This window comes from Hyperolius riggenbachi, chromosome 1 (assembly GCF_040937935.1).
Source record: "Hyperolius riggenbachi isolate aHypRig1 chromosome 1, aHypRig1.pri, whole genome shotgun sequence".
Lineage (NCBI taxonomy): Eukaryota > Metazoa > Chordata > Amphibia > Anura > Hyperoliidae > Hyperolius > Hyperolius riggenbachi.
In genome coordinates this window covers 350,816,312-351,104,669 of record NC_090646.1, presented here as the reverse complement: position 1 = coordinate 351,104,669, position 288,358 = coordinate 350,816,312, and the positions used below count along the sequence as shown (strand labels likewise).

Genomic DNA, 288,358 nt, shown 5'->3' with positions numbered 1-288,358 from the left:
TTACCCTCCTGTTTAAAGAAATATTTTACCGCCTCCAGCCCCTGATCATGCTGTATATTCGTATAAAGTGAGGCAACATCCATTGTTACCATCACTTCTTCCTCCCCAATTACTTCATCAGGAATTATCTGAAGCATATGCTTGGTGTCTTTCAATACATGGGGCAGGTTAGCCACCAACGGTTTCAAAAACTCATCTAGGTACTGTCCAAGCCGGTGGGTTACCGACCCTATCCCACTGACTATGGGGCGTCCTGGGAGTTGCGTTTTATTTTTGTGTATTTTTGGAACCTGATAGATAATTGGGATTCTGGGTGTATAAGGTATTTAAACTCATCGTCCGAGATGAGTTCCTTATCCATACCCTCCCTGAGTATTTCCCTCAACTACTTAAGATACTTACCTGTAGGATCTCCTTTTAATGGTGTGTATGCCACCCTGTCTGCTACCAACCTGTCCAATTCTGCTTCATACTGGGTTTTATTCAAAACCACTACCCCCCTCCCTTGTCCGCCGGTCTTACAACCAGTCCCTTCCCTTCCAACATTTCTTTGGCTAATTCTTTCGTATGCCCACCTTTAAACTCAGGTATCTGATTCATATCTCTAATAACCATATTCTTAAGAACGTCTATGGCATTGTAGTTACTATCCTGCGGGTTGAAAGTGGATTTATTTCGCAGACTGGTATGTGCATATCCATCCTGGTTCACCCTGCTGTGTGGTCTAACCGGCCGTCTGGCGAAATACTTCTTTAAATGGAGTTTCCTGGTAAACTTGTTTATGTCAATGTAAGTACTAAATTTGTCCAAACCCTGCTTTGGAGCATGCTTCAGGCCCTTATCTAAGATACCCAATTCCTTATTACTTAAATCGATCCCACTAATGTTACATACCCCTTCACCTACAGATTTCTTATCTTTTTTGCCCCTCTCCTCCCCCCCCCTTTGTGCTTCGTCTTGTTCTCTTTTTCCATATTGGTACATGTTGTGTCCTGGGCCTTCCAACCTCCATTCCCTCTCCCCGTATCTCGGGCCACTCTCTAAAAAAGGCTCCATAGACTGGTGCTGCCTAATGGGGTCATATCGGTTATACACCGGTATACTGTATTGGTTCTGGGGTTCATTTCTATATCCTCTCCCATACCCTCTCTCGGATGCCTTATAGGGGCTTCTATTAATACCTCTATTAGCTCCCCATCCCCTATTTGCCCCTCCCCATCCCCCTACTACTTCCCTCCCCCTGATACCCATAATTCATTCCCTGTACCCCATTAGGAGTATGGGTAGGTTTTGGACCTACTCTCTGATCCTCATTATGGGGTTTCTTTTGCATTTGTTGTTCCTTCTCTACTCTAGCCTGTACCTCTGCTGCCTTCAAATCCTCCTTTTTGATCTGCCATCTATAAGTTTCCTTTTTCCTGGTTGCATCAGCATCCCTTTGGAACTTTTTTGTTTTTCAGCTCTAATTTCTTTCTAATTTTTCTCCAGTATCTCACCAAGTCTTTTTGACCTACTCTTCTATTCCTCTGAATTATTTAATGGGGTCATTTTAATTTAAATATTATCAATTTCTCCCCCTAATCTTTCTAGCCTTTTGTTCTTCCTTTTTATTAATAGTTTAACAAGGCCCTGGCCGCACCTATCGAAGTACTCCGCCCACTCTTTGTCATTCTCCTCATCATCCTCCCCATCATTTGCCATCAGGTCCCATCTTAGCCTCTTAGGTACAATCCCCTCTTTGTCATACTTCGTAAGTGCGGCCAAGTCCCACCAAGTACCCTGTTCCTTCATCATAACAGTTTGCAATTTTCTAAACTCTTGTTCCATAGTGCCCCCTATTTCCCCACTATCCACAAATATTTAATCTAGATTGACAACTCTCCTTGCCCTTTGCTCAAACGCATCCATCTTTGCTATAATGGTCACACAAAGACTCCATGCCCCTGATGAGTCACGAAGGGACGAAATCGATAGGGCGGAGTCTGATGCTGAAGCGGATCTGGTACGGAGTGGCTTGAAGCATCCATTGTCCCAGTGTCCACCGTGTGCGCAGCGGAGGAGTAACAGGGTCTAACACTGAAGCCTGCCAGCCTGGCCATCAATGCGGGGGAGAGCCCGTGCCAAAACCACTCTATGCTTTTATAACCATTTGGAGATTGTAAGTGCAATTGCTTTTTATAATTAAAACGTTTTTAGCAGTATTACGCTATGTGGAGTATTTTTCATTGAGGTGACACTGTTGCTTAAGAAGACATATCTGGATTTAAGAAAGCATTGTAATCGAGAGGTGGGGGACGACCCGGGAACGGTCCCAAGGCGCATATAGACCATTGTTTGGTCTAATACAGCGGTGAGTGGCACACAAAGGGTGTTGGTGGCGGTCCACTCACATGCAATCTTGGCAGGATATGCAGCAGACCATGACCTTATATTAGATGAAGATAACTCCAAAGTTTTAGATGTATATGGACATTTTAGAATTTTAGGTGTATTGTACATGGACTTTTTTCCTATTGTGTTTATATGGATGTGTTTTAAATGCCAGAGCGCCATCTCTTGTTTTATATATATCTAAATGTGAAGAGGAGGCGACCTGGTTGATTAGTTTAATATTTGCTGTGAGCGCTGACCTCTTGTGACAAAAATCAGATTAGGGGAGCCTGGCCCTCCCCTCCTCTATATAAGGCGGCGGCCATGTTGCGGAGCCTGTCCTTGCTGTGTGACTGAGCGGTACTGAGAGCATCTCCGGTGCTGCTGCGTGTCTAGCAAGTGCTTTTCAACTGCTAAACCTAGCAATTTACATCCTAACCACATTCTAAACCCATATATTATATTGCTGTATAAATAGCTAGTGATTTGATTGTTATACTTCAGTCAGCTAGTGTAGTGTGTATACTGTATACTGTGCTAGGCTAGTGTTAGGTCTGTGTGCAGGCTAGGCCTGCTAGCCAGGGCCGGCCCTAGACTTTTTGCCGCCTGAGGCAAATTTTTTAAAAAAAATTGCCACCGCCGCCCCTCCCCCCCCCTCGGGGGGGGGGGGGGGGGCGCTCTGGGGGGCCGCCGAGCTGGAGGGGTAGCTGGCAGGACGGGGGTATTGGGCCAGCGGCGGGGAGGGGGGTCGGACCCCCCCCTCCCTCGCCTGGGTCCCCCGTCCTCCGCTCCCCTCCAGCCTAAATAGACGCAGCCGTATATGTAAGAGGCATGGGCGGGGAGGACACTCACCTCTTCCCAGCATGCGTTCCACTGACGTCACTTCCTGCAGCGTTGCAGGAAGTGATGTCAGTGGAGCGCACGCTGGAGCGAGGAGGAGGTGAGTGTCTCCCCGCCCGTGCCTCTTACATATACGGCTGCGTCTATTTAGGCTGGAGGGGAGCGGAGGACGGGGGACGCAGGCGAGGGAGGGGGGGTCCGACCCCCCTCCCCGCCGCTGGCCCAATACCCCCGTCCTGCCAGCTACCCCTCCAGCTCGGCGGGCCGGCTCCCCGCACCCACGGACGGGCGGGTGCCGCCCCTGGAAATTTGCCGCCTGAGGCAAAAGTTTCACCACGCCTCATGAGCGGGCCGGCCCTGCTGCTAGCCAAGGTAGCCTTAGCCTACTACTAGCTTAGGTAGGTTAGGGATTATAGTTAGTTATTAGTACTATTTTACTTAATTTCTACTGTTTGTCTGTGAGTTTATTAGCTTCAGTACTGTGTTAGTTAATGTACAGGCCAGCATCTGTTGTGATCTGTGACTGCCTGTCACATCTCTGCCTGACCCTATTGATTGCGACCGTGTGTGACAGACTTTAATTGCCACTGTCGGTCACATGCGTTAGTTATCGACTACTAGTCTACTACTCTACTACTACTAGGTATTATAGTTAGTTGTTATTTACCTACGTACTATTTTACTTAATTTCTACTGTTGTTAGTTGTTGAGTTTATTAGCTTCAGTACTGTGTTAGACTTAGTTACTGTACAGGCCAGCATCTGTTGTGATCTGTGACTGCCTGTCACATCTCTGCTTCACCCTATTGATTGTGTCCGTGTGTGACAGACTTTGAATGCCACTGTCAGTCACACGCGTTAGTTATCGACTACTAGTCTACTACACTACTACTACTAGGGATTATAGTTAGTTGTTATTTACGTACGTACTACTTTACTTAATTTCTACTGTTGTTAGTTGTTGAGTTTATTAGCTTCAGTACTGTATTAGACTTTGATTGCCACTGTCGGTCACACGAGTTAGTTATCGACTACTGTAGACTACACTACTAGTACTGCCTGTCTACTAGTATTTAAAAAAACAACAACAAAAAACTTTCTTTTTTTTTGGTCACTCACTCACCCACCCACCAACCCAGACTCTTTATTAAAGTTTACACCCGGCCCTTTCCAGAGGCGTAGCTAGGGTTTTCAGCGCCCGGGGACAAAGACTATTAATGCGCCCCCCAAAGTCAAGGTTGCGCGCCGCGCCAAAAAGGGGCGTGGTCACATAATAAATGTGGGCGTGGTTATGGGTGGAGCCAAATGTATATGGAGGTTAGCAGGCTCACGCTCACCCACCCTCCCTCAGTATGTACCTTCCAGCATGTTCCAAGACAAATTCAGCAATCATGAGCCCCCCCCCATCAAGACAAATTCAGCAATCATGAGACCCCCAACATAACCAACTCAGCAATCATGAGGCCCCCAACAAGACAAATTTAGCAATTATGAGGCCCCCAACAAGACAAATTCAGCAATCATGAGGCCCCCAACAAGACAAATTCAGCGATCTTGAGGCCCCCAACAAATCATGAGGCCCCCAACAAGACAAATTCAGTAACCATGAGGCCCCCAACAAGACAAATTCAGCAGTCATGAGTCACATAAATAGACAGCATTTCACATAAATAGGTAGAATGCCCCCTTAATATGGTAGACACCTCTCACCTGGCAGCAGTTCTCCAAAATACACTCAATCTGACGTGGTTCCCCAAAAATAGGTAGCCCCAGGTCTATAGTTGTCCCCAGAATAGGTGGCCAGCAGTATAGATGTCCCCAGAATAGGTGGCCAGCGGTATAGATGTCCCCAGAATAGGTGGCCAGCGGTATAGATGTCCCCAGAACAGGTAGCCAGGGGTAGAGATGTCCACAGAACAGGTAGCCAGGGGTATATGTGCCCAGTATATGTAGGCAGGGATATGTGTGCCCAGTATATGTAGCCAGAGGTATATGTGCCCATTATATGTAGCCAGGGGTATATATGCCCAGTATATGTAGCCAGGAGAATAATATGTGCCCAGTATATATAGTCAGGCGTATATGTGCCCAGTATATGTAGCCAGGGGTATATATGCCCAGTCCATGTAGCCAGGGGGTATATATGCCCAGTATATGTAGCCAGGGGGTATATATGCCCAGTATATGTAGCCAGGGGGTATATATGCCCAGTATATGTAGCCAGGGGGTATATATGCCCAGTATATGTAGCCAGGGGGTATATATGCCCAGAGTAGGTAGCCAGGGGTATATATGCCCAGTATATGTAGCCAGGGGGTATATATGCCCAGTCCATGTAGCCAGGGGGTATATATGCCCAGTATATGTAGCCAGGGGTATATATGCCCAGTATATGTAGCCAGGGGGTATATATGCCCAGTATATGTAGCCAGGGGGTATATATGCCCAGTATATGTAGCCAGGGGTATATATGCCCAGTATATGTAGCCAGGGGGTATATATGCCCAGTAGATGTAGCCAGGGGTATATATGCCCAGTAGATGTAGCCAGGGGTATATATGCCCAGTAGATGTAGCTAGGGGTATATGTGCCCAGTATGTGTAGCCAGGGGGTATATATGCCCAGTATATGTAGCCAGGGGGTATATATGCCCAGTATATGTAGCCAGGGGGTATATATGCCCAGTAGATGTAGCCAGGGGGTATATATGCCCAGTAGATGTAGCCAGGGGTATATATGCCCAGTAGATGTAGCCAGGGGTATATATGCCCAGTAGATGTAGCCAGGGGTATATATGCCCAGTAGATGTAGCCAGGGGTATATGTGCCCAGTAGATGTAGCCAGGGGTATATGTGCCCAGTAGATGTAGCCAGGGGTATATATGCCCAGTAGATGTAGCCAGGGGTATATGTGCCCAGTAGATGTAGCCAGGGGTATATATGCCCAGTAGATGTAGCCAGGGGTATATATGCCCAGTAGATGTAGCCAGGGGTATATATGCCCAGTAGATGTAGCCAGGGGGTATATATGCCCAGTAGATGTAGCCAGGGGTATATATGCCCAGTAGATGTAGCCAGGGGGTATATATGCCCAGTAGATGTAGCCAGGGGTATATGTGCCCAGTAGATGTAGCCAGGGGGTATATATGCCCAGTAGATGTAGCCAGGGGTATATATGCCCAGTAGATGTAGCCAGGGGTATATATGCCCAGTAGATGTAGCCAGGGGTATATGTGCCCAGTAGATGTAGCCAGGGGTATATGTGCCCAGTAGATGTAGCCAGGGGTATATATGCCCAGTAGATGTAGCCAGGGGTATATATGCCCAGTAGATGTAGCCAGGGGTATATGTGCCCAGTAGATGTAGCCAGGGGTATATGTGCCCAGTAGATGTAGCCAGGTGTATATATGCCCAGTAGATGTAGCCAGGGGGTATATATGCCCAGTAGATGTAGCCAGGGGGTATATATGCCCAGTAGATGTAGCCAGGGGGTATATATGCCCAGTAGATGTAGCCAGGTGTATATATGCCCAGTAGATGTAGCCAGGGGGTATATATGCCCAGTAGATGTAGCCAGGGGGTATATATGCCCAGTAGATGTAGCCAGGGGTATATATGCCCAGAGTAGGTAGCCAGGTGTCCCCCTCCCTGCCTCCCCAGCAGGAGGGGAGCAGCGCAGAGAAGAGGGAGAGCTGCTCTCTCTCCCTCGCTGTCCCCTCCATTAATGTCCGGGTGCTGGCAGCGGCGGGCGGAACTTACCTCCGTCTCGTCGCAGCGCGGATGGATCTGCCGCTACTCTGGTCTAGTCCAGACCAGAGCAGCGGCTGCGGGATCCGAACTTCCGGCCGGCGCTGGAGCGAGACGGAGGTGAGTCCCGCCCGCTGCGCCAGCACCCGGACAATAACGGAGGGGACAGCTATGGAGGGAGGGAGAGCCCTAAGGTGAGAGAAGGGGGGGAGATGGCCCCCTTCTCCACCGTCCGCATAGCTCTCCCTCTTCTCTTCTCTGCGCTGCTCCCCTCCGCAGAAAAAAAAAATAAAAAAATCAGCTCAGCTGGGCGCCCTTAGGGACCCGGCGCCCGGGGGCACTTGACCTACCCCGACCCCCCCCTAGCTCCGCGCCTGGCCCTTTCTACATATATATATATTTTTGTTTTTCTTACTGTATTTGTATAATTGTATGATGACTGGCAGAGGTAGATGCACCAGCAGGAAAGGCCATTGCCAAAGCCACTGCCGGCAGGTCTGTGACTGGTCCGCCGCTAGCCACTGACCGGAGAGTTGCGGAGGAGGGAGCGGTGGCGCAGCAGCAGGTTGCGCCCATCTTTGCCTTGAGTCGTCATCCCTGGCCCATTGTGGAGAGTCAGGCACAGGCTGTGGTGGAATAGGCCAAATTTGCAAAGCCAGATTTGTCAGGTTCACTTGGTTGATGCACACATTTTCTCTCTGTTGTAATTAGCATAGCAGCAAGCCACGGTTTCCAGCCAGACCTCCAGCGCTAGCAACACCAGTGCCACCACCAGCACTCCGGTCCGCAGCAGCAGCCACCCTCCACCACCGCTTGAGATCACGTCTAACCCAGTGGCCAGCCTGCCCTCGCTGAGCGCGCTCTTGACACCAGGGTCCGCGATCGATTTGATGGATGTGGTTGCCCAGTTTGAGGTGGAGATGTTGAGGGAATGCAAGGAGGAGGAGGAGTTTGAGGTGTAGGAGGTTGTTGTTGGCGGCGCACAACAGGTGGAATTTCAGGAGGAGGAGGAGGGGCCTGATGCAGGGGATGTTGAGGCAGAGGAGTTGGTTGAGGGCTCAGAGGAGATGTTTGGGGATGATGATGATGATGAGGTGGGGGACCGTCCCTATGTGCCACCACCAGCACAGCTGGGTGAAGGCAGCACGTCATCGGAGGAGGAGGCGTCTTTGGCACAGAGGCGCGGCAGCAGCAAGGTGGCCAGCACAGGGCGTGGAAGGCAGGATCCACAGCCTGCTGCTTTAGCTGCTACCACCACCACCCGCACCAAAGTTCCTCCCAAAAAAGAAGCCCTCCAAAGCCAAAAAATCTACTCAGCCCTCAAGCGGGAAGGGCAAGTTAAAATTCCCAGTCTGGTGGTACTTCCCTGTGTGCGAAGACGACAAGACCCGTGCCGTTTGCCACAGTTGCGGTGCCCGTCTGAGCAGAGGTCGCGATCTCAACAAGTTGGGTACCTCGTGCCCAGGGCCGGATTTATACTAGTTACCACCCAAGGCCACTGTCAGCCGCCCGCCTTCAGTATAGGTAGCCAGATGACCCCCGTCCTTAGTAAAGGTCGCCTGAGAACCCTTCTCCCTCCCAGTATAGGTAGCCTGTTGATCCTTACCTCTAGTATAGGCAGCTAGATGACTTCCCGCCCCCCCCCAAGAATAGGTAGACGGATAACCCTTTCCCCAACTCCTCCCCCTTCTCTCCAGTATAGGTAGCCCAATGACCCATTACACCCCCCCCTTCCCTCTATTGTAATAAGATCTCCCCCCCCCCACTCTTCCTTATGGATAGCCTGATGAGCTGCCTCCCTCCAGTATAGGTAGCCAGGTGACTCTTCCCCCTCCCCCAGTAGTATAGCCTGCTGCCCACCAGCCCTTAATCCTGTGGTGCCCTAGGCCATGGCCTTTGTGGCCTTGGCTTAAATCCGGCCCTGCTCGTGCCTGCAGACCCACTTGGAGACAAAACATTTTGAGGAGTACAGTGACTATATGAAGGTGAAGGACAGTGGCGCAGGCAATGGTCAGAGCCAGACCGCCACTACACAGACTTCAGCAGCAGCAGCAGCAGCATCCCATCCTCCTGCTCATCCAGCATCAGCAGCAGGAGCACAAAAAGTCACTGCTCCCCCCGGGCAGCCAGTCCTCAGTGGCCTAAACTGCTCCCTCCACAGTGGCCTCCTCATCCTCCTGTGCAGGCAAATGCTGCCAGACCCTGCTTAGTGAGTCCTTTCCCGGTGTGATCAAGGTTCTGCCTCCCACCAACAGGCACATCTGGGTGCTGAACGGGTTGCTTGCCCGGGCCATGTGCTACCAGATCCTGCCATACTCATTTGTGCAGGAGGGGAGTGACATGAGAATTCTCCTGCAGTATGGGATCCCGGAGTGGTAAATCCCCAGCCACCACTACTTCTCCCGCACGGCGATCCCAGCACTGCACCGGTTTGCTATGGCGAACGTGGGCCGCTCGCTTGACCAAGCCGTGAGTGAGCGGATCCACATAACCATGGACTCCTGGAGCAGCAAATTTGGGACAGACCACTACCTGTCCTTCACGGCTCACTGGGTCAGCCTGGTGGAATGCGCCAGCGAGGAAGCAGCAGCAGCCGCAACGGCACCAGTTGTCCACTATGTGGTGCCACCACGCGGGGTCAGGGAAGAAGCAGCAGCTCCCGCCACCAAGCGACCCCGCATCAACAGCAGTGTTAAGGCCACTGCCAAGCGCTGCTGGAGATGAGAAGCCTGGGGAAAAACAGCCTGACAGCTGCCAATGTGCTCCGCTACCTGAGGGAGCAGAAGAAGACGTGGCTGGCCCCCAGAGGCCTCAGAGTCGGATTGGTGGTGTCCGACAATGCGGCAAACCTGCTGGCTGCCATCAGCAGGGGAGACTTGAGCCACGTCCCCTGCTTGGCCCATGTCCTGAACCTGGTGGTGCAGAAATTCATGCGCACCTACCAGGGGATGGATGATCTGTTGGAAGCCGCTCAGAAAATTGTTCGCAGTTTCCGGCGCTCCGCCGCTGCTGCAGCAAACCTGGCCGACATTCAGCAGTGCGAGGGCCTGCCTCGACACCGCCTTGTCATCGATATGGCAACTCACTGGAATTCCACCCTGGCGATGTTGGAGTGGCTGGTTGAGCAGAGGAGGGCTGTCCACCACTACATCATTGAGGCCACTGTCACCGGCACCACCAAACTCCAGCTCATCTCCAACGCGCAGTGGGGGCAGATGCAGCAGGTCTGCTTGGTGTTGGCTCCCTTCCTGCAGGGAACCAACCTGGTGAGCGATGAACGGGCATCCCTCTGCCAGTGGGTGCCCATTGTTTGCCTGCTGGACAGGGCACTGTGTGATTTGATGGATGTGGGAGAGGAGGCCCTTAAGCAGCTGGAACAGCAGCCGCCTGCGCAGTCCACTTCTGCGCACAAATTTGAGTTGTTGGAGGAGGAGGAGTTGGAGGTGCTGGATGTTGCTGTTGAGGGGGAACAGGGGAGCGCAGCAGCAGTGGTGAGAGGGTGGAGAGAGGAAGAAGAGGCTCAGGGGCCAGGGGAGAAGGAGGACAGCGAACTTGAGGCCACTGACCCTGATGTCTCTGCTCGACGGTCCGTCCTGTTCACCATGGTAAGGCACATGCTGCGGTGCCTGTGCACAGAACCCAGGGTTAAGCAGATGCAAGCAAGGGAGCACACCTGCATCAGCATGATCCTGGACCCACGGCTGAGGGGGAGGGTGGCTCAGTTCCTGCCTGCTAGAGACCGTGAGCATCGAACAAGGGAGTTGCAGGAGATCCTTGTTCGGCGATTTGGAGGAAGCCTTCCCCCAGCCTTCCACCCCTTCTGTCCCTGTCCAGCCAGCAAAGCAGTTGGTGCCTGCAGCTAGTAGCAGCAGCATCAGGCACCCAGGAGACCTGCAGGCCTTAACAAAGGCACTCTACCTGACGGTAGAGCAGCCGAGAGAGGAGGTGCGTGCAGCAGCATCCTCCTCTCAAAGTCACAGGCAGCGCCTGACCCGGATGGTGGATGACTACATGGGGTCCTTCATCGGGCTTTACACCGGCGATGAGGTGCCTGTGGACCCCTTGGAGTACTGGGTCGAGCGCATGCAGATGTGGAGTGAGCTAGAGCAGTACGCCCTGGAAGTCCTGTCTTGCCCCCCTTTCAGCATGCTGTCAGAGAGGTGCTTCAGTGCGGCCGGTGGCGTGGTCACGGAGAAGCGCTCTCCTCTCGTCTGTCTACAGAGTCCGTGGACAGACTAACATTCCTGAAGGTTAACCAGGCCTGGATTTAAGGCACGTTCCACGCACCTGTTGTCATCAACAGGAGGACATGAGGTGCCTGGGAATCATTTTTTAACATCATCAACCTTCAGTCCCCTGCAAATTTGGTCTGTTTTTTCTTTAGGTGCTGTGGTATCACCGCTAGGTGCCATGGCCTAGGCTGCCTGCTGCCATGTATGTCCTTCTGCTGCTGCATTAAACCTCCTGTCTGTGTTCCCACCACCACCACCAGGGTCCACTCCGTTATACGCTGCTGGCTGCCACTAGCTATTTAACACACCCTCAAAATTGCTACTATTTCTGTTCTTGTGTAAAAAAAATTATTCTGGTGTGTCTGGGTTGAAAACTGCGCTGTCCCAGTTGGGTGTTGGAAACAATGTGGGCTTCATGACTGCTGTCCGGAACCTCCTGCTGTATGGTGTTTATTACAGCCGTGGTACCAACGCTAGGGACCATGGCCGTTACACTGCCTGCTGCCACACGTCACTCCTCCTCCTCCTGCTGCTGCTGTATTTAACCTCCTGCTGTCTGTGTTCCCACCGCTAGGGTCCACAGACTTATGCGCTACTGTCTTGCGCTACTGTCATGCGCCACAGCTATTATGCCACTACAATAGCTACATTTAAAAAAAAAATACTGAGGTGTCTGGGTTGAAAACTGTGCTGTCCCAGTTGTGTATTGGACACAATGTGGGCTTCACGACTGCTGTCCGGAACCTCCTGCTGTATAGTGTTTATTAGTACAGCCATGGTACTAACGCTAGGTACCATAGCCCGTTACATTGCCGGCTGTCACACGTCACTCCTCCTCCTGCTGCCACATTTCACCTCCTGCTGTCTGTGTTCCCACCGCCAGGGTCTGCAGAATTATGCGCTGCTGCCATGCGCCACTAGCTATTATTACGCTACAAATTTAGCTATGCTGTTGAAGAACAAATTTTAACACAGTTCAGTTCTGTAAGGGAAAAAAACATGAAGTTGGGTACAAGAGGAAGAATATGAACACACACACACACACAAAAAAAAGGTGGTGAAGAAGAAGAAGAAGAAGAAGAACCAGGTGAAGAAGAAGAATCAGGTGAAGAAATACAAGAAGAAGAAGAACCAGGTGAAGAAAAAGAAGAACCAGGTGAAGAAAACGAAGAAGAACTGGGTAAAAAAAAAGAAGAAGAACCTGGAGAAGAAGAACCAGGTCAAGAAAAAGAAGAAGAACCAGGTGAAGAAAAAAAAGAAGAACCTGGAGAAGAAGAACCAGGTGAAGAAAAAGAAGAAGAACCAGGTGAAGAAAAAGAAGAAGAACCTGGAGAAGAACCAGGTGAAGAAAAAGAAGAAGAACCTGGAGAAGAACGAGGTGAAGAAAAAGAAGAAGAACCTGGAGAAGAAGAACCAGGTGAAGAAAAAGAAGAAGAACCAGGTGTAGAAAAAGAAGAAGAACCTGGAGAAGAACCAGGTGAAGAAAAAGAAGAAGAACCTGGAGAAGAACCAGGTGAAGAAAAAGAAGAAGAACCTGGAGAAGAAGAACCAGGTGAAGAAAAAGAACCAGTGAAGAAAAAGAAGAAAAACCTGGAGAAGAAGAACCAGGTGAAGAAAAAGAAGAAGAACCTGGAGAAGAAGAACCTGGAGAAGAAGAAGGAGAAGAACCTGGAGGAGAAGAACCTGGAGAAGAAGAACCTGCAGAAGAAGAACCTGGAGAAGAAGAAGGAGAAGAACCTGGAGAAGAAGAAGAAGAACCTGGAGAAGAAGAAGAACCTGGAGAAGAAGAAGAAGAACCTGGAGAATAATAAGAAGAAGAACAAGAAGAAGGAGAAGACGGAGAAGAAGAAGAAGGAGAAGAAGAAGAAGAAGAAGAGTTTTCTATCTTTTTTTTTTTTTTTTTTATTACACCTATTTAATTGTGATTTCCCTTTAAAAAAATAGCTTTAAGGCCATCCGAATTCGTGATCACGAATTCGGGGTAAAACCCGAATTAAATTATCGATCACGGTCCGAATTTGAATTGAAATCGAATTCTACTGGTTGTGATAACGGCCGAACCCGAATTTGACCCGAACCCGAATTCGAATGTACTCGAATCGAATTTGGGTACATTCGAGCATCACTGGTGGTTAACAGTCTGCTGTGTGCTCAGATAGCTATATGATTATTTATATGGAGAATCATTTTAACCATGACAAACAAAAGAATAGATTTGAGGAATTTTAGGGCTGAGGCCTATGTCATGTGAATTCTTTTAAGTGACAAACAAAAAAAAAACCTGTAAGAAGTGTAAATGTAAATGTAAAAGTTATGGTCACATTTTTGCAAACCCACATAAGTCTGAATGTTTCAAGATACCAGTATCTGAGTAGGCCTTGATCTCTGCTTTTCAGAATTGTGACATTTATGGCTTTTATCAAATGGTCTGATGCTCTAGGGGCTTTTATAAGAATGAATGCCACTATTACATTTGGTGAAAAAACTGGCCTTGAAAAAGCCATTGGTGCTATTTAAGGTTAAAGCGGACCCAAACCAAACATTTTTTTTATTCAAAATATTTAGTTGCACCACTCTGACACATACAAAGATAAATAAACACTCCTTCAAGCCTGTGAGCATTTCAGTGCATGCCTTTCACCCTTCTCTTTTCATAACTAGGGTGTAACGAATGGTGTCAGCACACAGAGTATATCTGATTATTGATGATCTGCAGTATCACCAATAATACAGATGTTATACCTGATTATATGGTGATCTGCAGAATCACCAATAATACAAGTATAGCTTGACACAGGACACCTAATGTAGTGTGAGTGTTTGGTGCAACAGTAAGAACGGTTATCTCCCGAGGAGCGGGAGATGCAGACACTACTGCAGCCAAGGATTCCCTGAAGAGCAGGGAATTGGACTGCACCGCAGCCAGTGGACCCCTGAGGTGCAAGTGGCCTCTGACTGTGTAGAAACTAACCTCTTTAAGAGGAGGAGATGGAGACTGTACTGCAGCCAGGGATTCCCTGATGGATTGGGAATCAGACTGTACTGCAGCCAAGGATTCCCTGATGGGCTGGGAATCAGACTGTACTGCAGCCAGTGGACTCCTATGGGGTAGAGTCCACTGACTGAACTGTAGGGAGGTCTTCCTGCGGAGCAGGTAGCCTTTACAGCGAATGGACACCTAGAGAGATGGTGTCGCAAGGAGTACACCCAAGGGACGAGTGACAGCCAGAAGGGTCAGACAGGCCAGGTCGGCAACACATGAGTAGATAAAGTACAGAGACAGAAGACTGATAAGGTATCCGGGTACAGGCAAGGTTGGCAACAGGCAGACAGATAGGCAAGGTACCGAATCAGTAAGCAGGAGAGTGGTCAGGAAAGCCAGAGATCATAACAGGTAATAGTATGGCACAATCCTAGTCTGAGGTGTGAGGTCCGTGGTCTCAACACCTGGGAACTAGTCTAGAGTATAACAGTAGTAATACAGCAATATCCTAGTCTTAGGTGTGAGGTCCTTGGTCTCAACACCTGAGAACTAGTCTAGAGTATAACAGTAGCAACACAGCAATATCCTAGTCTTAGGTGTGAGGTCCTTGGTCTCAACACCTGGGAACTAGTCTAGAGTATAACAGTAGCAACACAGCAATATCCTAGTCTTCGGTGTGAGGTCCTTGGTCTCAACACCTGGGAACTAGTCTAGAGTATAACAGTACAATAATACAATAGAGGCTAAAGCGGAATCTGACTAAGTGTGAATTTCCAGCTCCGGCTGGTTCTAACACACTGTAAGATCTGACTGAGGTCTGAGTGCTCACACGTGAGTATTCGCAACGGCAGACAACCTGCAACTGATAAGCCAGTCCTATTTATACTTGCAGCGCTCCGCAGCGCCGCCCCAGCCACTCAGATCCGGAGTCCAGCTGGGATCAGCTGATCGGCCTGATCAGCTGACTCCCCTTCTGCTGGCATAAAGGACCTGTCGCCTGGCGTGCGCGCGCGTAGCTCTCCATCTGTGTGCACTAGAAGGACCAGGCGAACCAGTGACATGTTGCTGCACGGAAAAGGCCGCCGGCTGGAACGCGGAGATAGCCGCCCTGCTGCTTGCCCGCGCAGCGGTATCTCTGCTATTCATTACATAGAGTTATACAGGTGGCAGCCATTAGCAATTCCTCCTTTGCCGACACCTCCTACTCCACCAGTCTGCCGGATTCTGTCCGGGCAATATGAAAGGAAGGGAGGGGTTCTTCCAATAAATGTAAAATATTTTATATTTGTCATCATGCAGCTGAAAAAAGGCTGCTATTTATTATTATAATTTAGAAAAAATATTTTATTTCTGAAATCTTGTATTTTTAATTTAGGTCCACTTTAACAGTCTGCCGTGTGCCCAAAGAGCTATATGATTATATATAGAAGGTATTATTTTAACCACTTCCCGACCGCCTAACGCACAGAGGCGGCCGGGAAGTGGAGCCCTTAAGGACCGGCTCACCCACAGAGGCGGCGGTCCATTTAAGGGCATGGGCGGAGCGATCGCGTCATCCGTGACGCGATCCTCCGCCGGCGCCTGTCACCGCTCGCTCGCCGCAACATCCCGCCGGCTATACGGAAGCGCCGGCGGGATGTTAACCCCGCGATCGCCGCATACAAAGTGTATAATACACTTTGTAATGTTTACAAAGTGTATTATACAGGCTGCCTCCTGCCCTGGTGATCCCAGTGTCCGAGGGACCACCAGGGCAGGCTGCAGCCACCCTAGTCTGCACCCAAGCACACTGATTTCTCCCCCCCTGCCCCAGATCGCCCACAGCACCCATCAGACCCCCCCCCTGCCCACCCCCCAGACCCCTGTTTGCACCCAATCACCCCCCTAATCACCCATCAATCACTCCCTGTCACTATCTGTCAACGCTATTTTTTTTTATCCCCCCCCCCGCTCCCTGCCCCCTCCTGATCACCCCCCACCCCTCAGATTCTCCCCAGACCCCCCCCCAGACCACCCCCCCCCCCTGTTTACTGTATGCATCTATCCCCCTGATCACCTGTCAATCACCTGTCAATCACCCGTCAATCACCCGTCAATCACCCGTCAATCACCCGTCATTCACCCCCTGTCACTGCCACCCATCAATAAGCCCCTAACCTGCCCCTTGCGGGCAATCTGATCACCCCCCCACACCAATAGATCGCCCACAGATCCGACATCAGATCACCTCCCAAATCCATTGTTTACATCTATTCTCTCCTCTAAACACCCACTAATTACCCATCAATCACCCATCAATCACCCCCTATCACCACCTGTCACTGTTACCTATCAGATCAGACCCTAATCTGCCCCTTGCGGGCACCCAATCACCCGCCTACACGCTCAGATTGCCCTCAGACCCCCCCTTATCAATTCGCCAGTGCATTAATTACATTTGTTCTTCCCTGTAATAACCCACTGATCACCTGTCAATCACCTGCCAATCACCTATCACCCATCAATCACCCCCTGTCACCCCCTGTCACTGCCACCCATCAATCAGCCCCTAACCTGCCCCTTGCGGGCAATCTGATCACCCACCCACACCATTAGATCGCCCGCAAACCCGCCGTCAGATTACCTCCCAAATGTATCGTTTACATCTGTTATCTTCTCTAAACACCCACTAATTACCCATCAATCACCCATCAATCACCCCCTATCACCACCTGTCACTTTTACCTATCAGATCAGACCCTAATCTGCCCCTTGCGGGCACCCAATCACCCGCCCACACGCTCAGATTGCCCTCTGACCCCCCCCCCCTTATCAATTCGCCAGTGCATTAATTACATCTGTCCTTCCCTGTAATAACCCACTGATCACCTGTCAATCACCTGCCAATCACCTATCACCCATCAATCACCCCCTGTCACTGCCACCCAACAATCAGCCCCTAACCTGCCCCTTGCGGGCAATCTGATCACCCACCCACACCAATAGATCGCCCGCAGATCCGACATCAGATCACCACCCAAGCGCAGTGTTTCCATCTATTCTCTCCTCTAAACACCCACTAATTACCCATCAATCACCCATCAATCACCCCCTATCACCACCTGTCACTGTTACCCATCAGATCAGACCCTAATCTGCCCCTTGCGGGCACCCAATCGCCCGCCTACACGCTCAGATTGCCCTCAGACCCCCCCTTATCAATTCGCCAGTGCAATATTTACATCTGTTCTCCCCTGTAATAACCCACTGATTACCTGTCAATCACCTATCAATCACCCATCAATCACCCCCTGTCACTGCCACCCATCAATCACCCCCTGTCACTGCCACCCATCAATCACCCGCTGTCACTGCCACCCATCAATCAGCCCCTAACCTGCCCCTTGCGGGCAAACTGATCACCCACCCACACCAATAGATCGCCCGCAGATCCGACATCAGATCACCACCCAAGCGCAGTGTTTCCATCTATTCTCTACCCTAAACACCCACTAATTACCCATCAATCACCCCCTGTCACTGCTACCTATCAGATTAGACCCCTATCTGCCCCTAGGGCACTCAATCACCCGCCCACACCCTCAGAATGCCCTCAGACCCCAGCCCTGATCACCTCGCCAGTGCATTGCTTGCATCTATTCCCCCCTCTAATCACACCTTGAGACACCCATCAATCACCTCCTGTCACCCCCTAGCACACCTACCCATCAGATCAGGCCCCAATTTGCCCCGTGTGGGCTCCTGATCACTCGGCCAGACCCCCTTCCGATCACCTCCCCAGTGCATTGATTGCATCTATTTTCCCCTCTAACCACCCCCTGAGACACCCATCAATCACCTCCTGTCACCCCCCTAGCACTCCTATCCATCAGATCAGGCCCAATACAACCTGTCATCTAAAAGGCCACCCTGCTTATGACCGGTTCCACAAAATTCGCCCCCTCATAGACCACCTGTCATCAAAATTTGCAGATGCTTATACCCCTGAACAGTCATTTTGAGACATTTGGTTTCCAGACTACTCACGGTTTTGGGCCTGTAAAATGCCAGGGCGGTATAGGAACCCCACAAGTGACCCCATTTTAGAAAAAAAAGACACCCCAAGGTATTCTGTTAGGTGTATGACGAGTTCATAGAAGATTTTATTTTTTGTCAAAAGTTAGCGGAAATTAATTTTTATTGGTTTTTTTTCACAAAGTGTCATTTTTCACTAACTTGTGACAAAAAATAAAATCTTCTATGAACTCGCCATACACCTAACGGAATACCTTGGGGTGTCTTCTTTCTAAAATGGGGTCACTTGTGGGGTTCCTATACTGCCCTGGCATTTTAGGGGCCCTAAACCGCGAGGAGTAGTCTAGAATAGAAACAAATGCTTCAAAATGACCTGTGAATAGGACGTTGGGCCCCTTAGCGCACCTAGGCTGCAAAAAAGTGTCACACATGTGGTACCGCCGTACTCAGGAAAAGTAGTATAATGTGTTTTGGGGTGTATTTTTACACATACCCATGCTGGGTGGGAGAAATTTCTATGTAAATGGACAATTGTGTGTAAAAAAATCAAACAATTGTCATTTACAGAGATATTTCTCCCACTTAGCATGGGTATGTGTAAAAATACACCCCAAAACGCATTATACTACTTCTCCTGAGTACAGCGGTACCACATGTGTGGCACTTTTTTACACCCTAAGTACGCTAAGGGGCCCAAAGTCCAATGAGTACCTTTAGGATTTTACAGGTCATTTTGCGACATTTGGTTTCAAGACTACTCCTCACGGTTTAGGGCCCCTAAAATGCCAGGGCAGTATAGGAACCCCACAAATGACCCCATTCTAGAAAGAAGACACCCAAAGGTATTCCGTACGGAGTATGGTGAGTTCATAGAAGATTTTATTTTTTGTCACAAGTTAGCGGAAAATGACACTTTGTGAAAAAAAACTATTAAAATCAATTTCCGCTAACTTGTGACAAAAAAATAAAAACTTCTATGAACTCACCATACTCCTAACGGAATACCTTGGGGTGTCTTCTTTCTAAAATGGGGTCATTAGTGGGGTTCCTATACTGCCCTGGCATTTTAGGGGCCCTAAACCGTGAGGAGTAGTCTTGAAACAAAAATGACCTGTGAAATCCTAAAGGTACTCATTGGACTTTATGCCCCTTAGTGCAGTTAGGGTGCAAAAAAGTGCCACACATGTGGTATCGCCGTACTCGGGAGAAGTAGTACAATGTGTTTTGGGGTGTATTTTTACACATACCCATGCTGGGTGGGAGAAATACCTCTGTAAATGACAATCTTTTGATTTTTTTACACACAATTGTCCATTTACAGAGGTATTTCTCCCACCCAGCATGGGTATGTGTAAAAATACACCTCAAAACACATTGTACTACTTCTCCCGAGTATGGCGATACCACATGTGTGGCACTTTTTTGCACCCTAACTGCGCTAAAGGGCCCAAAGTCCAATGAGTACCTTTAGGATTTCACAGGTCATTTTAAGAAATTTCGTTTCAAGACTACTCCTCACGGTTTAGGGCCCCTAAAATGCCAGGGCAGTATAGGAACCCCACAAATGACCCCATTTTAGAAAGAAGACACCCCAAGGTATTCCGTTAGGAGTATGGTGAGTTCATAGAAGATTTTATTTTTTGTCAAAAGTTAGCGGAAATTGATTTTAATTGTGTTTTTTCACAAAGTGTCATTTTCCGCTAACTTGTGACAAAAAATAAAATCTTCTATGAACTCGCCATACTACTAACGGAATACCTTGGGGTGTCTTCTTTCTAAAATGGGGTCATTTGTGGGGTTCCTATACTGCCCTGGCATTTTAGGGGCCCTAAACCGTGAGGAGTAGTCTTGAAACGAAATTTCTCAAAATGACCTGTGAAATCCTAAAGGTACTCATTGGACTTTGGGCCCTTTAGCGCAGTTAGGGTGCAAAAAAGTGCCACACATGTGGTATCGCCGTACTCAGGAGAAGTAGTATAATGTGTTTTGTGGTGTATTTTTACACATACCCATGCTGAGTGGGAGAAATATCTCTGTAAATGGACAATTGTGTGTAAAAAAAATTAACAAATTGTCATTTACAGAGATATTTCTCCCACCCAGCATGGGTATGTGTAAAAATACACCCCAAAACACATTATACTACTTCTCCTGAGTACGGCAATACCACATGTGTGGCACTTTTTTGCAGCCTAACTGCGCTAAGGGGTCCAAAGTCCAATGAGCACCTTTAGGCTTTACAGGGGTGCTTACAATTTAGCACCCCCCAAAATGTCAGGACAGTAAACACACCCCACAAATGATCCCATTTTGGAAAGTAGACCCTTCAAGGTATTCAGAGAGGGGCATGGTGAGTCCGTGGCAGATTTCATTTTTTTTTTTCGCAAGTTAGAAGAAATGGAAACTTTTTTTTTTTTTTTTTTTTCTCACAAAGTGTCATTTTCCGCTTACTTGTGACAAAAAATAATATCTTCTATGAACTCACTATGCCTCTCAGTGAATACTTTGGGATGTCTTCTTTCCAAAATGGGGTCATTTGGGGGGTATTTATACTATCCTGGAATTCTAGCCCCTCATGAAACATGACAGGGGGTCAGAAAAGTCAGAGATGCTTGAAAATGGGAAAATTCACTTTTTGCACCATAGTTTGTAAACGCTATAACTTTTACCCAAACCAATAAATATACACTGAATGGGTTTTTTTTTATCAAAAACATGTTTGTCCACATTTTTCGCGCTGCATGTATACAGAAATTTTACTTTATTTGAAAAATGTCAGCACAGAAAGTTAAAAAAATCATTTTTTTGCCAAAATTCATGTCTTTTTTGATGAATATAATAAAAAGTAAAAATCGCAGGAGCAATCAAATAGCCCCAAAAGAAAGCTGTATTAGTGACAAGAAAAGGAGCCAAAATTCATTTAGGTGGTAGGTTGTATGAGCGAGCAATAAACCGTGAAAGCTGCAGTGGTCTGAATGGAAAAAAAGTGGCCGGTCCTTAAGGGGTAGAAAGCCCTAGGTCCTCAAGTGGTTAACCATGACAAGCAAGAGAAAATAATTTTAGGTGTTTTAGGGCTTAGGCCTATGTCATGTGAATTATTTTAAGTGACAAACCGGAAAAAACAAAATAAAAAAAAATATTTCCAAAGTTATTGTCAAATGTCAGTAAAACCACATAAGTCCAAATGTTACAAAATACCGGTATCTGGGTAGGTCTGGATCTCTAGTGTGAATGGTGACATTTATGGATTATTCTGATGCTCCAGGGCCTTTGCTAAAAAAAAAGAACGACACTATTACATTTGGTGAAAAAAAATTGCCTTAAAAAAAAAAACAATGGTGCTACTTGTGGTTAACAGTCTGCTGTGTACCCAAAAAGCGACCTGTTTATGTATATAGGTATGGTATATAGGTATGGTATGCTAAAGCAGCGTACCTTAATGTGAAGGAGCAGCTACTATGCATGCCTTACACAGCAGCGCTCGCTGCTATGTAAGGAGTGTGTCTTCCTTAGGAGCATGCCTTCCTATACATAGTAACTAATTATAGTTAATATGTATAGGAAGGCACACACCTTACATAGCAGTGAGCGCTGCTAGGTAAGGCATGCATAGTGACTGCTCCTTCACATTAATCATCTCATAGCCTTATTTTCACTTCAGGTTTGACCGTTTATCTTCATCGGAATCCCTTTGTGCCCTCAGGTTTATTGTTTTACATTTTGCAATAAAACATTGTGTAAACATTATTAAACAACTTACTGTGTACATTTCGTAATCACATAGTTATCCCAAGTGTAAATTAGGTCTTTCTTCTCTTCAGTGTCTTATAGGTTAGTGTATATATTGTAGCTAAAAATAAAAAATGACACAGTGTAGGGTGTGTGTACAGCTGTAGTCACACAAGCCATTGAGTTACAAAAGGGGTATGTAATACTTAGTGCCTTACTAACAATTTAATGTTATCTTTGTCAAATAAACAAACAATAGAGTAGTCAAGTTAGTGTTACACAATCACGAATGCCGATCACGAAAGCACTCATGATTGCACTCGTTACCTGACTCGTGACCAGAGATGGCTCAAACCTCAGATTTTCGGTTGGCGAACCTCGAACGTGAACTTCCGCAAAAAGTTTAGATTTTTTAAGGGCAGAAATCACATTGCATGCTAAACTGGAGACCTAAAGTGCTTTAAAACATCTTGCATGTGTATACATCAATCAGGTAGTGTAATTAGTGTACTGCTTCACACTGACAGACCAAACTCACTGTGTAATGCATCGCACACAACAGTTTGTGTAGTGACGGCCGTGCTGGACTGGTGCGCACCATGACGAGGGTGCAGGTGATTTCCAGCCCATATGGTCGCCAGGCTGAGGTAGCTCAATGACAGAACAGTGACTGTCCAGCAAATCGAATTTGGCTTGTCAACAATGAAGCAACGACCTTATTATCTTGGGTGTGCCCCCCCCCCAAGACACTCATATAGCCAGCAAGGTAACGATCACAAAGGGGAATTGACACATGTACATGCCTTTTGTTTTGTTGTTGCAGCTGCAGTGCAGCCAAAAAAATTAGGCAGACATGTACACGCACCAGAAAAATTATTATAACGGCCGCTGCTAGCAGTGACCTTAAAAATTCAGGAATCCGCCTGGAGTCCTGGACCCTGTTGGTGGTGGCGGAGAAGGCAGTCAAGCGGCCTGCAGGCAGAGATTCTGTGTGGGGACTGACTTAGTCATGGGGCAGGCAGTCACACGGCATGCAGGCAGAGATGCTGTGTGTGGGGACTGACTTAGTCTTCGGGCAGGCAGTAGCCCTCCGGGAACCATGCTTCATTCATTTTGATAAAGGTGAGGTACTGAACACTTTTGTGACCTAGGCGACTTCTCTTCTCAGTGGCAATGCCTCCAGCTGCGCTGAAGGTCCTTTCTGACAGGACGCTTCAGGCAGGGAAAGACAGAAGTTGGATGGAAAATTGTGACAGCTCTGGCCACAGGTCAAGCCTGCGCACCCAGTAGTCCAAGGTTCATCGCTGCTTAAAGTGTCTACATCCACACTTAAGGCCAGGTAGTCGGCTACCTTCCGGTCCAGGCATTGGTGTAGGGTGGATCCGGAAGGGCTAAGGCGAGACGTTGCACTAAAGAATATCCGCATGTCCTACATCACCATGAGATCGCTACAGCGTCCTGTCCTTGCCTGCGTGGACATGGGAGGAGGAGGATTACTTGCAGTGGCACCTTTATTCCATTGTGCTGTGACATCACCCTTAAACGCACTGTAAAGCATAGTTGCCAGCTTGTTCTGCAAGTGCTGCATCCTTTCTGCCTTCTGTTGATGTAGAAACATCTCTGCCACTTTGTGCCTATACCGAGGGTCTAGTAGTGTGGCCACCCAGTACAGCTCATTCCCCTTGAGTTTTTTTTATATGGGGGTCCCTCAACAGGGGTGCTTGGATAGTACTTTTTAAAATCCAAATTGATCCGGATACTGAGAGGTTGATGGATCAAAACCATCCTCTGCTAGGCATGATTTCATTTTTGCACCTCGCTTTATCGCATGGGCAAAATGGTTTCCATAGCCCTGTAAGAGAAAGTGTAATAAGAGCCCTGCCCTAACATAGATATTACGGTAGCTAAGACTACTCCTGGGCCTTTCTTGTAGTTGAAGAGATGAGTGAACTGGCTGGCTTCAGCATGTAACGTTGGTGGTATAGTGGTGAGCATAGCTGCCTTCCAAGCAGTTGACCTGGGTTCAATTCCTGGCCAATGGGGGTATAATGGTGAGCATAGCTGCCTTCCACACAGTTGACCTGGGTTCGATTCCTGGCCAATGTATGTGAGCTTACTTTTGACATCCTACAAATCCCTGGAAGACAAGATTCATGAACAGTTAGGAGGAGCTCCTCCACAGCTTGATCCACCACTACGCATGACACGCTCCAGGAAGAAAGCATATGGGATCAAGTCGCTGATGGCGCCTTCACTGCGACTCACCAGTTTTGTTACATTTTCAAACGACCGCATGAGCCTGCAGGCATTTCGCATGAGTGTCCAGTACTTTGGCCAGAACATCCCCATCTCCCCAGAGCGTGTCTTTTGACTGTAGTTGTAGAGATACTGTTTTATGGCTTTCTCCTGTTGTAGCAGGCGGTTGAACACAGGAGCGTTGAATTCCAGCGAGTCGGGCTATCGCAAATCAAGCATCTCACCGGCAAGTTGTTTCTCCACTGAATATCGGCAAAGCATGCCATGGCCGTGTAAGACCGCCTGAAATGCCCACACACCTTCCTGGACTGCTTCAGGACATCCTGTACGCCTGGGTACTTAGACAAAAATCTCTGAATTATGAGATTCAGCACACGTGCCATGCAGGGTACATGTGTCAACTTTCCCAAATTCAAAGCCGAAATGAGATTGCTACCATTGTCACACACCACGTTGCCGATCTCCAGTTGGTGCGGGGTCAACCACTGATCCACCTGTTTGTTAAGAGCAGCCAGGAGAGCTGTTCCAGTGTGACTCTCCGCTTTGAGGCAAGACATGTCTAAGATGGCGTGACACTGTCGTACCTGGCATGCAGCATAGGCCCTGGGGAGCTGGGGCTGTGTAGCTGGAGAGGAGATCGCAGCACCAGTAGAGTTGAACTGCCACTCAGCCAAGGAGGACGACGACAGCGAAAAGAATGTAGCAGGAGGAGAGGAGGTGGCAGGAGGCCTGCCTGCAAGCCATGGAGGTGTCACAACTAGGTCAGCTGCACAGCCACGTACTCCCTGCTTGCCAGCGGTCACCAGGTTGACCCAATGGGCTGTGTAAATAATGTTCCTGCCCTGACCGTGCTTGGCAGACCAGGCATCTGTGGTTAGATGGACTCTTGACCCAACGCTGTGTGCCAGAGATGACACCACTTGCCTTTCAACTTCATGGTACAGTTAGGGTATCGCCTTTTTTGAGAAATAATTGCGGCCTGGTATCTTCCACTACGGTGTCCCAATGGCCACAAATTTTCGGAAGGCCTCAGAGTCCACCAGCTGGTATGGTAACAGCTGGCGATCTAACAGTTCCGCCAAGCCAGCTGTCAGACGCCGGGTAAGGAGGTGACTGGCAGACATTGGCTTCTTCTGCTCAAAGATTTCCCTCACGGACACCTGGCTGCTGCTGTGTGCAGAGGAGCAGGAAACGCTCAAGGTGAGAGGCGGAGTGGAGGAGGGTGCCTGTGATTGTGAAGGTGCAAGGGAGAAAGCAGCTGAAGATGATGCACCTGAAGAAAGAAGAGGAGAAGGAGGTTGGCTTTGCTTTTGTGTGCTGCTTTTCCTCTGGTGCTCTTCCCATTGCAGTTTGTGCCTTTTCTCCATGTGCCTTCGTAAGGTAGTTGTCCCTACGTGGCTGTTGGCCTTTCCACTGCTCAATTTTTGGCAGCAGAGAGAACAGCTGGCATTGTTTTGATCTAAGGCAGACACACAAAAAAATGTCCAAACCGCTGAGCCCCCTGGGGTGATGGCACTATGGTGGCATCAGCAGCTGCCATTGAAGGGCATGTTGGCTGGCTGTCCATAGGTGGCGATACATTGCGCCGGACACTGCCACCAGCTGTTTCTGAAGATGAACTCCCCCTGCTTCTTTCAGCAACTTGTCTCCTACTCCTCTCTGATTCCCCCTCTGAACTGTCCTCTTGGTCATCTTGTCTCTTAGGATCCCACGTGGCATCCGTATTATCATAATCATCATAATCATCCTCCCCAGCTTCGCTTGCCTTAGACACCTCATAAACTGCACCAACAGCAGTTACTTCATCATCCTCCTCCTCACACGTTACGTCCATAGTATCGCCTAACTCAGACATATGAGGTGGTGTAACTTGCTTAGCGTCTTCATCTTGTTGTAACAATAATGTCTGTGAATCAGTTAATTCCCCACCAAATAACTCCTGCGAAGTGTCAAATGCAGCGGATGTGGTGCTTGTAGTAGCGCTGGTGGCTGCGGAAGATGAGGTGTTCTGTGTTAAATAGTCAACCACGTCCTAACAATCTTTGGGAGTTGATGGGACGTGCCTTCTTCTGAGCACTGTACTTTGGGCCAGGGCTGCACAAAATCACATCAGCAGAACCTCGAACAGACCTGCCGGGTGGCCTTCCTCTTGGTCTGGTTCTGGCTCTGCCTGTTTTTTTGTCCATATCGGGAGGGGGGGGGGGGGGGGTTGCTGAAGTGAAAGGTATGCACTGACTTGACTAATACAATGTGCAGTCACACAGGTGCAGTGAAAGGTATGAAGTGACTGGTATTACAATTCAATGTGCAGCTGTCACACAGGTGCAGTTAATAGGTATGCACAGACTGGTATATTACACAGCGTGCGGTCACACAGGTACTGTGAACAATTATGCAATGACTAGTATTACAAATTTGCAGCTGTCACACACAGGTACCGTGAACAGGTACAGTGACTGGTATATAACACTGCTTGCGGTCATGTAGGTAGGTAGGTAGGGGGGTGCACTGAACAGGTAGGTATGCAGTGATTGGTATTACAAATGTGCAGCTGTCACACACACAGGTACCGTGAACAGGTGCAGTGACACTGCATGCGCTCACGCAGGTAGGTGCACTGAACAGGTGGGTATGCTGTGATTGGTATTACAAATGTGCAGCTGTCACACACACAGGTACCATGAACAGGTGCAGTGACACTGCATGCGCTCACGTAGGTAGGTGTAATGATCTGCTAGTGTGTGAGCACTAGCAGACAGACAATATCGGACGTTCCCTGAACGGAAAATGTCCACAGACAGTGTCAGCAGAAGGCAGCACTAACACTGAGTACAGTAAATGAGAATGGTCAGACAAATCAGGGTCGGTAACAGATCTGACAGACACGGTACAAAATCGGCAGGCAAATACAACGTTAGAAAACAGGCAGAGGTCGGCAACAATCAGATATGTAAAGGTACAGAATCAGCAGGCAAAAGCTAAGTGAGTGTTCAGGCGGAGGTCGGCAACAATCAGATATGTAAAGGTACAGAATCAGCAGGCAAAAGCTAAGTGAGTGTTCAGGCGGAGGTCGGCAACAATCAGATATGTAAAGGTACAGAATCGGCAGGCAAAAGCTAAGTGAGTGTTCAGGCAGAGGTCGGCAACAGATCAGATTGGCAAAGGTACAGAATCGATAGGCAAGGAGTAGTCAGAGGATCAAGCAGAAGTCAAACACAGTATATCAATCAGTAATAATATAATAATAATAGGCTAGCTGGGATGGAATCCCCGGGGTCCTGTCGGTTCAAGCCACACACGGAACTGACTAAGGTTTGAAGCCTTCACTGCGAAGTGTTAGCTAGAGCAGACAGTGAGCAAATGTCAGATTAGAGTTTAAATAGCCCGGGTAAGCAGGAGAACACGCCCCCACGCCGCCTGGCCAATCCGAAAGCGGAGGTGGAGAACTGCGTGTCAGCTGACAGCAGGTCAGCTGACACGCTTCCTAAGAGCATAAGAGGAGCGTGTTATAAATCACCTTTTGCTCTGGCACCAGCCAACTCATTAGCAAGAGTTGCAAACACGACTCATCACAGCAAGCAGGAGATAGACTTTCTTAGGCGTCTTCAAAGTTTGATGGAGTTTATTAAGTACACAGATATACAGATACTCATCTCTACATGTCATTACAGCTTAGCGAAGCAATCGTTCTTTAAGTCCATTTGCGTTACAAGCTCTTGACTAACCTTCCTCCTAAATGTTAGTCCGTTATCTTCTTTCTAGACTACATTACATCTTCTAGACTACCTATGTACAGCATACATCATATCAGAACAGAAATGGATTATATAAAGGTTTAAGCCAGCAGGGACAGGTAGCAAGACAGAAAAGAGAGTGCTACTCCCTACTCCGGTTGTGGGTTTTATATGAACCAGAAAGAGTTAAATGTGACCCCATCTGATCCATCTATGATTGGTTCAGATCCCTTGTGATGTCAGGACACACACCTACTCGATTAATATTCTATAAGATATTATGTCCTAGTTGCCGGAATGTTATATTTTATAAATATGGCCCATGTTGATTGTTCCCGTAGTCCATTTGTCTGGGGCAGTGTAGGCCTAAGACCTTGGACTAGGAACATCTTCTCAGTATCTGCTTGTATCATCTGCTTCAAGCAGACACTGAGATGCTTCTGCCTGCATCATGAAAACCTCTATTTAAAGGTATACTCTGCGAACAAGCCTTTTACCTAAAACTCAGTCCAAATAACTGAGGCCTACTTAAATTATAACAGAGCGACGCTGCCAGCGCATGCGTCCGCCCTCATTTTCAGAGTATCATGCAGCCGGATCCCGGCAGACACGCTGCTGACATCATCCCTGCCACTGCGGCCGGCCACGCCAGCCCCAGATGCGCTGCCAGCGGAGGAAACAGAAACTGAGCTGGTACCCCCCCCCCCCCCCCCCCCCGAGGCATGGACTCTGAACACACCAGAACTGGCCTATCTGGGTGAGAATGATGAAACTCAGAAACCAACTCATCTGCATGAAGTCTATGAGCAGAAAGACCTTTCTTCCGGGCTGTAACTCTTCCAATGTATTAAATACTGTATGGAATTTCTTATTCTTCTGGAATCTAAAATTTTTTCTACCTCAAATTCAGGTTCACCATCAATAATAACGGGAGGGGGGGAGTGGAATCAATATCAGCATCAGCGGCAGATTTCAGGAGAGACACATGAAAGGACTTGTTCCCTTTCATGGAAGCTGGCAGGGACACCTTATAGGTCACTTCATTAATCTTTTCAGATACACTGTAAGGACCAATATATTTGGGCCCGAGTTTGGCCGACGGTTGGTGCAAGCCAATATTTTTCGTGGAGACCCATACTCTATCACCAGGAGAGAACTGCTGGTGAGGAGAGCGATGAGGATCTGCTTGTCGCTTCTGGGATGCGACCGCTTCCTTTAAGTTCTTATTGACAGAGGCCCAAATCTCTCGCATCCTGACCACCCAATCCTGCAGAACTGGGAAGGAAGAGGAAGCAGAGGGGACAAAAGAGAATCTGGGCGATCTCCCAAATACCACTTGAAATGGAGAAAATTTTGAGGAGGCATTCAATAAATTGTTCTGCACAAATTCTGCGAATGGCAGAAACTGTACCCAATCTTCCTGGGATTCAGAAACATAACACCTTAAAAATTGCTCTAGAGACTGATTAATTCTTTCCATCTGGCCATTCGTCTGAGGATGGAATCCAGAGGAAAAGGACAAAGACCCATCAGTGCACAAAAGTTCTTCCAGAACTGTGACACAAATTGTACCCCTCTGTCTGATACAATATTTTCAGGAATGCCGTGTAATCTGAAAATATTATTAAAAACAATGGTGCACAAGCCAGCCTGGGGCCCCGGGAACTCTCACTGCCCGGGGCCCCAGAACCAGCATGTAACACCATATGTGAGCGCAGTCAAGCCCTGGAGCTGCCACCCCCAAGAGCCTGTCCCCAACTGCTCTGAAACTTACCAAACACACAAAGGGAAATACTCACTCCCAAACAGTCCTCTGCTGCTTTATAAAGCCTGCAGGCTGCTTATAAGCCAATTAGAAGTACACACACACGTTACACCTAGTCTGCAGTGATTAATCAAGCAGAAGCTGAGCAGGTCAGCCAATCGTTGGAGAGGGCTTCAGTTGCATATAGACAATGGCTATATGACCAGCAGGGGGCACCAGCGTGCAGGATATTCCCTCTCATCTGCCCCCCTCCTAACTAAACTGCATGGGAATCTACAATAAAATTAAAAACAATGGTGCACAAGCCAGCCTGGGGCCCTGGGAACTCTCACTGCCCGGGGCCCCAGAACCAGCATGTAACACCATATGTGAGCGCAGTCAAGCCCTGGAGCTGCCACCCCCAAGAGCCTGTCCCCAACTGCTCTCAAGCTTACCAAACACACAAAGGGAAATACTCACTCCCAAACAGTCCTCTGCTGCTTTATAAAGCCTGCAGGCTGTTTATAAGCCAATAAAAAGTGCACACACACGTTACACCTAGTCTGCAGTGATTAATCAAGCAGAAGCTGAGCAGGTCAGCCAATCATTGGAGAGGGCTTCAGTTCCATATAGACAATGGCTATATGACCAGCAGGGGGCACCAGCGTGCAGGATATTTCCTCTCATCTGCCCCCCTCCTAACTAAACTGCATGGAAATCTACAATAAAATTAAAAACAATGGTGCACAAGCCAGCCTGGGGCCCCGGGAACTCTCACTGCCCAGGGCCCCAGAACCAGCACGTAACACCATATGTGAGCGCAGTCAAGCCCTGGAGCTGCCACCCCCAAGAGCCTGTCCCCAACTGCTCTGAAACTTACCAGACACACAAAGGGAAATACTCACTCCCAAACAGTCCTCTGCTGCTTTATAAAGCCTGCAGGCTGCTTTAAAATGATTGGCCCTTTGTGTGTTTGGTAATCTGAAAATATTTTCAATAAATAGTTCAGCCAATTCTTTGGCAGAAGGTAATTTTTCAAGCGGTATGAAATGCGCCATTTTGTTGAACCTATCTACCACAACCCAAATGACTGTCTTTCCCTGGGACGCAGGGAGATCCACAATAAAATCCATTGAAATATGCGTCCAGGGAGAACTGGGAATCGGCAATGATTGTAGTGTACCAGCAGGAGCATTCCTGACCACTTTGCTCTTAGCACAAACCGTGCAAGCTGACACGAATTCCTTGCAATCGGTTCTAATGGAAGGCCACCAGAAATGCCGTTGGAGTAAATCTAATATTCTGGTCACACCTGGGTGACCCGCTACCTTACTGCAATGACATTGCTTCAGTACAGATAGCCGTAAGTGTAAAGGAATAAACAATCTCTCAGAGGGTTTCCCCGACGGGGACTCTGCCTGAAACTGGGCTAATGATTCTAACAGATCAACCGATAATTCAGTTGCCGAAACAACAATATGTTCTGGAAGTATATTAGAAGGAGTGTGTAACGATTGGTGTCAGCAACACAGATTTTTCTGATTATTGGTGATCTGCAGTATCACCAATAATACAGACGCTATATTAGATTATGTGGTGATCTGCAGAATCGCCAATAATACTAGTATAGCTAGACACCTAACGCGGTATTGTGTTTAATGCAACAGTAATTAGAGAAGTTATTTCCCGATGAGCGGGAAATACATACAATATTGCAGCCAAGGATCCCCTGAGGGGCAGGGGATTCAGACTGCACTGCAGCCAGTGGACGCCTGAGAAGCAGGGACCACTGACAGTGTTAGAGAGTATGATCAACCGAGGGGCAGGTGATACAGGTAGTACTGCAGCCAAGAATTCCCTGAGGAGCAGGGAATTCAGATAATACAGCAGCTAGTGGACACCTGAGGAGCAGGGACCACTGACTGTGCTGCAAGGGTGGTCACAGGTGGAATGAGTGATTATGAATGTACTACAACCAGGGATTCCTTGAAGAGCAGGGAATCAGACTGTACTGTAGCCAGTGGACCCCTGAGGAGCAGGGATCACTGACTGTGCTGCAAGATGATCTCCTGAGGAGCAGGTGATCAACAGACACTGCTTGCAGCTAACAGACACCTGAGGATCAAGTGTCACAGACAGTACAGCAAGGCTGATCACCTAAGGGTTAGGTGACAGCCGCTAAGATTTCCTTCACTAGCGGCGACCCACTAGTGAGAATAGAAAGGTCAGACAAGCAAGGTCAGCAACGAACAGACAGATACAGTACAGAGGCGAAAGACTGATTCGGTATCAAGGTACAGGCAGTGTCGGCAACAGTTATCAGATAGGCAGAAGTACCGAATCAGAGAGAAGTCAGGAAAGCGAGAGATCATAACAGATAAACAATAGTAATATAGCAATCTCCTAGTCTAGGTGTGAAGTCCTTGGTTTCAACACCTGGGAACTAGACTAGCAGATGAACAGTAGCAATATAGCAATATCCTATTCTAGGTGTGAAGTCCTTGGTTTCAAACCATGGGAACTAGACTAAAGAATAATACACAAGACTACAATACAATAGTACTTAAAGCTATCAACGGAATCTGACTAAGTGTGAATTCCCAACTCCGGCTGGTTCTAACACACTGTAAGATCTGACTAGGTCTGAGTGCTCACACATAAGCATTCGCAAGAGCAGACAACTTGCAACTGACAGACAAGTCCTATAAATACCCAGAGCGCGCCACAGCGCCGCCCCAGTCACTCAGCCAATCCGGAGCATAGCTGGAGTCAGCTGACTGGCTTGATCAGCTGACTCCCCTTTTCCTTGCATAAAGGTCCTGTCGCCGCTCTTAATCTGTGTGCACTAGAAGGACCAGGCGAACCAGCAGCATGTAGCTGCGCGGCAGAAGCCGCCGGCTGAAACGCGGAAATGGCCGCCATGCCGCTTGCCCCTGCGGCGGCATCTCTGATATTCTTTACAGAGTGGTAGGTAAAGATTCTATAGGGTCAAAACATCTAGATAATGCTTCTGCCTTGACGTTCTTGCTCCCCGGTTTATACGTTATGATAAACCTAAACCGGGAAAAGAATAAAGCCCAGTGTGCCTACCTGGGGTTCAGTCTCTTAGCTCCTTCTATATACTCCAGATTCTTGTGATCCGTGTATACAGTAATGGTGTGAGAAAAAGAGAGAACACCAAGAGCCCAATATAGTGTAGTATGTACTGGTAAGGTATAATTGATAGAGTAATAATATTAATTTAATACTCACAAACCAGGGTTACCAAGTAGGCAACCACTGTCAAAGCAGGTGGGGAGATTGTCCTGACCCCACTCAGGATTAAAAAGTCGCTCTCTGTAGTTGAAGAAGGAAGGGTACAACCCTCCACCAAGGGTGGACTTGAAGTAGATAATAGGATAACAGAGGCGCCAATAGGATAAAAAACACTAAAAGAACTTAAAAACCCATCTTGGTAATAGAGGAGGCAGTGGTGGACTCACCCCCTCCAAGCAGAACACACGACTGTGGATTTTCAGTCAAAACAATTTTATTGGATACTCCAAATAAAGTGCAACGCGTTTCACGGGATACAAACCCGCTTCATCAGGCAATAACAGATAGGAGTAAACAGCATCTGCCAGTATCATCAACACTGAGCGCCTCTGTGTTGATGATACTGGCAGATGCTGTTTACTCCTATCTGTTATTGCCTGATGAAGCGGGTTTGTATCCCGTGAAACGCGTTGCACTTTATTTGGAGTATCCAATAAAATTGTTTTGACTGAAAATCCACAGTCGTGTGTTCTGCTTGGAGGGGGTGAGTCCACCACTGCCTCCTCTATTACCAAGGGTTTTTAAGTTCTTTTAGTGTTTTTTATCCTATTGGCGCCTCTGTTATCCTATTATCTACAGTAATGGTGTGTTCTGCCCCCTCCAACCAATGCCTCCATTCCTCGTAAGCCATCTTGACTGCCAGCTATTCCCTATTACCAATGTCATAGTTTCTCTCTGCCGAACTAAACGTTCGTGAAAAGAACGCACAAGGGTGCAGTATTTCCGGTTTACCAGAATATTGAGATAGGACAGCACCTACCCCTATCTCTGAGGCATCAACTTCAACGATAAAAGGTTGGAGGACGTCAACGTGCATGAGGACGGGGGCAGAACAAAACGCTTCCTTAAGAGTCTGAAAAGCCTGGGAAGCCTCAACAGACCAGTGAGAGGGATCTGCTCCTTTTTTGGTCATGTTTGTCAAGGGGGATATAATGGTAGAGAAATTGCGATTGAACTTGCGATAGTAATTCACAAAACCGATAAACCTCTGTAATGGTTTCAGACCTAGTGGTTGAGGCCATTCCAATACAGCATTGACTTTCTTTTTGTCCATAGACAAACCAGAATCTGAGATACTATATCCCAGAAATGGAATTTCCTTGACCTCGAACACACACTTTTCAATTTTAGCATAAAGGGAGCTCTCTCAATTTCTGTAGCATGAATTTCACATTGACGATGTGCATCGATATTTTTGGAAAAAATAAGAATATCGTCTAAGTAGACGATAACAAATCTACCAAGTACATCTCTAAAAATCTCATTCACAAAATCCTGAAACACAGCAGGTGCATTACACAACCCAAAAGGCATCACTCACCAGGTACTCGTAGTGACCATCTTGGGTATTGAAGGCGGTCTTCCATTCATCCCCCTGTCTGATCCTGATTAGGTTATAAGCCCCTCTGAGATCTAATTTAGAAAATATCTGTGCCCCAGCGACTTGTGAGAACAAATCCTCAATAAGAGGCAAGGGATATTTGTTCTTAACAGTGATGTTATTTAGACCTCTATAATCAATGCATGGTCTAAGACCTCCATCTTTCTTTTGGACAAAAAAGAACCTTGCTCCAGCCAGAGAACTAGAAGGGCGGATAAAACCTTTCTCTACATTATCCTGATGTACTCCTTCATAGCTTTTGTTTTCAGGACCAGACAGGGGGTAGATATGACCTCTAGGAGGCATAGTACCTGGACGTAGATCTATAGGGCAGTCGAAGGAATGATGCGTCAGCAACTTGTCCGCTGATTGGGGGGAGAACACATCAGAGAAGAGAGCATACGGCTTAGAAACCCCCTCTACAGACAGACATAAAGTGTGCAATGGCAGGTTTTGTAAACAATTCTTGAAACAGAAGGGAGACCAAGACGTAAGTTGTCCTGTGCTCCAGTCAATTTGAGGAGAATGTTTTTGTAACCAGGGGAGAACCAGAATTATGGAACATGACGACATTTTCAAAACATAAAATTGCATCTCCTCCACATGAAACATGCCAATGTGACATGAGAGAAAGGTTGTTTGCGAAAGTGGCTGATGATCTTGTAGAGGAGAGTCATCAATACCAGTTACGTAGAGTTTTTTCTCCATGGATATTAGAGGAATTCCCCATTCCTCCACTAAACTGGCATCAATAAAATTCCCTGCTGCTCCTGAATCGATGAAGGCTTGGGAAGAGTACTCACAATCCTTCACAGATACCTTAATAGGTAGCAGCAATTTATCAAAGGTTTGGGGTGATTGTGCATCGCCTAGGGGTACACCCCTGACAGAACCTAGGCGGAGAAGTTTCCCGACTTCTTGACACAATTCTGTACCACATGCCCTTTTTCCCCGCAGTAAAGACACAAACTCTCCTGTCTCGTTGTCTGTTTTTCCAGATCAGACAATTTAGTGTGTCCCAACTGCATGGGTTCGTCTGAGTGTGTAACAGAGCTGGAGGTTAACACGGTGGAACGTAAAAGTGACCGGGATCTGCTTTGGTGATGATACCGGATCCTACGGTCAATTTTAATGGCCAAAGCAATGGCCTCCCCCAGAGTGCTAGGCTCAGGATGACCAAGCAAGACTTCAGACACTCTATCAGAAAAACCCAACATAAATTGATCTAAAAGAGCAAAATTTTCCCACCTAGAGGCGCTAGCCCATTTTTGAAATTCTGCCGCATAATCCTCCACAGAACGGTGACCTTGACGGAGGTTACGAATCTTACGTACAGCAGTAGCTGCTGTATAAGGGTCGTCATAAATGACCGCCATGGCGTCAAAGAAATCACTGACAGATTTTAAAGCCTCATGGTTAGGTGGTAGATCATAGGCCCAAGTTTGGGAATCACCCTGCAGGAGAGTTTTTACCAGGGTGACCCACTGATGCTCATTGCCAGAAGCAATAGGTCTGACTTCAAAGTAGGACTGACAGCGATTACTGAAGTTGCGGAAATCACTTCTATGTCCTAAAAAGTTCTCTGGCAATGGCATTTTAGGCTCAGGTACCAGGAGGACTGGTCAGGGGCGTAGCTAGGGGGGGTCGGGGTAGGACACGTGCCCCCGGGCGCTAGGTCCCCAAGGGCGTCCAGCTGAGCTGCAGGTTGGGTTTTTTTTGGGAGGGGAGCAGCGCAGAGAAGAGTGAGAGCTGTGAGCAGCGGTGGAGAAGGGGGGCCATCTCCTCCCCCCTTTCCCTCACCTTAGTGCTCTCCCTCCCTCACTCTCCCCTCCACAACTAATGTCCGGGTGGCTGGCGCAGTGGGCGGGACTTACCTCCGTCTCGCTCCAGTGCCGGAAGTTCAGGTCCTGCAGCCGCTGCTCTGGTCTGGACCAGACCAGAGTAGGGGCAAATCCATCCCGCGCTGCGACGAGACGCAGGTAAGTTCCGCCTGCCGCTGCCAGCCACCCGAACATTAGTTGTGGAGGGGACAGCGAGGGAGGGAGAGCACCTTAAGGTGAGGGAAGGGGGGGGGGGGGAGAGACGTCCGCCATTCCCCACTGTCCCCGTAGCTCTCCCTCCACTGCGCTGCTCCCCTCCTGCTGGGGGGACACCTGGCTACCTACTCTGGGGACATATACCCCTGCCTACATATACTGGGACTTATACACCTGCCTACATATACTGGCCACATATACCCCTGACTACATATACTGGGCACATATACACCTGCATACATATACTGGGACATATACCCACTGACTACATATACTGGGCACATATACACCTGACTACATATACTGGGCACATATACACCTGCCTACATATACTGGGACATATACCCCTGCCTACATATACTGGGACATATACCCCTGCCTACATATACTGGGACATATACCCCTGCCTACATATACTGGGACATATACCCCTGCCTTCATATACTGGGACATATACCCCTGCCTACATATACTGGGACATATACCTCTGCCTACATATACTAGGACATATACCCCTGCCTACATATACTGGGACATATACCCCTGCCTACATATACTGGGACATATACCCCTGGCTACATATACTGGGCACATATACCCCTGGCTACATATACTGGCCACATATACCCCTGGCTACATATACTGGGCACATATACCCCTAGCTACATATACTGGGCACATATACCCCTGGCTACATATACTGGGCACATATACCCCTGGCTACATATACTGGGCACATATACCCCTGGCTATATATACTGGGCACATATACCCCTGGCTATATATACTGGGCACATATACCCCTGACTATATATACTGGGCACATATACCCCTGGCTACATATACTGGGCACATATACCCCTGGCTACATATACTGGGCACATATAACCCTGGCTACATATACTGGGCACATATAACCCTGGCTACATATACTGGGCACATATACCCCTGGCTACATATACTGGGCACATATACACCTGGCTACATATACTGGGCACATATAACCCTGACTACACATACTGGGCACATATACCCCTGGCTACATATACTGGGCACATATACACCTGGCTACATATACTGGGCACATATACCCCTGGCTACCTGTTCTGGGGACATCTATACTGCTGGCCACCTATTCTGTGGACATCTATACTGCTGGTCACCTATTCTGGGGACATCTATACTGCTGGCCACCTATTCTGGGGACACCTATAGACCTGGAGTTACCTATTTTTGGGGAACCACTGCTGTTGGATTGAGTGTATTTTGGGGAACTGCTGCCAGGTGAGAGGTGTCTACCATATTAAGAGGGCATTCTGCCTATTTATGTGAAATGCTGTCTATTTATGTACCTCATGACTGCTGAATTTGGCTTGTTGGGGGCCTCATGGTTACTGAATTTGTCTTGTTGGGGCAGGGGCAAACGCAGGATTTTTAAGGGGGGGGGTTCCTGAAAGGTCCAGAAGCACGTATGTCCCGAGTGCTTCCGAATACAGGTGGCTCCATACTGCCCATGCACAAAAGTGCGCTGGCGTATTACGGAGCTGCCTATCTTTGGAAGTACTCAAGGACACTAGTGTTTCTGAGGGCTTCTGGTAGCAGCAAATGTGAACGGGGTACAGCGCTGGAACAACTCCCCAAGAGAGGAACAGGAGATAGACTTAGTTTGGACAATTCAGTGGAATATGCTACATAGTTTCACATAGCGCAAGCGATACCCATATGATGCAGGGATATATGCATCTGCGGAAGATGTCGGCGCTACATAAATACTAAATAATAATATTTTGCCTCACCAGGATTGCACTTCTATTTAGCTTTCCTGTAAGACAAGAACACACAGTCAGCTCTAGGGGAAGAGGGAAACAAAGGTGAATGAGGGAGGGCTGGTGCACACCAAGAGTGCTACTGAGCGTTTTTCAAATCAACAGTGATTTGAAAAGCGCTTGGCTAATGTTACCCTATGTGGGTGTTCCCACAGCAGCGTTGTGATTTTTTCAAAATCGCAGGTATACTGCATGTAGCATGTTTTTGAGCAATTCATTCAAAAATCGCTCTGAAAATCACTTCACAAAATCACACTCACAAATTGCTTGCAATTGCTATTGTCATTTTGGCGTTGCACTAGCCCAGAGAGAGGAGTGGAGAAATTGAGAATAGCCTGAGATGGAGCAGAGAACTTATCTGTATTGCAGTCCCACATCACACAGGCTACTTGCCTGTAATCGGACTTCTGTCCCTGTCAGTCTCTCACACAAGTCAGAAAGAAGCCCTCCTGGAGTCTAGGGACTGTCAAAAACTTTTCAGCTTGTTATCCACACCTTATCCACACATGCAGTCATTATAACAATGGGGAGAGACCAGACAGATGTTTGCCCACAGACCCTGAGTCCAGGCAAGCTCTGCATCATGCTGTGCATATTTACCAGCTTGCCTGCACTCTAATTTCATCATGTCTGACACTTCTGTGCTGTGGAGAGTCCAGGACTCCATAATCAACATTCTCTCACTGCAGGCTGCATCTTCTTGTGAGGGTTGTGAGGGAAGCTCGGCTGCCTCTCTCATTCTATTAGCTGGAGGGAGGCACCAGAAGTAAGAAGGGAGGGAGAATGAGGCTGTTTATATTATGCGGGCTTCCCTGGCTGAATACACAGCTCAGTGCAGGGGGGAGGTTCCAGACACTCGGAATAGCCCCCTGAGTTCGCCAGTGTTGGGGGCCTCATGATTTGTTGGGGGCCTCATGATTGCTGAGTTGGTCATGTTGGGGGGGCCTCATGATTGCTGAATTTGTGTTGATGGGGGTGCGCGACGCAGCCTTCACCTTATGGGGCGCATTAATAGTCTTTGTCCCCGGGCGCTGAAAGCCCTAGCTACGCCTCTGGGACTGGTGGAGCAGTTTGAACTTGCTGTTGCGGCTGCAGTCCGCGAACAGCCTGGGACAAACTGTCCAACTGTTGCTGTTGGTTGGTAACAGTGGCGGCGCTCAAGTTACCAACCGCCAGCATAAGAGCTTGTACTTGCTTGCAAAGCTCTTCCATATCGATATGGTCTTCTCTAATGTAACAATCTGCTAGTGTGTGAGCACTAGCAGACAGACAATACAGACAGCGTCAGCAGAAGGCAGCACTAACACTGAGTACAGTAAATGAGAATGGTCAGACAAATCAGGGTCGGTAACAGGCGTCTAGTGAAAAATGGCGCCGGCAAAAAAATGGCGCCCCCTTCTGCCCGATATATGTTTAAAACGTTAAAGGTTAAAATAGTGCAGAACGAAATTTATCGTTTTAAAACTGTTTTTTTTTTTTTTTTTTGGTCCTGCCTGAACGATATTTATCGTTTTAACCCCTGCTTTGCTGCCGTTTTGAAAATATCTGCCCGCCGGCTTTAATGTTTAATAGCAAAGCCCCCTTAAAAGCTAAAAACACCAAATTTGCAGGGAATGTTAAGAAGAAAATTGTGAACAAGAGGAAACATTTTTTTTTCAAAAAGACCTTATAGTTTTTGAGAAAATCGATTTTGAATATTCTTCTTCTGACCGTGGGAAAATTAAACGCCCGCCGACTTTAGCGGTTAATAGCAAAGCCCCTTTAAATGCCAGAAACACCAAATGTGTAGGGAATGTTAAGAAAAATAGTGGGAACACGAAGAAAAAAAAATTGTTCAAAAAGACCTTATAGTTTTTGAGAAAATCGATCTTAAATCTTCAAAGGAAATGTAGCTATTTAAATCGCGTACTGACATTCCCGTGGAAACTTTTTCCGCCGACTTTAGCAGTTAATAGCAAAGTCCCCTTAAATCCTAGCAACACCAAATTTGCAGGATATGTTAAAAAGATACTGGGAAACAATATTTAAAAAAAAAATTGAAAAATTTTATTTATTTTTTTTAAATTAAAATTTTTGGGTTATGTTCAGAGTGTGGGAAAAGTTTTGAAAAAAATGACGTGGGGTCCCCCCTCCCGAGCCTCTGTAACCCCTTGTCTCCCATGCAGGCTGGGATAGCCAGAATGCGGAGCCCCGGCCGACTGGGGCTTCGCACCCTGAGCTATACCAGCCCGCATGGTCCATGGTATGGGGGGGCTTCGGGGGGGAGGGGCGGCCAAGCCTTCCCCTCCCCCCCCGGAGCCCTTGTCCAATCCATGGACAAGGGGCTCTTCCCCACCTCCGGTGCCCCAGGAGGAGGTGGGGGCGACGATTCCCTGGGGGGGGGGGTTCATGGTGGCATCTGGGAGTCCCCTTTAAGAAGGGGAACCCAGATGCCTGCCCCCCTCCCAGGAGAAATGAGTATAGGGGTGCAGGAGTACCCCTTACCCATTTCCATAAAGGGTTAAATGAAATAAAAACACAACAACGAGAAAAGTCCTTTAATGTTCTAAATTAACCAGAAATACTTACCTGTACCTTTAAGAAAAAAATCCCACGTCAATTAGGTCCCACGACAGTATCCTCCATCTTGCGACCTTCAGTTACATGTTGATTGAAGATCTCCGCCGCCCCGACGCCACACACGCCGCCTCCGCCGCACTCACTGCTCTTAGCTATACTTAGTATAGCTAAGAGCAAAAAGCATCTTTGAATTTTAGCTCCAATGGTCCCCATTGGTTCCTTAACAGACCAATGGGGATCAGGAGGATCCCCATTGGTCGATAAGGAACCAATGGGGAGCCTTGGAGCCAAAATTTAAAGATGCTTTTTGTTCTCAGCTATACTTAGTATAGCTGAGAGTTGCGTCTATGCATCTATATAGACGCATTAGCGCTAGCTGCCGCTGCCCTCTCTGCCTCCCCCCACCTGTCACCCTCACCCATGCTGGCACCCATGGGTGCATTGGGTGCCAGCATGGGTGAGGGTGACAGGTGGGGGGAGGCAGGGAGGGCAGCGGCAGCTAGCGCTAATGCGTCTGTATAGACGCATAGACGCAACTCTCAGCTATACTTAGTATAGCTGAGAGCAGTGCGGCGGAGGCGGCGTGTGTGGCGTCGGGGCGGCGGAGATCTTCAATCAACATGTATCAGAAGATCGCAAGATAGAGGATACTGTCGTGGGACCTGATTGGCGTGGGATTTTTTCTTAAAGGTACAGGTAAGTATTTGTGGTTAATTTAGAACATTAAAGGACTTTTTTCGTTGTTGCGTTTTTATTTCATTTAACCCTTTGTGGAAATGGGTAAGGGGTACTCCTGCACCCCTATACTCATTTTTCCTCGGAGGGGGGTGGGCATCTGGGGGTCCCCTTCTTAAAGGGGACTCCCAGATGCCACCATGAACCCCCCCCCCCAGGGAGTCGTCGCCCCCGCCTCCACCTGGGGCAAGGGAGGCGGGGAAGAGCCCCTTGTCCATGGATTGGACAAGGGGCTCCGGGGGGGAGGGGGAGGCTTGGCCGCCCCTCCCCCCCGGAGCCCCCCATACCATGGACCATGCGGGCTGGTATAGCTCAGGGTTCTTTTTGTATTGAATCAAATGAATCGATTCATTTGATTCAATACAAAAAGAACCGGTTCATTTATGAGCCGGTTACTATACCTTAGGATGCGTCCTGTGCAGGACGTTTAGCGCTGGCTCCCGCGATCTCTCCCCACCTGCCTGCACCTGTCACCCTCACCTAGGGTGGCACCCGGTGCACCCATGGGTGCACCAGGTGCCAGGCTAGGTGAGGGTGACAGGTGAGGAGGCGGGGAGGACAGCGGGAGCCGTGCTATGCGTCCCTACGCAGGACGCATTGTAAGGTATAGTATTTTAATTGGCGTGGGAGATCTTCAATCAAGTTAATTGAAGATCGCAAGATAAGAGGATATTGTTATTCGTTGGATCATTTCCGAGGATATATTGGCGTGGGAACATTTTTTTAAAGGTACAGGTAAGTATTTGTGATTAATTAAGATTATTAAAATACTTTTCTCGTGGTTGTGTTTTTATTTCATTTAACCCTTTGTGGAAATGGGTAAGGGGTACTCCTGCACCCCTATACTCATTTCTCCTGGGAGGGGGGTGGGCATCTGTGGGTCCCCTTCTTAAAGGGGACTCCCAGATGCCACCATGAACCCCCCCCCAGGGAGTCGTCGCCCCCACCTCCTCCTGGGGCACCGGAGGTGGGGAAGAGCCCCTTGTCCATGGATTGGACAAGGGCTCCGGGGGGGAGGGGGAGGCTTGGCCGCCCCTCCCCCCCAGAGCCCCCCCATACCATGGACCATGCGGGCTGGTATAGCTCAGGGTGCGAAGCCCCAGTCGGCCGGGGCTCCGCATTCTGGCTATCCCAGCCTGCATGGGAGACAAGGGGTTACAGAGGCTCGGGAGGGGGGGACCCCACGTCGTTTTTTTTTTAAATTTATTTCCCACACTCAGAAGATTAAAAAAAAATTGATAGCAAATTTAAAAAAAAAAAATGACGTGGGGTCCCCCCTCCCGAGCCTCTGTAACCCCTTGTCTCCCATGCAGGCTGGGATAGCCAGAATGCGGAGCCCCGGCCGACTGGGGCTTCGCACCCTGAGCTATACCAGCCCGCATGGTCCATGGTATGGGGGGCTCCGGGGGGGAGGGGCGGCCAAGCCTCCCCCTCCCCCCTGGAGCCCCTTGTCCAATCCATGGACAAGGGGCTCTTCCCCGCCTCCCTTGCCCCAGGTGGAGGGGGGGGGCGACGACTCCCTGGGGGGGGGGGTTCATGGTGGCATCTGGGAGTCCCCTTTAAGAAGGGGACCCCCAGATGCCCACCCCCCTCCCAGGAGAAATGAGTATAGGGGTGCAGGAGTACCCCTTACCCATTTCCACAAAGGGTTAAATGAAATAAAAACGCAACAACGAAAAAAGTCCTTTAATGTTCTAAATTAACCACAAATACTTACCTGTACCTTTAAGAAAAAATCCCATGCCAATCAGGTCCCACGACAGTATCTTCTATCTTGCGATCTTCTGATACATGTTGATTGAAGATCTCCGCCGCCCCGACGCCACACACGCCGCCTCCGCCGCACTGCTCTCAGCTATACTAAGTATAGCTGAGAGTTGCGTCTATGCGTCTATACAGACGCATTAGCGCTAGCTGCCGCTGCCCTCCCTGCCTCCCCCCACCTGTCACCCTCACCCATGCTGGCACCCAATGCACCCATGGGTGCCAGCATGGGTGAGGGTGACAGGTGGGGGGAGGCAGGGAGGGCAGCGGCAGCTAGCGCTAATGCGTCTATATAGATGCATAGACGCAACTCTCAGCTATACTAAGTATAGCTGAGAACAAAAAGCATCTTTAAATTTTGGCTCCAAGGCTCCCCATTGGTTCCTTATCGACCAATGGGGATCCTCCTGATCCCCATTGGTCTGTTAAGGAACCAATGGGGACCATTGGAGCTAAAATTTAAAGATGCTTTTTGCTCTTAGCTGTACTAAGTATAGCTAAGAGCAGTGAGTGCGGCGGAGGCGGCGTGTGTGGCGTCGGGGCGGCGGAGATCTTCAATCAACATGTAACTGAAGGTCGCAAGATGGAGGATACTGTCGTGGGACCTAATTGACGTGGGATTTTTTTCTTAAAGGTACAGGTAAGTATTTCTGGTTAATTTAGAACATTAAAGGACTTTTCTCGTTGTTGTGTTTTTATTTCATTTAACCCTTTATGGAAATGGGTAAGGGGTACTCCTGCACCCCTATACTCATTTCTCCTGGGAGGGGGGCAGGCATCTGGGTTCCCCTTCTTAAAGGGGACTCCCAGATGCCACCATGAACCCCCCCCCCCCCAGGGAATCGTCGCCCCCACCTCCTCCTGGGGCACCGGAGGTGGGGAAGAGCCCCTTGTCCATGGATTGGACAAGGGCTCCGGGGGGGAGGGGAAGGCTTGGCCGCCCCTCCCCCCCGAAGCCCCCCCATACCATGGACCATGCGGGCTGGTATAGCTCAGGGTGCGAAGCCCCAGTCGGCCGGGGCTCCGCATTCTGGCTATCCCAGCCTGCATGGGAGACAAGGGGTTACAGAGGCTCGGGAGGGGGGACCCCACGTCATTTTTTTCAAAACTTTTCCCACACTCTAAACATAACCCAAAAATTTTAATTTAAAAAAAAAAAAATTTCAATTTTTTTTTTTAAAATATTGTTTCCCAGTATCTTTTTAACATATCCTGCAAATTTGGTGTTGCTAGGATTTAAGGGGACTTTGCTATTAACTGCTAAAGTCGGCGGAAAAAGTTTCCACGGGAATGTCAGTACGCGATTTAAATAGTTACATTTCCTTTGAAGATTTAAGATCGATTTTCTCAAAAACTATAAGGTCTTTTTGAACAATTTTTTTTTCTTCGTGTTCCCACTATTTTTCTTAACATTCCCTACACATTTGGTGTTTCTGGCATTTAAAGGGGCTTTGCTATTAACCGCTAAAGTCGGCGGGCGTTTAATTTTCCCACGGTCAGAAGAAGAATATTCAAAATCGATTTTCTCAAAAACTATAAGGTCTTTTTGAAAAAAAAATGTTTTCCTCTTGTTCACAATTTTCTTCTTAACATTCCCTGCAAATTTGGTGTTTTTACCTTTTAAGGGGGCTTTGCTATTAAACATTAAAGCCGGCGGGCAGATATTTTCAAAACGGCAGCAAAGCAAGGGTTAAAACGAAAATTATCGTTTGGGAGCAATACAAATATAAACGATAAATATCGTTTTTAAAGCCGGCGCCGTTTTTTAGCTGTCAAAAACGAAAAATAACTAGCGATAGTGGTTCTCTATGGGGCGCCGTTTTTTAACTACGATAACTGGCGCCATTTTTAACGGACCCGCGGTAACAGATCTGACAGACACGGTACAAAATCGGCAGGCAAATACAACGTTAGAAAACAGGCAGAGGTCGGCAACAATCAGATATGTAAAGGTACAGAATCGGCAGGCAAAAGCTAAGTGAGTGTTCAGGCAGAGGTCGGCAACAGATCAGATTGGCAAAGGTACAGAATCGATAGGCAAGGAGTAGTCAGAGGATCAAGCAGAAGTCAAACACCGTATATCAATCAGTAATAATATAAAAATAATAGGCTAGCTGGTATGGAATCCCCGGGGTCCTGCCGGTTCAAGCCACACACGGAACTGACTAAGGTCTGAAGCCTTTACTGCGAAGTGTTAGCTAGAGCAGACAGTGAGCAAGTGTCAGAGCAGAGTTTAAATAGCCCTGGTAAGCAGGAGAACACGCCCCCACGCCGCCTGGCCAATCCGAAAACGGAGGTGGAGACCTGCGTGTCAGCTGACAGCAGGTCAGCTGGCACGCTTCCTAAGAGCATAAGAGGAGCGACACTGCCAGCGCATGCGTCCGCCCTCATTTTCAGTCAGAGTATCATGCGGCCGGATCCCCGCAGACATGCTGCTGACATCATCCCTGCCACTGCGGCCGGCCACACCAGCCCCAGATGTGCTGCCAGCGGAGGAAACAGCAACTGAGCTGGTAAGCGCAGGATTACTGACAGTAGGTAGGTGCACTGAACAGGTGGGTATGCAGTGATTGGTATTACAACACAATGTGTATGCAACACACGTGTATGTGGGACACACACACAAAAAAAAAAGATCACAAGAACAACATTAGCTCTCAAAAGAGCTGTTGAGGATGAGGAGTGCTTTTTAGCAATAAGTATCAGCAAGAAGGAGCAACCTAACAAGCCTAACACAAGAGCTAAGCTTTCCCTATGTCAGCAGCCAGGTTCTCTCCCTTCTCTAATTACTACAGCCACACGAGTGAGTGAAATAGCTGGCACTGGCTGCATTTTATAATGGGGGGGGTGGCTCCAGGAAGGAGTGTAGCCTGATTGGCTACCCTGTGCCTGCTGACTGTGATGTAAAGGGTCAAAGTTGACCCCAATGATGTAGTATAGGGGGCAGGTCAAACTCGCATATAGTTCGTGGTTCACTACGAACCACTGAAGTTCGCGCGAACCGTTCGGACCATCTCTACTCGTGATCACTAGTCGGTATTCGTGAGTAAAAACCTGCCAACTTTAGTGGATTATAGCAAAGCCCCCTTACATGCCAGAAACACTAAACCGACTACGCCTACTTACGAATTGACTTGTGATCACAATCAGGAGTAGAAAGGAATATCCAACTCGAGTGCGGTTTTGAGTCGAATAACCGCATGTAATCATGAATCACAAGTGTTATTCATGATTAAAAACCCACCGACTTTAACGATTAAAAGCAAAGCCCCCCTTACATGCTAGAAACACCAAATTTCCAGATATGTTAAGAAGAACAGTGGGAACAAGAGTAAGTTTTTTTTTTTCAAAAAGACCATATAGTTTTTGAAAAAATCAATTTTAAAGTTTCAAAGGAAAGAATTATACATTTAAATGTAAATACATTAACTGTCATTTACCGCATTTAAATGTATACTTTTTTTCCTTTGAAACCTTAAAATCGATTATCTCAAAAACTATAAGGTCTTTCTCTTTCCTCTTGTTCCCACTGTTCTTCTTAACCACTTCAGGACCACAGGCTCCCCCCCCCCCCCCCCCCAAAGACCAGGTCATTTTTTGTCAAATGGGCCACTGCAGCTTTAAGGCCAAGCTGCAGGGCCGCACAACACAGTACACAAGTGATTCCCAACCCCCTTTTCTCCCCACCAACAGAGCTTCCTGTTGGTGGGGTCTGAGTCCCCCCCACAGTTTTATTTTATTTTTTTACAAATATTTATTCTGTTTATTTTTTAATAAATGTCTTTATTATTATTTTTTTTCCCCCTAAATCCGCCCTTCCTCCCCCCGCTGGCCAATTACTGTGACCGGCTGTCATAGGCTTCAGCTTATGACAGCAGATCGCCGCCAAGTCTCTGGAGGGGACAGCCGTGTCACACTCTGTGTCACACTCCGTGTCACACTCTGTGACACTCTGTACACTCTAATTAGACAGCGCTCTCGCCGTCTAAGTCTCTGAGAGGTGATCGCCGCTGGGAGACTGAAGGCTCCGCTCCGCTTACCAAGCAGGAGATGCGTGCGCAGCCTGCAGCCACAGGGCGTTACGCCCATCGGCGTGACGCAGTTGTAGAGAAGTTAACATAATCTGGCAAATTTGGTGTTCTTAGCATGTAAGGAGGCTTTGCCATTAAAGTCGGTGGGTTTTTAATCACGAATACCACTAGTGATTTGTGATTACATGCGGTTATTGGACTCAAAACCGCACTGGAGTCGGATATCCCTTTCTACTCATGATCGTGATCATGAGTCAATTTGTAAGTGGGTGGAGATGAATTCGTGATCACTCGAATTCGTGATTGGGGGTATCTGAGAACCTCTTCTCAGAAGTACTTTACAGTTTTATACTCATGTTTCATATGTGTGGATTCACATTTCTCCCTGTCTTAAAGGGGACTGGCGTTTCCCTTCTTGCTGGGAGGGCATCAGTTCTCATATCAGCCAGTTTGAGCCCATTAGTTCTCATATCAGAGGTCTGGAAGGACAAATCTCTGGTGTCCTTTTGCCTGTCATCTGTTGTCGAATTCTATCTTCCAACAGGCCAGCAAGACACTGGTCAAATTGCAAAACTGGATTATTCAGCACAAAGACTTTACAGCAAATTACCTTATTTTCAGTGCAAAATCGATGTTTTATTGATTGTACATACAATTGAGATTGTATCATCATCCAACCTTAAACATTTACTTTGCTCCCAGTGCAATTGTCTTCAGAAGCCTCCAGAGACCTGAATGGCAACTGTGGCATAGTAAGATGGGGTTTGTGAGTGTTGTCACAGTGCTCACACATGTACTGTACTTTGTCTGTCCCATATTATGAACTTGATAGTTTAGTACTTAAAGAGAAACTCCAGTGAAAATAATGTAATAAAAAAGTGCTTAATTTTTACAATAATTATGTATAAATTATTTAGTCAGTGTTTGCCCATTGTAAAATCTTTTAAATCCCTGATTTACATTCTGACATTTATTACATGGTGACATTTTTACTGTTGGGAGGTGATGTAGCTGCTGCATGCTTTTTTGGCAGTTGGAAACAGCTGGAGACAGCTGTTTCCCACAATGCAGCAAGGTTCAGACAGGAAACTGCCAGGAGTACATACTCAGAGTTTCTTGTGGGAGGGGTTTCACCACAATATCAGTCATACAGCGCCCCCGAAGGTCTGTTTGTGAAAAGGAATAGATTTCTCATGTAAAAGGGTAAAAGCTACTGATTGGGATAAAGTTCAATTTTTGGTCGGAGTTTCTCTTTAAAGAGCAACTACCCAGGCAATATATTCAAACACAATGCTGAACTAAGGCTTTAAAGAATACCTCCAGTGTAAAAGACAGAGCCTGTTATGCCAGGTTCTGTCTTTATGCTGCAGGATTGGGGTGGGGTCTCGGGGTTAATTACTTAGGCCTCGTTCACAATACACACGTTGCAGTCCGTATTTTGACAACACAACAACACGAATGAACATCAGAAGTGCATAGACTGCACTTTGTGATGTTCACACTATGGGCTTTATTCACTAAACCCTGAAAACTCATATCACTGCCGTGCTAGCATTTTGCGCATGCAAATGGAAATTTTCGTGCGCGAGAAAATTCATGTTATAACGCACGCAGAACGCTAGCGCGGCCATGATGTGAGTTATCACGGTTTAGTTAATCAAGCCCCATATGCGTTCCATACCAGTGCGGGGCGCGAACGCATGCTGCACACATTCTTTAGAAAACACGTGGCTGACCCATTCACTACAGTGAATGGAATCAGCCACGCAACACATGTTAACGCGGATGGCATGCCATCGTACGTGTTGCGTTCCAATTGCACGACCATCTGCGTGTGATAATGTGAATGGGGCCTTGCCTGATTTGCTGTAATTCATTACAGGCTGGAGGTTGCCAGAGCCTCAGCAGAAGTTTGTAAAAACCCTGCCATGGCCACATTTCTGAGGAGGAAAGTGGAGCACTCAACTAAATAATGAATGAATTAAAGCCGATAAGGTATGTAATTAGCACTAAGAGACTCTGGCAACATCTTTTATACTGGAGGTATTCTTTAAAATATATATACATGCAGGTAGTGTATGTAAAAGCATGAAATGTGAGTGTGTTTAGGAACTGTGTAGGAAATGTGACATTATACTTATTATCAGGGGTCTAGTCCTAGGAAAAGAAGTGAGTGGACTCACTGCGAAAACGGCGCGCCAAAAAACGGGCGTGGTCAAGCATACCATGGGCGTGGTAATGGGTGGGCCCAAATATACATGATCTTAGCAGTGATGTAAAAGGTCTGCCGGGGAAGTTTGAGCTCTGCCGTAGTATATCCCCCAAAAATGGATGTAATCGGACAGCATTTCACCAGAAAGACACGTAATCTGGTAGAAGTTCCTCCAAAATACAGATAATATGGCAGTGGTTCCCCAAAATAGACAATGTGGCAGTACACATAATCTGGAAGCAGTTCCCCAAAATACGCGAAACCTGACAGCGGATCACCCAAAATACACGTAACACCCAAAATACATGTAATCTGGCAGCAGTGGTCCCCCAAACATACATAATCTGGCAGCAGTTCCCCAAAATACGTGAAATCTATCAGCAGCCGTTCCCCTAACATACACATAATCTGGCAGCGGTTCCCCAAAATATACGAAACCTGACAGCGGATCACCCAAAATATACGTAACACCCAAAATACATGTAATCTGGCAGCAGTGGTCCCCCAAACATACACAATCTCGCAGCAGTTCCCTTAAAATACGTGAAATCTGGCAGCAGCCGTTCCCCTAACATACACATAATCTGGCAGCAGTTCCCCAAAATACACTCAATCTGTTAACAGCGGTTCCCCAAAAATGCAGATAATCTGACAGAAGTTCCCCCAAAATAGGTACCCCCAACATAGGTAGACAGGTCTACAGGTGTCCCCAGTATAAGAAGCCATGAGTATAGTTGTCCCCAGAATAGGTAGCCAGGTGTATAGATGTCAACAGAATAGGTTGCCAGGTGTATATGTTCCATAAGTAGCCAGGTGTGTAGTAGTCCCCAGTATATGTAGCCAGGTGTATAGCTGTCCCCAGTATATGTAGCCAGGAGGATATGTGCCCAGTATATTTAGGCAGGGGTATATGTGCCCAGTATATGTAGTCAGAGGTATATGTCCCCAGTATATGTAGCCAGGGGGATATGTGCCCAGTATATGTAGTCAGGGGTATATGTGCCCAGTATATGTAGTCAGGGGTATATGTGCCCAGTATATGTAGCCAGGGGTATAGGTCCCCAGTATATGTAGCCAGGGGGATATGTGCCCAGTATATGTAGCCAGGGGTATATGTCCCCAGTATATGTAGCCAGGGGGATATGTGGCCAGTATATGTAGTCAGGGGTATATGTTCCCAGTATATGTAGCCAGGGGGATATGTGCCCAGTATATGTAGCCAGGGGTATATGTGCCCAGTTTATGCAGTCAGGGGTATATGTGCCCAGTATATGTAGCCAGGTGTATATGTGCCCAGTATATGTAGCCAGAGGTATATGTGTCCAGTATATGTAGGAAGGGGTATATGTGCCCAGTATATGTAGTCAGGGGTATATGTGCCCAGTATATATAGCCAGGGGGATATGTGCCCTGTATATATAGCCAAGGGGTATATGTGCCCAGTATATGTAGGCAGGGGTATATGTGCCCAGTATATATAGCCAGGGGTATATGTGCCCAATACATGTAGTCAGGGGTATATGTGCCCAGTATATGTAGGCAGCGGTATATGTGCCCAGTATATGTAGCCAGGGGTATATGTGCCCAGTATATTTAGGCAGGGGTATATGCCCCCAGGTAGCCAGGTGTCCCCCCCCCCAGCACCCAGCAGGAGGGGAGCAGCGCAGAGAAGGAGAGCTGTGGGGACAGCGAGGAAGGGCGGACGTCTCCCCCCTCACCTAGGGGCTCCCCTTCCTGGCTCTCCCCTCCGGTATTTTTAAAGCTCATCGGCTAAAGTGGGCATAGACTTACCGCCATGCTTCCAGCCGCAACTCACAGGGCACGCTCTGCTCTCCACAGCTCTCCTTCTCTGCGCTGCTCCCCTCCACACAAGCCAGGGTGGACGGCGTCCACTCTCAGGAAAAAGTAAGTGGACGTCGTCCACCCGCGTTTACGCAGGACTCGACCCCTGCTTATTATGTAAGCTCCACAAGAGTCTCTTTTTTGTTTTCCTGAGGATCCTGAGCAATTTAAAGGGAGCATTTACTAAGATGGATATATGTGTTTCCTTCTAAACAATACCAGTGGCCTGGCAGCCCTGCTGATCTCTTTGGCTGCGGTAGTGTCTGAATCACACACCTGAAACAAGCATGCAGCTAATTTAGTCAGACTTCAGTAAGAGCACCTGATCTGCATGCTTGTTGAGGGGCTGTGGCTTATGCTGCGTACACACTTGCGATAATGATCGTTCGTAACACCTAATTAATGATCGCTCGTCCGACAATTGCGTAAAGTTCTTTCCGTCGCAATCAGAAGCGATAGTTAAGGTGAGCGAGAAAAGTGCAATCATTGCACGAGCGATTTTTCCAAAACGTTGGATCGTATTGCGCGATCATCGCTGTAAAAGAAAGGTGTGTACAGCAATTGCGCGAGAACGATCGTTACTGAAAGCAGTGCGCAACTGCGCATATAGATGTAACCTACGTATTTCCTGTGGTGTGTGTTTCGTAACGATCGTTCTTTGAAAATTAAAAAAAAAATACACAATCAATCTTGCTGTGAATATAAATGTTTTTTACAACATTATTTGTTAAACAGCATGCAATCCTCTTACATAGGTATGTATGATATATATGTTTAAATGTACACACTTTTCTTTTGATCCACTTCGCTGCGTAACGATCGTTTATTAACGGCCAAAGATCGTCACTGTGTGTACGTTCGTCATGCGACGATCGCTAGCACGTCATATCCGTGTGCGCACGCACCTATTCTTTAGTGATCGTTCGTTTCAGCGATAACAATCGCTGCACTACGTTCTCTGTTACTAATTTGCATTTATTCCTTTCCTCGTGCAACTATCGTTCGCCGCAGAACTATCTTTCGTAGTAAACGATCATTATCGCAGGTGTGTACGTAGCATAAAAGTATTAGAGACACAGGATCAGCAGGAGTCAGGCAACTGGTATTATTTGAAAAGAAATAAAATTCCATATCCTTCTCAGTTTAGGTTCCCTTTAAGAATCAAATAAAGCGAGAAAGGCCTTGCTTCTGCTGAGTATTGGTATTTTGACACTTGGAGATCTGTACGTTAAAAACACAACTAAATGCAACTTTATTAACATCCTGCTGAGATCAAAGCCATACATACAGTATCATAAGGTGTGGCATCAAAACAAAGATTCGTTATTCAAGGACAGCCTCCTTTAAGGGTGACAAACATATTGCAAACATACTGTATGTAACACAGGTTGATCGCAGGCACTCCTGAAAAGTAAATAGAACAGCAGGTTAATGTTGATGCCAAATAATATACTGTTCAATATTTACATTGCTATTGCATTCAATACCACAGTAACACCTTTTCATTGAAGTTACACGGTTACACCAGGAAATTACACATTCACTCAACCTGATTTATTAACCACTTGCCGACCGCGCACTCATACCGCGCGTCGGCAAAGTGGCAGCTGCAGGACGCCGGCTGCAGGCTAATTAATCAGGAAGCAGCCGCTCGCGCGAGCGGCTGCTTCCTGTCAATTCACGGCGGGGGGCTCCGTGAATAGCCTGCGGGCCACCGATCGCGTCTCGCAGGCTAAATGTAAACACAAGCGGAAATAATCCGCTTTGTTTACATTGTACGGCGCTGCTGCGCAGCAGCGCCGTAAGGCAGATCGGCGATCCCCGGCCAATCAGCGGCCGGGGATCGCCGCCATGTGACAGGGGACAGCCTGTCACTGGCTGCACAGGACGGATAGCGTCCTGTGCAGCCCAGATCACCAGGGGGGACAGGGAGGAGAGGGAGGGGGGGAATCTCGCCGCGGAGGGGGCTTTGAGGTGCCCCCCCGCAACACCCATCAGGCAGGAGCGATCAGACCCCCCAGCACATCATCCCCCTAGTGGGGAAAAAAGGGGGGCGATCTGGTCGCTCTGCCTGCACCCTGATCTGTGCTGGGGGCTGCACAGCCCACCCAGCACAGATCAGCTAAAACAGCGCTGGTCCTTAAGGGGGGGTGGGTCCTCAAGAGGTTAAAGGACAACTATCAATAAACATGTTTTTCCTAAACTGGGATGGGAATAGCTTGTCTAAGTGTTCCTACATAATGTTGTAAATCTTTCCCTACTTATCTCATCCTTTCATGTTATAACAGTCTTGTCAAAAGATGCCTTTCATTCACTGACAGTGGGGTCAGGAGCAGTAGGTCGTCTCATGTGCATAAGCGTTTGTAATATCACCCCCAACCACATCTAATAAAACCATGTGTCTAGCCTACTACACCTGCTGGATTTCTCTCTCTCTAAATGAGCTGCACAGATAAGATGCTGGGCTCCCAGGGATGGCTGAAGTGTCTGAGGAAAATGCATTGAACCCTTTGTACCACACTAATCAGACCAAAATTATGTATCTCTAATTGTGTGTGAAACCTGACACAAAGAAATGCTAAACCTCTTTCTCTGTACATTTTTCAGGAGTGCAGAGACCAGCTTTGGCTGGTGTCACACTTCAAATAAAACACAGACTCGCCTCTGCTACTGCATCGTTCCGATGCAGCTATATCTTACACAAAGTAGGTTTGACTTTTAACATGAAAAGTAAGAAAATGCTTACACAGATATTAAATAATACTTAGACATTATTTGTACTTTGAAACTTTATAACACTTGGTTGTTGCTAGTTGTCTTTTAAGTCATCTCCAGAAAATCCCCGCCCATCTTAAAAGATGATATCATAAGTAATTCAGCCAAGCTGGACTGGATTTAATAAAACACAGTGGTGTAGCTAAGGAGCTGTGGGCCCCGATGCAAGTTTTACATTGGGTCCCCCCAAGCACTCTATACATAACAACTGATACAGTGCTCCAAAACCTGCCAATGGCAACTACAGTGTCAGAGGTGGAAGAAGGGAATTAACAGTTTGTTAATGATTACCACTATTCAAAGTATCTATAGAAGTGATTATTATGAGCACAGGACCGATAGAGAGCTAATACTAAAGTTGAGGTAGGGCCCCTCTGGCCCAAGGGCCCCGATGCGGTCGCAACCTCTGCACCCCCTATTGCTACACCCCTGATAAAACATGTCTGCAATTAAGCAGTAAAAACACAGCTCTCACCTGGGCCATCACAAAATATTGTGTGGATTTCCAAAAGGCGAGTAAATCAGTAATTTACAAGCCTCTCCACAACCATCTACGATTTGATAGTAACCCTAACCACATAATAACAGACAATTATTTAACTAATTCAGTCCAGGTTTGCTGGCTCAACTATGATATCTCCCCATTGGAGATGGTTGGAGATTTCTGGAGATGCCTTAATAGATCAGGCCCACTATGCATCAGTCCAGAGTCTATCCCAAATGGAGAATTTCTCAAAGAAAAAGAACTGCATATATGAAAATATACTATTATTAATACATTCTTGCTAATATTGGAAGGGTTGACCAGAAAGTAACAGCCGTTTGCAGTTACATCGGTAACACCCCACCTCCAAAAATTCCTCCAACTTATATCAGTGGAGTGGGATGCTACTTTAACAAATGAATAGACAATATTCCAAAAATATATAAATGCTTTAACCGCTAAAGGACTGCTCCACACCAATTGGTGTGAGCAGCGTGGCAGCCCCAGGACCACTCCAAGCCGATTGGCGTGAAGTGCTGGGGATTGCAGGGGATCGGGCACGCCCATGCACGTGCATCCCGGCTTGAATGACGGAGCTCAGCTCCGTCACCAGCCTCCAAGCAACGATCGCTGCTAGGGACTGTTAGACGGTGAAACCGCCATCTAATATCACTGTACAGCGCTGCGATCTAAGGCAGCGCTGTACTGGGGACGGCCGTGTGACAAAGCTGTCCCCCTGGCAGACAGAAAAGTGATCCGCTGTCATCATAGGCTAAAACACTAATTGGCTGGTGGGGGGAGGGAGGGCTATAAAAATAAAGAAAAAAATAGCGAATGTATTTAAAAATGAAACAAATAAATATTTGTATAAAAAAAATAAACAACCTTGGAGCGATCCTCGCCCAACAACAGAAAGCTCTGTTGCTGGAGAGAAAAGGGAGGGGGGGGGGAAGAATCACTTGTAGGCTGAGTTGTACAGCCCTGCAGCGAGCCCTTAAAGCTGCAGTGACCTATTTTGTAAACAATGGCCTGTTCACTAGAGGGGTTTAGACCGCAGTCCTCAAGAGGTTAATAGAGGAGGTGATTATGAAGAAGATATAGTGTGTCTAAAATTAAATAAAATGTTTCCTTAATTGATTGAAAATCCTGTTACATTCCGAACAACCCTTGTAGTATAATTATTATAGTCAGATTAGAATATAGCAGGCTTGGAGAAACATGTCATATTAAAACAACTTTATAAACCATAATTACCATATATTTTGGACTATAAGACGCTTCGGACTATAAGTCGCACCTAGGTTTAAAGGGCAAAATCAGGGGGGGGGGGGATACTAAAGTTGTAGCGTCTATAGTGCAGAGACATCTTGTGGGGCTTTGAATCGGCAGGTAAAGTGGAACAGCCAATAAAGTTGGATGGCAGTAGCACTAGCTTGTGACAAACTTTGGGCAGACAGGATAGTTAAAGCAGTGGCTAAGCAGCTGTAGCAGCAGCAGCATGGGGCATGGAGCAGAGCAGTGCAGAGCCTGTGACAGAGAGAGCACAGCAGGACTGGAGAGCAGGAGCATGAGGGTAGGCAGACAGACCACACACAGACTGTATACAAAACGGAGAACAGCATTGTAGAGCCAGTCAGTCTGTCCAATAGTCACATCCAGAAATCTGGATCCAGAAAAACTGATGCAGAACTGATGCAGAACTAGTGGAAATAGGCCCTTACACAGACAGGTGCCCATCTTGTTGTCTGATGCGAGGTCAAGCATCCTGCCCTTCTGACCTCAAAATTACATAAAAGCTCAGGTTACTGCTAAAGGTGGCCATAAACTTAGATTTACAGCAGATTCGACCATCAGATTTCTGTCAGATGCCTGTCAAGTCGAATCTGACAGGAATCTATCTGATGTGTGCCACACACTAGGAACAGATTTTTCAATAGATTTCAGAATAAAATCTATTGGAAATCTATTGAAAATCGATCTAAATGCATTACTGCACCATTAGGTCCTGTTGGAGTTTAAAGTTATTTCAGATGTGCCTACATGGATTGAACAGTGGCCTCAATTCACGGAGCATTATCAAACGTTTATCAAACACTTTATCAAACGTTTGATAATTTACCTCATGGGTAAAATCTCACTAAGGTGTTATATATTTGTTGAACGTTTTATCGGTAAAACATTCGATAAATATATAACACCTTAGTGAATTTAAAATGAGATTTTACCCATGAGGTAAATTATCAAACGTTTGATAAAGTGTTTGATAAACGTTTGATAATGCTCCGTGAATTGAGGCCACTGTTCAATCCATGTAGGCACATCTGAAATAACTTTAAACTCCAACAGGACCTAATGGTGCAGTAATGCATTTAGATCGATTTTCAATAGATTTCCAATAGATTTCATTCTGAAATCTTTTCGGAAATCTTTTGATAAGCCTTGGGCAGTAAACAAAGACCTGTATTTCATACTATACAGCCACACAATAGCTGTATAGGAATGACATCAATGCCCAGCCCACGACGAGCGGCAATGGATGATTCAGCAGAGGACTCCTAACTCACACAAAACCTGTTTGCCTGGGTTTGCCCCAGGGCTGTGCTGGCCTCTATCTCCTACCCCAACTAGTGATCTAAGCCATGGAGGAGGGGTCTTCAGAGGAGATATCAAGGGAACTTTTGCTAAAGCTCTCTCTCTTGGAATGCTGCCATGGACTGTGGGACAGAAAGGGGCTCAGCTAATGAAAGCGTGTGTGACTGTGCATACGGTATATAGAGCAATTATGTGAGTCACATAGTATGTGTGCTCTAACTTGTACATATGTATATTTGTAAATAAATGCCTTGTATTTAACCTTTGAGAAGACCTCAAGTGTCTGGTCATTAACATAGAAATAAGTAACATAAGCTAGAGTACATGCTACATTTGGCACCCCAAGATAGCGTGTGGATAATTAGTAAATCCACATAGAACCCCATAACAGAAGTTACTCTAGCTAGTAGTTCCAGAGAGCGTACAATTACGAGGAAGGACCTAACGGAAGACTCCAGCGTGGAACCTGGACGCGATGCAAGCATACGAGAGGCGATAAGGTATTTTGTTTCTGTTATATCAATGCATGTATGTATTTTGGTTGCAGCTTGTGATGTTTAGTTGTATGTATGATGAGTTAACTCAGGGGTCTCAAACTCAATTTACCTGGGGGCCACAGGAGGCAAAGTCAGGATGAGGCTGGGCCGCATAAGGAATTTCACAATCGCGTAGCATCACCGCCTCTGCCGGCCCCTCTCACTTTTCCTTCGCAGAGAGGGGCGGGGAGAGGCGGCGATCCGTGCAGCGATTGACGTCAGGAGGGGCAGAGCTGTAGCTGAAAGCTCTGTCCCTTCCAGGAAATGCCGGCGGATTGCCCCCTGGGCGATTTGGGGGCTCTGCAGCCCTCGTTTAGCGGCGGGGATGCGGCGGATTACTTGGGAGCACTGAAGCGAACTATAAGGAAGCTTTTGCCGGCAAGGGCCACAAAATATTGTATCGAGGGCCGCAAATGGCCCGCGGGCCGCGAGTTTGAGACCCCTGAGTCTAGGAGTGCTAGGAAAATAGTTTGTTGAAAGAGTATATAGGTATGCTATAGGAAACAATAGGTTTCAGGAATTGTGTGGATTGAATATGAATGGTCTGTGAGAGGCAGCAAAAGCTTCATCTCCTGTTGATGCTGTAATTGTGTATATACTTTAGTCAGCCATTGTGAGTGTAGATCACATTATCTGAAAGCAGTTAGAAGTGAATGTGAAAGTTTTACAAGGACAATAGCTTTTGTGTTGGTCATTGTATCTTGTGTTTACAGTTGTTTGGTGAAAATGGAGATTGCAAAGAAGTATGTTAGGGACCATGCCACGGTTGAATGTGAATACATCTGCAAATGAATCCCTGGAGCAACAGTTTGCTTCATTGGTAGAAAAATTTGAGAAATGTAATAATGGATTGCAGCATACATATTTTGGAAAGAAAATACAGAAGATAAAGCTTGCAAATGTAATTTCTATCTTACGTAGCTACTCTACGACCGATCCACGCCAATGGGCGTGGCCGCGGAGGCAGCCCCAGGACCGCCTAACGCCAATTGGCGTCAGGTCCTGGAGCTGGCTATTGAAGGAGATCGCGCGCAGGGTGCGTGCGCATCTCCTTCTTGGGAGGCGGACTCCGCCCCCTCTTCAGTCTTCAGCCGCTCGGGAGACTGTTAGACGGCGTGATCGGCAGCAGCGCTGCACTGGGGGACAAGAGAGCGATCGGCTCTCATAGGCAGAAGCCTATGACAGCCGATCCTCAGGATGGGTTTGCTAAAAAGAAAAAAAAAGGAAAACATGAAAAATGAACACAAAAGCACACATATAAATATTTATTAAAAAATAAATAAACATCTGGGGGGCGATCAGACCCCACCAACAGAGAGCTCTGTTGGTGGGGGGAAAAGGGGGGGGGGATCACTCCTGTGCTGTGTTGCTCGGCCCTACAGCTTGGCCTTAAAGCTGCAGTGGCCATTTTAGTGAAAATTAGCCTGGTCTTTAGGGGGGTTTACCACTGTGGTCCTCAAGTGGTTAGGGTGAGGGTCATATCAGAGCAGAGAGTGAGATATTGGACTGCAGACAGACAGCAAATCAGAAAGGACCTGGATAATTTTAAGGATAATTTGGTAGTTATGGCAGATTCATCGAGAGCCGATTTGCAGGAGTTGAAATTAGAGGCAGATGATTGGAAGGAAAGGAATAGTGAATTGGAGAAACAAATAAAACAGCACAAGGTCAAATGCGCCTCAAATTAAAACCTTAATTCACTCACTCAATGATAAATTAACCCAGATGCAACAGCTGGTTGCCTTTTTAAAAAGAGAACTGTTACATACCAACTCATTGTTGATACAGAAGGAAAATTACATATTATCAATATGTGAACAAAAAGCGAAAACTTGTGATTCTGCAAATGTCTGCACTATTACTGATGACAGTACCTGCAGTGGGGTACAACTAGCAGATGTGTCCAGCCGTACTGTGCTAACAGTTCAGGACAAACTGCGCTTATGTCAGATTCTGGGCGATTTTGATTCCCTAGAATCGCCTGTAAGTTTGTCCAATACATTTGAGGCGGTGGTATGTCAGTATAATCTAAATGAAAACGATGCATCTGCACTTTTAAAAGCCTGGTTGCCAAGAGCCCTAGCCACTCAGATAGTTTTGGAGGAGAATGGTTGTGTAGTGAATGCAGCAGGTAGGAGACAGGAAGTACAGCGTATATATTGGGAAGCCGTGATGAAAGAGGCGTGCAAGCATTGGCAAGCATGAGATTCATGAAAGGAATGGATCCTGTAATATTCTGTCATGAGTACATTTCACTGTATAGAGTGGTCCATAATTGCCAAGATATATCATCTGATGATGGGGAGTTGCTATATTCCATGGCGAATAAATGTATGGTAAGCCACCCAGTTAAACTTGCTCTTAAAAATACCATCTCGTATCAACAATTCATTAATATACTGAGGGATTGTTGTGAGGTGGGCAATGAGGGAGAGACATCCAATGTATCTGTGGCACATAAAGGTACACAGAGAAACATGTTCCGATGTTATCGATGTCATAAACCTGGCCATAGGAAGCAGTATTGCAGAAGCCGCAATGTTAATGACAGGCACTCAAGTAATATCTCCAAGTTTGTAAGCACTATCTCCCCTCACAATTATGAAAGTCATAATAACTCTGGTGCATTTCAGAGCCCAGGTAAGCTAGGAAACAGAATCTGGAATTGTGGCCAACAAGCAAACTCAAAAGAATATGATAATTTTGCATACGGTGCCCAGGGACATTGGCCAAACTTTCCAGTTTATGCAGTGCCGGACATACGGCCGTGCAGGCCGTGCCGCCGCACGAGGGCCCCTGAAGTTCCGTTTTCTTCAGGGGCCCATTAAGTTTTTTTTTTTTTTGTATACTGTATATATTTTTTTTATTATTTTTTTCCCCCGGGGGGCCCCGACTCCTATCCTCCCTCCCTCCCTCACCTCGGGGGGGCCCCTCCCGATATGCGCGGCGGGAGAGCGGCAAATCTGGGTCTCCAGGCATGCGCTAGAGGGCTCAGCCGCTTGGTCTCCAATATGTCGACAGAGTTGGAGACATATTGGAGACCAAGCGGCTGAGCCTCTAGCGTCTGCCTGGAGAGCCCTGAAGACTTCCTGTGTTTGCTGCTCTCCCGCCGCGCATATCGAGAGGGGGGCCCCCCGAGGTGAGGAAGGAAGGGAGGGAGGGAGGGAGGATAGGAGTCGGGCTCCCCACCCGGATAGCTACTCAAAGGGCTACCTGCCTACCCACCCGGCTACCTAAAGGCTACCTACCCACCCACCAGGCTTCCTACCTACCTACCCACCCGACTACCTAACCACCCACCAGGCTTCCTACCTACCTACCTACCCGGCTATCTAACCACCTACCCACCCGGCTACCTACCCACCCACCCACCAGGCTTCCTACCTACCCACCCGGCTACCTACCCACCCACCAGGCTTCCTACCTAACCACCCACCCGACTACCTAACCACTCACCCGGCTACCTACCCACCCACCAGGCTACCTACCCACCCGGCTACCTAACCACCTACCCGCCCGGCTACCTACCCACCCACCAGGCTACCTACCCACCCGGCTACCTACCTACCTACCCACCCGGCTACCTAACCACCTACCCACCCGGCTACCTACCCACCCACCAGGCTTCCTACCTACCCACCCGGCTACCTACCCACCCACCAGGCTTCCTACCTACCTACCCACCTGGCTACCTAACCACCCACCAGGCTTCCTACCTACCCACCCGGCTACCTTTCCACCCACCAGGCTTCCTACCTAACCACCCACCCGACTACCTAACCACCCACCCGGCTACCTACCCACCCACCAGGCTACCTACCCACCTGGCTACCTAACCACCTACCCACCCGGCTACCTACCCACCCACCCAGCTACCTACCCACCCACCAAGCTACCTACCCACCCGGCTACCTAACCACCCACCCGGCTACCTACCGGGCTAGTTACCAACCCACCCACCAGGCTACCTACCCACCCACCCGGCTACCCACCCACCAGGCTACCTACCCACCCACCCACCAGGCTACCTACCTGCCCACCCACCCACCAGGCTACCTACCTACCCACCCACCAGGCTACCTACCTACCTACCGGGCTAGTCACCAACCCACCCACCAGGCTACCTACCCACCCACCCACCAGGCTACCAACCCACCCACCCACCAGGCTACCTATCCACCCAACCACCCATGGGAGCTGCGCGCCGGATGGAGGCTGGGACAGGAGGTCTGCTGCTGCAGGTGAGTAAATGTTTTTGTTTTTTTATTTTTATTTATATTAGCAGGTGTATGTTCTGGGCAGGTCTGCCACATGATTGCACGTATTTTCTGGGGATATCTGCCGACATGATTGCACGTATTTTCTGGGCATATCTGCCGACTTGATTGCACGTATTTTCTGGGCATATCTGCCGACTTGATTGCACGTATTTTCTGGGCATATCTGCCGACTTGATTGCACGTATTTTCTGGGCATATCTGCCGACATGATTGCACGTATTTTCTGGGCATATCTGCCGACATGATTGCACGTATTTTCTAGGCATATCTGCCTACTTGATTGCACGTATTTTCTGGGCATATCTGCCAACTTGATTGCACATATTTTCTGGGCATATCTGCCGACATGATTGCACGTATTTTCTGGGCATATCTGCCGACATGATTGCACGTATTTTCTGGGCATATCTGCCGACTTGATTGCACGTATTTTCTGGGCATATCTGCCGACTTGATTGCACATATTTTCTGGGCATATCTGCCGACTTGATTGCACGTATTTTTCTGGGCATATCTGCCGACTTGATTGCACGTATTTTCTGGGCATATCTGCCGAAATGATTGCACGTATTTTCTGGGCATATCTGCCGACATGATTGCACGTATTTTCTGGGCATATCTGCCGACATGATGTGTATTTTCTTGAGAAAACCTGCACAATTATGTGAATTTTCTGGGGAAAGGGTCACCAAAACATGGGCCCACTGTCTTTGCGTTGCACTTTTCAAGGGAACCTGAGGTGAGAATAATCTTGAGGCTGCCATATTTCTCTCCTTTTAAGCAATACCAGTTGCCTGGCTGCCGTGCTGGTCCTCTGCCTCTTATTCTTTCAACCATAGACCCTGAACAAGCATGCAGCAGGTCAGGGGTTTCTGACAATATTGTCAGAACTGAGAAGATTAGCTGCATGCTTGTTGCTGGTGTAATTCAGTTTATTACTGCAGCCAAACAGATCAGCAGGGCCGCCAGGCAACTAGTATTGTTTAAAAGGAAATAAACCCTCAGCCCGGGTTCGCTTTAAGTTACAGTTAGCTCCGCCCTCATCCGGTCATTGCCATGCCCATTTTTTTGCTGTGGCGCTTAAGTGCCGCAGGTTCTATCCACACCTATTTTTAGGTTGTGGCCACACCCATATTTTGCTGCGGCGCGCGTAGGGGGCCCACAATTACAATTTTGCACAGGGGGCCCACTGCTGGCTGTGTCCGCCACTGAGTTTATGCCACGCTAGCCAGTATGCCCTATTGGCTAATCTGTAGTTTGTCAAACATTGCAATCCCTTTTTTCTTGGGGTATATGGCAGTGTGTTCAAAAATTAATGTGTAATAATGTATTGCAAATGGAACAGGTTTGCAGTATAGGGGTAGACTAATAGGCTGTAAAGTAACAGTAATGTCCTAATGTGAGGATATCAACATAATTATGCTTTGTTTTTCTGATATCTCTGAAAGGAAAATGTATGTGGTTAAAAATTCAAGCCATCGAATATTTGATTATGTTGTATTCATGTATTGTGTTTTTGTTTCTCTCTTCTTTAGCCAAGGGCATCTACATGGAATTTGGTTAGGATCAGGGTGCACCCTTTCTAAATTAAAGAGGTTAACAATTAGTCTGCAAATACTATGAGCTCATGCGTTAAAATCCTAATTGTTTGCAAACAATTAAACAATATGAGTAAAACTGAAGTAAAGGTGGTTAGTTATTAACTGGTAGAGTCTGTATCTGTATTGTCTGTTTTTGTGTATGTGTTTGTTTCCCTTCTTGTTTCCATAGTCACACAGATGGTCCATTACTGAAGACAAAGAAGTCCATGGGATACCAGAAACACTGTGTCAATCTATGTACTAATTGTCCAAGCCTGGGTGTAACTAACTTGAGTGTGTACTAGAGAGGGGAGGAAGGGGGGGGGGGGGGGGTCTGTGTGTTTGTTTGTTGGTTTGATTAGTAACAACCAAAGGGTTCAAAAAAAATTTCTCTCCCTGTTCAGTTTTTGAATAATTTTATATTCACAATACATTTTTGTTTTGTGGGGATTTTTGTTGCTTCCCCATACATCGTGTTTTATCTGTTTTAATTTTTTCTTTTCTTTTTCTTTTTTACATAGAAGTATTGATAAAGTGGTACCTATGCTTTGAGGTACCAAAGGGGGGATATATCTATATATATAATAGAGTAAGTGCCTCAACCTTCAAACAAGAAGAAGAAGTAGCGCCCTGCCCCCAGGGCTGGTCCAAGCAAGAAGAAGGGGCTGGTCCAAGCAAGAGGAAGAAGTAGTGTCATATCAAACCAAGGGCAAAGAGGGATAATTTGCAGCACGGTGGCGTAGTGGTTAGCGCTCTCGCCTTGCAGCGCTGGGTCCCTGGTTCGAATCCCAGCCAGGGCACTATCTGCAAAGAGTTTGTATGTTCTCTCCGTGTCTGCGTGGGTTTCCTCCGGGCACTCCGGTTTCCTCCCACATTCCAAAAACATACGGATAAGTGAATTGGCACCCCCTAAAAATTGGCCCTAGACTACAGTACTTACACTATATAATATAGACCAGTGGTGCTCAACCTTTTTTGGCCCGAGGGCCGAACTTCAAATCAAGAAAAATCTCGAGGGCCGGAACACATGCATACAAAATTTCGATGTAAAACTTTTAACGTTTTTCTAGTAACAGTTAACATGGTGTTGGAAATGGAAAGAAAACGACAGTATAAGAATTGTTGTACTCACCATTTGATGCACATTTTCTTAATGAGAAGTTTGCGGCTGTTTTTCAGAAACCAATTTCTGGATATTTGGCTCCAAATTGTGGGGCTGAGGGGGCTGTCGGCTCTGTGTGGGGCTGAGGGGGCTGTCGGCTCTGTGTGAGGCTGAGGGGGCTGTCGGCTCTGTGTGGGGCTGAGGGGGCTGTCGGCTCTGTGTGGGGCTGAGGGGGCTGTCGGCTCTGTGTGGTGCTGAGGGGGCTGTCGGCTCTGTGTGGGCCTGAGGGGGCTGTCGGCTCTGTGTGGGGCTGAGGGGGCTGTCGGCTCTGTGTGGGGCTGAGGGGGCTGCCGGCTCTGTGTGGTGCTGAGGGGGCTGTCGGCTCTGTGTGGGGCTGAGGGGGCTGTCGGCTCTGTGTGGGGCTGAGGGGGCTGTCGGCTCTGTGTGGGGCTGAGGGGGCTGTCGGCTCTGTGTGGGGCTGAGGGGGCTGCCGGCTCTGTGTGGTGCTGAGGGGGCTGCCGGCTCTGTGTGGTGCTGAGGGGGCTGCCGGCTCTGTGTGGGGCTGAGGGGGCTGTCGGATCTGTGTGGGGCTGAGGGGGCTGTCGGCTCTGTGTGGTGCTGAGGGGGCTGCCAGCTCTGTGTGGTGCTGAGGGGGCTGCCGGCTCTGTGTGGGGCTGAGGGGGCTGCCGGCTCTGTGTGGGGCTGAGGAGGCTGCCCGCGGTGTCCTGCAGGGGGGAGAGGATAGGGTGGTATTGCGCAGCACTAACTTATCGACTGAGGCTGCCCGCGGTGTCCTGCGGAGGAGAGGAGAGGATCGGGTGGTATTGTAGTGTCGCACTCGGCAGGTATTGCGTAGTCCCGCGCATACACCAGCGTGAGCTCCGTATTCAGCCCCGGGTAGCGCTGGGATAGTTAGAAAGCCTCGCTCATTGGTTACTGCAGGAACCTTCCTCCAATAGGAATTAGGCTGATTCCTATTGGAGGAAGGTTCCTGCAGTAACCAATGAGCGAGGCTTTCTAACTATCCCAGCGCTACCCGGGGCTGAATACGAGCACACGCGGGTGTATGCGCGAGACTACGCAATACCTGCCGAGTGCCGATACTTATAACTGTAACAATACCACCCGATCCTCTCCTCTCCGCAGGACACCGCCGCGCGGGCCACAGAAACTGGCCTCGCGGGCCACAAATGGCCCGCGGGCCGTAGGTTGGGCACAGCTGATATAGACATATGGCAATGGTAGGGATTAGATTGTGAGCTCCTTTGAGGGACAGTTAGTGACAAGACAATATGTATGTATGTGTGTGTATGTGTATGTGTGTGTGTATATATATATATATATAGATATATATGTATATATATGTACACTGTACAGCGCTGCGTAATATGTCGGCGCTATATAAATACTAAATAATAATAATAATAATAATAATAATATTCAGTAGCAGTGCATTGTGGGTAACCACAAATGTTCACTTATAGCTGAATTATTGCAGATTTGCTTCTGTTTTAAGAAGGAAAATTACACCAAGCTTTGCTTTTTTTAGTAGGAGGGATTTTTGGTCTATTTTATCCCCCTATACATTCTTAGTAGTTTGGGTCACCCTGAGCTGCTTGGTTACTCTGTTGTACTGGTCCAAGCCCAATCTCATACAGCATTATCAATCCCTACTATGTACTGATGAGAACCAAAGGTCTGAAATAGGCTGTCACATGTGGGTTTGATATGACTGTGTAAAACTTAAAGCTATAAACTTGCTTGGCTTACTAAGGGTGAAAAGGAATAATTTGCATATTGAGTAATGGTGCGTTGTGGGTAATCACAAATGTTCAATTATAGCTGAATTATTGCAGATTTTCTTCTGTTTTAAAGGACTTCCGAGGTCAAAATCTGCCCCCAAAACGTAAAAAAAGTTAACTACCTGCATGACTTTGTAAGGCACGGAGGACGCCGTCCGCGCCCTCCGTGCCGGTCTGCCTGGTCCCCTCTGCTCAATAGCCCCCTGAAAGACTGCGACCCCACGGTCCGGGTCGGTATCTGCAGCCTGCATAAAGATGGCCGCCGGAGCTGGCCACGGCTGCGCAGTCCGCATAGCCGCTACTGCGGCTGCGCAGCTCTAGGGTCAACCCTCCGATCCACGCTGCCTATTACGTGGATCGGGGGAAAAAAGGTGGAGGGGTTTGTCTCTTTGTTAAGAATTCTTTTACAGCTGTCCTCAACGATGAGATGGAGGAAGATTGCGAAGATGTGGAGTCCGTTTGGGTAAATATTCATGGTGGAAAGAAAAAGTTGCCAATTGCTTATTGGGGTATGCTACAGACCACCTCTTATTAATGAAGCTGCAGAACTGCGATTACTACAGCAGATTGAAAAAGCTGCAAGTAAAAATGAGGTCATAATTATGGGCGACTTCAACTTTCCAGACATTGACTGGGTTATTGAGGCTACCCATTCTGGTAAAAGCAGCAGATTTCTGGCAGCACTACAGGACAATTACTTGACTCAAATGGTAACGGAACCAACTAGGGGGGATGCGTTACTGGATCTTATCATTTCTAATAGACCAGATAATGTATCAAATGTGCAGGTTCAAGAACATTTGGGAAATAGTGATCACAACATGATAACGTTTGATCTGGTGACTGATAGGCCACGGGGCAGCGGGACCACTAAAACTATGAATTTTAGAAAGCAAAGTTCAATCAAATTAGGCAGGCACTAAGTTTGGTGAACTGGGATAATGTACTACAAGGGGAGGACACTGAAGGGAAATGGCAAGCTTTTAAACTTATTCTCAATCAATATTGTAGTATGTATATCCCATATGGAAACAAAATGTCTAGGAATAAAAAAAGGCCTTTATGGATGAATAGAAAGGTTAGGGATAAAATGAAGAGGAAAAGGAATGCCTATAAGGTCCTAAAACAGGAGGGGACCGAGGCTGCACTAAGCAATTATAAGGAGTGCAATAAAAATTGTAAAAAAGAAATTAGGCTGGCAAAGATCGAAGCTGAAAATCAAATCGCTAGGGATATCAAATCTAACCCAAAAAAGTTTTACAAGTACATCAACTCTAAAAAAAGAAAGGTTGACTGTATAGGAATCCTAAAGGATGAGGGTGGGAACTCAATGGTGGATGACCAAGGTAAGGCAGAGTTATTAAATGCTTTCTTTGCTTCTGTCTTCACAAAGGAAACAGCACTGTTGCAAATTACAGAGGCAGAAGAGTCTCAATCTTCTAACTGTAATATTAAATACTTAACGCAGGAAGAAGTAAAGGCAAGACTAAATACATTAAAAATAGACAAGGCACCTGGCCCGGATGGCATGCAAACTCTGGTCCTAAGAGAATTAAGTTCAGTTATAGCTAAGCCCCTTTATCTTATCTTTTGCGACTCTCTTGCAACTGGCAGAGTCCCAGTGGATTGGCGTACAGCCCACGTTTTCCCATTATTTAAGAAGGGCAAAAAATCTGATCCAGGAAATTATAGACCTGTAAGCTTAACATCAGTTGTATGCAAACTATTTGAGGGGTTACTAAGCGATACTATACATGACTTCATAGTAGAAAATAATCTTATTTCTCAGCATCAACATGGGTTTACTAAAGACAGGTCCTGTTTGACTAACATGCTCAGCTTTTATGAGGTAGTGAATGCTAATATGGATATTGGGAATGCTGTAGATGTGATATACTTGGACTTTGCAAAGGCCTTCGACACTGTTCCCCACAGAAGTCTGGTGCAAAAGTTGAGGATGCAAGGACTGGGGAAGAGTTTGTGTGCATGGATAGGGAACTGGCTAATGGACAGAAAACAAAGAGTTGTGGTCAATGGATCGTACTCAAAATGGGAGACTGTTAGCAGTGGGGTCCCACAGGGGTCTGTACTGGGTCCAGTGCTCTTCAATTTATTTATTAATGACCTAGTAGATGCAGTAGTGAGCAATGTTGCTATTTTTGCAGATGATACAAAATTGTGCAGAATCATCAACTCTCAGGAAGATAGTGTCATATTGCAACAGGATCTGGATAGGATGGCTATATGGGCACATACATGGCAGATGAAGTTCAATGTTGACAAATGTAAAGTCATGCATTTTGGTCGTACCAATGGTCTAGCACCATACAAAATAAATGGGATACAGTTGGGGACATCAAACTTGGAGAAGGACTTAGGAGTACTCATCGACAACAAGTTAAATAATCGTACTCAATGCCAAGCCGCTGCAGCTAAAGCGAACAAAATTTTGGGATGCATTGAAAGGGAAATAAAAACTTGAGATGCTAGCATAATATTGACCCTGTTTAACTCTCTAGTAAGGCCACATCTGGAATATGGAATTCAGTTTTCGGCACCACATTACAAAAAAGATATTGCAGTTTTAGAGCAGGTGCAGAGACGAGCTACACAATTGATACATGGGATGGAAGGTCTCGCTTACCAGGAAAGGTTAGATAAACTGGGTTTATTTAGTCTAGAGAAAAGACGCCTTAGAGGAGATCTAATTAACATGTATAAATACATCAGAGGGCAATATAATAGCTTGGCGGATGAGCTTTTTGTCCCTAGGCCTTCTCAAAGGACTAGAGGACATGATCTGCGCATGGAGGAAAAACGTTTTAGCCATTTATTTAGGAAAGGGCTCTTTACAGTAAGAGTGATTAAGATGTGGAATGCATTGCCACAGGAAGTCGTTATGGCAAACTCTATACCTGCATTTAAAGGGGGCTTAGACGCTTTCCTTGCGTTGAAAGACATCCATGGCTACAATTACTAGGTTATGCCTAATGATGTTGATCCAGGGATTTTATCTGATTGCCATCTGGAGTCAGGAAGGAATTTTTCCCTTTTGGGGCTAATTGGACCATGCCTTGTGGGGGTTTTTTCGCCTTCCTCTGGATCAACAGGGGTATGTGGGGGACGGGCTGGAGTTGTACTTTGTACTGGTTGAACTCGATGGACGTATGTCTTTTTTCAACCAAAGTAACTATGTAACTATGTAAAAATGTGTTTTGCAGCAAGATTAGTCGAGTACTGACTTAGTTACATGAATACCGCATGACCTACAATGGTACAATAGTTAGTTTTCTTTTATTATATTTTTATGTGCATAACCTACATACACAAACTCATTGAGAGATATATTAGGTTGCAATGGATAATCCATGGGTATGATGTGTCTTTGTCATAAAGATATAAATTGATGCCAGTAAACCTGCAGAACAAACTAAGGTTAATTCACATGATAAGATATTGCGATCTGGTAAATCCAGGTGATGCGTATATGGTATGATGTTTTATATTCACCCTTACAAGGTGTGAGTGGGAATGAATTTTGGGTTCCTGCTTGGTGGCCCGTGGATTGTGTTCACAGGAAATGAGGCCCGATAACCACGGAACTATGTTTTTGTTACGAGATACCTGTTTGAGCAAGCGCAGTGGAGGGCCTTAGTCCCTCTGGCAATGTTTTTGGGACTCAATGTAGCTGTACAGCACCTAACGAAGATCTCCCCGACTGGTGTCACGGCGGTGAATGTGGTATCATGTAGTCACAAAAGGGAGATATGTTGGAGTTTAAAGTTATTTCAGATGTGCCTACATGGATTGAACTTTGTATGCTATACACAGGAAATCTTTTAAAAAGCCTTGGGCGGTAAACAAAGGCCTGTATTTCATACTGTAAATTACTGTTTACAGCCACACAATAGCTGTATAGGAATGACATCAATGCCCAGCCCACAACGAGCGGCAATGGATGATTCAGCAGAGGACTCCTAACTCACACAAAACCTGTTTGCCTGGGTTTGCCCCAGGGCTGTGCTGGCCTCTATCTCCTACCCCAACTAGTGATCTAAACCATGGAGGAGGGGTCTTCAGAGGAGATATCAAGGGAACTTTTGCTAAAGCTCTCTCTCTTGGAATGCTGCCATGGACTGTGGGACAGAAAGGGGCTCAGATAATAAAAGCGTGTGACTGTGCATAGGGTATATAGAGCAATTATGTGAGTCACATAGTATGTATGCTCTAACTTGTACATATGTATATTTGTAAATAAACCCCTTGTATTCAACCTTTGAGAAGACCTCAAGTGTCTGGTCATTAACATAGAAATAAGTAACATAAGCTAGAGTACATGCTACAGATCCAATGCAACTCTATGGTCCATCGATCTGCTGCCAGCAGCAGATCGACCTAGATCTTCCATCCTGTCAGATAGATCAAATAAATCGAAATTGGCCACATATCGATCGAATGGGGAATTTGATAGAATCGATTTCTGATCTATCGATTCTATAGATCGATCAATGGCTAAAATCGACCAGTGTATGGGCCCCTTAAGAGCTTTCTGTGTAAACAGAAGGCTTAACTGGCTATAAAAGGCGGTGCTCTGTTCATTAAATAGTCTGTGTGTGGTCTGTCTGCCTGCCCTCATGCTTCTGCTCTCTGGACCTGCTATGCTGGATGGGCTACAAGATGACAGTGCACTTTGGATCAGGAGCAACCAAGACAAGACAACAATGCTGTGCAGCAGAGAGGTGCCAAATGCTGCTAAAGGCAGAGAAAGCAGCTAGAGGAAGCTGGAGCTTAGCTGGGACCCGGGGAGTACCATTGAGTTACCAGCGGTAGTAGGAGGATGAGGACACACTGGGGCAGACATTAAGAGGTAGGAGTAGTGAACTTCCCACCTGAGATGGTCGATTCAGAGTGGCAGTATTTTAACAGTGGAGAGAGGAGAAAAGGAGTGGCAGCCGCACCTTCAGACTATAAGACACTGAATTTTCACCCCTAGTTTTCGGGGAGAAAAGTGCATCTTATAGTACGAAAAATAATAAAAACACAGTAAGAGATGCATAGTGCTGAATACTATTCCAAAAAAAAAGAAAAAAGCAATAGAAATCACTCAGCTCCTTATTTAAAATCACCCTTGTAAACGGTCAGTAACACCTTACAGGATGGGGATTAGGTGCTGTTCTCATGTTTTGCAGGTTGCAATAGATGGCAATCACTTTCAATGCATACTGAAGATTCCCGCTTCTGCTTGGGTTGGAGTCAATTTTAGGAGTACTTGCAGACAGACTCTCAAGCGGGAGAGAAACTGAAAAATACAACCTTAGGACCAAGGTGTAAATTATAACAACTATTAGAAGGAGCCGCCCAAAACAATAAAATACATTAAAAAGGATACGTTGGCCTACAGGCTCGGACTGGGCCACCGGGGAGATGGGAAAATCCCCTTCTCCAGCTTTCAAAATGGTGCCGCTCTCGTATAAGGTGGCCTCCCTCCCCTCTCCCGCTTCAGACCTTCAGATCAGTGCGGCAACTGGCAACATAGAGCTGCAGATCAGCTTGGGCCCTGTGGCCGGAGCAGCACACAGTAAGTAACCCAGGACTTCATATGCAGAAGTGACATCACTCATCACTTCCTGCATTTGAAGTTACTCACGCAGTTACTTACTCTGAGTGTCGCGCTGCCTGCCAATTCCATTGCTAATCTACAGATCTGTATTGCCCGTCGAAGTCACTGCCACACTACCTGTGTTTTCTTGGGAAAAGCTGTGCCAATTATCTGTATTTTTGGGGGAAATTCTGTGCCATTATGTAAATTTTCTGCTGAAAAGCTGTGCCAATTATCTATTTTCTGGGGAAAAGCTGCGCCATATTTACTGGGGAAACGCTGCACCACTATGTGTATTTACTGGGAAAACGCTGCACCATTATGTGTATTTACTGGGGAAATGCTGTGTTGTGAAAATCTATATTTTCTGGGGAAAAGCTGCGCCAATACAGTCATGGCCAAAATTGTTGGAACCCCAGAATTTTTTTCCAGAAAATCAAATATTTCTCACAGAAAAACTATTGCAGTAACACATGTTTTGATATACACGTGTTTATTCCCTTTGTGTGTATTGGAACAAAACAAAAACAGGGAGTAATAAAAGATTGGATATCATGTCACAGAAAACTCAAAAATGGGCTGGACAAAATTATTAGCACCCTTTCAAAATTGTGGATAAATAAGATTGTTTCAAGCATGTGATGCTCTTTTAAACTCACCTGGGGCAAGTAACAGGTGTGGGCAATTTAAAAATCACACCTGATAGCAGCTAAAAAGGAGAGAAGTTCACTTAGTTTTTGCATTGTGTGTCTGTGAGTGCCACACTAAGCATGGACAACAGAAAGTGGAGAAGAGAACTGTCTGAGGACTTGAGAACCACAATTGTGACAAATACTGTATCAACAAACTCAAGGTTACAAGTCCATCTCCAGAGATCTAGATTTGCCTTTGGCCACATACAGTGCGCAACATTATTAAGAAGTTTGCAACCCATGACACTGTAGCTTATCTCCCTGGGTAAGGACGGAAGAGAAAAATTGATGGGTTGCAATGCAGGATAGTCCGGGTGGTGCATAAGCAGCCTCCAAAGAAATTCAAGCTGTCCTGCAGGCTCAGGGAGCATCAGTGTCAGCGCAAACTATCCCTTGACATTTAAATGAAATGAAATGCAAAGGCAGGAGACCCAGGAGGACCCCAGTGCTAATGCAGAGAAATAAAAATGCAAGACTACAGTTTGCCAAAATGTACTTGAGTAAGCCTAAATCCTTCTGGGAAAACATCTTCTGGACAGATGAGACCAAGAAAGAGCTTTTTGGTAAAACACATCATTCTACTGTTTACCAAAAACGGAATGAGGCCTACAAATAAAATAACACAGTACCTACAGTGAAATATGGTGGAGGTTTTGGGGTTGTTCTGCTGGCTCTGGCACTGGGTGCCTTGAATGTGTGCAAGGCATCATAAAATCTGAGGATTACCAAAGGATTTTGTGTTGCACTGTAGAGCCCTGTGTCAGAAAGCTGGGTTTTGACTTTTGGTTCCGGCGCCTACATGGACGGATGGCTGTGAGTGAGCTTGCCATCCATTCCCGCACACGCACACGGGAGAGGTGACGATTCCGGCGGCCCACACGAATCTAATTACAGCGGAGAGGTAAATGGAGAAACACCTCACTCGCTCGGTGCGCGAGACAAAGAGCAGTCGAAGTCACAGAGACAGCCCAAGATGGCGGTGGCCCGCTCTAGACATGGCTCCCAGAGCTCAGGGAGGGCCTCTCCTATGAATACCTGGGAGACAGAGAGTGTGGAGGACATTCTGCAGACTTTGGGAGGTAAATATTACAGAGTTATAGAAAAAGAGGTGGCAAAGCAGATCGCTCCAGATCTCCAGATGATCGTAGAGGGAGCGGTGAAAAAATCCTTGGGCCACATCACAAAACAGCTACAAGATCATACAGGACGGATTAAAGAGGCAGAAAAGCGAATACAGCAGGTGGAAAAAGATCTAGGAGTAACCTCTAGACATCTAGAAGAGTCACGCAGATTAAACAGACTGTTTCAGGATAAGTTGGAAGACTTGAAGAATAGATCTTGCCGAAAGTGGTGGGGCTATCGGAGAAGCACAAGATGGCGGACATTGTTGAATTCTGCAAATGAACCCTGCCTGAATTGTTAGGCATGGCAAGCCCCTGCTGAGCTGAAAGAGCGCATCGGGTGGGCCCCAACGGGGAGAAAGAGATAACAAGCCACCACATTTAATAATGGTCCGATATCTGGACTACAAAGATAAACTCAAGCTTTTAACCGCATTTAAAGCACGACGAGAACCACTACTATTTGAAGATCAGCGGATAATGCTTTTCAACGATTATTCCTTTGATGTATCAAAATGATGTCAAGCCTACAATCAGGTTTGTGCTGATCTGGTTGCACGAAAGATAAAGTTTGCACTGATGTATCCAGCTATGTTACACATCACATGCAAAGATGATTCGGTGTACATATTTAAGGGCCCAGAAGATGCCGAAAAATTTCTGCAAAATCCGGAAGTTAATCGCAGACCACAGAGAGCATCACCGCCCGAGAGAACGAACAACAATCAGACACTTGAGACGAGAGCATCGTATAGTGAGTTTACCTTTAGCTAAAGGCTATATGTTAAGTGACTGAGTTTGCAGTTATTTGAAAAAGGTTGCAATATGCTCATACAATGGTTTCAACAGTTAGGATGGCAAGCTAGAGCCAGTTGCAAGGCTGAAATGCGGTTGGCCTCCTATTCATGAGGGGAAGAAGGAAGTACCGAAAGAGTGATGAGCTAGAACTTAGAACGTCAATGGTATCAGGGTTCAAGGGGATTGATACTCTCCACAGAATTACCCTGTGAACTGTCCAGCGTAAGTGATGGGGAAAGGGAAGGGAAGGGGGAAACCACTAGTGCAGAGACTGATCGAGCAATGTCTTCTGAGATTATTTTGTGTGCCTGTTATCTGATTGTACTTGTTATGTTTATTGATGCCCAGCCACCTGCTGTAAATATGACATAAAATGAGAAAATCCATATTAAAAGTGATATCATGGAATGTGAAGGGTCCGAGATCGCCACTAAAACGATCGCAGGTACTTAGGAACTTGAAAAAACTAAGGGCGGACGTTGCTTTACTACAGGAAACCCACTTGAAGGCAGACGAGTTTAGATATATGCAGAAAGGCTGGGTAGCCAACTGTGTTGGGTCCCCGGCAATAGACAGGAAGGCAAGGGTACTCATTCTGGTAAGCAAAGCTTTGCATGCAAGAATTGAGGTTATACAAACAGATGATGCAGGCAGATGGCTGGGCATTAAGATTCATCTGGCAGGGGAAATCCTAGTAGTTTAACCACTTCATCTCGAAGGGTTTCCCCCTTAAAAAACCAAAGCAATTTTCACCGGTCAGCGCTCTTTCCATTCATTCACCTATAACTTTATTACTACTTATCACAAAAACAATCTATATCTTGTTTTTTTCGCCACTGATTAGGCTTTATTTGGGGGGTACTTTTTGCCAAGAATTATTTTATTCTAACTCAGTTTTAATGGGAATAATAAGAAAATTTTTTTAAAAAATCATTATTTCTCATTTTTCGGCCATTATATTTTTAAAATAAAACATGCTACCGTAATTAAAACCCACACATTTTATTTGCCCATGTGTATCGGTTATTGCAACGTTTAAAATGTTTCCCTAGTACAATGTATGGAGCCAATTTTTTATTTGGAAATAAAGGTGCATTTTTTCAGTTTTGCATCTATCCCTAATTGCAAGCCCATAATTTATACAGTAATTGTAGTATACAGTTTTTATATACATATTAAAAAAGTTCAGTCCCTAAGGTAACTATTTATGTATTTTTTTTATTTTTAATGTTTTTTAATTAAAAAAAATAAAAAAATGGTAACTTTAGGGGAGTGTGGGAGGTCAGGGGTTAATAATTAAAAAAAAAAAGGTAACTAGGGATGATTAACTGAAAAAAAGGGGGATGCAATATTACAATTTGGCCACAAGATGACCTCGGTGGTTAATTCAGTTTGCGTACTATTAGTACAGAAATGGAAGCACTACGTGGACAGGATTTATGAATGGCAGAGCTGTCTGAATAGACGGCTGCGGCCATTCACAGGGGAACTTAGATCAATGAATGGGATTTGATTTTCCATTCATTGATCTAGCGGCTGACGATCGGCAGCTATGAGCGGCGGTACCGAGCACGGGGGGGGGGTATGGGGGGGGGGATACGCGGTAGGAGGGATGTAGTACCTACGCCCCTGCACAGAGTTGTGGCATTTTGCAGGGGCATAGTTACTCGTCCCGGCAGAGGGGAAGTGGTTAATGCTTATGGCCCCAATACCGATAATAGCAAGTTCCTGGGTGATTTACAGTGGGAGCTTGTAACCCGATTTATCCCTTGTTCAGCCCCGACTGAGAGGAATCCAACAGACACTGACTTGAATGTGAATGGCAAGCATTTATTTGTGACCTAAACAATAGTCAACTGGTAACTTCTCAACCAGTAACAACTCTCAACACAAATATATATTTTTTTCACAGTAAGAGTCAGTTTAAATCTTCTTCTCTTCACAGCCGGTGCACAGGTAAAAGCTGCGGAATGAAATTCAGGTTACTTACAATACTTCTTACGCATAAATGAGCTACAACAGTTTCACTTCTTTGTTACAATCATCAACCACTACTCAATACAACACTTGTTCATCACAGTACCATATCCTGAGGTATAATGGCCCATACTCACGAGGGACTTTTGTCGCCTCAACACGCGGCGCGCGCGTGTTGCGGCGACAGGTCGCCCGTGAGTATGGGCCGTTGCACAAGCGCGCACCCCGAACTGTCGCCCGTCGCTCTTGTCGCCATGCGATTGAAAGTTTCAATCGCATGGCAACAGTCGCCTCCGCACCTCCGCCGCAACTGTCGCTAGTCCGCGTGAGTACGCGGACTAGCGACAGCAACCTCCATTGAGGTGAATGAAGCTTCCGGCGGGGGGAGGAGGAACGTCGGCGACAGCTTCCGTCTCGCCGCTGGTCTCTCTTCCGCGTGTGTACGCGGAGGGACCTGGAGAGAAGCTGTCGCCGGCCTGTCGCTAGCACGCTCACGTGTGCTGGCGACAGGCCACTTCTGCAGCCCGTGAGTACGGGCCATAAGAACTTGGGCAAAAACAGGTCTACTGAGCAACTTCAGTTCTAAGCAATCTCTGTCCCTTGATACCAAGTCCAAGCTTTATTGCTCAGCAAAACCTTAAGTATTAGAGTTTCTGTTTCTTTACGGTACTGAAGCAACCTTTACTTTTTGGGTAAGACACTGAAATGAATTCCACTCAGACATTCTTTCTATCTATACTGTGGCCCCAAAATAAAATAATAATAAAAATAAGCAAATAAACCAATAAGGGATCAAAGAAACAAAAATAAAATAAAATAAACAGAACAAACCAATGCACCCTGGTAAAGCACCACTATCTTTCTTTATGCTGTTTAGATTTCACACTAAATGAAGCTCCATCTTATGCAATGGCAACACTTAGGCTCAGTTCACATTGAGTTACCTTCCGCTCCGATGAGTGGAACGCAGCAGCGGCAGCAATGCTTTCCCGATGGGAAAGTCCACATTGCTCTGTTCTGCTCCGTTCTGTTCCCTGCGTTCCGCTGTTTGGAGCAGACGTTCCTGACATGTCGGGACCTTGCGTTCCCACTCCGCTAATGGAACAGAATGGCAGCGCAGGAGCGGATGCGCTCCAATGTGAACCTGCCCTTAGATAACAATTTCTGTTGACTTCTTCTCTCTATCTGATGCTATGTTCCTTGTACTGTAGCTCTTTTACTGTCACAGGATGCAGAGTGACTCCAGTACAACTTTTCTCTATTGCTGCTGTGGTAGGTTAACAGATCTTGTGGTGTTTAGCTGACAGGTTTTCTTTATCTTAAACGCACTTTCTTCTTTCTCACTGTCTTTGCACTTAGGTAGAACAGATATCACTTAACATGTACTTTACTGTTATGCTGCTTGTGATCTCAGGATCACAGGCACTACTGGCGGCTAAGCTTTACAGATCAAATGAGGGGTTTGACAGAGGCCATTTACTTTCTGGCGGCACAGTTCAATAACACTGAGCTGTAACCTGGGCACAGTTTTTGTTTTTTAGGCAATACAGTGCTATATTGAAGAAATGTACTGTTCATCATCACAAGGTTACTGTTTCTTTAAGGGTATATCAGACAAGCACACCCTACTCACACCACCTTCATCAGCGAATACAATTCAGTATGCTGTGGTTAACTGTCACTTTTCCTCAGACAACCACCACTGAATTATGGCTCTTTTCGTCTACTAGACGACAACTACTCGATTAAAGTCTGTGGCTTAATGAAGTCGCAATGCTCATACTCATCTGGCTCAATAATGTCTCTCTGTACTAGGCTTGGATCTGGTCTCGCATCTCTTTAGCTTTTCCAACTGCCGCCTGGTCTCTGTCACTCCTGGTTACTCTCTTTCCTTTGCTGTGTGTGTCCGGTTAGCTCCCGCCAAACCCACTCTCATGGGGTGGCTGCTGCGGCTGCTGATCTGTGGGCCTCCGCTCCCTTCGCTCACCGCTGTCTGACTGACTCGCTCTGTGAGGAAAACTGTTTTTTACCAGTCTCCTCAGCCTATGTCTTGCACCACTCTGCGCACTGCACCTGCGCTACCTCACGTGCTCTGCTCGCGCGGCTTCTGGAAGGTTCCCTGCTCTGTGCCTATGGTCGCCTAGCAATGCAAATACATGCGACCAAATGTCACTTTAGGCCTCCTATGTGCGGTTTTAGTTCCACAGTGCTATGCCTATTAACAGCAAGGCAAATTTTAGCCTACCAAGCGAATATTACATATTATACATGGCAATACATTACCACATCACACTTTGTTCCCTGAAAGGGCTACAAGCTCACAAAACATCATATAGATTCAATAGTGGTGGGTGGGGACTGGAATGAGGTAATGCAGGCTTCAGAAGATAGGTCAAGTGATGGAGCAAACCGGGGGCAAAGACACACCGAGAAAATAACAAATTTGGTGAGGTTTGAAGATATCCTCCAATTGATGGACGCATGGAGATATATGCACCCCTATGACAGAGAATATTCATTCTATTCGGCAGCTTATGGATCTTTTTCTCAAATAGACCAGATATTCTGGGGAAACAATTGGTGGGGAGATTATATAAAGCAGAAATTGAAGATCTTGTGATATCTGACCATGCAACGGTGTCAGTAGAACTACACGAGAAAGTGCAGAGGGGTTCAGACGTCATATGGAGGTTTCCGTCTCATTTGTATGGAGACAAGAACTTCCATGAAACACTTCAGGGGTGGTGGCTGGAGTTTAGAGAGGATAACAGAGGACATGAGGGAAATCCACATCTATTATGGGAAACGGCTAAGGCAGTACTGACGGAGGGGTGAAATTATGGCCTATACAGCAACCAAAAAAAACCAAACTGCAAAAAGATATGCTGAAGCTGTCATGCCGGTGAGGGTGGCATTTCGGCAGTATAGGCAGACCCCAAACCCATCAACAAAAGCGAATTGGTTAAAAGCAAAAGCAACATCAGATCATTGGTTTAAAGAGAGAGAGCTGCTTCTTAAACCGTACGATGATTTAAAGTATCATGAATATGGTAGTAAGGCTGGACATTTACTAGCCCTGATGGCTAGGGCGAGGACAGTTCTCTCCCTTAACGCTCCACTCAGTGAAGCAACGGGAGGGAAAGCTGGTACACCATCCAAAGGATATTAGTTTTTAAGCAGTTTTACAGGGATTTGTATTCTGACCCAACAGATCACAATATACAGGACCTGCAGAAAGTACTACACCAAATTAAACTTCCAAAGTTAACACAAGATCACCTACTAGAAATAAAGGCAGATATAATGGGCACAGAAGTGAAACAGACTATCAAATCCCTGGCAAATCATAAAGCTCCAGGCGCAGACGGGCTACCAGGAGAGTTCTACAAAATAATTCAAAAAGAAACAGCTCCATTGTTAGCGAAGGTATACAATAAAATATTGAAGGGGGAACAGATGCTAAAGACAGGGAATGAAGCCTACATTTAGCTTATATTAAAATCAGGAAAGGATCCGCAGGATCCAGGGTCATACTGCCCTGTGTCCCTTATCAATTTAGACCTGAAAATTATGACAAAGATAATGGCAGATAGGCTGCCGCAGTTTATGCCTATGTTGATCAATAAGGAACCTGTGGGGAGGGCAGGGGTAGCAAATATACGGAAAGTGCTGTTGGTTGTGCAGCAAGTTAGAGCATACCCAAAAACCTATAAAAATAGTGCTATAGTAACTTTTGACGCAGTAAACTGGAAATGGACGCTATGGGTTTTGGAAAAAATGGGCTTTCAGGGGGCATTCTTAAACATGTTTAATCTTTTATATAGTAGAGGGTAAAGAGGCGCCCAATGTAAAGTGAGTTTGTCGTCGGTGAGGTAAGCCACCTCAACCTCTTTTCATTTTATTGATTTTAAAGTGTTTTATATACATTGGGCGCCTCTTTACCCTCTACTGTACCTTACTCCCCCCACCCTTCTGGGCGCAGGTTTTTTGCTAAGAGAGCGACTGAGTCCAGGACTGCTGGTAGACCTGAGTGGAGTCAGGTTTAAAACACTCACCTGCCTGAAGTGGTCGGTTGCCCCCTTTGCAACCCACCTTTGTGAGTACCCTTCTATAAAGTACTTTTTTATACCCAATACTTGTGACATACTGCACCATTTGGGCTCCCGTTTGTCTTTGTTTTTTCCCTCCAGTACTATACAATCTTTTATATAGTTTGCTGCAAGCCAGAGTACATAAGCCTGGATTTCTATTCAAACCCATCATGCTGCAACGTGGAATTAGGCAAGGATGCCCCCTATCCCCGTTACTCTTTAACATTGCTCTTGAGCCAATAGCGAGGAAGTTACATAGAGAGATTAAAGGTATCCAAGTGGGGCAAATGAGACTAGTGCAGACATTATTCGCTGATGATCTGATGTTGTTCTTTTCAGATCCCAAAACACAACTACCATAGGCATTATCCATTATTAAGGAATTGGGGAGTTATTCAGGTTTTAAAAATAAAAAAACACCAACAAACACCAATGAAATCCTGCAGTTATCTAAACACTCAGACCCACAAGACCTACAACGGTTAGGAATACAAATTGCCAAAGATAAAATAAAATATTTAGGAGTAGAAATAGGTAGAGACCCCGCCTTGCTGTACAGCCGGAATGTCACCCCACTGATTCGATCAGTGATATTGCAATTGCAAGGATGGGAAATATCCCACTCGGGGTAGCAGGCAGATCGGCTCTCGTGAAGATGGTAAGCTTGGTCTTACCGTCCCATATCGTTACTTAATTGTGACTCTAAAATCCTATCAAAAATATTAGCAGACAGACTAGCAGACATCCTCCCCAAACTAGTTAAAAACTCCCAAGTGGGCTTTGTAAGGGGTGGGGCAGCAGTTATGAACATAAGACGAGTTCTGGCGGTACTGGAGAATCACAGGGTGTGTGGGCCTTCTCGGGGTTGAGGGGCAATTCTGTCGCTGGACGCCGAGAAGGCCTTCGACAGCATAAGCTGGGGATGGCTCGACCAGGTAATGACAACGATGGGCTTTGAAGGGTTATTTCTAAAATATGTACATCTAATGTACACCCACCCTAGGGCACGTTTATTGATAGGTAGTACAGCTTCTGATCCACTCTTTCTGGGAAGGGGAACCCGGCAGGGGTGCCCATTATCACCTCTGCTGTTCAATCTGGCGGTGGAACCCCTGGCGGAATTTCTCCGCACTAATAATGTCTTTAAAGGCATACAAGTGGGTAGGGAGGAGATCCGCTGCTCTCTCTTTGCGGACGACATTCTGCTTTATTTAGATAACCCAGAGAGAGATCTGGAAACTGTCTTTCAACTATTGGAAACATTCAAAGAGATATCAGGTCTGGCTGTCAATAGATCTAAATCAGCTATTCTATTTTTGGATGAGAGGGCACATATGAGAGGGGGAGGTGAAAGAGCTAAAACTCTGGGAATCCACCTAGCCAAGAACTATATACAATATCTGGGCATAAAAATACCAAGACTGGCCACCCAGGTTTACCAACTAAACATAACCCCAATAATAGATAAAGTAATAATGGAATTATCAAGATGGGAGAAGCTGCCATTATCTTTATTGGGAAGATGTCATTTAATCAAAATGATTAGTTTTGGGAGACTCCTTTACCCGCTGCAAACACTTCCCCTTTTGTTTAAACATAAGGATAATCAGAGACTCACCAAGGCATTTAAGGATTTTCTATGGCAAGGCAAAAGAGCCAGAATTCCACTGAGAATTCTTCAAAACCCAATTGACCAAATAGGAGTTAATTTTCCAAACTTACACGCATACAACCTAGCTGCCATTGTACGTCATGTCAGAGACTGGCTGGGGGGAATGGAGGTGGTGACTAACACGACACTAGAAGGAGAATTGGTCAGACCTTGGTCCTTGGCTGGGATACTGCATGTCAGGGGCGTCGCTAGCCCTGTTTTAGGGGGGCACGTGCCCCCAATCTTTCCTGGGGTGCCACGGATCTCCCGGCCGCCGCTGCCCCCTCTGTCAGCGGCTCCCTCCAGCCGCCGCCGCCGCGTCTCAGACCTCAGGATCAGGCGGCGAGCCGGCGACCAATCGTGCGGGCGCTAGGACCCAGCGCCCGCACTGATATGCGGAAGTGACATCACTTCCGCATATCGAGCGGGTGCGTCCAGCGCCCGCTCGTACATCTGGTCGGGTCGCCGCTGATCCTGAGGTCTGCTGAGAGGTAGGGGGGGAGCGGCGGCGGCTAGAGAGGGGGCCTCCCTGTCACTCACTCACTCACTAAAGGGGCTCCCTGGCACGCACTCACTCCCTAAAGGGGCTCCCTGGCACTCACTCACTCCCTAAAGGGGCTCCCTGGCACTCACTCACTCCCTAAAGGGGCTCCCTGGCACTCACTCACTCCCTAAAGGGGCTCCCTGTCACTCACTCACTCCCTAAAGGGGCTACCTGTCACTCACTCACTCCCTAAAGGGGCTACCTGTCACTCACTCACTCCCTAAAGGGGCTCCCTGTCACTCACTCACTCCCTAAAGGGGCTCCCTGTCACTCACTCACTCCCTAAAGGGGCTCCCTGTCACTCACTCACTCCCTAAAGGGGCTCCCTGGCACGCACTCACTCCCTAAAGGGGCTCCCTGGCACTCACTCACTCCCTAAAGGGGCTCCCTGTCACTCACTCACTCCCTAAAGGGGCTCCCTGTCACTCACTCACTCCCTAAAGGGGCTCCCTGTCACTCACTCACTCCCTAAAGGGGCTCCCTGGCACGCACTCACTCCCTAAAGGGGCTCCCTGGCACTCACTCACTCCCTAAAGGGGCTCCCTGTCACTCACTCACTCCCTAAAGGGGCTCCCTGTCACTCACTCACTCCCTAAAGGGGCTCCCTGGCACTCACTCACTCCCTAAAGGGGCTCCCCTGGCACTCACTCACTCCCTAAAGGGGCTCCCCTGGCACTCACTCACTCCCTAAAGGGGCTCCCCTGGCACTCACTCACTCCCTAAAGGGGCTCCCCTGGCACTCACTCACTCCCTAAAGGGGCTCCCCTGGCACGCACCCACTCCCTAAAGGGGCTCCCTGGCACGCACCCACTCCCTAAAGGGGCTCCCTGGCACGCACCCACTCCCTAAAGGGGCTCCCTGGCACGCACCCACTCCCTAAAGGGGCTCCCTGGCACGCACTCACTAAAGGGGCTCCCTGGCACGCACTCACTCACTAAAGGGGCTCCCTGGCACGCACTCACTCACTAAAGGGGCTCCCTGGCACGCACTCACTCCCTAAAGGGGCTCCCTGTCACTCACTCCCTAAAGGGGCTCCCTGGCACTCACTCACTCCCTAAAGGGGCTCCCCTGGCACTCACTCACTCCCTAAAGGGGCTCCCCTGGCACTCACTCACTCCCTAAAGGGGCTCCCCTGGCACTCACTCACTCCCTAAAGGGGCTCCCCTGGCACTCACTCACTCCCTAAAGGGGCTCCCCTGGCACGCACCCACTCCCTAAAGGGGCTCCCTGGCACGCACTCACTCACTAAAGGGGCTCCCTGGCACGCACTCACTCACTAAAGGGGCTCCCTGGCACGCACTCACTCACTAAAGGGGCTCCCTGGCACTCACTCACTCCCTAAAGGGCCTCCCTGTCACTCACTCACTCCCTAAAGGGGCTCCCTGTCACTCACTCACTCCCTAAAGGGGCTCCCTGTCACTCACTCACTGCCTAAAGGGGCTCCCTGTCACTCACTCACTGCCTAAAGGGGCTCCCTGTCACTCACTAACTGCCTAAAGGGGCTCCCTGTCACTCACTCACTGCCTAAAGGGGCTTCCTGTCACTCACTCACTGCCTAAAGGGGCTTCCTGTCACTCACTCACTGCCTAAAGGGGCTCCCTGGCACTCACTCACTGCCTAAAGGGGCTTCCTGGCACTCACTCACTGCCTAAAGGGGCTTCCTGGCACTCACTCACTGCCTAAAGGGGCTTCCTGGCACTCACTCACTGCCTAAAGGGGCTCCCTGGCACTCACTCACTACCTAAGGGTGCTCCCTGTCACTCACTATCGGGGTCCCTGTCACTCACTACCTAACTGGAGGCGCCTGTCACTCACTAGCTAACCTGGGGGTCCCTGTCACTCACTACCTAACTTGGGGGGGCTACCATATTAAGGGGGCATTCTGCCTATTTATGTGAAATGCTGTCTATTTATGTGCCTCATGACTGCTGAATGTGTCTTGTTGGGAGCCTTATGATTTGTTGGGGGCCTCATGATTGCTGAATTTGTCTTGTTGGGGGCCTCATGATTTGTTGGGGGCCTCATGATTGCTGAATTTGTCTTGTTGGGGGCCTCATGATTGCTGAATTTGTCTTGTTGGGGGCCTCATGATTTGTTGGAGGCCTCATGATTGCTGAATTTGTCTTGTTGGGGGCCTCCTGATTTGTTGGGGGCCTCATGATTGCTGAATATGTCTTGTTGGGGTCACATGATTGCTAACTGCGAGACTATGGGAAAAGCTGAATCCTTATCATATGAGACAATAGCATTAAACCTACTTTTTTAGCGTTTTAAAACAGAAAATAAAACTGGGAGGTTCTAAAAAATTGAATACATTTTTCAGGAGTAGGATGGATGAAATTGTTTATCTTCACAGTTTATTTTCAACTTGGATTTTCCATAATGTTCATGTATGAGTTAAAACGTTTGTACAGTATTTAGTTTAAATTGCTGTTGCCACTTTGCGATAGATACCGGTAAGTGACTTTTGGGTTGCAGTTTGGGCACTCGGCCTCCAAAAGGTTCGCCACCACTGTCCTAATCTGATGTCCCACCATTGCTAGGTTCATGTAAATTTGTCTCCACCCGTTACCACACCTATATTCTGGTCCATGGCCCACCCATTTTTTGGTGCGGCGCGATAAGCACGCCACACAACGTGATCGTCATATTTTTGGCACGCTAGCTGCAGTGTGCTGAATTCTGCTGCCTACAGTATGTACAGTATACGCTGTTCTCTAGTGCTTGCACTGTGTGCTGATTTACCTCCAGTGTGTACAGTGTAAGGTGTTACTCTGTGCCTTTATTGATTGTAAACCAGCTGTATTGTATGCTGATCCCTGCTACTTTCAGTATGTACAGTATTAGCTGTAAAGCCTGGTACACACATACAATTTTGATTAGCCAATTTTAGCTCTGTTCATAAAATTCATTGTCTGTTGGCCCACTTACTGCACGGGGGTGGGAAATTGGGGGTCAGTGATTGACCAATCAAAATTGTATGTGCGTATACATCTTTGATCTATGCCTATACTGATTGTAAATGATCGAAATAAAGGACAGGGGGCTCCGTCCAATATTTCGATGGGCAGGCCCGTTATCCGTAGCTTACACCGCTGCTAAGTTCATGTACATTTGGCCCCACCCATGGCCACGCCCACTCACCACATGGCCACGCCCATTTTTTGCCGCGGCGCGCGCATGTACCTCCCCTCCTGGTGCCCACAGGTGCCACTGATCTCCAGGGACCCTAGAAACGCCCCTGCTGCATGTTAAACTTTCGGATCTACCTAAACACATTAAAACAAATATATTGGTAAGGGACACATGTGTAGCATGGCGGGAATTGCGAAAATTTTTGGGCCTACAGGGACACTTATCCCCCTATATGCCTCTCTGGTCCTCCCCGGATTTCCCGGGGGGTAGGTGGAATGTTATGGCTACTATCTGGAGAAACAAAGGCATAGAGAAGTTATCTCAAATATTAAATGAAGGTGGAAGAATATATGACTTTGATGCTTTGAAATATAAATATAACTTAAGAGATACCCATAAGTTTCTTTATTTTCAAATTAAGTCATATGTATCCCATGTTTTGGGAGGACCTCAGTTGCCTAACCATGACAAGTTAATAAGACTGTTGGGAGATCTGAAGAGCCATAGATCAATCTCGGAACTATACAATGATCTCAGACTCTTTAGGTCTAAGAGACCCCCGACGGGTCATTTAAAATATTGGGCGAAACTTTTAGACTGTACTGTAGAAAATCTGAACCCATTATTGAACAAAGGTTGGATGGATTTGAGAAATCAGATCAAAGGAGAAATTTGGAGAGAGATGCAGCTAAAAATTATCACCAAGGGTTACTACGCCTTTGACTTTAGACATCTACCTCCAAATACTAAATATCTGACATCATGTCCAAAATGCGATGCTCACTTACCAGATTTGGGTCATCTGTTATGGACATGTCCCACTATCAAACGGTTTTGGAAAAAAGTGGAAAGAATGTGTAAGGTCATTATACCCAAGCGTAAAAATTTAACTATATGGGAGGCCTTGTTCCATGTATGTGACCCATCAGATACTTCTAAAAGCAAATTCATTAGACCAATAGAACACTACATATTCATGGCAGCAAAGAAATCTATTTTGAGACAATGGGTACACTCTCTACCCCCATCCCAGAAAAATCTAGTAGATACAATGACCTCATTAATGTATATTGATAAATTCGACGCGGAACAAAACAAATCAAAGGCGACAGCAACATTTTTTAAATTATGGGGTCAGTTTATTAAAAAGTACATCTCGAGGTCGGCAATAAGTGATCTCATGGAACCATTTAAATCAACGAAATGGTATCTTCTGGGTCGCATTGATGGATCATTAGGAGTATTTGATGTTGGAACTTAATAAATCTGGGGTTGGTTCGTATCTTCTAAGGGAAAATATATATGAAACCTGAACCCATGGAGGTTAGGGGATCCAGAGGAAAATAAGGGGGGCTTCTAGATCTGGAAATAATGTTTTATCTTGGACCTATAAGGAAATGGTTATATGAGTGGAAGTGGGTGTCTGCAATGATACACAGTTTGGTAGTTTTTGTTTGGGTTTCCTCAGGTTGAGGATAACCATAGTTTGTTAATTAAGAAAATTGAGCTGAAAGCTATTATTACAAATTCTACATGTGATAAGATTATACTATGTGTTATCTTGCTTAGAATGTAAAAAAAAATTCATTTGTGGAAACCGTTGTTGTAAACCTTTGATATATTTGGCTCAATAAAATGTGTTTAAAAAAAAAAAAAAGATGGTAAGCTTTGGGAGGCTCTTATATCCCATGCAGGTGTTGCCACCCACTCTTGTGGAAGCACATAGACATAATAACCCTGAATAAGGCCTTCACGAAATTTATCTGGCACAATAAGAGACCACGGATCAAATTGAGTAGATTGCAAATTCTGAAGGAATTGGGGGGGCTGGCCATACCAGACATTAGGAGGCATAATTTAACATGTCCGAGACTGGGTAGCAGGGACAGAAGAATTTTCAAACACCATTTTGGAATGCCATATTGCGGAACCTATAGGATTATTTATAATGATACCCTGATAGCTTGGAGGGAAGTAAGAAAAAAATATGGGCTACCATGGAGAATCTCACTGTGGAGAAATATCTCTCGCTGGTTGGAAACCCTGATTTTCCACCGAGCTTAACACAGGAGAGTTATAGGAGATGGTCAGATAAAGGCATCACAAAGTTGGGCAATCTTCTGAACCTTAAAACTCATAAATGGCTAACGTTTGCGGAAGTAATCCAGCAATATGGGGTTCCAAAATCAGATTTCCTGGCTTATGGACAGATTCGTTCATATGTCAGGGCACAATTGAGGGAGGTTTCCTCAGTGGCAGGCATACTACCTTTTGACAAATTTTTGAAGCCGACATGGGAAAAGATGTCTTTATCAGATTTACAACATGTGCTGGCTGAGTTAGGGACATGACAAAAGGCTATTAGGAATATGGCTAGATGGAATACATATTTTGAAGTTCCAAACATAGAATCACGCATACTAGAAGGTAATAATTGTGTAAGGGGGGTTATTACAAGCGAGAGATGGAGAGAGTCCCACCTTATGATGATCTACCAGGCAAAGTATGCATTTAATGGCCCATATGCAATTGACTTTTCCTCCTTAGATTTCTCGTAAGAGATAATTTTCCATCTTCTGTTTAATTAACTTTTCAGCACTCTGCAGCTAAAAAGGTACCAAAAAGTAGGTGAGGAAGTACTGTCAAAATTGTTCTGAGTATTTTCTTGCTTGCTGGTGGCTAAAAAGCCATTTTAATGATAAGATGTGAAAATTCACCTAGGAGAAAACTCAGGAGAAAAAGTGAATTGCATCAGGTCTATTATCAGATATAGGATTCCCAGATCAGGGTACACGGATTGTTGTCCAAACTGTAGAACCCCTAGAGCTGACATGGTACATTGTATATTGAACTACCCCCTGATACAGACATATTGGAAGGAAGTTATAATCTTTGCAAATAAAATAGGTAAATGTAAATTAACAAAAGATCCTATGTTGCTACTATTCAACTCCTGCTTAAAGGAGGATAATGTCACCAAGGTCTCAACACTGCTACATGTTATCGACATAGCTGCAAGGAAAGTGATATACAACAGATGGATTTACCCTACCCCACCTTCCATTTGGGATCTTAAAGAGACTCCGTAACAAAAATTGCATCCTGTTTTTTATCATCCTACAAGTTCCAAAAGCTATTCTAACGTGTTCTGGCTTACTGCAGCACTTTGTACTATCACAGTCTCTGTAATAAATCAACTTATCTCTCTCTTGTCAGACTTGTCAGCCTGTGTCTGGAAGGCTGCCAAGTTCTTCAGTGTTGTGGTTCTGCTATGAACTCCCCTTCCAGGCCCTTCTCTGCACACTGCCTGTGTGTTATTTACATTAGAGCAGCTTCTCTCTGCTCTCTTATCTTTTACAAGCTGCATAAATCGTCCTCTGAGCTGGCTGGGCTTTCACATACTGAAGAATTACAGACAAGGGCAAAGCTGTTTGCAGAAAGAAAAGAGCAGCCTGAAACTTCAGTGCATGAGAACAGGGGGAAAGAAACACACAAATGATCTCTTGAGATTCAAAAGGAAGGCTGTATACAGCCTGCTTGTGTATGGATGTATTTTCTTTGTGTGGACATACTGTACATCAACCTACTTCCTGTTTTGGTGGCCATTTTGTTTGTTTATAAACAAACTTTTTAAAACTGTTTTTAATCACTTTTAATGTGGCGGGGAGCGGCGAAATTGTGACAGAGGGTAATAGGAGATGTCCCCTAACGCACTGGTATGTTTACTTTTTAACAATACAGATTCTATTTAAAGAGTAACTGTCAGGCTGCAGAAGCTAATTTAAACCTCTATTCTCCTGTGTTAAACAGTTTAGAAGGAAGCCCAAAAGCAATTAGTGAAGATAAAAATCTCAGTTACCTTTGATGTGTGCTTATCAGCAAGTCTGTTATTCTTAAGAAGACGCAAGCCGCATATCATACTGCAAAGCATTCTGGGGCTCTCCCCTCGGCTGCTAATGAGACGTTACAGCAGCTTGTAATCCCGTAGCACTGATAAATCTCGGGCAGACTACACTGCAGGAGTCAGCTATTGTTCCTAGCCACATGGCTCATTAATATTCACTGCACACTGTGTTATTTAGTACAAGCTTATCTGTGATCAGGAAGCAGGCAGGACATGACGACACATTTGACAGAAAAACATGGAGCCTGCCATGAGCTGTCAGGAGCATCTATCTCTGCATATACTATATACAAATTCTGTGAAATCCAAACGTGGACAGTGAAATGCATATGTAATGTAAGTACAGCCAATCTTTAGCTACTGATATATGTGTTTATTTTCTCTGAGACCTTATACCTAACAGCTCCTCTTTAAGGAAGAGCTAAGACATCTAATGATGATGGAAAAATTGGACGCTGGCATGCATAAAGACAAAGGAACGGGGAAGTTTTTCAAAAAATGGAAACCATTTTTACTGGCCATAATGTCAAGAACGGAACTACAGAATGTGATTACTCCCTTCAAATACACTACATGGTATCTTAAAAGACGAATTGCTAACACTTTGGGTCGCCTGGACTTTGGTGATTACCCAACTAAAAGGAACTAACAGAACTGAACATGAATAATGGATCAGAGATATGCATATAACTTAATAGTGAGATCAGAGAGTGGTTGGGGTGAAGGGAGGGGGGTAACAGAAGGGAGGAGGGGGGAGAAGGGGGGGAATTACCGGTTTACTCTATTCTGTTTATATGGTGTCAGTGGTGGCACAATAACCTGTATGTAAGTTATCTTGGTTACTGACCAAAATGTTTTCGAAATATAAAAATCATTTGAAGGAGAAAGCTGGGATTGCATCTGAGATCTTGGTCTTCCAGCAGGACAATTACTCCAAACATACATCAAAAAGCACCCAGAAATGGATGGCAATAAAGTGCTGGAGATTTCTGAAATGGCCAGCAGTGAGCCCAATTTGCTTTTTTTTCCACCTTTTTTTTTGTTCCAATACACACAAAGGGAATAAACATGCACATAGCAAAACGTGTTACCGCAATACTTTTTTTGTCAGAGATACTTGATTTTCTGGAAAAATGTCTGGAGTGCTAACAATTTCGGCCATGACTGTATGTGTATTTTCTGGTGAAACGCTGTGCCAAATATCTGTATTTACTGTGGAAACACTGTGTCATTATCTGTATTTTCTGGAAAATTGCTGCCGAATTATCTGAATTTTCAGGTGAAACGCCACATTACGTGCATTTTCTGGTGAAACACTGTGCCAATTATCTTTATTTTCTGGGGAAACGCTGCGCCATTATGTGTATTTTCTAGGAAAACACTGCCAATTATGTGTATTTTCTGGGGAAACGGTGCACCATTATCTGTATTTTCTGTGGAAACTCTGCACCATTATCTGTATTTACTGTGGAAACTCTGCACCATTATCTGTATTTACTGTTGAAACACTGCCATTATAAAGAAAAAGGATCAAACACAGCTAATTGACCTCAAAGGATTAATATTAGATTTACCAATAAGGGAAGAGACAGGATTGCACATACAAAAATACAGGGATGGATCTAGACCAAGTTGCCCCAAGTCGCGCCTGGGGCAAGGTCAGGTTTTGGCGCCTAAACTGCCATTCCCCATGCACATTTTGCCGCCTTTTTAAGAATTCAACAAACTGCGCCTGGGGCAAGAGACCCGCTTGCCCCCCCCCCCCCCCCCCCTAGATCCGTCCCTGCAAAAATATACAATTTATTAGATGAACGGTGTAAAGGTGAAACCCTCATTTAAACCATTCGGGTTCAGAGTTCCCAATCTATAGATCTACCTTGCCTTTAGTTGTCGAAGTTTAAGATCAAGGTCCCCACCTCGTGGACCCAATTTACGCTGTTGGATAACCCAAAACTGTGACTTGGAGACATCATCTGTATTTTCAGGTGAAACGCTGCGTCATTATCTGTATTTTTTGATGAAACACTGTGCCAATTATCTGTACATTCTGGGGAAATGCTGTGCCATTACCTGTATTTTCTGGGCAAACTCTGCCGAATTATCTGTATTTTCAGGTGAAACGCTGCACTATTATGTGTATTGTTTAGGGGAAATGCTGCCCAATCATCAGAATTTGCAGTTGAAACACATGATGCATTTTCTGGTGAAACCATGTGCCAATTATCTGTATTTTCTGGGGAAATGCTGCACCATTAACTGTATTTAATGGGGAAATGCTGAACCATTAACTGTATTTAATGGGGAAATGCTGGACCATTATGTCTATTTATCAGGGAAATGCTGCTGCATTATCTGTATTTTCATGGGAAATGCTGCCTTTATCTATCCGTATTTTCTGGAGAAATTCTGCTGCATTATCTGTATGCTCTGTGGAAACGCTGATGAGTTATCTGTATTAACAGAACACACACCTGATTTTAATATTTAAACAAAGAATAGCCTTGAAAGAGGAAAAAAATTAAGTAAAACACAACTTTTAATGAAAGATCAAAGATAAAAACGTTGTAGCGCTGCTAACACATACTAGTTTGGTGAAAAAAAAGTGGAAGGTGATACTTATGAATGGTAATATCCTCAGCTTACATTGCAAGGGATAAATTCACTCTTCTCACTGCACTGATACATACAAAAATACACCCCCCTACATTAACAATCCAACATGTTTCGCCCCTCTATAAATGTGGACCTTCGTCAGGGGAACATGAAGTGCTAAATGTACAAGGCGCTAAGTGCATTAAAAACAGTACATAGTAATTTATCTCAAGTAACAGTATGATAGCATATTGGCCTAAGCAGCAGCCAACCGAGGCTCTGGGCACCTAACTCTTAAATAGCAGAGTAAATGGAGACTGGAAACATACCATCCATACATATAATACGCCCAACTTGGATTAATAACGGTATCTCTATGCACATCAATTCTTACAAAGCATTCTCCCATTTCAAGTAACCCCTCAATAGGATTAGTCATCCATAATTGTCCTATACAGTCTATGGAGAAAGGGGTGAATGCACAGCAGGATGGAATATAGATAAGGAAAACATAGAAATCAATATAAACAAATCTCCTATTAGAGAACTATAAAGAAAAAGGATCAAACACAGCTAATTGACCTCAAAGGATTAATATTAGATTTACCAATACAGGATTGCACATACAAAAATACAGTGGGTTGCAAAAGTATTCGGCCCCCTTGAAGTTTTCCACATTTTGTCACGTTACTACCACAAACATGCATCAATTATATTGGAATTCCACGTGAAAGACCAAAACAAAGTGGTGTACATGTGAGAAGTGGAACGAAAATCATACATGATTCCAAACATTTTTTACAAATAAATAACTGCAAAGTGAGGTGTGCGTAATTATTCGGCCCCCTGAGTCAATACTTTGTAGAACCACCTTTTGCTGCAATTACAGCTGCCAGTCTTTTAGGGTATGTCTCTACCAGCTTTGCACATCTGGAGACTGAAATCCTTGCCCATTTTTCTTTGCAAAACAGCTCCAGCTCAGCCAGATTAGATGGACAGAGTTTGTGAACAGCAGTTTTCAGATCTTGCCACAGATTCTCGATTGGATTTAGATCTGGACTTTGACTGGGCCATTCTAACACATGGATATGTTTTGTTTTAAACCATTCCATTGTTTCCCTGGCTTTATGTTTAGGGTCATTGTCCTGCTGGAAGGTGAACCTCCGGTCCAGTCTCAAGTCTTTTGCAGTCTCCAAGAGGTTTTCTTCCAAGTTTGCCCTGTATTTGGCTCCATCCATCTTCCCATCAACTCTGACCAGCTTCCCTGTCCCTGCTGAAGAGATGCACCCCCCGAGCATGATGCTGCCACCACCATATTTGACAGTGGGGATGGTGTGTTCAGAGTGATGTGCAGTGTTAGTTTTCTGCCACACATAGCGTTTTGCATTTTTGCCAAAAAGTTCCATTTTGGTCTCATCTGACCAGAGCATCTTCTTCCACATGGTTGCTGTGTCCCCCACATGGCTTGTGGCAAACTGCAAACGGGACTTCTTATGCTTTCTGTTAACAATGCCTTTCTTCTTGCCACTCTTCTATAAAGGCCAACTTTGTACAGTGCATGACTAATAGTTGTCCTATGGACAGAGTCTCCCACCTGAGCTGTAGATCTCTGCAGCTCGTCCAGAGTCACCATGGGCCTCTTGACTGCATTTCTGATCAGCGCTCTCCTTGTTCGGTCTGTACGTTTAGGTGGATGGCTTTGTCTTGGTAGGTTTACAGTTGTGCCATACTCCTTCCATTTCTGAATGATCGCTTGAACAGTGCTCTGTGGGATGTTCAAGGCTTTGGAAATCTTTTTGTAGCCTAAGCCTGCTTTAAATTTCTCAATAATTTGATCCCTGACCTGTCTGGTGTGTTCTTTGGACTTCACGGTGTTGTTTCTCCCAATATTCTCTTAGACAACCTCCTGAGGCCCTCACAGAGCAGCTGTATTTGTACTGACATTAGATTACACACAGGTGCACTCTATTTAGTCATTAGCACTCATCAGGCAATGTCTATAGGCAACTGACTGCACTCAGATCAAAGGGGGCCGAATAATTATGCACACCCCACTTTGCAGTTATTTATTTGTAAAAAATGTTTGGAATAATGTATGTTTTTCGTTCTCATGTGTACACCACTTTGTGTTGGTCTTTCATGTGGAATACCAATAAAATTGATACATGTTTGTGGCAGTAATATGACAAAATGTGGAAAACTTCAAGGGGGCCGAATACTTTTGCAACCTACTGTATACAATTTATTAGATGAATGGTGTAAAGGTGAAGCCCTCATTTAAACCATCCGGGTTCAGAATTTCCAATCTATAGATCCACCCTGCCTCTAGTTGTCGAAGTTTAAGATCATGGTTCCCACCTCGTGGACCCAATTTACACTGTTGGATAACCCAAAACTGTAACTTGGAAACATCATCTGTATTTTCAAGTGAAACGCTGCCTCATTATCTGTATTTTTTGATGAAACACGGTGCCAATTATCTGTACATTCTGGGGAAATGCTGCACCATTATCTGTATTTTCTAGGGGAAACTGCCAAATTATCTGTATTTTCAGGTGAAACGCTGCCGAATTACATGCATTTTCTGGTGAAACACTGTGCCAATCATCTGTATTTTCTGGGGAAACGTTGCTCCATTATGTGTACTATCTGGGGAAATGCTGCCCAATCATCAGAATTTTCAGGTGAAACGCAGCATGCATTTTCTGGTGAAACCATGTGCCAATTATCTGTATTTTCTGGGGAAATGCTGCACCATTAACTGTATTTAATGGGGAAATTATTGACCATTATGTCTATTTATCGGGGAAATGCTGCCGCATTATCTGTATTTTCTGGGGAAACATTGACAAATTATCGGTATTTTATGGGTAAACGCTGATGAATCTGTATTTTCAGGTGAAATGCTGCCGGATTACATGCATTTTCTGGTGAAACGCTGTGCCATTATCTGTATTTTCTAGTGAAATGCTGTGCCATTATATGTATTTTCTGGGGAAATGATGCACCATTATGTGTCTCTTCCGGTGAAACGCTGTGCCTATTATCTGTATTTTCTGGGGAAACGCTGCGCCATTATTTGTATTTTCTGGGGAAACGCTGCGCCATTATTTGTATTTTCTGGGGAAACTCTGCCTCATTATGTATATTTTCTGGTGAAACGCTGCTGCATTACATATCTTGCTTTCTTAGGGGGCCTGCCTGCTGTCCCTGACCCTAGGCCTTTTTTGTTTGGTGCCAAAGAAGTCTGGCTGCTGCCATTTGCTTTTTTGTGGGTGGGGGGAATGTTGTCTAATCACCCCTAGGGTCACTTTGCCTGTTATTTGGGAAAAAACTTGGGCCCATTGTCTTTGTGTTAAACTGTTACATTATAGTTAGCTCTGCCCAAATCCTGCCATGGCTACAACCATTCTTTGCTGTTTCACACTTTGCACTCCTATCATAGTCTAATATCCTACCATATTGTGTATTTACATAGCACTGACATTTTCTGCAGCATTTTACAGAGTACATAGTCATGTCACTGACTGTCCTCAGAGGAGATCACCATCTAATCCTACCACAGTCATAGTCTAATCTCCCACCATATTATTATCATGCATTTATATAGCACCAACATCTTCTTCTGCAGCACTTTACAGAGTACAGAGTCATGCCTCCTAACACTGCTACTTGTTTCATGTACATTTTGGTCTGCCCATGACCCATCATGACATTGCCTATGGTCCAGTGCATGGCCACAACCCCTTTTTCTCTCCTGCGTGTGCCGCATATGGTCCGCACCAATGAATCCAGCACCTGCATAGCCCCTGCCATTCTCGCAAAAAAAAATAATTCTGGAGCCGCACTAAATAGTCAAATGAACTCACAATCTAATCTGTACCATAATCATAGTCTAATATCCTACCAAATTATTATGTATTTATATAGAACTGACATCTGTGGAAAATTACAGAATACATGGGTGGGCCACAGAATACATGCGGCGTCGGCCCCAGGCTTACACTTACCTGGTGGGCTCTTAGTGCGCCCAGTCTGACCCTTCTGGCCTACTTCCCTAGAAGAATGAGCCTGTCGTACAAAGGCTACTGGAAAATATATACAGGATCTTCTCAAAAAATTAGCATATTGTGATAAAGTTCATTATTTTTTGTAATGTACTGATAAACATTAGACTTTCATATATTTTAGATTCAAATACACACAGCTGAAGTATTTTAAGCCTTTTATTGTTTTAATATTGATGATTTTGGCATATAGCTCATGAAAACCCAAAATTCCTATCTCAAAAAATTAGCATATTTCATCCGACCAATAAAAGAAAAGTGTTTTTAAAACAAAAAAGTCAACCTTCAAATAATTATGTTCAGTTTTGCACTCAATACTTGGTCGGGAATCCTTTTGCAGAAATGACTGCTTCAATGCAGCGTGGCATGGAGGCAATCAGCCTGTGGCACCTGCTTCATCTCCATAAAGCTTTTCAGCAGATGGAAGCATGAAGTGCTCCAAAATCACCTGATAGCTAGCTGCATTGACCCTGCCCTTGATAAAACACAGTGGACCAACACCAGCAGCTGGCATGGCACCTCAGACCATCACTGTGGGTACTTGACACTGGACTTCAGGCATTTTGACATTTCCCTCTCCCCAGTCTTCCTCCAGACTCTGGCACCTTGATTTCCGAATGACATGTAAAAGTTGCTCTCATCCGAAAAAAGTACTTTGGACCACCGAGCAACAGTCCAGTGCTGCTTCTCTGTAGCCCAGGTCAGGCGCTTCTGCCGCTGTTTCTGGTTCAAAAGTGGGTTCATGCTTCCATCCGCTGAAAAGCTTTATGGAGATGAAGATTTCATTTTTCAGCACAACCTGGCACCTGCTCACAGTGCCAAAACCACTGGTAAATGGTTTACTGACCATGGTATTACTGTGCTCAATTGGCCTGCCAACTCTCCTGACCTGAACCCCATAGAGAATCTGTGGGATATTGTGAAGAGAAAGTTGAGAGACGCAAGACCCAACACTCTGGATGAGCTTAAGGCCGCTATCGAAGCATCCTGGGCCTCCATAACAACTGAGCAGTGCCACAGGCTGATTGCCTCCATGCCACGCCGCATTGAAGCAGTCATTTCTGCGAAAGGATTCCCGACCAAATATTGAGTGCATAACTGAACATAATTATTTGAAGGTTGACTTTTTTTGTTTTAAAAATACTTTTCTTTTATTGGTCGGATGAAATATGCTAATTTTTTGAGATAGGAATTTTGGGTTTTCATGAGCTGTATGCCAAAATCATCAATATTAAAACAATAAAAGGCTTGAACTACTTCAGTTGTGTGTATTTGAATCTAAAATATATGAAAGTCTAATGTTTATCAGTACATTACAGAAAATAATGAACTTTATCACAATATGCTAATTTTTTGAGAAGATCCTGTATATTGCATAATAACTATTGCTGCAAAGGTTTGAGTGGGTTCTCTGTCAGAAAGCTGGGTGCATGATATGGTGGCATAGGCAGGACCACTCTGCAATCGAATCTCAGAAGACATCAGCACACCAATTATTGCAGGAAATAGCACGCTTTATGCTGCTCAGCTTCCACAAGATACCGACAATTGTTTTGGGAGCCGTGCAGGGTCCACCTTAATCAAGGCATGTGGTTACATGTTACAAACAAGTGATTGACGATAATCCAGAGTACTCCACCCCAAAAGTGACCAAATCAGTGACATTATGGTCTCAACCACAATAGTAAACAAACCAATATACATGTCCATTAACCTTCTTGGCGGTAACCCCGAACGTAGTTCGGGGTAAGCCGCCGGAGGGTGCCGCTCAGGCCCTGCTGGGCCGATTTGTTTAATTTTTTTTTTGCTGGACGCAGCTAGCACTTTGCTAGCTGCGCCAGCACCCTGATCGCCGCCGCCGCGCGCCCGATCGCCGCTATACGGTGCGGCGCGCGGCCCCCCCCCCAGACCCCGTGCGCTGCCTGGCCAATCAGTGCCAGGCAGCGCCGAGGGGTGGCCCGGGACTCCCAATGACGGCCCGACGTCAGTGACGTCGGTGACGTCATTCCGCCCCGTCGCCATGGCGACGGGGGAAGCCCTCCAGGAAATCCCGTTCTTTGAACGGGATTTCCTGATCGGAGATCGCCGAAGGCGATCGAAGAGGGCGGGGGGATGCCGCTGAGCAGCGGCTATCATGTAGCGAGCCCTGGGCTCGCTACATGATATAGAAAAAAAAAATTAAAAAAAAAATGCCGCGCTGCCTCCTGGCGTATTTTTTTATACCGCCAGGAGGGTTAATGCTCATTATAATCTATAGCAGTTTCATTACTGTCAACAGTACACTCTGTGTTACTGTATATATGAGTCCTTGCCTGTTCCAGATGTCCCCATAATGTAGTAGTGCTGAAAAACAGGTAATTTTTAGAAGCCATTCAAAAAAGGGGCCACGCCTAGTAGCTGTTATGTTCATATACTGTATATATGACTACATATTTCACAGGTGAACTCTGCTTCCTCATGTCCATGACAAGGTGTTGGCATAGCAGGAAGAAGTGGCAGCGCTTTCAGACAGAGGCTGTACCCAAATTAGCTATTTGCAAAGATGTGCAGAGCTCCAAATGATTTCCTACTAGACTTCCCCATGGCGTTGACGGGCCCTCGGGGAGAAGACCTACCGCTAGTCTAATGATAAAAACATAATTTTTTAACCTAGAACTGCTAATCATAAATGGTATACACATTTGACACAGATATCAAACAAGTGATAGCGCTCCAGGCTTTAAACTGAAATGTAAGCCAAAATGAATGCAACTAGCCAAATAGTATATTTACGTTATTTTTGTACAGCAGAAGGAAGTGGCAGCGCTTTCAGACAGAGGCTGTACCCGAATTAGCTATTTGCAAAGATGTGCAGAGCTCCACAATGTGGACAAAATTACACAACATGCATTCAAAACAGGAGGGCGTAACTTCAGTAAAAATAATATGTCCACAAATTATTCCCTACTAGACTTCCCCACAGCTAATTCGGGTACAGCCTCTGTCTGAAAGCGCTGCTACTTCCTCCTGTTGTACAAAAATAACATAAGTATACTATTTGGCTAGCTGCATTCAAGTGCTTCAACCTGCATTCAAATTTTAGATTAGGAACTAGCACAAAATTTGCATCTGATTTGCATTCAAGGCATGTATTTAGCCCCTGTGGGGTTCTGCATGCCTCTGTTGGCTTACATTTCAGTTTTCAGTCTGGAGCGCTGTCACTTGTTTGAAGGTGTTGGCATAGATAAGACAGGAACAAGCGCTTGTTTCTGTCTTATCTATGCCACCTGGCACAACCTATTACTGAACTGAGAAAGCAGAATTAACCCCTGAAACTCAATTTAAATGTATAATGTACTCCTAATAGTTGTTCTACCCCTTTCTCTTTGTATTACCTCTCATGTGCCTGATTTAAAGGAGAGCTTCAACTGGCACAGCTGGGCACTAAGAGTCCTCTAATGTGCTACACTCCTCACCCAGAGGGTGAACTAGACCTACAAGGAAACAGATATCACCAAACAGGTACTAAAGATAGAACAGCTGCCAAAAAGACTGAACCAGTGGCAACCTCCTGTCGCAAAAAATGCCCACCATCATTCCATGTGTGACCTTCGCTATGTGCTCCAGTCACTGACTTCAATAAATCGGAATTCAAAATTGTACATTTTGTTTATGTCAGGTTGTGCCTTGTTTTACATGGATATGTCCAGCAATAAATAATATTTGCTTCTTCGATACACATGGGGATCTATTTGCTTTCTTTATTTCAGAGATTGTACATTGTATTATGCTAGTCTTGCTTGGAAAACAGAAACAACTGTCAAGAAAAAAGAAAAGCAGAAAGGAAGAAATAAGCAAGCACTTGTTCCACCACTTGGAGAGGAAGTGGGAAAAAAGGAGTTAGTAATAGCATTTGATATAAGGGTAGGATACTTCAGAGTTAATACATGGCTTAGAGTAAGGTGAGGGATAGTCTACGTAGACAAGACACAGAACATTGATATTGTGCTTTTATCCTGGCCGACTCAAAGCGCCAGAGATGCAGCCACTAGGGTGCGCCCTATAGGCAGTAGCAGTGTAAGGGCTTCTTGCTCAAGGTCTCCTCACTGAATACATGCTAGCTTTCTAAACAGGAAGAGCTAAGATTTAAACACTGGTCTCCGGTATCAGAGGCAGAGCCCTTCATCAGTATAGGTTAAAACTAGAGGTGCACATGTGCACAGAATCAAAACCTTATCCCCACTCATTTTGGACCCAAGGAGTTGGAGTGTCTGATCCAGAATGATAAAGAAAAGGTGAAGATGGGTGGAGATGATGTCCTCATGAACACCATTTAGAAGGCTTGACGTACCCCTAAAAGACAATACTGGGAGAAGTGTTTCATCCTGCTACTAAGGCCCCCAAATAGATGGGCACCTGGTAACTGTAGATCTCACTTGTTTCATAATCTCTACAACACAAAAGCCAAATATTAATGAGAGGCTGCAGGGCAGCTTTTGTTTATCTTGGATTTTCTTGATTGATACATTTTTATAATTATTTCCTTCTACAGTTAATAGCTCTTAAAGGGATACTGTAGGGGGCCAGGGGAAAATGAGTTGAACTTACCCGGGGCTTCTAATGGTCCCCCTCAAACATCCTGTGCCTGCGCAGCCGCTCACCGAAGCTCCGGCCCCGCCTCCGGTTCACTTCTGGAATTTCACACTTTAAAGTCTAAAAACCACTGCGCCTGCGTTGCCGTGTCCTCGCTCCCACTGATGTCACCAGGAGCATACTGCACAGGCCCAGTATGGTCTGTGCCTGGGTAGTAAGCTCCTGGTGACATTAGCGGGAGCGAGGACACGGCAACGCAGGTGCAGTGGTTTTCAGACTTTCAAGTCTGAAATTCCAGAGGTGAACCAGAGGCGGGGCCGGAGCATCGGTGACTGGCTGCGTGGGCACAGGATGTTTGAGGGGGACCATTAGAAGCCCCGGGTAGGTTCAACTCATTTTCCCCCGACCCCCTACAGTATCCCTTTAAGTAATCACTGTTGTTAATTAAAAGCACCGAGAAATTGAGAGTTGAAACGATGTTATAAATTCACGTATGCACAATTGCCAAGTGAGTGTAGTTTCTCTAAAAGAAATGCAGTGCACAATTTTCATAATCTAGGTTTTAAGTTATCTTCTCTTTCTTTTACACATTTAACTTTTACATCTTTTGCATACATTTATTTTCTCAGCCTGCTTTCCAGTTTCCTATAAGTGTCTTTGAGAGGCATTTAGTGTAAAAATAGGGCCCTGTTTTCATGACAATCATTATTAACTTCTCAAAATACTGTATTATTCAATACTGATTAAAGTGAAACTCACGTAATGCATTCTTTTAAAAAAAAGTCATATCTGAATACAGGAACCTAGGCACACCTATTAGTGTTGCTCAAATAATGCAAAATGGGGTTGTGAAAATATTTGGCCAAATTTTCTCCAACATTTAGTATTAAGGTAGTGCTGAATCCAAACTCCATTGAAGTGGATGGAGGTCACATGCAACAAAATGGCACCGGGTGTCCAGAATTTATATCAGCATGTCCACCAGAATGATGAAAGTTCGCTACCAGGAACATTGCGCTTTTGATTTTTTTGTTTGAGATTCTTTTGGCTTGAGAAAGTGAGCAAGGATAAAAGAGGTGAAAAAAAAGGTTCTCTGCAGAGAGATCAATTAGATTTCATTTTTTAATTAAAATGCGCCTTTGGAATTGAACAAACGTAACAACTTGTCAGTATTTTTGTCGCTTGTATTTATCTTTCTTATGATTTTAATTTGATACCATTGATTCTAAATATTCTCCTTTCTATAGTTTCTAGATCTCTTCATAACATAATGATTTATGGGGGATATGTGATGCCATTTTTGAAGCACTGGTCCCGGTGTACAGCCTCCTTTATAGTAACAGATGATTACCAATCAGCTGATCAGGTTCTCTGTATAGGAGTCCCCTTTAATGTGTGATTGGGGGTTGGTAAGTCAATCCTGGCCTTCTCTCCAGCGTATTCTTGTGTTGCTTTTTGCGGGGCTGTTGGGGCAGACGTAGTTGGCTACTATTGTTAAGCTTGCAGAGTCCTCCTTTAACTTACAATGAGTGGCGTTACGATTGGGGCTGGCCATTACACGCTCCTTTTTATTTTCTCATCCTTCATTTTCGCCTCCCCCTGTAAGCCTGAATTGCTTGACATATGCCTTTGTATGTGGTCTGCCTAAAGAGGGGTGGCATGTACAACACACTGTATGCTGGGCTAGCTAAGGTAATCACAGGGGCGGAGCTCATTGGTAAGCTCCATGATTGTTGCAATTCTACACCTGGGGAAAGACATTTACAATATGCTGGAGGTTTGGCCATAGAGGAAAACATAGGAGCAAGAGCTTACCAGCGGGCAGTGTGATTTTTAGATTTTCATTGGCCAGCGGCAATGTTCTTCTGCCTCCTGACTGTTGATTGGAGGTAGTACTAGGAATCACTTCCTGTTTCCTCAGTTTGGAACGCAGCAATGTCCCAAAAGGGGTGCAGATGTGGATTGGCGTTGCAGATGGCTGGACACCTGCAATTTACCTGCTAATTAAGTTAGTCAGTTTTCACTATTTAAGGGCTATCAGTACCATTATTGAAACTATTGTTATCGCCCAGTGCCGCTTTTAAAATAGGCACGCAAATGTTAATGATTTTAGGGGTGCAATGGGGTTAATATTGCAGCAGGTGGCTATAGAATCTCCATATAACTATGCTGGAAATGCGCTTTGCCAAAAAAAGAGCAAAAGAAAACATGATGAGGTCTTATCATCATTCATCATTGTCTTCAAGTAACAACTCAAAATCCAACATGGGCACACTGATTTTATCAGGAAGGCAGCTTTGTTCATGATTTCTGCTTTAGAAAGAACAAATACTCCTACCTGATGCCTGATGTGCATTTTTTGGTCAATACCAGGAATTTCTCATCCTAAAACAAATCAGGTTGGGGTATTTTTTCAAATACTGGTCAAATCTATATAGTAAGTGTTCAAGGACGCAGTGACTATTATGAACTAATGTAGTTACCCACATAAAACACACACATACACTCATTCTGCAGCAGTGACTGGGGCGCCTCTATTTATGTGAGAGATACTGATCATTAAGTATCACCAATGCAGCCCCTGGTCCTGTGGAGTGGGTGCTGTGCTGTGCTGCACATGCATCTCTGCTCTATGTGGGCAAAACCACTAGGGCTCTGAAGGGTAGGGTTTTGGAGCATGTGGGGGTTGTCAAACACAAATGTGACACCCCCTTAGCATGCCATATGAATAATATACACAGCTCCAACCGATTTGCTATATCCTTCTGGGGGCTCCAACAATGGAAATGTGGCGTTCGCTGAGGTGATTTAGATAAAAAACTACTGCAATTAGAGGTGTCTTGGATCTTTACAATGGACACACTGGCACCAAAAGGGTTAAACGAGGACTTCTCTGTGAAGTGTTTCCTGTGAGTTTATCCTTAGATTTATTCCAGGTCTTTCTGATCTACACCCACTGACAATACCTCGTTTATATTCCATGTTTCATGTTTATAGACTGAGTACTAGACTGTACTTGTCCCACCTTCTACATCTATATCTACATTTATATTTACCTGGTTGTGTGATTAATCATTTATCCCAAGGATTGCCTAATAGTCTCTTGTTCAATCAATCTGAGCTCAATAGTTGTGCTGTTTTCCAGTCCCCCTAGTCTCCATTGGCTATACGCTCCTGTCTTTCCCCCTCCCCTTGTTCCCCTTGTTCCATGCCTGGGGTGGGGAGCACACTTGACTGTTTTTATGCGCGTTTTCTGCATGGAGGAACTGGGAGCTCATGTTGATGTTGTTCGCTTGCAGGAAAAGGTACTGGCGTTCTGCATGAGAACTCTGCGCATTTTGTCAGTTTTCTCTATCAATTGCATCGGCGGCTGTGGGTAGACGCACGTTTTCCTACATAAAAACACACTTGGTGTTCCGAAAGAGTGTGCAGAAGGGCGCATGCAGAAGACTGGAGTATTCCCTTGCTGAGTATTTCCAAATACAGTGATGTGAAAAACTATTTGCCCCCTTCCTGATTTCTTATTCTTTTGCATGTTTGTCACACTTAAATGTTTCTGCTCATCAAAAACAGTTAACTATTAGTCAAAGATAACCTAATTGAACACAAAATGCAGTTTTAAATGATGGTTTGTATTATTTAGTGAGAAAAAAAACTCCAAATCTACATGGCCCTGTGTGAAAAAGTGATTGCCCCCTTTGTTAAAAAATAACTTAACTGTGGTTTATCACACCTGAGTTCAATTTCTGTAGTCACCCCCAGGCCTGATTACTGCCACACCTGTTTCAATCAAGAAATCACTTAAAGAGACTCTGAAGCGAGAATAAATCTCGCTTCAGAGCTCATAAATAGCAGGGGCACGTGTGCCCCTGCTAAAACGCCACTATCCCGCGGCTAAACGGGGGTCCCTTCACCCCCAACCCACCCCCCGCAAAAGTGTGTCGTGAAAAAGTCGCTGGCTGTCTCTTCCTGGAGGCAGGGCTAACGGCTGCAGCCCTGCCTCCAGTCGCGTCTGTCAGCGGCGCATCGCCGCCTCTCCCCCGCCCCTCTCAGTGAAGGAAGACTGAGAGGGGCGGGGGAGAGGCGGAGATACGCGCTGACAGACGCGCGTGGGGCAGGGCTGCGGCGGTTAGCCCTGCCCCAACCAGGAAGCGCTCCCCCGGTGTATCGAGGGGGATTTGGGGGTGAAGGGACCCCCGTTAAGCCGCGCTATAGCGGCGTTTTAGCAGGGGCACACATGCCCCTGCTATTTATGAGGTCTGAAGCGAGATTTATTCTCGCTTCAGACTCTCTTTAAATAGGAGCTATCTGACACAGAGAAGTAGACCAAAAGCACCTCAAAAGCTAGCCATCATGCCAAGATCCAAAGAAATTCGGGAAAAAATTAGAACAAAAGTAATTGAGATCTATCAGTCTGGTAAAGGTTATAAAGCCATTTCTAAAGCTTAGGGACTCCAGCGAACCACAGTGAGAGCCATTATCCACAAATGGCAAAAACATGGAACAGTGATGAACCTTCCCAGGAGTGGCCGGCCGACCAAAATTACCCCAAGAGCCCAGAGAAAACTCATCCGAGGGGCCACAAAAGACCCCAGGACAACATCTAAAGAACTGCAGGCCTCACTTGCCTCAACTAAGGTTCACGACTCCACCATAAGAAAGAGACTGGGCAAAAAAGGCCTGCATGGCATCTATCCAAGGCGCAAACCACTTTTAAGCAAAAAGAACATTAAGGATCATCTCATTTTTGCTAAAAAAACATCTCAATGATTGCCAAGACTTTTGGGAAAACACCTTGTGGACCGACGAGACAAAAGTTGAACTTTTTGGAAGGTGTGTGCCCGTTACATCTGGTGTAGAAGTAACACAGCATTTCAGCAAAAGAACATCATACCAACAGTAAAATATGGTGGTGGTAGTGTGATGGTCTGGGTGTTATGATCGCTTCTGCAGCATGTACTGCTGGCTGCAGTTATACTGTAGACAAGCAGTTTTTGATTTCTTTGCGTGCATTTGCTCGCATAGTTTTGCTTGCGCTCACACTGAGTGTTGATTCCGTCTGCAGTCGCTCGGAAGTTGATGACAGTTTAAGATGCTCTAGTGAAAGCAAGCATTGTCTGTTGCAGTGGAGCTGCAGTTCCTTTCATGCAGGCTGCATAGCTTTGTCTGCCCTTTCCTGCTGTCAGCCTGTGATTGATTATCATTCATCTGTGTGGGAATCTGCATGTCTGCTCCCATTAGATGGCCTCAGTATAAAGAACTGCTTCCTGCAGTGCTCCATGGGCTATCATAGTTTCAGCATCAGCCTGTCTTGCTGTTACTCTGACCCCAGACCGTGTTCCCTGTTCTAGTGTTAATTCATGTGGACTGCACTGATCTCCTGCGTAGGAGTCAGTGAGTCCTTCTAGTCCTGTTCCTGTTTATCAGCATTTGTTACTTTGCTAGTCTTGCATCATATATTGGTTCATCGCCGATATATACGCATACTAGCACGTTTGTTATTTTCCGTGTATTCGTGTTACGTTAATATATCAGTGCTGCTGATATATATGTTCTCAAACTGTTTATATCCTGTGTTCAGTCAGTCAGTTTTAGCACGTTTCGGTAGGTTGAGCTTATCGTGATCACCCGTGTTTACTTAGTTCAGTCCTGTTCCTGTTACCTTGCGTGGATTGCGCTCACTTCTGCGTAGAAGTAGCGAATCCTTCCTAGTCCTGTTCCTTGTATTGCTCCAGTTCCTAGCTAGTGTTCCTTGCTTAGGTTATATATTGGTTCATCGCCGATATATACATATGTTAGTCAGTGGTTTGTAGTTTCATTGATAGCTGTAATTGTAATACACTAGGAATATCATATCCATTGTATATTTGTATGTATTGCGTTTGCCTGCCTTTGATTCTGCTGTTTCCTGACTATTCTGTCCTGTCATTGCGAAGTAGGCCATCGCTGCGTCCGCGATTGGCTACCTCGTTTCAGTCTGTCCTGTTGTGGGCGCTTGCTGTCACGAAGGCAGTGACTATTTTAGCAAGCGTTCATTCTGTCTACCTGTCCCTGTCTTTCTGAGTTCTGATTGATACGCTCAGCGCTACTTTTGCGATGAGCCACTATTGTTAAGTATTGTTTGTGGTTGCTCGGATCTACGCCTGCTCTGTGCGCCACATCTCCTACTGAAGTCTGTCCTCTCCTCCACTACAACTGGGGATATCCTGGTTCCTTGTGCTTGCATGTGTGTCTCCTTCACGTCAGGATCTGCATCATGTACTGACTGTGGAGAATATACCACCGAGCGTAACACTGGGGTTGTTTTGCTGCTTCTAGGGTTGCCAGGTGTCCGGTTTTACACCGGACAGTCCGGTTTTTGGCCCCTGTGTCCGGTGTAAAAAAACATGCTAAACCGGACAATTAAGTTGTCCGGTTTTAGCGCCCCCCGCAGCGCAGGAGGAGAACAGCGCAGCAGAGAGAGAGCTGGGAGCAGCGGTGGAGAAGGGGGGCAATCTCCCCCCCCTTCCCTCACCTTAGGGTGCTCTCTCTCCCCCGCTGTCTCCTCCAATATGAAGTGCAAGCTGGCGGGTGGCTGCGGGCGGAACTTACCTCTGTGTCGCTCCAGCGCCGGAAGTTCGGGTCCCGCAGCCGCTAAGAGAGATTTGACTCAAAAAAGATCCGGATCAAAGATCCGAATCATTCATGAGCCGGACAACACTATCAGTCTGAATAGTGTTGTCCGGCTCATGAATGATTCGGATCTTTGATCCGGATCTTTTTTGAGTCAAATCTCTCTCAGCGGCTGCGGGACCCGAACTTCCGGCGCCTGCGACAGAGGTAAGTTCTCCCCGCCACCCGCCAGCCTGCTGCACATGATGGAGGAGACAGCAGGGGAGAGAGACAGCACCCTAAGGTGAGGGAAGGCAAGGGGGGGCGGGGGAGATTGCCCCCCTTCTCCACCGCTGCTCCCAGCTCTCTCTCTGCACTGTTCTCCTCCTGCGGGGGGCGGGGGGCACCTGGCTACCTATTCTGGGCACATATAGCCCCTGGCTACCCATTCTGGGCACATATACCCCCTGGCTACCTATTCTGGGCACATATAGCCCCTGGCTACCTATTCTGGGCACATATAGCCCCTGGCTACTTATTCCGGGCACATATAGCCCCTGGCTACCTATTCCGGGCACATATAGCCCCTGGCTACCTATTCCGGGCACATATAGCCCCTGGCTACCTATTCCGGGCACATATACCCCCTGGCTACCTATTCTGGGCACATATACCCCCTGGCTACCTATTCTGGGCACATATAGCCCCTGGCTACCTATTCTGGGCACATATAGCCCCTGGCTACCTATTCTGGGCACATATACCCCCTGGCTACCTATTCCGGGCACATATAGCCCCTGGCTACCTATTCCGGGCACATATAGCCCCTGGCTACCTATTCTGGGCACATATAGCCCCTGGCTACCTATTCTGGGCACATATAGCCCCTAGCTACCTATTCTGGGCACATATAGCTCCTGGCTACCTATTCTGGGCACATATACCCCCTGGCTACCTATTCTGGGCACATATACCCCCTGGCTACATATACCGGGACATTTACACCCCTGCCTACGTATACTGGGACATTTACACCCCTGCCTACATATACTGGGACATATATACCCCCTGGCTACATATACTGGGCACATATATCCCTGGCTACATATACTGGGAACACTGGCTGTTTGTCATTATGTGCATTTAGTGGTGAAAAGCTGTCTCTTTTGTGCATTTACTGGTGAAAAGCTGTCTCTTATTATGTGCATTTACTGGTGAAAAGCTGTGTCTTATTATGTGCATTTACTGGTGAAAAGCTGTCTCTTGTGCATTTACTGGGGAAAAGCTGTCTCTTATTATGTGCATTTACTGGCGAAAAGGTGTCTCTTATAATGTGCATTTACTGGTGAAAAGCTGTCTCTTATGTGCAGTTACTGGTGAAAAACTGTCTCTTATGTGCACTGGACCAGTACTACTGGTGAGGACAGTTAGTGACATGGCTATGTACTCTGTAATGTGCTGCAGAAGATGTCAGTGCGATATGAATACTATAAAAAAAATTTTTAAAAAAAGCCCATTGCTTAGCCCCACTCTACATAAAAGTGCGCTTCTGACTCCGCCCCTAACTCCACCCCCAACTCCACCCCCTGTCCGGTTTTCTCCATCAGCCGACCTGGCAACCCTAGCTGCTTCAGGACCTGGAAGGCTTGCTGTGATAGATGGAACCATGAATTCTACTGTCTACCAAAAAATCCTGAAGGAGAATGTCCGGCCATCTGTTCGTCAACTCAAGCTGAAGCGATCTTTGGTGCTGCAGCAGGACAATGACCCAAAACACACCAGCAAATCCACCTATGAATGGCTGAAGAAAAACAAAATGAAGACTTTGGAGTGGCCTAGTCAAAGTCCTGACCTGAATCCTATTGAGATGTTGTGGCATGACCTTAAAAAGGTGGTTCATGCTAGAAAACCCTCAAATAAAGCTGAATTACAACAATTCTGCAAAGATGAGTGGGCCAAAATTCCTCCAGAATGCAGTAAAAGACTCGTTGCAAGTTATCGCAAACGCTTGATTGCAGTTATTGCTGCTAAGGGTGGTCCAACCAGTTATTAGGTTCAGGGGGCAATTTCTTTTTCACACAGGGCCATGTAGGTTTTGAGTTTTTTTTCTCACTAAATAATAAAAACCATCATTTAAAACTGCATTTTGTGTTCAATTATGTTATCTTTGACTAATAGTTAATGGTTTTTGATGAGCAGGAACATTTAAGTGTGACAAACATGCAAAAGAATAAGAAATCAGGAAGGGGGCAAATCGTTTTTCACATCACTGTATATACCCAGCGACAGAGACCTCGCATGCATGTCCATCATAACATTTGGGCAACAAACTGTACATAATAGGTAATATATTTGTGAGGATCCTACATTGATATATGCAGTGCGCTATGATTTCTGTCAGGATGTTTATCTACAGTATCTATGCGTATATTGGTTTACAATAGAATCACTGAGAATCACTCGCATACAGTGTAAACAAATGGCAGAGAAGGTTGCTAGGGATGCCTAGCAACAAAACAGGAAATTATGTCACAGGATGTGAAGTCACATTATCAGAGTGAGGCTTGGGCAGCGAGGAAACAGTAGAGATGGGAAGTTCGGATCTTTTCAATGATCCGGATGATTCGAATCGGATCATTGAAAAGATCCTGATCTTTGATCCGAATCTCGGATCATTTTACTACGGAAGCATTCGGGTGGTGAAATGACTAGCAGGACAGGAGAAGGGGAGGGGGGTGGACACACAGATAAGGGGAGAAGATGGACAGAGGGCAGGGAATGGAAAGAGAAGGGAGGAGGGACGAGCAGAGAGCAGAAATGTTTGCTTGCACACAATACCCACATGCTGCAATCATATACTTTACATATATTTCACCTATATGTTCATCTGTATACTTTGAATGCAAACGTTGCACAGTGAAAGAAAGCATTCCCAGAAGATAAGTGCAGCTGTTTAGTGCCGAGTGCAGGTGGATCATATTGCCCAGCAATCACAGTGTCTGCAAAGTTACTGAGCTGAGCTGAGCCAAAAGTTTCCAATGTGTTCACTGTGCACAACTACGGAACAGCCAGCCTGTAATGAGCATCACGTTATAGCCAGTATGTGTGCTCTACACATATCTGGCAGTGGCACCCATGTCCCCTCTCTCTCATCTACCTGTCTCCCTGCAGGGCTGCCTCCCTTCCAACAGAGCGATCCATCTCTGCTCTGCTTCCAGGACCCCGCTGCCCGCTGAGAGGGGGCGTGTCGCTCCTGGCCCCGCCCCTTTTGCGATCCGAATCACTCATTTTGATGATTCGGATGATTCGACTCACAAAATAGATTCGGATCAAAGATCCGAATCGTTCATGATCCGGACAACACTAGGAAACAGGCTGCCAACATGGATAAAGTGATGAGGCGGCACACAACAGGCTTTGCTCTTTCAAGCATGTATTAAAGCGGAAAACAACATTACATATTTCAATGTTGTTGGTAATGGTGTCATCTGTTCCGCTGATTCCAGTGGCCATGCTGGGTGATATGACAAGCATATAAGTTAGTGAACATAGAGGCTTCCCCATACAGGGGAGGGGGCAGTGATCTTCACCCTGCATGAACCTATGATTTCAAGGCACAGCAGAGAGCATGGATAACACATCTGAGAGAGGCGGATCCCGAATTTGCATACAGGTGAGGGGTGTTTCCCATCTCACCTATTTAAACATGGCCAGTCGGCCATCCAAACATCTCTGATCTGGGCTGTTTGCTGGGGGAAGTTCTATCGGTTGGTGGGGGGATTCTGTACTTGTATAATGATTTGTGCACTAACTTCTCCTGACAACACCCTGTTACAGGGGTGAAACAGTTGTTGAGTTACAGCTTATTATTGAATATACACTGTATGCACCCTGTTCTTGTCGTGATTATACCCCAGTATTCGTGAAGGAGTGTTACCTATACTGTTTGACCCCTATGGGGTCTCTATTTGGCTACAATACAAATTTTCCTCGGACACATGCACCGCATGATGACTATATAATGTGTTTATTGAGGATCATAGCCTTCTATTATAAGACCAGTATAGGTACCATTAATACTTAGACTTAAATACAGTACTTAAATCACAGTTGTGGAGTGTGTTGGGAGGAGATAGCTACACCCCACTAACTATCAAGTGGGGGGGGGGTTAACAAAAACCCTTTTCCCTCACACTATCTTACCACACCATTGATTGCATGATAACATGAGTATTTTATGTGTTTTTAGAACTAGTATCTAAGACATGGGGGTAGCACAGACTTGTGTACCCTTTCATCTATGAGGTTCAGGTTATCAGATGTAACCAATTTCAGTACATATTGGCTTTAGCCCCTTTCGGTAAAGTGTGAGGGTATCTGTTTTGCCAGTACTATTTCCGGTAGTGTAATATACTGCACATGCATCTCCTCATGGTAGACACAGAGCCCATTTGTCACGAGTGGCATCTGCTGGCAATTTCCTGAACTTTGTTGATGAACTTCCTCTATTTCACCAGCAGATGTTTTCAGTGTCCTCAGACATTATGCGGCATCTTGTTACTCTCTACCACCAGCAGGGGTCTCTCCTTTAGGAACTGTCCATCACAGACTATATGAGGGCAGGTTTGGGATCACCTGGACTTGGTCATCTGACCTCCCAGCACAGAATATAAGCTGCTGTAGCAAGTCAGGCCAGTGCTAGATCATCATTGTCAGTTCCTAGTCCTGATCAGCGAGTTCTAGCCTTTCCTGCCTGGCATCTGTGCCTAGTATCTTGCCTTGCTGTGTATTACCTTTTGCTGTTGACTAATCTTTTGCCTAAGCGATTATATCTTGTATGATTCTCTGGTTTGACCTTGCATGTTTGACTTCCCATTGCCTGCTGATTCTGATTCAGTTGCTCTGTTCATGTATATATTGTATATAGTTCATATGTGTATATATTAGCCAGGTTCAGGATTCAGCGTGCACACTTAATTATATGCTTTGGATTGTTCCTGCATATTTATCTATATGCAGGGGGTTCTTAGCATATGCAAATCCCTGATAGTATTCCTGCTACAGTGTTTAGCTTTGTTTTCAGTTGCATTATTATTTATAATGGATTGCCTGATATTGCATTACTACTGTGCATGAACTTAATGCCGTTTGTTTATGCATGATGATTGCCTGGTTATTTGCATTTATTTCTGCATGAGCTTAATGTACATCATTGATGTCGTTTATTCCATTCATGTCAACGTTTGCAATAAATCTCCATATAAATTCCTTTAATTCTGGCCTGAGTCTGTGTTTCTTGCATAGTGACAAAACTACTTTCTTTGCATTGCAAGCCCTTGCATAGGAATCCTGACACCATTGTTCCATAAAGCAGTAGGATTAGCCATACTATGCCAGGGGAAAAAACCCCACATATAAGTAAGTAAATAAATACTTGTTCTACTTACAGAACACATGTATTGTACTGTCCATGTTTTGATTTCAGTGAATTTTATATAGTAAATGAAGAGAATTATGCTCCTGGTGGGGGCCATGTTTTTTGCCCACAGCTGAGGCTAAATACTGATGTCATTTCTGTCCTTTACTTTTTTTTTTTCTTTTCTCCTCCAATCGCTGAGTCACCTCAGCCTTGCTTGTAAACAGGGGGTCAGGTTTCAGATAAGCAGCTGGCAGGGAAATGAATGGAAGAGGAGGAATATATTATAGATAAAAAGAACCCCAGCATGCAACTGTTTGGCACTGACTACTAAAGGGCCAGTGCTCCTTAAGTATGTGATAACTCCAAATCATAACAGCAGAAAGTTTTGAATGCAGGATTTGCATCTTAATCCCTTAGGCTGGTTTCACAGTGGGACGTTACAGGCGCACGTTAGAGCAGCCTGTAACGCAGCCCACCGCACAGTAATGAAAAATCAATGGGGCTGTTCACAGGGTGGACGTTGCGTTACATTGTAACGCTGCGTCACAAGACAACGTACTGCATGCAGTACTTTGGACGCGGCTGAGCCGCGTTAGACTGCTTGCACATGCTCAGTAATGTGGGGGAGGAGTGGAGAGCGGCCAGGCACATGGCTAATTAATATTCACTGCACGTTATGACGTGCAGTGTTTACTTCCTGGAGCAGCCGCTCTGTGCGGCGATTGGCCGGCGGGACCACGTGATGCCGCATGCGCACAAGAGTGCGCATCACGGCATCACTGACGCCAGAGTGAGCTGCACAACGCGGCTCACTCTGACGTTTAGATCCAGCACCACCAGGCGTTCCGTTAGGGGGACGTTATGCGACCTTAACGCCCCCTCTAACGCAACGTCCTGGTGTGAAATTAGCCTTAATACACTCAGACCAGTTGCTGTTAAAATTTGATTTTTATGGTGACACTCCCGCTTTAAAGGACTTCCGAGGCCAAAATTAATAAAATCACACTATACCTTTTTTTTTGCAGAATCCACGGAGGACGTCCTGCCCGTCCTCCGCTCCGTGCCGCCATCAATGCAGGTCTTTTCATTCCCCTAGGGCTCGCCCGACCCCACCGAACGGGTCGCATCGATGCCACCTCTAACATGGCCGCCGCCTTGCTCCGTGGCTGCGCAGTACGCTTTGTCGCTGACGTATGCTTGGGGAGCATGCTGGGACCTAGTACGCGGCGGGAGGCGGGCAATAGGCTGCGCAGTCGCGCTAGCGACAAAGCGTACTGGGCAGCCGCGGAGCAAGGCGGCGGCCATGTTAGAGGTGGCATCGATGCGACCCGTTCGGTGGGGTCGGGCCGAGCCCTAGGGGAATGAAAAGACCTGCATTGATGGCGGCACGGAGCGAAAGACGGGCAGGACGTCCTCCGTGGATTCTGCAAAAAAAAAGGTATAGTGTGATTTTATTAATTTTGGTCTCGGAAGTCCTTTAACCATTTACCGACATCCTAACGTATTAAAACGTCATGCTTACCGCTATTAACAGCAACATGACGTTTTAATACGTCGCGCATTCCCGCCGCTGCTACCGCCGTGTGTCCGCCGCTACCGCCGCCATTACCGTCGGGATCCCGTGCTGGGCGATTGGGGAAGAGGACTGAACAGTCCTCTACCCAATCGCAGTGCCTGGAGTGAATGGACGTGACCGCGAACAGCGGCTACGTCCATTCACATAAACAGGAAATGTAACAGTTTAATAAAGTGTGTAAAAAAAAAAAAAAAAAAAGTGAACACGTCCTATGAGTGTTCACCAGCGCCATCTTGTGGCCAAAAAGTATATTACACTTACAAAATACATACATTTTTAAGTATATACACATCATTAATAAAATTACACTTCCAACCCTCCCCCCCCAAAAAAACACTTGTAAAAAAAAAAAATCAGCTTAAAAAAATAAAATAAATAGTTGCCTTAGGGACTCAGCTTTTTTTATTCTATATTTTATGGGGGAAAATTAATTTTAATTTATTACATAGGGGCTTGTAATTATGGCCAGAACAAACAGAAAAATAACCACTTATATTTCAAAATAATATACTGTCGCCATACATTGTGGTAGGGACATAATCTAAACGGTTTAATTATCGGGACCACTGGGCAAATAAAACGTGTTTGTTTTATCCACAGGAGAATGTTTAATTTTAAAACTATAAAGGCTGAACACTGAGAAATAATGATTTTTTTTCTTTTTTTTTCTGTTTTTCTCATTAAAATGCATTTAGAATAAAAAAATTCTTAGCAAAATGTACTATCCACAGAAAGCCTAATTGGTGGCGAAAAAAACGAGGTATAGATCATTTTCTTGTGATAAGTAGTAATAAAGTTATTAGGGAATAAAAGGGAGGAGCGCTGACAACTGAAAATTGCTCTGGTCCGTTAGGATAAAAACCCTTGGGGGTGAACTGGTTAAGGAAAGTGAATCAACCATGAGTAGGCACGTACGTGATAGAGCACCCACTCCTGTTGTTTACATAGTACATCTGGATCTGAGCTCAGGAGGCCTCTGTGGTGATATTTAACAATCAGCTTGTCCCAGATACATTACTTATCATTACTGATAATTACTTATGGGTGGCACCAATATCTGTCCTTTAACTGCTGTAGGACACAATGTATCCAGTAACTTAATAAGCAGTACGATTGCAATATAATACTTTTATTTACTGCCCATACAAAAATATACATACAGTACATACTGTATATCTGTCAGTTTGTAAAGCTTAGGGTTTTTGACACACGGGACAAGCAGGAAAACTTGTAGTTTTACCAATGCTTACTGATCCTCCAAAATCTAGTTAGAAATAAAATCTGTTGTGTCATATTTAATACAATGAATTTTCCTTTAAAAGGCGTCAACATTTTATGTGAAAAATCGTGGCTAAATACAATGTTCAAATAAGTAAAAATATACATTTCTACCATTTAGGTGGACATACACTTATAGATGGAAATCTGATCACACACTGCACAAAGATTTTCAGTAGATTTTAGCATAAAATCTAATGAAAATCTGTGGTGTCCTCACTGCCTCCTGGGTCCCCAGGTCTCGCCATCTAATGCTGGATACACACGGTGCGTTACAGCACTCGATGCGCTGCTCGATTTCTGGCCGCTCGATTATTTCCAAACGCATTTCGATGACTATTAGGTCGATTTACATGTAAAGTATGCCAAATCGACCTAACGATCCATCGAAGCGTGAATCGTACATGTCGGAAATAATCGAGTCGACGCGAATCGACGGGCGCATCGAGTGCGGGAACGCACAGTTTGTATCCAGCATTACATATGCTCCCCTGGGCCATGCAGTGTTGGCAATGGCATGTATGCTCACCTATGTGCCAACACATTCCTCCCCTGCCACCTCTCTATCGCTGCCAGATGGCCTGCACCCAGTGGCCCATACATTACATAACTACATACATGGCATGGGATACAGGCACTCCGACGGAGATGGAGAGATGACACAGAAGGAGTGCGCAAGCCGATAGGTGAACCTACACTCCACTGCCAACTCTCTGCATGGGGGGGAGGGGGGGTACTAGCCAGTGTAGTGAACAATCATATTTTAAGAAAGAGAAACTGGTAGGGCCAATTAATATTGATTGATCACATTATTTTTGCTGTGCTGGGATAAACACTAAAGGTGGGTACACACGTCAGATAAAAGTTTTTGGAAAATGAAAGATCACCGACCAATTTTACCCCCTTTCATGTAGTATGAGAGCCATACCCACATAGTCTATTCTATGGAGCTGAACTCCCCATCAGAAAAAAATCTTTGCAAGATGCTGCACACAAAGATGCTGTAGACATGCAACAGATCAGTATCTGCAAAAGATCTGTTTCTGCAAAAGATCCATTCCTGCAAAACGCATTCATAGTCTATGATATCTGCAGATCCTCATACACACCTTGTTTAACGGACAATTATCTGTAGATCAGATCCACCAGGTTGGATCTTCAGATCGGCAGATAATTGTCTGATCTGCAGATGAATGTCCATTAAACAAGGTGTGTATGGGATCTGCAGATGTCATAGACTATGAATGCATTTTGCAGGAATGGATCTTTTGCAGGGATTGATCTTTTGCAGATACTGATATGTTGTGTGTGTACAGCATCTTTGTGTGCAGCATCTTGCAAAGATTTCTATCTGATGGGGAGTTCAGCTCAATAGAATAGACTGTGTAGGTATGGCTCTCGAACTACATGGAAGGGGGTAAAATTGGTCTGTGATCTTTCATTTTCCAAAGACTTTTATCTGACGTGTGTACCCACCTTAATACATACCTAGCTTAGTGTGCACCCTTAAGCCTCAGAAGAAGCTGATAAAGCAAAACGGTCGTTAGGCCATGCATCCAGTGGCATCCACCAGCACTCCCACATCCCCTCCGCACTGCACACGATAAGTATCATCTCTAAACTTTATGCATTGCACAGGATTAAGTTTTTGCATGTCACTCATGAATTCTAGTGTATGAAGCAATAAACCACTGCCAGTAGTGCCAAGCTGTTTCATTGTCTTCATTGTTGCTGCTTTCAATGGCTTTGGCTTTGAACACACTAACACGCTGCACATTGCTGCCTGAATCACCCTCTCCACACCTTTTACCTCTGAGTGCCAACCCACCGTTTGTTGTTACAACTGTTTTAGATATTGCAAGTTAGATTCTTTAAAGGGAACATGAAGCAAAAAGTATATAGTGTATATATAGGCTGCCATATTTATTTCCTTTTTAAGCAATACCAGTTGCTTGGCAGCCCTGCTGACCTATTTGGCAACAAGCATGCAGCTAGCTAATTTTGTCAGATTTGACAATAATATCAGAAACAACCTGATCTGCATATGCTTGTTCAGGGTCTATGGCTAAAATATGGCTAAAATAAAAAGTTGCAGAGGATCAGCAGGACAACCAGGCAACTGGTATTGCTTAATAGGAAATAAATATGGCAGTCTCCATATCACACTCACTTCAGGTTCTCTTTAAAGGGACTCCGAGCAGTGCAAAAACTATGGAAAGATGCATATCATTTTAAAGCTCTCTTTCTCCTCTTTCCAATGATATATAAACCACCGCCCTACGCCTTTTAGTTTTCGCTATTTTCGCGATTGAAATTGCCGCGACCGCGATTTCAATCGCGAAAATAAAGAAAACTAAAAGGCGTAGAGCGACGATTTAGGTGTCGCCAGAAAGAGGAGAAAGAGAGCTTTAAAATGATATCCATCTTTCCATAGTTACTTGTATTACACAGGACGACACTTTCCCCAGTGTCAGCAGCTCCATTCAGCAGAAAAAGTCGGCCTGTGTAATACAATGTAACTATGGAAAGATGGATATCATTTTAAAGCTCTCTTTCTCCTCTTTCTGGCGACACCTAAATCGTTGCCCTACGCCTTTTAGTTTTCTTTATTTTTGTGATTGAAATCGCAGCCGCAGCAATTTCAATCGCGAAAATAGCGAAAACTAAAAGGCGTAGGGCAGCGATTTATATATCATTGGAAAGAGGAGAAAGAGAGCTTTAAAATGATATGCATCTTTCCATAGTTTCTGCACTGCTCGGAGTCCCTTTAACCACTCTGCGCCGATCGGCTCCTCCAGGACCACCTAACACTGATCATCATCAAGTCCTGGGGCGGAAATTAGCAGGGAACGCTCGTGCACATGCGCGATCGTCCCCTGCCGAGACACAGAGCAGAACTCTAACTGACAGGCTGTAAAAGAGGGAAAAAAAGTCGCTATTTGCATGTACAGCGCTGTACGGGGGACAGCTCTGTCACTGAGCTGTCCCCTCGAGTGGCTCACAAAGTGATCGCTCTCATAGGGAGTGTGGGAAGAAAAAAAAGACATTTTTATAAAAAAAACAACAATATTTGAATTAACAAAAAAAAAACACACATCGCAGTGGCAATTAGATGCCACCAACAGAAAGCTCTGTTGATGGCAAGAAAAGGAGGCAAAATTAATTTGTGTGCTAAGCTGTATGGCCGTGCAGCAAACTGTTAAAGCTGCAGTGGCCTGAATTGTAAAAAATGGCCTGGTCACTAGAGGGGTGTAAGCCTGTGGACCTCAAGCAGTTAATGTTCTGAATCGATTAAATACAATGGGCTTGATTCACTAAGAAAAATAGCATGCCTTATCAAAGTTAGCATGCATTATCAAACTTAACACACCTTATCAGAGTAACATAGCGAACGCTACGAACCCGCAGGGGCTGAGGGTAGGAAGAGTGGAGCTCTCGTCACTGCCAATTAGCAGGCATAAGTTTGCTATGCTACTCTTATGAGGCGTGCTAACTTTGATAAGGCGTGCTAACTTTGATAAGGCATGCTATTTGTCTAAGTGAATCAAGCTCATTGCTTTTTTTAATCTGAATGAAAGATCGTTTTTCAAAAATTGTACTGTTAATGAGCACCTTAAAGAGACTCCGTAACAAAAATTGCATTCTGTTTTTTATCATCCTACAAGTTCAAAAAGCTGTTCTAATGTGTTCTGGCTTACTGCAGCACGTTCTACTATCACCATCTCTGTAATAAATCAACTTATCTCTCTCTTGTCAGACTTGTCAGCCTGTGTCTGGAAGGCTGCCAAGTTCTTCAGTGTTGTGATTCTGCTATGAACTCCCCCTTCCAGGCCCCTGTATGCACACTGCCTGTGTGTTATTTAGGATTAGAGCAGCTTCTCTCTTCTCTCTTATCTTTTACAAGCTGGATAAATCGTCCTCTGAGCTGGCTGGGCTTTCACATAGTGAGGAATTACAGACAAGGACAAAGCTGTTTGCAGGAAGAAACAAGCAGCCTGAAACTTCAGTGCATGAGAACAGGGGGAAAGAAACACACAAATAATCTCTTGAGATTCAAAAGAAAGGCTGTATACAGCCTGCTTGTGTATGAATGTATTTTCTATGTGTGGACATACTGTACATCAACCTACTTCCTGTTTTGGTGGCCATTTTGTTTGTTTATAAACAAACTTTTTAAAACTGTTTTTAACCACTTTTAATGCGGCGAGGAGCGGCGAAATTGTGACAGAGGGTAATAGGAGATGTCCCCTAACACACTGGTATGTTTACTTTTGTGCGATTTTAACAATACAGATTCTCTTTAATATACTAAGGTCTGAAGAAATTGAAAATGCATTGAAAAGGGTGGAAAACATTTTTTTTTTAATCAAATGTCCTCCAAATTGATAAACTTCTACTGTAATTTAACCATACAAAAGGATAGAGAGAAGCAGAATTGATCTATGTAACAAACACAAACACAGAACATTTATATTGCGTTTTTCTCCTGGCAGACTCAAAGCACCAGAGCTGCAGCCACTAGGGCGCGCTCTATAGGCAGTAGCAGTGTTAGGGGGACTTGCCCAAGGTCTCCTACTGAATAGGTGCTGGCTTACTGAACAGGCAGAGCTGAGATTCGAACCCAGGTCTCCCGTGTCAGAGGCAGAGCCCTTAACCGCTACACTATCCAGCCAGTAGGGATGTACTCATTCTGAGAACTACAGTATTTGAGGGCACTAGTAGTGCAGAAGAGCTCTTCAACCCAGCGGGTCAAATAGCTACACCAGAGGATAGGGCTGGAAGGCGCCCCGGATGGAGGAACGGGAAGTTTCTATGATAGCCAAAGCCAGGTGTCGAGTCCTGCTTGAACGCGGGTGGACGACGTCCACTTACTTTTATTGGAGAGTGGGCGTCGTCCACCCTAGCACCCTGGAGGGGAGCAGCGCAGTGGAGAGGAGCGTTGGGCAGAGCAGCGGGGAAGGGCGGACGTGTTCCCCCCCCCTTCCCTCACCTTGGGGCTCCGCTCCCTGTCTCTCCCCTCCAGAACATTTGCAGCGGCGGTGGCTGGCAGCGGGCATCAGTGGGCGGGACTTACCTCCTCCTGTTCCGGCGAGTTGACGCTGTGCGTGCCGCTAGTCTGGTCTAGTCAAGACCAGAGCAGCGGCACGCACAGCGTCAACTCGCCGGAACGAGGAGGAGGTAAGTCCCGCCCACTGATGCCCGCTGCCAGCCACCGCCGCTGCAAATGTTCTGGAATCTGGAGGGGAGAGCCAGGAAGAGGAGCCCCAAGGTCAGGGAAGAGACGTCCGCCCTTCCCCGCTGCTCTGCACAATGCTCCTCTCCACTGCGCTGCTCCCCTCCTGCTGGGGGGACACCTGGCTACCTATTCTGTGGACGCCTAGAGACTGGCTATACTGGGGACACCTATACACCTGGCTACATATACTGGGGACACCTATACACCTGGCTACATATACTGGGCACCTATACACCTGGCTACATACACTGGGGACACCTATACACCTGGCTATAGATACTGGGCACATATACACCTGGCTACATATACTGAGGACACCTATAAACCTGGCTACATATACTGGGGACACCTATACACCTGGCTATATATACTGGGGACACCTATAGACCTGGCTAGCTATACTGGGGGTACCTATTTTGGGAAAACTGCTGTCAGATCTGTATTTTTGGTAAACCGCTGATGCCAGATTACGTGTATTTTGGGGAACCGCTGCCAGATTGTGTATGTTGGGGGACCACTGCTGCCAGCAGGGGCGTAGCTAGGGGGGGTCGGGGTAGGACACGTGCCCCCGGGCGCTAGGTCCCCAAGGGCGTCCAGCTGAGCTGCAGGTTGGGTTTTTTTTGGGAGGGGAGCAGCGCAGAGAAGAGGGAGAGCTGTGAGCAGCGGTGGAGAAGGGGGGCCATCTCCTCCCCCCTTTCCCTCACCTTAGTGCTCTCCCTCCCTCACTCTCCCCTCCACAACTAATGTCCGGGTGGCTGGCGCAGTGGGCGGGACTTACCTCCGTCTCGCTCCAGTGCCGGAAGTTCAGGTCCTGCAGCCGCTGCTCTGGTCTGGACCAGACCAGAGTAGGGGCAAATCCATCCCGCGCTGCGACGAGACGCAGGTAAGTTCCGCCTGCCGCTGCCAGCCACCCGAACATTAGTTGTGGAGGGGACAGCGAGGGAGGGAGAGCACCTTAAGGTGAGGGAAGGGGGGGGGGGAGAGACGTCCGCCATTCCCCACTGTCCCCGTAGCTCTCCCTCCACTGCGCTGCTCCCCTCCTGCTGGGGGGACACCTGGCTACCTACTCTGGGGACATATACCCCTGCCTACATATACTGGGACTTATACACCTGCCTACATATACTGGCCACATATACACCTGCATACATATACTGGGACATATACCCACTGACTACATATACTGGGCACATATACACCTGACTACATATACTGGGCACATATACACCTGCCTACATATACTGGGACATATACCCCTGCCTACATATACTGGGACATATACCCCTGCCTACATATACTGGGACATATACCCCTGCCTACATATACTGGGACATATACCCCTGCCTTCATATACTGGGACATATACCCCTGCCTACATATACTGGGACATATACCTCTGCCTACATATACTAGGACATATACCCCTGCCTACATATACTGGGACATATACCCCTGCCTACATATACTGGGACATATACCCCTGGCTACATATACTGGGCACATATACCCCTGGCTACATATACTGGCCACATATACCCCTGGCTACATATACTGGGCACATATACCCCTAGCTACATATACTGGGCACATATACCCCTGGCTACATATACTGGGCACATATACCCCTGGCTACATATACTGGGCACATATACCCCTGGCTATATATACTGGGCACATATACCCCTGGCTATATATACTGGGTACATATACCCCTGACTATATATACTGGACACATATACCCCTGGCTACATATACTGGGCACATATACCCCTGGCTACATATACTGGGCACATATAACCCTGGCTACATATACTGGGCACATATAACCCTGGCTACATATACTGGGCACATATACCCCTGGCTACATATACTGGGCACATATACACCTGGCTACATATACTGGGCACATATAACCCTGACTACACATACTGGGCACATATACCCCTGGCTACATATACTGGGCACATATACACCTGGCTACATATACTGGGCACATATACCCCTGGCTACCTGTTCTGGGGACATCTATACTGCTGGCCACCTATTCTGTGGACATCTATACTGCTGGTCACCTATTCTGGGGACATCTATACTGCTGGCCACCTATTCTGGGGACACCTATAGACCTGGAGTTACCTATTTTTGGGGAACCACTGCTGTTGGATTGAGTGTATTTTGGGGAACTGCTGCCAGGTGAGAGGTGTCTACCATATTAAGAGGGCATTCTGCCTATTTATGTGAAATGCTGTCTATTTATGTACCTCATGACTGCTGAATTTGTCTTGTTGGGGGCCTCATGGTTACTGAATTTGTCTTGTTGGGGGCCTCATGATTTGTTGGGGGCCTCATGATTGCTGAGTTGGTCATGTTGGGGGGGCCTCATGATTGCTGAATTTGTGTTGATGGGGGTGCGCGACGCAGCCTTCACCTTATGGGGCGCATTAATAGTCTTTGTCCCCGGGCGCTGAAAGCCCTAGCTACGCCTCTGGCTGCCAGATTACATGTATTTTGGGTGTTACGTGTATTTTGGGTGATCCACTGCCAGGTTTCGCGTATTTTGTGGAACTACTTCCAGATTATGTGTATGTTGGGGGAACTGCTGCTGCCAAATTGTCTATTTTTGGGGAATCACTGCCATATTATCTGTATTTTGGAGGAACCTCTGCCAGATTATGTGTATTTTTGGTCAAATGCTGTCAGATTACATCTACTTTTTGGGATACACTACGACAGAGCTCAAACTTCCCCTGGCAGACCTTTTATACCACTGCTAAGGCCATGTATATTTGGCCCAACCCATGACCACGCCCACGCTATGCTTAACCACGCCCATTTTTTGGCACGCCACGCTATGCGCGGCGCAGAGGTTTTTAGGGTAAGTCCACTCACCTCTTTTTCCAGGACTAGACCCCTGGCCAAAGCCTTCCCTTTACTAAGGTGTGTATTAAATCTGAAGTGAACTTTCTCACTTGAAGTTTGCTTTAAGGGGTTACATTTTAAGTCTCAAGTATACACAGCAGCAATGTTGTGTAAGTAAAATTGGTTTATTCAGCGATAACAAAAGAGATGTTTTTCATGTTCAATGTTTCAGCACTATTCTGTTATCAGCAGTGTTACCTCAGCCAAATACAAGTGTTTTGGTTTCTATTTACATTACAGGACAGCTACCACTGCATTTGACTGCCTAATTTCAATATACAGTGTATGTTACTAGTTTTGTTAACCCGACACTTACAACATTAGATTCCAAGATATTAGTGAAAGCCAGAAAGTCCATGCAGAAGAGAATATGAGGTAGCTGTTAAATTGTTGTTACCGCAAACACAAATAATTTTTATAAAGCATTCCATGCACAGTTAGGTTCAGGGGGTATTGACATTAAAGAAGAGGTCCATACATGGTTCCACCTGCAAGATTGTAGAAGTAGACACTTGCAATTAATGGCTCTGACATCACATGATGTGACTTCTTAAAGGACAACTAACCTGAGAGGGATATGGAATCTGCCATATTTGTTTCCTTTTAAATAATGCACATTCAATAGGGAAAGCTTTACAATTTTCACAATCTTGCGCCATCAGGAGATCGATGACGCAATCTTGCATCATCATGGATTCCCTGATGACGTAAGATTGCAAAACTGGTCAGGAAGAAGACAAGCGGCACCTTTGTTACTATCCTGCTTGCTATTGACCAGTACACATGCGCAAACTTATACCGGGGTTCCCATGTGCTGGGCCCCATATGTAAACCTTTTAATCTTTTTACATGTTTTATTTGCTTCTTTTGGTATTTTAAGATAAACGGATTACACTTAGATTTGCTGTTTGCTTGCATTTTCCACACTAATATCCTGGATACTGTATCGGTTTGGATCAAGGGATTGGAGTACGTGTGGACCCCTGGCAGACTGTTGTTAGGTCCGCCTACTGATGAATGCAATATATACAACCTCATAATGTGAGTTGTCTGTGGGTGGTAAGCCTCCCTTATCTTTTGGTGATGGTGACCACAGGAATGTATAACGCTTGACTACCACTATGGTAAAGTTTTTAAGGATTGTGTGCTACATCCAACATACTGACTCTTGTGACCTGTGCTGATTTTTTATAAATAATGCACATTACCTGGCTGTCCTGCTGATCCTTTAATACCTTTAGTCATAGACTCAGAAAATGTATGCAGATCAGATGTTTGAATTACGTTTGACTGGATCAGCCTCATGCTTGTTTCAGGTGTGTGATTCAGACACTACTGATGCAAGAAAGATCAGCAAGACGTCATGCAATTAGTATTGTTGAAAAGGAAAGAAAGATGGCAGCCTCCATATCCCTCTCACTTCAGGTGTCCTATAAATCTATTATTTCTATGTAAAATATCACGCACGTAGCGGGGGCGTGGTCTTGCATGGCGCTGTGAGGAGACCACACGTGGAGGCACCGCATCTCCGCCAGGTCATGGACTAGACTGAATGGCGGCAAGCTCAGTAGCTTAGGCTTCTTACCTCTGAGGCTCGTGCTGGCTATGGCAAAAGCAGGGATTCTATGCAGCCGGGATCCCTGGGGAAACAGTTGAGCAGCTTCGGCTCCCCTGGTGGAGGAAGTGACGTCACTCAGCGTGACGACAGGCGCTAGCCAGGCATCCGGCCTGCTGAGCAGTGGGGTCCGTGTAACTGCCGGCTGACGTGCCTCTTGGTCCTCTCCCTGATCGCCGAGATAGCCTTAGTCTCTGGCTGGGACGCTCTGTGAAAGCTCGGCCCCTTGAAAGCAAACTGCAGCAGACTTGGATGAATCCCCATACGTGACCAGGAACCTCTGGGCTGTTATCCCGCCCAGACAGAGACTTTCCTGGATTCTGCTGGGACGCCCACTGGATTATTATTATTATTATTTTTTATTTATATCGCGCCAGCATCTTCCGTAGAGCTGTACATAGTACAAACAAATAATGGGAAACAAATATACATAAGAAATACAAGACACTGTACAGTCATGACATTGAATAGAATAAATACAGATACATACATAGTTGACATGTAGTTGGTACATGTGCATATGTTAAAATAACAGCAGTATGAGAAACACTAGGAGGAGCTCCCTGCCCTTGCGGGCTTACAATCTAGAGGGTAGTGGGGAGGAAACAAAAGGGAAGGAAACACAAGGATTAGTGGGTGAGCCAGTGTGCCTTCAGTGCTGCCTATAGCAAATTATAGGCTTGTCTGAACAAGTGTGTTTTCAGAGAACGTTTGAAGGTTTCCAGACTCGTGGCATGACGAACCGGCTGAGGGAGAGAGTTCCAAAGGAGAGGGACAGCCCGTGAGAAGTCTTGGATGCGAGAGAGAGAGGAGGTGACTAAGCTGGAGGACAAAAGGGTCTCCTGTGAGGAACGGAGGGTCCGGGCGGGGAGGTATCTGGAGATTAAAGAGGAAATGTATGGAGACGATAGCTTGTGTAGAGCTTTGTATGCAAGTGTGAGAAGTTTAAACTGGATCCTTTGGGCAACTGGTAGCCAATGGAGGGATCGGCAGCGAGGGGCTGCCTCAGGGGATCGGTTGAAAAGGGCGCCCGAGCTGCCTGTATGAAAAGGGCGCCGCCATAGACATCAATGTTATTTCTGGAAATATGGGCTACAACGGTAGAAAAGGGCGCCCAAGTTTTGATATAGGCTACAAGTGGGCTCCCCTTTGTAGCCCATATTTTTTCGGCTACAAGGTTTTCGGCTACAAGCGGGCTCCCCTTTGTAGCCCATATTTTTTTCGGCTACAGTAAGGTGCCCCTCTGTAGCCCATATTATTGACTTTTTTTTTCTAGCCAAAGTTTGTATATGGGCTACAAGCGCTGTAAGCCGAATTATTTCATTCCCCCACTATCCATGGCGGCCTGGAGGGGGAATAGTAATTAACATATCCCGGAGTTTTTTTCTAGCCGAAGTTTTTATATGGGCTACACCAGGCGCCTTGTTTTTTTTGTAGCCGAAGTTTTTATATGGGCTACACCAAGCGTCTTTTTTGTAGCCGAAGTTTATATGGGCTACACCAGGCGCCTTTTTTGTAGCCGAAGTTGGTATATATATGGGCTCCACCAGGCGCCCTTTTTTACCGGCGCCCTTTTCATGTAGATCCCTGCCTCAGAGGATCTAGAAGAGAGGTGGATGGGAGCTTAATCTCCCAGGTTTAACCTGTAACTGTGACGGCGTACCTGGTGGTTTCTGGACTATTTCTCCTGGCAACCAGCGACTACCCCTGGCTCCCGGTGAGGTGCACCCTGAAAGTCTTGGTGCCTAGCCCCCTGATATCATCCGTGGCTGAGCTAAAGGGGATTCGTGGTGTACCTAATGGCTAACGGCTTGCACCTTCTGGACAGAGTAAACAGGAGCTGAAAGGCCATTTAGCCTTGAGATGACAGAAAAAAACAAACAGAAAAAGGACTTAGAGACCCCAAAACAGTCCCAGGTTCGGGTCACCACTTTTACCCAGCAACAATACCGTCGCATGGGAGACAGGATGGAGCATCTGGAGGGTCCTCTGCTAGCAGCTCTCCGGAACTATCTCAATCGCAGTCACAAAGACTGGAGGAGATATGGAGCTGCCTGCGTGAGCTGCCTACAAAATCAGACTTGGAGATGCAGACCACCACTATCCTGGACTCTACCAAGGCAGAAATAGAGGTGGTAAGAGGGGGTCTTGGGGCGGTCTCCCAGAGGGTAGTGGTGGTTAGGGGAAATGGTGTCCTTAAAAAAGGAGGTGCAACAGATTAAGGCACTCGCAGACCAGCAAGCAGGAGTAAACGCAGGGGTCGAGTTCTGCGTGAACGTGGGTGGACGACGTCCACTTACTTTTTTTGGAGAGTGGACGTCGTCCACCCTAGCATATGTGGAGGGGAGCAGAACAGTGGAGAGGAGCATTGTGCAAAGCAGCGGGGAAAGGCAGACGTCTCCCCCCCTTCCCTCACCTTGGGGCTCCTCTTCCTGGCTATCCCCTCCAGAACATTTGCAGCGGAGGTGGCTGGCAGCGGGCATCAGTGTCAACTCGCCAGAACGAGGTGGAGGTAAGTCCCGCCCACTGATGCCCGCTGACAGCCACCGCCGCTGCAAATGTTCTGGAGGGGAGAGCCAGGAAGAGGAGCCCCAAGGTGAGGGAAGGGGGAGGGGGAGATGTCCACCCTTCCCCGCTGCTCTGCACAACGCTCCTCTCCACTGCGCTGCTCCCCTCCTGCTGGGGGGACACCTGGCTACCTATATTCCAGACTGGCTATACTGGGGACACCTAGACACCTGGCTACATATACTGGGGACACCTATACACCTGGCTACATATACTGGGCACATATACACCTGGCTACATATACTGGGGACACCTATACACCTGGCTACATATACTGGGGGCACCTATACACCTGGCTATACTGGGGACACCAATACACCTAGCTACATATACTGGGGGCACCTATACACCTGGCTACATATAGTGGGGGCACCTATACACCTGGCTACATATACTGGGGGCACCTATACACCTGGCTATACTGGGGTCACCTATACACCTAGCGACATATACTGGGGCACCTATACACCTGGCTACATATACTGGGGACACCTATACACCTGGCTACATATACTGGGGACACCTATACACCTGGTTACATATACTGGGCACATATACACCTGGCTACATATACTGGGGACACCTATACACCTGGCTACATATACTGGGGACACCTATACACCTGGCTACATATACTGGGGACACCTATATACCTGGCTATACTGGGGACACCTGAACACCTGGTTACATATACTGGGGACACCTATAGACCTGGCTACCTATTCTGGGGACATCTATACACCTGGCCACCTATTCTGGGAATATCTATACACCTGGCCACCTATTCTGGGAATATCTATACACCTGGCAACCTATTCTGAGGACATCTATACACCTGGCTACCTATTCTGGTGACATCTCTACACCTGGCGACCTATTCTGGGGACAAGTATACACATGACTACTTATACTGGGGACACCTATAGACCTGGCTAGCTATACTAAGGGTACCTATTTTGGGGGAACTGCCGTCAGATCTGTATTTTTGGGGAACCGCTGATGCCAGATTACGTGTATTTTGGGGAACCGCTGCCAGATTGTGTATGTTGGGGGACGGGGCGGACTGACCATCAGGGCACTCGGGCACGGACCGAGGGCCCGTGGTCAGGGGGGGGCCCGCCACCCGCCAGAGAACCCTGAGCAGGAGGGGAGACAGCCAGTGAAGGAGGGCAATGGGCATAGCAGCGGAGAAGGGGGGAAGTTCCCCCCCCTTCTCTCACCTTGGGGCCCCCCTTCCTGGCTCTCCCCTCCGTAATCTGTAATGTGTCGGACAGCTGGAAGCGGCTGACAGCGGGCGGAGACGCTGTTCAGCCACCGGAGGGATCGCTGATCTGTGTGCAGCTAGTGTGGGCTTGAGAAGCCCAGACTAGCTGCACACAGATCAGCGATGCCTCCGGTGGCTGAACAGCGGTAAGTCTCCGCCTGCTGTCAGCCGCTTCCAGCTGTCCGACACTTTACAGATTACGGAGGGGAGAGCCAGGAAGGGGGGCCCTAAGGTGAGAGATTGGGGGGGGGGGAACTTCCCCCCTTCTCCGCTGCTATGCCCATCGCCCTCCTTCACTGGCTGTCTCCCCTCCTGGAGACACCTACAAGCCTGGCTGCTTATACTGGGGGCACTTATAGACCTAGCTACATATACTGAGGGCACCTATAGACCTGGCTATACTGGGGAGACCTATACACCTGGCTGCATATACTGGGGAGACCTATACACCTGGCTGCATATACTGGGGGCACTTATAGACCTAGCTACATATACTGGGGGCACCTATAAACCTGGCTATACTGGGGACACCTATACACCTGGCTGCATATACTGGGGATACCTATACACCTGGCTATACTGGAGAGACCTATACACCTGGCTACATATACTGGGGGCACTTACAGACCTGGCTATACTGGGGAGACCTATACACCTGGCTGCATATACTGGGGAGACCTATACACCTGGCTGCATATACTGGGGGCACTTATACACCTGACTACATATACTGGGGGCACTTATAGACCTAGCTACATATACTGGGGGCACCTATAAACCTGGCTATACTGGGGGCACCTATAAACCTGGCTATACTGGGGACACCTATACACCTGGCTGCATATACTGGGGAGACCTATACACCTGGCTATACTGGGGAGACCTATACACCTGGCTATACTGGGGAGACCTATACATCTGACTGCATATATTGGAGGCACCTATACACTTGGCTGCATATACTGGGGGCACCTATACACCTGGCTGCATATACTGGGGGCACCTATAGACCTGGCTATACTGGGGACACCTATACACCTGGCTACATATACTGGGGACACCTAAAGACCTGGCTATCTATACAGGAGACACCTATAGACCTGGCTATCTTAACTGGGGACATCTATAGACCTGGCTATCTTAAATGGGGACATCTATAGACCTGGCTATCTTAAATGGGGACATCTATAGACCTGGTTATCTATTCTGGGGACACCTGTAGATTAGGCTACTTATACTGGGGACACCTATAGACCTGGATACCTGCACTGGGAAAACCTATAGACCTGGATACTTCCACTGGGGATACCTTTTGACCTGGTTACCTATACTGGGGGCACCTATTTTGGGGGAACTGCTGCCAGATTAACTATATTTGGGGAACTGCTGCTGCCAGATTATGTGTATTTTTGGGGAACCGCTGCCAGATTGTGTATAACGGGGAACTGCTGCTTCCAGATTCTGTGTATTTTGGGGGAACCACTGCTGCTACATGTATTTTTGGTGATCCGCTGCCAAATTATGTGTATTTGGGGGAACCGCTGCTGCCAGATAACGTCTATTTTGGGGGAACGACTGCCATATTATCTGTATTTTGGAGGTACCTCTGCCAAATTGCATGGATTTTTGGTGAAATGCTGTCAGATTACATGTATTTTGGGGGGAAACACTACGGCAGAGTTCAGACTTCCCCGGCAGACCTTTTACACCACTGCTAAGGTCATGTATATTTTGCCCCACCCATGACCACGCCCACATTCTGTTGCGTGACCACACCCATTTTTTGGCGCGCCGCAGGGATTTTTGTCAGTGTACAATATCTCAATATAACATATTTACTGTTGTCAATAAATGATAATATCTTAGTCTGTAAAAATATAACGTGAAAGGTGGGAAACACTGGTATGGGGGCCCCATAATCTCCTATTGCCCGGGGGGCCCATGAGTTGTCAGTCCGCTCCTGTTGGGGGACCACTGCTGCCAGATTACATGTATTTTGGGTGTTACATATATTTTGGGTGATCCACTGCCAGGTTTCGTGTATTTTGGGGAACTGCTTCCAGATTATTATGTGTATGTTGGGGGAACTGCTGCTGCCAGATTGCCTATTTTGGGGGAACCAATGTGTATTTTTGGTCAAATGCGGTCAGATTACATCTACTTTTTGGGGATACACTACAACAGAGCTCAAACTTCCCCTGGCAGACCTTTTATACCACTGCTAAGGCCATGTATATTTGGCCCCACACATGACCACGCTCACGCTATGCTTGACCACGCCCATTTTTTTGGCGCGCTGTGCATAGCGCGGCACAGTTGTTTTTAGGGTGAGTCCACTCACCTCTTTTTCCAGGACTAGACCCCTGAGTCATGCAGTTCTTAGAGCCCAGGTGGAGGATCTACAGAACCGTAGCAGGCGAAACAATGTGCGGATGCGGGGTCTGTCAGAGGGGGTAAAGGGGGAAGCCCTGGAACAGACGCTGCAGGAGATCTTTGGCCAGCTGCTGAACAAAGAGGGCCAAGGGATCTGTATTGATAGAGCTCATCAAGTTGGAAGTGGCCTAGTAAAAGACTCCCAGATCCCCAGAGATGTTATATGTAGGTTCCACTTCTATACAGAAAAAGAGGAGGTCATGAAGGCCGCAAGAGATAAGGGAACCCTTGAATTCAAAGGAGATAAGATACAGTTATTACAGGACCTTGCAGGGACTACTCTAGCCCAGAGGAGGGCTCTGAAGCCACTACTGGCAGCAATGAAAGAGAAAGACATCTCGTATAAATGGGGGTTCCCATTTCAGCTGGTGGCGAGGAAGGGACAAATCTCTGTGAACCTAAGACACCCTAAGGATGTTGCAGATTTTTGTCATAATTTGGGGTTGGATAAGGTAGCTTTACCAGACTGGACCCAAGATAGTATATATACAGGATCTTCTCAAAAAATTAGCATATTGTGATAAAGTTCATTATTTTCTGTAATGTACTGATAAACATTAGACTTTCATATATTTTAGATTCAAATAGACACAACTGAAGTAGTTCAAGCCTTTTATTGTTTTAATATTGATGATTTTGGCATACAGCTCATGAAAACCCAAATTTCCTATCTCAAAAAATTAGCATATTTCATCCGACCAATAAAAGAAAAGTGTTTTTAAAACAAAAAAGTCAACCTTCAAGTAATTATGTTCAGTTATGCACTTATTACTTGGTTGGGAATCCTTTTGCAGAAATGACTGCTTCAATGCGGCGTGGCATGGAGGCAATCAGCCTGTGGCACTGCTGAGGTGTTATGGAGGCCCAGGATGCTTCGATAGCGGCCTTAAGCTCACCCAGAGTGTTGGGACTTGCGTCTCTCAACTTTCTCTTCACAATATCCCACAGATTCTCTATGGGGTTCAGGTCAGGAGAGTTGGCAGGCCAATTGAGCACAGTAATACCATGGTCAGTAAACCATTTACCAGTGGTTTTGGCACTGTGAGCAGGTGCCAGGTCATGCTGAAAACTGAAATCTTCATCTCCATAAAGCTTTTCAGCAGATGAAAGCTTGAAGTGCTCCAAAATCTCCTGATAGCTAGCTGCATTGACTCTGCCCTTGATAAAACACAGTGGACCAACACCAGCAGCTGACATGGCACCCCAGACCATCACTGACTGTGGGTACTTGACACTGGACTTCAGGCATTTTGAAATTTCCCTCTCCCCAGTCTTCCTCCAGACTCTGGCATCTTGATTTCCGAATGACATGTAAAAGCTGCTTTCATCCGAAAAAAGTACTTTGGACCACTGAGCAACAGTTCATTGCTGCTTCTCTGTAGCCCAGGTCAGGCGCTTCTGCCGCTGATTCTGGTTCAAAAGTGGGTTCATGCATCCATCTGCTGAAAAGCTTTATGGAGATGAAGATTTCATTTTTCAGCACGACCTGGCACCTGCTCACAGTGCCAAAACCACTGGTAAATGGTTTACTGACCATGGTATTACTGTGCTCAATTGGCCTGCCAACTCTCCTGACCTGAACCCCATAGAGAATCTGTGGGATATTGTGAAGAGAAAGTTGAGAGACGCAAGTCCCAACACTCTGGATGAGCTTAAGGCCGCTATCGAAGCATCCTGGGCCTCCATAACACCTGTTCAGTGCCACAGGCTGATTGCCTCCATGCCACGCCGCATTGAAGCAGTCATTTCTGCAAAAGGATTCCCGACAAAGTACTGACTGCATAACTGAACATAATTATTTGAAGGTTGACTTTTTTTGTTTTAAAAATGCTTTTCTTTTATTGGTCGGATGAAATATGCTAATTTTTTGAGATAGGCAATTTGGGTTTTCATGAGCTGTATGCCAAAATCATCAATATTAAAACAATAAAAGGCGTGAACTACTTCAGTTGTGTGTATTTGAATCTAAAATATATGAAAGTCTAATGTTTATCAGTACATTACAGAAAATAATGAACTTTATCACAATATGCTAATTTTTTGAGAAGATCCTGTATATATGGCTTTCCCTCAGAGGCTGAAGGCCACTGCTTCTATAGAATGACTCCGATTTGATTAGTCTAACCTCTTGAATTGTTGATATGCTGTTTGGAGTTTTTTTGTTTTTGTTTTCTTGCTTTGCTGCTATCTAGCTCCGAATGGGATTGGAAGCATTGAGATCAACCCGGTGGACGTGGGGTGGGGTGGGGGTACAGTTCATGTACTGTAAATGTGGATATAAATAGGTTGTACAAAGAGATGATTTAAAGAGAGTTTTCACGAGTATGCACAAGGAGGATTAGGCTGGAGATTGATCTAGGGTGATTGCACATAAGTATTGTAGGAGAACTAAATGAACTATGTGACATGTTTTTTTGTTTTTGTTTTTTAGGTGAGGCGTGGGCAGATTGGGGTGATGGGAGAGATTTCACACGTGGGTAATACTATGCGGGCCCGCCTAGTGGGGGCCAACACTGGGGTATAGGATATAGGGAGTTTGGATTGGTTGTGAAATAATCACATGTGGAGGGGTTTATAGAACAAGAGATTTAGTGATGCGTTGTGGGCCGGGTTGGGCTGGAGATGGGAGGTTTGGGATGGTTGCCCCCCCCTCCCCCCCTTCGCCCCCCCCCCCCCCCCCACCGCCGGGCCCACGAGCCAGATGACGATTGGAGCGCCCTTAGGGGGTGGTGTGTGGGGGTGAGAGAATAATATGGAAATAGTGGATTTGCACTGGGCAAAGAGGGGATGGGGGGGGGTGGATGGAGGCGATGCAGGCCCCTTGCCTCCTCCCCCTTGCTCCCTCCCAGCTAGGGGGCCCCCTCCAAGGTAATTGGATGTGGTTTCCCCTGGGGTTCCCCCATTTGCCTAAATTAATCCCCCCCCCCCCGATGTCCCCCTCCCTTCCCCTGACGGGAGATGTGGAGCCCCAGCCTTATGACTCTGTGCTGGACCTGCCCCACGGAATTAAAATGGCCTTGGTGGCCAAATACCATGTAATTTTATTAGTTCATGGGGATGTAATGAGACCCGAGCAGGTCTGTGGATGTGGATGGACCTGTATTCCTGTATTTCCTCTCACCTTCTCTCCTTCCCCTCTCTCCTTGCAAAGGGGGGAGGGGCCTGGCCCAGATCTGGCACAAAGAAACAGGTAATACATGACAAGAACTAAGATGATGTCGCTAAATGTCAGGGGCCTGAATATACCGGAAAAACGTAGGGCACTATTCTGGTATCTTAAGAAACATCATATACAGGTCCTTCTAAAAAAAATTAGCATATTGTGATAAAGTTCATTATTTTCTGTAATGTACTGATAAACATTAGACTTTCATATATTTTAGATTCATTACACACAACTGAAGTAGTTCAAGCCTTTTATTGTTTTTCTTATTGATGATTTTGGCATACAGCTCATGAAAACCCAAAATTCCTATTTAAAAAAATTTGCATATTTCATCCGACCAATAAAAGAAAAGTGTTTTTAAAACAAAAAAGTCAACCTTCAAATAATTATGTTCAATACTTGGTCGGGAATCCTTTTGCAGAAATGACTGCTTCAATGCGGTGTGGCATGGAGGCAATCAGCCTGTGGCACTGCTCAGGTGTTATGGAGGTCCAGGATGCTTCGATATAGCGGCCTTAAGCTCATCCAGAGTGTTGGGTCTTGCATCTCTAAACTTTCTCTTCACAATATCCAGGAGATTCTCTAAGGGGTTCAGGTCAGGAGAGTTGGCAGGCCAATTGAGCACAGTAGTACCATGGTCAGTAAACCATTTACCAGTGGTTTTGGCACTGTGAGCAGGTGCCAGGTCGTGCAGAAAAATGAAATCTTCATCTCCATAAAGCTTTTCAGCAGATAGAAGCATGAAGTGCTCCAAAATCTCCTGATAGCTAGCTGCATTGACCCTGCCCTTGATAAAACACAGTGGACCAACACCAGCAGCTGACATGGCACCCCAGACCATCACTGACTGTAGGTACTTGACACTGGACTTCAGGCATTTTAGCATTTCCCTCTCCCCAGTCTTCCTCCAGACTCTGCCACCTTGATTTCTGAATGACGTGCAAAAGTTGCTTTCAACAGTCCAGTACTGCTTGTCTGTAGCCCAGGTCAGGCGCTTCTGCCGCTGTTTCTGGTTCAAAAGTGGCTTGACCTGGGGAATGCGGCACCTGTAGCCCATTTCCTGCACACGCCTGTACACGGTGGCTCTGGATGTTTCTACTCCAGACTCAGTCCACTGCTTCTGCAGGTCCCCCAAGGTCTGGAATCGGTCCTTCTCCACAATCTTCCTCAGGGTCCGGTCACCTCTTCTCGTTGTGCAGCGTTTTCTGCCACACTTTTTCCTTCCCACAGACTTCCCCCTGAGGTGCCATGATACAGCACTCTGGGAACAGTATATTCGTTCAGAAATTCATGATTCAGATGATTAGGTTAATAGTTCGTTTAGAGAACCTTTTCATGATATGCTAATTTTTTGAGATAGGAATTTTGGGTTTTCATGAGCTGTATGCCAAAATCATCAATATTAAAACAATAAAAGGCTTGAACTACTTCAGTTGTGTGTAATGAATCTAAAATCTAAAATATATGAAAGTCTAATGCTTATCAGTACAGTACATTACAGAAAATAATGAACTTTATCACAATATGCTAATTAAAAGGACCTGTAGGTATTGCTTGCTTCCAGGAGACACATTTTTCGTTGAAGGGGACCCCGATCATGAGAGATAGAGCTTACCCTCACGTATATTGTAGTGTCCTGCAGCCCACTAAGGTTAGAGGAGCTGCCCTTTTGGTCGCTAGGACAATTCAACTGGAGCAGATGGAGGAGTTGAGAGATGAGGAGGGCACATATGTCCTTGTTAAGGGTACAGTTGAGGGGCGCAAGCTGACAATGGGCTCGGTATACTTCCCCAATGAAGGGAAAAATAGATATTTAGAACAGTTCTTAGAGAAACTAGAGGATTTTGGGGATGGGAGCATCATATTGGGGGGAGATCTGAACTTAGTTTTATGCTGGGCATACACGGGGCGATAGTTCTTATCAATCGAGCCGCTGATGGCTCAATTGATAATATCCGACGTGTCCGATCACCGCAGCGGCTCGGTACCACGCTCGATCCCCGAGGGGATCGAAGCGCCCGCGGGGACGAGCGGGAATCGATCGAAGCGCACGCGCGGACGAGCGGTGACGCGCCGGCATCGAGCCGCTGGCTCAATTCCGGCGTATTATCTCACCGTGTAGGCCCAGCATTAGATCCCGAATTGGACACTTCAACAGGCAGGCCTTTTTTGTCGAGGAAAGCTCTGGCTAGAGCTAGAGCCTTATTGCACCGTCAGCAGTTGGTGGACATCTGGCGGGTACAACACCCCCTGGACAGAGATTTTACTTTTTTTTCATCCTTGCAGAAGTCCTATACTAGGATAGATTATTTTTTCGTGTCCCACGATTTGCTTTCTGAGGGTCCTAGTTCGGGTATTGGTACTACTGCAGAGTCTGACCATGCTCCGGTGTTCCTGGACCTGTTCTCAGATGGTCAGTATAGACCCCCATTTAGATGGAGACTTAATAAAGCGTTACTGTACGATGGGGGGGGTAGCTTCCATTGTCGGTACGGAACTGAAAAATTATTTTGCTGAAAATGATTTATAGGGGACTAAAATATGTACTCTATGGGAGGCACATAAATGTGTCGTAAGGGGAGTTTTTATAAGGGAAGGGACTAGATGCAAAAAAGAGCGCTCTACGGAAATGGTAGAAGCATGGAATAGAGTGCAGGAACTGGATAAAAAACATAAAGGAACATAAAGGAAAGAGATACGTGACATGAGGGCTTAGTGGAGGGGGGAGAGTGGATTCCTCAACAACAAATTGAGTTGCAGTTAGAAACCTCTCTGCTGGATGCATGGAGCCTGATTTAGTTCAGGCACTATTTGCTATCTCTGGGTAGAAGGAGAGATTTCTCAAGGGACCCTACCCCTTTTGAGGAGCTATGCAGAGCACAGGGGATCTCTAGAGGTTCTCTTTCGAGAATTTATGCCATCTTAAATGATGAGGCGAACCCAGCAGGCTACATTAGGACTAAATGGGAGAGGGACCTTGATAGGATTTTTTCAGATGAACTTTTTCAATATTTTTTATTGGAATTTCCAAAAATTTTTAACAATATGCCAAGACATATTAAAACAATATAAAAATAAACTTACTTTTTACATTACAGCAGTCCAATGAGAAATATACTGTTGATTTTTCAAATATACATTCAGTTTCAGTTATACATAAACAGTGTATAATAACTTTCCCTTATAAATCAATGGCTAGTATCTCTTAAGATGATTGCTGAGTTTAGTATACTTGTTGCTATTTAGTTCTTAAAAGGTTAAATATGTGCATCTCTACACGCAAGAATACGCATAAAAATACACATGAGTGCAACCCAATGAGGTTTTACGCATAATAACGCGTAAGCGCGTAAAAAACGCGTCAAACGCCACTTAAACGCGCAATAACGCGCAAAAATCGCTAAACGCGCAGAAAACGCCTAGTAAACGCGTAAAAACCACGTAAATAGCGCGTAAATATGCAAATAGTGCAAATTTCAAGAAAAAAAATGTTTAAATCAATTTTAAACCATAAATTTTTAAAGAAAGGATTGTTTATTTATCTTTGTAGGCCTAATAGCACCTATCTTTCCAAAATAACCTAAATGTCATTTTTGTTATTTTAAACAGTGATCCTGTTAGTTACATTCTAACGAATTCCTAAAATGTATTGTTAATTAAGGTTTAGTAGGAGCAGTACCTCTGGAGAATGGGGGTCTTAAATCCTCCCTACAGAGACTCCAGAGGACGCATCCTCTTTAAGTATTATTCCTATATACTTGCCGTCCCCACAGGATCACTGCTATCTCACTTAGCTGTTAAACTACATCGAGTTGGGCTACATAGAGTACATGTAGATATTTTGGTATACGTCTTGCTTTCCCAATTCCAATTAATTATTCAGATTTTTTCAGATGAACAGTGGAGAAAGGCTCTATTGTTTGCCCATAGATCTTCAATGGCGTCTAAAACCCAGGAATCGAACTACAAGTTCCTCACAAGGTGGTATATGACACCAGATAGGTTAATTAAGATGTTTCCGAGAGTTTCACCTATGTGCTGGCGGTGCAAAAGGGCAAGGGGTACAATCCTTCACATATTTTGGGAGTGTGAGGAGTTAACCTCCCTAGTATTCTGGACGAGCTGAGCTCGTCCAGAGATGCTAGAGAGCACCGATTTTGATAATTTTTTTTTTCAAACACGCACTGTGTGTTTGCTCCGATCGCCGACGCTTGTCGCCAATCCGCCGCTACCCGACGCGAAAGAGGGCACCCCCGCAGACCCCGTGCGCAGCCTGGCCAATCGCCGCCAGACTGTGCTTTGGGATGGATCAGGAGTCCATGTGACGTCACGACATCGATGACGTCACTCTGTTCATCGCCATGGCGACGGGGGAGGCCCTAAAGGAAATCCCGTTCAGAACGGGATTTCCTTATGGCCGTGATTGCCGGCGGCGATCGGAAGGGTGGGAGGCAGGTAGCAGGAAGGGGAGAATCATGTAGCTAGCGCAAGGCTGGCTACATGATAAAAAAAAAATCGGGCAAAAAAAAAAAATCGGGCAAAAAAAAACGTGCGGCTGCGGGAATCAGTACGCCCAGCAGGTTAAAGGTCTTCTGGAAGAAACTTAGGGGGTATATGAGTAGGATAGTGGGAGAGGACTGCCCTGACGACCCTGCTTTCTACCTGTTACATGGTAATTCATGGAGCATTAAGAAGTATAAAATATGCTCCAGAGGCATTTGCTTAATGCAACCAAGATACTAATTATTAGAAGATGGAAGGCAGTTGAACCCCCAAAAATAGGCAATTGGATTCGGGAGGTAGAGGAAACCATGAAAATGGCGGATCTCTCTCTCATGAGGCATGGTCAATCGGAGAGGTTCCGGAAAATGTGGGCTCAACGGATAGAATTTAAAAACACGGAAAATGATGCACAAGCCCTAACGGAGTAGGGTACCCCTGATATTTGGTGACATGCATCTTGGAGAGATGGGCCTCCTGGTCTGGCCCAGGCCCCTTCGGGGGGGGGGGGGGGGAATTGGGGAAGGAGAGGTTTTGAATGTGTTGCGTGAGGGTTTTTTTTTTTTCAATCGTTTTTTGTTTTTTGTGTGATTGTGACAGAGAGATGAAGGATGGAGGGGATGGGAGTTGGTATACAGTATATGAATGGGAAGAGTCATTGTTATGGTAACTGAGTCTTAAACCTCAGAGTTCCCTCCTAGTAAACTGAGGAGAAAAGAGGGAGCTCCAGAGGGAGGAGCACTATAGCTTGATTAGATTTGAAAAGAATCAAACTGAAGAGTTGAAGCAATGTCAGAGTTGTTTTTGAGCCATGAGAGAAGATTGGAGCTGGGATACACGGTACCATAGGTGTGAGTTGCTCTTCTCTGAACAAGTTGGAATTTATACTTGCTGTGATATGTAAAGCTTTTAACTATTGAATGCAGAATTATGTGTACAGTTTTGTAAAAGAAACTTTTGGAAAAATAAAGATTATGTAAAAAATAAATATCACGCAAGTCATAAGTTACCTGACTTTATTGAAAATGTTAAAATAATTTAAAAAGTGACAAATAAATAAAACATTTTAGCAAAACAATATGTTGGTTAATTTGAAAACACATTATGCTTCATGTAAAACATTTAGGGAAGATAGTGCATCTATACCTTAACCACTTGCCGACCGCCCACTACCTATAAGCGTCGGCAAAGTGGCACCCCCAGGACCACCTAACGCCCATAGGCGTTGGTACCTGGGGGACTGAATTGCCGGGGATGTGCATCCACCGGCATTAGGCTCCGCCCACCCGCGATGTCTACCTGCCGGCCAATTAGCAGCGGCGGCGGGTTGTTAACCCCCCGATCTGCCACGTTCAAATCGTATAATACGCTTTGTAATGTATACAAAGCGTATTATACAGGCTGCCTCCTGCCCTGGAGGTTTCAGTGATCGAGGGACCACCAGGGCAGGAGACAGCCCACCCTAGTAAGCACACACAAACACTGATCTTGCCCCTCCACCCCCTGGTCGCCCACAGCACCCCTCAGACCCCCCCTGATCACCCCCTCAGACCACTGTTTGCACCCAATCACCCATCCATCACCCCCTGTCACTATCTGTCAACGCTATATTTTAAATTAGGTCTTAAAGGGAACCTTAACTGAACGGGGGGTATAGAGTTTTACTTACCTGGGGCTATTGCCAGCCCCCTGCAGCAGTCCTGTGCCCTCGGCGCTGCTCTGGAATCCTCTGGTCCCTCGCTGTCACTTAGTTTCGTTTTTGACGACTCACCAGTCGCCGGCCGCCATGCGTATTATTGGACGCATTCACCAATGCAATTAGCGCTATTGCGGACCGCAACGCGTACAAAAATACGCGTTGCCGCATATCTACGCGTGCGGAATGCGGCAACGCGTATTTTTGTACGCGTTGCGGTCCGCAATAGCGCTAATTGCATTGGTGAATGCGTCCAATAATACGCATGGCGGCCGGCGACTGGTGAGTCGTCAAAAACGAAACTAAGTGACAGCGGGGGACCAGAGGATTCCAGAGCAGCGCCGAGGGCACAGGACTGCTGCAGGGGGCTGGCAATAGCCCCAGGTAAGTAAAACTCTATACCCCCCGTTCAGTTAAGGTTCCCTTTAAACTGCCCCCTGGGGGCCCCTGAGGGGTTTGCTCCTTGTGGGGTTTCTAAACTGCCCTGGCATTTTAGGGGCCCTAAACCGTGAGGAGTAGTCTGGAAACCAAATGCCTCAAAATGACCTGTGAAATCCTAAAGGTACTCATTGGACTTTGGACCCCTTAGCGCACCTAGGCTGCAAAAAATTGTCACACATGTGGTATCACTGTACTCAGGAGAGGTAGTATGATGTGTTTTGGGGTGTATTTTTACACATACCCATGCTGGGTGGGAAAAATATCTCTGTAAATGGACAATTGTGTGTAAAAAAAAAATCAAAAAATTGTTTTTTTACAGAGATATTTCTCCCACCCAGCATGGGTATGTGTAAAAAATACACCCCAAAACACATTATACTACTTCTCCTGAGTATGGCGATACCACATGTGTGACACTTTTTTGCAGTCTAGGTGCGCTAAGGGGTCCAACGTCCTATGAGTACCTTTAGGATTTCACAGGTCATTTTGAGGCATTTGGATTCTAGACTACTTCTCACGGTTTAGGGCCCCTAAAATGCCAGGGCAGTATAGGAACCCCACAAGTGACCCTATTTTAGAAATAAGACACCCAAAGGTATCCCGTTAGGTGTATGGTGTGTTCAAAGAAGATTTAATTTTTTTGTCACAAGTTAGTGGAAAATGACACTTTGTGGAAAAAAAATTAATAAAAATCAATTTCCGTTAACTTGTGACAAAAAATAAAATCTTCTATGAACTCACCATACTCCTAATATCCTAACGGAATACCTTGGAGTGCCTTCTTTCTAAAATGGGGTCACTTGTGGGGTTCCTATACTGCCCTGGCATTTTAGGGGCCCTAAACGTGAGGAGTAGTCTAGAAGCCAAATGTCTCAAAATGACCTATAAAATCCTAAAGGTACTCATAGGACTTTGGGCCCCTTAGCGCACCTAGGCTGCAAAAAAGTGTCACACATGTGGTATCGCCGTACTACGCCGTATCATGCTGGGTGGAAGAAATATCTCTGTAAATAGACAATTGTGTGTAAATTTTTTTTAAAAAAAATCTCATTTCCAGAGATATTTCTCCCATCCAGCATGGGTATGTGTAAAAATACACCTCAAAACACATTATATAATTTCTCCTGAGTACAGCGATACCACATATTTGACACTTTTTTGCAGCCTAGGTGCGCTAAGGGGCCCACAGTCCTGTGAGCACCTTTAGGCTTTACAGGGGTGCTTACAATTTCGCACCCGAAAATACCAGGACAGTAAACACACCCCATTTTGGAAAGTAGACACCCCATAGTATTTAGAGAGGGGCATGGTGAGTCAGTGGCAGATTTCATTTTTTTTGACACAAGTTAGCAGAAATGGAAACTTTTTTTTATTTTTATTTTTTGTCACAAAGTGTCATTTTCCGCTAACTTGTGACAAAAAATAAAATCTTCTATGAACTCACCATGCCTCTTAGTGAATACTTTGGGATGTCTTATTTCCAAACTTTAGCACCTCATGAAACATGACAGGTGCTCAGAAAAGTCAGAGATGCTTCAAAATGGGAAAATTCACTTTTTGCACGATAGTTTGTAAACGCTATAACTTTTACCCAAACCAATAAATATACACTTGTTGGATTTTTTTTTATCAAAGACATGTAGCACAATAATTTTCGACAAAAATGTATATAGAAATTTTACTTTATTTGAAAAATGTCAGCACAGAAAGTTAAAAAAAAACATTTTTTTGACAAAATTCATGTCTTTTTTGATGAATATAATAAAAACTAAAAATCACAGCAGCAACCAAATAGCACCAAAAGAAAGCTATATTACCGACAAGAAAAGGAAGTAAAATTTATTTAGGTGGTAGGTTGTATGACCGAGCAACAAACCGTTAAAGCTGCAGTGGTCTGAATGGAAAAAAAAGTGTCTGGTCCTTAAAGTGAACCTCCAGACTAAAAATGTACTTAGCAGCACTGAAAAGGCTTTAGGTTTCTTTAACAGTTTCACAGCATTAGAACTTTGTTTTTCTTATCTAAAACTAATTTTTAGCTGCACAGAAGAAAACTGCTCGGCATTTTCCACTGATGCTGTGCAAAGCATGATGGGATATCTGATATTGTTGTTCTCGTTATGCTGTTTTGGTGTAATTTTTTCCCTTTTTTTTTTAATTTGAGATTTGAAGCCTAGCGCACGCAGCTGGGAGGGGTGATCAAGACACAGGACAGTTGGAACTGTGTCATATACTCCATGTCACCTCCTTTCAACCAAAAAGATGGCTGCCCCCATGAACAAGATGGCTGCCCCCATAAAATCACAAACATTTGCCTGTTCTTTTAAAACAGGGTGGGTAAGAGATTTTATTACCTATCTATTTTAATTAATATAGCTAATGTAACTGCATGACAGTGTGTTTGTTTAGGCTGGAGTTCCCCTTTAAGGGATTTTAAGACTGCATTCCTCAAGTGGTTAAACAACTTATCAAAGCAACAACTGTAAGTTAATGGATAGTACAAAGTGAACTAAGGGTGAATTTCCATCAGGGTCATTCATATGCGCATTTTCACCCACAAACGTAAATAAATACGCTGACAGCCCAATGCCAAAAATCAATGGGCTATTTTTTTTCATATAATTTGTTTTATTAAAGGAAAAATTCTCATTACAAGCTTATGATCAGGTAATCCATCATTCTCTTTCTCAATGACAAAAATAAATAAAAAAAAATTCCAAAACCAAACAGATACACATTCCCTATACCCCCTCCTCCTCCCACAGCCACACACATTATTCTCCTCATAACAATGTCTCATTATCCACAAACTCATAAATCTCCTTAATATTCATATATCTTAACAATTCCAATCCTTCCCATAATCCCCACCCCACGCTCCCCCGAGAGCTCCTGATCCTACATCTCCATCATATCCCCATATTCTTTTGTACTCTGAAAATCACTCCATTTCTCCCACTTATTAAAACCCTCTAACTTATCCTGCTATAATGCAATCTTGTTCTCCAACCCCTTAACCATATTTACTCTTCCAACCCATGCTAATTGAAAGGATGTGTAGGTATATGTGTATATATATGTATATATATATATATATCAGTATATAGTATAGTATATAGATCAATTTCATATACAAGCATACATGTATCTGATCAATGTGATATTAATGTGTCTATAGAAGAATCAGCCACCCACACACATCTGTGCAGGAAGAGCTGGCTGCATGGAATAGAGAATAGCCAAATTCTTCTTGCTGGGCAAAACCCATAAGTGCCCCAAATGGGGACACCTGGAAGGTCATAAATAACATGTTTTCCCCGTGATCATTGAACTGTGTTAATTCTTGTAAATCACATGACTTCTGTAATTATGGTGACATATGATGATATACTGCGCATGAGCAAAATCCTGTATTGAGTAGGATATAAGGAAAGCAACTGTAGTAAAGAGCTAGCATAATTTGTGCTCACATCTCCTGTGTCTGTGTGTTCTGTTAACCATTTTATGTCCTGGCGCCAGGAAATGAAGTAGTCTAAAGCATCTGATATCTGACATGAACGTATATAGATACAACTGTAATGGAGCGCACACGCAGCGCAGAGCAGTCAGCGTGCTTCTGAGCCTCGCACTATGCGCCGGCCAGAAGACAAGGGGGAAGGACATACTTCGTGCACAGGGCGCAGTATGTCCGGGTCAAAGGTCAGGGAAGTCGCCGCTCACTGGGATGGATACACTCTGAGCGGCGGCAGACGGAGGGGGGGGGGGGGGGGGGGAAGGAACAGCGGGTATGTTCTAATATCAAGCTACAAAGTGCTGCAATGATTTTTACCACAACCCTTCGGTTGGGGTATTTTTTAAGGCAGTGTTTTTCAACCAGTGTTCCGCGGCACACGTTGCCTGGTGTGCCGTCCTCTTCTCCCCCTCCCGCCCGTCCCTGCGGCCGCCGCTGTTATAACCTTAGCAGCGGTCGCTCTCCCCTCTCCGGCGCATGTGTTTATTCTAGCAGCGTATCTCCGGCTGCTCTGTGTGATGCGGAAGGAGGCAGGGCTCGGTTACCATAGTAACAGCGATACATATCGCCGTTACAGGAAGCCGCTGCCCTGCTTCCTTCCGCATCACACAGAGCAGCCGGAGATACGCTGCTAGAATAAACACATGCGCCGGAGAGGGGAGAGCGGCAGCTGTTAAGGTAATAACAGCGGCGGCCGCGGGGACGGGCGGGAGGGCACTATACTGGCTATACTGGGGCACTATGCTGGGGCACTATTCTGGCTATACTGGGGCACTATACTAGCTATACTGGGGCACTATACTGGGGCACTATACTGGCTATACTGGGGCACTATACTGGCTATACTGGGGGGCTATACTGGGGCACTATACTAGCTATACTGGGGGGCTATACTGGGGCACTATGCTGGCTATACTGGGGCACTATACTGGCTATACTGGGGCACTATACTGGCTATACTGGGGCACTATTCTGGCTATACTGGGGCACTATTCTGGCTATACTAGGGCACTATACTGGCTATACTGGGGCACTATACTAGCTATACTTAGGGGCTATACTGGGGCACTATACTGGGGCACTATGCTGGCTATACTGGGGCACTATACTGGCTATACTGGGGCACTATACTGGCTATACTGGGGCACTATACTAGCTATACTGGGGCACTATACTGGCTATACTGGGGCACTATACTGGCTATACTGGGGCACTATACTAGCTATACTGGGGGGCTATACTGTGGCACTATACTGGGGCACTATACTAGCTATACTGGGGGGCTATACTGGGGCACTATGCTGGCTATACTGGGGCACTATACTAGCTATACTGGGGCACTATTCTGGCTATACTGGGGCACTATACTGGCTATACTGGGGCACTATACTAGCTATACTGAGGCAACTAAACTACCTACACTGGGGCAACTATGCTAGCTATGCAGCCGCACCCCAGCCCCCCCCCCCCCATAGCCTGCTGCACACGGCACTGTCCACTAGGTCGCGCAAACAACCGGGGGTCGCACAAACAACCGGGGGCCGCATCCCCGCCGTTCCCCGGAGAAAAATTTGGTCAGACAGTGTTCCCCGGGCCGGAAAAGGTTGGGAACCACTGCTTTAAGGGATGGAGGACCCTGGCATCTCCATTTATCTGGAATCAAACTCTTAGCTGCAATCAGTAGTTGAGGTACCAATGATTTCTTATACCTGCTAAAAGATGCACATGTACAATTCAACAACACATTCACAACACCCAATTCCCCCTCTCCTTCACACATTCCAACACACCTTTCCAAAACCCTGAAATAACCGGACATTCCCATATCAAGTGTACCAATGTACCCTTTGCCCCACATCCTCTCCAACATCTATCACTCATTCTTTGAAACATTACAGCTAATTTATCCGGTGTCCTGTACTACCTTGATAACAATTTGAAATTAATTTCCTTTATTCTAGAGCTTACAGACGTAGCATGAGCTAATATACAAATCTTCCTCCTCTGACCATTATCCAAAGAGATGCCAATATCCTCCTCCCACCTATCCAAATACCCCGGAAAATTCCCATCTCCAATTCGATTCATTTCTCTATACAGGGACGACACAAGATGTACAGGAGGAGCCTCCAAAACAAATACTTTTTCAAATTCAGATAACTCAATTCTAAAATAAGAGGTTCTCCTCTTCTCCACCAAAAAATGCTCAACTGAGCATATCTCCAAAAATCAAATGCAAATTGCCCAAATTCCACCAGCAATTCACTTAAAAGTTTGATTTCCCCATTCTTCAAAAAGTCTCTCAAGACCACCCCTCCTCCCCTCCCCCATAACCCAAAAAAAACCTTTTCATTACCTGGCGGAAAAAAAGAGAACCCCTCCAACGGTAACAAAAGAGACATTCCCCCAGACCAACGCCACTTTTTATTAAAGGAGAACTGTAGTGAGAGGTATATGGAGGCTGCCATATTTATTTCCTTTTAAGCAATACCAGCTGCCTGGCTTTTCAGCTAATCCTCTGCCTCTAATACTTTCAGCCATAGGCCCTGAACAAGCATGCAGCAGATCAGGTGTTTCTGACAAATTTAGACAGATACGACAAGATTAGCTGCATGCTTGTTTCTGGTGTGATTCAGACACTTCTTTAGGCAAATAGACCATCAGGGCTGCCAGGCAACTGGTATTGCTTAAAAGGAAATAAATATGGCAGCCTCCATATCCCTCTCACTACAGTTCTCCTTTAATACCATCCCTGACCCTAATTAAATTTTTAATCCAAAAAGGAGCTAGTTTTGGCAACTCTCTAGATTCCCTTGGGAGTCAAAAAACTTTTGCCAAATCCATTCCAACCAACTTCTTTTCAATATTCACCCAACTTTTCACACCTTCTCCATATGTCCAGTCGAAAAGTCTAACCAAAACGCATGCATTATAATACAACTTCAGATCAGGAAGCCCCAACCCCACCTTTTCTTTAGGACTAACCAAAACACTATATGCTAATCTCGAGGACTTCCCCTGCCATACAAATTTTATAAATATAAATTTCAAAGATCGGAAAAAAGCTGCAGGCACACAAATCGGAATCATAGACATACAAAAAACTAACCTAGGTAGCACTTTCATCTTGATAATGTCTATACACCCGAACCACGAGAACCTCTTCCCTTCCCATCCCTCCAGATCTTTTTTTAATTGAGTTAAGTAATGGGACATAATTATGGCTGTACAACTTTTTTAGATCACTGGATAACATTATACCCAAATATCTAATGGCATCTTTTCTAAAAGGGAACGGAAAATTGCTCTTTACTGAATTAAAAACCACTGGGGCCAATGACACATTAAGTGCCTCAGACTTAGAGACATTAATCTTAAAATTTGAGAAAATCCCATAATTTTTAATTTCCTTAATCAAATTAGGCAATGACACCAGTGGTTTCGAAACATAAAATAAAATATCATCAGCGAAAGCTGACATTTTATGTACCTCTTCTCCTACTACTACCCCATGAATATCCCTAGATTTCCTAACCATACACAAAAATACTTCTAAGGTCAAAATAAAAATAATGGGAGACATAGGGCACCCCTGTCTCATCCCAGGCATCTGACAGGGCACCATTCGCTCTCACTCTCGCCGTTGGATTGGAGTATAATGCACCCACCCATCTTAACATATTATCTCCAAACCCCACATATTTTAAAGTAGCCATAATAAATTTCCAATTTACCCTATCGAATGCCTTCTCCGCATCCGTAGACAAAACCATCATCGGGACTCTCCTCACAGATGCCCATTCAAATAATGCCATCACCCTTGCCACATTATCCCTCCCTTCCCTCCCTGGTACAAACCCCACCTGATCTTTCTTAATAACTGCACTTAAAGGGAACCAGAGATTAACGTTTCACACAAAATAAACATATCAGTCGATAGCTTGTAAATAATAAATGCTCTACCTAATAATTTCGCCACTCTGGTGTGCCTTTTTTAGTGTTTTTTATCCATTATTGCTCCAAGAAAAATCCAATATGGCCGCCAGCTCATATCCCTTCTGCTTCGGGGTTATGAGTTGTTCTGGATGTGCTGTCTAGGCTATATGAGAAAGGCTGCTGCAGCCTTTCATCTGTGTGCTTTCATTTTGGTATGATGTGCAGCTGCCTGTAGGAAGTGTCTTTCATAGGAATGAAACTGCAGTCATTATCTATGCAGAGTGCACACAGAGCACACAGATCATATTGCAGCCACACTTGTCTGTTTCAGAGCTTCGATCTCAGCAGAAGCAGCCCCTCCCATGTCATCAGAGCTCTCAGTATGCAAAGCAGCAAAGCTGAGCCAGGAGGGGGCAGGCTTTGGCTTGAAAAGAATCCACAGAAGAGTGACTCAGCTATAATGTTTCCAGGTCAAACCTAGACTGAAGGCTCAGTTGGGGATTCTTATCACAGCTGATAACAGACTAATTAAGCAGATAAGAATGAAACTAAAAGCAGGGTAGGTGTTTACTGTCATGTTCCCACTGATAAATTTAGTAAAGTACATGAGGGTTCTTTATCTCTGGTTCTCTTTAACCATGGCTTAAATCTTTCCACTAATAACTTTGCAAAAACCTTAATGTACAGATTTAACAATGAAATAGGCCTGTAGCTTTGACACAAGGCCGGATCTTTTCCATTCTTTTTTTTTTTCCACTTTAAATTTTTATTGATTTTTTCAGACAAACAGAAAAAAAAAATAAGTGGGTAGCATTGTCCAGGTTACAGAGATAATATTAACATCAAACAACTAACAGAGATGCTTTAAAATATCGCAATATGGACCCTAAGTGAGGATGGAGCCCTAAGGTTCGCATTCTATGGTCCGTTCGGTTGAGGACAATGCAAACTTTATGAGATATTAACAGGTAAAAGGAAAAAATAAACCGACAGAAACTGAAAAGAAAAGAAGAGAGGGAGAAAAAAGAAGAAAAAAGAAAAAGGAAAGAAAAATAGAGGGAAAGTGAGAAAACAAAAAAAATCAAGAACGTCTGTTGAACCTTAACCAGGACTATCTTGGCCGGGATCTAGACTACATCATGCTTACGAAGGAAGATATCATCAGTGCTCAAGGATGGAGCAAGGTCCACTCCTCCCATGGTGCCCAGATCCTGTCAAAGGCCGGCATAGTCTCCCTAATGTAGGAGGTCATTTTCTCCATTATATATATAGTTTGAATTTTATTAACCAGCTCTGGTTTCGTAGGGGGAGGGGATTTCCAGTGTCTAGCTAAAAGGGCCTTTGAGGCGTTACATATCTGGGCAAGTAATTTGTTCTGATATTTAGAGAGTCCAGGCGTCGGACTATGAAACAGAGCTGTCCAGGGGGCAGGACTGATCCGCTTCCCAAGGACCTCAGAAGCCAGAGAGAAAGATATGGACCAATAATCAGCCACCAGTGGGCAGGACCACCAGCAATGTAATTGATCGGCTGAAGACAGGCACCCGCGAAAACAAGAATCTGTTTGGGTTAGCCCCCATTTAGCAAGGGTTGCCGGGGTCCTAAACCAGTCATACAGCAGCCTGTAATTCCTCTCTTTGGTTACTGTGTGTTTGGAAGAGCTGGCTAAGGCAGAGAAAATGACCTCCCATTGTTGTTCATCTAACGTTGCCCCGAGCCTTTCCTGTTATTTAAGCATAGCCTTAGAGGCCTTCTTGTGCTTGGCATACCAGAGGTCAAAGTACAGAGAGGATATGAGGCCTTCCGGAAGGGGGTAGGAGCAATAAGTGGACTCGAGGTTAGAGCGTGTGAGACGTAAACCCTTTGCCTTTCTAGAATGCAAAAAGTGGTGAAGTTGCATAAACCTGAATCTTTCAGCATCAGGAATCTGATGTTTCTCCTGTACCTGAGACCAGGAAAGAACAGAACCCTCTGAGAGTAAGTCAGCCACAGACACAATCCCCACATTCCTCCAGACACCCCAGGCCAGGCCACAAACCCCAGGGGAGAAATCTAGGTTATAGAATAGGGATTCCATGCCAGAGAGAGAGGCTAGTTGCGGTAGCATTCTACCCAGAGATTTTTTAATACTTAGTGATTCAATAATCGGTAAAAGGGGGGCCTCCAGACCTGGATGGGGAAGGGAAGGGGTGAATCATTTCCCGTTCGAGATCTACCCACCTTACTAGGCCCTGGGGGGAAGATCATTGGAATAATTGAGAAAGTCTAGCGGCATAAAAATAATGTAATAGACTAGGGGCCCCCAGACCGCCCTGGAGCTTGTGCCTGGCCAAGTGTGCATATTTAATACGAGGTCTACGCCCTGCCCAAATGAAATTTTTGATTCTAGACTGAAGTGTCTCTAAATCTTTCCTAGCAACCTTGATAGGCAGAGCCCTGAATAGATATAATAACTTTGGAAGCAGCGTCATTTTTACCGCATAGATCCGTCCCAACAGGGAAATACGGTAATGCTGCCACTCGTCTAATAAGGAGTGCAATTTTCTGAACATAGGGGTATAGTTGAGCTTATAAAGGTCCTCGAGATCGTGCGATATTGTAACCCATAAATATTTGATTCCCCCAGGTTTAAATTTGAAGCCAAACGTGTGTGAAAGTGTACAGCAAAGCGCCTCAGAGAGGTCAAATGGTATGGCTTCAGATTTTGTTTTATTGATTTTAAAGCCAGAGTGTCGACAGAACTTGTCGATTTCACTGAAAAGACTCGGAACCGAGACTAGTGGGTTGGTTAGTGTAAAGATTGTATCATCAGCAAACAAAGCTGTCTTGAATTCCAGTTTCCCCACCGTTACCCCCCTGTTATCAGGAGAGCGCCTCACCCTTATGGCTAATGGTTCAATACACAAGGCAAACAATAATGGGGACAGGGGGCACCCCTGCCTTGTATATGCAAACATATGCTGAGGGGTTGGTATATAGGCTCCTGACCCCATTAAGAAACTCTCCCCTGATCCCGAACTTCTGCAACACCAGTCGTAAGTACCTCCAGTCCACCCTGTCGAACGCCTTCTCCGCATCCAAAGATAGGAGCAGAGAAGGCGTCCGACAGTGCTCTGTACTGGCCAGCAGACCCACGATTCTGCGTATGTTGTCCGTGGTCTGCCTCCCTGCGACGAATCCTGTCTGGTCCGGATGGATAACACTTGGGAGGATGGGGTTCAGCCTGTTTGCCAAGATCTTCGAGAAGATCTTGACATCCACATTGATAAGTGATATGGGCCTGTAGTTTGTTACTTCCGCAGGGTCCCTACCCAACTTAGGGATAACTACTATCGAAGCACAGGACATTTCAGGAGGAAAGTCCTCCTCACCTCTTAAGATTTTGTTGTAAAGGACTGTAAGTTCAGGTGCTAATATCTGCTTAAAAGCTTTGTAGTAGGCTGCTGTGTATCCATCCGGACCAGGGGCCTTAGATGACTTAAGTTTTTTGATAACCGCCATCACTTCCTTTATTGTAATCGGGGCATTAAGAGACAAACTAAGAGGAGGTGAGATCGTGGGGATTGGGGTGTCATTTAGGTAGTTCAACATGTCAGAGGTGGAGATCTTAGATCTATCCGTCGTAGTGCCATCATATAGCGACGCATAGTAACGTTGAAATTGCCTAATGATTTGTGAAGGGTCGTGGGAAAGCCTCCCAGAGTTATCCCTAATAGGGTTAAGCCTATTTAGAGCCATTCTGTTGCTCAGCTTTCTGGCCAGCATGGTGTCTGGTTTGTCACCCTTTTCGTAATAAATTTGTGAGGTCAGGCGCATAGCTCTCTCAGCCTTTTGGAAGAGAAGAGTCTTAAGCTCAAGTCTCAATTCATTAATCTGATTGAGTAAGAGAGGCAAGGGGTTATGGGCATGTAGCAATTCTAGGCGTCTGACCTCAGCATTCAGTGTGTTCACCCTGGATATGGCTTGCTTACGTTTAATGGAAGAAATTTTAATGAGCTCCCCCCTAATGGTGGCCTTATGGGCTGCCCACCTAATCCCCTGTGAATTGTCTCCCACAAGATTACGGCCAAAAAAAGAGGATATCTCCGAGGTCAATTGCAACTTAACCTCCTGATACACTAATAGGGACTCATTAATGCGCCACCTGCTGGCCGGTCGCGGGACCAGAGAAGAAAAGGCTACCTGAACCGTTGCATGATCAGACCATGAAATCTCTGAGTGTTCAGCCTGGACCACTTCCGACAGCAGGGGCGCATCCATAAATACGAAGTCGATGCGGAAGTAGGTATCATGGGGATTAGAATAAAAGGTATGGCCAGTCTCCACCGGGTGAAGCGCTCTCCAGACATCCCACGTTCCCGTATCTATCAAGAACTTGAGTAGGCATTTGGGGGGGATCTAGCACGACCTCGAGGACCATCTAGTGAGGCGTTAAAGTCGCCTGCAATGATTAATTTGCCTTCTTTGTGTGACAGGACTTTGGAGGAAAGTTTAGCTAGGAAGGGGCGTAAACCTTCCGAGGGGGCGTATACAGCTACTAATGTCAACACTAAACTATTAGCATCACCAGATAGGATCAAAAATCTGCCTTCGGGATCTCTAATAACCTTCTTGACTGTGAAATTGAGCCTCTTATGAAGGACTATGGCTGGATCTTTTCCATACTTATGAATAATCGTCATATGTGCCTCTAGCACATCCTTGGGTAACACTTTACCATTTTTAAGGGAATTGAAAAACCTGCACATAGGAGGAACCAACTCATCCTCATACGTAGAGAAGTATTGCTTAGGAAAACCATCTGGACCAGGGGACTTCCCCAGCTTCATGCTCTTGATCATTGCCAGAACTTCATCTTCAGTTATATCTTTCTCCATGATATCCCTATTTTTCTGCGTTATCTTAGCCATACCAGATTCTTCTAAATATTCCCACATTTTTTTATCAAAATGATCTGATTCATTCCTGGGAAGATTATACAACTCAGAATAATAATCTTTAAAAATATTCCCAATTTTGTGCGTCTGCAACTCAAAACCACCTTCTGCATCCTTTATTTTAGATACATACATACTTTTCCTCTGCCCTTTCAGAGCTCTAGCAAGCCATTTTCCACTTTTATTTGCATGCTCAAACCATCTAGCAGAGAATTTTTTATTTCTTTCCCTTAATCTATTTTCCATTAATTCAGACAATTTATTCCTTACCCCATTTAATTTTCCTAGGACTTCCTGATCCGATGAACCCTTATGTTCAAGTTCCAATACACTTATTTCTGATAATAGAGCCGCAACTTTCTCATTATACTCCCTCTATTTTCTGGCACCCAGAGAAATAAAGATCCCCCTCACCACCGCCTTATGGGCTTGCCATATTATTCCCCTGTCCATGTCCTCCACTTCATTTTTATCAAAATATTCCACCAATGTTCTCTTAATCTTATCTCTAATTTCTATGTCATCTAAAATATTGCAATTGAGTCTCCAATGCCAATTACTTCTATTCCTAACCATTAAATCCAGATCCAACCACACTGGAGCATGGTCCGAAATGGCAATGGGCTATTTTTTAATCTGGAATACATTAACATGCGTATTCAAGTCTGGAAAAAAGAGACAGGCTGTCACTTTTTGTTTCCAGAGACCGTGCTCATTCGTTCATTGATGACTGTTACATGGAGAAAGAGCGCCACATATTACGGATCACTATTCATGGTGTATGGAAGAAAAAAACACATCCAGAACAAATAAAAATTCAGCCTAAAAAATAGTTGAGGTTTGTTTTGCATTTTTTGAGTTTTTTAAGTGTTATGTAGTAAAATCCACTCTGTCTGCTAAGAATGCCATTTTCCAATGCCATAGAGTCAGTCTCTGTTATAGGCCTATATATATATAGATAACTTCTGTCCACAAACAAGATGAGGATCTTGTACAGCTTTCCACATGACCAACATCTGGTAGGGCACAAAGCGATGTACCATTAAAAGTTCTCTATAGTAGCATGGGTTGAAAGCATCTAATTTTGCAGATGGCACATGCACTCCTACTGTACTCATTCCCATATGAGAAGCTGGGACGAGGCCAGCCTTTTCTAAGCACATGCCCAGATAAACATCATCAATAGGGAATAGTGGAATTTCTAAAGACTTATTGTAAATGGCATGGGCACTATATCGAGACATCAGTATCCCACCACCTCCACAATATATTGGGTAAGAATTGGAGGTTGTAACCTGTGTGGGAACATAATATTTGCTCCCAGATTCACGAATAGGTCCAACATTAGCTATCAGCTGTCCCACAAAGAGGTGATCATCTGCCTTCAGTCCACGTAAATAGGTTATTACATTGAAGGTGTTGACAAACACATCATCGTCTCCATTAAAAATAAAGTTGGCTCCGGGGCAATATTCTTCCATCCACTGGTGAAAGAGAAATTGCTTTAAGGTTAGATTAAAAAAAGTGTCATGGAAATCCCATTGTATGATATCTCCATACGTATCACTCTCAATTTGTAGCAGCTTCCTCAAATGTCTATCCTCCTTAACATCTTTAGAAGTTCCAGAGAGGAAAATTCTTTTGACTTGGGCACCATTATAGCTTGATTGCTTCCCCCACGTCTGACGAATGATAGCTCTCCGTTCATAATTTCCTGGAGAAGATTTTATAGCAAGAAGCAAAAATATTCTTTTAGATTTCACTCTCCCACCACATTTCTCTGGTGCATTCAGGATCTGTGGAAAGTTTCTGCAATGTTTATATCTCAAGAAGTCTTTAATGTGTTCAGGTAACTTGGAAAAACCATCTACATTTTCCGCTGATGAATTCTCTTGGCACTGGGAGACCCATTCCAGTCCTGGTAGGCTATCTTGGCCACTGGTAAAGTGAGGAGGGAGTTCTGGCTTACTTTCTATTATTAGCACTCTATCTTCATTCCTCTGCAAAATGAACAGCAGTCCAACTATACCCACGGACAGAAGCAATAGGGTTTCCAGCTTGATAAAGGACCGCCTCATTTTCATACTGTCAAAAAACAAAGAGAAAAAAAACATTGTTTTTTCACATGAAATGCAATGAGGTATTGCAGAAACGAATGTTAATTGCAATATTATTTTCAAATTGAAGCCTGTCTGATAAAGGAAAGATCTAAAAGGCAATAAAAATGCAAATGTATTATTCATGAATTAGGAAACGCAGTCATTTTAGGATCAGGCGAATGTTACAGCATTAATTGAAGAAAGACTTCAACATACCATACCAGTTGAACCATAGTCAATAAGTATTCTAATTCGCCATCTTATAATGTATGTGTATGTGTGCACACAGTACATGCATGCGTATCCCTCTCTTTCTAACTATACTGTATGTGTGTGGGTATATATACAGTGTATATATACAATATATATATATATATATATATATATATATATATATATATATATATCAGGAGTGGGACGACGAATCCTGCGAATCCCTCGAATATTAGGAAATATTCGAGATTCGTGGATTCGAATCCCGACGCCATTTTCCACTATACGAATCCGCCGAATCCCGACGCCGCATCGCCGCGCATCCGCCGCTCGCATTCGTCCTCCTCCGACCCCCCCCCTGCGCCTCCTCCGCTCGCCCCCCCTGCCCGCATAGTTTCCATCCACTCACCTATCCATAGCGGAGCGCAGAGCGGCAGACCTCTCGCCGACTTCCTGGTTCCCCCTAGTGACCGGCTCTTACAATGACGTCATCAGTAAGAGCCGGTCCGGCCATTAGAGGGAACAAAGAAGTAACGAAGAGGTCTGCCGCTCTGCGCTCCACGGGAAAGGTGAGTAGATTCTTATGCAGGGGTGAGCGGAGGAGGCACGGGGGACGGAGGGGGCCGTGGGGGGGTTGGCGGGCGGGCGGGGGGATTTCTACCTACCTACCTACCTAACACTATCCCTACCTACCTACAGGCCGCTATACCTACCTACCTACAGGCCGCTATACCTACCTACCTACAGGCCCCTATACCTACCTAAAGGCCCCCTATACCTACCTAAAGGCCCCCTATACGTACCTACCTGCCTACCTAAAGGCCCCTATACCTACCTAAAGGCCCCTATACCTACCTACCTAAAGGCCCCTATACCTACCTACCTACCTACCTAAAGGCCCCTATACCTACCTACCTAAAGGCCCCTATACCTACCTACCTACCTACAGGCCACTATACCTACCTACAGGCCTCAATACCTACCTACCCACCTACCTACAGGCCCCCTATACATACCTACCTATCTAAAGGCACCTATACCTACCTACCTACCGGACACTATACCTACCTACCTACAGGCAACTATACCTACCTACCTACCGGCCACTATCCTTACCTACCTACCTACAGGCCGCTATACCTACCTACAGGCCGCTATACCTAAGGCCCCTATACCTACCTAAAGGCCCCCTATACGTACCTACCTACCTACCTAAAGGCCCCTATACCTACCTACCTACCTAAAGGCCCCTATACCTACCTACCTACCTACAGGCCACTATACCTGCCTACAGGCCTCAATACCTACCTACCTACCTACAGGCCCCCTATACGTACCTACCTACCTAAAGGCACCTATACCTGCCTACCTACATACCTACCTATACTTAAGGCCCTATACCCTGCTACCTATACTGAAGGTCCCTTTACCTACCTACCTACCTACCTACCTAAAGGCCCCTATACCTACCTACCTACATACCTACCTATACTTAAGGCCCTATACCCTGCTACCTATACTGAAGGTCCCTTTACCTACTTACCTACCTAAAGGCCCCTATACCTACCTACCTACATACCTACCTATACTTAAGGCCCTATACCCTGCTACCTATACTGAAGGTCCCTTTACCTACCTACCTACCTACACTGAAGGCACATGTACCTTACTACCTATACTGAAGGCCCCTATACCTAGCTACCTACCTATACTGAAGGCACATATACCCTGCTACCTATACTGAAGGCACATATACCCTGCTACCTATACTGAAGGCCCCTATACCTAGTTACCTACCAATACTGAAAGCACATGTACTGTGCTACCTATACTGAAGGCCCCTATACCTTGCTACCGATACTGAAGGCACATATACCCTGCTACCTATACTGAAGGCCCATATACCCTGCTACCTATACTGAAGGCCCATATACCCTGCTACCTATACTGAAGGCCCATATACCCTGCTACCTATACTGAAGGCCCATATACCCTGCTACCTATACTGAAGGCCCATATTCCCTGACACCTATACTGAAGGCCCATATACCCTGCTACCTATACTGAAGGCCCATATACCCTGCTACCTATACTGAAGGCCCATATACCCTGCTACCTATACTGAAGGCCCATATACCTTGCTACCTATACTGCAGGCCCCTATACCTTGCTACCTATACTGAAAGCTACCAATATTGAAGGCACCCATACCTAGCTAGCTATACTGAAGGCACCTTTACCTCGCTACCTATGCCTGGGTACCTATACTGCGGGCAACTATACCACGGATCGCACAATTTTTATGTGCAGGATTCGTTAGATTCGGGATTCGAAAGGTTCGAGATATTCGAGAACCTTTTTAGATTCGGATCCGGATTCGGATTCGAAGAAATTGTGGATTCGTCCCATCCCTAATATATATATATATATATATATATATATATATATATATATATATATATACACAGGTCCTTCTAAAAAAATTAGCATATTGTGATAAAGTTCATTATTTTCTGCAATGTACTGATAAACATTAGACTTTCATATATTTTAGATTCATTACACACAACTGAAGTAGTTGAAGCCTTTTATTGTTTTAATATTGATGATTTTGGCATACAGCTCATGAAAACCCACAATTTGTATCTCAAAAAATTAGCATATTTCATCCGTCCAATAAAAGAAGTGATTTTACTCAAAGTTTGAAGTGGTCTAATAGAGCTGGCATGTGTGTCATAAAAAGGTAATGTTCACAACCAATTTAGAAAAATACAAAATCATTTCTTTATTAATATTACTAACTTGCTAAGACAATTGATAAATTAAAAGCACATGGGATGGCCATCCCGCCACACATACAAAGCACACCCCACTCACTGGTGCACCGTACACACACACATGGGATACCAGAAGATCGGATGCTGACAAGATAAGGACAGGCAGTTGTTTAGTGAGTAATCTACTCCTCAGTCCTTTTTTGCACATAGACACCTCTACCAGTTGTTATAACACTCAGGGTTAGAAGACATTGATGTTTGTAGTAGCAGCAGATCTGAGCACATACACAGCAGTGACAGTTAGCAGCAAGCACAAGCCAGAAATATCACCGCAGTCCAAGCCAAGCAACTACTGAACAGCGGGTGTCGACCAGGATCGCCCTGTGCATCACATCACATATATTCAATCAGCCTTGCTCAAAGCGTATAGCTAAACAAACAGTTAGTGGGTCACACATAACTGTATCTTACCCACTCCTTGGACAGTTCACAGTGTTGCTATATCCAGCAGAAGGACAGAGTCAGTTTACCACATGGCATCCGGTAAATCCATCCCAATGTGCATGTGCATCACCTCCGGGCACAAGGATACTAGGACCGGCCAGTTGGTATGCCTATCCAGACGGGCCACCACCGGTGGCAGATGTAACAACGTCACTGGGTGTTGCGCTGCTGGGTGGCGGCGTGGCAGCCCATGAAGGAGAGTAGTTCCCCTAAAAGAAGAAGTGTTTTTTTAAAAAAAAGTCAACCTTCAAATAATTATGTTCAGTTATGCACTTAATACTTGGTCGGGAATGCTTTTGCAGAAATGACTGCTTCAATGCGGCGTGGCATGGAGGCAATCAGCCTGTGGCACTGCTCAGGTGTTATGGAGGCCCAGGATGCTTCGATAGCGGCCTTAAGCTCATCCAGAGTGTTGGGTCTTGCGTCTTTCAACTTTCTCTTTACAATATCCCACAGATTATATATGGGGCTCAGGTCAGGAGAGTTGGCAGGCCAATTGAGCACAGTAATAACCATGGTCAGTAAACCATTTACCAGTGGTTTTGGCACTGTGAGCAGGTGCCAGGTCGTGCTGAAAAATGAAATCTTCATCTCCATAAAGCTTTTCAGCAGATGGAAGCATGAAGTGCTCCAAAATCTCCTGATAGCTAGCTGCATTGACCCTGCCCTTGATAAAACACAGTGGACCAACACCAGCAGCTGACATGGCACCCCAGACCATCACTGACTGTGGGTACTTGACACTGGACTTCAGGCATTTTGGCATTTCCCTCTCCTCAGTCTTCCTCCAGACTCTGGCATCTTGATTTCCGAATGACATGCAAACGTTGTTTTCATCCGAAAAAAGTACTTTGGACCACTGACGAATAGTCCAGTGCTGCTTCTCTGTAGCCCAGGTCAGGCGCTTCTGCTGCTGTTTCTGGTTCAAAAGTGGCTTGACCTGGGGAATGCGGCACCTGTAGCCCATTTCTTGCACACGCCTGTACACGGTGGTTCTGGATGTTTCTACTCCAGACCAGAGCCGGGACAAGGTCCTTCAGCACCCAAGGCTGAGACAGCAAAGTGTGCCCCTCCATCCCTCCCACACTGATTGCTATTAGACTAATAGGTGCCCCAGGGCCCCCAACCTCCCCAACACCTTAATCTATAGTTATCTGGCTTGCAGTCACTGTCATGTATCCTTTTTCTTATTTCTCTCTGCTTCAAACACAATTGGGAATGACAGCTGAAATAATTGTGTACCCCCTCCTATACTGCGCCCTGAGGCTGGAGCCTCTTCAGCCTCTGCCTTGGCCCGGCCCTGCTCCAGACCCCCAAGGTCTGGAATTGGTCCTTCTCCACAATCTTCCTCAGGGTCCGGTCACCTCTTCTCATTGAGCAGCGTTTTCTGCCACACTTTTTCCTTCCCACAGACTTCCCACTGAGGTGCCTTGATACAGCACTCTGGGAACAGCTTATTCGTTCAGAAATTTCTTTCTGTGTCTTACCCTCTTGCTTGAGGGTGTCAATGATGGCCTTCTGGACAGCAGTCAGGTCGGCAGTCTTACCCATGATTGCGGTTTTGAGTAATTAACCAGGCTGGGAGTTTTTAAAAGCCTCAGGAATCTTTTGCAGGTGTTTAGAGTTAATTAGTTGATTCAGATGATTAGTTTAATAGCTCGTTTAGAGAACCTTTTCATGATATGCTAATTTTTTTGAGATAGGAATTTTGGGTTTTCATGAGCTGTATGCCAAAATCATCAATATTAAAACAATAAAAGGCTTGAACTACTTCAGTTGTGTGCAATAAATCTAAAATATATGAAAGTCTAATGTTTATCAGTACATTACAGAAAATAATGAACTTTATCACAATATGCTAATTTTTTTTAGAAGGACCTGCATATACAGTATATATATATATATATATATATATATATATATATATATATATATACAGTACCTCACAAAAAGTGAGTACAGCTCATATTTTACTAGATATTTTATTATATCTTTTCATGGGACAACGCTGAAGATATGACGCTAGATATGACACTTTGATGTAATATAAAGTCAGCATACAGCTTGTATAACTCTGTATAGTGTAAGTTTGCTGTAACATCAAAATATCTCAACACAGAGCCTTTAATGTCTTAACCGCTGGCAAGAAAAACGAGACACTGTTAAGTGAAGAATGTCAAAATTTTGCCCAGTTAGACATTTCCCCTCCCTGTGGACATGTTACTCTTTAGTGTTACAACAAGGGCTCAGGTGTAAATGGGTAGCAGGCGTGTTAAATTTAGTGTTATCGCTCTCACACTCTCCTTTAACAGCTTTAACAGGTCCTTTAAAAACTCTGTACCAAAATTATCAGATCAGTAAATTCCATAGGGTTTTATTATCATTTGGGGGTAGTCTTAACCCAGTGAGTGAATAACATTTCCAGAGTCTACCTTCACTACAGAAAAGGGGAAGGCTTTCCAGTTCCTGGGAAGAGTGCCTATCACTCAAGTTCTCTAGGCAGTCAGTGGGTGTGGCTTTTTCCTTAGATACTGCTGGCACAATGTAGACGCAATGGTAGAAGACAATAACTGACATCTGTTCCTGTTGTCTGTGCAGGGGCTGACTGATGTTGCCCATCAGGGATCAGTACCAGATACCTTGGGCGACATTGCAGAGCTTATGCAGTACAGACGTGGAAGTCAGCTTTAAAGCTGACGACCAATTCTGTTGCTATGTGGGGAGGCAGAGGTTTAACGGAGCAGTGCAGACTTCATGTCACGCAGCGGGCGAGTTGATCTGCCAGGCGGATCACTAGCCGAGCAGCTGTCATTCATCAGGGGCTGTTGTACACACCAAATTATCGACTTAGACGGTCGTTATCAGCCACCTCAGCAGACTTTAATCATGCGTGTGTATGGGCCTTAAGAGTTATTTGCCCCACCCTCTCCATGATTTGGGGCCCTCCAGCACCTCTGGCTGCAACCACACAAGACAAATTAAGTTTTATATCTGTGGTTGTGGCACTTTGTCAATATGTTATGTCCATGCACTCACACATTGAGCTGGGACATCCCAGGTCACACTGACCCAAGCTAAAATCTCCATTTCAAGGTATTATCTTTCTGAGCTATAGGAGGATCCAGGTCAAGATAAACCTTATCTGATTCCCCTTTCAACAAGGGGGTTACTAGTCCAGCCCACAGCAGTTTATGCCAGCCTTGTCTTTGAGTAGTGTGCTTGGAGGTATACACCTCAGAATTTTCCTCTACAGTCAAAAACCGCTTGCTTATATTGTGTTCCTAGGGGTAACCATCAGCCATCATGTGTGCATATCCATACCTTGTAGCATTTCACTAACAGAACTAGGACCACCGTAGAAAATGGTGATGTGGTTCCACTACTATGACAATGCCAAGTACCTACAAACAACACTGCATGCGACAATGCAGAAGCACTGAACTATTCAGCATGGTATTGCACACCCCCTAATCGGATAAGCACTTACCAGAACTTACCATACTATTACTTATCTACTACATAACTTATCTAATAATAATCACAAACTCTTATTTGGCAAAAGGCCGCGGCCATTTATTGGGGTACACCAAAATAAAGGGGGGTCTGAATTACCTCATTCAGACATTAAATAAATCATATAATGATAAATTTTTTATTGAAGTTAATACACACCAGAAGACTTTGTAAACATAATAACAATATAAACACAATGTCCGCCCACCGGGTGACATTACCCATGACTGGTACCCCACTAATGACCACGACGGGAAAAACGAAAAAAAGGGGGGGGGGGGGAAGGTAGGAGCTTCTTTTCTTCAGCCGGCTATCTGCGTCATGCAGCCGGCCCTTTTATCCCTCCTGCTTGGCCCCGATAGGCTGTCCAGCGGGGGCCCGCGAACCTGTGGCCAATCAGCGGCGCCCCTCTCCCTTCTTCTCCCAGTCACCTGGGTACGCACCTGCAAAAATTAGACAGAGAGCCAGTACGGGAGGAAGATTAACCCTCCAGGGGCTGGCTTCTACCATGCAGGCACAGGCTATCCCTGTGCCTGTTCATGGTATTGCACACCCCCTAATCGGATAAGCACTTACCAGAACTTACCATACTATTACTTATCTACTACATAACTTATCTAATAATAATCACAAACTCTTATTTGGCAAAAGGCCGCGGCCATTTATTGGGGTACACCAAAATAAAGGGGGGTCTGAATTACCTCATTCAGACATTAAATAAATCATATAATGATAAATTTTTTATTGAAGTTAATACACACCAGAAGACTTTGTAAACATAATAACAATATAAACACAATGTCCGCCCACCGGGTGACATTACCCAAAAGCCAGGCCAGCTGAACTGGCCTGGCCCCCCAAGACCGCGGCCCTTTCAATGCCAGAATGAACATTGGCATTAAAAATATCAAGCCCAATTGCCGACAGGTGGACCCCGTCCCTTCTGTAAAGACCAGGTACGGCACCCTCGAGTTCAATGTGGCGGATAGAGAGGCCGCCCACTCTTCTTAACACTTTTACCATATATCTATTTATTCTTTTTCTGATCTTCTCCATGAATTTGCAACCGGGAGAAAACCATACAAGTCTCTGAACCATCTCCGAGAAAATAATCTTTGTATGAGGCAGCTGGGTAGCCAGTTGCTCCACATCGCTCTCCATCCTTTTCATGAGCTCAATGGTGTTGTATTTTCCCACATCATTGCCGCCCGCGTGAAGGACGAGAATATCTGGGGCTGGCCACACCTGAAGTTTTCTACAGATTAAAGGGACCAGGTCGTCCCAGCCAAGGCCTCTATTACCTTGCCAAAATACTTGAAATTCCTCTGGGTTCAGAAATAAATTCTCAGAGTACGGCCTGTTCCGGGCTCTCTTTTGTGCCCAGTAGACAAATGAGTGCCCCAGCACCCAAATAATAGTTTTAAGACCTGTAACATAATCATAAACATAGATTAGGCCTAACGTATAAGCGGAACCTTTGTGACTCCCAGCGACCAATCCTCTGGATTGTCGATTCAGGGAGACCTAATTTTGCCGCCTCTGTAGCAGCTCCGATTCGGAATGAATGGGGGGTAAATTTATATTGCTGAAGCCCCAGACTCGTCAAACACTTTCTGAAAACTGATCGAAATTGAAAGGATGATAAAGGGGACCCGTCCCTGTGCACTAAAAAGGACAGGGCAGCTGGCTTGACTCCTAAGAAGTCCTGGACCGCCTTGACTGGACATCCTACTGATCCGGGCAACGGGGCCAATCTGATCCAAGCACCTTTTCCTGCTTGGTCCGTCTTGGATTTAGCAATGCATACACTCACTGCACCTCCAGAAACTAATACATGGTCCGAACGCAAGGGGGATTCAGACCCCTTGTTCGCCGCCACCATCTCGGATATCCGAAAGGCTCCAAAAAACGCTAAAGAAAATGCAGCTTTAAACAACAGACACTCGTAAGTATCCGCACATACCGAAGAGAGAATCCTAAACAGATCCAACAGCATGCTGAAAGACACCGGTCTGCGGTTGTCTGGGGCATGCTGAGTTTTACAAAAACCCTTTAAGAACTGCTTAACCACCGGGTAACTGCTGTGGCCTGGGGCGTCAGCTAGGCGTCTAAAAAAGGAAACTCCTGCTAATAACTGCAGAATCTTTGAACGGGAAGAACCAGCATCAATCTCTTTGCAAATAAAAGACAAGAAAACCTCCGGCGAGTTAACCAAAGGGGAAACAGAACATAATACTGTGAACTGACACCACCTGCTCCAGGATGCTTCGTATGATGACCATGTACGAGGTGATACTGATTTTCTAATAAAATCTCCGATCACGACCAGATTAGATTCCACAAGTGATCTGGGCAGGGGATTCCCTTCTTGTCTGCTCCCGGGACCAATGCCCTGAAAGAAACAAGCTGTTGCCGAGACAACGAGTCAGCAATCACATTGTCCTTACCAGGCAAGTAAACCGCTTTAATCCAAATATTGTGTTTAAGACAAAGCAATACTAGGTGCCTCAGCAGTTTTACCACCAATTCAGATTTTGCAGATAAGCAGTTTATAGCATATAAAACGCCTTTATTATCTGTTTGCAGCTGAATTCTTTTGTTAGCGAACTCTCTTCCCCAGACAACTAACGCCACTACTACTGGGAACAGCTCCAGAAGCACTATGCTTTTTGTAACACCCGCACTAATCCAGGAGGTTGGCCACCTCTCTGCTGACCAGTGGCCTTTCCAAAAGGCCCCGTAACCTACGGAGCCTGCTGCATCAGTGTAAAATTCCATCTCAGAATCCAAAACAAAATCCTGCTGCCAAACCGACCTTCCGTTATAACAAGAGAGGAATTCTAACCAAACTAAAAAATCTTCCTTCACCTCTCTGAGTAATCTAACATGTAATCGGGGCGATTTTAAACCTGCAATAATTTTTGCGATTCTTCTTGAAAAAACGCGCCCCATGGGCATAACCCTGGATGCGAACGCTAGGTGACCCAAAAGAGATTGTAGCTCTCTTACCGTAGTCTTGTCTTTAGCTAACAAGGCATTCAATAATGCCTTCAGTGTCTCAATCTTAGCTTCCGGTAACCTAAACTCCATCCTTTCCGAGTCAATGGTAATGCCCAGGAACTCTAATGATGTAGTAGGGAGCACTGTTTTTTCTTCTGCTATCGGCACACCAAAGTCTGCCATAGTTTCAACAAAAGTATCCAACAATGTTTGACACGTCTGGGAACCAGTCGGACCAATCAAGAGGAAGTCGTCCAGATAATGGACAATGGCCCCTTGTGGAACCTTCTGTGATACTACCCAATCTAGAAATGAAGAAAAGGCTTCAAAATAATAACACGAAAGGGAGCAGCCCATCGGCAGGCATTTGTCAAAATAAAACTTACCATTAAAACAAAAACCTAATGAATTAAATGCATCTGCGGAAATGGGCAGCAACCTGAAGGCAGATTTTATATCCATCTTGGACATGAGTGCATTACGGCCAAACTTCCGAATAACGGTCAGGGTGTGTTCGAAAGATACATATGACACTGATATGATATCTTTGTCAATACTATCGTTAAGGGAGTCATCCTTTGGGAATGAAAGATGATGAATCATGCGGAACTCATTAGGGGATTTTTTTGGGACCACCCCCAGTGGGGAGATACGGAAATCTTTAAATGGAGGGGAGTCAAAGGGCCCCGCAATCCTTCCCGCTTCCACTTCTTTGCATATTTTTTGGAAAGCTATGTGAGGGAAACGGTCCACCGATTTTAAATTAGGAACTATGACACAACCCTGACCGTTAAAGGATGGCAATTTGAAACCTAACGTGAACCCTTCAATGAGGAGGCTACTAATCTCCTGCCTTGGGTACCTGCTTAGCCACTGTAGCATATTTTGGATTCTCACCGGAGTCGGTGCTTTTAAGAAAATTCTCTTTTGTTGAACCCTGCGCCTGCAGCCCAAGCTTTTTAAAACACCTAGCTGCCGCATGAGAGCCACCGCAGAAGTTGCACTCATGTTTATAGCGACAGTTGTTCAAGAACTTACACTGGCCCTCATTGAAGGCAAAACACAATCCTTTCTTAAAGGAACTGCTCGCAGGGGCCGTAGTCGATTTCGCTGATGCTGAACGCTGCGGTAACATGTACCCCAGCCACAGGCCAACATCCTTATTACCCCAAGACAGTGATGAATGTACCGCCATCCTCTGCCTGAAGGCCTCGTCATAGTGAAACCATGCGCTACCTCCAAACTGCCTATAGGCTTCATTAATTATGTCCAGATGTTGGAACAAACCCGTACATAACTCCGGCTTCCTCTCGCCCAATACGCTAGCATAAATGCAAAAGGCCTGAAGCCAATTGCCGAATGTGCGCAGCGGCGAGCGCCGCTTTTCTTCCTCTCCTTCTTTTTTCTCTTTCAACTCCTTATAATAAGGAAGGAGAGTGAGGATATCAATAAATTCACTATTCCATATCTTCTCCTTTATCGCCACGTTAAGATGAAATCCCAGTGGCGACAAAGAACAAGGCAGGGCCTCTTTATAATGAATTTCTGCCAGCCCAGGTTTCACAGCTGGCACCTGAAGCGGAGGCCCCATAGGTGCAGATACAGCCGGAGCTACAAGCGGGGAAACCCACACTGGGGCAGGGGGGCCTGGCTCATTAACAACTACACATTGCCCCCCATCCTGATCCCCCTTCTGAGATGCTTTAACAGAATCAGCTAAAGAGTTGAACATAACAAACAAATCATTCAAACTAGACTTGATAGAAGATATAGAAGAAGCATCATGTAACTCACCGGGCAGAACTGGACTTCTGTTCTCCCTTCTAGCTGGCTGTGCAGCCTCCTGGCTGGGACCTGCAGTGGCTTCCTCCATGGCTGCAGCAGCAGCAGCAGCTGCCTGTGTAACAATAGGGGCTGCCCGAGGCTTGGTCCGCTGGCCTCTGCTTCCCTTTGTCAGTCCCTTTTTTCTTCCTGAGCTTGGAGGGGGCGGTGAGAACACTCTCCTTGTCTTCCGTGGGCGTTTTCCTAGCCCAGCATGACGGAGAGCTCCTCCTGCATCCCCCTCCTCTACTCCGGGTCCGTCCTCTCCTCTCTCATGTGCCCAGTCACGCCTGCTCACCCCCTCCTCCTCCTCTCTGCTCGAACTCCTCCCTCTGACAGAGCCACGAGGAGAGGCTGGAGGAACAGCATATGCTGGCACCGTCTCTGCTTCCTCCAGCGGGGCCGACGGGCCGGCCACCGCGGCTGTTTCACCCGCAACCGGCTCCAGCAGGTCGCGCAACCATTCCTGGCCGTCCTCCGCCTCAGCCCTGCGCCGCACCGCCGCCATTATAATCTCCATGGGGAAGGTAGGAGCTTCTTTTCTTCAGCCGGCTATCTGCGTCATGCAGCCGGCCCTTTTATCCCTCCTGCTTGGCCCCGATAGGCTGTCCAGCGGGGGCCCGCGAACCTGTGGCCAATCAGCGGCGCCCCTCTCCCTTCTTCTCCCAGTCACCTGGGTACGCACCTGCAAAAATTAGACAGAGAGCCAGTACGGGAGGAAGATTAACCCTCCAGGGGCTGGCTTCTACCATGCAGGCACAGGCTATCCCTGTGCCTGTTCAATAGCCTTGATATGTATTTTTAAATATAGGTTTAGATTGAATTTCAGCAACAACTTCAATTACAAATGTAAGTAGGTTTATCAGTCTCTTCCTAGAGCGCACGTGGTAGTGGAAGTCTACTGGTGCTAGGACTAGCCAGAAATGCTCCGCAGTGAATTGTTGAAAATAAATGGTTAACCCTTTTACTGGCAATGACTACCGGTAGGTATGCAGCAGTTTAATTGTGGAAAATTAGCCTTGGGCCTCAAGCTTGTTTTGATTTTGTTTTTCTGTATCTTCCCTCTCTGTAGATCTGATTACAGATACAGTACTATAGACAAAATCTGCAGTACTTGTCCACAAAACCTGCCCAACCTACATTTCCAATCTTACCCAGAGGTACACGCCTAGCCGCTCATTCCACTGCTCCAATGAACTTCACCTGACTGCCCCCCGCATTACCCAATGCCATGCACGCCTCCAGGACTTCTCAAGAGTTGCTCCAACACTATGGAACTCCCTACCTCCCCCCCACTAGAGTTTCCCCCTCCTTCAACATCTTCAAGAAGGCCCTCAAAACTCACCTTTTCACTCTGGCCTCCCCCCCCCCTCACTAGTGCTATAAACCCGCAGCTGAACTCTGGTCCCCTAGCTTTCGTGTCCCCACCTCTCCCTCTAGATTGTAACCCTTCGGGCAGGGTCCTCCTCCTTATGTCTTCTACCTGTTCACGCAAATCCATCACCATACACCTATCCTATGGATCTGAGTGAACTCGACTTGCCTAATCTCCATGCTTCCATACAGAGACTAACTAAGCATTACCTTGTACTCTTACTGTGCTGTGCGATCTGGTTTGCATGTAGTCCTGTATTGTCTTATTGCTGTATGTCACCCCTAAATACTGTCTGTAACCTTAACTAATGTACAGTGCTGCATAATATGTTGGTGCTTTATAAATACAATAAATAATAAATAAAATAAATATAGACACCATCATTTGTGTTTCATCCGCATGTCACAGGTTGCCAGAGTTTTCAGTATAAGATTGCTTATATGCAGCAAAGTCAACATGCTTTCAGTACAGAATAAAAAGAGAATTAGATTCAAGTCACAAGCAAATACAAATGATAAGATTATTGTAAACTGAAATCTACAAGTCTAACTGCAGATGGTCAACTGCAGAGAAAAGGTCTTCAGACATCTCCAAGCCTCTCCAGTGGATATAATTAGTGAGATAGCAGACCAGGAATACATTTTTCTAAACTGCCTGGCCTGCTATTATGTGAACAAGCAGCCCACATCGGGGTCATGGTTAAATGTAATGGGGGTTACTGAAGTTTATTAACCTCCCTGGCGTTCAATATCTGCAGGATTTCTGTGCAAAAAAAGCAGTTCTGTTAATATTTATATTTTTTCCTGCAACTTTGCAAAATGTGTCAAGCAAGTGTCTAGTATACATTTTGAGTACAATAAAAGTTGCAACCACAAAATCATCTAAATTAAATGTAATAATTACAGACAGTCATTTACTGATGGTTATGCAAAAAACAGCATTTTAATCCACATTCATCTCATTGTCTGAGGCAACCCTGGAAGCAACAGGGCTCTTTAGCGGCACACTGTCACCCAACAAGGATTGGTACCTGATGCCTTTGCCCACAGAGATCCAGAAGATTGGTGAAGGTGAATATGTAGCTTCAGTGATCCCTGCCAGGCAACAGAGCACTAGCAACGCTGTACAGTGACTTCATCAGCCTTTGGCTGATGACGGGTCTGTTGCTATACAGGGTGCGGAGGGGCGATGACAATCGCATGTAATGGAGCAGCCAAGAACAATCCCGTTGTGCTGGTGCAAGGGCACAGAAGCCGGAAGGAGCATTGGTTATATACTCTCTGACGAAGGAGTTACCGAAACAGTGCGCTGTCAGGGTATATCTTCAGCACAATTATGTCTCTGTTTGGTGTTGTATATTAAGCATTTGTTGCTATATAGCTCATTTCATTGTTCATTCTCAAGTACTGTATGCTATTCTTACAGTGACTCATTGTGATTGTTACATGCTATGGTCACTTTTTGTGATGTCTGCTGAAATGTCATTATGCTGTATATGCTTTTTACAGTATATATTTGACTTGTAATCCCTAACTGCTTTTTATTGCACTTTTTTTAATACAAGCTTTATGCATTGTTTTTTTGGCTGGTGTGCGAGTCATTTCTATTTACTAGTGTGGTAGGGCCCCTGTTGGAGCCTGTTTTATAGACTCAGCACTTATTTATATCAGGGTCTCTTTATTGTGCTGTCTTTTATATAAGGTGTGCGGACCTTTTTTGTAAATACCATAGCTAAAGATCCGACATGCTTTAGTCATCGTCGTGCGTACCGTCGTGCGTCACCTGTACGCACGTTGGTCTGATATCTGATTTCCACCATATCGGTCGTTACAGTTCACCATGGCTGAGTTCAGATTGGAGTGGCAATGAACTGTCATTTTATCTTTTTTTATTGTATTTAATTCAATACCGGTGCTTGTATTGAATTTAATACAAACATTTTTTTTTTTACATTCAATACGTGTGCACTGGCCAGCAGGGTGTGCACATACCGCATCATGACTTTTCCTGGGTGATCCCCTGCGGTTGGAGGGAGCGTGGACATCGGCTGTGGAGAAGAGGAGGATCGAAGGTGCCTGCGATCGCTGCAGTAAGTATGGGAAACAGCTGGACGAGTCTGGCTTGTCCTTACCGCTATTAGTAACTTTTTTATGGACGAGCCAGGCTCGTCCTTATGGCCATGGAGGTTAAATCACAATTGTGTAATTGCCATTTTAGGTAGGTGTGCACAGCAAGAACTTTATTTTAATAAATTCAGTCTAACCTATATGTATTTTTTTTTTAATCCTCTGTGGCTGCTGCATGCAACTACAGTCACATAATAACGAATTCAAAAATTGTTGGCCATTTTGTCTAAAAGGACACACACACACACACACACACACACTTACTTTCGTATACTTACATATAGTGCTAGATATGATATAAAATGTGCACAAATGTACATTTAGCTGCCCTATATGGGAGACTGTTAAAGGACTACTGTAGGGGAAAAAAGAGTTGAACTAACCCAGAGCTTCTAATGGTCCCCCGCAGACGTCCTGTGCCTGCGCAGCCACTCACCGGTCCCAGCCTCCGGTTCACTTCTGGAATTTCCGATTTTAACCACTTTACCGCCACAGGTGCAGATATCTCCGCCCCTTTTTCCACCCTGTTACCAGGGACGGAGATATCCGCACCTCCCGCCGCTGTCCGCGCTCCCGCTCGTGCACGCAGCCGGACGCTCGCCCGGAGATAAATGAACGGGAAAAACCGTTCCCGTTCATAGATCTAAGCCCCCTGCAATGATTGCAATAATTGTGGGGGGGAAAAAAGTTTCCCAGCCTCATTGCTCTTCCTGTAAGCGACCTTCCGACGCTTACAGGTCGCATGAGCAAAAAGTTACTGTGGCCATCTTGTGGCCAAATAGTAAAACTACACCCTAAAGCATTTTTCATATATAAATACATTAGTTTTACACTATAAATTAACTCATTACCTCCCACACTCCCCAATTTATTTATTTTTGTAATTAAAAAAAAAATTACAATAAAAAAATACATAAATAGTTACCTTAGGGACTGAACTTTTTAAATATTTATGTCAAGAGGGTATAACACTGTTACTTTATAAACTATGGGCTTGTAATTAGGGATGGATGCAAAACTGAAAAAGTGTACTTTTATTTCCAAATAAAATATTGGCGCCAAACATTGTGATAGGGACATAATTTAAACGGTTTTATAACAAGGACAAATGGGCAAATACATTTCATGGGTTTTAATTACAGTAGCATGTATTATTTAAAAACTATAATGGCCAAAAACTGAAAAATAATGCATTTTTTCCCACATTTTTTTCGATTTTCCCATTAAAACACATTTAGAATAAATTAATGCTTGACATAATGTCCTACCTAAAGAAAGCCTAATTGGTGGCGAAAAAAACAAGATATAGTTAATTTCATTGTGATAAATAATGATAAAGTTATAGACGAATGAATGGAAGGGGCGCTGAAAGGTGAAAATTGCTCTGGTGTTTCAGGGGTAAAACCCCTCAGTTGTGAAGTGGTTAAAGTTGGAAAACTACTGTGCCTGCACGGCCGTGTCCTTGCTCCCGCTGATGTCACCAGGAGTGTACTGTGCAGGCGCAGACCGTACTGGGCCTGCGCAATACACTCCTGGTGACATTAGCGGGAGCGAGGGCGCGACCACGCAGGCACTGTATTTTTCCGACTTTAAAGTCGTAAATTCCAGAAGTAAACCGGAGGCTGGGGCCGGAGCATTTGTGAGGGGCTGCGTGGGCACAGGACATTTGCAGGGGGACCATTAAAAGCCCCGGGTAAGTTCAACTCCCCCCCCCCCTCCCCACACACAGTAGTACTTTAAGGAGCCTAAAAATAATCGCCTTTCCAACTTACATGTCTTGGGAAAAGGGGCTAACAATCTAAGGCAATGCTTCAAAATAATGGTGGGCACACAAAATATTGACCCTTTGCTCATAATTTTGACATTTGACTAAATATAACATGTTTGACTTTTAGAGTTAACAACATGGTGCCAGGCTAGCACTGCCCTTTAGGGGGCACTGATATATTTTGGTACTGAATAGAGCCAGTTACATTAACCTACAGTTTACTTTGTAGGTTAAGAGACACTTCACCGACAGATACCCACCTATAAATAGCATAAAAAGCTTCTAGTGAAGTTCCTCTAAAGCCTAGTAAACACAATGCAATTTTCCCTCAGATCTATCTGATAGGAAGTTACATTGTGTGAAGATGTCCAAACTGCTCGATAATGCAATCGATTTCCCATTGATAACTACCCAAGATCAATTGCGTTATCAATTGAGATCTGATCGGAGCGGTCAGAAATTATCGGATCATTCCGTCAATCTGACGGAAAATTGCATCCCATGTACCAGGCTTCATGTTGGGAATAACACCATGAGTTTTTTCAGCAGATACAATGATGTGAAAAACGATTTGCCCCCTTCCTGATTTCTTATTCTTTTGCATGTTTGTCACACTTAAATGTTTCTGCTCATCAAAAACAGTTAACTATTAGTCAAAGATAACATAATTGAACACAAAATGCAGTTTTGAATGATGGTTTTTATTATTTAGTGAGAAAAAAAAACTCCAAATCTACATGGAGCTGTGTGAAAAAGTGATTGCCCCCCTTGTTAAAAAATAACTTAACTGTGGTTTATCACACCTGAGTTCAATTTCTGTAGTCACCCCCAGGCCTGATTACTGCCACACCTGTTTCAATCAAGAAATCACTTAAATAGGAGCTATCTGACACAGAGAAGTAGACCAAAAGCACCTCAAAAGCTAGACATCATGCCAAGATCCAAAGAAATTCAGGAACAAATGAGAACAAAAGTACTGTAATTGAGATCTATCAGTCTGGTAAAGGTTATAAAGCCATTTCTAAAGCTTTGGGACTCCAGCGAACCACAGTGAGAGCCATTATCCACAAATGGCAAAAACATGGAACAGTGATGAACCTTCCCAGGAGTGGCCGGCCGACCAAAATTACCCCAAGAGCCCAGAGAAAACTCATCCGAGAGGCTACAAAAGACCCCAGGACAACATCTAAAGAACTGCAGGCCTCACTTGCCTCAATTAAGGTCAGTGTTCACGACTCCACCATAAGAAAGAGACTGGGCAAAAACGGCCTGCATGGCAGATATCCAAGGTGCAAACCACTTTTAAGCAAAAAGAACATTAAAGCTCGTCTCAATTTTGCTAAAAAAAACATCTCAATGATTGCCAAGACTTTTGGGAAAATACCTTGTGGACCGACGAGACAAAAGTTGAACTTTTTGGAAGGTGCGTGTCCCGTTACATGTAGCGTTGAAGTAACACAGCATTTCAGGTGGTAGTGTGATGGTCTGGGGTTGTTTTGCTGCTTCAGGACCTGGAAGGCTTGCTGTGATAGATGGAACCATGAATTCTACTGTCTACCAAAAAATCATGAAGAGAATGTCCGGCCATCTGTTCGTCAACTCAAGCTGAAGCGATCTTGGGTGCTGCAGCAGGACAATGGATCAAAACACACCAGCAAATCCACCTCTGAATGGCTGAAGAAAAACAAAATGAAGACTTTGGAGTGGCCTAGTCAAAGTCCTGACCTGAATCCTATTGAGATGTTGTGGCATGACCTTAAAAAGGCGGTCATGCTAGAAAACCCTCAAATAAAGCTGAATTACACCAATTCTGCAAAGATGAGTGGGCCAAAATTCCTCCAGAGCGCTGTAAAAGACTCGTTGCAAGTTATCACAAACGCTTCATTGCAGTTATTGCTGCTAAGGGTGGCCCAACCAGTTATTAGGTCCAGGGGGCAATTTCTTTTCACACAGGGCCATGTAGGTTTTTGAGTTATTTTTTCTCACTAAATAATAAAAAACATCATTTAAAACTGCATTTTGTGTTCAATTATGTTATCTTTGAGTAATAGTTAATGGTTTTTGATGAGCAGAAACATGCAAGTGTGACAAACATGCAAAAGAATAAGAAATCAGGAAGGGGGCAAATAGTTTTTCACACCACTGTAGATGGCTCGATAATTTCCGTCAGGTCCGATCTGATTTCAATAGTTTTTTTAAATCGATTTTCTTGTAGAAGTGAATGAAAACCGATCAGAAAAGCGATCGGAAAATCGATCTGCCAAAAACTCACCGTGCATTCCCAGCATTGGCATGATGATAAAACTGTATCTCGGATGACTTAATGCTTTGCAGACTGGTGGTAGGTAGCATTGTGTAAAGCCAGGAGTCCAATATGTATCAGTACTTGCTCGGCAGCCCTCAAAGGATTTGCTTTATTAGCCATTAATGATTAATGTAACATACACATGACATAGCATTAGAATGATAACGTTCAGCTCTACAGCAAAATCTTATCTACAATTTTCATGGAAGTCTCCTTATTGACATACACCACCCAGCAATCCATCTGGTAACCTGTAGCTCAAATACAGCAGTTCTGTGTAATTCGTGGCCTTTCTTTGACATCTAGAAGAGATCCAGTTATACATACAATGACAATTAATTCAAAAATGACTGTTGTTCAAACATAATCCAGCTCTTGAACCGTCAGTATTATTTCTATCACTATTATACAGAGCTAAGCAGGGAGTGGCTTACAGGGCCTGATCTCCGGAAGTGATACCCACTTAGGCTAAAAAGCCCATTTCAAGCCTCATTAAAGCGTCTGGAGCTCTAAGCTTGCAGGTGAGCGAGGCGCACATGATAACCGAGGTGTCCCTGCAAGCATTCATTGTATGGTTCACATGAATATATCATCTACAAAGGTTCATGCTCCAGGCAAGGCATCAAAGGTTTTTTTAAAACATCCATGTAAACAGCAATCGATCTAATAACATCCAGTGGTGGCTCCACACTGGGGCATACCCATGCTCAAGCCCCAGCTGACATCTTGTAAGCACCTCCAAAAGCCCCCCCCCCCCAGGCCCCTGACCCTTCCAGCGGAAGAGCAGAAGAGGCAGCGGGGACAGCAATGGGGAGGGGGGCCAGAACCACCCTCCCTCACCTGGGTCCCCTCCTTCTGCTTCTCTCCCCCTCCATATATGCGGCGGCAAGCAGATGGACGGAGAATTACTCACCTCACTGCTGCGTTCCAAGCTCTGGAGCGCAGCATCACCGTGGCCACAGGTCTCCACCTCCAATGCCACACATTGTGCTTCCTGATTAGCGGAAGCAAAGTGAGCGCCTTTGAAGGCGGAGACCTGTGGCCACGGTGATGCTGCGCTCCAGCTCTTGGAACGCAGCAGTGAGGTGAGTAATTCTCCGCTTGCCCGCCTGCTTGCTGCCGCATACCATTTCATAGTAAAGAACTTTGTGCATCTTTGACCAAATTAGAGCATCTTTGTCCAAATGTCCCATTTGTGCATCTTTGACTCATTCTCTAACAATATATTCTTTCAGTGACATTAAAGCGGATCGGAGATAAAAAACTAATTATAATTAAAAGTAACTTGTCTATATTTCTTATCTAAAGTTTAGATAGTTTACACAGCAAATCCAGCTGCAAACAGCTTCAACAAAATATGATTCTTTCTTTCTGTGATACAACGAGAGCAGCCATGTTCTGTTTGTAATCATTACACACAGGCAAGCTGATGTGCATCTCCAGTTCTTAGCCAGTGAAAACTTCACTCCCCTCTCCTCCTTTCTGCTTTTGAAATCTCATGCTAGTAACCTCTCCTTCTCCTTCTGGCCAGACTGAGCTCCCATGAGCCCTTGCTACTTGAGTATTAGAGTGTCAACGCACTGGAGAAGCTGTGGGCGAGGCTTGTTGAGTTTCTAGGGAATTAGAGTATTAAAATTAAAAAAAAGTATTGGGCTTGAGGAATGCCCTATAAACTATATGAAAGGAACACAATTATGCAATGAGTAAAAGTTTATCTTGCATCCACTTTAAAAAATTTTTACCTTTATCATTTTACAATACGCATATGTCTTATCATTTTGACATTGCTGCAATGACAGGAGTTCAACAGAGGGTAATGTCTTGGCACTGGATAGAAACAAATGGCATACCTTAGAAAGTACATAGCTGAGTATTAGTCTAACGGCTTTTCTGCAGTGACTAACGTCATCAAAGGCATAACTTGCTAGGTCAGTACTCTCTAGGTGAAACCCACTGACTGCTGTGTGTTCTGCTAAGTACTTGCCAAAAAAAGGAATTAAGTTTTAGTCTACACAGTGTCTATACAGTGTCCAAACTCTATCAAACCTTTCTTAAAGTATACCCCAGGCAAGCGGTTAAAGCGGACCTAAACTCTTGCACAGGAGACAAGGAATACACAGAGAAATCCACCTGTGTTTGTTTCCAGAAAACAGCCTATCTAATTCTCCCTTAACTGCAAGAAATCAGCAAGTGTAATTCCTGGTACACACCATTCAATTTCCCATCAGATCGCCATGTCGAATCGATAATTTCCAACAGGTCGATCTGATTTTCTGATCGATTTTGTATAGGAGTGATTAAAAAAAGATCAGAAAAATTATCGGAAATCAGATTGGACCTGCAGGTTATGGGGCAAGTACATAAAGATGCTCCCGCCCCTTGCACCTGCATGCAAAAGGTGGCAGCCAGAAGGAAAGGATCTTACTTGCAGCATGCTGCCATTCCACTCACAAGTTCAGCAGATCAGCCCAGTGACAACCAGGTAAGGTAAGAGCTGTAACACCCCACTGGCTTGGCTCCTGTCACTTTTTCCTGCTTTCATCCCTTCTCGCTGTTGTCTCTGCCTGTCACTTCTTCTCAATGTTGTCGCCCGTCATCCACTCTCACAGTCCTTGCCACCTGTAACCTTTTCTCACTGTCGCTGCTAGCCGTCACCCCTTCTATCTGTCGTCACCTTCCCACGCCTTCTTGCTAAAATCTACCAATCATAACCTGCTGACCATTACAATCTGCCTATCACTACCTACCAGCCACTACAATCTAATTATTGCTACCTGCTGGCCACTACAATCTGCCTATTACTACAATCCACCTCTCACTACCTTCTGGCTACTAAAATCTACCAATCATTACCTGCTGGCCACTACAATCTGCCTATCACCACCTGCTGCCCACCACAATCTACCTATCACTACCTGCCTGCCAAAATAATCCACCTATCACTACCTGCTGCCCACTACGATCCACCTATCATTACCTGCTGGCCACTACAATCTACATATCATTACATGATGCATACATGTAAAAAATGCATTTTACAGGTTACTGAACAAAAGCAAAACTTAACCCAAATCCTGCATCAACACAGAGCATGACATGACAGGCTTTATCTTTTATACTTAAAAGCACCCGAGGTGAGGGGGATATGGAGGCTGACATATTTATTTCCTTTTAAACAATGCACATTGCCTGGCTCTCCTGCTGATTCTCTGGCTCTAATACATTTAGCCATAGACCCTGAACAAGCATGCAAATCAGATGTTTCTGAAGTGTGGAGCTGACTTGAGCAAATGCAAATCAATCTAGGACTGACTAGTCACTAGCCAAAGATGGTGCAGTCTGCAATTTAGACTACCTGACTTGAACCCATTATGTAGGGTGAGTGAGCTAGGAGACAGGAGGGGCAGTGGGAAAACAGGACAGTGGATTGTAAACAGGGGGTGGCTCCAAGATGTTTTTTTTGGAGGGTGCTATGCAAGTGCTAGATCCACTGCAGGGGTAGTTGACCTGCGGCGCCCGTAGCTGCAAAAAATTGGCCTGTCCATGCACTGGAAAGTGGGTGTGGTAATGACAGGTCATGAGCACGGCCAAATGTACATGAACTTAGCAGCAGCTAGTAATTAACTGACAGTGGACATCAACAGGAAACTTTGAATGAAGCCCCTCTCCTGATAAAAAATGATGTCCTACTTACTATACATATAGCAAAGATTAGATTGTTAGCTCCTCTGAGGACAGTTAAGGCCCATACACACGTCAGATTTTTCCGAACGACGGGTCGTTTGAACGTCCCGTCGTTCAGTCGTCCGCACTCCAAATCGGGCGTGTGTACAGTCCGTCGTTCGAGTGATAAGACTGGTCTTGAGCGATCCACCTCGGACTGTACACACGCCGGATTTGGTGTGCGGACGACTGAACGACGGGACATTCAAACGACCCGTCGTTCGGAACAATTCGACGTGTGTATGGGCCTTAAGTGACATGCCTTTGTACTCTGTAAAGTGCTGCAGAAGATGTCAGTGCTATATACATACATAGTAATAATATGGTAAGACATTAGACTATGACTATGGTAGGATTAGCTCTTCTGACGATAGCCAGTGACATGGCTATGTATTCTGTAGAGTGCTGCAGAAGATTTTAGTGCTATATAAATACATAATAAGAATATGGTAGGACATTAGACTAGGATAGGGTTAGATTGTGAGCTCCTCTGAGGACAGTCAGTGACATGACTATGCACTCTGTACAGTGCTGTAGGAGATGTCAGGGGTCTACATGAAAAGGGCGCCGGTAAAAAAGGGCGCCTGGTGGAGCCCATATATACCAACTTCGGCTACAAAAAAGGCGCCTGGTGTAGCCCATATAAACTTCGGCTACAAAAAAAGGCGCCTGGTGTAGCCCATATGAAAACTTCGGCTACAAAAAAACTCCGGGATGTGTTAATTACTATTCCCCCTCCAGGCCGCCATGGATAGGGGGGGAATGAAATAATTCGGCTTCAAGCGCTTGTAGCCCATATCAAAACTTCGGCTACGAAAAAACTCCGGGATGTGTTAATTACTATTCCCCCTCCAGGCCGCCATGGATAGTGGGGGAATGAAATAATTTGGCTTCCAGCGCTTGTAGCCCATATAAAAACTTCGGCTACAAAAATACTCCAGGATGTGTTAATTACTATGCCCCCTCCAGGCCGCCATGGATAGTGGGGGAATGAAATAATTCGGCTTCCAGCACTTGTAGCCCATATAAAAACTTAGGCTAGAAAAAAAAGGCAATAATATGGGCTACAAAGGGGCACCTTACTGTAGCCGAAAACCTTGTAGCCGAAAAAAATACGGGCTACAAAGGGGAGCCCGCTTGTAGCCGAAAACCTTGTAGCCGAAAAAATATGGGCTACAAAGGGGAGCCCGTTTGTAGCCTATATCAAAACTACACCTTGTAGCCCATATTTCCATATTTCAACCGATCCCGATGTCAGTGCTTACCGATACCGACCAACCATGGTGCTTGCTTGGCTTCTAACTGCTGCGCTGCTTGATCGGTCCAGGTCAATGTCCTCCTCTCTACTTGCCTCCTCCTCTGTCTGTCTCCGGTGGGTTAAACAATTGCCAGAGAGGGAGGGTGGGTGGGCTAAACAATTGCTATGGGCTAACCAATTGCCAGGGAGGGAGGGAGGTAGGTAGGGAGGGCTAAACGGTTGGTTGGTTGGTTTGTAGGTAGGTAGGGTGGGTGGGTGGGCTAAACAATTGCCAGGTAGGTAGGGAGGGAGATAGAGAGGATAGGCTAAACAATTGCTAGGTAGGTAGGAAGGGAGGGTAGGTGGGTGGGCTAAACAATTGGTAGGTATGTAGGTAGGTAGTGAGTGAGTGGGTGGGTAGGCTAAACAATTGCCAGTTAGGTAGGGAGAGTGGGTGGCTGGGCTAATGGATTACCTGGTAGGTGGGCATATAGATCACCTGATGGATTGAGTGGGCATATAGATTGCTTGGTGGGTGGGCATATAGATTACCTGGTGGGGGGTACCTGGTGGGGGGTGGGTGAGTGGGCATTTAGATTACCTGGTTGGGGGTGGGTGGGCATATAGATTACACGGTGGGGGCATACAGATTACCTGGTGGGGGGTGGGCATATAGATTACCTGGTGGGGGTGGGCATATAGATTACCTGGTGGGGGGTGGGTGGGCATATAGATTACACGGTGGGGCATACAGATTACCTGGTGGGGGGTGGGCATATAGATTACCTGGTGGGGGTGGGCATATAGATTACCTGCTGGCTCGGTATGCCAAAACTCCAAAGACATACAGACAGTTTTTCCGATCCTTGTTTAAGACCCCAAAAGACTCTTTCACTGAGTTTGGAGTGAAACTGTCACATACTGTATGTTCAATCAATGAATTCAGGGCAGGGCAGTGATGTCAGGACTTTGGATGACTTAAAATAACTGTGTTTGAGGGAACAATTCCTGAGCTGCTGTCCTCCAGAGGTGAAAATGTAAGTGCTGGATCGGAACCCTCCAACAATGAGGGATGCTGCAAGACTGGCCAATCAGTTGAGGAGAACCGGTCCCAGGTGTATCATCTTCCAGAGGATTTATGTGTTAATGAAGCATCCAGGACAACATCTTGTGCAGAGCCCAGACCACCCCATACAGAGAGTTCTGCCACTTCTGCTAATACAAGGAACAAGGTGAGGAAGTCGTGTTTTGGCTGTGGGTCGACTGAGCACCTGGTAGCAGCATGCCCGTATGTCACCAGAGACAATGGAGCTACTCAGTTTCCTCAGCCTCCTGATAGTAGGAATGTGGCATTTCCCCACAGTAGCAGTAGCGGAAAGAGAACATGCCAGAGGGATTAATTACGTTTATCTGTCACATGATGTTTTGTTCGACAATGTATCTGACTGTGCCCCATTCCATGGAGCTCGCAGCACAAATTCCAAAGTGTACATTGGACACAGGAAGACAAAGAAACAAGTGGGAGTTGGGGCAAGTGTTTGGCCGCTATAGACCTGTGCGCTATATCTGGCTTGCGAGGAGTCCACCTGGATTCGCTTTTGTTGAGTATGAGAATCCAGATGATGCAGCGAGGGCTGTATTTGAATTGAATGGACAAATCATATGTGGACATCGAGTAAAAGTCAAAATGGCACGTATGAAAACAAGGACAATTAATTATGAACTCCCACCTAGTCTGAAAAAGTGTAGATGGACAGATTTGCCACATACCTGTACCTCAGTCTCACCCAACTAATGGGTTCACCTGGGGGTCCAGGAATGTATGGGGGGAGGAATGTGATGTACGATATGTAAAATGTGATGTATAATATGTATTAACCGTATGTTTTGCTTAAAGGGACTCCGAGCAGTACAAAAACTATGGAAAGATGCATATCATTTTAAAGCTCTCTTTCTCCTCTTTCCAATGATATATAAACTGCCGCCCTACGCATTTTAGTTTTTGCTATTTTCGCGATTGAAATTGCCGCGGACGCGATTTCAATCGCGAAAATAGAGAAAACTAAAAGGGGTAGGGCGACGATTTAGGTGTCGCCAGAAAGAGGAGAAAGAGAGCTTTAAAATGATATCCATCTTTACATAGTTACATTGTATTACACAGGCCGACTTTTTCCTAAAGTCAGCAGCTCCATTCTGCTGAATGGAGCTGCTGACACTGGGGAAAGTGTCGTCCTGTGTAATACAAGTAACTATGGAAAGATGGATATCATTTTAAAGCTCTCTTTCTCCTCTTTCTGGCGACACCTAAATCGTCGCCCTACGCCTTTTAGTTTTCTCTATTTTCACGATTGAAATCGCGTCCGCGGCAATTTCAATCGCGAAAATAGCAAAAACTAAAATGCGTAGGGCAGCAGTTTATATATCATTGGAAAGAGGAGAAAGAGAGCTTTAAAATGATATGCATCTTTCCATAGTTTCTGCACTGCTCGGAGTCCCTTTAATGTGTTTTGATCCTGCTTTGTTTGTTTGCTGTGATTGGACCCAGCATTGATTGTGTTACTGGAGTCAGGTGGGGGATATACTATTCTTCTGCTGTGTGTTAGCAGACTAGCCTTGTCCTTATCACTTGATAACATTTGAGGTCTGTTTGTTGACAAGCTGATATACTGTCTGTTAGAGAGGGAGAGACAGTTTTGGTGTGAGACAGCTACCGGCAGGTGAAAGCAGTATGCTACCCTTATGGATGGAAGCAGAGCCAGGACAAGGTCCTCCCGCACCCAAGGCTGAGACACAAAAGTGCGCCCCTCCATCCCTCCTACCCCAGCCATCACACACTGATTGCTATTAGACTAAGAGGCGCCCCAGGGCCCCCAACACCTTCATCTCTAGTTATCTGGCTTGCAGTGACTGCCATATATCCTCTTTTCTTATTTCTCTCTGCTTCAAACACAATAGTGGAATGATAGCTGAATGAATTGTGCGCCCCCTCCTACACTGCGCCCTGAGGCTGGAGCCTCTCTCGCCTCTGCCTCGGCCCCGCCCTGGATGGAAGTTCGCTTTTGTATGGATCGCAATAAAGCGTTTATCAATGGATTCCATGTCTGCTCACTGTTTATGGACAATCCTCATGACATATCATGACAAAAGTTAGGAAAATGCTGCAGAAAATGAGGATTTTTCCAACAGGCCAAGGTAAAAAAATCTGGATCAATTTCAGAAATGCAGGGAGTTGAATAGTGCTTCTTAGAACTAGCACATTGAATTCTGTCAGGAGGGGCTTAAACAGACAGAAAGTCTCACAATCTCCCACACACGCACCTTTGCCAGGTGTCCTGTACAAGTGTGCCAAAACAGACACAATGTCGCAGAGACAATCACATGCTTCCAACCAAGGACATGATGGTACATGCAAATAAGATTATGCAATGCCCAGTACCTGTAGCACAGTAATTATGACAAAACATAGCATAATGCCCTGATGGCAGACAGATCATAGCTGTTGTTTAACCACCCTTGGAAGTATCTAGAGGGGTGCAGGAATGGCTTATGCCATGGGCGCCACAGCACCTTGGGGCGCCATGCCCCAGATCAGATTCTGTCAGGGCCGGGCCGAGGCGAGAGAGGCTCCAGCCTCAGGGAGCAGTGTAGGAGGGGGCACACAACTCACTCAGCTATCATCCCCCTATTGTATATAAGGCAAAGAGAAATAAGAAAAGGGGATAAATTGCACTGACTACAAGCCAGATAACTAGAGATTAAGGTGTTGGTGGCCCTGGGCCACCTTTTACTCTAACAGCAATCAGTGTGTGACGGCTGGGGTGGGAGGGATGGAGGGGCGCACTTTGGTGTCTCAGCCTTGGGTGCTGGAGGACCTTGTCCCGCCTCTGGATTCTGTTACCTGAGGAACATAGCTACTTAATTTGTGAATGTAGGGTGCACTTGGCTCAGTCTTAGAAAAGAGGACAGAGAGGGAATAGGAAGAGATATTTCCAAAAAAGTAACTTCAGCAATATCCCGAGCCAAAAAACATAGGCAAGCATAACACATGTAAGCGAGAAAGGATGCTATTTTTAGAGGGTAAGGGGGCTCTGACTGAGGGAGGGGGCGCAATTCCAGTGTTTGCCATAGGCTCTATATTACCCAGATACGCCCCTGATGCCGGGCATACACGGCTCGTTTTATGCGCGCTGGCTCGATGCCGGCGCATCCCCGCTCGTCCGCGCGGATCGATTGCCGCTCGTCCCCGTCGGCGCTTCCTTATCACTGCTCGATTCCCTGCCATTGTCCGCCGGCGGGAATCGAGCAGGCGCGGGTCGAGCGGTATGATCGGGCCAGCTGAATATTATCAGCTGGCCGGATCAGCTGGTCGATACACGGTACAGAAACGTACCGTGTATCCCCAGCATAACCTCCACTACAAATCGTTAGACTCTTTGGGTCAGTCCAAACTATATGCAGAAGAGTGGGACATACTGCTCTGCAAAACTTTTTCTCATCTAGTGGCCAGGGCTCCCTTCAGTAACACACCACCTTTCACAACACAGGCACTGCCATGTAAAAATGTATTTGGATGCATTTTTAAGCAGTGGAAACTAGTTGCTATAATTACTAGTAATATACAGTAGAATCTTGTTAGAGTAAACTAGAACGGAATACCCACGCAGTTCAGGGTGACCCAGAGCAACTAGAAAAGTACAAGGACTAAAAGAGACAGAGAAGCCCTCCTACAGTTATCGTGAACTCTGATATACTAAACCTTTGGCTATAGTAAATTTAGCCCCCAGGTCCCGATCGTGTGCTAGTATAAAAATACAGTGTTTGACCAATCCTAATATAGTACATTTCTGATATAGTAAACTACTTGGCCAGGTCCCTTGATGTTTACTGTAAGGGGATTTTACTGTATGAAACAGGCCCTTATATTACAAGAACTACACCGCACAATAGCTATGTTGTACTATGGATGTGCTCACACCTCTGTAGGATCCCCTTGCTGGCACAATCCCTTAAATAACAAGCTGCAAAGCTCCGTATATGGCACAGTTATGTATGTACTTCCTGTACCACATAACTTTGCAGATGATCTTTTCTGACCCTAGTGGTAGCCTTGTAGTCTCCACTACAACTATAAACAAATTTCAGGTGTGGGCCGATTTAAAAAAGTGATGTAAACAGTTAAAGGAAATCTAAGTATATATAAATAATTTGCAGGAAAAAAAAACCCTTTCATTTCAACTGGATAGGACTACAGTATATGTTTAAAGGGAACACAGGTAGATTTTATGTGTCTGAACCTTTGTTCTCACCTTGGTTAGCAAGGTCAGTGTGTAATACAGTCACAGCCTATTCCTATACTAATATGGAATCAAAGCACAACTCTCACATAAAGCATTCCTTTCTTGTGTGTAAGGAGACGTCAATGTTAAGCAATTCATTTATAATAAATAGTCTAGGAAGCAGCTGGCCAGACTGGTTTATCAAGTGATCCGGGAAGAAATCTGAGAGATGAAAAAAATCTTTGGGATTGATATACTCAAGGCTGGAAATCCCCTGAGAATGCTACTGATAAAACAAACCTGGCATCGGTTTTATTAGGCATTTTAATTTGCTTTTTATGTAATGCCTACCCCACTTAAAGTGGATCCAAGGTGAACTTTTACTCATTGCATAATTGTGTTCCTTTTTCTATTGTTTATAGGGCATTCCTCAAGCCAAATCCTTTTTTGTTTTTGTTTTAATACTCTAATTCCCTATAAACTAAATAAACCACGCCCACAGGTTTACAAAGAGCCTTGGCAGTAGCAAGGGCTCATGGGAGCTCAGTCTGGGCAGGAGGAGGAGGAGGGGTTACTAGCCATTGATTTCAGAGGTAGAGGGGATGAGGGAGGAGGGGGGATTATGTTTTTTTTTTGCTTAAGATACAGATAAGCCTGCCTCTGTGTAATGTTTACAAACAACATGGCTGCTGTCATTGTATCACAGGAAGAAATAATCATTTTCTATTAAAGCGGTTTGCAGCTAGATTTGCTGTGTAAACTATCTAAACTTTAGATAAGATATATAGACAAGTTACTTGTCATAGTTAGTTTTTCATCTCAGGTTCCGCTTAAACCCAACTGTGAACTTTCCACCTCCGAAAAGATCAGATAGTGCCCTGGATTCGAACCTGGTCCACTAAGCCACCGTGATTTATTATATACAGTTGTGCTCAGAAGTTTATATACCCTGGCAGAATTTATGATTTCTCAAATAATTTTCATAGAGTATGAATAATAACACAAAAACTTTTCTTTCATTCATGGTTAATGGTTGGCTGAAGCCATGTATTGTCAAACAACTGTGTTTGTTGTTTTTAAATCATAATCACTACACAAAGTACCTAAATGACCCGATCAGAAGTTTACATTCCCCAGTTCTACTGCATATTGAGGCTCTTTAGCTTCTCATACCATAAAGCTGCCCATTCTTCCTGGCAAAAAAAGCCTCCAGTTCTCATAAAATCCTGGGTTGCCTTGCAACTGCAAATCTCCTCAAAATGGCTCAATGATATTGAGGTCAGGAGACTGAGAGCGCCACTCCAAAACCTTTACTTTATGTTGCAGAAGCCAATAACAGGTGGACTTGGCCTTTTGTTTTAGATCATTATCATGTTGGAGTGTTCAAGTACATCGCATGCTCGGCTTCCTGGCTGATGAGTGCAAATCTTCCTCCAGTATTTTTCTGATAACTTACTGCATTCATATTGCCATCAATTCTAATCAAATTCCCTGTGCCTTTGTAGCTCACACGTCCCTAAAACATCAGTGATCCACCACCATGTTTCACAGTAGAGATGGTGCACCTTTCATCATAAGCCTTGTAGACTCCTCTCCAAATGCAGCATTTATAGTTGTGCCTAAAAAGTTTAATTTTAGGCTCATCACTTCAAATGACTTTGTGCCAGACAGGGTCGGATTTCTGGGAAGGCCACAAAGGTCATGGCTAGGGCGATAAAATCAGATAAGATCAGAAGGATGGCAGGACTTGGAGAGAGAAGAGGTCATATGTCAAAGTAAATCATCTCTTCTGGTCCCGCAGCGCAGCCAGCCAGCACCCTGCTCTGCACTAATAGCTGAATTCCAGAGTTCCCTAATCCCAGCATCTCTCTCTCACTTCCTGATGTGTTATAACAATCAGCATCTGCTGTCACCTGATGATCCATTCCTCTGTATGATGGACATACAAGTTGATGTGAGAAATACCAAGGATTTACATTACAAAGCAGATAGAACTAAGTTTCGCTGAGTTTTAATGCAGACATTCACAAACATCAGTGAGCTCTGCTAGTTTCTTCACCTTCTCTTTTACAGATGTGACACTGACCCCAGCAGCTGTTAACCACTTCCCGACCGCCGTATTGACAAATGGCGGCCGGGAAGTGGACCCCGCAAGGACCGCCGTATTGACGAATGACGGCGGTCCTTGTAGGGGCACATCCGTGACGCAATCCTCCGCCGGCGCCTGTCTCCGCTCACCCGCCGCAACATCCCGCCGGCCATACGGAAGCGCCGGCGGGATGTTACCCCGACGATCGCCGCATACAAAGTGTATAATACACTTTGTAATGTAAAGCAGTTGGCTGATGGTGTAATGGTTTAGGGCTCTGCCTCTGACACAGGAGACCAGGGTTCGAATCTTGGCTCTGCCTGTTCAGTAAGCCAGCACTAATTCAGTAGGAGACCTTTGGTAAGTCTCCCTTACACTGCTACTGCCAATAGAGCGCGCCCTAGTGGCTGCTGCTCTGCTCTGGCGCTTTGAGTCCGCAAGGAGAAAAGCGCAATATAAATGTTATTTGTCTTGTCTTATTTGTCTAATGTTTACAAAGTGTATTATACAGGCTGCCTCCTACCCTGGTGGTCCCAGTGTCCGAGGGACCACCAGGGCAGGCTGCATCCACCCTATGTCGCACCCAAGCACACTGATTTCTCCCCCCCCCCTGCCCCAGATCGCCCACAGCACCCCTCAGACCCCCCCCCCTGCCCACCCCCCAGACCCCTGTTTGCACCCAATCACCCCCCTAATCACCCATCAATCATTCCCTGTCACTATCTGTCAACGCTATTTTTTTTACCCCCCCCCCCCCCCTGATCACCCCCCACCCCTCAGATTCTCCCCAGAGCCCCCCCCCCCCTGTGTACTGTATGCATCTATCCCCCCTGATCACCTGTCAATCACCTGTCAATCACCCATCAATCACCCCCTGTCACTGCCACCCATCAATCAGCCCCTAACCTGCCCCTTGCGGGCAATCTGATCACCCACCCACACCAATAGATCGCCCGCAGATCCGACATCAGATCACCACCCAAGCGCAGTGTTTACATCTATTGTCTCCTCTAAACACCCACTAATTACCCATCAATCACCCCCTATCACCACCTGTCACTGTTACCCATCAGATCAGACCCTAATCTGCCCCTTGCGGGCACCCAATCACCCGCCTACACGCTCAGATTGCCCTCAGACCCCCCCCTTATCAATTCGCCAGGGCATTATTTACATCTGTCCTTCCCTGTAATAACCCACTGATCACCCATCAATCCCCCCCTATCACTGCCACCCATCAATCACCCCCTGTCACTGCCACCCATCAATAAGCCCCTAACCTGCCCCTTGCGGGCAATCTGATCACCCACCCACACCAATAGATCGCCCGCAGATCCGACATCAGATCACCTCCCAAGTGCAGTGTTTACATCTGTTCTCTCCTCCAAACACCCACTAATTACCCATCAATCACCCCCTGTCACTGCTACCCATCAGATTAGACCCCTATCTGCCCCTAGGGCACTCAATCACCCGCCCATACCCTCAGAACACCCTCAGACCCCAGCCCTGATCACCTCGCCAGTGCATTGCTTGCATCTATTCCCCCCTCTAATCACACCTTGAGACACCCATCAATCACCTCCTGTCACCCCCTAGCACACCTACCCATCAGATCAGGCCCTAATTTGCCCCGTGTGGGCTCCTGATCACTCGGCCAAACCCTCAGATCCCCCTCAGACCCCCTTCCGATCACCTCCCCAGTGCATTGATTGCATCTATTTTCCCCTCTAACCACCCCCTGAGACACCCATCAATCACCTCCTGTCACCCACTAGCACTCCTATCCATCAGATCAGGCCCAATACAGCCTGTCATCTAAAAGGCCACCCTGCTTATGACCGGTTCCACAAAATTCGCCCCCTCATAGACCACCTATCATCAAAATTTTCAGATGCTTATACCCCTGAACAGTCATTTTGAGACATTTGGTTTCCAGACTACTCACGGTTTTGGGCCCGTAAAATGCCAGGGCAGTATAGGAACCCCACAAACTGACCCCATTTTAGAAAAAAGACACCCCAATGTATTCTGTTAGGTGTATGACGAGTTCATAGAAGATTTTATTTTTTGTCAAAAGTTAGCGGAAATTGATTTTTGTTTTTTTTTCACAAAGTGTCATTTTTCACTAACTTGTGACAAAAAATAAAATCTTCTATGAACTCGCCATACACCTAACGGAATACCTTGGGGTGTCTTCTTTCTAAAATGGGGTCACTTGTGGGGTTCCTATACTGCCCTGGTATTTTAGGGGCCCTAAACCGTGAGGAAGAGTCTAGAAAACAAATGCCTCAAAATGACCTGTGATTAGGACGTTGGGCCCCTTAGCGCACCTAGGCTGCAAAAAAGTGTCACACATGTGGTATCGCCATACTCAGGAGAAGTAGCATAATGTGTTTTGGGGTGTATTTGTACACATACCCATGCTGGGTGGGAGAAATCTCTCTGTAAATGGACAATTGTGTGTAAAAAAAATCAAACAATTGTCATTTACAGAGATATTTCTCCCACCCAGCATGGGTATGTGTAAAAATACACCCCAAAACACATTATACTACTTTTCCTGAGTACGGCGGTACCACATATGTGGCACTTTTTTACACCCTAAGTACGCTAAGGGGCCCAAAGTCCAATGAGTACCTTTAGGATTTCACAGGTCATTTTGCGACATTTGGTTTCAAGACTACTCCTCACGGTTTAGGGCCCCTAAAATGCCAGGGCAGTATAGGAACCCCACAAATGACCCCATTCTAGAAAGAAGACACCCAAACATATTCCGTTAGGAGTATGGTGAGTTCATAGAAGATTTTATTTTTTGTCACAAGTTAGCGGAAAATGACACTTTGTGAAAAAAAACAATTAAAATCAATTTCCGCTAACTTGTGACAAAAAAATAAAAACTTCTATGAACTCACCATACTCCTAACGAAATACCTTGGGGTGTCTTCTTTCTAAAATGGGGTCATTAGTGGGGTTCCTATACTGCCCTGGCATTTTAGGGGCCCTAAACCGTGAGGAGTAGTCTTGAAACAAAAATGACCTGTGAAATGCTAAAGGTACTCATTGGACTTTGGGCCCCTTAGCGCAGTTAGGCTGCAAAAAAGTGCCAATCATGTGGTATCGCCGTACTCAGGAGAAGTAGTATAATGTGTTTTGGGGTGTATTTTTACACATACCCATGCTGGGTGGGAGAAATACCTCTGTAAATGACAATCTTTTGATTTTTGTACATACAATTGTCCATTTACAGAGTTATTTCTCCCACTCAGCATGGGTATGTGTAAAAATACACCCCAAAACACATTGTACTACTTCTCCCAAGTACGGCGATACCACATGTGTAGAACTTTTTTGCACTCTAACTGCGCTAAGGGGCCCAAAGTCCAATGAGTACCTTTAGGATTTCACAGGTCATTTTGAGAAATTTTGTTTCAAGACTACTCCTCACGGTTTAGGGCCCCTAAAATGCCAGGACAGTATAGGAACCCCAGAAATGACTCCATTTTAGAAAGAAGACACCCCAAGGTATTCTGTTAGTAGTACGGTGAGTTCATAGAAGATTTAATTTTTTGTCACAAGTTAGCGGAAATTGATTTTCATTGTTTCATTTTCATTCATTGTGTCATTTTTCGCTAACTTGTGACAAAAAATAAAATCTTCTATGAACTCACCGTACTACTAACGGAATACCTTGGGGTGTCTTCTTTCTAAAATGGAGTAATTTGTGGGGTTTCTATACTGTCCTGGCATTTTAGGGGCCCTAAACCGTGAGGAGTAGTCTTGAAATGAAATTTCTCAAAATGACCTGTGAAATCCTAAAGGTACTCATTGGACTTTGGGCCCCTTAGCGCAGTTAGGGTGCAAAAAAGTGCCACACATGTGGTATCGCCGTACTCAGGAGAAGTAGTATAATGTGTTTTGGGGTGTATTTTTACACATACCCATGCTGAGTGGGAGAAAGATCTCTGTAAATGGACAATTGTGTGTAAAAAAATATAAAAAATTGTCATTTACAGAGATATTTCTCCCACCCAGCATAGGTATGTGTAAAAATACACCCCAAAACACATTATACTACTTCTCCTGAGTACGGCAATACCACATGTGTGGCACTTTTTTGCAGCCTAACTGCGCTAAGGGGCCCAAAGTCCAATGAGCACCTTTAGGCTTTACAGGGGTGCTTACAAATTAGCACCCCCCAAAATGCGAGGACAGTAAACACACCCCACAAATGACCCCATTTTGGAAAGTAGACACTTCAAAGTATTCAGAGAGGGGCATGGTGAGTCCGTGGCAGATTTCATTTTTTTTGTTGCAAGTTAGAAGAAATGGAAACTTTTTTTTTTTTTTCTCACAAAGTGTCATTTTCCGCTTACTTGTGACAAAAATTAATATCTTCTATGAACTCACTATGCCTCTCAGTGAATACTTTGGGATGTCTTCTTTCCAAAATGGGGTCATTTGGGGGGTATTTATACTATCCTGGAATTCTAGCCCCTCATGAAACATGTCAGGTGGTCAGAAAAGTCATAGATGCTTGAAAATGGGAAAATTCACTTTTTGCGCCATAGTTTGTAAACGCTATAACTTTTACCCAAACCAATAAATATACACTGAATGGGTTTTTTTTTATCAAAAACATGTTTGTCCACATTTTTCGCGCTGCATGTATACAGAAATTTTACTTTATTTGAAAAATGTCAGCACAGAAAGTTAAAAAAAAAAATAATTTTTTTGCCAAAATTCATGTCTTTTTTGATGAATATAATAAAAAGTAAAAATCGCAGGAGCAATCAAATAGCACCAAAAGAAAGCTTTATTAGTGACAAGAAAAGGAGCCAAAATTAATTTAGGTGGTAGGTTGTATGAGCGAGCAATAAACAGTGAAAGCTGCAGTGGTCTGAATGGAAAAAAAGTGGCCAGTCCTTAAGGGGGGTAAAGCCCCCGGTCCTCAAGTGGTTAATTACACTCTTATCTAACCCTAATTTATGACTGTTTCTCTTTTGTTTTTTTCTTCCTAGCCAGCAGTGATCTCTTGTCTGCTTCAGTTAACTCTTTCCTGATTCATTTTCTGTCCTGCTCCTACCATCTATGAGAACTGCCAGAATAAAAATGTAGTTTGCTTACCTTTCATTGCTAAACTGTCACCTGAGCTGTTACTACCTCTATGCTAGTGTGTATGGTTTGGCATCCTTTTACTTTCCTGTAGCAGTAGAGCATTGTACCATCAAAGACATCAGTGAAAACAGAGAGTTTTGAATGAGGATGATACCATTTATTTGTTTAAAAGAAAAAGATCAAGCTTTCTGCTAATACGCCTTCTTCAGACTTTGTTCCTGTATACTGTCAGTATGTCAGAGCACACCACCATATGTACATTCAGCATTCAAAAGAGATACATAGATTTTTCAGCAAATATAAATAAATGTCATTCAGATGCTTTAAAGTGGAGCTGAACTTTTGCACAGGACAGAGGGAAAACATAGAGAATTGCACCCTGTATGTATTTAGATAGCCTGTCTAATTCCCCCTCATCTGTATCTAATCACAAGTTGTAATTTGATTTTTACCCTGTGTCACCTGACTGCCACAACATCTAAGCTTATTTGAAAGCACAGGATGTTAACAATATATGTCTGCTTCCATGAAAGCAGGAAGTGGACACACTGCAGATTTATTTCAGGATTTGTACCAGCTGTAACAAATAAATGTTTTTCTTTAAAGGTTATGTTTTTGCATATCTTTTAGAGCAGAGAGGAAGTTCTGAGTTCAGGTCCACTATAATTACAACAGAACATCCAAAGTGGGTCTTGACAGGATGTTTGCTACTTACCTGTTCTCTGTTTTGGATGGGCTTCTCTCCATTGCACTGCCCTGCCACCTGTTTGTGGCTCCAACTGCAGCCAGTCGCACAGAGGACAAAGAAGCAGCACATGCTCTGGCCACTCGCGCTCCCCTTAATTTCTCGCTCCTGTCCAGATGTGCACAGCAACTGAGGCTGATACAGTGTTATACATTCTTGACAAGTACATACATCAGCGTCATTTCTCAAGTATGCATGCCCAGAACACTATCGGCTGCTGTGCACATTCGGGCAGGAGCGCAAATTACAGGAATTATTTGTTGAATGGGGGCAGAGCAACACAACTGAAATGAGCCCATTCAAACCAGTGATCGCTAGTCAGAGTGTTGGACAGAATGTTTTTTGGTTGTGGTGGCGGAGGGGGGGGGGGGGGGGGGGGAATTGGTGACAGCAGGCCTAGGGCACTGGAAAGTACAAATCCGGCCCTGGTGCCAGAAAGTTTGAAGCGTGTCTCTAAACTGTTTGGCATATTGTAAGCAGAATACTTTGTGGCATTTGTGTAGAATGGCTTTCTTCTGGCAACTTGACCATGCAGCCCATCTCTCTTCGAGTGCCTCCTTATTGTGCATCTTAAAACTGCCACACCACATTGTTCAGAGAGTCCTGTATTTCACCTGAAATTATTTGTGGGGTTTTCCTTGCATCCCAAACAGTTTTTCTGGATGTTGTGACTGAAATTTTAGTTGGTCTACCTGACCGTGGGTTGGGTGCAACAGAACCCATAATTTTTCACTTCTTAATTAGAGATTGAACACTGCTGATTGGCATTCTGAATTCCTATTATATATTTCCTATTATAGAGGAAATATATAATTATATATATATAATTCATATAATTATATATATAATTAAGTTTTTTGAGTTTGACTACCTTTTCCCACAGATCCTTTGGCATTTCTTTTGCCTTCTCTGTGACTAAGAATTCAAAAACATCAGTGCAGCACTGGATGAAAAATGGAAGGGTCTGTCTGGAGTTCAGAAACTCATTGACCTTTTATACACACCCACTAATTGCAGATAAACAATTCACAGATGAAGATAGTTACCTTTAATAACTATTGCGTCAATTTGTGTGCATGTTATCAGGCCAAATCACCAGGGTATGTAAACCTTTTGATCAGGGTCATCTGGGTAATTTGTGTAATGATTATGATTTAAAACCATTAACCATGAGTGGAAGAGACATTTTTGTGCATGTGCATATACAAATATATACATTTTATTTATGGTAGGCCTTTTTCAAAAACGAGTAGTAGAGTTACCTCCAGCCCACGCGCGCTCCCATGATCACCCGTGTGCACTCACATCCTGCACACTCATTGACTGACACGGGCACAGATTCCTGGCCTTTTATTATATATACTAGTAGAAAGACCTGCCCGTTAAGAAATGGGTGCTAGGCCACAACTGCGCCCTTCCTCCCGCACAGTTAAGGGCCACAGACGCACACTGCCACAAACCTCACGTGGGCACATATGGTCGCGTGTGCCCGTCCATGACCGCTGCCTGAAGTCTGCCCATGTGTCACACATGAGCACCAGCCAAAATGGACAAATAAGGACTCAGGGACATGGGTTTTATTATGTAGGATATATAATTATAATACACACACACATACAGAGAGGGAGAGAAACTTTTGTGCAGCCAATGATCCACTTATGCACTTTGAAACACTCCCTTATGGTTAAATGGGGGTTAGTGAATAGCATGGTGGCGTAGACGTTAGCGCTATTGCCTTGCAGCGTTGGATTCCCGGTTTGAATCCCAGCCAGGGCAACATTTGCAAGGAGTTTGTATGTTCTCCCCGTGTCTGTGTGGGTTTCCTCCGGCACTCTGGTTACCTCCCACATCCCAAAAACATACAGATAATTGATTTGGGTTCCCCCTAAATTGGCCCTAGACTACGATACACGCATTATACGATACATACATAGCTGTATTGAAGCTGCTGGGTTACAGTGTAATAAAACCGCCAGTAAAACATTCTAAACATACACTGAGATTTTCATTAAAGAGTTAAGCCGTGCATACATGGCTCATTTTATGCACCGGATCGAGCCAGCGGCTCGATGCCGGCGCATCCCCGCTTGTCCGCGCGTGCGTGCGGATCGATTGCCGCTCGTCCCCGTCGGCGCTTCCTTATCACCGCTCGATTCGCTGCCATTGTCCGCCGGCAGGAATCGAGTGGGCGCGGGTCGAGCGGCATGATCGGGCCAGCTGAATATTATCAGCTGGCCGAATCAGCTGGTCGATACACGGTACAGAAGCGTACCGTGTATCCCCAGCATTAGGGCCTATTTCCACTAGTGCCGAATTCAGCATGAATCTACAGCATTTCCCCGCAGGCAGGAGGGGTGGGGAAACTTTGCCTATCTTTCCCATGGCTTTGCTGTCCAGATCGCACTGCTGCCTGTAGGAATCTGGACGGCATGCTGCAGATTTCTGCAGCACACAGCCAAATTACTATAGTCGTGCATGGCACAGCTTAGTGATTCGGGCTGTGTCTTCCCAGCACAACAGACAGGAGCCGCGGCTGATTTGGAAACGGCCACAGCTGCCAGTGGAAACAGGCCTTTATGGTAATGCAAAAAGCTTAGATTGTCAGGGCCATAGGAAGGAGTTATGTTTAAATCTACATATAATGAGTGACTTTTATCGAAGGGCATTTCACACAGACTAGCTGTGCTTCAGCACATTTCAAGGACTTGGAGTGAATACCGAGTTTAGTAGTCATGTTTATTTCACAAACAGACTTTGTAACTAGGCATCTATAGCCATGCAACACTAAAAGATATGAACATAATCTAAACCAGAAGTGCCCACACTTTTTCGGCTTGTGAGCTACTTTAAAAAATTAGCACGTCAAAGGATCTACCTATGTACAATTTAAGGAGCACACTTGTATATACAGAATGGAAAATGTAGTGGGGTTGGGATCTACCGATCTACAGGTAGATCGTGATCTACCTAATGGCCCCCCTGATCTAAACTTTCATGCAGCAACATCCTTGTATGTCCACAATGCTAATGTGAAAATCAGTGAATCGATTTTTATGTACTCAAATAAAGTGGCCCACCTGTGTTTGATTACTTTTCTTACCTAATTTTGAATATTTTTCCACTAGCTACATTTTTGGAATATTCATAAAGAAAATTGAATAACCCAGTAGACAAATAAAATCACAAAATAACTATTTGCTTTTGTGCACAAGTATTATTGTCTGTTTACAAATCACAAGTTCCCAAAGTACAGTTTAGCTGCACTGAATGCTACCATTGTAATGTATTGCATAACTGCTGTATTTATATATTACAATGTATCCAGTGACAACGTGTCTTCTCCTGTGAACACTTTTAGTTTGTATTCAAATGCACTGCTAGCAGTGTTAATATTTTCTTGTTTTTTTTTACTACAGCTACTATTGTAAACACTTCCTCAAGTTGGGCTACAGTGCTAAGCTTCCAACTGAAGACAAAAGTGTTGTGTTTAACTGTTTGAATGCTGTTCTGCTCCCAGTGTTTTTTTCTGGTAGTACTTTTTTTTGCTGTAGAGAATATTTTAGAGCAAAGAAGAAATGCTGAGTTTTATACCACTTTAACCAGTTCGGCCTATCTGGACGAGTTTCCTCGTCCAGATAGGCACTGCTACTTTCCCTGCGTGGTGCGCGTGATCGGGCGCGCGCCCGTGCGCGCACCCGCTGCCCGCCGCTAGCCCCCCGATCAGTGAATGGGAATATAATTACCATTCACCGATCTAACTTCCCCACAGAAATACCGACGCTTTCTCTCCAGAGAGCGCGGTATTTCTGCCCCCAGGAAACTTTTCCCCAGCAATTTAGTTCCTGGATGCGAGATTGTTCGCATCCAGGACTTTTTTCACTGTGGCCAAATAGTAAACTGCACCCACATACATTTTTGATAAAAAAAAAATATAATTTTACATTTAAAATTAGCAGTTTCCCTCCCACACCAAAAATTACCCACATACACTTTTTTATTTTAAAAAAAAAAATACAATTAAAAAAACAACAACAACATAAATAGTTACCCAAGGGTCTGAACTTTTTAATTATGCACGTCAAGAGAATATGTTATTATATTATTTAAAATTATAAGCTTATAAATAGTGATGGACGCAAATTGAAAAAATGCACCTTTATTTCTAAATGAAATATCAGCACCATAAATTGTGATAGGGACATTGTTTAAATGGTGTAAGAACCGGGACATATGGGCAAATAAAATACATGCGTTTTAATTACGGTAGCGTATATTAATTTCAAACTATAATGGCCAAAAACTGAGAAATAATGAATTTTTTCCGTTTTTTTCTTATTCTTCCTGTTAAAATGCATTTACAGTAAAGTGGCTCTTAGCAAAATGTACCCCCCAAAGAAAGCCTAATTGGTGGCGGAAAAAAGAAGATATAGATCAATTCATTGTGATAAGTAGCAATAAAGTTATAGGCGAATGAATGGGAGGTGAACGTTGCTCGGATGCATGAGATTTTCGGCACTGCGGCGCTGAACCGGTTAAGAAGAAATGATACTTGAAATGCGTAAAAAGGTCCAACCATTTATAATACTACCAGGGTTATAAAAAAATAGAGCTTCAGTATGTACTATGTACTGAATCTGTTTTCCAGTACCAGTATTTAGGACAGACTGAGTCAATGTAGAAATGTGTTCTATTCGATGGACCACACCTTTCCTGATTTAGTATCATCAATTAATTTGAGCTGTGCCAAAAATGTGTGATGGCCTCGCTTCTTGAGGACTGGAGTTCGACATCTCTGATCTAAAACCAAAACTTCAAGCTGAGGCAATTTTGGTTCTTAAAGAGACTCTGTAACATTAAAAAGATCCCCTGGGGGGTACTCACCTCGGGTGGGGGAAGCCTCCGGATCCTAATGAGGCTTCCCACGCCGTCCTCTGTCCCACGGGGGTCTCTCCGCAGCCCTCCGAACAGCCGGCGACTGTGCCGACTGTTAGTTTAATATTTACCTTTGCTGGCTCCAGCGGGGGGCGCTGTGGAGGCTTTCCGTTCCGAACTACACGGAAATACCCGATCTCAGTCGGGTCCGCTCTACTGCGCAGGCGCCGGAAACTTGCGCCTGCGCAGTAGAGCAGACCCGACGGCGATCGGGTATTTCCGTGTAGTTCGGAGCCGACAGCCGTCAGAGCGCCTGCGCTGGAGCCAGGAAGGTAAATAATGACGTCACCGCTGCCCGGACTCCACGGAGGGCTGCAGCGAGACCCCTGACGGATGGAGGACGGCGTGGGAAGCCTCATTAGGATCCGGAGGCTTCCCCCACCCGAGGTGAGTACCCCCCAGGGGATCTTTTTATGTTACAGATCCTCTTTAACCTGCATATTCAGTAGTGAATAGAGATGGCCCGAACTGTTCGCAGGCGAATCTCTATGGGGGCAGTACTACTTCCGGGTCGCTATGACCTGGAGTAGTACGGCTGCGCTGGCCCATTGGCTAGCACTCATGACGTCACGCACATGCGCAGAAAGTGCCCGGCAACAGGAGCGCGATCTAGGACGCGCACCGCCGGGCCAGCGCAGCCGTACTACTCCGGGTCATAGCGACCCGAAAGTAGTACAAGTGAGGAGTTCGCCGACATCTCTAGTAGTGAAGCATCGTGGGAGACATCATATGCTAACTCTAACCGGAATTATAGCAAATACTTTCCGTTTTAAGAAAGCAAACTGATATATCTGGTAATCTACCTGTTGACCGTCCCACTGAGGTGAGAGCCAACAAGTGACCACATGTCTTCACCAGAGCACTCTCAAGGAACGATAGGCTTTGCTGCTTAGTGCCCACCAGGTCGCACTCAAAGTAACCTTAACAGTGGTAGAGAGAACAGGCGACACCACGTTGAGGAGAATATTCGTAAGCAATCATGAACAAGAAACAATTCGGGTCGAGGCAGGCAGCAGACAATCGTGAACGGGAACAAGGCAAGTCACTACCAAGGGAAGCAGATCAAGAGTAGTCCAAAAAGCTGGGTCAATAAACAGGAATCTCCCAATAACGCTGTCTAGCAATCACATGACAGAGGAATCAGCTCTGGTGTTCAGGTGCACTTTAATTAGCCCTGGCACTTAGAATCTGGCATGCAATACGCGTGCCACCCTATGCGCACGCGAACATAAAGAAAAAGCCCTAAGCGCACGGACCCAGAAGTCCGCATCACGCAATTGCCGCGTATGCCCGCCCCAAACCTTCTTCATTTTTTTAATAACTCCATTGCTTAATTATGACAATTATTATTGCTTTCTTTAAATTAATATTCCTCTTATTAAAATGTTACAAATGTACAATGAGAAGTTTGGGTCACATTTTTGGAAAGAGCAATTCCTTAAAAATATGAAGTTTCTTACAGTGCAGGACTGAAGTCTGTTAACAGCATAAATCAAGTAGAAATGTACTATGCTGACATGCATGTTTCCATACTCGCATTTGTTTCCATAAAAAACAGAATAGTCATATGCTCTCTACCATGAGCAATTCTCCCCAGCTGTTAAAACAAACTGCTCACTTAACATGTATGCTGACAAAAAACCTGGAAGGTTACGCTACACTTGAGTTTAATTACTACTTATTTAATTAATAACACCAGATGTGGACTATGCTAGATATGTTTTTAGTTGTCTGTGGTGACACATCAGGTCTGCTTTCCTTGCAAACTGGAATTTTAACGCAGGATTGAACTTTATCCCAATCAGTAGCCGATACTCCCTTCCCACAAGTAATCTTAACCTTTTCTCAAATAGATTATCAGTGACATCTGATATTGTGAGAAAACCCCTTTCACAGTATGATATCAGGGCCGTGGTCCTGACACTTTTCTGTCTGTGAACCTCGTTGCATTGTGGGAAATAACTGTTTCCAAGCACCAAGCAAGCAGTATCCCCTATCTCCCTCTGTGCATGGACCTCTCAGTAAAATTTTGCAGAGATTACCTAACAGGACTAAAGATGTTGCCACTAGGGAAGGCCTGAACTGTTCGCTGGCGGACAGTTCCCAGCCAATATTGGCTGTTCGCATCTGTACGCGAACATATGGCGTGTCCGAAGCACCCCCTATACATTATATTGGAGCCAAAAATTGAGTCAGCAGACACATGGCAGCCACTCAGCTATCCCTGCCTCCTGGATCCCCCCCCCCCCCACCACCACCACCTATCAAAAAGCCAGCACAGCAGCCATTTTGCAGTCTGTGTTTGGCTCCTGTGCTAGGCAGATCAGGGAGAGTGTGCTGCTGACAGGGAAAGCGTTAGTTAGGCCTGTGTTGTGTGTCCCCAGTGCAGATTCTTTCTGCACCATAGTGTCCCGAACAACTAACAGCCCTTCTTAGGGCTGGTACATTGTTTTTCTTGCTATTGTATTGCTGTTCTGTGTGTCCAGTGCACAAATATGCTGTTGGAGAGAGGTCTACCGGTCCTAGTAGTGCACTGACTAGATAACCCAATAATACTTCACCACCACTACTGCCACTTAATATCCACTACTGCCCTGTATAAGGCCCCACTGTCAGGGCCTATATTTTGAGCTGATTGTTGCAAATAGCATAAACCTGTCACCTGACCTGCGTGAAGTGACAAACAGCTCCTCCCTGGCAGAGTTTTTTTTTTTTTTTTTATATTGTAAAAAAAAAAAATGACAGGCAGGGGCAAGCCACACCGGAGGGGTCGTAGGAGTCACACTACTGTGATTTCCTGTGGCCCTAGCATGTTCCCCAGTGTTCAGTGGCCACGTATCTTGAACCTTGAACACAAAATGCCACAGAAGTAGTTGACTGGCCTGCACAGCAGCACACCGCATCTTCTAACGCTTCTGCTAAAAACCTTGCTGCAACATTCTCATCCTCCTCTGATATGGGCACTCCACAACGTCACTGAACAACCTCAACCCAATCATGGGGCTGGAAAACTCCAATCGCCTGCACTCCCACAAACGTGCGCACCAGCACACAAGATTCCCGCCAAGAGGACTAACGTTTACATTCTGGAGATGTCAACTAGTAAAAACAATAAATCGCTCACCTGACATTATCACTAAAGCTCTTTGCGGTTGTTGGCAGTTCGGTAAATGTGGCTTTTCATCTGTCAGTGTGAACTGTGCCTACATTACCTGATCGATGTGTACACACACCGGACATTTTAAAGCACTTTATTCCACAAATTTAGGAATGTAATTTGTGATTGGCCTCTTTCATGAAGGAGACTGAATTGCACGCTTGTCTGTCTGCAGCTAAACGGCAGCGGTTGTAACTCCATGGGATTGTGGAACACGCTGTGTCATCACTCTGTAGCATAAACCCATAGGATGTTGCACCTGAGCACGGCAGCAGAACTGCTCAGATGTGACTTGTTATGGCTGCCTCTCCACTGCCCATGTTGATTACAAGCAAGCACCTAACCTGTGCACCTGACAGGCGGCAAATCCACTGCCTTTATCCAATGTGATAGAGGCATTAAGGTGGCCACACACGATACAATAAAATGATCAGATTTTACAGTAATTCGATAAAAACGATCGTATCTCTCGAAACAATCGAAAGCTTTTTTTTCATTCGACTGAAAAATCCGATCGGATTTCCCATTTTTTTCGATTTAAATCGATCCGGAATGCCAGATATTTCTCTTCAATTTCTACTTAAGATTGTATGGTGTGTGTTGGATTGTTAATTTATTAATATACACACCCTAGCAATTTTCTCTGCGTTTCCAATCAGTTTTATCATAATTGAGGAAAAAATTGAACATATATGTGTGGTACATTGGTCATATTTTTGAAATGTTACAATCAGTCAGAAAAATTGATTGCAATTCTTAAATTGAACAGATATTTAAAAAATTGTATAGTGTGTGGCCACCTTTAGTGATGGGGAAAACACGACTGGTGCAATCTGAACAATAAAAATGTCTCCCGCTCATGGATTCTGCATGGTGTGCCCAACTGGAGGTGTGATAAAGGTAGGATTGTAGGCGTGGTGGATCAGCTTATGACATTAATACGACAATCGCAAATATGGCTGTGTAGGCAGTAAATGGTGGGACATGCACTCCTCAATCAAATAATTATCAAAAGCAATTATATATCAAAATCATATCAAATTTTATTAATTACTGAAAAAAGAAATGAAAAAATGAAAATAAAATAAAAATAAAAAAATCTTTAAAAATTACATGGGATGGCCACCCCGTCACGACACCCACATCAATCACCACAAATACACCACACTCACACGCCGGCAGCTATCGATCTTAGCAGTTTTCCTAGCAAGAAGCAACAGAGTTCTAGCGTCAGCTCTTGCGTGGTTATGAGATGTATTGTTGTCAGCAACACAGCAAGAGAGGAAGCGAATCAGTCATTTACATGCAGGGGACATAGCTGATATTCATCCAGTTCAGTCCAGCAATATGGATGAATCAATGATCTCCTTGTTAGTCAAGCGGTATTAGTAAAGCAGCATCAAGACATTAATACATTGGTTACTGAAAAAGAAGTTAGTGTAAAAGAAATGAGACACCAAGAAAAATGTACTGATCTTAAAGAGAAACTCCGACCAAGAATTGAACTTTATCCCAATCAGTAGCTGATACCCACTTTTACATGAAAAATATAATGATTTTCACAAACAGACCATCAGGGGGCGCTGTATGACTGATTTTGTGCTGAAACCCCTCCCACAAGAGGCTCTGGTACCGTACGGTACTCTGGGCAAACTGCCACAATGTAACAATGACACACACAGGAAATGGCTGTTTATAGCTGTCTGTTAAAGCCAGAACAGCTACATAATCTGCCCACAGTAACAATGTCACCATGTAATACATGTCAGAATGTGAATCTGGGAGAGGAAAGATTTTACAATGAGCAAACTCTGACTAAATCATGTATACATAATTATTGTAAAAATTAAGCACCTTTTTATATTAAATTATTTTCACTGGAGTTCCTCTTTAAAGAGGAACTGTAGTGAAAAAGACATAATGGATAAAATTGCTTATTTTTTACAATACTAATTTATAGCTTATTTAATCAGTGCTTGCCCATTGTGAAATCTTTCCTCCTCCCTGATTTAGATTGTGAAATTTATCACAGGTGATGACATCTTTAGTCCTGTCAGGTTATCTGTACGGAATGTTAGTTTAACGAAAGTTCTAGGCACAGAGGGAGATACTGATTGCTTGGCATTTGGAAAAAGATGTCATTTCCCACAATGCAACGGGGTTCACAGACTGCAAACTGTCAGGACCTTGGTCATGACATCACACTGTGGGAGGGGTTTCGCCACAATATCCACCATACAGACCCCACTGATAATCTACTCCAGAAAAAGGTAGAGATTTCTTGTGGGAAAGGCGGTATCCACTGCTGATTGTGATGAAGTTCAATCCTTGGTTAAAGTTACTCTAGTTTGATGAACTTTGGAAAGCCTTAATAAAATATGTCAGAGCTACATAAGAGTAAAATAATAATTGTCAAACTTACATCAACTTATCAGAGAGTCTGTGCAGGGAATTCACAATGTAGCTAAATAAACATCTCTCATGCTCCACCACAGTTACCTGCGCAGAGAAAAGGAAGGAAGCTCTATAACACATTTAGCTTGCCAAAGGGGAAGTCGCTTCAATGTGGTTGACAAGCTGTTTCTGAGTAGGAAACTATATAGATAGAAGCTTCAATCAGAGATCTCTGTGCACAATATCCTTCTTTACTGTAGGTACTTTTTCTAATGAATGTGAAATAACAGTATCAGTGAAGGAAGCTTCATCTCACCCCTAAATACAGTCTGGCCGCACAGGTTCCAGCTGTGGTTGATAATGTTCGATTAAAACAATGATCACATATATACAATCAAACTGGTACATTTTAAAAACAGTTCATCAAATGTGATCATTCTATAAGAAGGGGAAACTGGAAAATTTACATTCAAGCATTTAGCAATTGCTTTAAAATGGATATAATGATAAAATGTCAGAAAAAAACTGAGGTGAAACCAGCATAAGGCTCCCTGCACACTGCAAATCCGTTTTCTGATTCAGTTTCAGATTCCGATTTTCAATTCCGATTTTCCCTGAATACATTCAACAGAAAAACGTATCAAAAAACGCAGCATGCAGCAAAGATTAAAAACCGGAATCGGATGTAAAAAAACAATTAAAAAGCGGACTCAGAATCGCATGCAGTGTGCAGGGAGCCGTAACATGACAGCTTAACACACAACTGTAATTACAAAGCTATGGACAGCCTGAGCTAATACCGGCCAATAGTCTGAGTTACTTTTCTGCAGAAGCATGTACACAGGTTAAGTGTTCAGCATTTCCACTGACTATTCTGATCTGCATATTTGTTTCAGACAAGGGACTCTGTAAAACTAGCTGGGTACACACGATACAATTTTCCATCCGATTGACGGATCTATCAGATAATTTCCGACTGATCCGATCGGATACCAATTGATTTTGTGATCGATTTTGGGTACTTATCAATGCAAAATCAGTCACAAAATCGATCGGGAACAATTTGGATGTCTACACACAATGCAATTTCTTTTCAGATCACCGGTCCATCTGATGGAAAATTGTGCCGTGTGTAAGAACAGTAGAATCTGGTAATGAACACAGATCTGGTAGTGTGCACAAGGAAATAGCCAATTCATTTTGCAACAAACACTTTCTGCTTATACTGTATCTGTCTGTTTTAGGCTCCACAACTGATCCTGCTGGACGGTTTCAGATAAAATGCTAATATGCTCAGGCAGGGTTGACACTTGTTTTTATTAATAAATAAATAATTGGCTAATTGGACGCTATTGCAGGCTGGAACATAGAAAAGCTACGCATGGCTCAGGGCGTGCAAGCGCAGTTTTTGTTGACTTATAAGTCGATGGTAACTAAACTAGCTGGCGGCGGGAGAACGGATGATCGTGGAAGACCGGCACAGGACAGGGCGGCTGCACGATGCTGGCAGAAGCCCCAGGTAAGTGAAACACTTTGTTTTAATAGATTCAATACATTCTTCAGTTCCGCTTTAAAGGCAATCTCTATTGGGTATAACAGAAACTGTCACTTGCATACCTAATTTTAAACTCTTTCAGACAAAGAAAAAATAAACACAACATAGCTATTTGTGTGCTTGGCACTGTACATAAACACGTCTATCTCATCATGTCACCTGGTGTATCCTTTAAAGCAGCAGGGTCAGCCATACTATGCCAGGAAAAAAAAACTCATATATAAGTAGATAACTACTTGCTCTACTTATATAACAGATATTACATAACATGTATTGTACTGTCCATGTTTTGATTTCAGTGAATAAAGAGAATTCTGTTTCAGGCATTTGTCATCTTGGATTCCCTCTGACTACAGCCAATACTGATGTTATTTCATTCCTTACTTTTTTTCTCCAAGAATCTGCTCAGTCATAGCTATCTTGCTTTGTAAACATGTGAGCACAGCAAGATCAGATTTCAGCCTTGTGTCACACTGAACTGCCCTCAGCCAATGAGTGAAGAGCAGGAATGTGGGAGAGAAAATGACAAGCTTCCCTCTCGTTGGCAATGCACCAAATAAAGCCAGTCTGACTGGAGAAGATTTATAACAGCAGACACTTAGATTGGGATGCTTACAGTGCAATGGGTAAATACAATTTGATTTTGTGGCTGATAATCCCTCTTTAAGGTGGCCATTAACCATAAGATTCTTTGGATGATCGTTTCTCCGATTCGATAGTAGTATCGATCGCTTGGCCCCACTAACAGAAGTAAAGCTGCTATCCAATTTGATCAGGTTAATAGAATCAATACAAAAATGGATCAATTTGATCATTATTTTGATCAAATTGGTGAATTAATCATTTGAACAATCAGGTTAGTCCTTACACAGCATGCGTCCTCCTACCAATCACTTCATACAGTAGCACTTTTTATTTAAAACTATGATGGGTGGAAACTGAGAAATAATGGTTTTCTGTTCAATGTCTTTCTTTTTCTCAGTAAAATGTAGAGAAAATAAAATTATTCTTGGGATAAAATACTTGCCCAAAGAATGTGTAATTTCGTATATGTTTTAACTTTACTAAAGGACATTTCTCTGTAACAGTTGCACGTTATGAGGTAAGGTGAAGCACCACTCCAAGTAGGCTTCTGATGTGCCGCGGCAGGCCCTGGCAGCACTCCTAGGCCAAACACTTGTAGCAAAGGATCACGCCGTCACCATGCAGTATCTTAGTGCTCTTTTATTTTTCAAAATCCATGGCAGCCATCATTGCAACATTTCAGAGTAAGGTACTCCTTTGTCAAGCTAAGCTGCATGTCAATTACATGAATAAACACAACTTCATTCCTTTTATACAAAACATGGTAGATTGTCAGCCAATAGCACTCCGCAAATGCGTCCAACCAATAGCAATGGTCCGTGCCACTCCGGATCTGATGGGGAACTGCGCTCCTGTACATCTATTGGATACAGCATGGATACCCACTCTTCTCTTACCTTCAAATCCATTGGTCGCTGCATCAAGCAGCTGTTAGAGGAGCCGCCCTTCCACACCACGTGTTACCACCCTCTGTCTGCCCATAGCGGACCTGACGGGGAACACTATGGCGTGACGTAGGTAGACGATGCGTCATCCACATGCATCTACCCACTCAGCCGGCGTCCAATGACAGGCACGCCGACAGCTGTCAGTGCAGCCCATCACTACAGATGTAAACAAACCAACTGCATGTGCGGCGACCAATAGAATTGCATCCACATTTAAGTAGACATTTAAATAAACACCTTTTGGTGGTACACATGTGCCTGTCATTGGATGTCATTTGAAGGTGAAAGAGGAGTAGGTATCCATGCGGTATCCAATAGATGTACAGCAGCGCAGTTCCCCATCAGATCCGGAGTGGCACGGACCATTGCTATTGGTTGGACGCAATTGCGGAGCGCTATTGGCTCACAATCTACCATGTTTTGTATAAAGGGAACGAAGTTGTGTTTATTCATGTAATTGACATGCAGCTTAGCTTGACAAAGGAGTACCTTACTCTGAAATGTTGCAATGATGGCTGCCATGGATTTTGAAAAATAAAAGAGCATTAAAATACTGGATGGTGCCGGCGTGATCCTTTGCTACATTTGTAACAGTTGCATCTATATGAAAATTCACCTATAAGTTTGGTTCACATCTAAAATCGAAATTGCTGACGTCACCAATTTTCGATTTTGTGAGTCATTTTTTTCTCCCCTCCCGGCGCTTACCTGCACGCTTCGTTTTTTTTTGTAAAGCGCTTTTCAAAGTGCTTTAGCAGAGCGATTTGTTTTTTCATTTCCTGACGCAAGTCAAGGAGTGAACTTTTTGACCCAGAAAATAATAAATACAATGTATTTATTCTTTAAAGCGCTGGGGAAATTGCTATAACAATCGCTTGCGATTTCCCTATACCTGCCATTATAGGGAAATCGCCCCAAAAATGGTACAGGCAGCGCTTTGCTGAGTGGATCAGAAACTAACCGCTGAGATGTGAACACTCTCATAGGGAATCATTGCACAAGCGCTTTTAGGGCGATTTAGAAAATCACTGGTGCTTTAAAAAATGCAAAATGCCCTAGGTGAGAACAAGCCCTTAGACCTGGTTCACATTGCGTTCCGTTCGCGTGTCCGTCCGCATTGGGCTGTTTTTGAGGTGTCTTTTTTTTTCCGATTCCCGGTGCTTGGGTGGCGATTCGTTTTTTGAGCTTAGCAATTTTCTAAGCGTTTTTTCCGAGCGGTTTTGTAATTCACTCCCTCACCCAAAAAATGGTCCAAGCACCGCTTAAAGGGAATGTCCAAGCAAAATAAAAAAATGAGTTTCACTTACCTGGGGCTTCTACCAGTCCCATGCAGCCATCCTGTGCCCTCGTAGTCATTCACTGCTGCTCCAGTCCCCGGCTGGCAGCTTGCCGACCTCGGAGGTCGGGGGCCGCATTGCGTACAATTTTACGCATTCCCGCTAGTGCAGGAACATTAACACATGCATTTTTACGCATTACTGGTTCATTGCGTAAAAATTTACGCATTGAACCAGTAACGCGTAAAAATGTATGTGTTAATGTTCCTGCAAAATGTACGCAATGCGTCCCGCTCACCTCCGAGGTCGGCAAGCTGCCAGCGGGGCACTGGAGCAGCAGTGAGTGACTACGAGGGCACAGGATGGCTGCATGGGGCTGGTAGAAGACCCAGGTAAGTGAAACTCATTTTTTTTATTTTGCTTGAACCTTCCCTTTAACTGAAAGGACAGCGCACAACCCGCGCTCATATGAACCTTCTCATAGACATTAATTGCACAAGTGTTTGGTGGGCGATTTTAAAGAGGAACTCCAGTGAAAATAATGTAGTAAAAAAAGTGCTTAATTTTTTACCATAATTATGTATAAATGATTTAGTCAGTGTTTGCTCATTGTAAAATCTGTAGTCTCCCCTATTTACATTCTGACATGTATTACATGGTGACATTTTTACTGTGGGCAGGTTATGTAGCTGCTCCTAGCTGTTTTGGCTGTTAGAGACAGCTGTAAACAGCTAATTCCTGTCTGTGAACATTGTTACATTGTGGCAGTTTGCCCAGAGTACCGCGGTACTCAGAGCTTCTTGTAGGAGGGGTTTCAGCACAAAATCAGTCATACAGCGCCCCCTGATGGTCTGTTTGTGAAAATCATTATATTTCTCATGTAAAAGGGGGTATCAGCTACTGATTGGGATAAAGTTCAATTCTAGGTTGGAGTTTCTCTTTAACCTATTTTGATCGTGCGCGTGCACGCGCACTCCCGGCCGCGGATTCGGTAGCCAAGTAATTAATGTATCGGGCTACGGAGCCCGATCATTGATTCCTCTCCCCCGCTGAAAAAGCGACAGCTTCTCTCGGAAGCGGAGCTTTTTCTGGCCGTCTTCTTCCTGATGCGTCACTCTAAGCGCGTGCTACGCTTAGAGTGACGTCATGTAAACAAACTCATGGCCGCCATCTTGTGGCCAAAAAGTAATACTACACCTGAAAAAAAAAACCAAACAGAATTAACACACATTTACATTATAAATCTATTGTTTACCTCCCACCCTCCCAAAAGTACCCAAATAAAATGTTTAGTATAAAAAAAAAAAACCATTACAATAAAAAAAAAAAAAATGTAAATATTTACCTAAGGGTCTAAACTTTTTAAATATCAATGTAACGATGAAATATTTCTATATTTTTTTTATTTTAAACTTGTAAATAGTGATAGATGCAAAATGGAAAAAATGCACCTTTATTTCCAAATAAAATATTGTCGCCATACATTGTGATAGGGACATAATTTTAATGGTGTAATAACCGGGACATATGGACAAATACAATACGCAAGTTTTAATTATGGAGGCATGTATTATTTTAAAACTATAATGGCTGAAAACTGAGAAATAATGAATTTTTCTTTTTTTTTTTCTTATTCTTCCTGTTAAAATGCATTTACAGTAAAGTGGCTCTTAGCAAAATGTACCCCCCAAAGAAAGCCTAATTGGTGGCGGAAAAAACAAGATATAGATCAGTGCATTGTGATAAGTAGTGATAAAGTTATAGGCTAATGAATGGGAGGTGAACATTTCTCACGTGAAAACGACGGAACCTGAATGGGTTAAAAATCGCCCGCATGTAAAAAAAAAAACAAGAAAAAGCCCACAGTGTGAATGAGCCCTCACTGGGTATATAAACATTTGTAAGGATAAATTCTCTCATGGCATAATACAACACCATGCACACATTGGTTTATCAAATATCCTAGACAATAAAATGCAAGTGTCCCTGCGTCATCAACTGAATGGTTGTGTGTCCCTGGCTATTTTGTACTGAGCATGTGCGCAGCCAGGGCAGTTAGGACACAGGGCCGGACCTGACAGTTTGCTGTGTGTGGTTCACAGAGGTTCTCATTGCATTGTGGGAAATAACTGCTTTTTCCAACTGCTAATCAAGCAGCTTCCTGTGTGCATATACTTCAGACAGTGGTGGGGAACTAGCAAGGTGGACGCGTATGTGTGCGCATTGCGGGGGGTAGCGGCTGTGACCTAGCGCCCGTTTTTTAACGGGCGGGCCTTTTTACTAGTCATTAATAATACCTACAATTCCTGTACTCTGATTACCGGTACTTTCTAAATGAATTACCATACATGCATCACCTGCTTTTTCATCTCCCTGAATAAACGGCTCACACATAACCTCTGGCCATATAAAGTGGTAACATAATGCAATTAATCAATTTTAAACACACAATTAAAGCCCAGGAGACTAAAATGCATGTTGCAGGCTGTGTTTTCATTCCCAGAGGTGTATTAACAAATTCTAAACAAACCGTAGCAACTAGAAAATGCTTTCCTATGTAGATCTGCAAAGTTCCCGGTAATCATCACTGACTCATTAAATAGCAGGTCTAAATTACCAAAGAGCAATGTGCCAAGTATACTAACTAACTCATATCTATGTATTATTAATCATTATTCAATGATGTTACTAAAATATGCTTGCGTGCTATGTGTCACTTTACTCTGCATGTCATCATTGACTGTTCAGAGTATAGCTAGTGTTGGGCGAACAGTGTTCGCCACTGTTCGGGTTCTGCAGAACATCACCCTGTTCGGGTGATGTTCGAGTTCGGCCGAACACCTGACGGTGCTCGGCCAAACCGTTCGGCCACATGGCCGAACTAAGAGCGCATGGCCGAACGTTCCCCGAACGTTCGGCTAGCGCTGTGATTGGCCGAACGGGTCACGTGGTTCGGGCCCGAACGCGCTCTGATTGGCCGAACGGTCACGTGGTTCGGGTAAATAAATACCCGAACCACGTCATATCTCCGCCATTTGTCTGTGGGTTTAGCTTTGGGTAGGCAGGCAGGGTAGTTCGCTCTCCAGCCACGCTAGCCAGGGTCCCCCCCAGTCATTGTGTGTCGCTGCTGGGAACAGTAGTACACCGCTCGCTCAGCCACACTATATATAGCATTGTTTACTGCCACTGTGTACCTCGCTCAGCCACGCTATATATATAGCATTGTGTTTTCTGACACTCTGTGTACACGGCTTAGCCTGACTAATATAGCATTGTGTGTACTGCCACTGTGCACCTCGCTCAGCCACGCTATATATATAGCATTGTGTTTTCTGACACTCTGTGTACACGGCTTAGCCTGACTAATATAGCATTGTGTGTACTGCCACTGTGCACCTCGCTCAGCCACGCTATATATAGCATTGTGTGTACTGCCACTGTGCACCTCGCTCAGCCACGCTATATATAGCATTGTGTGTACTGCCACTGTGCACCTCGCTTAGCCACGCTATATATATAGCATTGTGTTTTCTGACACTCTGTGTACACGGCTTAGCCTGACTAATATAGCATTGTGTGTACTGCCACTGTGCACCTCGCTCAGCCACGCTATATATAGCATTGTGTGTACTGCCACTGTGCACCTCGCTCAGCCACGCTATATATAGCATTGTGTGTACTGCCACTGTGCACCTCGCTCAGCCACGCTATATATAGCATTGTGTGTACTGCCACTGTGCACCTCGCTCAGCCACGCTATATATATAGCATTGTGTTTTCTGACACTCTGTGTACACGGCTTAGCCTGACTAATATAGCGTTGTGTGTACTGCCACTGTGCACCTCGCTCAGCCACGCTATATATAGCATTGTGTGTACTGCCACTGTGCACCTCGCTCAGCCACGCTATATATAGCATTGTGTGTACTGCCACTGTGCACCTCGCTCAGCCACGCTATATATATAGCATTGTGTGTACTGCCACTGTGCACCTCGCTCAGCCACGCTATATATATAGCATTGTGTTTTCTGACACTCTCTGTACACGGCTTAGCCTGACTAATATAGCATTGTGTGTACTGCCACTGTGCACCTCGCTCAGCCACGCTATATATAGCATTGTGTGTACTGCCACTGTGCACCTCGCTCAGCCACGCTGTATATAGCATTGTGTGTACTGCCACTGTGCACCTCGCTCAGCCACGCTATATATATAGCATTGTGTGTACTGCCACTGTGCACCTCGCTCAGCCACGCTATATATATAGCATTGTGTTTTCTGACACTCTGTGTACACGGCTTAGCCTGACTAATATAGCATTGTGTGTACTGCCACTGTGCACCTCGCTCAGCCACGCTATATATAGCATTGTGTGTACTGCCACTGTGCACCTCGCTCAGCCACGCTGTATATAGCATTGTGTGTACTGCCACTGTGCACCTCGCTCAGCCACGCTATATATAGCATTGTGTTTTCTGACACTCTGTGTACACGGCTTAGCCTGACTAATATAGCATTGTGTGTACTGCCACTGTGCACCTCGCTCAGCCACGCTATATATAGCATTGTGTTTACTGCCACTCTGTGTACACCGCTCAGCCAGACTATATACCGTTGTTTACTGACACTCTGTGTACACCGCTCAGCCAGACTATATACCATTGTTTACTGACACTCTGTGTACACGGCTCAGCCTGACTATAAAGCATTGTGTGTACTGCCACTGTGCACCTCGCTCAGCCACGCTATATATAGCATTGTGTTTTCTGACACTCTGTGTACACGGCTTAGCCTGACTATATAGCATTGTGTGTACTGCCACTGTGCACCTCGCTCAGCCACGCTATATATAGCATTGTGTGTACTGCCACTGTGCACCTCGCTCAGCCACGCTATATATAGCATTGTGTGTACTGCCACTGTGCACCTCGCTCAGCCACGCTATATATATAGCATTGTGTTTTCTGACACTCTGTGTACACGGCTTAGCCTGACTAATATAGCATTGTGTGTACTGCCACTGTGCACCTCGCTCAGCCACGCTATATATAGCATTGTGTTTTCTGACACTCTGTGTACACGGCTTAGCCAGACTATATAGCATTGTGTGTACTGCCACTCTGTGTACACCGCTCAGCCAGACTATATAGCATTGTGTTTACTTCCACTCTGTGTCTGCTGGGCCTGGGAACAGTAGTACACCGCTCACCCGCCATTGTATAGCATTGTGCTCTGTGTCGCTGCTGGGAATAGTGGTACTGTATAGCATTTCTGTACTGCCACTGTACTGCTGCCAGTCAGCGTGTACTGTAAGGATAAGTGAAATGAGGAAGAAATCCGGTGAAAGAGGAAGGGGCAAGGGAAGAGGTGTTTCCCCTGACGGTTCACGTACAGGCCACAGGGGAGCACCCAAGAAAACCCACTCAATACCGCCCATGTTGTCCAGGACAACAACCCTCACAAATCCAAAAGAACAGGACCAGATAATTACTTGGATGACCTCTCAAGCGTCCAGCAGTGGGTTAAGCAGCACCAGCACATCACGCACGAGGTCCGAGTCCTCAGCCAGTTACAAGGAGCCAGTGGGCACAAAGCTGACACAACCGGCAGCGACACCACGCACACAACTGCCAGATAACCAGTCCTATGAATTACCTCAGGACACAATGGGGTATTCGCAGGAGCTATTCCCAGCCCAACAAACTTCCACCTATGAAAGGTCAATGGAGGAACAGCCAGAAATGTTGTGCCCGGATTCACAACCATTAACTGTGGGAAATGCACCGCGCACTGAAATACAAGGCGAGTCCGAGGAGGACTCGGAAACCCAAATCCCAGAGCAAGTTGGGCAGGAGGGGTTGCAATTGCAGGAGGTCGGCCGACAAGATCTGGAAGACGACGTTGGAGTGAGCTGCGCAGAGGTTGTTCTGGGGAGCTCTACTCCACGGCGGCGGCCCCCCACAATGACATATGACGAGTTTGAGGAGATGGAAGAGGAGGGTATGGACAATGTGGACAGAGACCCAGATTTTATTTGTGAACGAGAACATCGCCGTCGTAGCAGCAGCACAGATGAGTCTGTTGAAGAACCCACTGCTGCACGAGTTCGCCTTGTGCCACAAGGTAGGCGGCGCGCAATTTCAGGCACCACAAGCGTGGAAGTTAGAGTGAGAGGCAAAAGAGGAGGAAACAGAAATCGCCAGCAAGGAGGCAGGTGCTCCAAAGTCTGGGCTTTCTTTGAAGACTGCACTGAGGATGTTACCATGGCGATTTGCAAGGTGTGCAAGACTCGCCTGAGCAGGGGGAAAAGTATTAACAACCTCTCCACCACCAGCATGAGCCGCCACATGCTATCCAAACATCCCACTCTGTGGGCAAACGCGGCAGGACAGGGTACCAGCAACACTGCCTCCCTTGGGTTCACCAGACTCACCACCAGACCCGCCTCAGCAGCAGCAGTAGCCCAGCCATTGCGTGGTTCACAACATTCACAAACATCAGACGACGCTGACACTGTCACTTTCCGGAGTAGTGCTCTTGAGGTCTCCCAGTGTTCATCAAACACAACAACCAACAGCCCTTCCGTGTGCAGCGCTACGGTTCAGTTGTCTGTGTCGGAGATGTTTGAGCGCAAGAGGAAATTGCCAGCAAATGACCCCCGGGCCGTGGCAGTAACAGCCAGCATAGCCAAGCTTCTGGCCTGCGAAATGCTGCCATATCGAGTGGTGGAGACAAACAGCTTCAAGGGCATGATGTCAGTGGCCATCCCACGTTACGTGGTTCCCAGCCGCTACCACTTTGCGCGCTCTGCAGTGCCTGAGTTGCATGAGCACGTGGTCAGCAAAATAACCCGAAGCTTGAAGAATGCCGTTGCCTGCAAGGTTCACCTCACCACTGACACCTGGACGAGTGCGTTCGGCCAGGGTCGATACATCTCCCTTACCGCGCACTGGGTGAACCTTGTGGAGCCTGGCAGCGATTCCTCACCTGCTACGGCGCGGGTGTTGCCCACGCCGCAAACAGCTGCACCGCCGTCCCTCCCACTGGATAACAACAGCAGCACCTACCTCTCTGACTCCTTCTCCTCCAACGCATCTCAAAGCTGTACCTCTTTCGGAAACGCTAACCCAGCAGCAGTAGGATCGTGGAAGCAGTGCAGCACAGCTGTTGGCATGCGTCAGCAAGCGTTGCTGAAGCTGATCTGCCTTGGGGATAAGCAGCACACAGGGGAGGAAATTTGGAGGGGAATAAAGGAACAGACGGATTTGTGGCTGGCACCGCTGGACCTGAAACCGGGCATGGTTGTGTGTGATAATGGGAGTAATCTCATTCGCGCTTTAAGGTTGGCTAAGCTGACACACATCCCTTGCCTGGCGCACGTGATGAACCTAGTAGTTCAGCGGTTCCTGAGGACATACCCAGGCGTGGCCGATCTTCTGTTGAAGGTGCGTCGAGTGGCCAAACATTGTAGAAATTCCAGTACTGCTTCGGGGGCACTCGCCAAGATGCAGGAGCGCTTCAATCTCCCCCACCATCGCTTGCTGTGTGATGTCCCTACGCGCTGGAATTCTACGCTGCACATGCTAGCACGCTTTTGTGAGCAGAAGAGTGCAGTGGTCCAGTACATGACGGCGCAGTACCGAGGCGCATCCGGACAGCTGCCAAGCTTCTGTGGATCCGATTGGGCCAACATGTTGGACCTCTGCCAAGTCCTCCAAAATTTTGAGCAATCCACGTTGCTTGTGAGCAGTGACAACTCTTCAGTCAGCATTACCATACCACTGCTGTGTTTACTGAAGAGGTCGATGTTAAAAATCAAGGAAACAGCTGTCATGATGCAACTGGGGGAATCTGAAGGAGAAAACGATCAGCGTGATGGTACCAACATCAGGCCATCCGCCTCAGGGAACGCTGGCCCCAGCAGCTATGACGAAGAAGAGGAGGAGGAACAGCTGGAGTTGGAGCAGGAATTTCATGCCACCACTGACGAGGGCCAGAGCGGTGCACATTGGACTTCCACAATTCAACGCGAATAGTCAGCAGAAGCAGACCAGGAGGAAGGTGACGACTATGATGCATCACAACAACTATCACAACGCTCACAAGAGGATGATGAGGATTCTGGTAGGACTCTGGCACACATGGCTCAATTCATGCTAGACTGCATTGAACGTGACCCACGCATTGTGCGCATTCTGGACAACACCAATTACTGGGTTTATACCCTTCTGGATCCACGGTACAAACACAATGTTCCAAAACTGCTTGAAGAAAGAGTCAGACAGGTCAAAATGGAAGAATACCAGCAGGCCCTTGTGGAGACTTTAGAGAGGAGATTGACATCCTCCCCCTCCTCTAGCCAGTTGTACGCAGACAGACTGACTTCCGCAAACCCAGGACGACCAGGAGGGCAGCAAACAATGCAAGCCGCAGCTAGTACCCAAAAGGGAACGGTGTCGGCAGTGTCCTTGGAGTGGGAAAATTTTCTGACACCCATGCAGCAGCAGCCCACTGAACAGCAAGCGTGCAGATCCACCTCCAACACCGATCGCCTGGAGAAGATGGTCAAGGACTACATGTCAGATGACGTAGCTGTGTCGAACAATCCATCTGCACCCTTCAACTATTGGGTATCGAAGCTAGACACCTGGCACGAACTGGCAATGTACGCAATAGAGGTGCTGGCTTGCCCGGCAGCCAGCGTTATGTCGGAACGCTGTTTCAGTGCTGCCGGAGGCATCGTCACAGATCGGCGTATCCGCCTCTCTACAGAAAATGCAGACCGTCTGACTCAAATTAAAATGAATCAATCCTGGATTGGAAATGACTACGCAACACTCCAGGACCCCAACCAAGTAACATGACCAATGAACATCTGGGATGGTGTAGCGTTTCCGGTCCCTGTTTATTGAACCTCTCATCTGTATTACATTTATGACTGCATGGCGGCAAAAAGCATTGCTGCTATATCCGCACGCTTTTTGTCCTCATGCAAGGCCTGGGTTGTTGTGTCTCAAAAACCGTGGCCTTCTCCTCCTGCGCCTGCTCCTGTTCCATCACGTCTGCTGCTGCTGGGTTAGCGTTGCCGCGTGGTCCCTGTTTATTGAACCACTTATCTTTATTACATTTATGACTGCATGGCGGTACAAAGCATGCTATCCGCACGCTTCTTGCCCTCATGCAAGGCCTGGGTTGTTGTGTCTCACAAAGCGTGGCCTTCTCCTCCTGCGCCTCCTCCTGTTCCATCACGTCTGCTGCTGCTGGGTTAGCGTTGCCGCGTGGTCCCTGTTTATTGAACCACTTATCTTTATTACATTTATGACTGCATGGCGGTACAAAGCATGCTATCCGCACGCTTTTTGTCCTCATGCAAGGCCTGGGTTGTTGTGTCTCACAAAGCGTGCCCTTCTCCTCCTGCGCCTCCTCCTGTTCCATCACGTGTGCTGCTGCTGCTGCTGCTGGGTTAGCGTTGCCGGTCCTTGTTTATGGAACCTCTTATCTTTATTACATTTATGACTGCATGGCGGTACAAAGCATGCTATCCGCACGCTTCTTGCCCTCATGCAAGGCCGGGGTTGTTGTGTCTCACAAAGCGTGGCCTTCTCCTCCTGCGCCTCCTCCTGTTCCATCACGTGTGCTGCTGCTGGGTTAGCGTTACCGGTCCCTTTTCCTGGAACCTCTTATATGTATTACATTTATGACTGCATGCCGACAAAAAACATGTTACCTGTGCAAAGAAAACAGACATTTCCCGCATTTTAAAGTTTTCCCTTTGAAACTTTAAAATCGATTTTCTCAAAAACTATAAGCTCTTTTTGCTAATTTTTTTTTCCTCTTGTACCCACTCCCAAGGTGCACATACCCTGTAAATTTGGGGTATGTAGCATGTAAGGAGGCTTTACAAACCACAAAAGTTCGGGTCCCCATTGACTTCCATTATGTTCGGAGTTCGGGTCGAACACCCGAACATCGCGGCCATGTTCGGCCTGTTCGGCCCGAACCCGAACATCTAGATGTTCGCCCAACACTAAGTATAGCCCAATTCCAGTTATTTTCTTTTAAAATAACCACCTCCTTGTCCTCTTTAACTACTTAAAGAGAACCTGAACTGAAAATAAAGTCAAAATAACCATACACAGGTCATACTTACCTCCTGTGTAGTCTACTACTCAATCTCTTTCTCCTCTCTTACATCCCATTTGTCCACTGTGATCAATGGAATTCTCTCTCCATTTTGAAAATGACCATTACCCCATAACAGCTGTAACATCGCCCACTGGAGCTATAGGGAACTATGGACATTACCTTGCACATTCAGTTGTAACTGACAGCTGTTGATATATAACTGACAGCAACTGGTATATTTCAGTTCTAACAAAATATTAATAAAAATGTAAGAACAGGTAGTGATCACTGTAAGAAGAAAATGGTGATCTTCTGAGAGGAACTGATGGTAAGGTTAGTATGCAATATTCATTTGCAGCTACGCCATGTGTTTATTTTAAATAATATTACTCCCTTCAGATTCCCTTTAAGGACCTTTTGGCGTATAGACCTGGGGGCATGTTTTGCTGGAGATTGCGCACACTGATACGCGTGCATCCCCGCTTGAGTGACAGAGCTCCGCTCCGTCATCAGTCTGCCAGTGGTGATTGCGGCAAAACTGCCGTCTGTTTACATTGTACAGCGATGCGTTCTATGGCAGCGTTGTACTAGGGACAGCTCAGCTGGGGTCAGCTGGGGTCACTCGACAGTCCCCTGGGGAGGCACAGGAGAGATCGGCTCTCATAGGCTGATGCCGATGGCAGCCGATTGCGGTGATTGGCTGGCGGGGGTAGCGGAAAAAAATTCATAAAATAGTCACGTTTAATAAAATAAAATTTTATATATATACATATATATATATCATGCTGGCAGGGATTAGAGCCCACCAACAGAAAGCTCTGTTGGTGGGCAGGAAAGGGGGGGGGATCACTTGTGTGCTGACTTGTACGGCTCTGCAGTGAGCACTTAAAGCTGCAGAGCCCTAATTATTAAAAAATAGCCTGGTCACTATGGGGTGTAAGCCTATCGTCTTGAAGTGGTTAAAGCGTAACCGTCAGGCATAAAATCAAAAATCAATTCTTTATTTTTAGCTGTTAAATAAGTAAAAAGGATGCTAACTAGGCATTCCCAAAGTTAAAAATCACTCCTATTTTTCTTCTCCATAAAAGATCATTCCCCAGTTTCCCTGGCTCTTATTTGGTACATCTGCCACACAAAGGAAGTTGCAGGGCATGCTGGGTTTTCTTTTTTTCTTCTTTACTTTTCCTTCAGACATAACTAATGCAGCCTGATTGGCTGAAGCCACTTTCCCTCCCGTTTTCCCTCCACACCTCTGTTCCTCTCTGATTGGCCAATATTTCTTATGCTGAGACAATGCACTTTCTACTATAGAGCTGGGTGGGAGTTTCTGAAGACTGGGAGGAGGGCGAGCAAAGCATACACAGGAAGATTAAGGGAGGGAATTATGTCAGGATTGGCTTCGAGATACAGTCAAAATGAAAAATCCTAAGAAGGATTTTCTCTTTTTTTACTATAAAAAAATCACTAAAATCAAAATGTGGACAGTGCAATACATATGTTATGTAAGCAGAGCAAGTATTTATCTACTTATACAATATACAATTGGAGGGAAGGGACGCAGGCGGGGAGCGGCGATATAACGGAGGCGGGGGAGTGGTGGAGAGTGACAGTGCGGATGTAAACAGCCTGCTATCGACACGCTGCATGTCACTAGCATGGCGGTTTGATTTATGGGGGCCAGCAGAGCGCAGGGCGGGCCTGGCGGAGGACTGCATAGCAACAGAGGCAGGGCATTATATGCAGACCCAGCCTCTGTGTGCTAATAGGAATATTCCCACGTCGGGTTCCCATTAAGTGATAAAGATGTGAATCCTGCATTCAAAACTTTTTCTGCTGTTATGGTTTGGAGTTATAACATACCTTGGGAGCACTGGCCCTTTAAGGCCTTGTGCACATTGCGTTCCGTCCGCGCTTGGCATTTTTTGAAAAGCGTTTTCAAAGTAGTGTACATGTGAGAAGTGGACCGAAAATCATACCTCATTCCAAACATTTTTTACAAATAAATAACTGCAGAGTGGGGTGTGCGTAATTATTCGGCCCCGAGTCAATACTTTGTAGAACCACCTTTTGCTGCAATTACAGCTGCCAGTCTTTTAGGGTATGTCTCTACCAGCTTTGCACATCTAGAGACTGAAATCCTTGCCCATTCTTCTTTGCAAAACAGCTCCAGCTCAGTCAGATTAGATGGACAGCGTTTGTGAACAGCAGTTTTCAGATCTTGCCATAGATTCTCGATTGGATTTAGATTTGGACTTTGACTGGGCCATTCTAACACATAGCTATGTTTTGTTTTATACCATTTCATTGTTGCCCTGGCTTTATGTTTAGGGTCATTGTCCTGCTGGAAGGTGAACCTCTGCCCCAGTCTCAAGTCTTTTGCAGTCTCCAAGAGGTTTTCTTCCAAGTTTGCCCTGTATTTGGCTTCATCCATCTTCCCATCAACTCTGACCAGCTTCCCTGTCCCTGCTGAAGAGATGCACCCCCCGAGTATGATGCTGCCACTACCATATTTGACAGTGGGGATGGTGTGTTCAGAGTGATGTGCAGTGTTAGTTTTCCGCCACACATAGCGTTTTACATTTTGGCCAAAAAGTTCCATTTTGGCCTCATCTGATCAGAGCACCTTCTTCCACATGGTTGCTGTGTCCCCCACATGGCTTGTGGCAAACTGCAAACGGGACTTCTTATGCTTTCTGTTAACAATGACTTTCTTCTTGCCACTCTTCCATAAAGGCCAACTTTGTACAGTGCATGACTAATAGTTGTCCTATGGACAGAGTCTCCCACCTGAGCTGTAGATCTCTGCAGCTTGTCCAGAGTCACCATGGGCCTCTTGACTGCATTTCTGATCAGCACTCTCCTTGTTCGGCCTGTGAGTTTAGGTGGATGGCCTTGTCTTGGTAGGTTTACAGTTGTGCCATACTCCTTCCATTTCTGAATGATCGCTTGAACAGTGCTCCGTGGGATGTTCAAGGCTGTGGAAATCTTTTTGTAGCCTAAGCCTGCTTTAAATTTCTCAATAACTTGATCCCTGACCTGTCTTGTGTGTTCTTTGGACTTCACAGTGTTGTTACTCCCAATATTCTCTTAGACAACCTTTGAGGCCCTCACAGAGCAGCTGTATTTGTACCGACATTAGATTACACACAGGTGCACTCTATTTAGTCATTAGCACTCATCAGGAAATGTCTATAGGCAACTGACTGCACTCAGATCAAAGGGGGCCAAATAATTATGCACACCCCACTTTGCAGTTATTTATTTGTAAAAAATGTTTGGAATCATATGATTTTTGTTCCACTTCTCATGTGTACACCACTTTGTGTTGGTCTTTCTTGTGGAATTCCAATAAAATTGATTCATGTTTGTGGCAGTAATATGACAAAATGTGGAAAACTTCAAGGGGGCCAAATACTTTTGCAACCCACCGTATGTGTGTTTTTTTTCCCCTGGCATAGTATTGCTAATCCTCCTGCTTTAAGGAAGCCCCAGGTAAGTATGGTACCTGAGAGGGTTTTCATCCAAGGTACACTTTAGCCCACCCTGCGTGTAGCTGAACCAGAACGATCCATGCCATGGAAGTCACTGAATAAAATGCACAATAACATTTGATGTGATTGTCGGAAGTCTCACTCCACATGCTGCACACCAAAGATGTACAGGAGATAGGGCAGCAAATCAGTGCTGATTCCGGAATTGAGAAATCTGACAAAGCACAAATATGGCAACATTAGTTATGACCTTATGGCCATTCCTGCAACTTATCACTGTCCATTAACCCTTTGCCTATTGTATCTTCACATATACCGTCTTTCCCATAAAATAAGACATCCCCTGAAAATAAGCCCTATCTAAAGTTTCAAGCACCCTAAAAATATAAGCTCTACCCTAAGGAGAAAATATGTATAGTACCCCAGCGTAAAAAAGGGTGTGGAACTTGCCCTGGGCTATGCAAGCCCACTCGAGATGTAAGCAGATGACAGTACAGTACCTTAATAGAGGTTACATCTAGCTGCCCAAATACTTGCTGTAATCCCGATCTCTGTATTTCAAGTAATCCCGATATCACAGCGGCGGGGGATAAGAGCTAGCTCGCTCTACCACTTCCTGTTTCCGGTCCATCAAGCCCTACTGCCAGTAGGGTGCGTGCTGCACAGCAATGTAGTTCCGTGCGCCAATAAAATCGCAACGGACAGCCTAAAAAAGAGATATAGTGCAGAGTGCAACATATAGTGCAGAGAGTAGCGAAATGAGTGGCCACCGCTTAGGAATCACTTACTAGAAGCAGAGCTTGTTTATTGCACGTAATAAAACACGTAGACTCCTCTCCCGACTCGAGTTTCGGCTGTATACAGATACAAAATAAATACAGAGATTGGGATTACAGCAAGTATTTGGGCAGCTAGATGTAACCTCTATTAAGGTACTGTACTGTCATCTGCTTACATCTCGAGTAGGCTTGCATAGCCCGGGGCAAGTTCCACACCCTTTTTTGCGCTGGGGTACTATACACATTTTCTCCTTCATCATTGGGTCTGAGCTGACCCCACCTCTAGCAGCAACACATTCATCCACACAAGCGCAAACTTTTTCCTTTTTTTCTACCCTGAAAATAAGCCCTAGTGGCAGCCCACATTCCACCACAAGTCATACTCTCATACAGTAATCCGCCATATCTAGTTTGCTGGCCGCATTGTGTCCCCCCTGCTGGCCGCGTATTGTGACTGGTAATCAAAGTGACAGCAGTACCTGGTGTGCTTCCAGACCTTAGAAAATATTTCATGGCATCGGTTCTGGTTACCACCAGGTGGTCGTTCGCCCAAGACGAGCAGAAGTCAGCGGCCAGGTCGGAGGCTGCAGTGGTGGGCTTATATGAATCCCTCATTATTCTTCCCTTTAGGGACGTAAACAGGTATTTCAAAATTACACCTTCCATGCGTACTACCATTAAGGCCTGGGAAACAGCCAAACTAAAGTTTGTGAAGCCTAATACCTTGTCACCCTATATCTGTATAGGGTGATAAGGTATTAGGCTTTACAAACTTTAGTTTGCTTGGGGAAATTCCAAACTTAATCATTATGTGGAAACTCCTGACCCACAGCTCTAGGCCAGACACAAGATCAAGCAGGTAGAACAACTGGCCCATCAGGGTAAGCTGCTGACCTTTTCTGAGCTTAGGGCTAGATTCTAGCTGCCCAAGAACATGTTTTTCAGGTTCCTCCAGGCGCATCATGCCTGGAACACATCATAGAGGGCCTCCTGATCGACCAGAAAGTGGACAGGCCACTATCAGAGATATACAGTGGGATGCAAAAGTTTGGGCAACCTTGTTAATCATCATGACACTTGGCAGGAACAGATCTTTTGCAGATACTGATCTTTTGAATGTCTACAGCATCTTTATGTGCAGCATCTTGCAAAGATTTCTGTCTGATGGGGAATTCAGCTCCATAGAATAGACTGTGTAGGTATGCCTCTCATACAAGGGAGTAAAATTGGTCTGTGATCTTTTATTTTCCAAAGAGACTATGGTCTGATGTGTGTATGAGCCTTAAGGCTCATACACACATCAGACCATAGTCTTTGGAAAATGAAAGATCACAGACCAATCTTACCACCTTCCATTTAGTATGAGAGCCATACTCTACACAGTCTATTCTATGGAGCTGAACTCCCCATCAGACAGAAATCTTTGCAAGATGCTGCACACAAAGATGCTGTAGACATTCAAAAGATCAGTATCTGCAAAAGATCTGTTCCTGCAAATTGCATTCATAGTCTATGAGATCTGCAGATCATCATACACACCTTGTTTAACAGACATTCATCTGCAGATCAGATCCACCAGGATGGATTTTCAGATCTGCAGATGATTGTCTGATCTGCAGATGAATGTCTGTTAAATAAGGTGTGTATGAGGATCTGCAGATCTCATAGACTATGAATGCATTTTGCAGGAACGGATCTTTGGCAGGAACAGATCTTTTGCAGATACTATATCTTGTTTTTTCCGCCACTAATTAGGCTTTCTTTAGGTAGTACATTTTGCTAAGAATTATTTTTTTCTAAAGCCATTTTAACCACTTGCCGACCGCACGCTTATACCGTGCGTCGGCAAAGTGGCAGCTGCAGGACCAGCGACGCAGTATTGCGTCGCCAGCTGCAGGCTGATTAATCAGGAAGCAGCCGCTCGTGCGAGCGGCCGCTTCCTGTCAATTCACGGCGGGGGGCTCCGTGAATAGCCTGCGGGCCGCCGATGGCGGCTCGCAGGCTAAATGTAAACACAAGCGGAAATAATCCGCTTTGTTTACATTGTACGGCGCTGCTGCGCAGCAGCGCCGTAAGGCAGATCGGCGATCCCCGGCCAATCAGCGGCCGGGGATCACCGCCATGTGACAGGAGACAGCCTGTCACAGGCTGCACAGGACGGATAGCGTCCTGTGCAGCCCGGATCTCCAGGGGGGGCCAGGTAGGAGAGGGAGGGGGAGGATTTCGCCGCGGAGGGGGGCTTTGAAGTGCCCCCCTCCGCAACACCCGGCAGGCAGGAGCGATCAGACCCCCCCAGCACATCATCCCCCTAGTGGGGAAAAAAGGGGGGCGATCTGGTCGCTCTGCCTGCACGCTGATCTGTGCTGGGGGCTGCAGAGCCCACCCAGCACAGATCAGCTAAAACAGCGCTGGTCCTTAAGGGGGGGTAAAGGGTGGGTCCTCAAGTGGTTAACAGGAAGATTAAAAAAGAAATGGAAAAAAATCATTATTTCTCAGTTTTTGGCCATTGCAGTTTAAAATTTATACATGCTACCGTAATTAAAACCCATGTATTTTATTTGCGCATTTGTCCCGCTTATTACGCCTTTTAAATTATGTCCCTATCACAATTTATGGCGCCGATATTTTATTTAGAAATAAAGGTGCATTTTTTCAATTTGCGTTCATCACTATTTACAACCTTATAATTTAAAAAAAAATGAATAAGATGCTCTCTTAACATGTATATTTACAAAAGTTTAGACCCTTACGTAACTATTTATGTAGTTTTTTTATTTATTTTTTTAATAAAAAAATGTATGTGGGTAATTTTAGTTTGGGAGGTAAACAGCTATTTTTAGATGTAATATAATGTAATTCTTTATTTAAAAATTGTATGTGGGTGCAGTTTACTATTTCAAAACAGTCCAAAAAGTTCCTGGAGCGTACGATCACGCTGCCAGGAACTATTAGGAGGCTGTAAAACATTTTATACCGCGCTCTCTGCTTAGAAAGCGTTGGTATTTCTCTGGGGGGCTTAGATCGGTGAATGGGAATTATATTCCCATTCACTGATCGGGGGGCTAGCGGCAGGCAGTGGGAGCGCGCGCCCGATTGCGCACACCACGCTGCAGGAGCAGCACAGTCTATCTGGACGGATACACAGTGGGTTGCAAAAGTATTCGGCCCCCTTGGAGTTTTCCACATTTTGTCATATTACTGCCACAAACATGAATCACTTTTATTGGAATTCCACATGAAAGACAAATACAAAGTGGTGTACACGTGAGAAGTGGAATGAAAATCGTAGATGATTTTAAACATTTTTTACAAATAAATAACTGCAAAGTGGTGTGTGCATAATTATTCGGCCCCCTTTGATCTGAGTGCAGTCAGTTGCCTATAGACATAGCCTGATGAGTGCTAATGAATAAATAGAGTGCACCTGTGTGTAATTAATGTCAGTACAAATACAGCTGCTCTGTGAGGGCCTCAGAGGTTGCCTAAGAGAATATTGGGAGCAACAACACCGTGAAGTCCAAAGAACACACAAGACAGGTCAGGGATAAAGTTATTGAGAAATTTAAAGCAGGCTTAGGCTACAAAAAGATTTCCAAAGCCTTGAACATCCCACGGAGCACTGTTCAAGCGATCATTCAGAAATGGAAGGAGTATGGCACAACTGTACACCTACCAAGACAAGACCATCTACCTAAACTCACAGGCCGAACAAGGAGAGCGCTGATCAGAAATGCAGTCAAGAGGCCCATGGTGACTCTGGACGAGCTGCAGAGATCTACAGCTCAGGTGGGAGACTCTGTCCATAGGACAACTATTAGTCATGCACTGTACAAAGTTGGCCTTTATGGAAGAGTGGCAAGAAGAAAGGCATTGTTAACAGAAAGCATAAGAAGTCCCGTTTGCAGTTTGCCACAAGCCATGTGGGGGACACAGCAACCATGTGGAAGAAGGTGCTCTGGTCAGATGAGACCAAAATGGAACTTTTTGGCCAAAATGCAAAACGCTATGTGTGGCAGAAAACTAACACTGCACATCACTCTGAACACACCATCCCCACTGTCAAATATGGTGGTGGCAGCATCATGCTCGGGGGGTGCATCTCTTCAGCAGGGACAGGGAAGCTGGTCAGAGTTGATGGGAAGATGGATGGAGCCAAATACAGGGCAAACTTGGAAGAAAACCTCTTGGAGACTGCAAAAGACTTGAGACTGGGGCAGAGGTTCACCTTCCAGCAGGACAATGACCCTAAACATAAAGCCAGGGCAACAATGGAATGGTTTAAAACAAAACATATCTATGTGTTAAAATGGCCCAGTCAAAGCCCAGATCTAAATCCAATCGAGAATCTATGGCAAGATCTGAAAACTGCTGTTCACAAACGCTGTCCATCTAATCTGACTGAGCTGGAGCTGTTTTGCAAAGAAGAATGGGCAAGGATTTCAGTCTCTAGATGTGCAAAGCTGGTAGAGACATACCCTCAAAGACTGGCAGCTGTAATTGCAGCAAAAGGTGGTTCTACAAAGTATTGACTCAGGGGGCCAAATAATTACGCACACCCTACTTTGCAGTTATTTATTTGTAAAAAATGTTTGGAATTATGTATGATTTTCATTCTACTTCTCACGTGTACACCACTTTGTATTAGTCTTTCACGTGGAATTCCAATAAAATTGATGCATATTTGTGGCAGTAATGTGACAAATTGTGGAAAACTTCAAGGGGGCCGAATACTTTTGCAACCCACTGTATCCGTCCGGATAGTTAAGTGGTTAAATCACAACGCGCTCAGAAAAGCCCTTCTGGTGTGCACCAGTCTTTAGGGCTCGTTCACTCTATTAGCGTTTGCTGGTTTTTTTAAGCACTGGCAATTTTGCAAATTGCCCTAAGGGCCCTTTTCCACTTGCGGCAATTGCGATGCTGAATCGCAAAGTCGCAAATCGCTAGCGATTTTTAAATCGTTAGGGTTTGCTAAATAACATAGGAATTGTGGTATGTATTTTCCACTACCGCAATTCGATTTTTACCAAAGCGCAATCTCGCTGCAGATCGATTTTTACTGCGATTTTGCTACGTTATGCATCGCATAACAAAATTGTGATTGCAATCACGGAAAAAAATTAGGGACTTTCTGAATCGCAATCGCTAGCGTTTAGGACAATTGCTGGAAAAGGGCCCATCGCTTGTGTAATGATTTCTTATTACAGTGTTCACTTTACTAAAATCACTAACGCGCTACATGTACCATTTTCTGAGCGCTTTGGCTCACTGGAAGGTATTGGGAAATTGCAAAGCACTTGAAAAAGTGCTTTGTATGGCCGTTTCCCGAGCGCTTTTATGAATGAATACATTGTATTTATTCATTTCCGGTTACAAGAGTTCACTTCCTTCCTGACGTCAGGAAGTGAAAAAAAATCATTGTTGAGCTAAAGCACTTGAGGCTCGTTCACACTTTGAGCGTTTGCAGGATTTTTTTAAGCGCTGGCGATTTTTAGAAATCGCCCCAAAAGCGCTTGTGCAATGATTCCTTATACAGTAACAGTGTTCACATGTGCGCGGTTCGATTTTACTAAAATCAATAACGCGCTACATGTACTATTTTCTGAGTGCTTTGGCTCAATGGAAGGTATAGGGAAATCGCAACAGCTTGAAAAAGAGGTTTGTATAGCGATTTACTGAGCGCTTCTATGAATAAATACTTTGTATTTATTCATTTCCAGGTTAGAGAGTTCACTTCCTAACTAACGTCAGGAAGTGAAAAAAGAAAATCACTGAGCAAAATCGCTTATACAAGCGCTTTCTTAGGCGCAAATCGCAGGGAAAAGCTCATTAAAAAAATCACAGCATAAATCGCTCAGTGATTGCAATAGCGCTGGCGATTTAGAACGTGAACAAGGCCTTAGAAAAGGCCTTGGTCACGTTACAAATCTCTGGCGCAATTGCAAGCGCTGAGCTATTTAGTTAGCACTTTTAAAAGTGCTTTTCCCCTTTTCCTTGAGCTTAGAAAAGTGCTTTTCTAAGTGCTTTTGTGGAGCAATGATTTTTTACACTTCCTGACATCGGTCAGGAAGTTAACTCTTTTACCTGGAAATTAATAAATACAATGTATTTATTTATAATCGCACTCGAGAAATGAAATTGCTTTTCAAAGCACTTTTTTAAGCGCTTTGCGATTTCCCTATACTTTCTATTAAATCACAAACGCTCAGAAAATGGTGCAGGAGCCGTGTTTGTGATTCAATAGAAAGCGCATTACTCCCGTGAGAACACTCACATTAAGCATCATTGTACTTGCGCATTTAAGGCGATTTTGTAAAATCGCCATCGCTTAAAAAAAGCGAATTCCTCTTAGTGTGAACAAGCCCTTAGGGCTTGTTCACACTAAGGGCGTTTTCATTTTTTTTTTAAGCGCTGACAATTTTCAAAATCGCCCTAAAAGCGCTTGTGCAATGATTCCCTATTAAGGTGTTCACATATGAGCGAATGGATTCAGATCCGCTCACCAAAGCGCTGCCTGTACCATTTTTGGGGTGATTTAGCTATAATGGAAGGTATAGGGAAATCGCAAAGCACCTGAAAAAGCACTTTGTATAGCAATTTCCCAAGCACTTAGAAAAGCACTTCACTAAAAATCACTAATGCGCAGGTAGAAAAAAATCACTAACGCACAGGTAAAAAAAAACAGGGCTGTGGAGTCGGTCCAAAAATCCACCGACTCCGACTCCTCAGTTTAGGATTCCACCAACTCCGACTCCTCTAATTTGCATATTACAATTTTGTTGATTAAAAGTATGTAACATGAAATTCGTCTCTTAACTGCCAACGCTTAGGAATTTTACAAGACAACTGAAGTGAGAAGGATATGTAGACTACTATATTTATTCCCTTTAGACTAAAACTAGTCCTTGGTAAGAGTACTTGTAAAAGGTACAAACCGGAACAAAGAACATCTATCAGGCCCTAGGCAATGTAAGTGTGGGTACATGTAAGAATGATGTGCAGGTACTCTGCAGGGGAATGAGGAGATTGTAAACAGACAACACCTCTGTGTTCAATGTGCACAGCATTCTCAGTGGATTCCCTGCAGCTCTGTGGGAAGTGCATATGTAGAGTATAGTACTACTGTGTAACAAAGTAAACCTGAGACAGATGAAATTAAAGTTTTATACATACCTGGGGCTTCCTCCAGCCGCCTTCAGGATAATCAGTCCCTCGTTGTCCTCCTCCACCACCTGCATCTTCTGCTATGAGTCCAGGTACTTGAGCCAGTCGGGCGTAGTGCGCATGCACACACTCCGCCGCCAGGAGCATACTACACCTGTGCAGCACTATTGCGCAGGTGCAGAATGTTCCTGGCTGTGGGAGCGGCATGCGGCCGGACAGCGCTGACTGGCTGAATTACCAGGACTCATAGCAGAAGATCCGGGTGGTGGAGGACAACGAGGGACTGATTAGCCTGAAGGGGGCTGGAGGAAGCCCCAGGTATGTATAAAACTTTACTTTTCATCCGTCTCAGTTACCCTTTAATCACCAAACCAAAATTTAACAACATATCAAATTATTTGATTTCATCAGCAAAGGGAGTGCATACATTTGCATAAATCAGCATCAATGCAGAATTATTTCCATCTCGTTGACCATCTCTATTAGTGACACAGCTACACATCAGGCTTTATTCTTACAGCATAGATGTTATTTAGTATATATAAGAGATTCCTGTGTACACATCATATATACAGTCACAATCAGATATGTATATCTGACCTTAAAAATACGGGAACTGCTTTATTAAAGCAGCACAATTAACTAATTTTGATTGGTTTATTTCATTTTTGTGGACTAAGCACAGCTATTACTGTATATATACATTATTTTTAATGACTATTATCTGAGAAATAGAACATTTTATCATATTTTCTATTTTAATTACAGTTACAAATTAATTAGGAGTCGGAGTCGGTGCATTTTTTCCCGACTCCGACTCCAGGCACCCAAAATTGCCCGACTCCACGACTCCGACTCCACAGCCCTGAAAAAAAGCACGCACAAAATCGCAAAACGCTAGCATCAGCGATTGAGATTTATGATGTGAACAAAGCCTAAGAATTTGGGTGAAGTTAGGGGATTGTTTGAGGAAGTTCAACTTTCATTTTTTTCAGTAATGTGTCTTTCATAAACCCAGTGGGGGATAATTTACAGTGTCTTATATTAATTTTTTCTCCAAAGTGTGTGCTAGGGCTTATTTTCGGGGATGTCTTATATTCTTGGTACTTCCCCCTGCTGTGCAATGTACAGTACAGGATCAAACACCAGCCCTGTCATCCCAGTACACAGCTGATAAACTTGCTGTGTGCCGGGATGACATGACTGTTGCCTGATCAGCACTGTACCACAATGGCGTCAATTCACCAGAGAGGATTTACTAAGAGAAAAAAGGCAGGTAGTTTATCTTATGAGGTATTTTAACACTCTGGAGTCAATTCACCAGTGTGAGAGGACAGAGAGAAAAGTGTTCGATAGCAGGGGATAATGGAGAGATATGCATGAGGAAAGTGTGAGAAAGCAGAGAGTTAGGTAATCGGTATAAATTATTTACATGGGATACTTTTACTCTCTGTAAGCTTGAAAGTGAAGCATTGTGGGTAGGAGGCGGAGTTTTACCACTACCTGAACAGAGTATCCCCGCCTTTTACTGCCGGATCATATCATAAATCATTTCACGAGTGAGTCTGAACTTCTTCACCACCTCTGTCTCAGTAAACTTATCAAGAACTGTTCTCTCACGAAAAATACGAGGGGCGATTAAACAGACCCTCCTCCTGCGCCTTCGTCTCCTCATAATAGAAGCAAGCTCTAAGGCCTAGTGCACACCAGAGCGGTTCGGCTGCGTTTTGCGATCCGCTTGCGGCTGCGGATACGCTTGGGTAATGTATTTCAATGGGCTGGTGCACACCAGAGCGGGAGGCGTTTTGCAGAAACGCATACTCCCGGGCTGCTGCAGATTTTGGATTGCGGAGGCGTTTCTGCCTCAATGTTAAGTATAGGAAAAACGCAAACCGCTCTGAAAAACGGCACTTCAGAGCGGTTTGCCAGGCGGTTTTTGTTACAGTAGCTGTTCAGTAACAGCTTTACTGTAACAATACATGAAATCTACTACACCAAAAACGCTTCACAAAACCGCAAAATGCTAGCTGAAACGCTACAGAAAAATAAGAAAAAGCGTTTCAAAATCTGCTAGCATTTTGCGGATCTGCTAGCGGTTTTTGGTGTGCACCAGGCCTAACAGCGTAAGCTCAAAAGGCTCCATCTTCCACAGCAGCAGCTGCTGTGTGAAAACCACGATATCTCCAGGTTCATTCAGGGGATAAAGAGATGAAAAAATAACGAATGGCCACACCCCCTTTCTTCCCTGGTGAATTGTGATTTGGAGAAAAACTAACTACTAACTATCACTTATTTATCTCATACTTATCTCACATTTATCTCTTGCATTTCTCTCTGTCGATATTTTCCCCTATACCTCTGGAGAATTGCTATTTGGAGATATCACAGGAGGTAAATTACCTCCCAAGAGATAAATAGGTTGGTAACCTCTGGTGAATTGACGCCAATTGTGTACCTGCTGCTGGCCGGACATTGTGCCTTGTGCACGTTCTAAATCGCCATCGCTATTGCAATCACTGAGCGATTTATGCTGTGATTTTTTAAATGAGCTTTTCCCTGCGATTTGCGCCTAAGAAAGCGCTTGTATAAGCGATTTTGCTCAGTGATTTTCTTTTTTCACTTCCTGACGTTAGTTAGGAAGTGAACTCTCTAACCTGGAAATGAATAAATACAATGTATTTATTCATAGAAGCGCTCAGGAAATCGCTATACAAACCTCTTTTTCAAGCTGTTGCGATTTCCCTATACCTTCCATTGAGCCAAAGCACTCAGAAAATAGTACATGTAGCCAGTGGCATAGCTAAGGAGCTGTGGGCCCCGATGCAAGTTTTACAATGGGGCCCCCCAAGCACTCTATACATAACAATTGATACGGCGGACCAAAACCTGCCAATGGCAACTACAGTGTCAGAGGTGCAAGAAGGGGATGGGGAATAGCTTGTTAATGATTACCACTGTTCAAAGTATCTATAGAAGTGATTATTATGAGCACAGGACCAATAGAGAGCTAATACTGTAATTGAGGGTGGGCCCTTCGGGGCCCCTCTAGCCCAAGGGCCCCGATGCGGTCGCTACCTCTGCACCCCCTATTGCTACGCCCCTGCATGTAGCTCGTTATCGATTTTAGTAAAATCGAACCGCGCACATGTGAACACTGTTACTGTATAAGGAATCATTGCACAAGCGCTTTTGGGGCGATTTCTAAAATCGCCAGTGCTTAAAAAATCCTGCAAACGCTCAAAGTGTGAACGAGCCTCAAGTGCTTTAGCTCAACAATGATTTTTTTTTCACTTCCTGACGTCAAGAAGGAAGTGAACTCTTGTAACCGGAAATGAATAAATACAATGTATTCATTCATAAAAGCGCTCGGGAAATGGCCATACAAAGCACTTTTTCAAGTGCTTTGCAATTTCCCAATACCTTCCAGTGAGCCAAAGCGCTCAGAAAATGGTACATGTAGCGCGTTAGTGATTTTAGTAAAATCAAAACGCGCACAAGTGAACACTGTAATAAGAAATCATTACACAAGCGATGGGCCCTTTTCCACTAGCAATCACTAGCAATTGCCCTAAACGCTAGCGATTGCGATTCAGAAAGTCTCTAATTTTTTTCCGCGATTGCAATCACAATGTTGTTATGCGATGCATAATGTACCAAAATCGCAGTAAAAATCAATCTGCAGCGCGATTGCGCTTTGGTAAAAAACGAATTGCGGTAGTGGAAAATACCTACCACAATTCCAAATTCCATGTTATTTAGCAAACCCTAACGATTTAAAAATCGCTAGCGATTTGCGACTTTGCGATTCAGCATCGCAATTGCCGCAAGTGGAAAAGGGCCCTTAGGGCAATTTGCAAAATTGCCAGTGCTTAAAAAAACCAGCAAACGCTAATAGAGTGAACGAGCCCTAAAGACTGGTGCACACCAGAAGAGCTTTTCTGAGCGCGTTGTGATTTAACCACTTAACTCTATCTGAACAGATATATCCATCCAGATAGACTGTGCTGCTCCTGCAGCGTGGTGCGCGCGCGCTCCCGCTGCCTGCCGCTAGCCTCCCGATCAGTGAATGGAAATATAATTCCCATTCACCGATCTAAGCCCCCCAGAGAAATACCAACGCTTTCTAAGCAGAGAGCGCGGTATTTCTGGCTGGAAATTTTTTTTACAGCCTTCTAATAGTTCCTGGCAGCGTGATCGTACGCTCCAGGAACTTTTTTGACTGTGGCCATCTTGTGGCCAAATAGTAAAGTGCACCCACATACAATTTTTAAATAAAGAATTACATTATATTACATCTAAAAATAGCTGTTTACCTCCCAAACTAAAATTACCCACATACATTTTTTAATAAAAAAATGAATAAAAAAATTACAATTAAAAAAAAAAAAACGACATAAATAGTTACCTAAGGGTCTAAACTTTTTAAATATACATGTTAAGAGAGCATCTTATTCATCTATCATCTATATATATAATAGACTAAGTGCCTCAACCTTCAAACAAGAAGAAGAAGTACTTTGCATGAGAAAATGTATGCGTGCTCAAACACCAAGTTTAAGGCCTCTTTTCCACGGACTGTTGAGCTGTGTGCTCAGCAAGCAGTTACCAGGCAGCAGTGAGCAGATACCAGGCAGCAACAAGCAGTTACCAGGCAGCAGCAAGCAGTTATCAGTCAGCAGTGAGCAGATACCAGGCAGCAACAAGCAGATACCAGGCAGCAACAAGCAGTTACCAGGCAGCAGTGAGCAGATACCAGGCAGCAACAAGCAGTTACCAGGCAGCAGCAAGCAGTTACCAGGCAGCAGTGAGCAGATACCAGGCAGCAACAAGCAGTTACCAGGCAGCAGTGAGCAGATACCAGGCAGCAGCAAGCAGTTACCAGGCAGCAGCAAGCAGTTACCAGGCAGCAGTGAGCAGTTACCAGGCAGCAGTGAGCAGTTACCAGGCAGCAGTGAGCAGTTACCAGGCAGCAGTGAGCAGTTGTGAGAGTTTGAGAGCCATTTCACTGCCTATTCACAGTCCATGGAAAAGAGGCCTTACCCTAGCAAGTCTGACATTGCAAATCTGGCCTAATTGGCTATTCATGAGGCAATGCTCATGCAAATGCATGCACAAACCAATACCACAAAGCAGTCACCCTGCTACATGCTCATTAGCACTATCCGGCTTAGTGCACACCAGAGCGGTTCGGCAGCGTTTTGCGATCCACTTGCGGCTGCGGATACGCTTGGGTAATGTATTTCAATGGGCTGGTGCACACCAGAGCGGGAGGCGTTTTGCTGAAACGCATACTCCCGAGGTGAGGCATTTTTTGGATTGCGGAGGCGTTTCTGCCTCCAATGTAAAGTATAGGAAAAACGCAAACCGGTCTGAAAAACGGCAGTTCAGAGCGGTTTTGCAGGCGGTTTTGTTACAGAAGCTGTTCAGTAACAGCTTTACTGTAACAATATATGAAATCTACTACACCAAAAACTCTTTACAAAACCGCAAAATGCTGGGTGAAATGCTACAGAAAAATAAGAAAAAGCGTTTCAAAATCTGCTAGCATTTTGCGGATCTGCTAGCAGTTTTTGGTGTGCTCCAGGCCTCCAGGAGCGCCACGGGGAGGATTCCCAATGCCCCCTTTTTATACAACTGGGGGGACCGCAGGGTCCCAGGTTCTCTCACTGCCTGGAAACCACAGCGGCACCCCGGAGGGGGAGGCTTTGGACGACCCCCCCCAAGTGTGGCCAGCGCCGGGGAGAGCCGTCTGCACCCACCTCCCAATATTAAAAACAGGCACTTACCTTAACGTCCATTGCGTTCTGCTACATGCGCATTAATTTGGGGGCACCACATGAGAAAGGAGAGAAGCATGGGTCACCCCGAGCTTTAGAGCTCAGGGCTGGCTCACATACAGCACTCCAGAGGGGGAAGGGGGGGAGGACAGGCGCACTCCAGGGTTCACACCACCGGAGCAAGCCATCCACCACCTGCCTCCAAAGGATACAAACTGCACAAAATGCTTTCCATGAGAAAATTAATGCGCATGTAGCAGAACCCAATGGATGTTAAGGTAAGTGGCTGTTTTTAATATTAGGAGGTGGGTGCGGACGGCTCTCCCCAGCGCTGGCCACGCTTGGGGGGGGGGGGGGCGGCTGCGCCACCCAGCCTCCCACTCCGGGGTGCCGCTGTGGTTCCCAGGCAGCAAGAGAGCACTTTGCAGTATTGGTTTTTTGACCCTGCATAGTTTGGCATGCGAAAGCAAATGCATATTTGCATGAGCATTGCCTCATGAATAGCCAATTAGGCCGGATTTGCAAAGCCAGCCTTGCTAGGGTTAAACTTGGTGTTTGAGCACGCATACATTTTCTCATGGAAAGCCTACTTCTTCTTGCTTCAAGGTTGAGGCACGTACTCTATTAGATAGATAGATGCGGCGTATGCTACGACGCGGGTTGGCTAGTTTATTTTAAATTACAAGGTTGTAAAATAGTGATGGACGCAAATTGAAAAAATGCACCTTTATTTCTAAATAAAATATCGGCGCCATAAATTGTGATAGGGACATAATTTAAAAGGCGTAATAAGCGGGACAAACACGCAAATAAAATACATGGGTTTTAATTACGGTAGCATGTATTAATTTTAAACTACAATGGCCAAAAACTGAGAAATAGTGTTTTTTTTCCATTTCTTTATAAAATAATTCTTAGCAAAATGTACTACCTAAAGAAAGCCTAATTAGTGGCGGAAAAAACAAGATATAGATCAATTAATTGTGATTAGTAGCGATAAAGTTAAGGCTCATACACACATCAGACCATAGTCTTTGGAAAATGAAAGATCACAGACCAATTTTACCCCATTCTATGTAGTATGAGAGCCATACCTACACAGTCTATTCTATGGAGCTGAACTCCCCATCAGACAGAAATCTTTGCAAGATGCTGCACACAAAGATGCTGTAGACATTCAAAAGATCAGTATCTGCAAAAGATCTGTGTCTGCCAAAGATCCATTCCTGCAAAATGCATTCATAGTCTATGATCAGTGGCGGCTCCAGCTTCAGATTTTTGGGGGGGCTGAAAGGGGGCACGAGGGCTGGCAGGCCGGGCTTGGGGGGGGGGCAATTTGCGGCGCGCAGAGCGCGCCGCGGCGAAGATTTGGGCGTGGTCATGATGTCATGTGGGCGGGACTAACTTTAATGTAGTTGTACCAGCTAACGTAGTTACATGAAAAAAAAAATGAAGTAAACGCACATAATGACAGGTAGCCTTTCACCAATAAATGCACATAAGAATCAGCTTTTCAGCAGTTAATGCACGTAATGACAGACAGCGTTTCCTCATTAAATGCACATAAGAGACAGCTTTTCACCAGTTAATGCACATAATGACAGACTGCGTTTCTGCAGTAAATGCGCATAAAGGGACAGCTTTTCACCAGTTAATGCACGTAATGACAGACTGCGTTTCCGCAGTAAATGCACATAAGAGCCTGCTTTTCACCAGTTAATGCACGTAATGACAGTTTCCCCATTAAATGCACATAAGAGCCTGCTTTTCACCAGTTAATGCATGTAATGACAGACAGTTTCCCCATTAAATGCACATAAGAGACAGCTTTTCACCAGTTAATTCAGATAATGACAGACTGCATTTCCGCAGTAAATGCACATAAGGGACAGCTTTTCACCAGTTAATGCACATAATGACAGACTGCGTTTCCGCAGTAAATGCACATAAGGGACAACTTTTCACCAGTTCATGCACATAATGACAGACAGCATTTCCCCAGTAAATGCACATAAGAGACAAATTTTCACCAGTAAATGCACATAATGACAGACAGACAGTGTCCCCAGCATAGGTAGCCAGGTGTATAGATGTCCCCAGTATATGTAGCCAGGCGTATAGCTGTCCCCAGTATATGTAGTCAGGCTGGTGGTGGTGGGCTGGGGGCCCCAAGGCACCTCAATCCTGACTGGTGGTGGGCTGGAGGCCTCAGGCCTGCGTGGCTGGTGGTGGTCTAGTGGCCCCAGGGCAGCTCAGGCCTGGCTGGTGGTGGTGGGCTGGGGGGCCCAGGGCACCTCAGGCCTGGCTGGTGGTGGGATGGAGGGCCCCAGGGCAGCTCAGGCCTGGCGGGAAGGCCTCAGGCCTGGCTGGTGGGATGGGGGGGCCCAGGGCACCTCAGGCCTGGCTGGTGGTGGTGGGATTGGGGTGCCAGGGCAGCTCAGGCCTGGCTGGTGGTGGTGGGATGGGGGACCCAGGGCAGCTCAGGCTTGGTGGGAAGGCCTCAGGCCTGCCTGGTGGTGGTGGGATGGGGGGCCCAGGGCACCTCAGGCCTGGCTGGTGGTGGTGGGATGGGGGTCCCAGGGCAGCTCAGGCCTGGTGGGAAGGCCTCAGGCCTGGCTGGTGGTGGTGGGATGGGGGGCACAGGGCACCTCAGGCCTGGCTGGTGGTGGTGGGATGGGGGTCCCAGGGCAGCTCAGGCCTGGTGGGAAGGCCTCAGGCCTGGCTGGTGGGATGGGGGGCCCCAGCCCCCAGGGCAGCTCAGGCCTGGCTGGTGGTGGTGGGATGGGGGGCCCCAGGGCAGCTCAGGCCTGGCTGGTGATGGTGGGAGGGGGGGCCCAAGGGCAGCTCAGCCAGGCCTGGCTGGTGGACTGGGGCCCCAGAGTCAGGCCTGGGGCCTGAGGGTTGTTGTTGGTGGTGGTGCTGCTGGTGCTAGGCTCAGGACTCAGGAGGCCTGGGGGGGCTGCGGCAGAAAGAGACAATTTGGCAGTTGACTGGGACTCTGGGAGAGGACAGCCACCGCCCACCGCACCCACCTTGAGTTGTCGCGGTTCCGACTTGAACGACTTCAAGTCCTCCTGCTCCTGCTGCTGCCTGGCTGTGTCAGTGTGTCAGGTGAGGTCCAGAGAGTCCAGCCCCGCTGCCGCTGTCCGTGTGTCGGTGGCGTGTCTGTGTCACACACAGGCAGCGTGACTAGCCCGGCCGCCCCGCAGAGAGAGTCTGACTGTGAAGCAGTCACACTTATAACGCCGCTATACGCGGCGCCGGCGAGTCGCCACCCACCACGACGTTACCCCTGGGGCGGGCCGCTCTGCGTGACTCACTCAGCTGAGCCTGCGCCCGGCCCAGAACAGAACGGAAGCCATGTCGGCCGGCCAGGGTGGGTCCGTGGGATCGCTGCTGGGGTGGGTGCCAGCCCAAGCCCTTGCCCAGTCGCCCTCCTCCCAGACTTGAGGCAGCCCTCGCTCACTGCAGTGCAGCCAGCCAGCCCAGACGACGAGCCAGCCAGCCAGGTCGGGTCGGACACAGCCGGCGGCGGCGGGGGGGGCTTTGAGGGGGGCTAATGAGTTGCCAGCTGGGGCTTAAGCCTGGGTAAGCCCCAGTGTAGCGCCGCCACTGTCTATGATATCTGCAGATCATCATACACACCTTGTTTAACAGACATTCATCTGCAGATCAGATCCACCAGGATGGATTTTCAGATCTGCAGATGATTGTATGATCTGCAGATGAATATCAGTTAAAAAAGGTGTGTATGATGATCTGCAGATCTCATAGACTATGTGCTTGATTCACAAAGAGGTGCTAACTGTTTAGCATGGGTGTGCTAAACAGTTAGCACATGAAGTGGCGTTCGTGGACTTTTGCAGCAAATTGCGTGCGCAAAAGTCAGTGATTGCGCGAATCGCGGCACTTTGCGCACGCAAAAGTCCGCGAACGGCACTTCACATGCTAACTGTTTGGCACACCCGTGCTAAACAATTTGCACGACTTTGTGAATCAAACCCTATGGCCTCGATTCATAAAGCATTCCCGCATGCGGGAATGCTGAAAACGGCACACTTTACCGACCACACAGCAGAATCTTTATTCATAAAGGCTTTTTCCGCATGAAAAGCCGACTTTCGCGAGCAGAGTGATGAATCACCGCCTTGCGCGGTGATTATCATAGCAAAAGTAACAAGTAGTCAATTCATAAAGATTAGAGGTAGCGGTATGCGGACGGGTATTACCGCTACCTCTGATGTGGCGAGAAGCGTGCGGAATACAGTGCAGTGAATGGGACAGACCTCCCAAGCAGCTGCAGAGAGAACACCGCACGGAGGGATTCCGCCTGCTTCACCTGTTTCCGCATGTCTCCCGACAGCCTAACGCCTGCCTACAGCGGAATATCTCCGCACGCCTGTCACATCTAGCTACATTTTTATGAATTACCACCCTGAAGGCGGAAATACCGACAGCGGTGTTTCCCCGCTTGATTTTCCCCGCTCGACAGCACTTTTATGAATCGAGGCCTATGAATGCAATCTGCAGGAACGGATCTTTGGCAGGAACTGATCTTTTTCAGATACTGATCTTTTGTGTCTGTACAGTATCTTTGTGTGCAGCATCTTGCAAAGATTTTTTTGTGATGGGGAGTTCAGCTCCGTAGAATAGACTGTGTAGGTATGGCTCTCATACTACATGGAGGTTGGTAAGATTGGTCTGTGATCTTTCATTTTCCAAAGACTATAGTCTGATGTGTGTATGAGCCTTTATTGGCGAATGAATGGGAGGTGAACATTGCTCGGATGCATGAGATTTTCCACGCTGTAGGCTGAAGTGGTTAAAAGCTCCTGCTAATGTTATCCTATGTGTGTGTGTGCACACTGGGAGCAATGTGATTTTGTAAAAATCTCCCACAGCATTGCATTAGCAAGAGCGTTTAAAATCTCTAGTGTTTAAAAAACTCTTGTGGTGTGCACCACACAATCTTTATTTCCAAGCCTGTGCTTAGTGCAACCTATCCCAATGCACAAATAGTCATGGCTCCCAGTTTGATTTCAAAGTTTCACAAATATAATGTCACTAGCCAACCCGCGTCGTAGCATACGCCGCATCTATCTATCTAATAGAGTACGTGCCTCAACCTTGAAGCAAGAAGAAGTAGGCTTTCCATGAGAAAATGTATGCGTGCTCAAACACCAAGTTTAACCCTAGCAAGTCTGGCTTTGCAAATCCGGCCTAATTGGCTATTCATGAGGCAATGCTCATGCAAATATGCATTTGCTTTCGCATGCCAAACTATGCAGGGTCAAAAAACCAATACTGCAAAGTGCTCTCTCGCTGCCTGGGAACCACAGCGGCACCCCGGAGTGGGAGGCTGGGTGGCGCAGCCGCCCCCCCCCCCCCCAAGCGTGGCCAGCGCTGGGGAGAGCCGTCCGCACCCACCTCCTAATATTAAAAACAGCCACTTACCTTAACGTCCATTGGGTTCTGCTACATGCGCATTAATTTTCTCATGGAAAGCATTTTGTGCAGTTTGTATCCTTTGGAGGCAGGTGGTGGATGGCTTGCTCCGGTGGTGTGAACCCTGGAGTGAGTGCGCCTGTCCTCCCCCCCCCCCCCTCTGGAGTGCTGTATGTGAGCCAGCCCTGAGCTCTAAAGCTCGGGGTGACCCATGCTTCTCTCCTTTCTCATGTGGTGCCCCCAAATTAATGCGCATGTAGCAGAACGCAATAGACGTTAAGGTAAGTGCCTGTTTTTAATATTGGGAGGTGGGTGCAGACGGCTCTCCCCGGCGCTGGCCACACTTGGGGGGGGGGGGTCGTCCACGCCATCCAGCCTCCCCCTCCGGGGTGCCGCTGTGGTTTCCAGGCAGTGAGAGAACCTGGGACCCTGCGGTCCCCCCAGTTGTATAAAAAGGGGGCATTGGGAATCCTCCCCGTGGCACTCCTGGAGGCCTGGAGCACACCAAAAACTGCTAGCAGATCCGCAAAATGCTAGCAGATTTTGAAACGCTTTTTCTTATTTTTCTGTAGCATTTCACCTAGCATTTTGCGGTTTTGTAAAGAGTTTTTGGTGTAGTAGATTTCATATATTGTTACAGTAAAGCTGTTACTGAACAGCTTCTGTAACAAAAACGCCTGCAAAACTGCTCTGAACTGCCGTTTTTCAGAGCGGTTTGCGTTTTTCCTATACTTAACATTGAGGCAGAAACGCCTCCGCAATCCAAAAAATGCCTCACCTCGGGAGTATGCGTTTCAGCAAAACGCCTCCCGCTCTGGTGTGCACCAGCCCATTGAAATACATTACCCAAGCGTATCCACAGCCGCAAGTGGATCGCAAAACGCTGCCGAACCGCTCTGGTGTGCACTAAGCCGGATAGTGCTAATGTAGCATGTAGCAGGGTGACTGCTTTGTGGTATTGGTTTGTGCATGCATTTGCATGAGCATTGCCTCATGAATAGCCAATTAGGCCAGATTTGCAATGTCAGACTTGCTAGGGTAAGGCCTCTTTTCCATGGACTGTGAATAGGCAGTGAAATGGCTCTCAAACTTTCACAACTGCTCACTGCTGCCTGGTAACTGCTTGCTGCTGCCTGGTAACTGCTTGTTGCTGCCTGGTAACTGCTTGTTGCTGCCTGGTATCTGCTCACTGCTGCCTGGTAACTGCTTGCTGCTGCCTGGTAACTGCTTGTTGCTGCCTGGTAACTGCTTGTTGCTGCCTGGTATCTGCTCACTGCTGCCTGGTAACTGCTTGCTGCTGCCTGGTATCTGCTCACTGCTGACTGATAACTGCTTGCTGCTGCCAGGTAACTGCTTGTTGCTGCCTGGTATCTGCTCACTGCTGCCTGGTAACTGCTTGCTGAGCACACAGCTCAACAGTCCGTGGAAAAGAGGCCTTAAACTTGGTGTTTGAGCACGCATAAATTTTCTCATGCAAAGTACTTCTTCTTCTTGTTTGAAGGTTGAGGCACTTACTCTATTATATATATAGATATCTGCACATGCTCAGAGTATACCGACCAAACACAAAAATATTTAACTTTTTCACTTAATCCTTAGCAGTAATCCCAAATCAGGCTCGGGATGGGAATCCGCAGCACAGAGCAGTAATTCCGTGTCTGAATGAGTTATATGCAGTATATGCAGATCTATCTTTTTTTTCTTGTTTTTGGGGTCTATAAGATTGTGAAAAAATTGCACGGCTTATAGACCTTAAATCTGGAAATAATTATAACGCCAGGAAGGTTAAAACAAGATTTATTTACAACAGGCACTAAAACAACAGACACTTGTCCATGCAGAAAAACATCAGTTTTCAGCCATGTGCATTTCTATGGTTTTCATGTGAATGCATTTTTCAGGTGCATTTTATGTGTGTGTGTTTTTCATGGATTTCTATTTGTTTGTTTTTTAAGTTGAATTTATTGAGTTTTCAACTATAACACAACAAAACATTACAGAACATCCTAACCCCCCACTAGCTCAGTGCACTGGGCGAGCAGAAAAAGAGCCCTTAGAACCTGACACCATGTTACTAGATAGTGTGATCACCTATAACGAGCTAAACCCTGTCAAACAGTTAGGCCCCTTTCCCACGGGCAGCTGACAAGTGTTGAAGTCACCGCCTATCAGCTGCTCTCGTGCACAGGCAGGGTGCTTGCTAGTACTGGGTGCTTGCTGGTAGCAGCGTTGTACAGGAGCCCCCCCCCCCCCCCCCCACCACCACCACCACAGAATGAGGTTTGAGCGCTGCCACTGCTGCGCTCAGACTCGACATGTCGCGTTCCTCTGCCATCCAGTAATGCTGTCACGTTTCAAAGCTTGACACGCGTGGTGTTACAACCACTGCAATTCGGCTACATTTAAACTGCACCCGAACTGCACTGGCGGGCGGCAGACGGGCAGCTTAACTGCTCGGCAATTGCGTGTGGAAGAGGCCTTATTATTTCATACTGCAGAGCTGTCCAGGACATCATGCGAGGCTGAGTAATCAATCAATCTTTGCCAAGTCTTATCAAATTTAGAGGAGCAGTTGCGGTTAAGATAGGTGAGTTTGTACCACGTCATGGCTTTGTTTAAACATTTGGCCCAATTAGAGGTTGACGGGGGTATCAGCACACCATTTGCAGAAGACCTTCCATTTGCCAAAGAAACGCATAATTTTGACAAGGTTAATTTGGTGTAGGGAGAGAGTGGAATTGGTATACAGATGGAAGAGAAGTGTTTTAGGGTCCACCACTATTCACTCCCCCATAACCTCTCACATAATCTGAGCCAATCTGGACCAGTAAGCTAGAAGGACCAGACAGTTCCACAGCATGTAAAAAAAAAAACACATACGTTTTACATTTAGGACAGATGTCCATTCTGTCATGGAAGTAAACATTTGCTAAGGGGTATGATAGGCTCGATAGATCAGCTTAATGGTGGCCATATATGGTACATTTTTTTTTCATACAATCTTACCATTTCTATGTAGTATAAGGGTAAATTAAGTGCATATACTGAAAGGATAATTTAGGCAGTTACCTTATACTACATAGAATTGGTAAGATTGGATGAAAAAATTGTACCATGTATGGCCACCATAAGACGCGCATATCTATCAGAGGCAGAAATGAGAAACTCCAATCAAACTTTCTAATGTGTCTGTCCACTCCTCCTCAGACAGCAGACCAACATCAGAGGGCCATTAAAATGGGCTTTAGCTAATCTATGTATAGACAAAGGTACCGGGTATGCATACAGTGGGATGCGAATGTTTGGCCAACCTTGTTAATCGTCATGATTTTTCTGTATAAATCGTTGGTTGTTATGATATAAAATGTCAGTTAAATATATCATACTAGCCAACCCGCGTCGTAGCATACGCCGCATCTATCTATCTAATAGAGTACGTGCCTCAACCTTGAAGCAAGAAGAAGTAGGCTTTCCATGAGAAAATGTATGCGTGCTCAAACACCAAGTTTAACCCTAGCAAGTCTGGCTTTGCAAATCCGGCCTAATTGGCTATTCATGAGGCAATGCTCATGCAAATATGCATTTGCTTTCGCATGCCAAACTATGCAGGGTCAAAAAACCAATACTGCAAAGTGCTCTCTCGCTGCCTGGGAACCACAGCGGCACCCCGGAGTGGGAGGCTGGGTGGCGCAGCCGCCCCCCCCCCCCCCAAGCGTGGCCAGCGCTGGGGAGAGCCGTCCGCACCCACCTCCTAATATTAAAAACCGCCACTTACCTTAACGTCCATTGGGTTCTGCTACATGCGCATTAATTTTCTCATGGAAAGCATTTTGTGCAGTTTGTATCCTTTGGAGGCAGGTGGTGGATGGCTTGCTCCGGTGGTGTGAACCCTGGAGTGAGTGCGCCTGTCCTCCCCCCCCCCCCTCTGGAGTGCTGTATGTGAGCCAGCCCTGAGCTCTAAAGCTCGGGGTGACTCATGCTTCTCTCCTTTCTCATGTGGTGCCCCCAAATTAATGCGCATGTAGCAGAACGCAATGGACGTTAAGGTAAGTGCCTGTTTTTAATATTGGGAGGTGGGTGCAGACGGCTCTCCCCGGCGCTGGCCACACTTGGGGGGGGGGGGGGTCGTCCACGCCATCCAGCCTCCCCCTCCGGGGTGCCGCTGTGGTTTCCAGGCAGTGAGAGAACCTGGGACCCTGCGGTCCCCCCAGTTGTATAAAAAGGGGGCATTGGGAATCCTCCCCGTGGCACTCCTGGAGGCCTGGAGCACACCAAAAACTGCTAGCAGATCCGCAAAATGCTAGCAGATTTTGAAACGCTTTTTCTTATTTTTCTGTAACATTTCACCTAGCATTTTGCGGTTTTGTAAAGAGTTTTTGGTGTAGTAGATTTCATATATTGTTACAGTAAAGCTGTTACTGAACAGCTTCTGTAACAAAAACGCCTGCAAAACTGCTCTGAACTGCCGTTTTTCAGAGCGGTTTGCGTTTTTCCTATACTTAACATTGAGGCAGAAACGCCTCCGCAATCCAAAAAATGCCTCACCTCGGGAGTATGCGTTTCAGCAAAACGCCTCCCGCTCTGGTGTGCACCAGCCCATTGAAATACATTACCCAAGCGTATCCGCAGCCGCAAGTGGATCGCAAAACGCTGCCGAACCGCTCTGGTGTGCACTAAGCCGGATAGTGCTAATGTAGCATGTAGCAGGGTGACTGCTTTGTGGTATTGGTTTGTGCATGCATTTGCATGAGCATTGCCTCATGAATAGCCAATTAGGCCAGATTTGCAATGTCAGACTTGCTAGGGTAAGGCCTCTTTTCCATGGACTGTGAATAGGCAGTGAAATGGCTCTCAAACTTTCACAACTGCTCACTGCTGCCTGGTAACTGCTTGCTGCTGCCTGGTAACTGCTTGTTGCTGCCTGGTAACTGCTTGTTGCTGCCTGGTATCTGCTCACTGCTGCCTGGTAACTGCTTGCTGCTGCCTGGTAACTGCTTGTTGCTGCCTGGTAACTGCTTGTTGCTGCCTGGTATCTGCTCACTGCTGCCTGGTAACTGCTTGCTGCTGCCTGGTATCTGCTCACTGCTGACTGATAACTGCTTGCTGCTGCCAGGTAACTGCTTGTTGCTGCCTGGTATCTGCTCACTGCTGCCTGGTAACTGCTTGCTGAGCACACAGCTCAACAGTCCGTGGAAAAGAGGCCTTAAACTTGGTGTTTGAGCACGCATAAATTTTCTCATGCAAAGTACTTCTTCTTCTTGTTTGAAGGTTGAGGCACTTAGTCTATTATATATATAGATAGGAGACACACACAGTGATATTTGAGAAGTGAAATGAAGTTTATTGGATTTACAGAAAGTGCGCAAAAATTGTTTAAAATTAGGCAGGTGCATAAATTTGGGCACTGTTGTCATTTTATTTATTCCAAAACCTTTAGAACTAATTTTTGGAACTCAAATTGGCTTGGTAAGCTCAGTGACCTCTGACCTGACTTACATTCACACAGGTAAATCCAATTATGAGAAACAGTATTTAAGGGGGGTCAATTGTAAGTTTCCCTCCTCTTTTAATTTTCTCTGAAGAGTAGCAACATGGGGGCCTCAAAAACAACTCTCAAATGACCTGCAGACAAAGATTGTTCACCATCATGGTTTAGGGGAAGGATACAGAAAGCTGTCTCAGAGATTTCAGCTGTCTGTTTCCACAGTTAGGAACATACTGAGGAAATGGAAGACCACAGGCTCAGTTCAAGTTAAGGCTTGAAGCAGTAGACCAAGAAAAATCTCGGATAAACAGAAGCGACGAATGGTGAGAGCAGTCAGAGTCAACCCACAGACCAGCACCAAAGACCTATAACATCATCTTGCTGCAGATGGAGTCACTGTGCATTGTTCAACCATTTGGTGCACTTTACACAAGGAGACACTGTATGCAAGAGGGATAGAGAGGAAGCCTTTTCTCCATCCACCGCACAGAGCCGCTTGAGGTATGCCAAAGCACATTTAGACAAGCCAGCTTAATTTTGAAATAAGGGGCAGTGAACTGATGAAACCAAAATGTAGTTATTTGGGCATAACAAGGGGCGTTATGCATGGAGGAAAAAGAACACAGCATTTCAAAAAAAACACCTGCTACCTACAGTAAAATATTGTGGTGGTTCCTGTTGGGGCTGTGTGGCCAGTGCAGGGACTGGGAATCTTGTCAAAGTTGAGGGACGTATAGATTCCACTCAGTTTCAGCAGATTCTGGAGACCAATGTCCAGGAATCAGTGACAAAGCTGAAGCTGCGCCGGGGCTCGATCTTTCAACAAGACAAGGACCCTAAACATTGCTCAAAATCCACTAAGGCATTCATGCAGAGGAACAAATACAACGTTCCGGAATGGCCATCTCAGTACCCAGACCTGAATATAATTAAAAATCTGTGGTGTAAGTTAAAGAGAGCTGTCCATGCTCGGAAACCATCAAACCTGAATGAACTAGAGATGATTTGTAAAGAGGAATGGTCCAAAATACCTTCAACCAGAATCCAGACTCTCATTGAAACCTACAGGAAGCGTTTAAAGGAAAGGTTCAGGGAGGGTGGGTAAAAAATAAAAATCAAATTCCACTTACCCGGGGCTTCCTCCAGCCCGTAGCAGGCAGGAGGTGCCCTCGCCGCCGCTCCGCAGGCTCCCGGTGGTCTCCGGTGGCCGACCCGACCTGGCCGGCTGCCAGGTCGGGCTCTTCTGCGCTCCAAGGCCCGGAACTTCTGCGTCCCACGCCGGCGCGCTGACGTCATCGGACGTCCTCCGGGCTCTACTGCGCATGCGCAGTACTTCTGCGCCTGCGCAGTAGAGCCCGGAGGACGTCCGATGACGTCAGAGCGCCGGCGTGGGACGCAGAAGTTCCGGGCCTTGGAGCGCAGAAGAGCCCGACCTGGCAGCCGGCCTGGCCAGGTCGGGTCGGCCACCGGAGACCACCGGGAGCCTGCGGAGCGGCGGCGAGGGCACCTCCTGCCTGCCACGGGCTGGAGGAAGCCCCGGGTAAGTGGAATTTGATTTTTAGTTTTTACCCACCCTCCCTGAACCTTCCCTTTAAAGGCTGCAATTTCTACAAAAGGAGGATCTAATAAATATTGATTTAATTTCTTTTTTTGTGCTGCCCAAATCTATGCACCTGCCTAATTTTGTTTAACCATTTCAGCCCGCGGGGATTTTCCATCTTATGCATCACAGCAATTTTCACCTCCCATTCATTCGCTAATAACTTTATCACTACGTATCACAATTTATTGATCTATATCTTGTTTTTTCCCGCCACTAATTAGGCTTTCTTTGGGTGGTACATTTTGCTAAGAATTATTTTTTTATGAATGCATTTTAACAGGAATATTAAGAAAAAATTGAAAAAAATCATTTATTTCTCAGTTTTCGGCCATTATAGTTTAAAATAATACATGCTACCATAATTAAAACCTATGTATTTTATTTGCCCGTTTGTCTCGGTTATTACACCATTTAAATTTTGTCCCTATCACAATGTATGGCGCCAATCTTTTATTTGGAAATAAAGGTGCATTTTTTCAGTTTTGCGTCCATCACTATTTACAAGCTTATAATTTAAAAATTGTTCGTAGTATACCCCCTTTACATGCACATTTAAAAAGTTCAGACCCTTAGGTAATTTATGTTTGCTTTTTTTTTTTTTTTTTTTGTAATTTGTTTTTCATTAAAAATTTTATTTGGGTAATTTTTTGGTGTTGGGAAACAAACAGTTAATTTTTAATGTTATAATATGTGTAAATTGGCATGAAAAATGTATGTATGGTTGTGTTCAAAATTATTCAACCCCCACTGAAATTGAGTGTTTTGGCCAGTTTGACATTGATTTCAGTCATCTTGTTTACAATTAAATCAAAGAGGCACTTGTAAGTCAGACAAATATAACATAACATTTATAATGAAATAACCACAAATGTCTTTTCTGTGCTCACATCATTATCAGTTTTATTCAACCCCCAAGTGACATTCATTATTAGTACTTAGTACAACATCCTTTTCCAGTTATAACAGATTTTAAACATGAAGCATAGCTTGACACAAGTGTCTTGCAGCGATCTACGGGTATCTTAGCCCATTCTTCATGGTCAAAAGCTTCCAGTTCAGTCACATTCTTAGGCTTGCGCACTGCAACTGTTTTCTTTAAGTCCCACCAGAGGTTCTCAATTGGATTTAAGTCTGGTGACTGTGATGGCCACTCCAAAATGTTCCAGCCTTTAATCTGCAACCATGCTCTAGTGAACTTGGAGGTATGCTTAGGATCCTTGGCCCATATGCAATTAATTTTATCACCTGCTTTTTCTCCTAGGTGATATTTTCAAAATTGTCAATAAAATACATTTAAAACTACCAGCAAGCAAGTAAATACTGGAAATAATTTTGATAATTAATTTTCACCAACCTTTTGGTACTTTTTCAGTTGCAAAGTGTTGAAAACTTATTTGAAATTGAAAATGAAAAAATATCTCCTAGGAGAAAACTCAGGAGTAAAAAGTAATTACATATGGCCCATTGTCCTGTTGAAAGGTAATTTTGTTTCATCAGTCCACAGACACTACCACAAAAGTTTTGGGATTTAGAACTGTTTGGGCCCATGGATCACGCTATGTTTGGAGGAGGAAGAACAAGGCCTATGAAGAAAAGAACACCTTGCCTACTGTGAAGCATGGCGGGGGGCCAATCATGCTTTGGGGCTGTTTTGCTTCTGCAGGTACAGGGAAGCTTCAGCGTGTGCAAGGTACCATGAATTCTCTTCAGTACCAGGAGATATTGGATAAAAATGTGATGCAGTCCGTCACAAACCTGAGGCTTGAGAGACATTGGACCTTTCAACAGGACAATGATCCCAAGCAGTGTTCTCCCCAGGCTCTTTTAGCCGGGTGGTCCACCCGGCTAGTTTTGGTGACCACCCGGCTGTCATCGGCTCATCTTCTCCTCTGCTGTGTATGCAGAGAAGCGCCGGCCTGCATTCTGTTATCACGCCCCACCCGGCTACTTTTTCTTGCCACCCGGCTACTTTTTCATGCCACCCGGCTGAAAAAAATTTCTGGGGAGAACACTGCCAAGCATACCTCCAAGTCCACTAGAGCATGGTTGCAGATTAAAGGCTGGAACATTTTGGAGTGGCCATCGCAGTCACCAGACTTAAATCCAATTGACAACCTCTGGTGGGACTTAAAGAAAGTAGTTGCAGCACACAAGTCTAAGAATGTGACTGGACTGGAGGCTTTTGCCCATGAAGAATGGGCTAAGATACCGGTAGATCGCTGCAAGATACTTGTGTCAAGCTATACTTCACGTTTAAAAGCTGTTATAACTGGAAAAGGATGTTGTACTAACTACTAGGAATGAATGTCACTTGGGGTTGAATAAAACTGATAATGATGTGAGCACAGAAAATTTGTGGTCATTTCATTATAAATGTTATGTTATATTTGTCTGACTTACAAGCGCCTCTTTGATTTAATTGTAAACAAGATGACTGAAATGATCAAAATCAATGTCAAACTGGCCAAAACACTCAATTTCAGTGGGGGTTGAATAATTTTGAACACAACTGTAGATGTAGTTTTACTATTTGGCCATAAGATGGCCTCCTTGTGCTTCTCGCTTCCCGGAAGCACAAGGAGGACGGGGGAAATTTTATTTTTAGAAAAACTGCGGTCTCGCATAAGGAACCGTCAGTTTTTCTGCCTGCAACTTAGATCGGTGAACAGGAACCATGTTCCCGTTCACTGATCACAGGGCCACCGGGGGACAGGATGGGGACACGGGGGCGCGCCCACGATCGCACGCGGGAGCGTGCCTCTGCATCAGAGCAGGCGGCTGAAATGGTTAAACAATTATTGCACACTTTCTGTAAATCCAATAAACTTCATATCACTTCTCAAATATCACTGTGTGTGTCTCCTATATGAAATATTTAACTGACATTTTTAATCGTAACAACCAACAATTTATACAGGAAAATCATGATGATTAACAAGGTTGCCCAAACTTTTGCATCCCACTGTATATCTCTGATAGTGGCCTGTCCACTTTCTGGTCGATCAGGAGGCCCTCTATGATGTGTTCCAGGCATGATGCGCCTGGAGGAACCTGAAAAACATGTTCTTGGGAAGCTGGAATCTAGCCCTAAGCTCAGAAAAGGTCAGCAGCTTACCCTGATGGGCCAGTTGTTCTACCTTCTTGATCTTGTGTCTGGCCTAGAGCTGTGGGTCAGGAGTTTCCACATAATGATTAAGTTTGGAATTTCCCTAAGCAAACTAAAGTTTGTGAAGCCCAATACCTTATCACCCTATACAGATATAGGGTGACAAGGTATTAGGCTTCACAAACTTTAGTTTGGCTGTTTCCCAGGCCTTAATGGTAGTACGCATGGAAGGTGTAATTTTGGAATACCTGTTCATGTCCCTAAAGGGAAGATTAATGAGGGATTCATATAAGCCCACCACTGCAGCCTCCGACCTCGCCGCTGACTTCTGCTCGTCTTGGGCGAACGACCACCTGGTGGTAACCAGAACCGATGCCATGAAATATTTTGTAAGGTCTGAAAGCACTAGTCCCCCCCCTCCTCCCCCCCCCCCCTTACCTGTAGATTGGAAGCTACAGGGTGGTGAGGGAGAGCTTAGAAGAAACCCCTGCCCATAGAAACCCAGAACTTACAGAGTCCACCTTGCAGAATAGTGACTGGGGTATCCTTACGGGGGGCTGGTGAAAAATATACGCAAACCTATATACGCAAACCTAGGGAGGAAGAGCATCTTCAGGTTCAACCGTCCCACAACTGACAGCGGTGGCCCTCTCCACACCGGTTGTTTCCCACAGACTTACATTATATGAAAATACATGCGTTTTCTGCTTTACCGCAAAAGGCAGGCAATTCAAATACTGCAAATGTGTTCCCTGCCTAAGAACCTGTTTCCACTGCAGCTAGAAGCTTCCCTCCCCCTGCTGGCTTCACCTAACTCTCAGGAACTTTGGTGGTTAGATCTCTGTGCACGAGTTCCCAGCTCTGCATACCTGCTGCACCCGTTACCAGAGGCTCCCCTCTGATTCTTCTATCTCTCAGGGTCTCTGGTGATAAGATCTCTGTGCTCCTGAATTTCCAGCTTTGCTCACTTCCTAGACCCAGAGACATCGAAACATGCTGCTATTTCACACACATTTTTACAGTAAGGCTACGTCCACAGTGAACGTTCCTTTGTGTTCCCTGTGATAGCAGGAACGCTCCGGCTTAGGACAGTGTGCTGCACGTTATCCGTGCGTTCCTTTTCATACAATGCAGCATACAGTCAGTTAAAAGTATGCTTCTGGCTAGGAACACACTTAGCAGAAATGCTAGCGTTGCGGAAAACACAGCGTTTTCGCCGTCAATGGTAGTCAATGGGCCGCATAAAAAAACAAATATGCGTTTTTTATGTGTTTTAAAACATACTTTTTTTTAAAAACCGTTGGTTTTGTTGCAGTTTTCAAAAACGCATCTAAAACACGCATAATCAAAGTCAATGGTAACGCAATGTAACGCACTTTGTATGCGTTTTTATATATTTCTTATTGTTTTATGATGTATTTCCGCTTCCTGTTGTCTGCCTAGTGATTTGCATAAAACGCAATAGAAAAAGGCATGGCAAACGCATACAAAACGCATATGCGTTTTGTATATGCAAACCGCAAACGTGTAAAAACACACGCAAAAAAAAACACGCTAGAAAAATGCTTATGTGGAAAAAAAAAGCCGCACTAAAAACGCACACAAACACCCCCCCCCCCACATGACAGAAAACGCGACCTTTCACGCACAGCCATGTGTGCACTAGGGATGTAGGCAAACCGTTCGCCGGCGAACTCCTATGGGCCACTACTACTTCCGGGTCGCTATGACCCGGAGTAGTACGGCTGGGCTGGCAGGTGCGCAACTTTGATCGCGCGCCTGTTGCCGGCTACTCTCTGCGCATGAGCGTGACATCACTCATGACGTCACGCACATGCTCAGAAAGTGCCCGGCAACAGGCGCGTGATCAAGGACGCGCACCGCTGGCCCAGCGCAGCCGTACTACTCCGGGTCATAGCGACCCGGAAGTAGTACAGGGTGAGGTGTTCGCCGGCGAACGGTTCCCGAACCGTTCGCCGACATCTGTAGTGTGCTCCAAGCCTCACTGTCACTGTAGAAAAACTGAGGAAATCCACCTGCTGGCCAAGCAGCAGTAACCCTGTGTTATTGCAGCAACACCCGATTACTGCTGCTTAGCCAGAAAGTGCATTTCCTCAGCTTTACCACCTCTCAGTCCTACACCGACTTTATGCATTGTGTTACCATACTGAAACCCGTTATACTACAACGCACCTTCCGAACTGTAAACATCATCTAGGTGGTGCATTGCAATGAGGTAAGCCCTGTTACTGCAACGCACCACTGTGAACATGGCCAAATATTTCACACACCACACACATAATTTATGCTTTTATTACACAATAATAAGGGCCTAAGCCTGTGGTCTGCAACATAGGTGGTCATGTATTTTACAAAACACCACCCCAGTTTACACCTTCCTAGACACTCAGGCAGGGATGTGCACATTTGTGTGGGAGATAGTTGTTTGATTTTAAATCACAGGAAAAATATGAATGATGTGGGATTCCCAAGTGGGCTACTGACTACAATGGCCAGTGCGGCGATGTGCGTTTTGGTGTGTGCAGCAAAACATGCAAAATCTAAATAAGTGACTTCCCCACCCCAAGATGGCCAAACCCCACAGACAGTGCCTTGCAAGTGTAACATCCCTATTACCCCTTTGGCTTTGTACCTATTTTGTTACATTCCAACTTGTACTTTTAATGTTTCTAGACTATTTTGTGCAGATCGATCACACAAAATAAGATTAAGCTGGTGAAGTAAAATGAGAAAAATATATATAACAAAAATAAAAAAACAAAAAAACCTGAAAATTGGCATGTGCATATGTATTTACCCCATTTGCAATGAAGCCCCTAAAAGTCCTGATGCAACCTATTACCTTCAAATGTCACAGAGGCCCAGTGCACACCAAGCGGTTTTGGCAAACCGCTTCCGCCTGTGAAAACGCTTGGCTAATGTATCTCAATGGGATGGTGTACACCAGCGGTTTGAGGTTTTTAGCAAACTGCAAAAGTGGCTCCTGCAGCACTTTTGCGGTTTGCAGAAGCGTTTCTGCCTCAATGTAAAGTATAGGAAAAGCTCAAACCGCTTGGAAAAACGCTAGATCAGAGCGGTTTTCCAGGCGTTTTTGTTACAGTAGCTGTTCAGTAACTGCTTTACTGTAACAATATATGAAATCTGCTACACAAAAACGCTCCAGAAAACGCTAGGCATGTTTAGAAAACCTCTCTAAACATGCCTAGAATCGCTCTGAAAATCTGCTTCAAAAACCTCTAGCGTTTTGCGGATCTGCTTGCGGTTTTGGTGTGCCCTGGGCCATAATTAGTGAAATGGAAAGAACATGGTACCACAGCAAACCTTCTGAGAGAGGGCCGCCTACCAAGGGGGTGAATACTTTTCCAATACACTGTCATTTTTATTTCTTCTTTTTTTTTTTTCTTCTTTTCGAACTCAGCTCTGTATTTATGCTACCAGACTCAAAAAATAGGCTTCATCGTAAACCTCTTTATGTCTGGTAAGTCAGTTTGCATCATAGTTCGACACTCTTTATGTACTTTCTTTTTATTTTATCCGTATATAATAAATGCATTTTAAAGTTACAAACCATATACAAACCAAACAAATATTCTTTTACATCCCAACCCACATGTTCAGACCGATACATACACCCCCCCCCCCCCATATATCCTACTACACATCCAACCCCATCTGTACCTTCATGCACCCATAAATACAAGCTCCTATACCCACATACCCACATACACACATACTAACCTAGTCACTCCCCTCTAACAGTCAAAACATTCACCCCATTCACCGAACTCCTCGTCAGCCAGTATTACTTATATTCTGTATGGATACCAATCCCATCCAAGGCCCGATCTACATGGTACGACCCCCGGCGTGACCCGACCCCACCTCCCCCACGACCCAACCAGACCCGACATACCCGACCCGGACCCGATCAGGACCCGCCCACCGTCGCAGTGGCGAGTCGAGCCGGACCGAACCCCGACCGGACACACCATACCCGATCGGACGTGGCGAACCGGATCGGCCCGCAGGCAGAACTGCAATCGAGAAACACGGAAAATCGCGCCACACAACCGGGGCCCCAACAGCCTCCAGCCTACTAATCGTAACACATAAATATGCCTCCCTACTGCCCACCATGGATTCCAATACCCTTTCATTATATATTATGTCTTCTCTTACTAACAATCTGCCCCTACCACTAATTCCCTCCACCCCTTTTTAAGTTTCCCCAACCAATTCTCTTCAAGCTTTTGTGCATTATGTATTTCTCCTTCTACATCGGCCACCTCCTCCCAAAAGACAAACATATCCGCCAGCCACTCTGATATTTTAATGGGGTCTTTACTTTTCCATTTCTTAGCTATGATATTACCGGCAACCAATGAACCGATTTCTCTCAATTCTTTTACTAGCATATTACTTTCAGAGTCAACAATTCCAAAAACAGCCTCCATTTGGTCAATCTGGATATATCTTCCCAGATGCTTACCCCAAAAAACCTCTAGTTCTCCCCATAGACCTCTTACCACCGGGCAGCTCCACCACATATGTATCACATCGGCACCCCCCTGATCACACCGCCAACACTGATTCTTTCGGTTCCCTGAAAACCTTGCCACCTTGGCTGGTGTAAAATGCCATCTGGCCACGGTTTTGTATTGGGTCCATTGTAGTTTTCTAGAAGGGTATTTCCAAATTATATGAGTCACCTGATTCCACCTATGCTCATCTAAAGGAACTCTCAGATCTTCCTCCCATTTTTCTCGCCATTTTAACAATCTATCACAGGTGTTTTCCTGCATATATTTATAGCATCTAGATAGAGGTTTTTTTGGTTTCTCATTCATGGCAATCCATTGTTCAATTATATTTAACTGCTTACTAATACCCTTTCTTTCTAACTTTTTAATAAAATTGCTTATCTGTAGTTTAGCCCACGATGTTATCTCCCAATTGGTACCCAATATCCCAGTTATTTTTAAGTCCCTGTTGCCTAGGATATCTAAAAGTCTAATATCAGAGCTGACATTATTGACTCTGAACCAATCCTTATCCAGTGCAGGCGGGAAATCCTTATTTTGTCTTAGTGTGACCAGTTGGGATACTCCAAAGTCATAATTCCATCTTTTTAGCATTTCATATAATGTTCTAAGAGTTGGTTTAATAATGGGGTGTGAAGTTTTATCCAATAATGCTTTTATATTATCTAGAATCCATGTATTTACCGTTTCTAAGTTAACCTCTTCCCATTCTACCTTTATCCAAATTTTTTCACGAGCAGATGGACAACACCATTCTACTATTCTTGTGATATGGATGCATTTATAATAGCCCAATACATCTGGTGCCCCCAGTCCCCCCAACTTTTTTCCTCTCCTCAAGTAATCATAAGCTATCCTATGCTTTTTATTTGCCCATATAAAGTTCTGAAAAATATTTCTCCATTCTTGAAACCATCTTTTCGGCAGGGCAATTGGCAAACACTGTAGAACATATAGTATCCTTGGCAAAACCAGCATCTTAATGATATCTACCCTGGCTAGTGCTCCAAAACATGGCCGATCTGCCGATCTCAATATCGCCCTACCGTCCGTGATTAGCTTAGGGAAGTTAACGTTGTATAGATCCTTATAGTCACTACACATCTCAATTCCCAAATATTTAATTGATCTTTTACACCAGACCAGATGGTCAATTTTCTGTAACATAGATTTTGTTGTTTCGGAACATCCGATATTCAGTATCATAGTTTTCCCCCTATTGATTCTAAAGTTAGAAAACTTACTAAAATCATCCAGTATTTCCAAAGCTCTATGAAGGGACACTGAGGGATTTAACAATGTCAGCAGTAGATCGTCTGCATATGCGAGAAGTTTGAGCTCATAATCCTTCATAGGTATACCTTTTATAAGCTTTTTAGATTTTTATTTCTTCTGATTTGTTTAGGCCTCTTTTCCACAGACTGTTGAACTGTGTGCTCATCAATCAGTTGCTAGGCTGCAGTGAGCAGTTGTGAGACTTTGAGAGGCATTTCACTGCCTATCAACAGTCCGTGGAAAAGGGGCCTTAGATTCAATACATTTTCTTGATTACTTGTATTAAACCAATCCACCATACCCATGTCTGTACTAATCTCCCCAACTGTAACCTATCCTGCAACCTGTGCAATGCCCAATGGACATAAGTCTGCTAGTTTGTAATCATTTTGAGGGACGATGTAGGATGTGTGCAGGCGTTCCTGATTTGGATTAGACTTGCCTGTCTACTGTTGTAGTTCTTGGCGAATCTCTTTAGTGGGACACCTCCTGCCCTCTCCTTTCTAGAGGACAGAACAGGCTGCTCAGTAAAAAGCCCAGTAGTGTGTCTACAGCAATTATTAGTGAAATGACATCCAAAGTTACCATGAATGATTATTTCTGGTGACAGAATCCTTACATGTATGCGTGGTTTCAGAGGTGGAGGGACATTGATACAGTAGGTGAGGGTAGAAGTTGGAGATCATTGAAGGTAATTGCTAGGTATGATAGAATAGAGCTAGTTCAATTGAACAAAGGACAGAAGTAGAAACATCAGGAACCTGTTGCCAGATGGAAATATTTGTGAGTGGTATAATGTTCCTAATGCAATGTACCCATTCATCACCATCTGAGCAAGAAGCAATTGCCCATCAGACACTCTATGCAAAATGGTTCAACCTCATAGTTGGTAGCCACCTTACAACTGCTGGCACCAAATGCACATACAAATGCTGCTACCGCGTTTTCCTAAAGATAAGACAGGGTCATATATTAATCTCCCTTCCCCCCCCCCAACAAAAAAAAATCATAGTGCTTATTTTCATTGAATTTCTTATTTTTCCATGAGGCTAGGTTCACAGGGGTCAGTTGCATATATTACAAAATATGAGTGTGAACTGCAATGGAGATTGGACATAGACTTTAATACAAACTCTGCATGCAGCGAGATAGAATAACGTGATACGTTACAATGCAGTACTGTGAACAGGGCCATAGAATTGAATGGGCAGTGAGGTCGGTGACATGCAGAAATTTTCTGCAGCGCAACTGATGCACTGTGAACAAGCCCTGAACAACAATCTACATTTATTCTTAAGAAAAATATCTACATTTATTCAAATATGCTGTAGTCATATGATTACATTCTGGATCATCATCATCATAACTGTCCAAACTCTGATTTCCATCATTAATTTCTTGTGACTCAATTTCCTTTTTCTATGTATAACAATCTACATTTGCAGAGAGCCTGGCCCCACACATTATGCGTACACATTACACTTAAAGAGACACTGAATCGAAAAAAATATATATGATATAATGAATTGGTTGTGTACTATGAATAATTACTAGAAGATTAGCAGCAAAGAAAGTATTCTCATACTTTTATTTTCAGGTATATAGTGTTTTTTCTAACATTGCATTATTCTATAATATAACACTCAGCATTCAAAATGATTCTTTCAGAGCAGTCTGTGAAGTAATGAACTCTCCTCTAACAGTTCACTTACAGTTGAGATAATAAAAGTCAGATAACAGCCCTCTCCACGACTAAAGCTGGCCAAACACTGGCCCGATTTGCCGCCGTTTCGACAGCAGATTCGATCACTGGGATCGAATCTGCTGCCAATCGTTCGCGCTACACTCCGAATTTCGATCCATTCCGTCCGATCCCGTCGATCGCGCTGTGCGGAAAATAACCGTCGATCGCCCGCGGGTAAAGAGCGCATCGCTAGCGGCGTTCGAGTGCCCGACGACCGACGCAATAGACCCGCATACATTACCTGCTCCGCCGGCGCGACTCCCGGGTCTCCGCTCTTCTTCTCCGCTCTGGTCTCCGGCATGCTTCCCTTCTTCCTGTCCCGGCAGGAAGTTTAAACAGTAGAGGGCGCTCTACTGTTTAAACTTTCCCCAGACAGGAAGAAGGGAAGCATGCCGGAGACCAGACCAGACCAGAGCGGAGAAGAAGAGCGGAGACCCGGGACTCGCGCCGGCGGAGCAGGTAATGTATGCGGGATGGGGGGGAAGCGGCGGCGGCAGCACCACCACCACCACAGATTGTGAACGGTTTCAGGCTGAAATCGGTTCACAATCTGTTTGCAGTAAAGGTAGCCATACGATCCCTCGCTGATCAGATTCGATCAGATAGGGATCTGTCTGTTGGTCGAATCTGATGGCAAATCGACCAGTGTATGGCTACCTTTACTTAGTCGGAGAGCTTAATGGCTTGTTTGCATAGAGATAACAACTGGAGTTTCTCAACTCTTTCTGTACTGGAAACAATTAGACTGATGTATCTGATCTTAATGTTTTATTTCTTAGCTGTACTACACATACAAATCATAATATAATTTTTTTTTTCGCTTCAGTGTCTCTTTAATATAATTGTGAAGGGTCCCTGTCAAAAGGCCCGTAAAGTTAGTATTGGACTCCTGTTTATATTGTCTGTATATAATAAAAAGGTGTTTTGCTCTGCAAAGCCATTTAATATTGGTTTGCTTTTTGTTTGGTGGTGGTCACCGTGTTTACTGTGCTTGATGTTGTTTGAGCACTGGGTGACTACAGACACGACCACCTGAAATTACACCTGTCTAGATCTAGCGCTGAGGATTTGATGACATTGAGCACCAGAGTGGATTTGGTTACCTTGGCAGCAGATACGCTTTGTTCTTTTGTTGGTTCTGGAGAGCGCCTGTATAATCCAACTACAAGATAGAGAGGGGTGCTCGCAATCCCAGGCTGCACCATAAGCAACCACTAAAACCACCTTTGGGGAACAATCATCCCCGATCGGATAGGTAGGGATCCCTCTTGAAGGTCTAAATGGTCACAATTCAATAATAAATATAATTTATCTTGCAGTGAAATATTAACCTCCCTAAAGAGGTGAGTAACAGTAGTGAAGTGGGAAGCGCTAAAAATAAAATAAAAAAGTTTAAAAGGCAGACAAGGGTTGGCTTACCTTTTAATGAGGACATTATTAGCTCAGCATTGGCATTTAATAGCATCATCTCTGCTAATAAATTCCTTTTGATTACGGCTGTTGTCCTCATTGGAAGGTTAGCCAACACTGGCCTGATTTTTAAATGATTTGTAGTTGTTTAATTCTATTTTGTGGCACCATACACTCTCCTATTATTCACATTACTTAGCTATCCGTGTGAGTTAGGTTTGAAGAGAAAGATCAGTAGTCAATTATGAAAATGTTAGTGTTGCAATGCTGACTTTGTTGAACTTGATAAAAACTGGAGTAAATCTAATAGGATGAGAAAGAGAATTCCATTTAATTGAGCTGCTCTTGGGAAGTCTTGTGACTATTAGTAAAATGAGTATTGGTAAAAGAAAAAAAAAAAGCACTACTGTTTTGCGACTGACATGTGTGAATGGGCCCTTGGGGCCTGTCTCCCCTTGGCAGATTTTCTGTGCATTTTGTGCACAGAAAAACTGCAACCAATGTTAAGCAATGGACTAGTTTACACTTAAGTGCATTTTTCACATGCAGAAAAACAATTGACAGCAATGCAAAACTGTCAGAAAATTCATGCAGAAAAACTGACGTGTGGAGACAGGCCCTTATAGTGAACTTTTGTGAGATGTAGCCACACACATCATTAGTTGCTATTGACTTGACTGGCTATAACATAGTTATTTTTGTATTATTTGTAATATTGATATATCTTTTTTTTTCTTTTACTAAAAAAGTGTACACACTCCTACCCTTATTTTCAGCCTCTTTTCTTACATGAAGGAAGTTATTGGCAAGGAAGACCTAGCCTGCAAGCTTGGGTCTCCATTGCCTAAATTATACCAGCCCACTCAGCCTACATGGATCTCAACATTGGGCGGGGTACCTGGGAAGGGCAAGGAGGAGGCACCCCTATTTCCTCACACCCGCAAACCACCCTAGCCCAATTTTAAGGTTCACTAGCACTTCCCCAATCTCTGGTATCCAGGAGAAGTGGAGTTAATAGCATGGAGGCCTTATGGTGGAATTTGGTATCCTTCGCCCATTCCAACAAATGAAGTAAAAATTTTGATAAGAAAAATGCAGTCCTTCTCTCTGTTCATTTCTGCACATTGAATAGATTAATTGCAAGCTGTAATTCTAGCTTGCTTGTAGAACTAGTTGATGTGACACAGTCATGCTACGTACACTTCTGTCAGTTGTATAAGTGCATGTTTTTCTGTGCATTATACGTTTGTATGTGTAAAATAAATACTTTAGGTTACAGTTGTCTTTTCATGTATGAATACAGAGCTCCTGAAGAGGAAGCAGAAAGAGGAAATTAGAGTGGTGCTGTCAGCCTTATAATTTCTGCACAGATTTCTTGGTCATGTGACTGACTTTTTTCCAAGGGGGATTTCTCTAGATTTTCTCCTGTTATGAAAAATGGCAAAGTCCCTTATTTACCGTTACTGCTAATGAGCCATCTGGAAGAGCTAAAGCTTTAGGGCCAGTTCTCACTAGGGTGATTAGCGGGTAATTCCTTTTTAAAGCGCTAGCGCAATAGAAACCTATTGACAGTGATATCACTGCCACGATTGCTGCCAATCGCGGGAGTTTCGTGATTAATGGCAATCGCAAAACATGTTTCCTGCAGCATTTTGCCGCGATTCTCGAGCGATCGCAATACAGTGCTTAAACAAACGCTGGTCGCGATTGTCAGGAAAAGTGTACAGTGATTTGACCACGCTAATCGCGGTAAAATCACCTGCGAACTGATAGGGACATGCAGCTTTTGATGACTCTGTCTTCTAATTATTTGTCGGTGTTTCATAATGTGCACAAATTATGGTGTGCATTGTGATAGGCTTGCCTTGATGTTTACCTCCATAGAAATTTTAAAACCAGTGTTTGGTGGAGTTCTTTAATAAAAGGTACCCACTCATTACTCGATTTTCCATCAAGTAACTAAGTGATCGACTAGTGGCCCACTCACTGCAAGTGAGTGTGCAATTCTCAATCCTGTGGGATTCTCTTATACTAATTGAGCTGAACAATGTTGTGCTCTGAAACCAAAAATCCATTCTGTGTGGATCAAAATCATGTCAACATTAGCTAATTCCTTTAAAGAGAATCTGTACTCTAAAATTCTTACAATAGAACGCATACCATTCTATTCATTATGTTCTCCTGGGACCCTCTGAGCTCTTTCTGCCACTCCCTGCTGCAATCCTGGCTTGTAATTGAGAGTTTTAGGCAGTGTTTACAAACAAACTAACCAGCTTGTGATAGGCACAGACTGTGACTCACACAGAGTGTGGAGAGGGTTTGTATAGCTTCTGCCAATGACAAGCAGTGTAGCACATTCCACACATTCCATCCTCAGCCGACAGAAGAGAGAAGACTAGATCATATAACATAGATAACACAGCCACTGTGCAATTAGAAAAGGCTGCAGTAAAACAGACCACATTAGAACAGGCATAGGAACTTATAGGATAGAAGAAATAAGGATGAACATTTTGTTACAGAGTCTCTTTAAAATGGATTGATGTTTTCCATCTTGCCTGATCAAATAAAGTGGTCAATTTGACCAAATATCGACCAGTTTCTATTGATCGAGCAGAATAGAACATAAATGTTTCTCCCCCTATCCGATAAAATGATTGAATCAAATGGTCGTTCGAACAGGAAAATTGAGTAATGTACCATACATTACTCGATTTTCCTGTTTGAACGACCACCTTAACTCTTTCAAACCTGTCTGACAGTGGATTGTTCTCCCCAGCTCCTGATTTCAGGCATAGTCTAACAAGGAGCAAAATATCTGCCACTAGAAGTGCAATTGTGGAATTAAATACAAAATGGCATCGGCCCCTTCAGATCAAAGTGTTGGACTAAGTCCGACACTTGGATCCCCTTTAGCACCATACTGCAGGCATACATGGCAGGGCGAAGCTACAGCACACAAGCTGGTGCCATCCCTGCACCATTGATGAATTGGTCACCTCCTCAATAGTGTCCCCACCGTTCAGCACAGTTAAATGTACCGCATCCCTACCTGCACAGCAAATGTAAAATTAAGTGCTGGTGGGAGATTGGGGGACATGGGGACATCCTAAAAAAAGGATTGGGAAGGACTAAAGGGATCAGGAATGTGCAGCTATAATGTGACGGTGCTGGATATCTAGAAGATTGCTTGGCTCTCATTATTGTCATAAATAAAAGTGATTTGGAATAGAGGGAAAAGCTTAGAAGTTCAACTCTAAGAACAGATTGTTTCCTACTCCTTTGCAGGCACCCAATGGCAGACTTTTTCCTATTCCAATGCTGTTCATATATTCTCATCACTCCCACTAAAACAGAGTAAGGGTGAAGTGATGAGTTGTTTGGTTGTCTGTACAGTGTAAATAAGATAAGAGGCATTCTTGCATTTAAAACAAATGCTCAAATCAGTAGCTCAAGTATAAGCACACATAAATATGCAAACTCTTCATAGGTGAACCCCAGAAGGTGCCTTAGTTATATCAGACACTGTCTTGTCATCGTGACAGTAAAATTCCTCTCTTGCAGAATTTGCAATAAACCTGCTATAAACTTATATTGGTGCTGTGTAAATGTCCTCATAATTTAATGTAATTAAAAATTACTCTGTAATTAATCCTTTTATCGTTAATATAGGTGAGTCAGCCAACTGGTTAGAAAGAGTGTCATTAAAGGACAACCGAGGTGACATGTGACATGATGAGGTAAACGTGTATGTACAGTGCCAAGCACACAAATAACTAGTATGTGTTCCTTTTGTATTTCTTTTTCAGGAAGAGTTAAACATCAGGTATGCAAGTGACTGTCCAGGTAAGGACCGGGTCGGACTGGGTCCGAGTATAGCATAACCCCTCACTTATAAGTAATTACAGCCATAAAACACTTTCCTGTCAGTAAATGGCTTCTGAAAGCAGAAAATAGATAAAAAGGGTCATAGATTTGAGCTCTGGCATTCTCCAATCATTGAGCAGAGACAATGAAAAAGTAAAAACTTAAAAACTAGATTTAAATATAAAACTGTGGTATAGTTAAAAGAGTAATTTTTAGGAGGATTTTGAATTTTGAATTTTTTTTAATAAAAAGGTAATTTATAAATGTCATTTATAATTGCGCTCCTCCCTTTCATTTGCCAATAACTTTATCACTGGTTATCACAACAAAATGATCTATAGCTTGTTTTTTTGCCACCAATTAGGCATTTTTTAAAGAATTATTTTATTCTAAAGGCATTTTAATGAAAATAATAAGCAACAAAATGGAAAAAAATCATTATTTCTCAGTTTTCAGCCATTACAGTTTTAAGATAAAACATGCTACTGTGGATAAAACATTTTATTTGCCCATTTGTCTAGGTTCTTACAACATTAAAAATATGTCCCTAGTACAATGGTGACAATATTTAATTTGGAAATAAAGGAGTATTTTTTCAGTTTTGCGTCCATCACTAATTACAAGCCTTATTTGCAAAAATAACAGTAATATACCCTGACATACATATTATAAAAGTTGAGTCCCTTAGGTAACTATTTATGTGTTTTTTTTAAATGTCACTTTTTTTTTAAAATAAAAAAGTTTTATTTTGTTAACTATGGTAGGGGAGATAGGGTGTTAATTAATTGCTTATTTTATGTATTTTCATTTAATAGGATGTATGTAGGTATAATTTTACTATTTGGTCACTAGATGTCCCCACACTTTATTCCTAGTATGTACTGTTTACTACATACATGCGTTACAGGAAGTAACGCGTGTATGCTTTATTTTCACTGTGTTCCCATTCACTGATCTGTGTACTAATGGGCGTCAATGATGAGAACGCATGCAGGAGTGTCCACAACGGCAACGCACCGAGGTACCTATATCTACGCCCCTGGAAAGGGAACAGTCCTCCCGTGGAGCATAGATATACAATCGTAAATTCAATAAGTGATTAAAGAGGAACTGTAACAACATATAGTACAATGCAGTAAATTATTCAGGATACCTGCCCCCCCCCCTGTAGACCTCTTGCGCAGCCTGGCCAATCAGCGCCAGGCTGCGCTATGGGGTGGATCGGGACTCCCCCTGACGTCATGACGTCGATTATGTCATCCCGATCGTCGCCATGGCGACGAGGGAAGCCCTACAGGAAATCCCGTTCAGAACGGGATTTCCTGATGGGTATGATCGCCGGCGGCGATTGGAAGGGTGGGAGGGAAGAAGCAGGGAGGGGGGAATCATGTAGCTAGCGCTAGGCTAGCTACATGAAAAAAAAATAGGCAAAAAAACCACCTGGGGCCATGCGGCCGTAAATCAATTGACCACCAGGGAGGTTAAGAATGTAGAAAAATCTTTATTAAATTAGCATCTGAGGTAGCACGCATAAAAGCATTTAAAATACTGCTAGGGAACAAATAGGTCGACCTCAATGCGCCACACATACAGCTCATAAGCGACTCATACAATGGCAGTGATACACACTGCACACTGTGACCAGTCAGAGAAAAAAAGTTAGTTCAAATGCTACATGTCTGCTTGGCAATCCCCCCTCAAAAAAAGAGGGAATCCCAAAACAATAATATATTGAAAGAGGCACTCCACAGGCTGGAACTTTCGTTCTCGTTTATTGCAATGTCAGTACACTACATGCTTCAGGCTCCGCCCTTCAAAAGGTGTGATAACCTGATGAAGGGCGGAGCTCGAAACATGTAGTGTACTGACATTGTAATAAACAAGAACAAAAGTTCCAGCCTGTGGAGTGCCTCCTTAAACATATTATTGTGTCACGTTGTGGAGCAGGGGTGGAGAACCTCCCTGGAGGCGTGCACCCGCATTGCTGCTCTCCAACAAAGGATAGAGCAGAGACAGGAAACAACAAACCATCCTATAATAGAATCCCAAAACCAGTTGTATAGGTTAAATTCCACAATTGTGGTACAAATCACAAGATTACATGAAGCAACTCCACATTGGCTGTCTTGATCTAATCAAGATGTACTTAAATGCAAATCACCACTGGTAGACTGATCCAGCTGGCTAGGTAATGCAACAGTACATGCACATCACACTACGGGTACACAGAGCCAGATCTACTATGCAACGATCTGAAGACATTTCAGCATGGCTTTTGTAGAGGCGGCAAACTGTTAAGGGTCCGTAAAAAAAAAAAAAGTCTGCTGTCTGCACCATTTTTCTAATGACTGCATGTGCCAACCACACTGGTTAGGAATTATACAAACTTTAAAATTTGTAGACTCTCCCTACTTAGTCCACTCCCTTCTCCCTTCACCTGAGCTCCCAAGGGTTCATAAAAAACATCTGTCTCAGTCTGCAGCAATGTTCTAATGACTGCATGTACAAAGTCAAGAAAAACTTGTAGACTGCCCCTACTCAGTCAGCCCCCAGGAGACAGTCCTTGTATAATTATCACACACAGGCGAGTGCCCTTATGGTATCTGATTACGGCGACAGTAGAGAGTGTGAGTAAATTGTGTGTTGAGGCTCATACACACGTCCCAACAATCTGCCCAACTATCTTTTTAAACTTATGCTGGGGATACACGGTACGTTTCTGTACCGTGTATCGAGCAGCTGATCTGGCCAGCTGATAATATTCAGCTTGTCCGATGACGTTGCTCGACCCTCGCCCGCTCGATTCCCTGCCATTGTCCGCCGGCAGCTGATAAGAAGCGCTGGCGGGGACGAGCGGTAATCGATCCGAGCGGGGATGCGGCGGCTAATCGGCCGCCGGATCGACCCGTGTATTCCCAGCATTAGTCTGTTGGAAGATAGCTGGGCATGTGTACGGCTAGCAAACAAACAGACTACCGACTGATAACAGGTTGTTTTCCAGATTCAACCGGAAGATCAACCTGTCCAACTCTCATGCAGTCTTTGAACAACTTTATAGTTTTTGAATGCAGACATGTTGTACAATTTGTCGTTTAACTTGTGTGCATAGTATTTAAGTGAGTTGGTTGTTTAGTTGGTTGGCATGTGTGTACATAATTGTTGTGCAGTTGGTTGTGCACTAAGTTGGACATGTGTATGAGCCTTTACATGTCTGCACAGCTATATGTATACAATATGTACTCTACTGTGATTCTAAAACATGTTACTGTGCAAATTGCCTGGAGGATTAAGTAAAGCGGTATAAAACCCTGACATAATATTCAATAAAAACATGTCTTCCTACTTTTTATATGCCATATGGTTATCATATTTGCATTTGTGCAATTATTATTATTATTCATTTAGAAATTACAAGTTCCCAAAGTACACTTTTTATGCTGACTTTGCATTTTATTCATAACTGTTTTTTTCATCTTGAAATATAAGCAGAAATGCTTTCTGAGTGTCTGTCTGTGTTCAAGAGAGTTTGCAGTGTCAGAGTGTTTGTTTACATTCCTCACTTGATACAATTAAAGTGGAAACGAGATGAAAAACTAACTATAACAGGTAACTTGTCTATATATCTTATCTAAAGTTTACAGCAAATCTAGCTGCAAACAGCTTTAATAGATTATGATTATTTCATTCTGTGATACAATGACAGCAGCCATGTTGTTTGTAAACATTACACAGAGGCAGGCTTATCTGCATCTTGAGCAAAAAAATCTAATCTCCCCTCTGCCTCTGAAATCTCTGGCTAGTAATACCTCCCCCTCCTCCTGCCCAGACTGAGCTTCCATGAGCCCCTTGCTACTGTCTGAAAGTGCCTTGGCTCTCTGAAAACCTGTGGGCGTGACTCATTTAGTTTATAGGGAATTAGAGTATTAAAACAAAAAAAAAGTATTTGGCTTGAGGAATGCCCTATAAACAATAGGAAAGGAACACAATTATGCAATGAGTAAAAGTTCATCTCGGATCCACTTTAAATACAAGATAACATTATCTCCAGCTTGCCCAGCAGGGAGTTTTTAAGTCCTGTGTTTAACCCTTTGAATGCTGTTCTAGTTAAAAAAAAAAAAAAAAGGTGGTAGTATATAATATGCTGTAAATAATGTTTTAGAGCAAAGAAGAAATGCTGGGTTTCATTTCGCTTTAACTCATATAACTTTTTGAGCATGTTGCAAACTAACATTGCAGTATTGTGCAAATTGTCTGATCTAATGTGGTCAAATTGGGGATCTTTGTGTGTGGTATAGGCAATTGTGATAGAGGTGCCTCCACAGCTGCCTGTGCAGTTATCATCAGCAAGTATGCACTTATGTTTTTAATGGGTTGTATTTACTGTGTTTTTTTGTAATGGTGCTTATTTGTAAATTGAAGCAAGGTCTGTCATTTTGTGAATGACATTGTTACCTTGGCCTGACCAGTGCTTATGTGTCATGCTTATGTTTCATGTCATGGCAACAGACCACGTTTACACCACTCACCACCTCCCTTCACCATTGATTGGAAGGGAAGTATTGCTCCTTCCACCAGTGACCTTCCCCCTGGTATATTGATGCCCTTGAGGTTGCTTGCTCCCTCACATCTCCATCTTGCACAGGAAAGAAGGAAAGCATAGAGAAATGTACCCTGCATGTATTTAGAGAGTTTAGCCAGTCTAATCCCCCTCATCTGTGATTAAGCACTAGTTGCAATTTGATCCCTCAGCAGTGTCAGCTGACTGCCATGGCAGAGAGTGCTAATAGGATGTTAACAATATGTCTACTTCCATGAAAGCAGGAAGTAGACAAACTGCAGATGTCTTGCAGGATTTATATCAGCTGTAGCAAAGAAATGGTTTTCTTTAAAGGTCATTATGCTGTTGCTTATTTTTTAGAGCAGCGAGGAAGTTCTGAGTTCAGGTCTACTTTAACTATTTGCTGACTGCTCCACGCCAACTGGTGTGAGCAGTTTGGCAGCCCCAGGACCACTCCACGCCGATTGGCTTGAACGTCTCTCTATGGGGCTAGCAGGAGTTCGTGTGCAGGCTGCGTGCGCATCTCCTGCTTGGAAGGCGGAGCTCTGCTTCGCCTTCAGTCTCCCAGCGGCGATTGCCGCTCGGAGACTGTTAGACGGCGAAACTGCCATCTAATTAGGGTGTACAGTGCTGCAATCTGCAGCAGCGCTGTCCCCTCTGTTAGTGCGGAAGTGATCTGCTGTCATAGGCTGAAGCCTATGACAGCGATCACGCTGATTGGCTGGCTGGGGGAGGGAGCGGGGGAAAAAAAAGAAAATAATAAAATAAATATTAAAAAAAAAAAAAACACTGGGGGAGCGATCAGACCCCACCAACAGAGAGCTCTGTTGGTGGGGAGAAAAGGGTGGGGGAATCACTTACATGCTGAGTTGTGTGGCCCTGCAGCTTGGCCTTAAAGCTGCAGTGGCCAATTTCAAGAAAAATGGCCTGGTCTTTAGGGGGGGGGGTTAACACTGCAATCCTGAAGTGGTTACGGGGGGCTTAAGAAAGCCCAGGTGAGTATGGAATCTGATACTTGTTTTGTCTCAGGTTCCCTTTAATTTGGAGTGCTTGAAACTCCACTCTCTTCTGACACACCCTCCTGATGTCATCTTCTACTGCTCTCCAGAGACCAGGAAGTTGCTGAGGGCAAACAAACCGCTTTATATATAAGCAAAGGATAAAGGATGACTGTTTCATGTGACAAAAAATATGTGTGTACACCACTGAAGACAGCAAGTTGTTTTAAGTAAGGTTTTGTTACTGTTTGTCATATATTTTTATTTCTCAACCCTTATTTAGGGCCTGTTCAGACTATCTGCGTATGAAGAATGCGTTTAAAATCAAAGAAACGCAAGTTGAAAAACGCATGCGTTTTTCTTGCGTTCTAATGCGTATTCTATTGCGTTTTGCACACACACGTGACCCAGGGGGAAAAAAAGAATTATGGGAACCGCAGAGGAAAACGGACGCTAAAAACGCAATAGTACGCGTTTTTGATACGCGTCCATAGACTTTAATTGCGTCCGTTTCTATGCGTGACGCACAGAACTGCGTGCAGCAATGCGGATGAGAAACGTATGCGTCTCATACGCATACATGTGAACAAGCCCATTCAAAAGCATTAGGAGCTGTTTCTATGCGTTTTTGGTACCCAGACACGTTCCCTGAAAACGTCTAGGAACGCGCATAGTCTGAACAGGCCCTCAATACACAAAGCTGCAGCTTGTTGGCATGTCCTCAGTAAAAAAGATAATAGCAAGCTGGGCGGTACAACACTGTAACAGCTCTAATTAAATAGCCACAACCCACCATAAGATAACAGACAAAAATGTACAGCAATCTGAGAAGTTATCTATGTGAGGAGCCTATTGTTGGAACATGCACTTTATAATATTTTTTCATTCCAAGTGTCTTCCATTAGTCATTCAGTTTTAAAGGAAACCGCAGATCTTGAAAAGTAAAGATTTGATACTTACCTAGCTCTTCCTCCCGCCCCATAAACAAATCTGAGTCCCACACTGTCTGCATGCACAGAAGACCCAGGCCCCTATGCAATTAGTTTTTTCTCTTGTGGTTTCTCCTAGGTGATAATATTTATCTTCTATTAAGAATAACTTTTCAGCACTTTGCAATTGAAAAACTACCAAAAAGTAGGTGGGAAAGTACTTTCAAAACTATTTTGAGTATTTTTTTACTTGCTGGTAGTTTAAACGGCATTTTATTGACAAGTTTGAAAACACATGTTGCCAAATAAAGCAGCGCTCCAGACCTGTCTAGCCAGTAGTCAAACCTGATTAATGCCCATTAGACACAAATAGAAGTCCCTTTGTTTACACCACAGTGGATCACCAGGATTCCTCTTGCTAAGACTCCACTCAAGGTCAACACGTCATGTAGAGAGAAGAGAAAAACAAAGGCAAAATAGTGTAAAGGCAGCCATACACTGGTCGATTGCCACCAGATCAACCAGCAGATAGGTCCCTCTGTGATTAAATCTGATCAAAGAGGGATTTATTATTATTATTATTAATTTATAAAGCGCCAACATATTCCGTGGCGCTGTACAAAGTAAGAAACAAACATGGGGTACATAATAATACAGACAATGGTGTACATCAATATACAAGATACATAATTAGTGACAAAATACAAAGAATGATACAAAATACAAATTATAGAATTGGTAATGACAGTGATAAAAGTAACATGATGAATAAAATGTATAATGATTTCCAAGACACAAAAGGGGGAGAGAGTCCTGCCCTTGCGAGCTTACAATCTAAAGGAAATGGGGGGGGGGGAGGAGGGGTAGTATGCAACAAATATATAGAGGCAGTGTGTTTTGGGATACCTAGTAGGAGTGCAATTTGGTCTTAGGACAAAGGGAAGTGGCCTAATGTAGCGCATATGCTTGTCGGAACAAGTGTGTTTTTAGAGAGCGTTTAAAGATAACAAAGGTTGGCGAGACAGATGTGTTGTGGGAGGGCATTCCAGAGGAGGGGTGAAGCGCGTGCGAAGTCTTGTAAACGTGAATGTGAGGAGTTGGGACTGTGAGGACAACAGAAGATCATGTGCCGATCTGAGATTGCGATTGGGTTTGTATCTGGAAATTAGTGAGGATATGTACCGGGGAGAGAGATTGTGGAGAGCTTTGTAGGTTAGGAGTTTGAACTGAATCCTCTGGTTAATTAGCAGCCAGTGAAGAGCTTGACAAAGAGGGTCGGCAGAGGAAGATCGAGAAGAAAGATGACTGAGACGAGCAGCTGAGTTCAGTACCGACTGGAGTGGGGCCAGTCTGTTAGAAGGTAGTCCACAAAGTAGTATGTTGCAGTAGTCCAAACGAGAAATTATAAGAGCATGTGCAGTATTAACATTTTAGATGTGTCTTGAGTGAGAAAAGGACAGATGCGAGATATGTTTTTGAGTTGGAGATGGCAGGAGCTGGTCATGGAGTGAACATGATGAATAAAAGAGAGAGATGAGTAGAATATTACCCCCAAGCACCGAGCTTTGAGAACTGAAGTTATGGGAGTGTTGTTAACATTTGTTGTTACTTCGGGCAGGGATGTGGACAGAGACGGTGGAAAATTAGTTCTGTTTGTCAGGAACCGGCCTGCGGCACGCCTCCGTATACGGTTCCCGACTGCGGGTTTGACCTGATCAAGCGGGGAACAGCCTTATTCGAGCTAAAACAAGGCTGGGACCCCTCAGAACACCTCTTACTGCCACCACTAGCTGTTCGCTAGACACTTCAACTCTGCTGTCGAGTCCTCAGCGCGCACTCCACGTTTTCGTATTCGGGTCAGCTTTGCGCTTAGGCCGAATACGGGAACGTCACGCACACACACAGTTGCAATCTTACACTGTAGTGAAGCAAAAACCCACTAACAGTCATTCCGAACGATACTGTTAGCCACTCTGCTGTCGCTACTCGCATTGGCGTTTTTCGTACGTTGGGTCAGCTGCGCGCTTTAGGCCAACGTATGACAAACGCCCCCACACACAATGCAATTACAATTTCATATGGTAGTGTTGCTCCAGCATACAATTAGGCATGGACTATACACAGTTGCACTTCAATCTCTTCTAGGCTATGAGTGTTAGTTTAGCACAGCAAAAGTCAAGCTTATTAAATAACGAGTTAATATTCCATAAAACGTGGAACAATGCAGAACAGATTATTTACAAAAGATTACAACAAATAAAAAGTTACAAAGATAAAAGTTACAAAAATAAGAGGTTACAAAGATACACACAAAAGCGATTTGCTTACCAAATACAGGGATCCAGATAGAAGAATCTTGGACTTTTGTGGACGGACACAGTTCTAGCTTTGCCAGGAGCCCCTTAGCTTGGGTCGGGAGTCCAGCTGCCGCTACCGTCAGAAGAGAACTGATTTGAGGTATCTGTCCCCTGGTTTTTATAATGAAATATTTGCCTCGAGGCTGTAAGCCTGTGTGGACGGGAGGGGGGGGGGGGGACGACTAGATTTAATTACATCCTCAGTCATAATTGGATTTCCAGAGATCCAACATCCACTATAGTACACACACCCAACAAAAGATTTCCTTAGTCCAATTTCCCCAGGTTACAATGGCCTCAATTCACTAAGCTTATCTCCTGTCTTTAATAACTCTTCCAGAGTTGTTACCATGGTGATAAGGCATGTAGTATTCAGGAAACATTTTACCTCAGGCAAACCTAAAGTTAACTCTTCTGTCTTTAAGTTAACTCTTTAATCCTTAAAATAACTCCAGAGTTCATTAAAGTGTACCCGAGGTGACATGTGACATGATGAGATAAACATGTGTATGTACAGTACTAAACATATTAATAACCAGGGAGTTTTACTTGTTTTATTTTGCTGCCTGAAATAGTTAATTTTTAAGGCTGGAAATGACAGCTTCTGTCTTGTCAGGAGCTTGTCAAGACTATAGTAAACATCACTGATAAGCAAATTACAGCCATAAAAGTTTTTTGTAACAAAATACATTTTCTACATATTTCTGAGAGCAGATGGAGAATGAAAGGGTCAATATAGTTCATGTATTTTCATTTAGGGACACTTAATAGATTGCAACTGAGCAGAGACAACAAAACATTCAATCAACTTTCTAAATGTTTAAATATAAAATAAAATCCTGGTATGTCTTAAAAAGTCATTTTTAGGAGTAGGAGGATAAATATAATTGTTTATCTCATCAGTTTATTGTCACCTCGGGTTCACTTTAACTGTGTCTGAAAATAACTACAGAGGAGGTAACAACTACAGAAGAGGTAAATTAACTACAGAAGAGGTAACGTAAGGAATGAAGAGATAAGATAACTCTCTTACTCTGTGGAGGTAAGTTTTATCTTGCCTTATTATCTCCAGCATGATCTTAGTGAATTGAGGCCAATGTCTATACATCTAAAGATTGCCTGTAAACAGACACAGACAATCACATCCGAGATTGTCTGCTATTGTTCTCCCTCAGGTGACTGCTAGTGGCCTAATGAGCCCCTTCCTTGCCTATTGAAGGTGACTGGTCTATTCAATAAGACACTGGCAGTTCCTTTGATCTCTGCCCTGAATGACTGTTTCAATCTACATACAGACATATCCAGGTGACACCTTTCAAAAGCCAGACTGGCTGGCCTACCTACACCTCTGACAAAATATATAGCTGAAGGCGATAGAAAATGAAAGAAATATGTTCCTGTTATCCTTACATCATCAGCACCCCAATATATCATCACACTGTTTTACTCATATTAAGTTTTAGGAAGCGAGAGGACATGAAGGAGGATATAGCAGACAAGCAGTCAGGAACACGTTTGAGGAGGGAGTTAAGGTCTGGGGCAGAGAGTTACAGTTGTGTATCGTTTGCATACAGGTGGTATTGAAACCCAAATGAGTTGATTAAGTCACCAAGACCATGCATGTAGATGGAAAAGAAGAGGGCACCAAGGACAGAGCCTTGGGGAACCCCGACAGACAAAGCATGAGGAGAAGAGATCGGATCTGAATAGGAGACTGTGAAGGACCTTCCAGAGAGGTAGGAAGATAACCATGTGAGAGCAAGGCCCTTTATTCCTATATTTGAAAGTATTTGTATGAGTAAGGTGTGGTCGACAGTATCAAATGCTGATTACAGGTCAAGAAGGATGAGTATGGAAAACTGACCTTTGGATTTGGCTGTAAGAAGGTCATTGGCCACTTTGGTAAGGGCTGTTTCCGTGGAGTGGTTAGAGCGAAAGCCAGACTGGAACTGATCAAGTAGGGAGTTAGCAGATAAATAATGGCTTAATTCTGCATGTACAGGTCCTTCTCAAAAAATTAGCATATTGTGATTGATAAACATTAGACTTTCTTATATTTTAGATTCATTACACACAACGGAAGTAGTTCAAGCCTTTTATTGTTTTAATATTGATGATTTTGGCATACAGCTCATGAAAACCCAAAATTCCTATCTCAAAAAATTAGCATATCATGAAAAGGTTCTCTAAACGAGCTATTACCCTAATCATCTGAATCAACTAATTAACTCTAAACACCTGCAAGAGATTCCTGAGGCTTTTAAAAACTCCCAGCCTGGTTTATTACTCAAAACCGCAATCATGGGTAAGACTGCCGACCTGACTGCTGTCCAGAAGGCCATCATTGACACCCTCAAGCAAGAGGGTAAGACACAGAAAGAAATTTCTGAACGAATAGGCTGTTCCAAGAGTGCTGTATCAAGGCACCTCAGTGGGAAGTCTGTGAGAAGGAAAAAGTGTGGCAGAAAACGTTGCACAACGAGAAGAGGTGACCGGACCCTGAGGAAGATTGTGGAGAAGGACCGATTCCAGACCTTGGGGGACCTGCGAAAGCAGTGGACTGAGTCTGGAGTAGAAACATCCAAAGCCACCGTGTACAGGCGTGTGCAGGAAATTGGCATTCTTCTATTCTTCATTCTTCACTTCTATATATAGCATTGAGTGCAAATGCGCTCAAAATGATGCATGTTCTGCAATTGCGATTAAGTTAACCATAATCACAATCACACTAGTGGGATCCCCACCATTGAAATCACCGGCAATTGTCAGCAATCCAAAAACGCAGCCAATATCGTCCTAGTGGGTCCCAGCCCTAAGGCTTAACACACACCATACAATCTTGGTTGTTCAATCTTACCACTTTCATGTAGTATAAGAGCTTATCCAATCAATCATTCAAGGTATTTTAAATCTGTTGGCCCTTATACTACATAGATTTGGTAAATCTGTACAACCAAGATTGTATGGTGTGTGTTGAGCTTAAGGGTGATTTCACACTATACATGTTGTTGCTTATGCCCATACATTAATATAGCTCACAGTCATTTCCTATCCTGTGGAACAAACAAAACCTAAAGTTGGATTTTCAGCACATTCCTAATTAGGAACAGTTGCAATTGTCATCATTGGGATCTTCCAATACATCACACCAGAAACACGCATGGAGCTAATCTTGTCAGATCTGACAGTGTCGTCAGAAACGTCTGATATGCTGCATGCTTGTTTAGGGTCTATGGCTAAAAGTATTAGAGGCAGAGGATCAACAGGATAGCTAGTCAACTGGTATTGTTTTATTGTTTAAAAGTAAGTAAATATGGCAGCCTCCACATACCTTTCACTACAGTTGTCCTTTAAATGTTTACCTCATTAATGGGAAGGCTCTGGATAATATAGACGCTTCCCGGATCCTTCTCCAGCCCATTATTTCAGTAATGAGTCCCTCCATACCTATTTCACCCAAGGGGTCAGATAAGCTCCTTTTGGCTGCGAGAACCACGCTGGGCATGTGCAAGTAAGCTCCCCACATGCCCGGTAGCGGGAATCAGGGATGCTGAAATCCGGTCCGGGAGACATCCGGGTTAGTTGCTATATCTCCCAGTACAGCTGTGTGGGAGGGGGGTCAATCTTACCTGTATGACGTCTTCTTCAGTCCGTCCCTGGCGCCTCCCACGATACGCTCCAAGCGCCGCATGCGTCGGTCACGTGACTACAAACCCTTCCTCCTTCAACCCGGAAGGAGGAAGTGTTTGTAGTTACGTGACCAGCGCATGCGGCGCTTGGAGCGCATCGTGGGAGGCGCCAGGGACGGACCGAAGAAGACGTCATACAGGTAAGATTGACCCCCCCATGCCCAGCTGTGCTAGCAAATATCCGGATGTCTCCTGGACTGGATTTGAGCATCCCTGGCGGGAATCGCTAATAAACATATAAGAAAACCTGTGTGCAAGTGCTTTCATCTACTGTGCATGCATGGACTGCACTTACACATGCACAGTGCTGATGTGCTTGCTTACAGCTGCGCTCACGGTCAGACAGTAAAGCGAGACCAAGCACTGTATTGGTGGAATGGAAAAGAAGCCTCTGGACTATCTAGAGCAGCCTTTCTCAACCTCTGTACTCATTATTATTATGACCCCTAATTTAGTGCTTCTTTTTACAGTACCCCTATTATAATGTGCTAAATTATACTCCCCCATGATGGGGGAAAATGCCAAGGAACCCCTGCAGAGTACTCAAGGAACCCTGGGGTTCCAGCTTTCCACTAATGAGGTTATTATCTAAAGCCCCATATGAGGCATGTTGCCTTTCCAGAAACACTGCAGGACTGAGGCTGTACAGACACACAACATGTTTTGTTGCTGTGTAGGTGGGTGGAGGGCCGACTGAGTGGTGGTCAGCGCTCAAATTGATCTGCCAGTCTTATCACTGGCCGAGGTGTGGAGAGTTATAGGGCTGCTGTACTCACGCCAGACACCAAGTTTCATTTATGGCGTGTATGAGGCATGTCTTTATTTTATTACATTTCATTATTGCTTTTACTTATATTTTATACAAAACACAGAACCTGACTGGCTACTAATACACAATAATATCCCTGGCTGGGACTAAAACTTATACTTTTATTGAATACTCGTTAAAATAAGAGCACTACAAAAGATAAAAAACATGATGGCTGAATAAATGCTGAGAAGACTAATATAATTAAATGGATAAGGAGCTCCTATATGAGAGACCTCCAAGTCTTCCTAACAGATCTAAGATACATAATTAAACACTACCCCCACCAAAAACCCGACATGTTTCACCTCCCGAAGGAAGCTTTTTCAAGGGAACTATACATAAGTGCTGAGTGCAAAACGTGCTAAGGTGCAAAAATATGTACAATCATATCATTTCAGTACATCAAAATAGCGTCATGGCTATATGATAGGCTGCTATCATATAGCCATGACGCTATTTTGATGTACTGAAATGATATGATTGTACATATTTTTGCACCTTAGCACGTTTTGCACTCAGCACTTATGTATAGTTCCCTTGAAAAAGCTTCCTTCGGGAGGTGAAACATGTCGGGTTTTTGGTGGGGGTAGTGTTTAATTATGTATCTTAGATCTGTTAGGAAGACTTGGAGGTCTCTCATATAGGAGCTCCTTATCCATTTAATTATATTAGTCTTCTCAGCATTTATTCAGCCATCATGTTTTTTATCTTTTGTAGTGCTCTTATTTTAACGAGTATTCAATAAAAGTATAAGTTTTAGTCCCAGCCAGGGATATTATTGTGTATTACTTATATTTTATATCAGATTCAAGAATATGGCCACACTCCTCACTATTCAAGAACTCTACTCACAATCTGATCATGCCATTTTACTAGAACTGTACAGCAATCAGTGAATACATATGTGGAGATAACACAAAAACAAATCTGTAAACTAACAGGAAGTATCACAAAAAGCCTACAAACTGCAACAGACACTTAGGGCTGGTGCACACCGAGCGGGTTTTGTTGCGCTTTTACAGCTGCTTGCGGCTGTGGATATGCTAGGGTAATGTATTTCAATGGGCTGGTGCACACCAGAGTGGGAGGCGTTCTGCCTCCAATGTAAAGTATAGGAAAAACGCAAACCGTTCTGAAAAACGCCAGTTCAGAGCAGTTTTGCAGGCGTTTTTGTTACAGAAGCTGTTCAGTAACAGCTTTACTGTAACAATATATGAAATCTGCTACACAAAAAACGCTACCCAAAACCGCAAAACACTAGCTAAAACGCTTCAGAATAATAGAAAAAAAATTTTCAAAAACCGCTAGCGTTTTGCGGATCTGCTAGCGGGTTTTGGTGTGCACCAGGCCTCTCTGTGTCTCCTCTTCTGTCGTCATAAGTTCTTAAACGTCTAATTCAAGCTGCGTTGCATCACTGTGATCGAATCTGCTGTGAAATCGTTGAGCAAACGCTGACAGAACGATCGATTTCCATCCGAAATCAATCGTTCCCGTCAATTCCCGTCGAGACGTCCGTGCGGAAGATTTTTCTCGATCGCCAGCGGGTCGGGAGTGCATCGATAGCGGCGGTCGAATGCCCGACGACCGACGCAATACAGCGGGTATACATTACCTGCTCTGGCCGGCACATATCCCCGCTGTCACCGATGTCTTCTCTGCTGGGTTCTGCGTTCCGGTACGGCTGGCTTCACTTCCTGTCCCGGCAGGAAGTTTAAACAGTAGTAGTGGCTGGATAGTGTAATGATTAAGGACTCTGCCTCAGACACAGGAGACCTGGGTTCGAATCTCGGCTCTGCCTGTTCAGTAAGCCAGCACCTATTCAGTAGGAGACCTTGGGCAAGACTTCCTAACACTGCTACTGCCTATAGAGCGCGTCCTAATGGCTGCTGCTCTGGCGCTTTAAGTCCACCAGGAGAAAAGCGTGATATAAATGTTCTGCGTTAGTTTGTTTGTTACTGTTTAAACTTCCCCGGACAGAAAGAAGTGAAGTCAGCCGGACCGGAACGCGGAACCCAGCGGAGAAGAAGACATCGGTGACAGCGGGGATACGGGCCGGCCAAAGCAGGTAATGCATGCGGGGGGGGGGGGGGGGGGGGCAGCGGCAGCACCACCACAGATTGTGATTGGTTTCATGCTGAAATTGATTCAATCTGTTTGCAGTAAAGGTAGCCATACGATCCCTCTCTGATCAGATTCGATCAGAGAGGGATCTATTTGTTGGTTGAATCTGATGGCAAATTGACCAGTGTATGGCCACCTTAACATGATTAGCCAGCTTTAGTCATTTGCATGTGCACTTCCAACATGACCGATATGATTTCCGATCAATTGGAAATCCATGGAAAATCGTTTGGAAATCAGATCAGACAAGTTGGAAATAATCGATCTGGCAGTAAATCTGACATAAAATCTCATGTGCACCAAGCATTAGAAGATTCATTTTAGCAATGCATTTCTATACAATAAACTGTAAGAAAAGGCTCAAAGTCTAACTGTATGGGTCAATACATCCCAGCAGATTCACTGAAGTGAAAAAAAAAATCTATGTGCATGGCCAGCCTATTCACAAGACAGCAGGTTCAAAGTGCAGTTTTAGCAACGAACAACAGTTATTATTATAAATAATTAGTTTGATCTGACTGGTATTCACAAGAAGCTGAAGGTATATGTGGGTTTTCCTACAAGACGTTCAGCAATGGATCAGCAGCTGGTCTCTTTTCGGACTTAGCTGCAAGCTTGTTACAACTAGTGACCTTTCCCCTCCCCACCGTCCAGGTGTGCAGCGTATTACTTACCGCTGAGAAGTCGTCACCTAGGCAGCCCCCTGTAACAATGCTCTAAGCAGGCGCTCTCAGCTAAACCATCACCATTTCCCGTTTCCTCGCTGCCACTAGTCAGTCTTTGCTTCACCACAAGTAGTTGCACAAGCAGTTATCTCTCATCACCACTCCCCGTGTTTCCCCTACGCAGCGCTATGTAAGCAGCAGCAGCACATTTCTAGAACGTCATTCTTTTACACCTCTTAATTCCTTTATCAGGTCCTCCAAGGAGTTCCAGTCTGACAAGCGACACAACACTTAATTACTCCTCTCTGTGTCCCAGCCTGATCAGCACAGCATTCCTCGGTCAGTTATGCTGACAATCTCCATTCTTCTCTTCCCTCTAGGTTTACTGTGGCACCCGCCTCCAGACACGGACTGGCCTCCCTGACCACTGCTTGCCTGTCACGTGAACTACTTCTATACCTATTGTAATAGGTCTTTTCAAAGCTTAATGTCAGGGTTGTGTAATGATTTCTTTCACATCAATGTTTAACTACACTGCTTCTATTATGTGAAATAGAATAAACGGATAAACACCCCTTGGAAGCTCTTGTTTTGGATTGCAGCATTGTGAATGGAGGATATACTGTTTAAAGTGAACCTTAAAGTGTACCCGAGGTGACATGTGACATGATGAGATAAACATGTGTATGTACAGTACTAAACATATTAATAACCAGGGAGTTTTACTTTTTTTATTTTGCTGCCTGAAATAGTTAATTTTTAAGGCTGGAAATGACAGCTTCTGGCTTGTCAGGAGCTTGTCAGGAATATAGTAAACATAACTGATAAGCAAATTAAAGCCATAAAAGTTTTTTGTAACAAAATACATTTTCTACATATTTCTGAGAGCAGATGGAGAGAGAAAGGGTCAATATAGTTCATGTATTTTCATTTAGGGACACTTAATAGACTGCAACTCAGCAGAGACAACAAAACATTCAATCGACTTTCTAAATGTTTAAATATAAAATAAAAGCCTGGGATGTCTTAAAAAGTCATTTTTAGGAGTAGCAGGATAAATATAATTGTTTATCTCATCAGTTTATTTTCACCTCGGGTTCACTTTAAGTCAGAAAAAAAAAAGTTTTACTCACCTGGGGCTTCTACCAGCCCCCTGTAGCAGTCCTGTGCCCTCGCAGCCATTCACTAATCCTCTGGTCCCCCGCTGCCAGCTAGTTTCGTATTTGCCGACCGGCCCGACAGGACTGGCCACACGTAGCTTTTTCCGCATTCCCGACTGCAATTAGCGCTATTGTGGGCAGCAAAGCGTACAAAAATACGCGTTGCCGCATATCTATGCGTTCGTAATGCGGCACCGCTTATTTTTGTGCGCGTTACGGCCCGCAATATCGCTAATTACAGTCAGGAATGCGAAGAAAGCTACACGTGGCCAGTCCTGACGGCAAAAACGAAACTAGCTGGCAGCGGGGGACCAGAGGATTAGTGAGTGGCTGCGAGGGCACAGGACTGCTGCAGGGGGCTGGTAGAAGCCCCAGGTGAGTAAAACTCATTTTTTTTTCTGGCTTAAAGAGACTCTGAAGCGAGAATAAATCTCGCTTCAGAGCTCATAAATAGCAGGGGCACGTGTGCCCCTGCTAAAACGCCGCTATCCCGCGGCTAAACGGGGGTCCCTTCACCCCCAACCCACCCCCCGCAAAAGTGTGTCGTAAAAAGGTCGCAGAATTTCCCTTCCTGGAGGCAGGGCTAACGGCTGCAGCCTTGCCTCCAGTCGCGTCTGTCAGCGGCGCATCGCCGCCTCTCCCCCGCCCTTCTCAGTGAAGGAAGACTGAGAGGGGCGGGGGAGAGACGGAGATACGCGCTGACAGACGCGCGTGGGGCAGGGCTGCGGCGGTTAGCCCTGCCCCAACCAGGAAGCGCTCCCCGGGTGTATCGAGGGGGATTTGGGGGTGAAGGGACCCCCGTTAAGCCGCGCTATAGCGGCGTTTTAGCAGGGGCACACGTGCCCCTGCTATTTATGAGGTCTGAAGCGAGATTTATTCTCGCTTCAGACTCTCTTTAAGTGTCCCTTTAAGTGTCAATTTTTTTAAAGGTGGGGTTCAGCCGATTACTATGCAGTAGAGTCCCTGTAGGGTCCATTCACACTGGGGCGATTACCATTAATCGCCGTTGATCGCTAGCGTGCAATATTAAATTATATGGCAGTGATTTCACTGCCGTGTTTGCCAGTGATTAGAGGTGATCGAAAATTGTGGATTTTTCCCACACTTCTAATGCGATCGTGATTACAATGCTAAAAACAAAAACCAGCTAATTGCGATTGCTCAAAAATCGCAAAAGTATACAGTGATTTTCATGCCTTAATGGCGTAAAAATCGCTGGCGCAAAACGTTAGTGTGAATGGGCCCTTACAGTAAACTCCAAGGGGCCAGGAAAAGTATACTATACCAGAAGTTTGCTATATCAGAATTGGTCATACAGTACTTAAAGTGAACCTCCGGACTAAAAATCTACTCAGCAGAACTGAAAAGGCTTGGTGTTTCTTTAACAGTTTCATAGCATCAGAACTTTGTTTTTCTTACCAAAGCATCATTTTTAGCTGCATTTTTAACTAAGCTCCACCAATCAAAGAAAAAAAGCCCGGGATTTTTTTCCCCTGATGCTGTGCAGAGCATGATGGGATTTTCTATGTTGTTATTCATGTTGTCTAGCAACTGGTAGAGGTGCTCAGGACACAGGACAGTTGGAACTGTGTCTCATGCTCCCTGTCACCTCCTTTCAACCAAAAAGATGGCTGCCATCATGAAATCAAACATTTGCCTGTTCTTTTAAAACAGTGTGGGTAAGAGATTATATTACTTATCTATTTTAATTAACATAACTAATGTAACTTAATGACAGTATGTTTGTTTAGGCTGGAGTTCCTCTTTAACCTTATAGTCCACCAAATGTGTAAGTGCTTGTACTGTACCTTTAATGAGGACAGAGTTACTCCTTTGCTGAAGAAAATGTACCATGGTATGCAGGGCCATTTCTAGGACAATTCATGATACAGTAAATCACTTTTCCCAGTCCCTTGGAGTGTACTATAAGAGATAATACTGTTTTATTGTCTATAGGAAATTGTTTACAAGTGAGTTACACAATGTACCCCAGATACTTTAGCATTCGGTTCTGTGATCTTAATGTATTTATGGTTCATGCTATAGGTGCATATACCAATTGTTTGCAGATATGGGGGGTGATCTAAAAGCACCCTGAGGGATAAAAGCACAGGGACAACGAGGCCCGATGGTGCAGTACGTCACAAAGACTATAATAAGTGAAAATTGTAGAATGCAGTACTCACAAAGGGAGATTGCAGACGGGCAACCAATTATTATTATTATTTTTTATTTATATAGCGCCAACATATTCCGCAGCGCTTTACAAAGCACAATAAGACAACAAGGGGAACATAGATATACTAACAAATTGTAAAACAGAGTTCCAAGCAGCACAAATATTGTGACAAAAACAGTAAACATTAGGAGGAGGACCCAGCCCTTGCGAGCTTACAATCTAGTGGGTAGTGGGGGACACATTAGGTAAGGGGGTGAAAGATGAATGAGACAGTGACCCTTTGCCTCTGATTACATTGTGTCAAATAAGTAAGGGCTATAGAATGTTATAAGCTGGTCTGAAAAGGTGTGTTTTAAGAGTGCGTTTGAAGATGTCCAGCTTTGGAGCATGACGTACAGGCTGTGGAAGAGAGTTCCAGATAAGAGATGATGCTCGTGTAAAGTCTTGGATGCAAGCATGAGAGGAGGTGATCAGCTTAGAGGCCAGGAGAATTTCTTGGGAGGAGCGGAGGTTGCGGGAGGGACAATATCTTGAGATTAGTGATGAGATGTATGGAGGGCACAACTCATGGAGGGCTTTGTATGTTAGAGTCAGGAGTTTGAACTGGATCCTCTGGGTAATAGGTAACCAGTGGAGAGAACGGCATAGTGGGGCTGCATCAGAAGAGCGTGTGGAGAGGTGAATGAGGCGGGCCGCTGAATTTAGAAGGGATTGGAGAGGTGCTAGCCTTTTTTTGTGGTAGCCCACAGAGCAGGGTGTTGCAGTAGTCTAGGCGGGAGATGATTATCTTGGTGGCCTCTTGTGTGAGGAAGGGACAGATACGGAATATATTTTTGAGCTGGAAATAGCAGGTGGTGGTTAATGAGGCAATGTGAGGTTTAAAGGAGAGCTCTGAGTCGAGTATAACCCCCAAGCAATGGGCCTTAGTGGTTGAGGTTATTGGGGTGTTGTCTACCGTTATAGTTGCAATTGGTGGAGGTGTAGATGGCGATGGTGGAAAAATCACAATTTCCGTTTTACTCATGTTGAGATTGAGGAAGCGGGAGGACATAAATGCAGAAACGGCACGTAGACAGTCGGGGACTCTAGATAGTAGTGATGCCAGATCAGGAGCTGAGAGATAGATTTGGGTGTCATCCGCATAGAGGTGATACTGGAAGCCAAAAGAGTTAATTAGTTGTCCCAGGCCACGGGTGTAGACTGAGAAAAGAAGTGGCCCAAGAACAAAGCCTTGAGGAACACCAACAGACGGTGGGCGTGGGGAGGAATTGGTGTTAGAGAAGGACACAGTGTAAGAGTGTCCAGAGAGATAAGAGGAGATCCAGGAATGTGCTTGTCCCTTGATTCCTAAAGATGACAGTGTCTGCAGAAGCAGAGCATGATCCATGGGCGTAGGGCCCGCGGTCGCAGGGGTCGCCGTCGCGACCGGGCCCGCCTCCTGAAGAGGCGGGGGGGCCCCGGGGGTATGCCTGGCACTGGCCGTTTTGCACGAGATGGCGGCCGCCATGTTGTGGGCGGTGCTCGCCGCTCGTAACGCTCAGACGTCAGCCAGCACTTTGCCCCATCCGCCCCCTGCCCAATCAGGAGCACCTGGCAGGGGGCGTGCCTGCAATTGAATTGCATTACAAAGGCAGGGGGCTGGAGAGAGCGTGGATAGCTCCGCCCCCTGCACGTGGTGAAGATGCCTGCCCGGCGCCGGCTGACCCCCGCTGAACTATTTTGCCTGCCCGGTGCCCGCTGACCCCGATGGCATTTTCGGCCTGCCCCACTACACCAGGCTCAGGAAGACCAGGTTCCACCAGCTTAGTGCAGCCAGCCGCCTCCTCCACAGTCCAGTGTCCTCCCTCAGCCTGGCCCTGGCTCTCTGCCACACCACCTAAGGTGACAGCCTGGCCAGAACTAGTCTCACATGCCAGCAGCAGCAAGTAGGTGTGTGTGTGTGTCAGCAGTGTGTGTGTGTGTGTCCGCAGCAGTGTGTGTGTGTGTGTCGTGTCAGCAGCAGTGTGTGTGTGTGTGTCCGCAGCAGTGTGTGTGTGTGTGTCGTGTCAGCAGCAGTGTGTGTGTGTGTGTCCGCAGCAGTGTGTGTGTGTGTGTCGTGTCAGCAGCAGTGTGTGTGTGTGTGTCAGCAGCAGCGTGTGTGTGTGTCCGCAGCAGCAGTGTGTGTGTGTGTGTGTGTGTGTGTGTGTCCGCAGCAGCAGTGTGTGTGTGTGTGTAGTGTCAGCAGTGTGTGTGTGTGTGTGTGTGTGTGTGTGTGTGTGTCAGCAGTGTGTGTGTGTGTGTCGTGTCAGCAGCAGTGTGTGTGTGTCCGCAGCAGCGTGTGTGTGTGTAATGTCAGCAGCAGTGTGTGTGTGTGTGTCCGCAGCAGCAGTGTGTGTGTGTGTGTGTCCGCAGCAGCGTGTGTGTGTAGTGTAAGCAGCAGTGTGTGTGTAGTGTCAGCAGCAGTGTGTGTGTGTGTCCGCAGCAGCGTGTGTGTGTGTCGTGTCAGCAGCAGCAGCGTGTGTGTGTCCGCAGCAGCGTGTGTGTGTGTCGTGTCAGCAGCGTGTGTGTGTGTAGTGTCAGCAGCAGTGTGTGTGTGTGTGTCCGCAGCAGCGTGTGTGTGTGTAGTGTCAGCAGCAGTGTGTGTGTGTGTGTGTGTGTCCGCAGCAGCGTGTGTGTGTGTCATGTCAGCAGCAGCAGTGTGTGTGTGTGTGTGTCAGCAGCAGCAGTGTGTGTGTGTGTGTCCGCAGCAGCAGTGTGTGTGTGTGTAGTGTCAGCAGCAGTGTGTGTGTGTCCGCAGAAGCGTGTGTGTGTGTGTCCGCAGCAGCGTGTGTGTGTGTGTCCGCAGCAGCGTGTGTGTGTGTCGTGTCAGCAGCAGCAGTGTGTGTGTGTGTGTGTGTGTGTCCACAGCAGCGTGTGTGTGTGTGTGTAGTGTCAGCAGCAGTGTGTGTGTGTGTGTCCGCAGCAGCAGTGTGTGTGTGTGTGTCAGCAGCAGCAGTGTGTGTGTGTGTGTCCGCAGCAGCGTGTGTGTGTGTGTGTAGTGTCAGCAGCAGTGTGTGTGTGTGTGTGTGTCCGCAGCAGCGTGTGTGTGTGTGTCCGCAGCAGCGTGTGTGTGTGTCGTGTCAGCAGCAGCAGTGTGTGTGTGTGTGTGTGTGTGTCCACAGCAGCGTGTGTGTGTGTGTAGTGTCAGCAGCAGTGTGTGTGTGTGTGTCCGCAGCAGCGTGTGTGTGTGTCGTGTCAGCAGCAGCAGTGTGTGTGTGTGTGTGTGTGTGTGTGTGTCCGCAGCAGCGTGTGTGTGTGTGTGTCCGCAGCAGCGTGTGTGTGTGTGTTGTGTCAGCAGCAGCAGTGTGTGTGTGTGTGTCCGCAGCAGCGTGTGTGTAGTGTCAGCAGCAGTGTGTGTGTGTGTGTCCGCAGCAGCGTGTGTGTGTGTCATGTCAGCAGCAGCAGTGTGTGTGTGTCGTGTCAGCAGCAGCAGTGTGTGTGTGTGTCAGCAGCAGCAGCAGTGTGTGTGTGTGTGTGTGTGTGTCCGCAGCAGCGTGTGTGTGTGTGTGTGTGTGTGTGTGTCGTGTCAGCAGCAGCAGTGTGTGTGTCAGTGTGTGTGTGTGTCAGCAGCAGCAGTGTGTGTGTGTCAGCAGCAGGTGTGTGTGTGTGTCAGCAGCAACGTTTTTAAACGTAAGTGTGAACCGGGCCTTATGCTGGGAATACACGGGTTGATTCTGGGGCTCGATTCTGCGCCCAATCGTTTTTGGCGCTCGATTCTGTGAGCAATTCTCTTATCTTCCACTTATTTTTCTTATCTTTTTCCATCGTCCCCAATGCAGAATCGACCGGCAAAACGATCGGGCGGCAGATCGGACGTGTCGGAAATGATCTATCGAGCCATCTTATCAGTTCAGAATCAAGCCGTGTACTCCCAGCATTAGGTTCGGGCTGATCTCTACTACTTTCAATGTGTACAGTATAAGCTGTTATTCTGTTCCTGTACTGCTAGTAAACTAGCGGCAATGTGTACAGTATAAGCTGTTATTCTGTTCTTGTACTGCTAGTAAACTAGCGGCAGTGTGTGCTGATCTCTGCTACCTCCAGCGTGTACAGTATAAGCTGTTACTCTGTGCCTTTGCTGAGCGTAAACTAGCTGCAGTGTGTGCTGATCTGATACCTCCAGTATGTACAGTATAAGATGTTGCTCTGTGCCTGTACTGACAGTAAACTAGCTGCAGTGT

General features: G+C 45.3%; 1 protein-coding gene across 2 annotated transcripts; it reads right to left on the bottom strand.

Moving 5' to 3' along the window:
• Positions 1–155,265: 155,265 nt before the first annotated feature.
• On the bottom strand, positions 155,266–281,002 carry B3GNT3 (UDP-GlcNAc:betaGal beta-1,3-N-acetylglucosaminyltransferase 3). Of its 2 annotated transcripts, XM_068234111.1 has the most exons (3): positions 280,830–281,002; positions 159,886–160,127; positions 155,266–156,410 (listed from the first exon to the last, which is right to left on the bottom strand). In XM_068234111.1, the coding sequence occupies exon 3, from the start codon at positions 156,407–156,409 to the stop codon at positions 155,270–155,272; it is 1,140 nt and encodes a 379-aa protein (XP_068090212.1). In that variant the 5' UTR covers position 156,410; positions 159,886–160,127; positions 280,830–281,002; the 3' UTR covers positions 155,266–155,269. The 2 variants fall into 2 exon arrangements, with proteins under 2 accessions (XP_068090212.1, XP_068090211.1); XM_068234110.1 differs by lacking the exon at positions 159,886–160,127.
• Between the last annotated feature and the right edge of the window lie 7,356 nt (positions 281,003–288,358).

Coding starts and splice junctions, on each gene's coding strand:
- B3GNT3 (XM_068234111.1), bottom strand. CDS start 156,409: ATGAAAATGAGGCGGTCCTTTATCAAGCTGGAAACCCTATTGCTTCTG.